Below are 252,866 nucleotides of genomic sequence, written 5' to 3'. Positions count from 1 at the left end.
TGTATCTTTGCTTCTTCTTTTTCCCCTGAGATCATTTATCTATTTCCATTTTTTGTCAGCTTCCGCACAGGTCTGAAAAACCAGATCGCCAGATCTCCTTCAGTGTGACCCAGGACAGCGAGACCGTCCTCCTTTCTACACAACGTGCCGAAGTGGTGGCATGAACGCCGCCTCACGCTGCAGCTCTGCGTGCGCTGGTGCTGACAAGAGGAAATTCTGCATCCTGTCAACGTTGGGCTCGGAATTCTGGGAAATGAAGTTTCGCCGCACAAGCCCAGAGTCATATAATGCTGACAGGATGGATGATTTCCTGCTCATGCCTGTGACGGTATCAAAAAAGAACAAAAAAAAAAATTCTGAAAGCATGTCAAATCTTGCTTACCTGCTTTTATCATCCATAACCACAGCTCTGAGGTCAGATTCCATCGGGATGCAAAATCAACACGCTCCGCTGGGGGGGACAGATTCCCAAAAACGAGGCAAAAACAAAGACCTGTAGCATAGCTTGTTTATTTTCTTATATTTTTTTTTTTGCATAGGGAAACATACTCACTTCCAGTAATGCATCATGAGCATATGCGAACTGCAATGGCTGAATACAACGTTATAATCAAATATTGTCAAAGATGTAAAAATGATCCCTTCACACCAGAAGGAAAAAAAAAAACAGAACACATAAGTCTAGATGTCATGTAGCATGAAGCCATTCTGTCGTCTCTGCATTTGTTTTCTGTATTGTTTGACCATGAACTTTTTTCCTTTTAAATAAAATATGAAGCGTTTCTGTTCGATTTGTGCTGGAACTCAGCATCCATGTACATTGTCTCTGGTGTGAAGGGACGATTTCTGAGCAGCAAGCAAGCGATTAATGATAATCTACTATGGTAATATTGGAAAAATATGAGAAAAACAAACAAAACAAAAAAACCCTTAACACTGCATTACAGTTGTCTGACAAACGCCTCGGCCTTTGCTTTCCACAAAGTAAAAGTCAACAAAGGGAGAATCTGAAACAGCATGCCTTAGGAGAAATTTCTTTAAAAAAAAAAAAAAAAAACCACAAGAACATACACATCTAAAAAGCAGGTTGTCACAATGGATTGAAGCCCTTTTTGGTGGGACTAAAGCCCCCCCCCCCCCCGAATTGATACTTAGGCCATAACGCGTGTTAATAACACTAATAAAACTTTTTAAGTTTTCTTAAGTGACAGTAATTAAGACCAAAGTTCCTCCAACAGTACGTCTGTAGAAATTGTGGATGAAACAGATGACAGGACTGATTGGTCTTTTTCTATGGGAGGGGCTGGGATTCTATTAAGAACATTTCTGTAGGTGACATTAAGACACTACAGATTGTCAGTGTGCTCAATTCCATCCAGGAAGTGACGGGGGGGGGGGGGCAACATAAAATCAGTTCCCTGGGCCCATGGTGACGACCTGCGTGTTCAGGGCGCCGCGGACGACTGAACGAGGACGCAGGGGAAACTCTGACTCGGGTGACGGACTCAACTGCACACGAATCTCTCGGAGAGAGATACAGAGCAGCTCACAGACTGAGGGAGGAAGACAGAGAAGAATCCAGCAAATGACAGGCACTGCTTATCGAGAATGACTTTTTTGGTATCTTCTGCTTATAGCTTCTCATTATTATGTATGTTCACCTGCAGACTTCTCAGGACTGGAGGGGGGCATCCAGGCAAACACAAAATTGGTATCGCTTTAACGGACTCTGAGCAGACAACAGGTTGTATGAGACACAACCAGCTCCCTAGTGCCACGTAGTGGTGAGGTTCAGCCACCACAGGAGCATCGTATGTCAGGTGCCAGGATGCGTCTCCATGATGCTACCCCCTTTGCTGGAATTTCCCCGCCCACCAGCCACCTCAATTTGCATATGATTTGCATAAAGTCTTACTGTCGACCGATTAGGTCTGACGGCGGAGCTTGACATTCCGAGCCCCAGAACATTATACTTGCTGTTTCATTACAATCTTTTTTTTTGGGGGGGGGGGGGGGCAGGACTGGGGGAATTCCCAAACAAAGGAAGTAACATTACTGTAGAGACAAAGGGGCTGAGGTATTTTCGCAGGGGCTCTGTCACACATTCCTGTAACGCCTCTCATATTGCCTTCTTTTCGATCTCCTACCATCCCAGAAGTGCATTTCACTCTTTAAACAATAAACAGTGTACATCATTTTTAGCAGAGCACACAGAAGCAAGAGCTGTTCAGTTTGAAAACGAGCCCCGACACACAGACAATTGCATACGGCGTTTCTGAAGCAGGTATTGACACTTCAGTTTATTTTAGCCCTTGTTTGAATCAGGGATGGACAACTGCATTCGGCATGCTGGCTTCTGGAAAAAAATCTCGACGAATGACTCTTTCGGAGCTTATTCTGAAACCTCCTGGTATCACCAACCAGGGGTGATGGAAACGTAGCCCCACAGTCCGACCCCCCACCCCCCCCCTCCCCAGCAAGTTGTCCAACCCTTGCATACGGCAAATTCAAAGTTATCACACCAAAAGATTTTGCTGAGAAATGAAAGCGGTGATTAAGAAACTGTAGTACTCGTAAAAGAGGCTTTTTGGCTCTAACTGCAAGAGTAGCTTCAGGCTGAAATGACGGATGTTCTGAAGGATCGAAGCTCTTACTGCTACATTCTAACCACATCTAGTCAGGAATTGCGCCTTCAATGCTGAGCCTCCAGGGGGCGACCTAACGGCCCGGGATGCCTAATGTCAGGATGCAGCCTGTACAGGTGAACCGAGGAAGAGTGGCCGACCTCGACCGAGCTGTGACAGGAAAGGCACTGAGAGCCCAGAAAGATGACGACCGTGTCCAAATGCTGGGCCATCATCGAGGGGACGGGCACCGCTAAGAACCCGAAGGGTAGAGGGAGGGCGACAGCGGCCATGAAACACCAGGCCCCGGTCAGCCACACCCGCCAAAGACGCGGAGCATTCCAAGCAGCAGAAGACGTCAAAAAGCAAGAGGACTGGCAACATTCACCGGTTAATGTTACGCATAGAAAAAAAGCAAAGATGGAAAAAACACAAAGAAAACGAATAAAATTAAAGCAGCTGTTCTAGCTCTCGTTCGCTGGCTCTCTCACTCTTTCCCTCTTTTTCGTCCGTCATCTGTTTTCAGGTTGGGTTTGGAAGATACTTCCCGGGAGAGCATCTTTGAGTCATCCCCCCCGGAATGTCGGTGCCAGGATATTGAGTCCGGCTTGCAGAAACTAAGAAGTGATGCGTGTGTGTGTGTGTGTGTGTGTGTGTGTGTGGTCTCAAGGCTTGCAAGGCAACAGGAGAAAAAAAAGAGACCGGCAAGATGATCCGTGGCGGAAGAAAATGATGGAATTTGCATATTCCTTTGTGGGTAACCGGGTGGACGACTCTACTTAAAACAACAAGTGAGGTTGAACTGACTGTTGCCAAAGTGTTGGCACGGTAACCCAAAGACAGGTATTTGCTGAAGGAATGCATTGTGGGTAGTGTTCACACTCTTTCCACTGCATTTCCCTGGAAGGAATTCCCATGATTTATGGCTTCGCCACAAGCGGAGGACAACAAAAAGCAAACACAAAAATGCGACTTTCCTATAAAAATATATTTACATGGCATTCCTTTGTTTATACACCAAGAGTGTTTTCTAGAATAAGGTCTAATGTTAATTAGCATCCCTAAAATCATGACAATCACTGCAAACAATGCCAATCACTTGGAAATTAAAATTTCTTCAAATTTTTTTCTTTTTATTTTTTTTTGCGATGATTCTTTGCGATGTGGAGTAATTTCAGCCATCGCCGGCGGCCATTTTTCAAAAGAGCTGCTTTGGGAGATATCAGTGCTCTTGGAGCAATGTTTTCATCTCTATCGCGAGTCTGAGTTAGGTGTAAAATGGGGAGGGGGGATAGATGATGTAGCGGTCCCTTATTGGCTAGGTTGCCATGCAGGGGGCAGGCTTCAGGCACCTTGCCACTTCCCCCCAAGGTTCCTGGTCACATCTGTGACCTGGCTGGGGGGGCAGCTGGCTGGGGGGGGGGGGGGGCAGCTGGATGTAAGAGGTGGGAGTGGAACAGTGCAAATCATCACGGGGTGTGAGATGAGGCTACAGGGGTCTGTTCCCACCCCGGTAAGGGCAGGGCTCGGCATAGTGACGGGGGGGTCTGACTTCCTGTTTTGATGTGCAATAGATCTCTAAGCAGCTCTTCGGTTAGAGGCTGCCCTTTAGACGTTCTGACGTCACTTTTTCAGGATGGGGGATTTCTAGGACAGCCATAATTCTGGGCTCTGGCTCAGGGGAGAGACCCCCGCCTCACTGCACCTCCCGTTTATAAACAAATAGAAAACGTTGCTGTGCTGAGTGACACGGCAACAACCTGTCAGCTCTTCTGGATGTGACTGGGCGCTGTTTAACCGACACTCCTCTACTGACTGGGGGGGGAAATGCAGGGAAGCAGCATCGCTGCCCCTCAAGAGAAAGATGGGCATGTAAACAAAATCCCCAGCCCTGCCATCCAACTCAAGCTGCCAACTCAGTACTATATACTGCCTAACGTTCAGCTGGACCTTCCCATCACGGTGAATACGAGTGCATCAAACGCCTCCGTACCCATAATACTCCTGTCACACGAAATAGTAACAAATGGCAAAAAGAATCATCACCCACCATCTCGTCTTTCAAATACTGGAGCGTCTTTGCATCTTTCAACCCTGGAAGATACCGACAGGTTAAATGAAGAACGCTTGTTCCCCCTCCCCACCCGAAACAAGTGCTCTCCTGTTGCTGTATCTACATTCACAGACGCCACTGGCCTAAACGAAGACAGTTTGCCTGTTTGTGATTTCCGCTAAACAGGAATTGACCTGTGGATGATTCGCAACGCTAAACATTCTGCCTGAAGACAGTGCAAAGGATAATTTTTTGTACATTACTCATTGTTTAACAAAAACAAGAAATCAAATAGGGTATAATAGAGAACTTACTAGAACTGCACATCTCATCACCCCCACCCCCACCCCTCATTCTGGTAAAGCAGCTTAGCTCACAAGGTAGGAATGAGACTGAGGTTGCGCCAAACCTGTGTCACATTTTTAAGTGTCCCCCGGGGACCCAATTTCTAAGCAGCGCTCAAGTTCCACTACTTCCTGCTGCCAACATGACGCATCCAATCAAAGTGCGGCTCCCACCAGCTCGTGCTGCGGTCTCGCTCTAAGTTAGCTTTCTGCAGCCGTATAACACCCACATTATGGGATGGCTCGGGAACATCAAGGACATGCTGAGGACCCCAGAAACACAGAAACACTGGGCCCCTAAGTACAAGAAACCAGTGGGGGGGGGGGGCTATAAGGTTCGGAAAGCCTCCTCAGGGATTCCCCACTTTTCGGGTGTTATTTCCTCACAAACCCAGGTAGTTTTGCTGGATTTGTATTTGGGGTGATGCTGTGGACCAGGGTCTCCGCTTGGCCTGTCTACGCAAGGATCTCCCTCAGCGAATACCTCCCCCAGGCCTCTGCTCTTAAATACTTACTGACCATCCCAGTCACACATTAGAGACTCTGGGTGGGTCCAGCAGCAAAGAGAAAATACCAGGTGTAGATTGAAAATCGGAAGGGTGACAATGTTGCCGCCCTAGTGGTAGATCTGGCCCAGTGTTTCAGGCATCTGCTCCACCCTGCTCCCCTGCCACGGCTTACCCATTACCCCACAGCCGCACTGCGGACAGAGACAGAAAGGGCCTCATATAAGGGCCTCATAGATCCGCTCGTCTTAGATCAGACACACCATACTTCACTTAACTGTGTAGTGCACCAGGCTACCTTTGGTCAGCTTTGACTAGAAACACACCTTTAAATACCACTAATCATTCCACGCGCTTTATATTCCGCGGAAAGTAGATGCTTATTCAAGGGAGTCAAAAAAAGTTACCTTCAGCCAAACGTTTCTAACATCTATACAGGAAAAAAACTGGTATTGCATATTTTCATACATTATTACAATAATACGAACTGGAAGACAGATCATAGGTACCGAAACAAGCATGACTAGAAAAAACAAACTGGATTCAGTGGATTCACAATGAAGCGCAGGGAAACTAGGGAGGAAAAACAGACAGGAGACCCAGCCTTAGTCTAGCGCCCCTACAGTATCGGAGGAATTAAAAACTATTTCACATTGTTTACTCCTTTACCTAAGATTGTTTTTTAAAAAATGCTTCTCTGTACAAATGGCAACCTTTCCTTAATTAATTATGTTAATTAGAATAAGATAAGCATTCAACATGCAGCATTTTTTTGTTTGTTTTTGTGCAGAGACCGATTACATAAAAACAGAACAAATATTTTCTTTATCTGTTAATTACTTTTAACCAAAAGGCAAGGCACATAACGTGGCATATAAAATCTCGTGCAAAGTATAGAATTTATGGGGAAGGGCAAATGGAACACGGAAACCGACGGCGTCCTGCACATACCCGATCAGTTTGACTTTCTCGTTATTTCACGGGGGTCATTAAAGGGACAGACAGCTTCCCGTGGGTTTTAGCTACCGCAGCCTTTCAGTCGTGCATATTCTCCTAAGTGTCACGCTGGTCAGTTAAAAAGAGTAAGAAGAAAAGTAAAAGCTAAATTCACGTGATTTCCTCATTTTAAAGCACCATGCATATTATATAGGATTCCATAACAGCACCTTTAACACAAAGTGTTTGTATTTTTTAAATAAATGGAGGTGTTGACTCAGCTCGCAGCCGCAAAGCAAATCCCAAGCATCGTATCACAAAGTAATCGACGTGCATGAATGGGTTTCCCTTGAAAGCCATTTTAGCCTTTTAAATATATATATACACACATATTTGTATATATATACACACTTATCTCTTTCTATATAAATATTGCTTTGATATGTGTCAGTTTGATTATGTAAGCGCTGATAGCAAAATTAGAGGGTTTTCTAAAAACGTCACTCTGTCTTGGGATGATGTATTTATTTCTGTGTTATTTTTTTTTCCTTGTCTCGTCCCCAGCGGTATAAAAAGTGTCCCGGACGGAGACGCCAGTGTACACAAATCAGCGTCTGAAAGGTGCAGATCTTTAGAGAACGTCTAGGTTCGTAGTGCGTCACGCATAAACCCCGCCCCCGGGTCCTCGCCTGCAGTCCCACCCTAACCCCACCCTTGTCCCTGTCCCGCCCCTGTCTCCGCCCCCACACAGCTCCTGAGGGTCCTCCCTCTAATGACAGAGCCTCCTACTTTGTCTTAGGCACTTTTCATGGCTTTGTGACTCGGGTTCGACGCTGAGGTGTCCAATCCCGACGCAGCGTCTCATCGAATCCGACCTTCTGATATTATCATGGCTAGGTCTCAGCGTGGCATCTGGAAGTGCCAATGGACGGGCGCTGGGCAAAGGCAAACCTTTAAGCCCAGAGAAGTGCCACTGTCCTCCCCATGGCAACGCCGCACATGCGCACACACACACACACACACACACACGGGTGGAAGATCCACGACCCGGAAGCCTGACTGCGTCCGGTCACATGTTCAAAGGGGAGGATTGACCAGAAATGACAGGAGAAACGCACAAAAACCAGGGCCTTGCCGTTCATCATTCACCAACAACCCCCCCCTCCCCGCCCCCCCCCCCCCGAATCACAGACAGGGACGGGACCACGGGGTGACATTAGCGGTTCTGATTGTATGAAGAGCTTTCCGGAAGCCAATGCTCAAAGGTAATGTACCCAGCTACCGAAAGAACGCAACAAGTCTACTCACTAGCTCTAAAACTTCTACGGACTATGTCTGTCTTGCAGCATCTCAAATGATTATGCCAAAACATTAAAAAATAGCTGCTAAGGAAGGAAATTAACTTTAAAGTAGTGCAATGTCTTTCATTTCCAATGACATTTAAACTAAATACATAAAAAAGAAAAGTTTTCCTCACCTATGACCTCACCAGTCACCCCTACCAACCTGCTGGCCAAACCACGACACACTCCGTGTTTAACACGACGACACATTCCGTGTTTAACACGACAACACACTCCGTGTTTAACACGCCCGGCAGCGGTCAGAGAGGGGGTAGGCAACAACAGAGATTATTTTAAATTTCCCTCAGAAAAGGAAATACTAATTAAAGAGAGTCTATTCTCTGGAGACGAGACCCTTCTGGACTTGATGCGACCTTACTGTTTGGGACATGGGGAGCAGGGAGGGGCAGACCTTGCTCCTGAGCTAGGGGGGGGGGCACATGAGGAAGTACTGTGGAGCAGCCATGGCGGGGGGTATGTGGGGGACACTTTTCTGTCCCACCCTGAACCACTAAGGTTCTCAGACGGGGCAGTGGCTATTTGACAGCTCATACTTATTCCTCGTTCCCCCCCCCCCCCCCACTCGCCCCAGCCACCCCCGGCCTCACCGTGTCTGACCGTCGCCGTCGTGGTAACCGCCACGATGCTAACAGCCAGCAGCAGATACAGCAGCGACCTTTAGCATCCATAGCGGAGGCAGCCCGCTGAGTGTTAACAGAAAAGGACGCCCCCTTTGGGCGAAGGAGGTGAACAGCAGAGGCATAAATGATTGTCAAAGTGGATTTACAAAAAAAAAAACAAACAAAAAAAAAACCTTTGAAACATTCCTTTCTTGTGACCCCTTTTGGATCGGGGCGGATTCCCGAAGCTCAGGATCCCATCGAGGCGGGAAAAGCAGCGGGACGCCCCTCTGCCCCCCCATGTTCGCCATTAGGAAAAAAAATGTCATTTTGCATATATGAAGAAGCAGAACATTAAGTAGCTGAGCCGGGGGTGGGGGGTAGATGCGGGGGGGCGGGGCACTTATTCCCATGCGCTGGGTGGAGGCCAGCGAAGAAGCGTGTCTGCCCCCTCTCTTCTTCCTCGCCACCCCTCATCCTCCTCTCTCTTTACTGAGACACAACATCCTCTTCCTTCAAAAGGCCAGTTGAAACATGTTACATCATGATATATAAAGGTGTGTGTGTGTGTATATATATATATATATATAAAATATGTATATAAGTAATATATATATACACACACACATATATGTGTATATACTGTATGTGTATACAGATTTGTGTTTCCCTCCTGCATCGCGTCCAAAATTCCAGAAAACAGTTATAATCTCATATTCATGTGTTCTTGCCAATAAGTGTTCTTCAGTTCCCCAGGTACCAGGACTGAAAGAGAGAAGGAATAAAAGATATAGGTCAACGGTCAGGGCGAGGATCCTTCTGGAATGGGGCTTCACTGACAGACAGACAGACAGACAGACACAGACACACACAGAGTGCAGGTTTTCATATCTTTGTGGGGACCGTCCATTCATTTCTAAGGGCATAATCCTAATCCCAACAATGACGCCCTTAAGGCCCAACCAAGCCCTAATCCTATAACCACATGTAACTAAACAATATATAAGACTTTTGACATTTTCAGTTTCTTGATTACAGTCCCAGATTTTCATAAACCTGAATTCCCCCTTGTGGGGACCGAAAAATGGCCCCCACACCATCGAAATAACAGGTTTTTTATCACACTGTTGGGACATTTGGCCCCCGTAATGTAATATATACATAAGTACAGACACACACACACACACACACGCACTCACACAGCTGGAGCAACTGGAGGGTTAGAAATGCACAGAACAGAAAGTGGTGCCGCCTCAAGGTGTGGGGGGGGGGGGGGGGGTTTACACACCTGCACGCACAGCTGTGCCCCCGATGGCGGGGAGGTGGCGCACTGTTAGCGGATTAGGCTAACGGCGGGGGTTAATGTTTCCCGTAATGACATTAGCGAGTATCACGGCGCGTGGGAGGGAGTCGGCCCGCTCTCCCAGCATGCCGTTAAACTCGGAGACCTTCAGGAGACTCAGCCGGGTCTCTGTCTACGTTTTTAATTAAATTACCACGGAAAGACAATGGAAGAAACAGCCCCCGGCCGCTGTCACCTGAAAGGGCTGATTCTTTGAGAGAGAGAGACAGCGTGTGTGTACTTACGGGACTCTCTCATTAATTACCTTTCCTAATGAAAGGTGGCTGCTGTCTGTTTGTCATTAGATGTCATGTGAGTGTAGTCAGGGTGGAGCAAACGGCCGCGTCTGCGTTTTTAATTAAATCCGCAGATGAAAGGCGCTGCTGCCGCCACAATGGGCCGATTCTTCCAGCCGACGCATCTGAGCATAAGATTGAGCTCCAGAGCTCTAAAACACCCCTAACCACGCCCTCACCCCAACATAATCAGAAATGAACAATTACTTAATTTATGAGACAGTTTCATCTAAAGTAACGTAGAATCGAGAAAGCAGGGGCAGTAGCTTGGGGTGAAGGGCCTTTTCCGGGAACCAAAAATCACACAGCCGACTCCGGGACTCGAACCAGCAACCTTCCGATCACAGGCACAATGTCTGAAGCCACAGGGCCACACCCCTCTCCAGGGGGCAGGTCAGGCTGTAAATCAGGGGTGTCTATCACCTCTGGGGGGAGTCGATAGAGCAGCTGATGGGTGGTCTGTAGGTCTGTAGGGCATTTCATAAATTGGAGAGATGCTGGTGTTTCAGGTAGGTCTACATCAACAAAAATAAATACGACTCCCACCCCACTTCAAGTGAAAAATACTGAGGGAGGACCCCCCCGCAGAGAGGGGAATATGAATGCGGTCCAGCTCCTTACTTCTTAGGTACTAATGTGATCACACAGTGGTGGTGGGGGTCCCTGGCTCTGCTTTCATCTCAGTGTCTCGGCTGTAAATAATGAACCACCATCCTTCCCAGATATTTATCCCGACACCCCCCCTCCCCCCCAACCCCCCACCGGCCGATGCAGGACTTGTCTTCTCCCCCAAAAAAACCTCAGAACATTTAGCCCAGTCTGCTGGAAGAGCGGGAAAAAACATCAGCCATTAAAAATAAGGGAGGTATAAAAGCGACGTGAGATCACAGCAGGAATCGATCAAAGCCGTTTAAAAACACGTTCTAATAGGATCCTGGCTTCGTCTTGCTGCGCCCTGTTCCTAAAATTTAACGGAACGAGGTTTCTTCAAATCCCGGCCATTTCCCTCCCATTCCGATCTTTTTTCCCCATCGAGGTTTAAACTATTTTAACAGCTCCCCCCCACTACCCAAGCAGACCGCAGAACTGGACGCTTTTCCACTGATCTCGTAAAATGGCGAGGTGGTAGTGGGAAAGGGGGGGGGTGGGTGGGAGTGAGCTTACTTCTCATTACGACAGGGAGCGAAAAACCAGAAGTCTCCAGCTTCAGGCTCCGCCCCCCCAACCCAACCAATCCTCTTTGGGACCCGGTGTGACGTCTCGCACCCAGGACGGCGGGACGGACCTGGGGACCACACGGCAGCATGTGGATCGAGGAGGATGACCCAGCGGGCGGGAGCCGGCTCTGCTTACACTAACTTACGGGACGGGCAGATCCCCCACGCAAACGATCTGGGAGTATTCCCGGGATAACGTACAGCCTCAGGAGGCTACCAACACGTTAGTACGTGATTTTATTGGAAATACGGTGTGATATAAGGTGTACATCGTACAGGCTTGTATATTCTGACTGGGACCTGCCGTTGATGATTCATAAGTGTTTAGGACCAGACCGAGTACATCTCCCATCATACCACCACCAGGGGGAGCCACTACCCCCACTCATTCTGGGGAGGCTGCCTGACAAACCTTTCCACATCAAGGGTTATCAATGCTGTTCCGGCCATGAGCCTCCCACAGAGAGCTTTGATCGCACGTCCGGACTGGGCCCCCTTCCCGGTCGCCCAGGCAGACGCACATCCAGGTAAGCAGTTGGCACGGACATGCGGTTTTGAGACAGATGCTGGCCGGGCCTGTCGCTCTCTGCTTGCCACTCCCGTCGCGCCATAAGTATTTTGGTCATTTCCGTAAACATCTACAGACACAGTGTCCAACTACTCCGAAAAAATAGACAGCAATATATGAAATTTGGCTGGTTATCCGGGTTCAAATCTGTCCCGTGAAGAAAAATCATTCATCCCAGCAGGTGGCAGGCTGGCACACGTCCTGCTCTCCAGCTGCCCGGGCTGGCATTTACGCTGGGGGCGAGTTCGGGGGGCGAGGCGGTTCAGCATGACGCATCGTTCCACATCAAGGACAGAAAGATTTAGCCGAGAACAAAAACCGAAGGACCTCAAATGGTATTAATGACAGCTTTATGCTTGAACGTCATGGCATGGATAACTGTCACATTTATTTATTGCTTTTATCCTGTGAAAGGCATTGACGTCTCTGGTTCCGCATACCAGCCCGCACACATGTATTTTGGAGAAATTCTGCGGAATCGGGTAATCCTGGACACAGGTCAACGTGGCCGAGGGCTAATACCAAGCCCACACTCTGCCAAAGAGCTGGAACTAATTAATGACATGTCATTCTTTGGCAGCCGCTAGAAAGGAGTCCACGCAAGTAAGAAAAAACCTCTGGAAAGCCGCTGGCGGTTAATGCGAAAACCCTTCGTTGACGTAGCCTCTCTTAACGAGCTTGGTAATTTGCGGCTCGCTTTGCCAGCTGCCCCGGTTCCCCCCAAAGCGACCTCGTGGCCAGTCGTCCCATCATGTGGATCGATTCGCTGTGCCGCCCGCTTCCCACAGATCTACCAGTCACCTGATCTGCGTCCAGACATCGGCATGGTAGCTGCAGAACTGCTCTGGGCTACGTAACACCCCCCGAGAGCCCCCGGATGCCGTCCCTGACCACGGTGCTCGCCAAAGCCGGGTTCTGTTTATAACTCCAGTAAAGGAGTTCCTTGTCTTGATATTGTGTAAGAGTCTCGGTTTTGATGAGGAGGGGGCAGGTCAGAAACACAGCCTGCGGGATGATGATGAGGGATTTTGCGGCGTAAACGTCTCTGTACAACTTGGCTGGCTCAATAAAGGCCCGGGCTGAAGAGCAGAAAGTGCGGCCGAACTGGGCCGAGCACTGGGACCAGCTGCTCCATCCATCTCCTCACTGAGGGCTCGCTGCACCACCTGTAACATATATTTACTGGTATCTTCACCTTTACGTGCTCCAGTGCCGAGTTCCGTCCGTTAGGCTCAGACAACCGTCTCCAGTTATCGGGGCGGTCCACCCCCCCGAAATGTCGCCAAAGCTGGAGAAGGAGTGTTTGTCGTCCCGAGGACTTCCTGCAGCTTCCCAGGCTGACCGACCTTTCAATCGGACCCCCCCCCCCTCCGTCATTTTCTTCCCTTTTTATAACCTCCCCCACTTCCACTTGCTCAAGTAACAGGCCTGTCCTGCAATTACATCATGTCTGGTTTCCCCTGGCAACCAGACAGCCACGGACATCAGCGCCACAGGCCACGCCCGGGATGAGCCCTCTGGGTCTCCGTCTCCTCTTTCCTGAGTAGCTCCCGGGGTAAAGAGATCCAGCAGCAGTTTGACATCGCCGAGAGTTTCCTGTGACTCGGCGCTCATCTCTTGGCTTCGACGTGACTCGATGTGAGCGCGCGCTCCCATAAGCGGAGACGCCGGTCTCAGTTTCCCTCTGAAATCGCAGAATTCCCTACAACAGCCTCTTCCTGACCCTGAGCCTTGGCACTGTGATGGCTCTGCCCTGGTCTACAGAGACAACCTGTCTCAACTCTGCAGGCCAACACCAGACAGCAAGTCAAAGACAGCATGAAACCTTGGGTAGAGTCCATGCCAAGGCAGCCCCAAGGCTCTGGAGTGAGCTTCTGGGTAGGATCGATGGCATCTGGGCAGCACTGTGTCTCAGGTTACGATTCCAGTACAACTAACAAGACGTTCATAACATTGAGCGGCAGGTTGAAGAATGTTGGACCTTAAATATGACATGTTCTCTGAATTCCTACAGTATATCAACTGATAAATAGCACAGAATATAGAGGGTTGAGTCATTTGTTTAGGGTCAGGCCGCTAAGCAACAGTGGTGTTTCAGGAGAGCATGTGCGTGCAAGAGTCTGAAAGAGGGATGCAGGCCAAACACAGCAAGGTGGGTCCTACAGACCATCGAACACACACACACACACGCACACACGCACACAGACACATACACACACACAGGTTTGTAATTATATCTTTGTGGGGACTATCCATTCATCCCTATGGGAAAAACTCAAATCATAACATGACGACCTTAACACCTACCCAGCCCTAACCTTAACCTTTAGTAACCAAACAAAATACGATACTTTTGACATTTTATGCTTTTTTGACCGCATTCACAGATCTTTGTGGGGACCGAAAAATGGTCCCCACATTGTCAAAAAAAAAAACTGGTCCCCACAAAGTAATATAAACCTAATCCACACACACACACACCAATCCAGACATTTCTTACTTGTGCCTGATAGAGTCCACCAGAGTCCCGAGCTCCGATACCTACAAAGGAACGGTTGGAAGGGGGCGTCCCGGGGGCTGAGTAGGCTGTGATGAAGGGAGAGATCGAAAGACAGAAAGAGAGAGAGACAGAGAGCGAGAGCATAAACACCCACACGTCAAACCTGCATGACAGTCCAGCTGCAGTTCGGCCAGGATGACACTATGCTAGTGGATACCATCCAGCTTCCTCATCATTTAATCACCCGCACCCTCCCTCGGCCCGTTTCCCTTGACGGAACCGGGCTCCTTTTCCGACAAGGCCGGCTCTGCTTTGTGTCCGGGGCCCCCAGGCGCCCCTGCCGGGCCTCTCCGTCGGCAAGCTTCGGCGTCAAAAACAAAAAGCGCTCTTCTTCTGTCCGGTCGGGATGTGCCCGGCTTTCTGAGGTACTGCAGCGAGAGGGTAACGAGTCCAAAAAGACTAACTAGCGCCGGTTACTGAAGAGCAGGGGCCTGGAATTAATCAAGCAGCTGTCTGGAAAGAAGCAGCCCCCCCATCCGGGACAGGTCGCCCGTGCCAAGCGGCCAATCAGCTTTTGCTTTTCAAGGCCGATGTTCCCGGGGATTTGTTATCATGGATAATTAAGAGCGTCTGGATCAAAGGCCCATATCAGACACTCGTCTCAACCGAATCGGGGTGGGGGGGGTGGTGTTTTTAGAATCACAGAGCCGCCTGCCAGGTCCGGAAGCCCCACGGCCGAAGGGACTCTAGAATCACGTTAGCACAGAGCTTTGTCACGTTGTCATGGTGACCCAGGAACGTGTCGAATGTTGATCGGTGGGGATAGCAGAGCCGGGTAATTAAGGGAACATACATCAGGCACGTTTCACGGTGCACTGTTTCACTGGTTCCACTCGCAATTAGCAGGGTAACGTGATCTTTACATCTGCCAGTGGTCACCATCTCCCCCCAGCCTTTCATTCAGTGAGAGTGACTCCTGGAGGGTAGGGGTCCCCTGGCCATGGCTGGTTCTTCTCTGGGATAATTAGGAGACCCTCTCTGCGCACCCCTCCCTCATTTCCTCACCTTTCCACTTCCTGTGGGGAGCACCATCACCCAGACTGGGATGTAGCGGACTTATGGATAAGTGAGATATGACAAAAGCTGGCAAAAAAACAGACAGGAAAACCACCGTGGAGAACTGTGCTGCCCCCTGTGGGTCACTCTTGGCACCTGCCTACCGCCAAACCTCCAGCCCCGCCCTGCCCTGACTTGTCACCCTTTGCCAATTTTGAGCCAACCACAATCGTCGTGATGCCTGCCCCCCCCCCCCGCCGACCGTCACTGTACCCCCCCTATCCACGGTCAAACCGCCGCGTTGGAAGGTCCAAGTGGACAGATCACCCCCCGCCCATCGCGCCTCTGCCCCCGGCACGGGGCCGTTAGTAGCTGGGAGTGTTTAAGGGCCATGGTGGGGATCGGGCGCACTTACTGGGTGACGTGGGAGAAGTGGCCCCTCCCTCCGAGGTGGTGGATGCGGGTTTGGAGTCGGGTGGCAGCGTCAGGCGGGGCATGGCGGGGTGCGGCGGGGGGGCCAGCATCTGCGAAGAGATGTAGTGGCTGGGCACCTTCACCTGGCCGCTACCGTTCAACTGCAAACCAAGAGAGAGCACAGTTCAGCTGGGGCACGCCCTCTCTCTCTCTCTCTCTCTCTCTCTCTCTATCTATCGCTTTTTATCTTTCCTCCCCGTAAGCGACGCTGCGGGGGGTCAGAGCGTCCACTGGCCCTTTGGCCTGGGCCCCTTTTTTATATATTTTTCACACCCCCCCCCCTCATCATTTTGGCTTTAGACAGCCATGATGTTTTGGGGGGTGACAGTTTAGGGTAGGGGGGCAGGGTTGTTGGGGGATCTCGATCACCCCCCCGCAGAACAGGGTGATGGACGGATGTGTCCCTTGGATACCGTGGGAAAAAAACCCCACTCCTTTAATTGGGAAGACATGGAGAAATGCTATCCAGTGCTGGGGGTCAACGGGGGCAACATTCGCAGTGAGGTATCACCCCCCACCAACTCGGCCCCACATCTCTGGGGCTCCTTGCAGACTCACACGGTCATTGCGGTTTTTTGGGACAGTTATCCATGACGAAGAGGACCCAGTACCCATGCCCAGTGCGCGTGACATTGCTGCCATAGAGACGGTACCCGCGAGTGGCCGGTCGCTACCATCCACCCTTCATCAGCACCACCCTCCCCTCGACAGCAGCTGGCCAGCTTACAAGAATCACATTCAAGCCCGATTGTACACGGCAGGCTGGGCTGATAAGGTCAATGTCACCCTGCACTGTGACAACTGTCACCGATGGTTCACTGCAAGATGTTCAGGCCATAATCTCGGCGCACATGTAAGCACGTACTACTCTGTGTTCAGCTCACTTCTATCCCTTCAGGTGAAACAGCCAGCGGAGCCCCCTCCAAAAAGACCATGAGATGCATTGACTCTCCGTGCACTCGACCCCCCCCCACCGCCCCCCCGCCCCAGGGGAAAACATGCCACGCTGGGTCACTTGCTAGCACACCCAGAAAATCCAGTGCGACCTTGTGCTCAGGTAGCCATACCAACCACAATGAAACAAAATACATAAATGGGTCATGTGACCAGAAATGAGGTCACATGGCACAAAAGAACATTCCAATGTAACAACAGAAGACATCAATGACGCGATAAGCTAGAATTAAAATGTTAAAGAAATTAAAAGCCAAGAATGTTGTAGTTACATCACAGCACAGTGTTATGCTTTGATTAGGAGAATGTTTATTGTAGTGATTCAATGCAGGTTAGGGGAAGTTAAATAACTGAAGAACCTCTGGTCAACTCCCAGCTCAATTATGGTTGGCTCAAAACTGTGCTTGGTAGTAGTCAGGGCAGAACAGTCATGGAGGACAACGGAGTTATTATGACAACCAATAGACCCTCCACTGAGCCGGGGGCGGGGGTTAGCAACACGCAGTACCACTCCTCACAGCCAGGGGGCAGCAGAAAGCACTCGTTCGCACGCACGCTCACTTACTCCCTCACTCACCGGGCCGGGCTGCTGGCTGGAGGGGTCGCAGGCCAGGGACACCAGGTCCTTGAGCGGGTCCTGTGAGCTGAGGTGCGGCGGGTAGCGGATGGCCGTGTGTGGGAAGTAAGTGGAGGCGGCCTGGGGGAGGATGGGGTTCGTAGGGAAGTGCAAAGACGAGGAGGGATGAGGACTCCTGGAGATGCCTGCAGGGATGGTGGTTGAAGAGGGACACACAGAGCAGGTCCTTTACCATAATAATTACATAACATAACAGCAGTACTAGTTAACTCTTTAGGCGACAGGCCAGCCTAAGGTGCCAACTTCAGAGTCAATTTCACTTTGTGCCAGATGGGGGCGCCAACGGTGAACCTTGCCTAAAGCACCACTTGGACTTTGACCAGTACTGGTAATGGACAGGATAAAGGCTGTATCACAAATACATGGAAAATGACTGCCGTTCTGATCATTATTACGTCTAATAAAGCTAAAAAAAAGGCACAAGATGGACAGCTGTAACACAGCAGGCCTACGAACCGACGCTGTGGAATCAGACGGACGGCATCCCAGTACTGGCTGCACATGGGGGGAACATGCGACCAAATGAAGGCGTGAAGGCTGCCATATCCCTGCTCCGCCTCCAGCGGGTCGCCGTTAGCATTTAGCCGCACAAGCACGGAGGTAGCGAGGCTCCTGCTCAAGGGCTGCCCCAAATCGAACGCCGTCTGGTCACAGGGAGGCGTCCCGCTAGCTGCCCGCCTTCTGTTAGCACACCCGGGACAGCGCTGTCATTAGTCACCGTCACTTCTGTGTTATTGTTTACGCGTCGTTAGTTGCTTGGCTGCGGGGAAGTCCGGGATTTTACCGAAGCGGCCTTGCACGCGGACGGCCGCGGCACAGCGAAGCGGCAGCTGCCTGGACCTGCCCTGGGGTCCTACACGACTTCACCTGTAACAGGACACCTTGAACCGCACCCATCCTCTCGGCGAGACAGATGACATGACAGGCATAGCTGCGGGAACTGTCACTGCGTTATCGTTACATTGTTGCGCAGGTGGTGTCTGTCTCCCCAGGGCCTGCTGCGAGAGGCCTTCTCCTGGCAGTCACTGCTTCCGATTTTGCCCTTTCTGAGGTTACTATGTCACTGGGGTTACTGTCTGTCTCAGATTTTATCTTACCGCAACCTCAATCCAGTGAAGTCCAGCACTGGAAGCTGGAAGGGAGCAAAAATGTGGACTGTCTGTGGGAGCCCGAGAACTGAGTTGGAAAACACTGCCTTAAGGTAAAACAGCTTGCCGTTTTTTTTCTCCCTTTGGGGCTTCATCTTATTTTTCATGTTATTAATACCACGGTTTGACACTTTCTTGCTCCTTGGTCCCGTCTGCTAATTGCAAAATGCTTCACGAACCGGACAGGAAGTGACCTCACCCGCTGGTTTCTGGACACAAGAGGGACTGCTAGGTGACAGGAAATAGAGAACAATGAAGCAGAAATGCAATGTGAGCACTGTGGCTCTGGAGACCCACAGCTGCCCGCCAGACCTCTTGGGGGCGCTGGTGAGCGTGCATGGGCCGGCAACAGAGACTCACCACTGTGGACCGCGATGACCGGCCGATGGTGTTGCGTGAAGCTGAGCCGCGGGGAGCTGTCCTGGGGGGAGGGGCTGTCCATCTCTGTTTTCTTTACTGTGGGAGACATCCCTGGAGGTGGGGGGGGGGGGGGGGGAGGGACAGGGGAGAGCATGTAGCATGTTACTTCGTGCTCCTCCTCACTGCTCCCTCTGCTGCCAGACGGCGACCTTCATTCTCTATTCATGTATGAACGACATATAAATATGTATCTGAAGTTACTTACTCTGACATTATTTGACACTAGCTGTCGACTGAGAATTTTGCATTCCTTGGTCTTGCCAAATATGTGTGCACACTGAACGACATTATGTTGTTCTGCATTAAAAATGTACCCCCCTCGCCCCAAATCAAAGCAATAGCATAACATACCATCATACAGCACGGGTAATAATGCTAACTGCACTGCTCGCATATGACCACCAGGGGGCTGGGGTCAACGGCGTACAGAGAAGACACTGATGGCACTGCAGAAGGCACGGGGACCTTATTCTTAACCCAGTCCTCGGGGACCCCAAGACAGACCACATTTTTGCTCCCTCCCAGCTCCCAACACATCTGTACCAGGTATTCGGTGTTCCTGATTGGCTGAGAGCAGGGGGGAGCAAAAATGTGACCTGCCCGGGGGGTCCCTGCGGACTGGCTTGAGAAACACTGCTTAATTTCCTTCGTGTAGCAGGCTGAACGAGTGCGGTGCTGCACAGGTTAACGCAGCGTTAAAGGCAGACCCGTTCTGCTTAGCCTGAGGCTCGGGCCGTGGGCCACATCGGCTGCGTTTCCACGCCGCGTTCGAATGCTAATGCGAGACCCTGTGCAGCGACTCTCTGGCCCTCGTGCCGCCGTTTCTCGGAGCGAAACCCCTGGACACTCAGCTGAAAACCTCGTTAAGGAGGAGCTCATTACGGCCGTCTAGACAGGAAGAGAGCCAAGCGTGAGGTGGGCACAGCGAGACTCCTGCAGGGGCTGCGGGACCGGGGCGGGGGGGGGGCAGCTCCGGGTTTGGGGTCCCGCCCCTGCACCCCCCGCAATCCTGCTGAAGGGGGTGACATCTTCCCTGCAAAGCACTGTCTGTCTTTATGATGTCAGCTTTGGTGGCTGACATTCTAACTGTTTGCCTGTGAACCCCCCCCCTCCCTACCATGGGTTAAACTCTCCATCCTGCACCCCCCGCCCCCTACACTCTATGGCTGCCTCAATCTCATTAGCTTTCCTGCCACCAAACAATCTCATTACCAAGCTGCACTCGTGTACTGTATCCGCCCCCCCCCCCCCCAACCCCCAAGTCTCCTGGAGACCCAGTCGATGCTCACCGCGCCTGGAGGGATGGCAGAGGAGGTTACACACGACCCGTCCATAGAGCGCTGCCAAAATGCGCGGCTGCATCGCACTAACGCCTACCGAGGCAACGGCCGCAGGAAAACTCGGTGTAAAAGTCCCCTAAATGCCCCCTAAATTTACCGCTATGCCCTGGGAGCTTAATTTTCAGTTTGAGTTTCTTCTGAGGAAAAAAAACGAAGCTTCATAAATGAATTAGGACCCCAGGTTCAATTTAAGCAATGAGTTTCCAAGCCAAACACCCGTATTGGTTTTTTATAACGTCTCCTGAAATCCTATTTGAAGATACAGGGGGAAATTAAAGTGAAATTTAAGCTTGATAAACGCTGCTATTGTGCACCGACTGACTCCCTCGGAAATCTACTGATACCAGAAAAACACAATAAATCAGAAATGACAAGACTGAAATTTTCCAGATTTACTGTATGGAATACAGCCTGAGGCCTTTTGTGTTCTGGGTAACAGGGGCTGTGCAGAGAGCGGTGAACAACTCAAATACCAAAAGAAGCCTTGCAGGGGTGCAGAGACGCTGCTCACAATAGGTATTCCTGGAAGGTCCGAATGACGAACGCGGTTCTGTAAAAGCCGCACCCCAGTTTACGAGCATCACGGCTGCATCCTGCTACCAGAGGAAAAACCAGCCTTTCGTGATTTTTAACAAACAGCTTCCCTGTTTAACCCTGGCCTGTGCGAGTCGTCCTACGACACAGGGACCACATTACTCAGCCGTTTGGCATTATAAACAAGCATTATTGGGGAATTGCATTGTGGGTAGCGGTCAAACCACAGCAGCCCTGGGCGGTGGCATGCTCACCTCCTTCCATCTCCTCCTGCCAGTTTCGGGAGCTGCTGGTGGGGGAGCTGGGCGAGGCATAGTACTCCCCCCCGGGGCTGGTGTCTATGTCGTCATCCATGGACCCTGACTTGTGCCTCTTGCTCCTGTATTTGAGGGAGAGGGGATGTTAAAGGGGTGGGCTGATGCAAAACGTATGAGGGGGCATTGCATATAATCACATAGTGACATAGTGTCACTCTTAAAGGGACAGGGACACTATTAAAAGATGTTGGAGAATTGTTGGCGGGTGGCCACTATGTTGGCTTGTTGCATGTGTTGGAGCATGCTGGCTTTGTGGTCACAGTATAGGTGCACAGAGAGAAAGGGTTGTGTCACGTTCGGTAGAAAAGACAATAATGTCAAATCGCCTGATTTGTTGCATTACAAATTCAGTCCACAGAATGACTTGTGGTAACACCAGACATTTATATGGCTAGGAATTGCCACTTAAATTCATTTTAGGGGGCCAGCAGCCCAACAGCAGTCTCACACCTTGGGCCCCAATACCATTCTGATAACCCTGCTGCAGATTACATCGTTAACCGAGACAGATTTCACTGACACATCAGAGTGCCTTGTGTCATGTGACTGCTGCTGTGTGATGGGGTGGGGGTGGGGGGAGGGGCTGTACCTACCCGCTGGAAGAGGTGCTGGGGAGGGTCCTCCTCATACCTATACCCGTGGGGTTGAGGTCATAGGCCAGGTGTCCCTGCAGCTCCCCGAGGGAGAAGTTGGGGCCAGCGCTTGTGACCACAGGAGCTGGAGAGGAGAGGCAACACATGGAGGTGAGGAGGAGGACAGGAGGGCAGGAGGGCAGCAGGACAGGGGGGTCAGGTGGACAAGGGGTCCTTAACCATAAATAACCAAACAAAGTTTTTTGATTGCCGTCACAGACTTTTATAAAGCTGAGTTTCCCCTTGTGGGGACTGAAAAATCACCTCAACAACATCAAAATAACAGGTTTTTATCAGAATGTGGGGAAATCTGGTCCCCATAATGCAATATATACAGAGCACATACACACACACAGGAACCGCTGCTTGATTTCATTGCCATCCTAAACATGCAAAACATGTTTACTTTGCATTTTGTTTCACTGGAACTTCCTGGTGTGTGTCTGTCTGTCTGTGTGTGTGTGTCTGTCTGTCTGTGTGTGTGTGTCTGTGTGTGTGTCTGTGTGTCTGTCTGTGTGTGTGTGTGCGTCTGTCTGTGTGTGTGTGTCTGTCTGTGTGTGTGTGTGTGTCTGTGTGTCTGTGTCTGTCTGTGTGTGTGTGTCTGTCTGTGTGTGTGTGCGTCAGTGTGTGTGGCTGCTTCTACGCTGATTCTGGTCAGAGACGCTCGAACCCAAACCGCCGGCTCAGCCGGACTGCCCCCCCCCCCAGGCCCCCCCGGTAGGGAGGCCTGAACAATGACTGCCTTGTCAGCGCAGGTACAGTTAATTCCTGGTGAGAAGGTGTCAGGGCAGGCTGGGGCGGGGGGGGGCATCCGTCTTCCCGTCTCCTCTGTGTTTATCATGTCGGCTGGGGCGGGGGGGGGGGGGGGGGGAGGGACAAAGGGAGGATTCATGTGCAGAAATCCCGAGACGTGGGCCCCCGCAGTCACTCTGTGGCCCCCGCCAGTCTGACCGCCGTCTCGCTGTGGGAAGAACCGGTGGACTCTGGTACAGGGCCCGGCGTGGTGGGGAGACCACGGGATGGGGGTGGGCAGGATGCAGGATGCCATGTGACTAACTCAAACCCTTGGGGAGTGCACGGTGTGGGGGATGTCCACACACACACACACACACACACTCTGTGACACAGCTGGCAGACCCTCCTGATTGGCTGATCTATCAGAATGTCAGTGGGGCATTGCTTCAGTCACGGCATGCAGGGGATTGACAGAAAGTGAGTGTGGAAGTAGCGTCTCTGCTTATTTGGTCAATGAAGATACGGGTACCAAAGGTCAAAGGTCAGAGGTCTGTATGGTTGTGGGGGTGTCCGGGGCTGAGCGAGATGTAAAGATGAGAACGTCAGAAAAATCTCAGAATTTGTGTTTTCAGTAAGATAGTGTTTGCTTGACTGTGGTCATCTGTGTGTTTGCCGCACAGTAACAGAGTAACAGTAAACCATCAGCATATAATTCCAGATGACTGTGTGCTTTCTGTAGCCTTACAGCTTTCGTTCCTGTCCCACCCCGTCCCCCACGTCAATCGCTCGCACCGTCACGCCACAGCGAGTGTGAAAGGACTCGCGCATCCAGGCGGCAGCCTTACTTCTGGAAACCTGAACGAGTTCTGTTACGCTGAACACCCCCGATGTGACAAAGCTTTCCTGAAACTCAGGGGCATCTGTGGGAGATAGAGAGGAGGCACTCTTACAACAAGGCAAGGCAAGGAGCAAGCATCACGGAGGTGTCTCACTCCGACCCTGTAGGAGCCGAAATTTCACACCAGACTGCTGTTTAAGGTCTACAGAGCAGGAGGGACACATTAAGGAGGCAGCCGACTTACGTCAGCCAGCCCTGTATCCTTCCACCCTGGTCACATGATGTCTTTCACTTCCTACAGTCTGGATTTGTGTCTGAAATGCCGTCATTAAATGATTGTTTTGTTATTATTGCAGAAATGCTGTTCATACTAAATGCCAGCATTGCGACATTTGCATAACTGTGATTATGTGATTATGCAAATACTGTGTTCCATGTTACACCCTTTTTTGCAATGTTTCATTACAATTTTCAGTCATTTTTATTGCAATATTGCTTTACAATATGCTGAAATTTTGATTAATCTGTCTTGGTATTCTAATAAGATTTACCATCGTCATTATTATTTGTGTAATAACAGTAATTAAAGGTGCACTCCAAGCTATGCAGAAGTGTTCTGCAGCAATGTAACCCCAATGTAAGTCAGGAATCATTTCATTTGTTAATTAAAGGCAAAAAGGGAAGATGCAGAATGTGGCAATGGGTAAAAGGAAGGACTGCCAAGGTGGAGGGATACTGCTGTGGAGGCAAGCGGCCGGGCGGATGGATACTGATGTGGAGGCAAGCGGCCGGGCGGAGGGATACTGATGTGGAGGCAAGCGGCCGGGCGGAGGGATACTGATGTGGAGGCAAGCGGCCGGGCGGAGGGATACTGATGTGGAGGCAAGGGGCCGGGCGGAGTCATACTGCTCAATCTAACCCTGCTTTCTGAGTTTGTTGCTTTGGATAAAAGAATCTACTCTAATGCAGTTTCAGTACAGGAATGCCCATCCAAGTCAAAAACACTAATGTGTCAAAGTTTTGTTAAAAATGTGATTTATTTCCCAGATGTGCCCACAGGGGGCGCTGTCTCCTGTAGGTGCATGCTAACTAGGTCAAACACGGCCTACTTCACTATGCTCCCTTTCTGAGCACGGGAAGTTAATCCGAAACAACTTCCAGTTTATTTCTGCAGTAAAAATGTCCTCAAACATCAATCACGGTACTGGGCTGCGCTGCTGGAGATTCTGGCTTCTGGTTATCGGGAGCTTACTGGAAACTGGCCGAATGGGACTTCAGCACCAGTACCGCAGTGACCCCCCCCCTCCCCCCCCCCTCCCCCCCGGCAATGACAGGCAGCACATCCCTCCTGCTGGCTATTTTCCAGCTACAAGAAATCATCTCCTTCAGTGGGTGGAGCCTAAACATGGGGCAGAGGATTCAGCCTCATGGGATCCAGTAACTAGGGAGAATTGAGTGGCGCCGTTCAGGTGAGGGACTGGGACACCCTGCAGGCTCATGGGCACACCCTGATGAGATCACTGTTGGGGCGGGGGGGACAACAGGATGGTTTACCCATAGTTGCTGCTCTGCTGTCCTCTTGGTCGGAGCCGATAGCTGTGCGAGGACTACTGCTCTGCTCGGACTCTGGGGGTGGGGGGATATAAAGAGAGGGAGGGGGAGGGGGAGAGAGAGAGAGCAAGATGGTGGTCAGTGGTAAGAGCTGTTAGATGGTGTCCCCCCTCCCCCCCCATTGGGAGCGCTATGAATGTCACACTAATCGACCACAGCTAACCCCGTGTATGTCCCTCTGTGCCACCAATTTCTGAATCTCTGCAACGTCGCCATGCACGTCCCGTCACGCACCACAGGCTTTTAACTCGCAGCAAAACATGCAACGCAGCCACACGCATTTCAGGAGAGCGTGTGCCGTACGAGCGTGTTTCGCTGACGCTGCCAGCGGGTATCAAAGCGGGCGGAGGGTGGCACGGCGCTTCGACGACACGCTTCAGCGCCATTCAGTCGTCAAGCCGTTCCCTATATCTCCTGCCGCACCTGGGATTTGCAGATAAAACATGTAAATAAATAAAATGCGGCCCAAAGCCATGTAGCGGCTCTGGAAAACAAAGGGGTTTGCCACGCGGGGCGGCCGGGGTCAGAGGGAGGAAGTCGATTAAATGAGTGGCACAAATAAACAGGGGCTTCCTTTAACTGATACGCAGCTCTGCATGCACAGGACTCCCATTCACCATGGGCCGCCCCATCGAACACAGCACCCCCCCCACCACCCCCAAAGCGGGACGCATGGGTCAAGGCCGTGGCTCTTGCCAAGCCGACGCTCCCTGCATATTCAACCCCCCCCCCAGCTCCTCCTTCCTCTACAGGGTGAGACGTGTCGGAGAATTCCGTTAAAATGTTACCCGTTTGCTACAGGGGCCGAACATCCCACAATAACAGGGAATCGAGTGAAGCAGATGCCGTGTGCTTCGGAAGAGGCTGTGCAGGTACGAGAGGACAAACAGAGTGAAGGGGACTTCCTGTCATCCTTTCTACTCCTATTGTTATTATTATTGTTGTTGTTGTTGTTGTTATTGCTGCTATTGTTGTATATATTCTGTTATGGGAGGATCCTACGCAGCAGTGATGTTCCGCTCAGAGGCAAACGTGGGTGCTTGCCAGCCATTGGTCAAGACCCGTGCCATTCCTCGTCCGCATTCCCGCTGCAATTGCTCCCCCCCCCCCTCCGGAAAGCGGGAAGCTTGGCGGAGCCCCTCCGCCGCACCGCCAGCAGCCTCGGTTTGCCGGAACGGCCTGGGTCGCACGGTAAAATTCACGAGGATGAAATCAGCGTAGGGCGCATTGAGAAACGGGGAGTACGAGAGCTCTCCTACGCGGAGACGCGGCAGATTAGCGAAAGAGGGGAGAGCAGGAGAGGCACCGCGTGACAGTATCATAAAACGCGGAGAGAGCAACATTACGAAAGCAGCCATTTTACAGAGTGGGGGGGCGGCCATTTTGTCGACCGCTTGCGCCATCCAGAAAGTTATTTTCAATATTCTCATTTTTGTATTCTGCTGTTATTATTTACATTTAATATCAGGACACAATGGGTCTGTTTGACTATTTTTGTCCTCTGCTGTGCGTCCTGGATTGAATCTCAGTTTTCCGGCCAGGCTGTGGCAACGTCAAAAGTTTCACCAGGAGGGAAACACATCTGCCTTCCTCAGACTCCCACTCCCTTCTTTCCCCACCTCTTTTTCATTCTGTCTTTCACTCTCGTTCAGTCCATCCAGACAAATCATGTTGCCTCTCATCTCTCGCACCTGGCACATTTAGCTCTCGCCAATCATACATTTCCTCCATTTACTTAAATCAAAAACAAAAGAAAAAAAGTCTCTCCCTTCATCCAACGTTTCATCTCCATCAAACTCTCACTTTACCTAATTCTCCTTCGCTCCCGCTTAAGTAAACAAGTTTACTTCCTGAGTTCCCGTCCCTGTTCATTTATGCGTTTAGTGTAAGACATTTCTGGCCTGTGCTTGCCGGTTGCAACGGCGAAAGTTTTTTTTTCTCTTTTTGGCAGACATTTCATGTGGAGGAGTAGTAAGCACTTGGCAGCCATTTTAGATCGCTCTCTCTCTCGCTCCCCTCGCTCTCTCTCGGATCAGGAATGCACAAAGTACAGCTAACCCTGCATATGGGTGCCAGCTCGCCCCGGTGCCAAGTCCTCCCCCCCCCCATTGACAGACAAAAAAACAGAGGAAGAGTGAGAGGCAGGAGGGTGCCAGAGAGGGAGGGTGGGGGGGCATGTGTGAGGGATGAGCCAGCAAACGGCCGAGTTTGCCGCAAGAACGACCTGCCTGGAATACATTCCAGTAAAGTGTCTCGACGTCTGTTGGCCAAAAACGACACGGGAAGCATTTAAGTTTGAATGGGATACAGTGGCCCCCTCTCCTCATGTAACCTTGGCCTATGATGTCGTTAAGTCACCCCCAACCCCCCATACACACTTTTTGTATTAACTGCATTTGACCTAGAGGAGAGACAACCAGACATTCATACTGTATACTTTCTCTCATTCGATTGTTTCTCCTCAGCACGTGCTTTGAATCCTCTCCTCTCCTAGTGGCTGTAGGCCGAAGCCGCCTACAATAAGAGATTATTCCAAGCGTGCCGATCCTTTCTCGCAAATATTCAGGCCCGGTAATATCTGGACAGAGCTGGTGCCCCGACTGCGCTGCAGGAAATTTATTTCCTTCTATAATTGTCAGTCAGTCGCTGGTATGGCCGGAACTACGACAGGAGAGGGAAGCGGATGAGAAGATACTGGCGTCTTGAGAGCGTAACAGGGAAACAGTGCTGGTACCAGGACCTCTGTGAGAGTCGCCCTCGATTTTCAGCCCTCAGCTTCGCATGTTTCACTGCTGGTTTCGTGTAAAGCCCGTCAGGGAATCGGCGCACTAACCACAAGGCTGAGCTAACTTCACACACCGCCGCCGGCGTCACTCTCTTCAGGAGCTGACTTGGTGTATTTAATGCGGATATGAAAACCAGCGTCCGGCACTTTCCCAGGCTAACCTTAAACGCCGGGTGTCTGCTGACATTCAGACCTCTGAATAAACAGACCATCACCACCCAGTATGAGAAACAACAATCATATCCTGCCGGTTACTCTCCCCAGTGCCTGTCCAGCCACCACAATCTTCACTCCCGCAAGTGTAGCAGTTAATAAATTCAATCTTTTGACTGCATTTCTTTAACCCCCAAGCCATGTATCCCATTCTTTCTGTGTAAACGGTCATATCTGTGTATACAGCAGATTCTGCTGAGATAGCATGCAACAAAAGAGAAAGACACTCTCGGCCTAAGCGCATTATGATAAGATAGCGAAAGAGAAGTCCATTATCCAACCAAACACTAAAGTAGATATGCCATGCTAATATACTCTAAGCTAAGGTGACATATGCTATGCTAAGTCACCCTAAGCTAAAGTGACATATGCTATGCTAAGTCACCCTAAGCTAAAGTGACATATGCTATGCTAAGTCACCCTAAGCTAAAGTGACATATGCTATGCTAAGTCACCCTAAGCTAAGGTGACATATGCTATGCTAAGTCACCCTAAACTAAAGTGACATATGCTATGCTAAGATACTCTATGCTAAGGCAGCATATGCTATGCTGAGATGGACCTGTGTCCTAAGATAGGGGTTTCCAAACTATCGATGACTGTGGAAATTCACAGACAGGTCTCTAGGCGAGCCAGACGCAATGCAAGTTTTCGACTGTTTTTTTACAGATGCCATCCGAGTATGTGAAATGTCAGAGGTCGTAAAAAAAAAAATGCGTGGCTTGAAAATATAACCAAGCCCTCCCCCAGGCCCCTGGTGGAATAGCCGTGTCCTGAGATACCCTCAGCTAAGGTATTCTATGCTAAGATGGAAATGCATACTAAGATTACCTAACAGCTAAGGTATACTATGCTATGCTAAGATGGTAATGCATGCTAAGATCGCCTAACACCTAAGGTACACTATGCTATGCTAAGATGGTAATGCATGCTAAGATCGCCTAACAGCCACATCCAGTGGGCCCTTTTCCACCCCCCCAAGCCCAGTCCTCCTCTATCCACTTCTCAGTTGACTGTGGGTATCCCCCCCACCCTACTGGCTAACGTACATGGCACTGGTCACCATTTAGAAAGGATGTGGAAGCGGAGCCAAACAAGGCCGGAGAGGGTGGTGGTTTATGTTTAGCGATTAATCAAACAGCTGCCGAAAGTAACCTACAGGCAAGCGAACTCCACAGGGAGCCCCCTGATTGGCCCATGGTTCTGACAAGCGCTTAAATTTAGCATGACAAAACTGACTGTAACAGATTTACTAAGAATGAGCTAATTGAGGTAACTGTTAGCACTGCAAGATTTCAGAAGATCTGCACCAATTAAGCAGACAGCAGCGTGTGGGTTTGAAAGTCCCGAACAAGGACTCGGGTATATTTGGACCCAACCGCAGTCCCGAAAGTCCCTGGGGTGGGGGTGGGGCGGGCGGGGGCTGAATCCACTGCAGTACAAAAAAAAAAAAAAAAAAAAGCACAGCATTGAGATTCGATGAAACGGCTCCTTCGCAGGACCGGGGCGGACGCTGCAGGCATCCGGGTAGCCTGCTAAAAAATGTGCTGATCAGAACATCCCGGGGGGGGGGGGGGGCTGCCGTGGTAACCGGTGCACCAGTTTCCTTGGCAATGCAACGACGCAGTGTCCCACATTTGGAGCTGCTATGGGCTGCTGTGGGCGTGGAGGGCCCAGTGATGGTGATGCCGATGCATGGAGTGGAGAGGCCTAGGGACAGAGCGCGGCGTGCCCCCCCCCCCGGCGGGAAGTGCAGCGTGTGCCTGGCTCAGGGGTGGATGTCAGGCACCTGCTGGGAGAGTTCACCCGGACTGTCATACTCCATCTTCCAGGGGAGGGTGGGGAGGGATTCGGGGGGGGAGGGTGAGTTTGACAGTAATTACCCCCCCTCACATGGCTGCCAGCTGTAGCAGGACACACGCATAAGCCGACACATTAACCAGGTGGCATACACCCCCGCCCCCCCACCACTCTGGGCTGACCCGGCAGCTTAGGGAGGACCCCACTTAACAGATGACAGCCGGTGAACTGCGGGCCATATCTCACACGTCCAGAGGGGCGGCGCTTTCGCTTTCGGGGAGAAACCAGCAAGCCGCACGACTACACTCAGCGCTGCCGGCAACCTCGGCTCCATCGACACAGGGTCATGGGGATGGCCACGCCTCCACACGGCCACGCCTCCACACGGCCACGCCTCCACATGGCCGCGCTGGCTGGCATGCCGGTTTCCTGGCCTCCGTACTGCTCGCGGAAAATGCCGGAAACAATTTGCCCGGCTTTCCCCTGCAAGCCGCAATATAAATGCCAGGTGCGAACAGTGTGTTCCTTCTGCGTTTGTTTTGGACTGATCTTACAAATGAGCTAAAAAATATATATTTATAGAAAATGATTTTAAGCCACTCCTCTGGGCCCCTGCTTAGGAATCCACTGCTACATCTTCCCTATCCTGGAAGGGAATTCATTAGAGGGGAGCGTGCACGTGCGGGGAGCGTGCACGTGCGGGGAGCATGCACGTGTGGAAAGCGTGCATGTGAGTCACCCCTCCAAACCCTGAGGTTTGCTGGACGTTCCCGACTGCGGCACACCACCACCGCCTGGTATCGTCTCCTCCCAGAATCCTTTGCGTCATGGGGCTTCCTAGCAGAGCTATGGCGTTAGCTAATCTGCCTAGCCACCACGTTGTGTGGCTTGTGGAACCGCCAGCTTTCTGGGTCTCTTCTGTCTGAAAGGGAATTTTAAAGCAGGGGACAGGGAATCCCCGAATCTTCCTGACCCTAATCTGGAAAATCCTTGGCCCTCGGAGGGATGCATGCGGCCGTGAGCAGGCGGCTTTCCCAGGAGCGCCGCGGCATGTCGGCCAGCCCTGCAGGCTATTACTGTCATTAATATAATTGTTAAATGACATATTACTGGCGTCATTACCTCCAGCAGGAGTCGTGGCCTGTGTCCGATGCAGGGGGGAGAGAAATTAGCCCCACTGTCCCCTTACCCCCCCCCCCACTAGCCAAAGCTACCCTTCATCCAAATTTCTGCATTTACTGGACTGATGGTCTCACTCAGAGGATGCAAATGTGGTCTCCTGGCTCTCTGGAGAACAGGGGTGGGGTCCCCAAAGCTGCTGGGGCCCCCTCGAGAAAAATGTCAGCCCATTTGGCCTTGTCAGCTTTCCCCCCTGCCACCCCCACCACCTCCAAATAGATTATCTTATTGCAAAAGTAGGGCTGAACAGCTCTTCCAGGAGACTCAGTCACAAACCTGCGCTTTTCTTAAAAACGGGCGCACAGGAAAGTAGCCTGGCTCTGCCTTAGCGAGGTGACAGCCGAGCGGAAACACATGCAGCGTCCCGCGTGCTGATCGCCGCCCTGCTGTTCGGCATGACTGCAGAGGAGGAAGGAGAAGAACACTCCGTGCAAACCTGAAGAGGCGCGATTGGCCAGTTCCCCAGGGCACTGATCTAGGAACTGGAAAAACAACCAAGACAGAATCATAACCATTTTTAGCAAATACACGGCGGTGATCTATGGCCATTGGCGAGGCTGGGGTAAACCCAGACGTGCAGACCCACACAGACACGGCCTCGGCCGTCAATCTGGCTGACAAGCGTCTAGGAGAGCCGGCAGGAGGGCAGGTCGAGTGGGGAGCGAGGTGCGGGAGTGCCGATTGGTCAGAAGCACGAGAGGGGAGTGAACGTCGATTGGTCAGAAGCACGAGAGGGGAGTGAACGTCGATTGGTCAGAAGCACGAGAGGGGAGTGAACGCCGATTGGTCAGAAGCACGAGAGGGGAGTGAACGTCGATTGGTCAGAAGCACGAGAGGGGAGTGAACGCCGATTGGTCAGAAGCACGAGAGGGGAGTGAACGTCGATTGGTCAGAAGCACGAGAGGGGAGTGAACGCCGATTGGTCAGAAGCACGAGAGGGGAGTGAACGTCGATTGGTCAGAAGCACGAGAGGGGAGTGAACGCCGATTGGTCAGAAACACGAGAGGGGAGTGAACGTCGATTGGTCAGAAGCACGAGAGGGGAGTGAACGCCGATTGGTCAGAAGCACGAGAGGGGAGTGAACGCCGATTGGTCAGAAGCACCAGAGGGAAGCGGGCGCTGATTGGTCAGAAGCACCAGAGGGGAGTGAACGCCGATTGGTCAGAAGCACGAGAGGGAAGCGAGCGCTGATTGGTCAGAAGCACGAGAGGGAAGCGAGTGCACATCAAAGTTGCCAAGTGGGACATTATCTGCTCAAGCGCCCACCCAGCGGGCCCCTCCACCCAAATCTTGTCACCCCAGATTACGCAGGGTTTACGTTGGGGCCGATTTCCTATCTGATTTACAGGGAAAAACAGTCACAACTAATCTAGGGGGGCAGAAGGGGGGGGGTGTGGCTCAGCAGGTTAGGAGGCCGCATCTTCATTCAGAAGATCTGCAGCTCAAATCCCACGGCTGGTAGAGCGATTCCACCTTTAGGCCCCTGAGTGAGTCCCTTAACCTCCAAGTGACCTTGCTTTACATCACTTTGGATAAAAGCTTCTGTTATATAAGTACTTTTTTGTTGTTTTTTTTTTTATTCCTGATCTGAGCAGCTTTCCACACCACTCCTGCTGTGGATGCAAACGAGCATTATTCATCAAAGGAGACACGTATGTTAAAAGCTATCGTCAGGTGGTACTGGGTAACCGCGGAGAGCGAGCCGCCGGGGATTGTGCAGGGGGGCGGGGGAGGGGGGGGGTGTGCCTTGCTGTGCAGCAGAGACGCACTGGGCCTCTGCGGCTCAGTGATATCGGGCCCTGAACTGAGACTGACCCGCGATAGGAAAACATTAGACACTGAGGGAGGGGGAGGGACAACACAAAGGGCTGGTTGAGATATATAATCAACAAGAAACTGCGTCCTGGGCAGGCAGTGCAGAGAGAAAGGCAACGAGGGAGAGAGAAAGAGAGAGAGAGAGAGAGAGAGAGAGAGAGTGACGTAGCGTGTGTCCTGAAATGCCCTCCCTTCAATACGGCCTGTTTTCCCCCTTTCCCAACCTCTCCCTCCCTCTCTCCCTCCCTCGTCTTTTATTGCAGGTCTTCTGCAACGACTCAGCAATGTGGCTAACGTTAAAAGCAGCCCCAGGCCATATGGGCTCCTCGTTAGTGAAGTGGCCCCTCTCTCCCTCCCCGCTCCCTCTCTCAGTGCGGCCATATCGACCCGGATCGTCAGTTTCCTGGCGTTTCCCCAAGCGAGCAACGGCAACATACGGGGATTAAATAAAAATGACCGAAATAAATATTGGAATTAAGGCCCCGGGGATAGCATGCGATGCCATACGGATTGGGAACCTGGCTCTCGCTGCGGAGGAACACTGCGACTGACTGAATTGGACACTGGCGCCCCGTGCCAACTGCAACTGAAGCCACCTCGGCCTGCCCCCGCAAGCTAATCACTGGCCACCAGAGCTGCCAGTCAAGCACCTGCTGTCACGGCAACCCCCTGTGCCGGCCACCTAGCTGCCGTTCAAACCAATGACGTAGCGACCTCGTCCAGGAGACCTACGACCGGCCAATAAACCGCCAGCGTGTGAGGTGGTGCGGATTTCTGGGTCATTTCAGGACAGGCGTTTGGCAGCATGGCAACATTAGCAGGTTATAATTCTGTTAGACGAGGCAGGGAAGTTACGGCCATGAACGAGCGCCGTAAACTGAGCAGCACTGAGCGCTATCGCTGAGCTGTTAGCGCCAAGGCAGAGCGCGGAATTCCTCAGTGTGCTTACGGCGCTAATCGGCATGCTTTCACAGCTCTCCTGTCCTAGCTGTGGGCAGAGCTTAGCATTTAAATCATTGACAGGAACCTGGCAAACACACGTCCCCCCCCACCCCCCCACCAGCGCCACCACCTCTCGCCACGGGCTACGAACAGTCAAACAAAGCATGCCGTTGTTCCACCTTTAGCTTAAACCCCTCGCTTGATGGTGGAACCGTGTCATAGTGTGCCCGGGGTCAAAGGTGGGGTTCCAGTATTCAGCACCTCAGTCCATGGAATATTTCTGCCTGTTTATCCTGGGTGCAGGCGCCCTAGACCCCAGGACCGTGGTTACAGGAACACAAGCCCATAATACTAACTGAAGGCAGGCTGCATTCTGCAGAGCTGCCAGGTGTGGCGCTATGGAGCACTTCATATGTTGGATGGGAGTCTCTGATCTGTCTAAGCTCTCCAGCTGCAGGTAGTCAACCAGCCCCCCCACAATCTGCTCACCCCCACCCAAGAAAAATACGCGTGTCTGTGTTCATTCCACAGGCTTAATAAATACTGTCACGAAACTTGTGTGTCACTTACTTTAGGATTCAAACACACACCCATTCACTCCCAAGCCCCCCCCCCCCAGTAGGAGAATCCACATTATTCCCAAGGCACGGTTCAACACCTACTAACCCCACCACGTCCTCGATTTCACGACAGCAAGGCTCCTGCCCAGTGACAGGTCCCCAGTCCCTGCTTCCTCGCTCCCTTGGGGACTCCGGTGACAACGGCCTGAGGGACAGCCACTACGGGTTCGAATGCGGCACGCGACAGCCAATCAGGGGAACTGACGGCCAAGCCGCTCTGTTTGATCCGCCGTTAACCCCGGCGGGTCTGCAGAAGTTGGGGCAGGGGAGCCCGGGGGAGCAAGGCCTGTTGCTGTGCTTATACTACCTCTCCTGGCCATCTATGCTAAATCAATTACGCAGTCAGCCCAGCGAAGGCGCTACCGCGTAGCCCTGCTCCATAGGGCTAATGCCCCCAGCGGACTCTCCGCTAGTCATTTCTGGAATTTCTCCGTCTTATTGAGTTTTGTTGGAGCGGCACAGGAGCTCTTGGGACTTCAGGCACAGGGACATTGGCGTTTTTACCCAGAATCCACTCTATTGGCTTCTGCATAGCGATTGTTACCATGCAGCCTCCATCGCTGCATCATCCAGGCCCAGCACTATTACCCAGAATCCTCCCTGCTCTCTCCCATGGTGTGATTTATATAATTTAGTGCTGTGGAAGGTCCCGGAGCCTTTGGGTAGGGCTGTTGGCCCCCCCATGCCCGCTCCATGCATGCGCTGTCCTGCACGCTTCCTTATCCTAAATAAACACGCACATGAAATATTGCATATTTCAGGCCTTAGGTACACAAGTGCTTCCTGAGAGCCCTCATTTTAATGAGGGAGGTGGGGTATCGGATTCGCTTTCAGATCTGCTGGGGTTCCGCTCGGCTCCGGAAAACCTGAACCGCGGCATGACCGGAGCGGAAAAGGAGCACGCGGCGCACTGAGCTGCCCTTTCCAGCCATCGATCATCCCTTAATGAGGTGGGGGGGGGGAGTTGGCTCAACAAATCAGCACATGGGGCGTGTGCCCGGCTCACGGACCAACTTGGCGTCGCCCACCACCTGGGGGGGGGGGCTTCCTCTTCCCGCAAGAGATGAGCGTTTTCAAAAATGAAATGGCAACCCCCCCATTGCCATGACTTCGACCGCAGCCTGTAAGTCCCCCATTCCTCAGCTCAGCATCTGATAAATTCAACTGCAGACAGGGGGCGCTGTGGAGGGGCATCAGGGGGAATGTCACTTTCTCTGTGTTTATTTTCAACCTGGTTGCCAGGGAAACCAGCTGCTGCCAAGATGGGGGGGTGATACTGCTGGCACAAAAGGGGGGGGGGGCGAGTCCCGGTAAGAGCTCTGTGAGCTGGGGGGTGGGGGTGGAGTCAGATGACTTAGATTTTCCGTATTGATTAGTCACACGGTCGCTCCCGGTGATCTGAGCACACGCTCCTTTCCATTCCACCTCGCTCCTAGTAAACAGGATCAAGGTCCAGACGCCAGTCTGGACCCGTGGCTGGTTCTGGCTGTGCGGCCTCTCGTGTCCGTGTTTGCTTGTTTGTTTCCCTTCAGTTCAGCTTTGTTTCCAGTCTCCGCTCATTCTCCCTTGGCAGTGGTAATGTCACCCCGACATGGCAGCCAGGGAATCAGTATGGGCTAAACAGCCCAGAGCAACTCAAAACAGTGAAAAGGATGAGGTAAAAAAAAACACAGCTCTTCATCACCTACGCCCCCCCCCGGTTTTCATGGAGGCTGTGTGTGGGCGGCCAAGGACCCAGGCCGACACGGAGAGCACTTCCTGAGAACCAGAGCCAAGAAGGCGGAGCTGTTTTCACTAAGCACACGCCTCTCAGGTCTTTACATTTACTGCGGCTTACAGCTTCATGCCTTTATTCATCTGCATTTCTTATTGAGGAGATTCAGGGCTGCAGCCACGCCCCCCTTCACCAAGACCCGAGGGACGGGGCTGGGCGGAGGTTGGGGTCTGTCCAGCCGGGCATTCTGAGGACGTGTGCGGGACACACGATGCTCCTACGACCCGTACTGGTCAAGTCCTGAAACAGACAGGCTGTATGCAATAAAAACGAAAAGGCTGGGAAAAGACAAAATGCGAAGATTTAACTAAAACGTTTTACTCTGTTTACTTCCTGTCTCATTAGGAACTTATAACTGGTGGAATTTCATCATAATTCAGTCTAATGGTCCATGATGCCTTTACGCGGATATATGTTTTAAGTCACGCCCCTTTTGAGCTGTATGGGGTGAAACAGGGCAGCTAGCGATGTAGCCTGGCACGGTCACGGTCCACGGCCGGAGGCCGGTCAAGTCGGACATGATGAAGGCAGGCTCAGGCAATGGCGCCACCATGTGGCCTCGCCAGGGGAAATGCTCGCCGCGCCATATGGCCGGCAAATGGGCCGACCGCCGAAACCGTAATTACTCCCTGATATCAGAGAGGCCGGGCCAGATGCTGCGTGTGGAGAGTTTAATCAAGGCTCACATAACTCTGCGGGGTGGGCGGGTACCCAAACAAGCATGTAATTGTCATTTTATACCCTGTGCAGGATCCCCTGCGTCTCCCATCATCCTTGCTGCAGAGTCCCCCATGATGGCCGATCACAGCCTCTCCCAGGACTCGAACCCACAGCCTCATGGAAGAAAGCCTCTTGTCAGCCCTCCCCCCCACCCAAAACCCAAGGCCGGGCTGCCCCGCCTTCATTTTCCCGGGGGACCCCGTACCACAACAGTGAGACTTCTGCCGTTCGTCGGTTCGTTTTTCTCATGCGCCTCTTCGTTTTAGTAAAAAAGGAGTATATCTGCGATCAGGTTAAATATGCCAGTACCCTGTCCTTCCCTGCATCCCGCCATTAATTCCCGCTGGAAACGGGTGTGGCTTCAGTCAGTAAACAGGCCCGACCAAGGTTTGGCGGAGGAACGGCGCAGCCCGGCGGGGCCGACGCCGCCTGGTTCACACGGCAGGGTGGGATGCGGGCAACGCCGGGAACGCGTTGTTCTGGCCGCCTGGCAAGTCGGGGCCCCGCTAATGGAGAGATTATCTGGATTAATGCCCCCCGGCGAGCTTTTCTTTTCTTCTCGAAGCGCCACGCCTGCTCCGTAGAGGGCATCAGTGCCAGGAGTGATGCCAGGATGGGTCTGTGCCAGGCGCTGAACAGGCATCCAGCTGCAGGAGCTCCTCTCGCCAGAACCGGTCCAGGAAACCAACCCGTGTGTGCCGTTCACCAGGGGACCCCAGTCACAGGGCCGCACGCCGACCAAGACCGGCAGGAAGTGAACGCGGTTCTTACAGGGCCTGTGTTCCACAATACAGGCTGAAAATAATGGAAAATAGTTATAAAATAACCCGACACAACGCCTCAGATAAGGAGGAAGCTGTCAAAGATCCCCAAAGGGGGGGGGCAGGCCAGACTGCCTCTGTCACAGCCCCCTCCCCAAAAAACCACCGTGCATCAAATGTTCTGTAACCAGGGACACGTGGCCCCCTCGTCCCGAACCTGGAAACGTTCCTGAATCCGTTAATCTGCCGGCGGTGCGATTACGTCGTGTACGCGGTGTGCGATGGAGAATAGGCGGGAGGTGACAGATTGCACCGCGGCATCCTGGGAAGGGCGTGCGTGAGACGCTCACGAGGGTCTGGGATTTCTGTACACCCGCATTTTCAGGTTTCTTGGGACATTTTTAACGATAAATTCCGCTGCTGGCCCGTTCCCTAACCAGATAAGAACATCGGTGTTCAGTGACAGAGATGAGCAGCAACACTAATGTGCTAATGAACGAGGAACAGGCGTGATTGCAGACACCAGGGGGCGCTAGGTAACGGCGTGTTTCAGGGCCCCATGCTTTCATTTGGAGGTGGGATATTCCTGGGATGAAGGGGACAGACTGGAAACAGGATTAATGTCCTCAAAATGTCCTCACTGCTCACAATATACTTTTTGGTTTGTAACTGGAGCTGGCTTTCCGTCTGGTTCTGGGGTGGGGGGGGGCGGGCAGATTCTACTCCTCACCCCCGTGTGCTGCCCCCTCTCCCTTCAGTCTCAATCACAAACCCCCCCCCAACCCCCCATCATCATCCAGCTGGAGCACGTTTAACAGACTCGAGTTGAGACTCCCAGTGAGGGACCCCTCTCGGGGCTGCTGGGAGATTTGGGGGGGGGTGGGGGGAGTTGCTGACATCACACACCTTGCTGCAGTCACACACAGCTGCAGGACACAGCTGAGGCCACACAGTGTTAATGGTGGCTGAGTGCCTACAGGGCGGCGACGTTGGGGTCAAATTCCTACAGATCCTTCATTATCAGATGGATTAGCGGACGGATTTGCCCATGGAAGGTAGCAGCGGCCCAGCCAAGCAGTCAGCTGCCCCTCAGATCTTCAGACAAGGTGCTGTGTACCAGACCATTCAAGCTCAAACCCTGCTGAGATCCTCCAGGGTTATTCTGTTGGACCATGTGGAGTTTGGCCACTCAATGGGATCCTGCTGTTCTAGCCCAGCCATGTCAAATGGGATGACCTGACACGGCCTGACGGGGGCGGGGGCAGTCCACATGCCAGCTGTCCAATGGGACGACAAATTCCAGCTGTTTGGCGGGGGGGAGGGGGGTCGACTTCTGTAAAGGTCACAAAAGTTCACCATATGTGTTTGTCCTCCATCAGGAAATGACGTCATGCCCGGAGAGCGAGTAAAATGCACAAATACTCGCTTTAGATGGCGATTGAATGTTTATTACTGAGACAGGACGCAAAGAAAGCCGGTCCTGAGGGATGCTGGGAAAAACAGAGCAGGCAGCAGGCGGCTGTGATCTGGAATTCGGTGTTCAGGCCCACCGATATGACTGAACATGTCGCTTCGCCATAAGAGACTCAAATATAACCCAAAATATAAGGCTTTGGGCTTCGAGTGAAGCCTGACAGTTCACTGGAAGTCGATTTAACTGCCTATTTCTTTAATAACATGAAAACACACACACATTTCCAAGGAAGTGGGGAAAAAACAAGAAATACAGATGACTTCAGCGTAGGAACGAACCACGATGGAAAACGAGTATCGAGATCATTTCACCGCCGTGCCGCTTAGCAAATTACTCTCAGGGTCGATCCTCCTCTCCAAGCGCTGCGCGGGATGGGGGGGTGGCTTCAGATCACACTCACCCACCCCCCCGCCCAACCCTGACACTGCTCGCAATGAGATCACACTATGGGGGGGGGGGGGGGCAGATGGAGGGGGGGGGAGGAAGCAGGCGTGTGATTGCTTCCAGCTGGCTCACCCTGGCCAAACCGCGCAGGTCTCTGTGCCAGGAACCTGCACACATTTATGTCTAATGAGACACCATTAGGGAGCCAGTCTCAGGGTCACTGCGCTCTCAGGAAAAAAAACGAGAGTTCCACTTCCCCATCCCATAATCTCACTTTCTCATCTAAACCTCAAGCTCACACCATCTCCAGACCTCCAGAGCCGGCGTTCCATCTCCTTACACGCGCCGCTTATGCTCCGCTGCCGTTGGCACCCCCGCTCACAGTGCGCTGCGCGGACACTCCCTCTGAAGCCTGCAGGGAATTACACTTCCTCCTGCACTGGCAAACTGGCACAGCCCAGTGAATGTGCACTGGCTCCGCCTCTCTCTCTCAGATGGAGGTGTTCCCACCAGTCCTGCCCATAGCCGGCAGACGTCACGCCTGGCTTTACTCAGCTCTGCTACATGGTCTCCTGAAGCCATGGAGGTCAGGTACGTCACTCAATGGTCCAAAGGCAGCCCCATCGACGCCCCCCTGTGGCCTGTCACATTCCTGCACAAGGCGTCTGTTGCAGTAGAGGGTGCTGAATGACACTGGATAGACATCAGACTTCGGGCCAGTGAGGTCATGGCACGCCGACAGCACCTACCCCCTTTTAGCCACTTGCTAACTGCATGCCACTGTACCTACGAGACAGACGCCCCCCCCCCCACTCATACCATACTAACAAAGTAAGAAAATAACTGTGATAATTCCACCTAACATCACGCCATAGGCCGCGAGATTATTTGCACGCTGATAGCGGCAATTAACGGTAATTGCAGCTTTGCCCCCTTAGCGATCCGGGGCCGTGAACAGCTACTGCGTAACCACAAAGAGGACCCCCCCCCCCAACCCCCAACAACACCATTAATTCAGCTCCAAAACCTGCTATTTAACCCAGCGGTCTCTCTGCAAAACAACCACTTATGGTTCATTTGGCTGTCAAATGAGTCTGCATCCTTTTCTCGCCACACCAGACACTAAGGGGCAGGACTTTAATCGCTTCCTTTGAGGGCACAGAGAATCTGATCCAGGGAGGATGATGAGGTGATAACAAGCAAGAAACCAGGACAAGCCACAGTGCCTCCCAGGATCCCCCAGCCCCCCAAATTACACAAATTAAGAAGATTACTGGCTGATCCGGTAGAATTAGATGAATGTTCCGTATGCGGCGCACAGTCCACAGCCTACTGCTCTCACTACTGTCTAACCCAGGGGTGGGCAATCTTATCCGCAAAGGGCCGGTGTGTGTGCAGGTTTTTAGGATAACCTGTAGGTCAGCTGTTCAAACCCAGGTGTGAGGACAATCAGTCTTCTAATTAGTGAAACTAATTAGGGAGTTGCAGTGAAAACCTGCATATACAAGATTGCCCACCCCTGTTCTAACCACTGAAGTTAAAATTCTCTCATGTGAATCAATCCTAACCAATGAGACAGGTCTGATGTTTCTGGGACCCAAATCAAAAAGTCTAAAAATTCCCCTCGATGTAGTGACTGCTTGCGGCCAACAGGGGGCTCCCCAAACCTCAGGGACCTCACGCAAACGCATGGCTTGCTGAACGTTGCTGTTGACCAACCAGGCAGAGAAGGTAATTGTTTAGCTGGTGGATATAGCCTAGGTGACACTAGGGGGCCCGGAGCACCACACACACCCCCCCACCTAACAGCCTCAAGCGCCCAGTGAGCGGAGAAGTCGCCCTCCTGCCCAAAGATGCATCGGGGTGATCGGGGAGCCTCTCACTGCTCCAGTCTGTCAGGGAAAAGTCCGGAAATGATTATCACGTCATGTCTGAAGGGCCGCTCTTCAGATACAGCAGACCACACTGTCTCGAGAGAACCATCGCGGTGCGGATCGGGTTTCTGAGTGCCCGGAGTCGGCATGGATACTCCGGCAAACACGCATTTGACATGTGGAGGAAACCGGCGACTGTTTTCCACGTTACAGAACCCTGCAAATTCTGGAACTTTCTGATGGTCGTCTTCTCTTCTCCTCATCAAAGCCACTATATTTTGGCTCCTGGTTAACTATAATGTTATATTTACATCGTTAATCATTCTGTGCACAAAAGCGGATGACATCACCGCCAGCTTGACAAGTTGGTAATATTTTCCATTTTTGCTGGAAATATCAGAGCCATTGAATCTGCACAGAGTCACATGATTCATCATGGCTGCCAAGAGCATCCTTTGAAATGCTGGAAAGCACTGCATTCGAGTGGCACATGAAAAACAATCGAACAAAATATCGGGCAGGCGAGGGGGTTCTCGGTGATGACGCAGTGGACAGCGACTCGTAGACAACCACGGAACATTCCGCCGGGCAGCCCCCATCTGTGCGTTTCCAGCTAGCGACGAAGCGCAAGTCGAAATGCATCCACCACAGAGAAACACTTACTGAAATCAGGAGCACAACTGGCCAGTGCCGCGGGCCCTGCGACTCGAACGGAAGCCTCATACCCCAACCCGCACAGGGCGAACCGTCGGCATGTCACCGACAGCGATTCCAGAAACATCCACCGCTTGTCAACGGTGCGGTCGGCTACTTGAAAGTACAGTTTCGCAGAATGACAGCAGATATCTCTCGGTTTCGGGTGTCCTGAACCACAGACGAGAAATCTGCATCTTTGAAGCTTCACTCCACAGATTACTCTTTACTGTACATGTTCTGCTCAAAACAAAACAAAAAAAACCCTGAACGCAACAGAAATAGGGCACTTTTTTCTCCCTGTGACAGGCTGACTGGTTATGGCAACGGTAGGTTAGTAAACAGATGGCATGGAACAAATTAGCCGTTAACACTCACTGGTTCAGTCCCAGGACCCCAGCAAATGGCAGAAGGGGGCTATGTAAACGATGGCACTGGTATTTATTTAGAGCATTTAGCTAAAGCCCCGGATTGACCCTGGGGGCAGCGATAGGCAGAGGCCTGCCATGGCATCATTTGACCCCGACGATTGACCTTTGTTATTACACCACTTGTCCGTCAGCATGAGGAAGGCATTGCCAAGATGGCGGCTCTCCCTGTGATGTGCCTTTCTGGATATCCCTGTCTGTCTGCATCACCCAGCTGTCGTGGGACATGTGGGGATTTGCGGAACTGCCCTCCCCCCTCCCCAAAGGCTGAGTCGAGGGACACGGCAGCCACGCAGTCCCAACGTGGGACAACAACTACAAATGGTCAATGTGGGGTCACGATCCACATACCACGTGAAGCAATGCAATACGGTGTGAGAGGTCCAAAGAGGAAGGGCGTCTATTTCAAAGTAAAAACTGTCAAAAACAAGCCAGATAATGTCCACAAAACAATCACAGTCTTCCTTCACAAATACCAATCAGAACTATTAAAGAAGGCACGATGTTCCATCTTTACTTGTGCACAGATATAGATCTCTCCGTGGATGCAGCCATGACCTGAGAATACACAAACACACATGCACAGTGACGCATGTAACATCTAATAATTCATTATCTTGCATCTTTAAACGTCTCACACTCATATTCCATCCTTGTCTTTCCAGAGCCAAAGCTGTCGCTCGCCACGCTGCCCTAGTGGAGATGCTGAAGGGCCTAACTGCGTTGTGAGGAGTCGTTTCTGGCCTCAGCCTAACGGGAAGGGTTGATCTGCTCAGTCGGGTTATTCATTTGCCCAGTCGGGTCCTGCCCCCCGTTAAGTAAGTTCTGTCCGTCCTAAAGAGCGTTTAAAAATTTCTGAATTTACCCATTCTGTAGATTCTACCAATTATTCAGATTTTATGACGCCCCTGCAGAACGCAGAAGCGGTTTCACGTTAGACACCACAAGAACGGGCACATCCCATAAAAAAAACAGAGAGATGAGAACTAAATGAACAGTAAAGAGAGTGGATAATTAATGTTTTCTGCTCAGAGGGTACGAGGGCCTGTTTGCTGGTTGGGGGGGTACGTATTGTGATCGGCAGCATGCAGAGCCGGCCGGAGGCCGAACCCGGGGACAGTCACAGGGCCGTCTCACTGCAGGAAAGCAAGAAAGCAGAAAACGCTGCAGTTTCGATCTGGTTTCAGGATGAATGTTCACTTGGGGCAATCGATGACAGCAGACAGGGTGACGCACAGAACTAAAGACAAGCAGCTAAAGCTGTATATATAAACAGTGTATTTCCTGAAACGCACCTACAGAAAACAAAACAGAAATCCCCTGACCACCCCCCCCAGAAGCCCCATGGCTTCATGATTAGGGAAGTGTAACTCAGCATGGACACAAACACGGGAACGAAGCATTCTTGGGACTAATCCACGCGGCAGGCCCCGGCATCGGTTCCGACACGCGCAGGGCCTGCAAAGCATCATGGGTATCATGCGGGCGTGCTTACATTCTGCGGCTCCTCGTGTACTTTTGGTGTTCAGGAAAGGGTGTTCAGTTATTGGGAGCAACCATATCATCTTGTTGGGGGGGGGGGCATACCATTGGATAATTTGTGGGGGGAAGTTGTCTTACAAGAAAACACTGGTGATATTTTGAAAAATGAAATGACAGACGATGTTATTAATGCAGTTTTCACTGTCGATTAGACTTCACTGATTCTACAGCAAAGTGCCAGAAATCATGCAGATTCACATTCAAGGTACTGACATGTGGGGGGGGGGGGGTGGGGGGGGGCTGTACGCTGGTCACTCCTCCCATATAATCACGGCAGACAATGGGTGGGTGTCAGAGATGTATAAAGTACTAGAGACCCAGACTTGAGTAAAAGTACAAGTGCTCTATCAAAAAAGTGACTTGAGTAGAAGTCGAAGTGCTCTTTAAGCACCATACTTAAGTGGAAGTACTAAAGTATTCAACATTTTTTGTACTTAAGTATTGCAAGTAGTTTATTTTAAAATTTACTACTCAAATACTGAAAGTAAAAGTACAAGTATTGTGTTATGCAGTTATTAAAGAAAGCAGTCAAAAGACATCATATATATATACAGTATCAAAAACACCATTCAGCGTGACAGCCTTTATGATAGCCAGCTAGTTAAGTGAACATCGCAGCATGTTATGAACCGTGCGTACCTAACGTTAGTTAACTTATCTAGCGCTTAGGAATTTCTGGGTTTTCCATGTCGAAAACAAACTAAAGTGCTCTCAATGCAGGCAGGCAGCGCTGTCTTCTTTGATCGTCTGATTCGCTCAATGATGAGCCAGCTTATTCAAACCTGTGACAGAGCCATCTACTGTTCTGGCAGTGATAATGTGGGTTTGGAATGATTCGTAACATTTTTATAATTGTAACGAGTAACGATGCAGCACATAAAAAATCTATCGGAGTAAAAGTATTAAACTCATCGAAAATATGTACTGGAGTAAAAGTGGAAGTAGGAGAAAAAAACAATACTCCAGTAGAGTACAGATACGGCCTTTTAGTACTTAAGTACAGTAGTGAAGTAGTTCTACTTCGTTACTATACATCTCTGGTGGGTGTCACTGGAAGCTGATGAGCGTGGAGTGAAAACTGGTGATTTCGGCTGTTTTCCACTGACTCCATTGCATCTCCACGGTGCTTTGAAAATAACAAACACTTAAAAAAAGGTTTTAGGGCTCGAAGAAGCTTTTCCGACAACGTCATTGTTAGACATTTCTGCCAGAGCCGAAATCTCATTTCTAAAGTGAAATGACCATCACGGTTGCCTTGCGTCTTAATCTGAAAAACATGTTTTCCCCAAGTCCAGCGCCTCCCACTGTTCATCTTGAGAAGGGACACATCGCTCCCTCACACAGATGTGTTCCAGTCACCAGATGTTGATATCCATCGGCATGGCAATGTGTCGGTAATGGGAAGGGGGAACTTGGGAATCAGCAGGGCCCAGTGCACCCATGCCCCCCTTATCCACGCCGGATCGATCCGGAACATTGATTCCCAAAGAGTCAAACTGGTTTTTATTAAACTCACCCCCCCTGCCAAAACTGCTGGGGCCGGGGGCGTACGTGACACTTGGCATGGACATGCCCGGCCGGGGGGGAGAGGGGCGTGGCCACACTGCAGTGCCAATGCCCTGTTACGCTCAGCGAAATACCACTGGGGGGTGTAGGGGCACAGACTTGCTCGGGCAGGAGCATGAGTGAGGTTTTGCTTCCTGTCGCCGTCAATCGCATCTCCTGCTCTGGGAGGGGTGTACAGGTTCAGTGCCACTCCCCCCCCCTCACTGAAAATCAAGATAAAACAAAGTCTTATAAACAAAGTCACATGTTTTCCCTGTCCCTATTAAAAGTTTGTAATATTTTTTATTGTAAAAGTTGAAGCAACGGAATATTCTGTAAGGTCTTCCTATAAGCCAGTGCTTTGGAGTAACTCGTTCACACATGGGGCTATATAAAGACTGCACTGAGACGCCATTGGCTGAGCCCCCGCCAGCAGCCGAACAAGCCGCCTGAACATGACCTGAAATGACCCCGCTCCACCTCCCACCTCATGAGCCCCCGCCTAAAATTATCTTGCTGCAGCAGTGAAGCAGGTTCCTGTCTCTCTCCTCGGCTGGGTTTCCTGTGCGTCTGGCCTACGGTTTGGGAAACGGTTACTGTACGCGGGAGGGCACACGCACGCACACACGCCTCGGCCGCCACGTGGGATGCCGCGGCGTAACGGGTCTGTGGCGGAGACGGGTCTGTCCCCGGACTTCATGGGAAGGTCGGCCTTTCAGAGGAACTGGAAGAGGGACAACAGCTAACCAATAACACCCCAACTCAGATTCTGTGGTTATGTCGGATTATGACCAACTTCAATACACAGTTTGGCACTGAGCAATGACCAAATGAACAGCGGGATTTTCTAGCACTTTATAAGGTAACTGTAGACGACAGACGACTACAGGGGTGGAGCTGAAAGTCACATGACTTTTTTTGGTCATATGTGCAGGCCTCAGCCGAGGCCTGAATTTCAGCATCTGCCAGATACAACCTCGTAAGCTCGGACAGGCGAGGCGGGAATCACAAGCCTCGCGAATTTAAGGGCTCCTGTCCCTTTAAGGACAAAAGCTGACTGGCTGCCCTGCCCCTCCTCCTCCGCTCCCCCCCCCCCCCCTCCACCTCCCTCCAGGCCTGAGTGAAAGTGGAAAGCCATGGCGCCTTATCAAAGTGTTTACAGCCAGCGGTTTGTAGGCCATTAGGCAGGGTCATGTGACCAGCCGGTTGCCACAGTGACCCACATGTCTGAGGGTGAAGGTTGCCTGGGCTGGCAGAGAAGAGGGACCGCAAGTGGGAGGGAGGGAGAGAGAGAGAGAGAGAGAGCAAGCATGCGCCGGGGGCAAAGGAACTACCACCAAATAAACAAGACAGACTTCATGTCCTTCCTGCCACTCTGCTTTGCTCGCTCCCCCCCCCGCAGGCTGCCGGCGTCCTGAGCAACTCGGAGGCCATTAACAGACCTGGCTAACGGTCATGCTGCTATCCTCTCCTCCCTACCACGCCGCCTCAACGGGCCGATCCAGGGTCTGGATAGACAGACCCTCGTTTCGTTTTTGTTCTGGGAAACTGTTTTCCTTTTTCGACCAATCAAACGCTGCTGTGGGTCTTTATTTAGCTGTACGTTGAAGTTTCTCGGTTACTTAAAAAAGGGGAAAGTGCGCAGACACACACACACGCACACACTCATACTGTCACAGTGACACGACACTGTTAACACAGACTCTGCAGCCAAATAAATAACAAGAATCGTGGCACAGCAGTAACGATGTGACAGGCCTGACAGCTGGATGACGAGATACACTGCCTGTGCTGGGGGGCAGGAGGCACCCACACCCCCCCAAACAGAAAGATAGCTGGGCAACCGCAAGGTAAACCAAAAGCAGCAGACAGTCCCCTTTTCATTTACCTCCTGTGTCCCCCTGCCTTGGGTCTGCACAGTACCCACCCCCCCCCCCCCCACCCCTGCTCACAGCCTTGGCCTTCGCTCGGCTCACAGCCCAAGCCACCAGTGTCCTAACTCTCGCCCTCAGACCCAGAGGCATTGTGGGAGCTGCCATTATTCCCGGCCACTCACCTCTCTCCTGGACGAAGTAGGCCAAGTAGAGGTCGAGCTCCTTGACGGAGACGCTGATGTGGTGAGGCTGGACGCAGAGCACGGGGTTGGTGCACTGGCCGGCTTTCACCAGCCGCTCGCCGTCCGTGCTCTCCAGAGGGATGCCCTTGAAGAGGATCACCATCACCAGGTCCAGCCGCCACACCTTGTCGGCCTGCCGCAGGCAGTCGATCCGCCGCATCTTGCCCTTCTGGTCGGGGTTGGAGAGCACGCAGGAGGCCGGCTTCTTGCCCGTGATGGTCAGCACAAAGTCCTCGCGGCACTCGGGCCGAATGTCCTTGCGCAATTTGGCCAGCAGCCGGGACGCCCACTTCTGCTTGACCTCGGCCTTCTCGCCCAGCAGCTCGTCCTTCACCGCACGCTCCTCCTCCATGGTCATCCGCTTCTCGTGCTTCTTGAAGTACTTGCGCTTGCGCGCCTGCAGGTTGAACCAGGTGTAGGCGAAGGCACGCACATGCGGCAGGAGGGCCTCGATAAAGGGGTGGAACTCATCCTGGGTAAGACAACGAGAGAGAGAGAGAGACGTCAGTGGGAGGGCCCGACTGCTGCACGACCTCTCGGGATTGGCCAACCTCTACTGAGATAGCCAATAGAGGAGGTCAGCTGCCGGTGAAGACCGCCGCATGCGCCACGGCCTTTGATGGTTTCTGGTGGGATAGTTTGGCATGGCCACCAGAATGACTTTACGAGCCTCTTCAAAAGCTACAAGTTTGTTTGTTGCCGGCCAGGCGAATCACCGGTTTTTTTCACTCACGTCATGCGCATCGGGTGGCTATATAAACAAATACACACCTGGGGGCAAAGCGTAAGCAGTTCACTTGGGGGGGGGGGCAGAACTGTGGCTCAATAACAACAAGTTCCCCCCGAATCCCCCAAAAAAAAACAAAAAACCAAAAAAATCAGAAACGATGCCTGTACTGCATTTGAATAGAAAGGCATTAGCCGTGAAGCTAATGGCTAATGGGGTGTGGGGAGGGAGACACATGCGGGGGGGGGGGGGGGTGCTGATCTCAGTGCTGATTCCCAGAGTGTCGAAACATCTCCATCTCCATTGCCTCATACTGTGGGAATGGGGGCAGGGGGCAGTTTGTTGTTTTTAAGTCATTTCACCCTCCTCCCTCAAAAACTTTGGTGGGCCCCACACAAATACGAGGTTTCAGTGGTGGTCAACAGCCCACTGAATGAGGGACCGGTTTGGGCACGGAACACCACATGGGTCACGCTAATGAACGGACCCAACCGGACTAGATGCATAGGGAAGCTCCACGTTTGACCTGGAAAAGCATGGTTCTGGTTCTGGAGGCTTGGAGAGCGTGCCGCGAATGCCAGGCCCATGTGGCAGAGAACGGGAACCTTGATTCTCACAGTCTATTTTCATGCGGGTATAATGTGTTTTTCTTTCCGGCTCACTTCATTCAAAAATAAAAGAAAAAAATAAATAATTCTGAGAAAGCAACCAGCTGCAGGTCTGATGCATGGCGGTGCTGCGGTTTGAGGGACGGCAGAGGTACGGTGCCCCTTTCCAGACCCCGTACAGGGTGGGGGGGTGGGAGCTGGGGTCTGATCAGACACACAGTAGAACAAAGCCTGCAAGAAGCAGAGAAGAGCCCAGCATGCTTATCTGCGGACGTGGTCATCCGTGGGCATGGGCGTGTGCATGGGCGTGTGCGTGTGCATGGGCGTGTGCGTGTGCATGGGCGTGTGTGCTCACCTCCGACCACGTCAGGACCTCAGGGAAAGGTTGCTGTGGAAACCAGCAGTATGATAACACCCACGAAAAGCCCCCCCCCCAACCCCGGAAACCCAGCATCTTCATAAGAACGTGTCACAAGGCCTCCTTTATGGCAGTTACAATACCCCCCCCCCGAGCCGCCCTCCCGACACCACAATAAGGGGGGGGGGGGGGGGGGAGACCGCACAGTGGCTGGTGTGGCTTTCATCGCTACACATGGTGCTGGCATGGAGACCAGTTGCTCCTAAGGCAGAAGTAAACATTAATTAGGGTGAAAAGAGACTCGCAACCAGGCCGGCCCCAGGAGGCGTGTCCCTGCTGCTGGCTGGGGGGCCAAATCTCTGCTCCACTCGTCCCCGGGCCTCCAGCCCCCTGCCACCCCATATGGACTTTATGGGCGACTCTGGACCCAGGGAAGATTCTATGACATACCACCCACCTTTTAACCACTTTTTCTGGTCAGGCTTGGAGCTTATCCCAGGCTGCACACCCTGGATGGGATGACGTTCCATTTTAGCCCTAAATCAGTGGCCTGAAACCATCTTACTCATGCATTTAACCCTCTCCCAGCAAATCTGTCACAGCTTTTGCCCAGCTGAAGGGGGCAGTGATATTTAAGGGAGGGGGGCAGTTTTAAACCAATCATGAACCCCCATGACTACATAGTTCGCCTCGTTACTCCAACAGCGAGCTAATTGTCTGGTGTTAGGACGTAGCCTCAGCCACGACGCGCTGGCAGGCCGATGTGTCTGTGAAGTGCTGGAATATGGGAGACAGCAGGTCCAGCTGCTACCTCACACCATCTCCTGTATCGTATTCGGAGCAGGAAGCCGGCACTCCTGCCCTGCTATCTGTATCCCAGGTGGCCTTGCTCCAGGAGAATGTTCTAAACATCCCTTCTCAGAAATAATAAGGATCCTGCCTGGACTCGAACAGAATTTGGTATCGACACTAATACTGTCACTGACGGGACCCGGAGGAGGCGCACCCACAGAGTGATAATTCATCCCAAAACGGATCCCCGACCCGGCAGGGGGATGGTGGAGCCCCATGGAGGCAGAGCGGTTAGCAAAACCAAGCGCCATAGCCTTGCGAACGAAACAACACCATGCCAGCCCTTTGAGATAGACGGTCAGGCGTTTGGGTATTTTAGAGACACCTTCCATTCCATTGTCGTTAGGATACAGTTTCTGCTCTTATTAAGGCAGAGGGTGAATGAGGGAGGGGCGGGGCCTGGGAGGCAGGGTCATGCTCCAATGGGCAGAGACTCAGACAGGCTGTCAGTCGGCCCCCGCCGAATGCTCGCCATCCCGAGAGTGACCCAGAAGAGGCATGCCGGCGGAAGCCGGCGAGATCCGGGCAGGTGCTGGATTCAGAGCATGGTCACAAGTCTCTCACTGGGCTGTTTTCATGCTCGGGGGCAGGGGGGAGCAACAGCGGCAGCACAATGACAGACGCGTGTATAATTAGCCTGCAAAATGTGCAATAAAACCCCCCCCCTGTGATTAAGTCTCATGAGCACGACGGTGCTCATGACATCTCCGGTTTCGCTTTCACAAAGTGCCCCCCCCCCCACCGCCACCATGGGGCACAGCAGTCTCTTGAAAGATGGGAATGCCGGAATTCTGCAGGGTCAATCAGGACCAGCTCCATGTTTGGCACAGACATGTACAATTTCGCAACCGGGGACTGGAGGGTAACACACATTGGAAGGGTAAAATGGCCACCTCATGCCGTCCTCTCGTTAAAGAGTTATCTTTTTACCATCCTCCTCTTTTTTTTAATGTGTCAGCGTATGTGTATGTGCCACCCAGTTCCAGAACTTTCCGTGATGGACGAGGCCAATGTGACCCAGAAAAGCACGCCGCAGTTACCGGCAGGACGGTACCGAAAGGGCTCGCTCTGGAAGATACGCCGCACGGTGAATCATCCGACACCTCCCCCCCGCAAAGCGCAACTGCTGAGTCAGCCCCCCCCACCCCAGCATGGCAACACCGGGAAGGGGAGGGGCTACCAGTAGGCAGTGGCGAATGGAGGGGGGCGGGGTTCTCACTCTCACAAGGGCATAGAAACTGAGGAGAGGCTGCGGTACAAAATTTCCCCCCCACCTTGCAACCCCCCAACCTGCCACAAACAGACGCACACGGTAATGACCCTTCCAAGTGATGTCCCAGGGCACGAGGTGTCCCATACTCAGAAAATGGGAAAAACAACAAACCGGTTATATGCCAATAAAAGTGCAAGTAAATCCAGTGTATCAAACACAAGCAACGATAATACGGACGGATCATGGGTATTTTACGGGGCTCCACGTCACCCCACAGGGAAGATCGTGCAATTTAGGTAATTCTGAACTCCAGCACAAAGAAAGCTGCAACTTTTACATAGCAAAAAAAAAAAACAGAGAAAAAACAAGTGAACTAGACAGAACTGACGAGGTAATAAAACAGAATTGTGAACAAACATGTCATGGCGGAGGACAGGACTCCACCCCCCCCCCCCCCGCAGGCCGCATTTCAGGAGGGGAGGCCCCAGAAACAGCGGTACGTGAGGAGGGGCTCCCGCCTGAACCCCAACCAGCTTCACTCAAGATACCGGCGGGGGTGCAGTACGGGGGCGAGGAGGCGCAGGAGTGACCCCCACCCGAGCGGCCCCCACCGAGCAGCCCCCACCGGAGCGGCCCGCCGGTGATAACATTCTTCAGCCGTATCGGCGCTTTTGTGAGACGTGCTGGAATTGCGCCAGGAGCTGAGCTTGCACACATGCTAATTACACACGCCGTCGCCAACGCCGCGCCAAGGACAAAGGGGACAGAAGATGCCGGCAAGTCCCGCCCACTCCAAAAACAATTAGCGCTTTATGCTATCAACCCCCCCCCCCCCAAATCCACCGGCACCACCACTTCCCAGGTGGCTCTATGTTTGAGCTGAGCTGCAGGCCACAGTGCTGAGCAGGGGACAGTGCTGAGCAGGGGGCAGTGCTGAGCAGGGGGCAGGGTGCGGGAGCAGTGCTGAGCAGGGGGCAGGGTGCGGGAGCAGTGCTGAGCAGGGGGCAGGGTGCGGGAGCAGTGCTGGCCGTGACTGCAGGCACCAGTTAGCTTTTTAGCTGGTTAGCGCTGAGGTTAATAAAGGAGGCCTTCAGCCAGAGGCTCGGGACAGTGCAGGCACCCCCCCCCCCTCCCCGGGCATGTCCCTGCGTCTTGTGAGCGTGACAAAGAGGCGGGCGGGTAATAAGAGACGTTCTCGAACCACGTCGACAAAGGGAGCCTTATCACACTTATCTGACAATCTGCAATTAGCAAAATAAAATAAAAGATGCTTTGTAACGAGGGAACCGAAACGATTCGTTAAGAGGGCTTTGCGATTAGTGTTTCAGAATTGCTCCAGAGAACTCGCATTTACATGCACATGGGACATTCATTTCATAAGCCTGCTAGTCTCAAACAGACATGCCAGAGACTGTCCCCGTTCCACTCTGGGAATCACAGATTAGCCTCATTATACAAAGACTGTGTCGCTTTTAATTCTCCCCTGTCTCTTGCTCTCTCGCACTGAGTGGGTTCAGGAATCCTAGTCTGAGGAATGCCAGTGCACAGGCAGGACTGTATCATCCTTATAGCACAGGCAGAACTGTGCTATCATTACAACACAAGCAGAGCTCTGTTATCCTTAAAGCACACGGAGAATGTCCATGTTACAGCACAGGCAGGAATGGGTTTGCTTCTGTTCTCTTTTAGGTTAAAATCAGGGTTTGTTCCAAATGAAACATTCAGCATTTGGTGCCGAGGGGCATTTCGCTACAGAAGTCTCTGGTAGGCCTGGGCCTGCTTCTCAGGAGCCGGGCTGGGATGTCGGCAGCCCCCCCCCCCCGCCCCCCCCCGGCCCTGACAGGGATCTGCTGCGAACAAATTCCTGCTGACTCAAGTGAAATCTTCAAAAGAGCCAGTTTCCCTGCAAGAGGGATTTTTTTCCCTCCATTTCTTAAGCCTGTTTTCCAATCTCTAACCACAACCGCCGTGCTACACTCCGGAGCAGAGTCAAAAAGGGTGTGGGGACTCACTGTGCCTTCACAGGCATCCCCTGCGTCTCTGCGGCTAGCGATGGCGCGAGCTCAGTCACCCGAAAGTAAAATCCAACCCAGTAAACCGGTCCAGTTGCACGGTCAGGCCGGCACTGAGAGACCGCCATGTTTACATCGCCATGGCGCCCGCTGTGTCAGGGCCGCTTCGGATGAGGGAATTTATTTTTCCAGGGGAATTGGTGATAATGTCATTTTACGCTTGACCCAGAGTGGAACGATCCAACATCTTCGAAAATGGGGGTCGCGTGCTTGACCCTTGACCCTGACACGTGCACAAAGAGGCCCAAAGCCCCCCCCCCTCTCAAAGACTAAAGCATAAGTGTCAATACACTGGAAATATGAGTGGAAAAAAAACAAAAATGGACCAAAGCAGAACGGGAATGGGGAGGGCGACTTCCATACCCCCCCCTGCTCCCGACGGCATTTGGATTTTAATAACCTACTCATTCCTCCCCCCACTGCCCACGGGGAGTGCAGGAAGGTCACAGCCGCCAGATCAGTGCCGGATTCCCGGGTCACAACCCCCTCGCTAAGACAGCTGGCTGACACAAAATCTTCACCCCTTAGCAGGGCTCAGAAGTCGGTCTGTCCAGGCGTGTTGTGGCCCAGTAGGTTAAGCATCTGAGCCCAATGTCCGGGATGTTGAGTTTGAATCCCACGGCCAGTAGAGTAACCGTATCACTGCTGGGTTCTCGAGCAAAGCCAACAGCCGCAAACAAGAGGGTAAAGCATAAGGTGCATTCAGGTTATGCCAAACAGCTCCAAAAATCAGCACTCATTCGAAGGTTGCATGGTTGGCCTTTTTCCACAGAGATTCTGCCTACAGTCTTTGTTCTCTCAGACATTAAAGAGGACATTTTGGGCCTCAGAATGGGGGGAGCGAGATTCCACTGACTCTTTCATCAGCACAGCGACAACTAAACAACTCCCAGAACTTCTCAAAAATTCCAAGGACGCCTGCCCTTAGGATCCATGCCATACGGGTGGTCCTGAAGGGGGCGATGGTGGGCCACGAGGTGGGCGGACCAATGAGAGGGACCGAACAAACATGTGTCATTTTTCTGAGTAACTTTTAGGGCAAAAGGAGAATGTGGCTTAGTGTGGCTTCGCTGAGACACAAATACCAGGCCATTGCAAACAAAACACCAAATGTGACACTCTTGTCCTTTTTAACAGTAAAGTCCCTTGCTCTTTCTCATTTCTGTCGGGCTTCAGCCCAAGCACGTCGTGAACCGCAGTAACACGAGGAGGTGGTGAAGTTCAGCCCCCTGGGTTCTACTCCCCCACGAGACCGTAGGTCTGCGGAACAAAAGAATGGCGGATGGCGGACAGATGCGCGGAACCGCACGGAACGTGCAGGAATGAAACCAGGTGAAACCAGCCCCCCCACAGAACCGAAGCTCATTTACCAGAGGAGTGTAAAAAGTCAAAAACCGCGATACCCCCCCCAGCTGCCCTGTGACCTCATTTCTCAATCACACTCACCGCAAACCAACCCAAACATTTTGGATAAAAATATATTATGACCAAACTATTTTTGTGAATTACTATCTCTAAAAAGTGCCACAAAGTGTATTTTATGTCAGTGTGAGCTCTGCTATGGACCGGCATTCCGTCCTGGGTGTCCTCAGCCTCCCGGCCTGAGATTCCTATGCACCATCATTGTTGTTGTACTTATAATGTAATGTCGTTTGTCTTATTTATTTATTTTTATTTTGCTACCCTTATTTCTAGCTGTCTGTTGCTCTAAAAAAGTTACTATTTAATTTCCTGGGTCTTGACTTTAAAATCAACCAAGTGGGTGAAAAACAACATTTTATCTACAGCTTTGAAACAGCATTCAGAGGGGGAGAGTGGAGGAGGTTAGGGGATAAAAAAACCTCAGAAAGGGACGAGCTAATTATCAATTCGTTTATAATTAAAAGAGTCGATTTGGCTTTATCTTAATTAGAGCAACATGAGATGGAACGAGCATCTGGGGGCTCAGAGACCTCCGCGGCCTGGCCTCGGCTCTCCATGCGGCCGGCAGGCAGTACCCGTCTCTCAGCCAACCCCCCAGGCAAGCCGGAGTAGGGTGTGGGGGAGCCCAATTCGAGCCCCGCATTCCCCAGTGACGGGCCTCCAGTCCTGGGAAATACGGGGGAATACGGGGGAATACGGTTTCCCAGCCTGTACGCTTCATCGGGGGATTGGTTCTAAAAAGGCCAAATTAAATTAAATCTACTTTCATACTCACTGAATAATTCATGGATGAAAAAGATATGGTATTCAGGCTTTCAATTATTTAAAGGCAAATCCTAATTTTAAAAAGGCGGTTTTCACTGGTGACATCCAACAGTCACCTCACTGAGTTGAGACCAGTTCCGACTTTCTTACTAGTCCCTGTAGGATTTTTGTCGATGGAAATAAAGTTCTGTGTTTTCTGGTTTGACATTTTAAAACTTATAGAAGTTTTTTTTTTAAATATCCCACATGGTCCCATTGGATACTTACATTTCCCCAAGATAAAATTAATATGCATGCACAAAGGACAACATCCAAGATAAATATGAAGGTAACACAACAGACATCACTAAAAAGTACTGATGACAGAGCACTACAGAGTAATACAGCAGCACACAGTACTACAGCACTGCAGAGAACTACAGTGCCATACAGTACTATAGCACTGCAGTGAACTACAGCACTAGAGTACTACAGCGCTACAGAATACTATATTGCTACAGAGTACTACAGTGCTACAGAAGAGTACAGTGCTACACAGTACTACAGCACTGCTGACTACTATAGTGCTGCAACTACTATATAATTATAGGGTACTACAGCACTGCAGAGTACTACAGTACTACAACACTAAATAGTACTATAGAACTATTGAGAACTACAGCATTACACCATTGCAGTGCTACAGAGTAGTAGAGTACTATAGCACTACAGAGAACTACATCACTACAGTATACTATATTACTATAGAGTACTACAGCACTACAGAGTATTACAATGCTGCAGACTACTGCAGCACTACAGAGTACTACAGGGCTACACAGTAATTACAGCACTACAGAATATTACAACATTGCACAGTAGGAGTGTAACGATACACGTGTTCGTACCAAAAATTTTGGTACGGGTCTTTCAGTTCAGTACATATATGTACCGAACAAATGCAGCAAATGCCAAACCTTTGTAGATTTGTGTTTTTCCCTTGAGCAACATTTGGAAAGGGTGGATGAAGCCGCACCAATACACATGTGCGCATAGGTATGGTGAACACAGATAAACCAGTATTTGAAGGTACAGTTAATCTTTTCAAAGTGTGCCTTAATGGATATTTATTTTAATTTACTTGAGAGAATATTTATTTATATTTACTTTTATGTAATTTTACTTTTTATTAGTATGTCGCAGCAGTATTGACAGAGACTTATTTAAAAAAGACAGTCATACTTTGTTCAGTAAACCTCTGTTTAATAAAGAAAGTGAAAACGTACCGAACCGTAATTTTTGTGTACCGTTACACCCCTACTACATAGTACCTCAGTGCTACAGTGAACTACAGAGCTACAAAGTGATACAATACTAAAGAGTACTACAGAGCCACAAAGTGATACGATACTACAGAGTACTACAGAGCTACAAAGTGATACAATACTACAGAGTACTACAGAGCTACAAAGTGATACAATACTACAGAGTACTACAGAGCTACAAAGTGATACAATACTACAGAGTACTACAGAGCTACAAAGTGATACAGTGAGTACTACAACAGGGCCCCTGTTACTTGAGTCAGCACCCATGACTCCACCACCGCATTACTGATGCCTTTGGCCACAGGACAATCAGACATGAATACACGTCAAATAGGGGCACAAAGACTAGCTAAGGACCAATTGTACTTGACACTGGGCTTTATGTTTCTGTGGCAACAGTCAGGATGATTACTCAGCATTACCCATCATTTATGCGAGCAGCCAGCAGAAAGCAAACTTAAAAAATCAAAAGTACTGTCAAGGTCGTGAGACTTTCGAGATTTACTGCTGAGATCTAACAGCCCTGCCTTCGCAAAGCGCTAACGTTAAACGATATGGTTAACATGGAAGAACGGAACGAAAGTAGTTTTTAATATACAAGCCCTTACGAGAGGTAAGTAATCACACACTCCCAGCAGGGTGTGTGGAATTAGCGGGGAGGCTCTGCAGGTTTAGTGGCAGCTTGGCGAAATGCACCTGGATGTGACATGAGCAACGGCACCATGTAGCCATGGTGGCTACAATGAACAACTGACTTTCTGGGTCGGATTAGAGCAGCGTTTCCCAATCCGGGCCTCAGGGACCCGCAGACAGTCCATGCCTTTGAAAAAATGTCGACTGTCTGGCAGGGAGCTTGGAGGGAGCAGAAACGTGGACTGTCTGTGGGTCCCCAAGGACCGGATTGGGAAACGCTGTGTTAGAAAGTACTAATAAATGCACTAATAAAACACTTATTTACATCAGGCAGCCGCTGGGTTAGAACTTTCACGAGACACTCACACGCCATCAGGCTGCAGAGTGGATGCTGAGACATCAGCCTAGAAACCAGAGGACCCCTAGAAACCAGTTTCTGCAAAACTTGATGCTGGTTGTGACATCACGGCTGACCACGTGACACCACAGTCGACCATGTGACATCACAGCCAACCGTGTGACATCACGGCCGACTGTGTGGCATCAAGGCTGACTGTGTGGCATCACGGCCGACCGTGTGGCTCGTTGCCAAGTGTGTGTTTTTAAAACAACAGAGCTAACTAGGGCTAAACTGTAAACAGGAAGGTCTCAGGCGAGTTTGTTTCCAAGGAAACATGACATTTATGCCCTTTCACACTTTTTTATGAAGTCATCTAATCATCTAATAACTGCTGCTATGGGGGACGGAAAAATAGACGACCTTGAACATGACGCGCTACATTTTCAAAGCTCTGACTAGCAGGAGCAGAGCAAAAGCGTGGCGATGCGATACACCCCACCCTCCCCGGGACAGCAGCTTGAGACCTAGACCTCTGTTGCATTGAAACCAAAATGCAATGCATCCCTCGTCCGTCCCTGTGTTTGAGTCTTAATTGCATAGATTCATACATGCCTTGCATTGCACGCAGCCCATGCAGGCGTGTGTGGGTGCAGAGTGTGGCGAGGCCAACAGACACACTGAGCAATCTGCAGGGTGAGATTTAACCCATGGTAACAGACAGCAGTGGGAATGTCCCACTGTTTGTGGCCCCATCCTTTCTGAAGTCCTGGGAGGAGTCCCTCACAGCACCCTGACCGGAGAGCCACACACCATGACAAAAACACCCTACAATTCAGCCACAGGCATAACCAAACTCTTGCAACGGCCTAGAGGAGTCAATAGCCAGCCAGGGTTAACTGAATTCTGAGAGTTTGACAGGTTTCCAAACCTCTGAAGTTCCAACGGCCGTGCCCCTCTCCTACAGCGGTCCACACCACCCGTGGCGATACCCAGCTGAAGCGACAACGGCGATTCGCCGGAGAGGAGGGAATCCTGCTGCTTGGCGCGTCCATATGGGAATCATTCCTGTCAGCCTCCTTCAGCGATGACAACCATAAACTGCTTGATATACATCAGAGCGGCTCCCAGTTGCTCACAGTCACAGTTAAACAATAACGAGTCGCCTCCCATTCCGTGAGGCTGAACGGAGGGGAGATGGAGGCCAGCGCTCCAGGTGACGCTGAAGGGGGGGCCGGCAGCGCTAGCCGGGGCCACGGAGTCTTCCGGAAGCAGCTACGTACATGGGGCAAGTGACTAAGCCCGGTGCCACACGTTTAAACCAGATTACGGCATGGTAACTGTGCACACGCACCTTCCTTAAAACCTGAAGCCCAGTTTTAATATTAAATAAGAAACATTTTTGCATCTGTTATTACTTTGTGACACTTCATAAAGCTTCAGCGCCACATAAAGTTTCCCTCAGTTTTGGTGTCTGTTGAAAATCATTTTATCTGCGAGCTCGTCATTTATTCCAGCCTGGCTTGAGTCTGTTTCACAAGCCAAGGTCGACTGATCACAGCACACACCACTGGCAGCCCAGCACTAGCGGGGGACACCTGAGCGGCACACACGGCCAGCGCGTCTCCCAAATGGCTCCCCGGTGCAACGCAGATGACGGCCACAGGTCCTCACGCGGGATTCCATCTCCTCGAGCGAGTGACAAAAAGGAGACGGGGCTATCCCACAATGCCGCACCAATTCTGAGGGCCGATTACACCCAGCAGGGGCCTCTGTTGGGGATACTGTGGCCCTCAAAAAGACATGGGTGGGGCTGGACTTCCAGGCTGAGTCAGGCGCTGTTAATTCTGGCTCTAAACCCAGACGGATGCTCAGTGGGTCAGGTCTGTGGGAGATGCCGGCTTAGCCAGTATCACCAGTAATACACATGATATCCCACATTAACATGACACATATGAACACGCATGTATATGGATGCGTGCAAGCTAGCGCGGGCGTGTTTTGTTCCGGTACACGGGAAGCGGTCCGGCTGAGGGATTCATCATAGCGCTCAGATCCAAACCTCCAGGACAGATTAATCCCCAGCTCCGAAGCCCGGAATTCCCGCTCTAAGCCGGACCTCCAGGGAATTTTCCGCTCTTCCGGGGCACTGCATCGTGAGTGGGCCGGCGCAGAGAACATCAACATTTCTGTGTTTCCCCTCCGCCTGCGTGCCCCCCCCCCCCCCCAATACCGGAACAGGCACCAACGCCGTTTTGCCACAAAACCGGCGATTCATTTCCCTCTCCGACTTTACAACCACCTACGGGAGGAAGAATGTCACCCGGGGCCGGGGGTGTGGGCAGCGTCTGTGTGCTTCAGAGAGCCCCGGCCGACTGCCAGCGTTTGTGTGACCCCGTCGCCGCCGGATGACCGCGTTTCTGTCACCGCTCGCATTACCCTGATCCGTGCCTGTCCACAGAGGTCTTGCGCAGAGGGCAACTTTACTCATCACGGGACGATACTCTTGCCATCCCAGGACGTGAAGCGGTCTCTACGCTACGGGCGAGAAAACAAACAGCCGCGGATTCCCGGAGAGCTGTGAGCTGACGTAACGGCGTCTTTCTCTTCAAATTGAAATGATCGCCGACCCAGCAGAGAGCCACATGCTCCTTAACGCTCCTCCAGGAGCTACCCGCCACTCCTGCTGCGACCCACAGCCCAGACTGCGAGCTTTGAAACGCACCCCTTCGACGCAGCGACTGTCTTCTACACCTCTCTCTCGTACGCTAGGCTAGCCTTCTAACTCATAGTTTAGCATAATTCACTACAGTGCACCAGATATTATTACAGGTTCCTTATGAGGTGCTGCTGGACCGTCATGACATTTATTACTGCAAACTCCAAAGAAGATTCTTCCAGAAGGACACGGATAAGCAATTAGCCCTCCAAAGCTACGGCAGTTATTCCCGCTCGGAATTGGGGCTCAGGAGGCCCGGAGCTGTGGGCGAAGATGACTCTAAGAAAGCAGGCAGAGGGATCTCACCATGGTTCCTCCCAGTGAGCCCAGGTGTGGCAGGAAGCAGAGCCAGCCGTCACCGAACATCTGCGCAGCTGGACGTCGGCGTTCGTGAAGAGACGTGGTTGCCAGGCTGCCAGGTTTTATATCTGCGACCGAGTACAGCCGGGCTCCCCTCCCTCCCCCCCGGCTGGCGCCCACCCCCTTCGCTCGCTAACTCGCCCTCCCCCGGGAACACCAAGGGCAGACCTACAACGGGGAGCGAGATGAAAACACTGAAGCCCCTGCTCTACTTAAGCTCACTGCCCCACTTTCAGCTTCTCACAAGGAGGGAAAATAAATAAATAAATATATATGTATGTATACAGCAATAAACCACGACTGAAACTTTTCAGATGCCAGAACTTGTCCAAGGCTGGGCAAGAAAGTGGAAAAAAAAAATTCATAAATGAGATCCTTAATGAATATTCTATCATGCACCGGGGAGGAGATATTAAAAGACACTGGTGGGTCGACCAGCAAGGAAGCTGCACCAAGGCTTCTGCCACTCAGGATTTTGGGGGGGGGGGGGGGATGTGGGCCGAGTGCACCCTCCTCCCCCCAAAAAAACCCCAAACAGACAGTATTGGAATGCAAGCAGAAAAGGAGGGGAATCACACCCCAGCACTGGAAACTGTCCCCCCGACAAGTGCAGGAAGAGAACCTGAACAGTTAAAAACACATAATTTATCTACCAACGGGATTATTGATAAAATACGAGAGGGGGGGGGGGGGCAGGGGGATGCTGGAGGTCACGGCTGAGGGTGTCGTCCACACGGAATCCCCCCCCCCCCCCCGCCCCATAGCACGGAGGCATGTGGCTATGGGGTAAAGCGAGTGATTGTGGAGGCAGGTCTAGGGTTACAAACATACATTACAGCACATCAGCAGGGTGGAACACGAAACCCGGCACCCGCAACTAGCGAATCACCGGGATGTTCCGGAGACGCGAGGACACTGCATCGAGCCGGGTCTCCCGCACCAGGATACCCCTGGGGGCACCTGCCACAGCCTCAAATCAAAGACCAACCCCCAAAGACAATGGTGCTTCACTGGGAATCTATATGCCTGACAATGTGATCTGCTAAGCTTCAACCATCCAAACACACCTAGCGCGACCCCAAAACCTGCTGGAGGGGTCTCCAAAAAGTCTGAATTTAATGCTGGGAATAAAACAAACACCCACATATTAAACATTATACAAGATCAGCTTAGAACTGCATAGGTGGGGGTGCGGCCCCACGATTCCGTCTCACACGGCTGGGCGACGGCTCTGGGTTCCCGCCACGACTCCGGGATGGGTCTGGCTGCCCCCTGTCTCCACCATGCGGGCCCCTCTCCAGATTCTGCCCGACCCGACACCCACAACAATCGGAACCCCCCCCCACCCACCCAAACGCCATGCCCGGCTTGGAGTCTTAAAACGAAGCAGTTGAGAAGAGAGCAGCAGCGCTAGGCCCTCTAACCAAGAACCTGAAATTTCAGCTCACTGGGATGGAAAATGGTGCTGGACGCTACGAGGACCCGAATCTCATCCCCTAATAACGCCATTATTATTACCGCGATTATTATATTATTAACAGGAATCTTATACTGATTCTTAAAACACTACAGAAAATATTCACATCTGTTCCACAATCAACCACACCATCCAGAGGGAGAAAACCTAAAACTTTCCTTTTTCGAACACTAGCCTGAAAAATTGTATTTATAAGGAGATATTTATAAAATGACATCGCGGGGTGTCTGAAAGTGTAAACACTGGTAGCTAGAGAGCCAACGAGAAAAGGGGCCTTTTTCCAGCTGCACGCAGAGACGGTTGAGGGCAGCTCGCGGGCTGCAGCGCGGCGCTGCGAGAGTAAACGCAAACAGAGGACAGCTGGTACCTGGGCCTGAGCGAGAGACGCCCAGCACTGGGGCCGGCCACTCGGCCACAGGGGGGCTCTAAGGGGGCTTCCAAGGGCCGCCTCTCCAACCTCACAACCTGCCCGCTCCCTGGGCATGCTTGTTTTTGGCTCCTGAAGTGCCTTCAACTCACCGATGTGATGTTTGTGGGAGAATAACCACATTGATAAACTACATTTTTAATGCAGTTAAATACTCAAATACTTAACAGGACAAGCCTGCAATACAATACAATAATAATATAATTAAAAAGTACTTTTAAAATTGCTTTGAGTTTAGTAAATATATTAAATATGTATCTTAATTCCCTTCAACACAACAGTGAGATTTCCAGTTATAAAACACCAACTTGATTTTCTAAACCATACTCAATTATTCTTCTTCTTCATTAAAATATATAAAAAGAAATTATTGCTGTTTCAGCTATTAATCTAAATTGATTCACAGGAATAGTTGGTTTTGTTTTTTTAGGAACATTCCTTCAATACGGATTGTAGAACCGCAGTAAAAGTGAAATCTACCAGTAAGTCAGACATGGTTCTCATATATAACTGGTACAATAAGCAAGAGGACACAGTAATTAAAAATGTTTTATGTGTCTTAAAGAATGCTGAATATAACCAGATTGCTCTATCGTGTTGCTTTTGAATGAAAACCGAAATCCTTTCGGTATAGCACAGCACGAAACTGCTTTGATCAGCCCGGACAAGCAGCAGCTTAGATTTTTTTTAAAAACAGACCAATATAGCAAGTACTTAAAATATAATTCAGTATGACTGTCTGTCCCTGTTTGCTTCACCGTGTAACAGGTCAATATTTTAAAATATTATAAATGCCTCAAGTCGGACTTGCGGGAAAAGCAGCACGCGGAACGGGACGAGCGCAACTACGCGCGTGCACACACACACACACCGGGGGGACCCGACACCTAAAAATCCTTGAAAAAGAATTTCAAACTTCTACCATCTACAACCAAAGGAACTTTAATAAACAATCTTTTTTTCTTTTTTGTGTAGATAGAAATGTACAAAAATCCAACGATAGTTATATACAATCCATCTTAACTAAAATATATCTGCAGTACCGTATTAAAGTTCAGATCTTTGATGATATATATATATATTTTAGTTAAGATGGATTGTATATATATATATATATATATATATATATATATATATATATTCTTATGCAAATACCTTTCAAACCAACATAACTGAAAATGATTACTAATAGTGACAGAAAAGACTGAAGAGACTGGACATAATTAAATGAGATCAGAGCTTTTTCCCGTATTAGTTACAGTAAAGGGCTGTTCAGACTAGCTTTGTGACACTTGATGCATACAAGAAATTAACAAAACGTCCTTTAGCTGCTGGGATATGAGTTACCCTGAGAACTCAGAGCTGGAAGGCAGCAACACAAAAAGTGCTCTGAGAAAGCTGTGCGCTACTTTCAAATCCTCCCAGAACTGGCGGCCTAGCTGGTCATAGTGGAAATGTATACTGTGAACCAGGTTAGGCAACAGAACCTGGATTATAGAAATTTGCACGTTTTATTAAATTCCTAAAAGATGACCTACGGATACACCATGAAGACGCCTCCAGAAACTTTTAACTCCCAGCTAAATTCACCTCTATTTTGTATCACATTTAGTCCATTACAGTGAAATGCTACTAATAAAAAGTGCCGCACAAAGAGAACTATAGTCTGGTGCTGATATAATATGTAAACACTTTAGTTTCGGACCCTCCCGACGCCTCCAACAGAAAGTCCTGTGAGCAGCGACCCAACTGTCAGTGCTCGCACGACGGCATGTTACACGCTGCAGGAAGACCTCTCTGCAACGCTCACCCTATTCATACCCTATTTGCGGTGTGATAAACATAAAATCAAGGGACTTTAATAATGTCCCTAATTCTCTAAATGTTGCCAGGTTTATTATCGCCGAATCGAATGCGATCGTAACTTTGGCCAGTGCTGTGCGTGAGAAGCAAATAGAGAAGAACTCGCGATAATTATCTATGAACTAAATGCATATATTTAAATAACTGGAGATGATAATCAATCTATTCCATTTCAGCTTCAGATTCCGATTTCCACTGAATCATATGTAAACTGCCGCAGCGTCAAGAGTAGCCTGTCACTGTGCACTCAAATTCACCGAATACTGTTATCTCAAAGCAGTGAAACGCGTCCACGCCTGCCCGGCGGTGGCGAAGAGGCGCTTCGCGGGGTGGCAGCGCGATGATCGCCGGCCGCTTCTGTACTGTCACCGCCTGTCCCGCGCTTTTCAGACCCCGCAGTTCAAACGAGAGGCGCTTAAGTCCTGCAGACTGCAGATGACGCCAAATGAACAAAAAAGAAAAAGAAAGTTTTACCTGAGTAAGACACAGCGGCGAATACATCATGTTGTAATGGGACCGACTTGGCGACTTCTAAAAGATTTATAAAGTTACTGAATCATGTCCACAAGTGATGATCACCATCATCATCCCCACATTTCACTTGAGAGTTTTTTTTTTTTGCCCGTAGAAACTTGAACAAAAAACGAATACCGGGGTAAAATAGTTTCAAGAAAAACAAATAAGGAAAATTCGGATAGGTGGGTAGTTAGAAAATCTGGTCCATTTAGGAAATGGGAAAGAGAAAGAATCAAAGAATGGGAAAATGAAAAAGAGGGAGGAATTAAATGACGTTATGAAAATAGCCCATCCCAGAAAAAATGACTTAAAGATGCAGTATGTCCGAATTCCAGCGTCCAGCAAGGTCTGGTCTACGATCGGAGTACAAGTTTACTTCGTTGATGTGCCTCGCCCTGTAGATCAGGTGCAATATACGAGATATATGGATATATTTTTTAAACGCAGTTTTTTTTTCCTCCAACACGCGCCCACGCGCTGTTGCTTTCCCCCTCTTTCCAAAACCAGGATGAGATCTGCTTTCTATGCACTTGCGCTGACTGCTCACATGCGTATCTCGACGTGAGCTTTATTCCGGTCACAACGCTTCGTTAAACAGGCGGTCGCTCCAGCAGTTGGCGACGCACGAAGTAAAGTTTGCGGAGCTGCGGAGCCTCGTTTGACCGCACAAGTCGGTGACGTGTTACTATAGCCTACTGTACTCAGGACAGAAAACGCAAATCCGGGAATTAAGCTTCACTTGCGGATCCGTCCATCAATCATCAATTATATATTATTAAACTCAATATAATCAAAAAACTATTGATGAAATTCATTAAGCGACTGCATTGCAATTATAAGGTTGAACTAAAGTACATGTAGCCTAATATTCTCTAAATACACAGAAATGTGTGGAAGTTTGGTCTGCAACTCTATAAACAACCCAACAAACATATTACAAGCTCTGTTCTTACACGTATTTATAAATACAAACTGCATCAACATTTGATCTTTTTAAATATTCGAATGCCAGGGTCAGTAATTTGCGAACACGACTTTCATTACTAGGAAGGAAAATCCACCGCAGCTGTTGTCGTTTTTACAAGGAAAAATGTAAGTACACGGTGTATTTCTGCATTCTATTCTAAATTTAAATGCATCAAGTATTTAGAGACATTTATACTGTAATGGAACGTTTTACAGTCTACCAAGTATCATTTATTGGCTGAACAACTTATTTCAAAGTAAAGATTCAGAAGTTGAATATTCATTTCAGAACTTATGACTGATAAGCTAAATGGGGATTTTTAACGTAGATTTAGACCACGTGCCAATAAAGTTTCCGACTACAGGCTTTTCACGTCCAGTTAATAAAAGAACTGTTTATACTGAGTTAAAGATAGGAACAGGGGACAGCCGAGGTTAATAGTCAAAGAATTATGCTGCAAAGTAATTTTAAATAAATATGCAAAACTAGATATGGATACCGCGACAAATTACGCTGAAAGTCACCTAAATAAATTTCAGCGGTAGGTTCAACACTGAAACGTCTAGTGTGTGAATTTACATATTAGTATCCATATAGATATATTTGATATGTTTCACAAATACATTTCATATACTTCACTTCTGAAATTATTTTTTATAAAATATAGCATGGACCATTTAACGGGCACCGATGTGAAATTGAAATTGCCACGGATTAAGATTAAGTGCATTAAGAGAAAATTTGATATTCATGAATTTGGGAGGAACTGATCAGATGGAAAGGGGGACCAATTGTTTATTTTTATTGATCTTATTGTTACTGTCCAAAATGTACTATAATAATTTTATTTACCTAAGTACTGCCTTAGTTTGGCTGTTTTGGCCTTCTGTGGGCTCTTTCGGAGATTTAGAATTAAGTTAAATAAATTCATACAAAGCGTATCTATATACATCGTAAAACAGAATTTTAAAATGCAGTTTTTCTTATGTTGCACTAGGGCTTTCATTGTCAGACTTGTTTCGGTTACAATAACCTCAACATTATCCGAGGAAGATTCCCCTAACCACCAATATCTGAACTGACCTTTCTCGATTTGCAGCGAAAAATTACTGTCCTTATTTATAAGCTTCTCCAATAACGTGGTAACATTTTAAGCTCATATGAAGGTGCGAATCGTGCCCTGTGCATGAAAACGAGAAAAAAACACAGCCCCAGACACGTAAAAAAACCCTGCGATTATGGAAGGTGCATAGCTGTACCACATCGGCTCTCTGCCTATGACCAGCCCTTAAGAAGGAGCGCCTCTTTCGGTCTATCGCTCAAATTCAAGCCGGCGCGCCTGCAGCTCGGGCTGCGGCCATTTTCTGCCGTAACTCTGCGCTTTAGGACTGCGTTTGTCGGGCTTGAACTTCAACTTGGCCTTTAAGGTCCCGTGACCAGTTCACGTCTATTGAGAAATGCATTAGGTTATACGTATACATAAGGGAAAATAATTTTTAAAACACTGATACGGGCGCGTTAATTATTATAACGTCCAAACATCTCCACACACATAAGCTATACTAGATTTGACTGCGAGTCAACAAGAAACAAGTCATCTCCCGAGAAACAGGGCAAAGCGTTGCAATATACAGACTTATAAAGCCCAGTTAATTATCTCTTAACAGTGAACACAAGTAGGGGTCGTTCCTTCGCTGTGCCCGGTGTCATAACTACGAATAATGATCGAATTGATTTGTCAACATACCATTGTCAAATGAAACTGACAAACCCTCCCCCAAAAAGTTGTGGCTAACAGGCTCTTGCTGCACCGCAGTTCAACGCTTGGTCATCTGGTCCTTGCCGTTTTTTTTTTTGCTCCTCTATATTTCATCCATTCTTCTTGGTAAGGAAATAATCCCTTGTTGTTGTAGGCGACAAACAGCCCGAGCGGAGATCAAACGGGACCGTCCGATGCGAATTCAGCCGCTTAATCCGAATCGAGCCCCAGTCTCAAGGTACAACGGGGGGGAAATGAGATCTTATAAGAATAACATACAGCTTGCATAGTGTACAGCGAGCCTGCCGTCTGCTTAACAGTATATCGCTGGATGGCTCGTCGCAGTACAGTGCTCTTGTTGGCCGTTGCTTAAAATTAGTGCTGCTTCTTCAGCCTCATGGATTTTGCAACATTTCGCGTTTCTCTGCGTTTTATGTGGCATCGGCGTTTCTCCTTCGCGATTCCCCTCCACGTCCATGCAGACGGCCTGGGCGATGGGATCCCAGGAGATCTTACGGTCGTCTAGCGAAGGAATAGATGAAGCATAGAGGTGTGTGTGTGCGCGTGTGTGTGTGTGTTTATGGGGGGTTGGGGTGGTAGCGGTGGTAATGTATTAGTGTTGCACTTGATGGCGTAGTTTACAAGAAAGGGGATATATGCGAGAGAAGATGTGTATTATCGGTCTGTCAGAGGAGAGGGGAGCTGGAAACAGCCGTGGTGATTTTAAAGTGGAGGCATAACTTAACTTGAGCATAAGTTACCCTCAGTGTTTTCACACAGGTAATGCGACACCTGTGCAATTTAGGGAGGACGGCTTCTTTACGGCGGCGCGGCTCAAAAGCCGTGGTTTCCGTTTATTTACATTATAGACAGGCGGCAGTTACATAAGGACGTTGGCTTGAATCAAATTAGTTTTAAGGAAACAAACATTTTCTTTGTAACTGAATTTTGTGGCTAAACACAGACAAAACGGGCAAAAAAAAGAAAAAGGAAAAAAAACACAAAATGTTTATCAGCTAGGAAGATAGACACCTGCATATAGTAAAAAAAAATCACTAAATCAAAAAAGAAAAAAAGGTAGTTTTACACTTTGAAAAAACGGATGAAGCATTAAAGTGCCATAATAGGACAGCCGTGACACTGTATACATACAAGTAAAAATACCTTTATTAGCAGGAAATATTAGATGTAGTTCCAAGTAGTATAAACCATTATATTATGAGTTAGCAGAACAACAGTTCTGAGTAAATACTTTTAAACAGGATAAAAATAAAGTGTAATAAATTAATATATCAGAAGGACTATAATCAACAACACGCTACCTTATCAGACGGACTAGCGAGCAGATATATGTCCGTCATTTACACTGATTCCACGTCAATGTCAACATATGCCGTGGAAAATCTTGTAAAAATATATTTTATACTGCAGAAAGTCCGTTCTTTTCACTTGAAATAAAATACTGCAATGTCATTAGTTTTTTAATGTTCCAGAAATTGTTAGTCATAGTAGCAAACCTACATAGACCTCGCCGGAAACGAGCAGGTTTACACGCCGCGGGTTTTGCGGTTTCGCTACCAGACCCGTGTGTTTGTAAACTTCAGTGAACTGTCCACTGTGTAAGAGAAGCTGACCTGGCGAAAAGCATTCCGGTTTTAAAACGGCGATCGTGCCCATATGTAGAGAAAAGTTCATGTGAATCCTGGGGCCTGTGGTGTCCTGCAGTCTCGCCTCTGACAGCCAACCTGCCCTCCGGCAGACGAACTGCGCTCCTTTCCAACCGGGCAAATTATCCGCCTCGCCATTTACCGCGAAGGTGCATCCAGGACTCATCCGAGATTTTAAAATATAAGGCGAATACAAGCCTTGTGATCAAAACGAAGCCGTCTTTCCCTTTAGGCCGGCGTGAAATCGGCCAGCGGTCAGTAATTGCCTGCATAACACGCCGCGTGCATGGTACATTTATCTTATTTATCTTTCTTTCACTTTCTAAATAATTGCTGGACATTTTTACATTGTAACAGACAGTTGTAATTACAAGCCGAAAATACCGAAATGTGAATGGCACAGTGAAAAGTAACAGGAGTGCAGCACCGAACACACATTTATTGGCAAGTATTGAATGGACCCCAAGTTACATAAATTAAAGAACTGTGTTTAATAAAACGCTTAGCCCGCAGTAGTGAGATGCTAAATTCAATATAAACCGAAAGGAACGAAAATCATTCGTCTAGTATCAAGAAGTCCTGGAAATTCATCAAGCGTGTATTTAAGCTCACACTGAAAACTCTAGAAAATATTTTTTCATCATGCTGTTCAGATCCCACATTTCGCTACTCGCAACCCTAATAATTTTCTGTGATTTATTTTATTGTTTATAATGATCACATACAAAATCATAAATCAGTACTGACTGAACTGAGTCGTTCTTTAAAACCTGGTGTGGATTACTTCATTGCACTCGATAGCTGCAATTCATTTCACCATACAATTTAATTTAACCACATCGTCAATTTAATTAATGGATTTGCAGAGCATTGTGCGTAGAGAAATTTGGCTGTTTAAAAGGGTCTGCATATAAAAACAACTGCGTTATAACCATGGCCTTCGCTGCTGTAAAATATTAGCAAAATATTCATAAGTAGCCTTCTTATTAACGGTAGGCTATATTTGAACACACCGAATTATCCTGACTGTCAACACACATCATTTATATAGGAAGGTATTTAACTGCATAAACGCGCTTTTGTGCTAGTTTATGTACACTATTACTGATACAACAAGTTAAATGAACCGGGAAACTTCATTACTCACGTTTGGGAAAATTATATTATTATTAATAATAATAATATTTATTGCAGTTAAAACCATCTAAAATGGATGAATGGATTGTAATTAAAAACAGCCATAAGCAGTTAAGCTTTGTATTATTCTGAACGAATTGCTGGTGTTCAAAAAGAACTGACTGAGCATGTGAATCTTTAAAAAAGGCACAATAAAAGTAAAATACTTTGGTTACATTCTTAATGCACGCGAAGGCACATTCTGTAAAGATATCTGCTCAATTTCGGATATATGGAAAGGTCGTTGCACGTTTTACAATATAATTGGTGAAAATAACATATGGGGCAGCTGTATTGCGTCTCCTCAGAAAACTGCGCAAAACTGCGCCAGCCGTGGGACATATGAGGCGGCACTAGCCGAGCGCGACTAGTGACTCCAGTTTGGACCAAAGGACTTCTGCTCTGTAGACCTCCAGACAGGCTGCTTTTAGGTAGTCCTCAATCTAAAATATACACTTTTTATTGTGATGAATAACATTTCATAAATAAAAAAATTCCGAGGACCTGCTGCAAAGCCGTTTTTTTCGTGCTATTATTAGCGCTGTGCGGCCTTTTAAAGTTTTAAGTCTCTAGCTCTGTTTAACCTTCTCAGTTTCAGTCTTAAATACTATTTTGCAGAATAGATGCATAAATTCTCAGAAAAGCCACGTCACTAAGTAAACTTTTCATATCCTACATAATTTATGATTAATAAATCAAATAATGGTTTGCATCAAACAGGCCACGGATGATTTTAAAAACTGACGTCTTTTTAATTTACTGCATTTAAAAGCACAGCAAGACTGTGCTAAAGGTAAATTATTTGCATAAAGTTTTAATTTAATAAAAATGTCAAATTAATTTGGTAATGGTAATAATACACTCCTGCAAAATCCCGATAATTAGTGATATAATTAGAATTACACCAGGTGCAGAATCACTGGTTATTCCTGGAATAAAAGTCCCTTTAAGATCCCGTCTTACAGTTGACTTTCAGCCAGCAGCAACAGTGAGTCTCTGCTCTCCTCTCTCTGTCTGCCCACACTTTCCCTCCTCAGACGCTCACACTGTGCGAATGAACTGGAGCAACTTAAACTTGAAAGACGCCGTGAAAGTAGCGACGCTGTTTGTTTCACAATAACTCTATGGGGTTTTTTGTTTATCCCTTTGAACTGACAGTTTTCATACACATACTTGAGTTTGGATCAATCAAAATATTTACTTTGAATTCCGTAAACATTTCAGAGTATAAAATATCCCAGTAATACTATCAGTGATTGATAACAATAACAATACTAAGCATCATGTTATTAGTAGTAGTAGTATTGTTGTTGTTGTTGTTGTTGCTTGTCATATCCGCGCTGCATTTGCCACCACGCTGCCACATCACCCTAATTCAGACCCCTGGCATCGCGGTTTGCCAGCACGGGGCCTGGCTGTCCTAAGGGAAGAGTTTCATTACAAAGAATTACTTCCTTATTCTCCCAGCTCTGGATGGCTGCCTCTGGACAGGGGTTGTGCCGACAGCGAAGGCGCTTCCTGTCAGGGCTGGGGAGAGCCGAGGGAAGCCCGCTGGATGCAGGGCCGGGACCGGGCGTCACGCCGGCTCTCGCCGCGCACGTCACCGGCACAGCTATTTAGCAATGGTAAACTCACTCGCAGCGGAATGAGTCAGCGAGCTAAAATATGTGCTCATCTTCCAACCATGTATCCAGCAGAGGGTCGCAGAGGGTCTGTTCCTCATCCGAGGCGGCTTGGGACACAGAAAAAATTAACAAATGAAAGTCTCTAAATCACTGTCAGTCATTTTCTCAAGGTCAGGAGTCGGTCCACACAGAATTGTATAGTAATCAGCATTATATAACTATACTTATATTTGGCAGAATTCTATCTTTCAATAAAATGTTTCTCAATCTGAATTAAACCAGCTTGTGGGGGATGAACTTTTGGGAATCTGGTCTCCATGTTGCGTCCCAATCCAGAGCAGATACCAACATCTCTGCCAAGGATCTTTGCATGAAACAAACTAAAAACAGCCAGAGTAATAATGTGGAGACATATAAACTCTTATACAAATGATACAGTTGAATTTTAAGAGTTTTCTCAGCTGCAGAGATAATTGTAGAAGTACTTCCGACACGCTCGGTATTCCAGCTACGGACTGAACTGCAAATCCCTCTCTTATCTGATGATTGACATGCAAGGATAGGAGCAGAATATCAGGTCCTCCAGGTGCCGGAATTTCTAAAGCAGAGGCAGACAGGAGGCTTTCAAGTCGCCTGAATATAATCCAGAAAGATGGGAGCAGGCCTTGGCGGCCTGCTAAGCCAGGAGGACCTGTGACATCACCCTGCCTTTTGTGGTGACCCTGTCAGCTTCTGCCGTTTTGGTGCCAATTTGCCTCTCGGGCTGGTTGCAAAGGATATGCACCTGCTTTTATGTGGTAGCCTGGCCATCTCCCTGGAAACGGGGCCCCCTCTCGCCGCCCGTGTCTTCACTGGGAGTTCTCAGTTTACCCACGTCACCTATTGCTTACATTTTTTTGTTAAGTAGATGTTTGGAAACGGTTTTGCTTTTCGACCCCATTTCCAGGTCTCCTTCCAAAGCAGCAGCGATAAGAGCCACTCAGAGTAATTACTCATTGCCAGGTTAGTAAACAGCAGGTGAAAGTACACGTTTGCGTTTCCGACGGCGCCGGCACCGGCGTGATCGGGCCTCAGAACCTCCACTCCGGCATCATCCCGCCGCGGAGCCATTTACGGCTCGGAGAAGTGCCGTCTAAGTGGGCAATCGAGACGGCGTGGATTTAAGGCCGGGTCACGGCGCTCATTTACAAACACGGCGCAGACTCGCGGGTAGACAGCGGATCACTGCTGCAGTCCCCATTATGTCCACGGCCAGGGGCTCTGGGTTACGAATCGGAATGTGGTGCCATTGTGTTCCGAGTGAATAAGAACATTCCTGAAAGGTGTCCAGGAGCAGTGGGTGTGGGGGATCGTGGTTACGGGGAGAAAGTGGCTGGCGTTGGCTGATCCGCGGCGCAGGTCGGAAGGCGTGACGCTTGGCGACTCCCACGGGAGCGTGTAGCGGCTTATTCAGCCAGGGGTGGGGGGTGGGGGGGATGGGGGGGTGGAGTCAGCAATGCTACTAGGTAAAAGGTCATGCTGTATAATTGTGTGGCATTGTTGACATGGTTATTTGTAGGGACTTTTTCAGTCCTTTGTAATCGTGTTAGATATTCAGCGTAAGTAATTCAGGCTGCATCCTTCCCTCAAAGGAATAGCAGCAGCAGGGTCCGGGATGAGGCCGTAATCAGGGTCCCCGTCTCCCATTTAGTTACTCGAACTTGTCTGCGAAATTTAAGAACCGAAATTTTCAACCATCTGCAATTCTGCAGGTAGAATATTTAAAGACGTGAAGCTGGCACTGTCCCCTGAGCGGCATACGGTAACTCGATAGGTCCCTCTCAGTAGATTTTACTGAAACAGGGTGGGGGTTGGGGGGGCCTGAAGTAAATTTCAAGGGAGGTTCAAACTCGATATTTTACTATGTGGCCCGGAGCCTGGCAGGCCTCCTCCTGCTCTGTGGCCCACGCCTGGCAGGCCTCCTCCTGCTCTGTGGCCCACACCTGGTGCCCATCCCTCTGCCCAGCTCCACTCCTTAGGCTACAGCTTGCGCAAGTCAGGCAGCAGGCCATCCATCTACCCCGGGGACGGTCGTACCATTCGCGGGCTGGTACCTGGCAGCGCCACCTGCTGGTGTCCCACAGTCATTATCAAGCTGCCGCCTATCCAGCTGTTTTCCTGGACAGGAGCGTGAAGCTATGACCTCAGCACATAAATAACGGCGATTTACATTTACAGTGAATTGGCTCTGTCTATCTCGCCATGGGGGCCGGCCTGGGGGGGGGGGGGGTGATGGGGGGGGGCATATTCTCACTCTCTAACTAGACTCCGATTGTTCCCATGCCCGTCGAAAATCCCTGTAACCCGCCTGTGAAATCCGGCAATAATTAGTCGCAGGAGGACTCTTAGGTGTGCGTCACAGGCCGAGCACGGCACTGGGCACGCTCACCGCAGTGCGCACATCTGTCAGCCACCATCTGTGGTGCCGTGGGCGACCCAGCGCCGTGGAGAGCAGCGCAGAACCGTGCCTCACGCGTGGGGAGGGGGAGCCGCGCTGAGCCAGAAAGAACAACAAACTAATCTGTTTGTGAGCAAAGCTGTAAATCTAAATGTAATTATTTTCATGTTTTTTTTTGGGGAGGGAGGAGATAAATAAATAAAATTAAAGCAGAACAGCTTCTGGGACCCAAAACGCAAGGAGGGGGAGGATGAAGATCAGTGGCTGATTGTATAATTATGAGGGTCAGCTTGCACTGAACAGTCAGGGAATCACACCCATACCTGTGGATCCTGACACAACAGCAACAGGCAAAGGGGAGGAGCTCACCAAGATGGGCGTGGCAGATGGGCGTGGCAGATGGGCAGCTGTTTTAGACCCCTACATAGATTCTTTGGGGGGGGTCAGGTGATTGGCTCCCAGCATCTGTATTCTCTAGGCTGCTTGCCCATCTGACATGAGTTTGTAGAGACCGGGGGGGTTTATTATGACCAACAAGCCGTGATACGGCTCAGGCCGCCAGACGCATTCTGCGTTTTCTTTGGCTCTTGTGCTCTGGATGCTGGACATCCCAGGAGCTGTTTGGAGTGACCGACTCTGGGCAGCCGGTCGGTCCAGAGCTCAGCCTGATGGTCACCGTGCCAACAGGCTCTAGGCAAAGCTAGTGGAAGCTGCAGCTCTTTGGGTGGGCGAAGGCGATCTGTGAAGCCCATTTGGCCAGCAAGGGAGGGTCTATGGCCAACATTTCTCTGCTGCCCCCTATAGGCCAAGATCAAGTTAGGTGTCTTAGGTCGTCATGTCCAGGCATCAATGGCCTTTTTTTTTTTTTTTTTTTTAAAAGATGATTATTTGCATGCTTCTTATACCACTGTATGATAAACAGTGACATTTAGCTACAAGGAATGGCAGGGATGTGAGATTTTAATGACAGTTTTACAATAGCTGTTCAGCCATATAAAAGCAGTTCAGTGGAAAAACCAAAGATAGGGATCCTGTCTATTCACAAAATCTGTGAGGGAGGGTCTCTACCACAATCATCCACTGAGACCTGGAGCCTCGGCACGACTGTACAGCAAATGTAATGATCATGTCATTGCTCTCGGCGTAATTTAATAAATAAAAGTAGGTTTGGATTTATAAAGGAAGAAAAAGGACTTCAAGCATTCGATTACCATGCAGAAAGTCCTGCATCATCTAGCTAAGATCATATTGTATCATATCCATTAGCATAAAATGGGGGGGGGAGACATTCATAAATCAGTGCCAAAGCAGTACTCATAGATATTAGAAAGCTGGCCGGTAATTTGGCTCAATTCGTATGCTTAATGCAACATGAAACAGCACGAAAAAGTGCGTTAGATTAATACTTCAAAAGACAACAGATTCAAAGTGTTTAATCAATGTATTTGCATATTACTTTTGGCTCGGTACAATCAGTATGAATTTCATGCAAAGTTTACATGCAACGTATTATTCTCGGCGCAAATTCAATCAGCAGTTCAATAATCTTGAAATAATTAGTTTGGTTTACATGAAAGCTTTAGGGTCACATGTGGGCCTGTAGCGCCTCGTCGCTGCGGGAGCCAGGTGTAGCCGTCAAGCTATGCGGCAAGCGTGAGAAACCGGATCGGCGCATTTGCGCGGAGAAACGCGATCACGCTGCTTCACGTGGCCAGATATCCGGCACAAGTCTGTATAATATTTTCATGTGATGTTATATAATGTACACACATATGCATTTATGTAAATTTTTATCCGTAAACATTTGCCTGTATTGAATATGTATGAATACGTTTCTGCTAATGCACGTGCCTGGGTATATAGTCATTATATAAGTGTACAATATGTACAACTGTAGAATATACAGTATAGGCCTATTACATGTTCTGATCCGCACTGTAATTACCGCAGTGCCCAGCTTTGATTAGGGCCCACCTTCATGACTTGTTTTTCCGCCCGGAGAGTTCCGGACAGATTACTGCATCTGGGTGAAGTGCAGCCAAAACGGAAAAACGGCGCATTTCTTGCGATGGCACTGGCTAGATGTGCACAATGCCGCTTCCTATTCCGCGGACGGGGCTGGAGCGCGGCGTAGAAACACAATGCCGTATTATTGTACCATCCACCGCACTTCATTAGCGCAGGAAACAAGTAAGACTTGGAGGAAAATTCTGTTTATGAAGAGCAACTGTCTGCCCTTCCTTTGCAAAAAAAATAAAGGGCGCAAAACACAGAACTGAAGGCTCCTTTTATTTTTAGTAACGTTTTACATATTTTTTCTCCCCGATCAACTCAATCCCAATCATTTGCTGCAAGGCAACTCAGATAAGGAAGCTAAGGACACGGCCCTCGTCGCCCCCAAATGCCGCTTTTTAATCCACAGAGCCGAGGATATAAACCGGGGTTCACACTCAGGCTGGGTCAATCACCAGTTTCCACGACCTATTTATACTGTGCGAAACAGAAGTGTTCAGATGTCTTCGACACTGGAACTTATAGTCCAACGGGATACTGTAAGTATCTCTGCTCAAGCACAGTACACTGTTGCACTTGAAACCAGAAGTCAAGCTGGACAATACTACGGAAAAATATGTCCCATTGTACAGCGTGGTGTATCTCCGCCACCTAGTGGCCAAGGACGCGAACTTCACCGAAGGGTAGCAAAAATAAAAGTTAAATAGGACAGTGGCTTTGATTCTTTTTTTTCCTCCAAGTTTATGTGTGCTTAACATTAAAAATTCATCCTAATAATCTCGTATTCTAAAGTAATGTATATTTAAAGAAACAAACTTCCAAACGTGCTTTTTGGTAGTCATGGTGGTGAATGTAATTTCCGTTCGTCTTTTCGTGTCGTAATATCAATAATAGTAATAATTATTAATATGGACTTATTTCTTTATGTAAGGTGCATCCTGTGGCCAGCTTCAAATAACGGCAATTTAATGATATGCCGACCGTGGCTTCCGGAGTAAATGATGGTACGCAGGAGAGCAAGGGACGGTGTAAGGGCGGTAAAACCAGCCCCTCAGCCGGCAGCAATCCCGCTGGGATCACACTCGCGAAACCCAGCACCTGATGGACTAGGTCACAAATGACTAATAAAACGCTATAGTCCCGTTACAGAGTGCAGGAGAAAAACACAAAAAGTCCCAAACTGTCGTCTGTATTGCATTCAGTATGTCGTTCTGCAAAATGCAAAGAAAATACGGCTTCTCTTTTAATAACACTTAGAAATGTAACTACAAAAATTCCCTAGCCTGTAAAACGAAGAGTATTACTGAGCTAGTTGGTAAAATATTCAGCGGGCAGCCAAAGTCAATCAAGGAAAATAAACAAAATTTTATTTGCGTCAAGAAATAATTAAGTAGCCTAGTCTATAAAATACTCTTGCGTATTAAGATAAAACATGAACAGTTGGATGAAACCGCAGGCCTACTGAATCCCCTAGCTGGTGTCGCTAATTTTAACTTCGGCATGACTTGAGTCTTATCTACTAAAACAAGTCTGACAACAACGGGAAACTGATCTACACCCCTTATCGAAAGGAATTCAAAATTAATTCTTCATACTCCTCTTAGTTATTTGCCTGTCGCAATAGTAAAAAATGGCGGTGTGTAAGATGTACGCCGCATCTCTCCATTTTAGGTCATGCTATGAGAGTGAAGCCCCCAGGCCCGCAGTCCATCCATTTCCAAGCGTTTAAAGCGACGGGTGACGCGAATCCCCAGACTAATGCAAAAAACTTGGGGGTTTCTTGAATGGTTTCCAAAAAGTACAACTGAACAGTAAACAACACTTCTATGTGGAGCAAAGTCTGGTTCTGGGAATAAATCATTAAAAACGGATTTCTCCTTTTAAACAGATAAACACGGTTTATCCAAGTTACTTTGATTTAAAATTAGGAAAAACCAAGTTACTTTGGTTAGTAGTAGCAATGAACAGCAAAACAAAATGCACCTCAAAAGCAATATTTTTGTAATTTTCCCCACAATAAACCAAACACTCGCTCAAACACGCAATCCGGCATGAAACACGCACTGGAGCATCCCAGTAAGACACCCATAGATCCCAGCAGAGAGACCCATTTTACGGTGCCGTGTCATGCACAGGCTACATATGAAATGTATTTCCAATCTCCATGCTGACTCGGAACGGAAAACGATAGATTCCAATACGCACCGCTAAAGATACAGCGCTAAAGATACAGATAGTAAAATGAAAAGGAGTAGAAAAGGCGGATGGGTTTAAGGGGGCTGGCAGGGCACATGTGGACTGACAGAAATGGGGACACGCAGCCGCCATGAGAATCGAGAGCCACCAACCATGCGGTGAAAGACACATCGCTCCTTAATCCGCGTCGGCTTCTGTAGTGCGCCGTTAATTACGTGGCCCTGAAGAGTTTCGCTCGCAGACGCCTGAAATCCCACACCCAGCCATACCAGCTGGATACTCAGGCCAGATTTTCATTCAGAATGCTGCCGATTTCAAGACAGTGAATGTGTCTCCTGTCTACATGTTTCCGCTCCACAGATACATTTTGCGGGAATAAGGGTAAGTTTTGGATTCCCTGTCAGGACAGACAGTGCTAATTTTACCCCTCGTTGGCCCTTTGGATTCTGGCTGTGATTCATGGCAGTTTCCAGACGTCTGGAGGCCAGGTTTATGCCGGCAGGCAGAGGGCAGACCCCTCACAGCACCACACGGCAGGTCTGGGGGGGCGTGCCGCTGTGGGCCTCAGACCGTGTCTGATGTTAGCCCTGCAAGGTCGTGTGGCTCTCGCCTAACCGCACACGCTGACCCTGTTGTTGCCACGGCAGCATGAGAACATTTGATCACATGGCTATGAGCCTGTAATTCTCAGCCAACGTTCTGAGACGGGGCTGGGCTCAGATTGGGTCTCTGCGCGGTGCTTTGGCCTGACGTGTCATGATCCACCTCCCAGCGGAACAAAATAAGAATAACAACAACATCCTCCCTTGCAGGCCGGCTTTGAAGGGCCACGCTGCAGACCCAGGCTCGCACGCTTTTTCCGGCAGTGATGAAAGGGATCCTCACACCATTCGGTGACCTCATACAACCACCAAACCAAGAACACAAATATGTCCATTCGTGCCTCATCAACAGCGCTACGTGTCGCTTGGGGAAGCAGCCTGCTGGCAAGGAAGTCAAAAATCATCTGCGTCAGGGGGTACTTTTCACACAGCCACCCCCCCTCCCCCCACCTTGCCTTCCCGGGCATCTGGAATTACCTCAGGAGGCTACACTATCGATGCCATCCTGTACCATTCCCACTTAAATATGCTCTCAGTTTTGACAGATATATTTAATTTGGGTTGATTCATCCCCCAAATAAACAGACCTTTGTATTTAAATGATTAAGTTGTATCCCCCCCCCCAAGATCAAACCCTCCCCTGCACAGTTGGGGACCGAGATGTTATCTAAACAAGGCAAAGCCAACTCAGAGAAGTGACCATCGAGCAGTGAAAATGCAGTGTTGTGCCCCGGTCGGTTGTGGCTCCGTAGGAGGGTAATCGCAGGCCTGCTCCTCTGTAGGAGGCGCACAGCTCCTCACTGAACAGCCCCTCTTATTCATCCCGCAGACTGTCTCCGCAGGAGGCGCACAGCTCCTCACCGAACAGCCCCTCTTATTCATCCCCGCAGACCGTCTCCGCCATCGGTAAAGGCGTCACAATGACGCTAGACACGCATAGCTTCATAGGTGTGGAAATGATTACTTCTTGAGTTTCCAAAGATATTTTAATGGTGATTTATCTAAACCTCCCTGTATTTTCAGTCGCCCAGCAATGGGCGTTGCCCTCATTAGGCGAAATCTGCAACAGTCCTTAAACCTTTGAGACCACAACACAGCCAAACATGTGTCACAGGCTGGAGTGTTACAGCGGGAAGTCATGCCTGACACCTACACACTCATGTACAGGAGGCCGGGGAGACCCTGCCCAACGTCAGGGAGTCAGAGAGCTAAAGCCCAGGACAGCAGAGCCAAGGGTCCTGGCCGATTCTGCTGCAGGCTGGAGCCAGATGACCGAATCATCACAGGCAAACAGAGCATGCTCAGTTCGTGTTAGTGTTAGTCCTGCCCACTCTAATCCCCTACCCTTTGAAGCCGGTACCTCTGAACGATTACACGTTTTGTCACCAAACATTTGAACTACCAAACCAGACAGGTTATCAAAACACCCTAAACACTGATAATTCAGTGTGACGACACAGTGACACATTAAAACTGCCAGTATTACCGCTTACACGGCGATAGACCTGCCGCTGCCCCAGACACCGAACCCGGCACGTGGTTTCATGTGCAGGCAGGCGGAATTCACCGGAACTAATTCTAATTTACACAAAGGGTTTCAAATGGCCGAGATCTTCCGTGTCCGGCAGCCAGTGCGGCAGATGTGGGATGAATGTACAATTTTTCCGTCTTCTCTCCCATTCCGGCTGTTTGGTTTGGCTCTGTGGTTAGGAAGGGGAAAGAAATGATCAAACAGAACACTGTCAAAAAGAACAGAGTCCAACGTGCTGAATGTGGCAGTGGAGTCAGTAACATCCAGACGGGCCGCACTGGATTATGAGTTATAGTCAATAATTATGTATCATGCAGAGGTTTAATTATCGAGGCATTTTAAGCGAGCGTATGGGTGGCCATGAGGGGGGGCTGTGTCCCTTTGTTTTTACACAGAAAAGGGGAAAAGCTGAACTCAATACTCATGTCGAAATAAATATTTGCGGATGCAGAATACAGGGAAATCCAGCAGAAACTGGCTGCGAGGGAGACGGGGTTCTCCAGACGGGGCAATCACGCGGCCAGACGCAGCAGTAAGGTCGTGGCCCCCGCCCCCAGCCACCGGTCAGAAACGCTTCCCTTCCTGCTGGGCTCTCTCTCGATTTACGCTCCGAAGCCTCCACGACTCTGCCCTGTCTGCGTCTATTTCAGATGAAGCCTCATCTGCCATTTGTACAGGTTCTGCATATTCCATCATGCTCTGCTTTTCTTATGGCAGGCGCAGACACACACACACAGACACACACACACACAGACACACACAGACACACACACACACACACAGACACACACACACACACAGGCGCACACACACACACAGACACACACACACACAGGCGCACACAGACACACACACACACACAGACACACACACAGACACACACGCACATACACACGCGTGAGAGTGAAATCTGGGATCTTCCATCCATTCAGACCCCCTGGGGCATTTTTCAGGAGCTTAAGGGCTTTTGTTCAAGCACCTACTGGAAATGAGGCTACTCTGCTGAGCAAGGGATTCGATCCACTGACCATCCCTACACAGCCATAGAGGCTGAACCCACTGAGCCACATTGTTTTGGGGTCTCTCTTCCCAAAGCCAGACTCCCCCTCTCCCAGCATTCCTACTCGCCCAGCTTTAAACGCAGGACAGGATTTTTCATTTTTTTTATTGCAGTGTCACCTCAACAATCTAACGACACCCCGCTTACCCCCCGCAGTGCTTAAAGTGTCCCGTTTTGATACTCAGTCAGTAAAACAAAACACCGAAACGCCTTCAGCAATAATGAAAACATTAACACCCCGTAATTTTTTCCGGATGGTTCCACTCATAGGAAAGGCACCTCTTACAGAGGGATGTGAGTGGGATCGCAGCCTCGCAGGTTAGCGGGCAGAGCGTGAAATCCACGCTGCTGCGTTCTGCTATCGACAAGCCCCAACACAGCAGCTTAACTGCCAGCATGAAAACGCAGCTCCCTACGTGACCTGAGAGGGAAACGGCACTTAGGGTCAGAAAACGGCCATTACATCAGCATCGGCTCCTTAAATAGACACCGGGCGACGTGCAGTGTGGCATTTAAACAATAAACCCGTCAGAGAAAATGAAGAGCCAAGCAGTTCCCTGCCCCAGTTCACGTCAGCCATCTTCATCTCCCAGTATTTCGTTGAGGTCGACGGCATTCTTACGACAAGTAGGAAGAAAGAAAGATCACACCCCAGAACAGGCTTCCTCCATTTATATAAACACATGCGCTGCAGATTCCACACTAAACCAAGCTGAAGGCCAACAGGAGGAAGCAGACAAGTTAGCAGATGCTTTTGTCCAAAGCAGTAAAAGAGCGAATCAAAGTCAGTCAATCCCAGGAGAAACTCGGGGTCGAGGCCCCAATGGTGGCATCACTCTGCCAGGTCAGGGGGTTTGAACCAACAACCTTCTGATCTCAGGCACAGGGTCTGACCCCATAGAGCTATATACACCACCCACACTACAAAGTACTACTCTAGAAATTGAGAATGTACTCAACTACCATACTACCGCCAAACACGAGAGCCAACTTCCCTGGAAAGAAATACAATCATCAGGATGTAATTTGTGCCTGAATGTCTGTCCCTCAGAACCTGCTTAAAACCGACTTCCACCCTCATCCAGGTCATGACCTAATGTCTGCACTGCTATAATTATACCATAAATTATACGATAAAGTATTATTTGACACGGCAGGTTACCATATGACACAAACGAGTTCTCCTTTCGGAAGTTCACTGCTGTGGAAATTGTTAAAGGTTGAAGCTGAACCCAGTGAAGCAGCGCTTCATAGAGCCCTAAGAAAGGGGTGTAGTGTCCCCAAGCGTCGCAGTGACACGAGAGACAGACGCTCGAGCAAAGCGTAGAATTCTCCAAGTTTCCTGTGATTTACATTTTATGTATTTAGTGGTTTTATCCCAAGCAAGGTACATTTGAGAGAGCAGGGTCAGAAAATCCCTGGAGCAAGTAGAACATAAGAGCCTTGCACATGGGCTCAAAAATCACTCTGCCACTACTGGGATTTGAACAGATGACCTTCTGATCACAGCCCACTGAACCACACACTTTCCCGCCAACTTAGCCGGCAGTTTAAGCCTCAAAACATCAGATTATTTCATCTGGGGAACCCCTCGGAATGGGGGGGGGGTGTATCCTCATAGCCGTGGGGGTGCTCCTGGCTACAGGGTTTAGGTCGACGGGGCGGAGCTAACCCAACCCAATCCCTGTGCCATCCTTGTCATCATCTTCCACCTCTTTCCGCAAATTAGTCTTGCCCAGTTTGAAAAGCACCAGGACCTGTGATCAATTATGCCCCCACCTCTCAAAGGAGCCGCCCCTCGCAGAAAGCAGCGCGGGCAGACGGGGGTAACTGCTGCCTTGCCAAAGCTAAACCAAACAACACCCACGCATGCAGCCATTGGCCAGCCCAATTGCTCAATTAGAACCAACCGTATAATCAAGTATTGGAGGTCCGATTCCATGACGCAGTTCCCTGTACCCACATGGCGCTCGACAACCCCCGCCCCCCGGCAACCCCAAGGAAGACACGAGCAGCTGAGGCGACACGGCGGGCTGGCACCTGGGCACAAGGTACCAGGTCACCGGGCATATTTCAATCTTTCCTCCTTGGGCCGGTGTCCTGCTCCTCACCCCGCGGGATCCGCAGCCAGATTCCGGCGGCTGTGGAGGCAGCGAGAAGCCCAGGTCTGGCTCTGGGAGCCGCAGTGTGGATGCGAGGTCCGACCTGCAGGCCGATCTAATCCAAAGTCGCCTAAGCTGAGAAAATACCTCGGAAGCCAGGAAGGTTTTTGCCGAACCCTCCAGCATCCAGGCTCCCTGCCGACTCGTGGCCAGGAGCTGGCAGAGAAGGGTCTCCTGCCCCCCACTCTGGTCCCTGGTGGTCTTCAGCATGTGCTTACAGTCAGGGGACCGCAACCACCCCCCAGCGCCCACCAAGAAGCAACATTTAGTAACGCCAGCGTTGCGCAAACAGAACCCAACACGACGGCTGCCATGGCTTAGCAACCGCGGTGAGTAAGACGCCGTCACCGGCTGCTGTGGAGAGCTGCTCCTTGGAGATGGTCAATGACATGGATGGTAATCATGACTCGGGGGGGTGGGGGGGGGGAAGCTGCGATAACATAACCAATTTAGTCACATAACCTGCAGGTACCGAATCAGACAAAGTATTCCATTAGGGTGGAGATGGGACCCTGTTTCTGTGATCAGAAGGTTGGTGTGTCAAATCCCAGAGTCAGCAGGGTGATTTCACTGTTGGACCCTTGAATAAAGCCCTAAACCCCCCCCCCCCCCCGTAGTAAAGTAGTCTTCTTAGGAAGGGTGGTGTGAACCCCAGCACAGATCTACCAAAGCTACGGTCAGACATGAAAACCAGCAAATATTTATTAAAGTGACTTTGCTTTAAAGATCAGGCGTGCAGATGGGCCACCTTTTCCATCGGGCCGGGGGGGGGGGGGGGGGGGCTCTGTTAACGACTTCCCCCCACACCGTTTAGCACCACAATAAAACTCACAAATCCACACTCGCTGCAGAAACCTAGCCCAGCTGTGCCACTGGTTTCTCCTGACGCCCCATGTCATGCCGACCATGAGGGTATCTGGCAGGAAACGGGGGGTCCGGTCAGCTGGCAGCTTCAAGCTGAATCGAACAATAATTCTAAGGCAGGATTCAGGAAAGTGCAGCTTCCCACACTTCTGAAGCCGGACAGGATGATTCTGCTGCAGCTTCTCAGCGTCGCGTGCGAGTTATTGCACTGATTAGCTCCTTAAAGAGAGCTTCTCACATTATTTTCACACTATTAATTTATTTCGACTTTATAGTTAATACACTCAGTGATTACAGTCAGATAACAGATAACAAGGACTGTCCATCACCATGGTGGGGTCTCAAACCTATGACCTTCCGGCTCAGCTAGCTGTCAACTCTTTCATCTGAGATGAACACTGATCCTACAGCAACAGCCATAATCTGCTATCTGCCCAACACAAGTGAAATGTCCACGTTCGTCCACAAGTCAGATGTAGGCAGTATCCATCAGACCCCCGTGATTCAGTCAGTGCACCAATCACGGGGCAAATATCGGGGTACTGACCCAGTGCCTGAAAGTTTCCTGCATCCTGTGTACACTGTGACTGTACTTCTGCGTTTTCAATGAAATACCAAAAGGCCGAATCTACGCATGTGGACCTTTGATGCACGTGACCACTGAGCGAAAAGACAAACTTGTAATGGTGCTGCTTGCCTGAGTGCCGCCTTAAGATGACAGGGAAACACAGGACAGGGACACAAAGGCAGGACAGGGACAGCAGCCTGGGAGCAGCATCATCCCAGTTCATACTGTTTCAGTTCCATCCTCTCCACTCAGCCTCAATTCTGGGCAGACAAACATACTCTTACTGCTATAGGCAGATGCCCGCCCATCTTGGGTGAGGTGACAGATGGGATCACTAACTTCTTCAGAGATAAGCACGTGAGATATGACCACAAGAACTCGGGAAAACCCAGCAGAATGACACAAAAGTACCAGAATAAATAAATATTCAAGTAAGACACGGACGACCTCGCAGACCACAAGGAGCGAGCCGTCACAGCAGGATTAGACCGGCTGTCACAGCAAACAGCAAACACACACAGACTCTCAAGAAGCACAAATGCGTGCAAAAAGGAAGAGAAGCGTCTTGGTGTTAGTGACACGCGTCGCCACGGCTTCCCAGAAACCCCAGGGAGGCGAGTGACGGCGGGGACATCGCAAAAGCCGGGAAGGAGCGCTCACTCACCATCCACCACGTCTTGGCCGTCATGTCGTAGCAGAGCTGCCACTTGACGGTGCCGTCCGCCGCCGCTGCCACCTTGCTGCCCGCGTGGGCCACTCCGGGCAGCTCCATGGGCGCCGGAGGGGTGCAGCTGGGGCAGATGGACGGGCACAGACTGTCAGAGCGACGCTGCGAGTGACAGAACAGTGACCCTCCTGCCCCGGACGACACCTACCCCTCTCATCCTCACCTCCCCTGAGGTCCAGCTGGGGAGAGGCTGGGCAGTCCGCAGAGGAAGAGAGGGAGGGAGGAGGACCGAGAGACACGAGGGGGGAGAGAGAGAGAGAGAGAGAGAGAGGGAGATGAGGAGGATTAGAAAAGTAGCAACAACTCGCACTTCAAAGCCAAGGCAGTAACCGGCGCTATTCGGCCGCCAGCTGTGTTAACGCAGACACGCGGATGCGCAGACACACGCAGACAAACATGCACTTCATCTGTGGCGTGCAGCTGGGAGAGAAGGCATTAGCCAGGTACCTGTAGGAGGTGGGGGAGAGTCCACATTCAAGCACACCAGAGGAGAAAAGCCACCCCCCCCCCTCTATCTCTCTCTCTCTCTCTCTCTCTCTCACACACACACACACACGCGCGCGCGCGCACATAATAAACCGAGAATGGGATAAACATAATGAAGCCTGCTGATTAAGTTCCCCGTTCCGACATGCCAGCATTACAATCGGCCTGCAGAGACGTTAAGCAGCTGTCTGAACCAACTAAAGGGACATCAGGGCTGCGTGGCGATTTCGGCGTGGGAAGACGGGGGCGGGAAGGGACAGTCACTAACACACCCCCGCCTCCGACACCCCCCAGGACAGCAGAACACACAGGTAGCCCCGACGGCCCCCAGAAACCCTTGATAACCACACAGCTGGAAGCAGTTAACTGGCCCTTCCAGCTGTTTTATATGCCCACTTTTTTCAATCTTTGTACACGTGAAAGAAATGGGTTCATTACGCCCCCTCGTCGGGCTGAGGGCGGTTTGTGGTCATTTTTCATTTTTCTTTCAAGCGGTGTGGAAATTGAAATGTTCCCCCAACAAGTCCCCCCTTCGTGCTCAGGACTCAGACCCCCACGCACGTGAACAAACAGCAGCATCACCATGACAATCATTCAGCATTTCAAACACCCCATTTTAATTACGCTGGTAGGCGGCTAAAGGAAGGTACTGCGACCGACGACGGAGCCAGAGACAATTGTGAAATGTGCGTTTTTATTCTCTTATTTTAAAATAGCCTATATGGGGCACAATGGCTATATTACTCACGCTATATTCTATATTCTTGCTGTTCACATTCTTGCCCCATCAACATTTTAAATGAATGTAGGCTAAAGATGAAATGAATGCAATAAGACCGGGAAATTAACGATAATTAACAAACCCTATTTCCTTCCTTTTAAATAACGACACTTTACATATAGTAACTGACACATAAGCTGCTCACTCCATCGTTTTATACTTTATTTGTCTTATGCCTGGAGTTTTCAGAGTTGCCAAATAATTTGGTCAGCTGGATGCAGTGAGATATTCAATTCGAGAGAAGCCTGCACACGCATTTACATGTATGTAACAGTTTTATGACCTTGTAAACAGTCTATATGGCTTGCAAACCACCACAGCGCTTTAGATGTAGTTAATTTTAGGTTTATGACGGAATACTATAGATTTGCCGTAAGATTTCTTGCGTGAACGTCACGCCTGACGCGTGAGAGTTGCCAAGCCTGCATTTTTTGGCAACTGCTGCACGAGAAGTTATGCCAACACAATTTCATTGTACTTAAGTATGATAATGAAGCTTGGTAATGTTATTTTGCGCCTGCAGCTTCCGGGACAGGCTTCAGATGCCCGTGACCCTGTATAGGACAAGCGGGTATAGAAAATGGACGGATGTTTCAGTTGTTGGTAACGCAGCACTCTGCAGTATAAACAAGTATTGATACATACATTGTAGGTGCTTTTACTCTACGTGTGCAGACAGACTACAGAAGTTAAATCAGCGGTTATGCAAGACTATGAAGGTTCACAGTAGCTGTAAATGACATTAGTGAATCTCCCGGTGACAGCGGATGATATGAACACGACGGCGCATATCCGGCACTGATGGGTAGCAGCAACACATGGCCGGTCTGAAGGTCATTAGCATGGGCAGCGTGAACAGCAACATCGTCGGGAGAGGGACCGGCACACGCCTTTATCAGGCTTCAAGGGAAGGAGTCGCGTTAAAGGGTGGAATGAAACCACGATCATCACGGCGCTGTGACAAGGTGCGAGTCACCGCCGTCTGGACTGAGGCACTTTCCATTTTCCAGTCGCAATGAATCACGGATTGTCCCGACACTGGCAATAGGGCGCTCTGTGTTCCACCGTGACGGCATGGTGAAGCTGTGGTAACTCTCAAACAACCCCAGCAACTAGCCATTCATTTGGCCAAACCACGCAGAAAGCCATTATGTGTGCCTTCAAAGCGCAGAAGAAAGGGATGCATGCCGTGAAATGAGGCTACGCTTCACACTCCCACCCTTTTCTCAAGTATAACGCTGAGTGCGACAAATCCGCCCATCCGAGTAGCTGAACATATACAGAAAACAGCAAATATAGCCGGGTCAGTTCTGTCTGAAAGGTTTCAAAAGCAAACATTCTATCCAAAACGGAGCAGATGACTTCTTATTACCAAGAGTCTTTTGGGTTAATTCTATTGGGCTGGTGGAGTCAACGGAGTCAACCCAAAAATTAACTCCATTAAGCATCATGTAACATCTCGTCTGCGGCATATGTAATTTGTGGCCCAAATAGAAAGTTTTAAGTAGGTTACCTATAAGTAGAACGCATTTTTCCACAGCAAAATACATTAAAAATTTAAATAGGCCAACTGGGCTCTCAGCTAAAATAATTTCAATAAATAAACATTAATATTCACTCAACTAAATTGGTACTCGCTAGGTCATATACTAGTCACTGACATTAGCGAGTCCTTTACTCGTTACCTGTATATCTGTACCTTTATGCTGCGATCTGAAACAGCCTCTTCAAATTAAACTCTTACTTTCGGCAGTAGTCGCTCGACGAATGATGAACAAAAAATATTTGACGTTCAAAAACAATGATAGACCTACTGTAATTTGTTTTCATCCCTTCCTCGGTCTTGTCCGTTTTATCCTAGTAGTGACTTTGCATCATCACTGCTCAAGCTGTAGACGCCTAAAGCCAAGCCTAGTTAATAGGCCATCGTGAAGATGCTTATACAATAGGGCTTCATTGCGCACCTTTCCTTAACCTCAAGTTAATGAACATGATCACTAAAGGGCAGCTAAGATGTGAGTCTCTGGCCTCATGGTTTAGTCCCATCGCTTATCTTGCGATTGGGAAAGGAAATGTGCAAACGTGTAAAAGCATGATTCAGTTTGGAATCGCCATCATCGTTATCATCATAATAATCGTCATCAGTACCTTTTTGTACTCACGGCGGCCACATTGTTTTTTTTTTTTTTTTTGCACAATCGGTGATCACAACAGAAATGGTCCCTCCGGGGTGTAAAGTCTGGTACTTGGTTTTAACACCCCTTGTTTAATTGTTAACAGCTGCTTTGAAGACAATTTAGGTTCGTGTATAACTTAGCAAGTACACTTACAGCGCGGAGCATTTACCCGCTCTTCTGTTCGGCTTGTTTTATTATCATAATAAAAAAAATAAACTTTTGATAAGAACTATGGAGAGGATTAATAAACTTAAATCCAGCACATCCACACGCCTCAATGTTTGTTATGACAAAATGCAGAAGTATAAATATTTTATAATAATAAGACAATAACAAGTGGAATACGGCTATACTGACAATATGAAAACCCTTTTAAGTACCTTAAACCCGTAACAAAATAGCTGTAGGGTAGGAAACACTCCTAAAGCGAAAGGCAAAATGTAGATCCACTTCAGAGCCTGTTCAAATAAAAATGTGAATTAAAGAAAATTATGTCCATCTGGGCAATTCCGTCCGTCTGCGCTGGTCCTCCCGTCTTACAGCGCTGATGACTGTGTTTACGCGGCCAAATTAGAGGCTCCGCGAGAGGCCAGTCCGCCGTGCCGGGTCGCGAGCCGCAACTCCGCGGGCGGAAGGGGCCTCCCTGCGCGCGGCCAGTCCCCAGCCGGCGCTTGACAGGTAAATCACCGCGTCTCCTGCCAGGTGGGAGGTTGTTTATTTGCAAGCTGGGGACCCGGGGTTGGGGGAGGAGGGGAGCCAAATTTTAAAAACATTCAAAAGTGTGTTTCCAATCAACCCGGAGAAGCTGTAAACATGTCAGATTGCACAACAATACCTATTTTATTTATTTGGGATCTCAGGACCTATAATGATACGTTGCAGATCTGTGGACGTTTATGGTGCAAACGCAAGCCGAAGCGGGGACCTGGGTCTCCCGTTTCTGTGGTTCCAGTCAATCAGGCCGTGCCGGACCCGGCTTTGTTAGACGGGTGCACTGTGGGCCCCCCACGCAAGCTTTTCATTTTCCATTAACACAGACATACAGGGGACCCTATAACCACTTCGACGCTCTCAAATGCAGCCACTTTCTTAGCCTCGACCGGCTGGTGGGGGGGGGGGGTGGTGGTTCTCTGTCTCGTTCATGAGCTCCAGTGCACTGTCCTTGACATCTGCTTTACAACTTGGCTTTTGACCTGAATAAAACCGACTGACAAGCCCTGCTCTTTGCTGACACTATAAATTAACTACACTCCCGACATCTTGCCCGCCCAGAAGTGTATTTTGATGCCTGCGCATCGGGAATTCGGACTAGGATGCACGTCTGTTGATTTGTGTCATCTAATTTAGTTACGATTAATAAAAGTTTCAATAAGCCTCCAGTTTCTGTTAAATAAATAGCGTTAATTTTTGTGGTTTAATCTGCTTTTGTGAACGCACTACCGGAACATTGAGTGAGCTATGAACTGCAATTACAGTAGGCTACGGTAGTCTGCCTGTATATTTGTCACCGCTACGAATTACTAAATAATTATTAAATATCAGAATTTCAGATACTTGACAGATACAGTGTTTCTAATACATGCTTTATCTTTTGGGACTTTTATACCTAGCTATAAAAAATTTTATTTTTATGTTTAAAATTCTTATTCTCTCCTTGATGAAAACAATAATTGCACGAGTAATTAGATATTTTACAGGTACCTTGTGTCATACCTATACACATGTCCCCCCCCCGAAACTCCTCGGTGCTCCTCCAGCAGCTCGAGCCGCGCCCCAATTAGCGGCTCCGCTAATGAGCGCTGATGAGGTAATTTCTCCCCGTTATCCCGATTACCTCTGAAAGCCGACGGCGGCGGACAGGTGGCCACATGCAAGACATCCGATTTCTGGTCATCGTCGCTGCAGCCATCGGCGTTTTCGGTTCCGTGTCAGTAACAAACTTTTTCTTTTTCCCCGACCGCCCGAGAATCAGTGACACGGAAAGAGGGCCACACAGGAATCACCGTTCTCATTTTATATGCCTACTTTTAACTTTATAATGAACGCAAATTACGTGAAAACATATAAATGAAGCAAGATGTGGAGATAAAACAAAATACTAAAAAACATACAGGGGAAATAGAAGCAGGTTATAAATATAGGCCTATATATACACACACACATATAGAAAAGCGTAGAATCATATCTCCAGCTGTCTTGGTGGTAAGATTTATGTCACCGGAAACAAGTTTTAATAAAGGTAGACATTTATGTAAAACAGAAAGCTTCACGGAACCACGATCGCATCCGCCATAAGGTGACTGGTTACCAAGGCTGATACCGTCACGTGCTCTGCGGCTTGTATCCCAACAACACGCTCCAGGAGCAAAGATTCAGAATTTATTGGACTGAACATCAACGTGATTCCATTTAGTGTCTCCATACACAGCATTACAGATCAGGCTGACATATTCACAATACATACTTTAATTCCTTAAATGAGTGTTGAATTTGTTATTTTAATAAGATGAACAGAAACAGAGAAACATTACAGTATACTGATTTTTTCCCCCCCAACTGAAGAAGTGAAATAAAAACGAGTCCTGTAGAAATGTGAGGATGCATTTTTTTGTGTTTCCCTTTTTTTGGTGTTCAGTTGGAGGCGAGGGGGTGTGTCTCCCCCCCCCCCAGGCCACACCATCCCTGTGCTTCTCCATTGCTGGAAAGCCCTGCACAGGGACAGGCTGACCCACATGCAAACTCAAGAGGCCCAGCAGGGGAGGAAACTGGGCCACGGTGCCCCCACCCCATTCCAAAGCACTCGGGTGGAGCTGCGCTCGCTGACTGACGGCCTTCGCCACTCAGGGACACGCTTCCGCCATTCCCAGTGCCCTCAGCAGAAACTCACCCCCGAGAGCAGATATTCATTTTCGGAGGACACCCCCCCCCCCCCAAACACTGTGAATGGTAAGTTCCCCTTTCCCTTTAACTTCTACCAGTGTCACAAAAAATACAAAAAAAAAAAAAAGGAACAGACCAATCTATCTAAAACGTTAACTGATGCAACTTGGAAATGATTCTATGCATAGTCTACTGCAGTTTGTCGCGATTTCCTTTTCTGCAATAATAAATGCATTAAAAAGTTCCCTGTCTGTGGCTCAAACAATCAGGAAATGCCACTTTTAAGTCATGGAATATCGAGACATGGTATTTGTGTTTATGAATATAAAAAGGGGGATATAGATATTTTAGCACAATCATTGTCTGTATAAAGGATGTGATGCCCAGGACATTTCCGGTCCACTGCAGACAGTTAAATAAGATTGTCTAGGACTCAAAGAAGAGTCACAGCAAACGCACTCATGGAGAGCAGTTGGAGATGAAGTGCTCCAAAACCAGGCCATACTGGATGGGGAAATGCCCCGCCCAAAACCAGGACAGGAGCTCAGGGTCCCCTCCCTTCCTCCCTTCGCTGGCCAATCCGCTGGGACGTCCAATAGGCTCAGTTCACGGCCGCATCAGCCTCAGAGTCAGAGGACAGGTCTGTAAAGGCAAAGTACAGCAGTTTCCTTCTGATGGCCTGGCAGACTGACATGCCTCAACTCCTACATTCGCCCAGCGAGCTGCCGCGAAGGTTTAACTGTGCTGCAATTCTTGTCCACTAGATGGCAGTAATGGACAACAAAACAACTGGACAAAAATGGCATCACTACCAGATTTCAAATTTACTTTAAACTTTTGAATGCGACCCAAACTGAAAAAATAGGATCAGAATGCAGAAAGTCACTGGAAATACACCTTTTTTGTATTTTGTAGAAGTTAATACAAGGCATGCAAGAAGAGATGGTGGTCCTACATCAGTGTTAATGAACATGACCAGTCAGGTCTTTTGACTGTTCAGACATGGTTCCTCAACATCCAGCTTAACACAGTGTGCATCTCCCTCAGCATGCGAGGCATGGTGCCACGCCCGGCCACACCCCCCCGCTTGACATACTCACGTCGCCGTATCCTGATTGGCCAGATGAGGAGGGTGCAGAGGGCCAGCGCCGCCGCAATGGCCATGCCCCCGGTGACGATCACCATGACGTTACGGTAGTACCAAGCACCTGTCCTGTTGGCAGAAGAGATGGATTCTGGGAAATGTGTGAAAGACACTGGGAAAAAACCCAGATAACCAACCTACCCAACCGCAGCAATGTCAACAAACTTCTCAGTTTATCACCATGTAGCTGAGTCACCTGACCACTTCCCCGCAGTCAGGTCTTGTGACAAATAACCACAATCACATATTTCTGTGAAAATCTGTTCCTGAATAGCGTCAAGCAGGTTGTAAATAAGCTATAAGGGTCCGTCAGTCATGTGTTCTGCGATGTCATCAGAATAGAAAACCACAGCTTTCCAGTACACAGGCTGTTTCCATCATGCGAGGCCCATCTATGTAAAGCACTTACATGATGTGGAATTGTGATGCGTGCAGCTTCTTAGGAAAACACCCAGTAGGTTTTCTCCTCAAGTTACTGAGACATTATGTGCTATGTTGTGCACCTTTGCAGGGGCAGGTCAGAACAGCCCAAATCATTTTGAGAGTTAGACAACGGGACCAGGGAGCAGAGACATAGCAGATGGCTACATGAGGTGCCCTTCCAGTCATGTGGTGCGACAACATGGGGGTGCAAGTAATGTGGGGCGGGGCCAAAGAAAGGGCCAGCACTTACTGGTCAGGGTGCAGGTAATGTGGGGCGGGGCCAAAGAAAGGGCCAGCACTTACTGGTCAGGGTGCAGGTAATGTGGGGCGGGGCCAAAGAAAGGGCCAGCACTTACTGGTCAGGGTGCAGGTAATGTGGGGCGGGGCCAAAGAAAGGGCCAGCACTTACTGGTCAGGGTGCAGGAAATGTGGGGCGGGGCCAAAGAAAGGGCCAGCACTTACTGGTCAGGGTACAGGACCTGAATGATCATGACCCCCAGGCCATTGGCCACCTTGTCCGTGAAGCTCATTGCCCCAAACACGAAGGCGCCAGTTTGCTGCAAGACACAAGAGCTCCATCAGGATGGCAGGACATACAACAGATGAACTTGGCTCCTTAACCACATTTACGCAACTGCACATCGAAATGCAACACCGGGGTGAGATCAGTCACCACCATCTGAAAAGGCACAAGCTCCCTGACTGATCGGGCGATTAGCTGGAGATCATGCACTTTTAAAGTCACGCTACACTGTGACACAACAAAGCAAGACCTGACTAAATGGGACCCAGTATTAATTTTGAGAGCAAGAAGCGGAATGACACTGCAGAACTGACGACCACACAACACACTGAGTGCCAACGCAACATACTCAGTCACGTTCATGTGCACCAATATTAAGGCATAAAGCAGGACAAAGTGTTACTACAGTAAAAAAACACTGGTGACCGAGGAGCCGTAATGGTTAATTAGGGCTGCACAATATCACATCGCAATTTAATCGCGATTATATGCGCATGCGCCAAAGAATCGTGATTATACTGCAATGTGATAATGTCCAGCCCTATTGTTAATAGAACCATTTTTAGAACGGTTTAAAACTCCGGATAGCAAGAGGCGCTATAAGACACAGGACGACAGAAAAAGTAGCCTGATGCAAGAAGCGCTGACCGTTTGATCGCCGATGAGGTCGGATGTCATGGACAGCGACATGACGAGGATGGTGGCCGAGCCGGACCCCAGCAGAACCGCGGCACCGTACACCTCCAGGCCCATGTGCGAGCTCAACAGGACCCAGTAGGAGAAGGCCATGATGAAGAGCAGGCCCACAAAATACGTCATCTGGAGGGGGGAGGGGGGGGGGAGCCTCATTACCAGTCCTCATCCAAATGACAACTTTCCTCACCTTCAAAGAGAGACTTTGAACATCAAATAAAAAACAGTCTAACGAACTAGGAGGAACATTAAGCAATGACTCCTGATCTGGTCTCATGGGGGGGAAACTCACGCTTTTCCCGATCAGCTGGCTGAACGGCTTCATGACGAGAGAGCAGGGAATGCCGCTGACGTACATCACCAGGGGGATGCTGGCAATGAACTTCTGCAAAAGTGAAGCCGGGGGGGGGGGGCATTTCTTAGGGGAGCCCAGGCAGGTACCTGTGTACCTGTGACCGGCCAACCAGAGGAGGCCTACCTTCGGCAGCAAGAGGGACTTGGTCAAGTACATGGAGATGTAGGTCTGGGAGAGGTTCACTATCAGCCTGGTGAACATGTAGAGAAACGCCACCTGGAAACCACGCCAGGAGGTAAGATGCTCGTCCCATTGAACTTTCCCATGATCCGCCTCTGCATTCACCCCTTTTGTTTAACTTGGGACCTAAGGGCTGTTAATCTGAAGAGCAGACGAGTCTCACTTGGTAGAAAGATGTCTCCTTCAGCCAATGCTTCCACTGGAGCACCCTTGCCGGCCGGGTCACCCGCAGACCAGAAATCAGGGGCTGGTGCTCATCAGGCTCCAACACCGCCCCCTGTTGGTGAGTCCCCGCCTCCCGTGTGCCCAGATGGAAGAAGATAGAGAACACAGTCCCGATGCCCAGCACGACGATGGCCAAGTTCTAAAAGGAACAAGGAAAACCAGTTAACATTTACAAGAAGCAAACCAAACAGAATGCGTCATCCCCGACCGCGCCAACGTATCACACCTGACTGACTTCCGACAAACACAAACACTGGAACACACGCTTGCAAACAGACCTACAAGTTCCCAACGGGCACACGTGAGGGCACCACCACGGCTTCTCGTACCCTGAACACGGGGATGTCAAAGCGGCCCAGGTTGTCCGTGATGGAGGGGTCCTCGGCTGACCCCACCTGGAAGTGGAAGAACAGCCAGGCGATGGCATAGACGGCGATGTTCGCCAACACAGTGAAGGCGTACCTACCAGGAGCAAGGGAGGGGTTAAAAGCCTGATTTTTGGGTCTTCCAGAGCTCTGACAATAACCAGTGAGGCACAGCAAGCCAAGCTCCGACAGGAATAGGAGGCCGCGTCCAGGCAGCGCCCGCTGAACGCAGGAGAGATTACGCTTGCTGGACAAAAAGGCAGCGTCCATTAATGTCACTTTCAGTTTGCAATAGGAGTGTGACACCTGGCCGTCCCTCTAACAAAGGAGCAGTTCAGGTTAGACCCCCTCAGCTTGGGACTCTTCCTTAAAGGCAGACTGGAAAACCCGTCACTGTGCTAAAGCTTTTGTTGTGTCTTTTTAAACACAGTTCGATCATCTACGTTGAATAAATGCAGTCTCTAAACAGAGCTCCAGAGGCGGGGGGCGCGATTTCCAACCTGTACCCGGCCCCAGATAATTTACTCACACAATCAGTCAAGTTTAGATACTTCAAAACAAAAGTGAAGTAAAAAAATCCCCCTATTTTGGGGGCTTGAATACATACAATAGTTTCTGGAATCTAGGTACTTTCCAGCTGTTGTGCTGATCTGTCAAGATTTACTGTTGAAAACACATGTCAAACAATCTGGCCCTTCATCTTCATTTTGATCATTTCTTTTGTGCGCGTGTTGCCTTATTTTTCCTGTATGCAAATCCGGTCGGCATTCATTTAGATTAAAAAACGTCATACCGACAGTGTTACCTGTAAGCGGTCAGCTCCACCTTAGCGTGCTCGCTGGAGACCAGCTCGGGAATGAGGGACAGGTGGGAGATCTGGGTAGCTGCCCAGCCAAACTGAAAGATGACGATGAACGGGATGAAGTAAATGAGGCCCACCCATTGTGGGGTGTTCTCATCACAGCCCAGGCAAGGGCTGAAGATGAAGGGGAAGGAGATGATCACACTGATTGTGCCTGAAAGGGGGGGGGGGGGGGGAATTCATGGGACAGAGAAAAGTTGAAAATTTATTAATAATAACGAACACTGCTATACATTGACAATAACCGGCAATAAAACAGAAAACATGACTCATATTTAAAGGATTTTTTTAATAATCAGCAGTAACTATGGTCGCGCGTGAAAAGGGATTCTACCTACGAAACTGAAATTAAGGTTGTCAGTTCAAGTCCTGTGGGAATGATTCATTATCCTAAAGCAAGAGTATTAAACTGGAAGTCATAATTATACTACGAAGCATTGCACATATACAAAGTTTTATGCTGTACTAAAAGAAGGCAACAAGAACCAATTCTTAAACTTTAAAAAAACGAAAAATGATACCAGACAAGAGGGGATCTGTCGGCACTTTCGATTCCGCTTTCCGAGCACAAAATGCAGTATTTTTCCGTGGTATGTGTACTTAACGTCTTCTATTTATAAACTTTAAAGCAAACAAAATTTACTTTTCAGAAACTATAGAGAAAAACCGGCGCTGTTTAAGCCGCTCAATCTTAACACAAAATGTCACATTGACTTTACACAGAAAGCACTTTGTAACCCGAACGAAAGCAGGTGTTTAGGGACAGGGAGACGCCGGATGCCCCCGCTGCCGGGGACAGATGCTCCGGTGTTCTGTCGAAATGAGCTACTTTGTCGAGTTATCCTACCGTAGTGCTAATCGATAGCCCTAACCCTAACTCTTACCCTAACCCTAAACCCCCAAACCCCCTAAAACCCTCATCCTAACCCTAACCCCTAAAACCTAACCCTAATCCCAAGACGGTGGAACTGCACATGCGCAAAAAGGCTCGATAGTACGCCTCAATAGGTAGTTCAACTCGTCAGAACACCGGCCATCGGGCCGCCTGAAACTTGCCTACGAGGTGCCAGGTTTTCCTTTTGCCGTATCTCCCGCAGCCGGAGGTCCGGTCCGACTCGTAGCCGACCAGAGGCGTGCAGATGCCGTCGGCGATCTGCCCGCTGAGCAGCAGCACCCCGGCCAGGCTGTTCTGAAAGCCGAGCACCGAGTGGTAATAGACCAGCAGGTAGGTGAACCACATGGAGGCGCACAGGTCGTTGAGAAAGTGGCCCACGGCATAGCTCAGGCGCCCGAAGGCGGATAAAGAGCGCTGCGTCTCAGCCATGGCAGAGAGCCACGTCCGGAAGCACTTTCCTCCCTGTCCGCGGTTTATCAATACGGTGGTCAGCCTCGTCCTTCGCGCATCCCCGAGGAAGACCGTCAGGACCCCAAAGAGCGAGAGCGCGCAGCCGGCTCCGAATCAGCTGACTGGGGCGCGGGCAGAAAGCCTGACGTCTACGCACCGGCAGCTTGACAAAGCGCGGCTGGAGGCTTATTGGCTGGCGCTCTGCGACACGAAAGGCTCGCAAACATGAATGGCATGACTCTCATTCGGGCTTCCCCTGACGATGCGACCCGATCGCTGCTAAAGAAACCCTCCCGGGCCTCCCCATCCCTCCGCCAGCCATCGCATCCTTCCCCGCGTCATCACCGTCCTATGCGATTGTTATCGCACGTGACTGGCGTGCGCTGGGGTGACATTGACCAATCACAGGCGGCGTACCATACGGGATACACCAATGAGCGGCACGTTAAAAAAAAGGGCGGAACTTTAAGAACGCCGCCGTAGGCGTTTCCAGTTAACATGCACCATTCCCATAGAAACTGGTGTCGTGTAAGTGTGAGAAATGATCACGGGATTAGGATATGAAAAATAGTTCCATTTAGTTACAGCGCTAATATGACGTGTCAGTTAGCAAGCATGTTTATTGTGGTTTTAGATGGGTGTTGGACAGCTGAACTGATAATGGTTTGGACCAGAAACATTAGCGTGGTGTACAAACTGGCTGCACTAGCTCTACTCGTGATCTTCTAATTAATAATCTAGAGCAGTTCATACCAGATCACATAAAATATGGTCTAATGGCTTCACATAGGGTGACCAGATAATCCATGTCAGGGAGGACACTTTGAGCTACTTTGAGCTTTACAAACTACTTTCAAATTGAAAGGCTCCTGTGCTCGGCTAAATAGTTCAGCTCTTCTTGTGCTTTGACTGGTTTGTTTCCTTGACTGAAAGACTCATCCAGCTGTTTCACATTAGCATTAGTGACACATGCATGATTATAGGAGACTGACCAATCTGCACACAGCAAGAACTCAGTGCTCAAGTGAAATCCAGGTCCTTTTAATTGAAATGGTAATTTACAATTCCTGTCCTAGCTGAGAGTGTCCTCCCTGACATGGATTATCTGGTCACCCTAGCTTCACACTAGAATTTCAATCGAGCATCTTGTACTATTCTGCAGGCCCTCACCTTTTTTCTGTACAAATTCCTTGCCCAATTTTTCCAGAAAGATCGCTGGGAAGGCTCGCCGTACAGCGGTGCACGTTGTGGAAGATGATGATATGTAATGTTGATGCGAGTGTTTGAATGACTGTCTACGTCGGAACATCCTCTGCAGCAATGATCTACCAAAAGCATACAGCGGGAGATCAATGGGATCTGATATACAGGCAACACTAGCTGTTATAATCAGTTAGTGCTCAGAGATGTTCTGTGGCAGGCCATGTCTATGGTCCTATCACTGTTTGTAGTTGATTATCATCCCTTTCACAGAATGACAATCTTTAAGAAACTCTCCATGTGACACACTTGCAATTTCCAAAGCTCTTGCCCCTTTCTGCAGCTGGGTTGCTTGCTAATACTAGACTCAAAGCGCAGATACATGCTTCACATTTCTGTTGTGCGGTTCCTGAGCGTCTTAGTTTCCTACATTATCTGTCAGCTGGATTTTCCATTATGTTAAGAAAATGACACAGCGTTTATGGTTTGACACCCAGTGACACACATGTGCCCTTTTGTACAACGGTCAGTTTTGTCATGTGTTTTCAACATTTATAGTGTCAGATGCTGTTGTCTAATCAGCAAAGTGCTAAAACACAGGGGTCCGTGTCATGGGGGGAACACACTGGTGTTTGATGATAAGTGTCAGGGCAAATATGTTTGACAACATGCTGATAGGAAGTGGTGACTGCTGTTGCACTTTCGAGACACACAAATGCATATATGAACTAAGACGTTTCAGGCTCTTAAACAGGGAGGTCAGTGACATATGAAACATGACAATGTCCTGTAGCCGCGAAAGCAGCCACCTTTTAACAAGGTCACAGGCTCAAATTCGGAATAGATCAGTATCTGATGACAGTCTCACCAGCTTTACTAGGGAGATGAACATAAACATTACTGCCACCAATATAAGAGTCATAAAAGGGACTTTAGAATGAATTTGCCTCCTTACGAATCACTGCTCACACACACACGATACCGAACACCGTGCACGCTTGGGTCAGCTTATTTCCTGCTTTGTCAACATATAACTTCCAGTTTCATGGGAAGCTAGTTACCCATTAATCTCACCGAAGCCTCAAAACCTTTGGCACTGCAAAAAAAATAAAAAATCTACATCACTGCAGCTTCAGTGCTGCAGTTAAAAAAAATGGGGGGGGGTGTATGTGTGTGTAACAATAGATCAGTACCACAGAAAACATGAATGATTGTCAGATGCACAGGTCATGTGTCCCTGAGGCATGGTTCGGCATTCCTTAAACATCAGCGAAAATAGCTCACAGCCACACGCAACCATTCCAGCACACACTAGATAAAACTTCCTTCAGCACATTTAAGCTTTAAACATTTTACTTGGAAAGGCACAAACTATGATTTCCTGGTAGATTATTCGTAATTGAGAAATAACAGACTTTTTTTTTTCCCTTTGAACAACATTTCAGCTGTCATATAGATCAGCTTCATATAAGGAATCTTCCTAGTTCATTATTTACTTTTATTCTTTTTTTTTTGTTATTTCAAGCCCAGAATGCCATACGGTTTTTTTCCCCCCCCCAAAAGTGCAATTTTAAGGAAATGAATATCTGTTTTCCTCTTGAGAATTCACAGTACCTGAGACCAGTCACTGTGCTACAAGTCCACAAGTACAGGGGGAAAAAAAAAAGAACAAATTCATTAAAAATCGAATTTCGGTGCATTACAACATTAAAGTAAAACGTTCAGCATTCAACTCAGAGAGCTGACCTCAAAAACAACTTCAATTTAAATTACAAAAAAAACAAAAGAAATGTACACGAGTTCTCCCACTCTGGCATCAACAAAACTCTTCCTGTTCTTCTGTGATTTCCTTTGTTTATTTACCTGTATCTGTCTCCCCCACCTTGATCCCACAGATGCACAGTATGTCTATGGAGCTCCCTGGATCGGCTGTGTCCTGCCCCCCCCCCTGCCTCCGTCCCGCCCCACCCTGCCTCGCCTCGCTCTGCCCGATCCATGGCTGATCAGCAGCTGACCAATATAATGTTCTACGTGGAATCTCGGGAAAAATCAGCGGCTTCAAAGAGTTCTTCTCAAAGAGTAACAATATCATGTGTACGTTTCATTAAGTCTATTTAGTCTCTCTCTAAAGGAAAAGCGGAATCCGTGGCCTGCCACGCTATGAGGGCGGCCTGCCACGCTATGAGGGCGGCCTGCCACGGTCCTTCTCGGCGGGTGGGTGTGCATCAGGGACGTTGGTGGGTGTCCTGCGTGTCCTCTCCCAAGCGTAAAAGTGACGTGAGCTGAAGCGCTCTCCATCTCAGTTTCTCTGTCCTGCCCCCTCACTTGTGTCTCTGGAGTGCTTTCCTCTTTCTCCTCTTGAAGAAGCAGCAGCACCTGCCAGAGGAAGACGACAGAGGCTGAGACGCGGAGGAGGAGGAACTAAACGGCACCGCCACTTAAAGCTACGGAACGAGTTTCATTCAAAGTGACCAAGTCCTAAACGGTGAGACAGAAAACACACAAATGGACAGACGGACAGTCTCCCTACTTTGTATCATCGGCCACTTCGACCTCAGCCGGCGCTGTGATTGGTGCGTTGGAGTGTCCTGCAGTGGGATCGTCTGTGTTCAGCTCTCCGTTGGTGGAGCTCATTACCTGTCCAGGTGCACAGGATGAGGCGAGTTAAAGACGTGTGGGACTCCGTGTGGGGAATGAGGAGGCCGCAAACCGCAGAGAATAAATGGAAGATTCTGGAATTTATATTTGATATTCATAATGTTTATGGCTTGGATCCGATGAATAAGGGCATTCCTATAGACAGTATGTGATATTAACTATAGTTCTCAAAACACTATTCCCATTTTGATAAATATGCTTGTAATTTGCCTGCTCTCTGAATATCCAAGGCCATCCAGCCAATCACCAATCGTGTTTTTGCATCGCGTCACCCACAGCCATAAACCAGTTTGAAGAGTCGTAATTCACAGAGCGAACGCTAGATGGCACCAGAGGCTTTTAGGAAAAGTTCTCAGAGATGACACACAAGCCCGTCATTCAACCTCCAAATCCGAGTGAGATTACAATATATCAGAGAGGAAATAAAAGTGGGGGAAAAAACATCTCCAAGCTGCTCCTTCCAGCCTGCAGCTGAGAGTGATCAATGGAGACCACAGCCCTACATCACCTCAGAACATGACCCTTCATGGGCAGCAGAGCCAGACAGAGACCTGGGACACAACTGGAATCCATTTGGGGCAGGAACTCGCAGAGGGATAAAGGGTTTAGCTAAGAACTGCAGACAAGCAGCTCAACTCAGGGCAATGTCCCTGGGCCTTGTCAGCCAGCACTGGGGCCTCAGTGAGGGTGAGCAGTGAATGCAGCGTGCAAGGAGAGGGAGGGAGGCGGAGAGGGAGGTGGAGAGAGGAGCACCACAGCCATGCAGTACCTGCACAGAGCCCCCCAGCCTATCAGCTGTGACCTGTGACCCCAGCAGCTCCCTATTGGTCACCGGAGTGGGTGGGGACTCGCTTCCTGAGGATTCAGGTGACTGGCGCGACAGCGGGCGGCCGGGTGGGGTGGGGGTTTGAAACGGAGGCGGGTGGAGGGGTAAGAAGTGGTTTGACGGGGGAGGTGAGGAGTGAATTTAAAAAGAAAAAAAAAAAAAACAACAAAAAATTCCAAACACCAATTTCATGCAGAAGCACGCATGTTAATCGCTGAGGGGGGTGGAGGTTTAAAATGGTGAACACCGAACACAGGATGCAGACAGAATGCCAGGGAGGGGCTTAATCCAGAGACGGCGGCAGTGCTGATCCTCCACACGGGGGCCCGGGCAGCAGATGGCGGTATGCAGACGCAGGAAGCATCCGGCTGGCATCAGGGCTGCGACCAAGGGAGCCGGACACGCCGCGCCCCGATTACAGCGTGGCGCTCGACTTCGGGAAGAGAAGCTGCATAATGGAACCCGTCAGCGGCACAGATGGCACACGTGACCCGTGGCGAGACGGCGGACGACAGGCGTCGAGAGAAACATCCGCCTGCGGGAACAGACTGCGCTCTCGTCCTCCAGCTCGCCCCGATCCGCCATCGTCAACCCGGACCCCGACGACGGGGATTTAAAGATCGGTTTTCTCAGGATGCAGGAGATAAATCTTCCGGAATATAAATGTGTGTTTCATGGCAGCCGGCTTTAGCACTGGTGCCTCTGAGACCAAGGCTCCGTGTGTGTGGGGTTTGCATGTTCTAAGGTGAATGGGAGTTACCCCATTAATTTCCCCATGGGCGCGCATGGTGTGTGAGTGTCCCCTGCAATAGGTTAGGGTCCCATCCTGGGTTGTTCCCTGCCTTGCACCCGTAACTTCCGGGATGTAGAGGCAGTCTAAAACCGACCCCAGACCTCCCAGCTGATGCTGCTGACGGCTGTAAGGGGCGTCAGGACAAGGCCCACGTGGGCACTGATGGGCGTTCGCTCACCTGGTTTTTGGTCTGATGTTGTGCTTTGTCTCTGTTGCTGGACGGCAGCGGGACGTCGCTGGGGACAGGGCCGATCGGAGTGGGCTGTCCAAAGGAAAGGAAAGAGGTCAGAGCAGCACACGCCCTCGACTCGGCGAGCGAGACAAGAGGTTCACGGCAGTCTGACGATGTTCTTTCCACAGTTTTTTCATCCCTTCCCCCTCTCGAAGACTCACGAGTGGCTTGCCGACCCAGTCGTACTCGTAGTCAAACACATAGCCGTTCCTGTCGAAGAGGTCAGTGAAGAGCTTCCTCAGGTAGTCATAGTCAGGCTTCTCGAAGAAATCCAGCCTCCTCACGTAGCGCAGGTAGGTGGCCATCTCCTCTGGGGGGCGACAGAGAGCAGTGTGCAAAAGAACGAACCGAAAGCAACCTTCGAGACACAGAGCTTCAAGCGTTTCAGGTTAGCAATGATGAGGACGCGGTTTGCCGCCGGACCTGGGAAGCTTTCGCACAGCACCTCGATGGGAGTGGCTCGCTTGGTGTCCCCGATTTTCTGATAGCGCTCCTTCAGAGTGTCCGCCTGAAATGAGAAGGGAGGTCAGCTTTCGGAGAGCCGTCAGCAGTGCAGACACATCAAGTCCAGTGACAACAGCCCTCCCCCTACCAAAAGCACCCCCCCTGTACTGGCATCTACACGCCCGAAGCGATAAATATACAAACGCCACAAAAAAAAAAAACCCGACATCCTTAAGCAGTAGAGACGCACAAGCGGAGATAAGCGGGGTCCGGCGATTCCACCAGCGGGGCCTTCAGACATCGACGCACCTGAGAGCAGGAGATCCTGCCACCAGATATGCGTGTACAGAGCTCGTGTGAACAATCAGGGGAGATAAGCGGCTCAGCCAGGGTGCGATGTGCTGGAAACGCCGAGGACACCACCGATGGGCGATAAGGTCTCCGAGAGGCACACGCAGGAGCGGCCGCGTAGGGCCTTCCAGGGCGACTGCGACTGATAAACGTCCTTCACTAAAGGCACGTGCCCGCACATCCAGCTCTTTAAAAGGTCACAAACGAGTCCTTGCTGGTGGGGGGGGGGGCCTGAAAACAGACTCTCGGACCCCAAAGGCAAAGCTGCCTCTGAACACAGGGATCACATTCTCACACAGAGGCAACATGCCAGCATCTCCCAGTGTGAGTCTTTAACCTGTTCTGCACCTAGACTGACGGTGACTACAGCCACTCTTTACTTTAAAACATCAAGCTGCATTTAATAATGAGTCATGCTGAAAAAAGCAAACGTGCCTCGTTTAGACACCGTGTGTCACATAACCCCACTGGGACATGTTTGCCGTGAGCCCAGCAATGCCTTGTGGGAAACGCAGTCCCCATGCTGCTCTTAAGGCTGCGTGGAGCACAGTGCCAGCAGGCCCCGCTAAGTAACAGACAGCAGCAAAGCCAGCGTGTGTGAGCATCCACATTTTCAATCACTGACGTGCTCACACACACTATTTCTGAGACCCGGACAGCAAGGCCACGGGAGAATTTAAACCAGCGGGTTTAACTCTTAAAAGCCGATTCCTTTTCCGAAGTCAGCCAGCCATCTCCCAGATACTCGGTATATGTGAGGCATGGCAGCGGCAGGTCATCTCTGATCGCAAGAACACGGGGCAATTCCCTACCTTGAGGCCTTGCCAGGGCAAGCTGCCTCGCAGGAAGTACATGAACATGTGACCAAGAGCTTCCAGGTCATCCCTTCTACTTTGTTCTGCAGGAGGAAGGGGAAGTGGGAGGGGGGGGGGGGAAAGCAGGAACGGAGTGAACACTCTGCTTGCCAAGCACAATTAAATAACTATGAATGCATCCAGGTGGGGAACCCTCACGCAAGGTCGACAGGAAACCCCCAGCTGAAGCTCCCCATTGGCTCCCGAGGGGCCGGCGTGTCCCGCTCACCTTTCCCCAGGTGTGTGTTGATGCTCATGTATCTCGCTGTCCCCGTCAGGCTCTTATGCTCCCGGTAGGGGATGTGTTTTTTGGTCTCGGGGTCGATGTACTCTTTGGCCAGGCCAAAATCGATGATGTGGATGGTGTGCTGCCTCTTACTCCCCGGTCGTCCCACCAGAAAGTTCTCCGGCTTGACGTCTCTGTAGATGAGGCTTTTGGTGTGCACGTACTCCATCCGGGTTATCTGCTCCGTCGCACATTGGGACACGGACACACTTTGGGTCACATTGGAGCTGGAGGCCAGCCTGGCTGGAGAGACAGGACCGCGGGGCCACTCACCAACTGGATGGCGATCATGAGCACGGTCTTGAGGGAGAAGGTGCGGTCACACAGGTCGAACAGGTCCTCCAGACTGGGCCCCAGCAGCTCCAGAACCATGGCGTTGTACTTTCCACACGGGCCAAAGTAGAAGACCTGGGGGATGCCCTCTGTGAAACACACACACACACACACACGGCATGAAGGCTTTGCAAACCACACACATTCACATTTCTACCTGCAGATTAGGGCTGGGCGATTGATCGAAAATTAATCGAAACCGAAAATCAATATCGTCTCTAATTGACGTAATCTTGCCCATGTTGGTTACATTTTTATCTATTTTTTTTAAGTTCTGTTAATACTTTATTTTCATATAATTTGGAGGTGTGCATGCACACACACACACACACACACGCACACGCACACACTGCGAGGAGGGTCCCTAACTCTGGAGCAGGGATGACACACGCTGCTTAGTCACTGCGCTGTCGCTCTGGCACGGCTGCTGGGAGATGTCACTCCAGAAGGTTCCGAGAGCCAGTGACGATGCCACGCATAACTAAGAGGCAGGGTTTCTGTGGACACGCCACAGCAGTGGGAGGCCTGACTGCTTGCAAAACCCCGGATTACTTTTCTCCTTTTAGGATTTCCTGGCTGAAACCCCTCCATTGAGATGGAGTACTGAGAAGGGTATAATTCAGTGGCAAACTGAGGAGGTGGACACAGATGTGGTGGGGGATCAACAGCGGGACTTCATGGCAGCTGGGAGGAGCTACTGATTCACAGCATTCCCAGTATGTGAGTGGTAGCATCCACCACCAGGGGGCGCCCTCAGAGCCTTTCCCCACCAACACAATCTGACAGGCACAGGCAGGATGTACTGCCCCCCTTCTCGCAGCACTTAGAGAAAATAACGATAGCTGTGCTAAGAGGCGAGCGAACATGCCTAAGTCATCCCAGTGTGCACTGAGTGATGGCATCGTGCCGTCTCATAGGACGGCACACGATCCGAATAACCAATGAGAACAGCCTGTCCAAGGCCGTCCCACTCCGCACTGCTGCAGAGGAGCTGCGAGGAAAGCTGGTGCTCCTGAGCTCACATCTCACCGCTGTGGGGAGTCTGCACCACCATTCTGAGAGCATGAGGAAGTTCACTTATCCCAGGCCTTAAGGAGAAATGTCTAACTATTAAATACCATCAGAGATATCCGTGAATGAAACAAAGGACATATGAAGTGCTAATTATCAGAGGAGTACTTACTGAACATGAAACGACGTGTACGGAAAGACTGGGGGGCTCCTATATCCTAAAAACCGGGGGGGGGGGGGGGGGGGCACACACTCCTATACACTTGTGTAGTTCTCAGACTCTTACTCAGCTGACCTCACATGCATCTAAAACGGACCCAACAGCTACATTCATCTGCAGCCCTCTCCAGGGTTCCCATGCTGTGGCCCACGGCAGGCCACCTTCCTGTGATGCCAGGGTCATGGCCGCGGCAGGCCGCCTTCCTGTGATGCCAGGGTCATGGCCGCGGCAGGCCGCCTTCCTGTGATGCCAAGGTCATGGCCGCGGCAGGCCGCCTTCCTGTGATGCCAGGGTTATGGCCGCGGCAGGCCGCCTTCCTGCGACGCCGGGGCCCGGGGGCAGCTGCCCGCTCCTTCTGGGTCGCCAGGCCAGGCTTCTCTCTGCCAGCAGCGACATGCGGGACCGACGGGAACTCTGAGGGCAGGGGGACCCGCTTGAAAGAACGGCGGATCAGAGGAGCTGCTACGCCAAGCCCCAGAACCCCCCACCCCTCCATCTGGGCATCATGCCGCACCAACTGGTCCCTTTCGCCAGCTATCGGCCTGGCTTGTGCGCCCCTGTCAGCACCGCGGGATGTGGGAGCGGCGGGCGAGGGCCACGGTGACGACACACAGGTCACATTTACATTTTCACTTACTCAGCTTATGCTATAATCCAAAGCAACAAACTGCATCCTGACAGGTTCAGTCAGTCCGTGGAGCAACTGGGGATTAAGAGCCACACTCAAGGGCTCAATGGTGAAATTACTCTGCTGACCATGGAACTTGAACCTACAACCTTCAGGTCATAGGTGTCCTAACTCTGAGCCACAAACTGCCCCAAAATGGCCATCAAAAGCAGCGCAGCCAGCAATCAGAACCAGCCCAGGGCCCTTAGCGGAGGGGAGACGCGTCACAGTCAAGGACGTCACCTGAGAATTGCGCTCTGGTGGGAGCCTGGGAGCAGGCCCCGCCCCGCCCCGTGGCCCCCGCCATCTGCGGCTGACTCAGTGAGCACGCCGCGGCCTCGCCGGAGCTCCACCAGACGGCCAAATGTCAGCGCGTGGAGGGAATGTCCGGCTGCCAGGCGAAAATGTTACGGAGAACGGCACGTCCAGAGAAGCCCGTCTGACTGGATATTCCTAAGCGCTTGATCTAATAACTAGACTTGTACTGAGAAGAGTATTCCAGACAATTTCAGTGAATATTCATACTGAAAACTAACCAGGTCCTCAACCGGTTATTGTCTGTGGAGTTGTGTACTTTGGGTTGCGGGCAGTGGGCCAGCTGGGACTGACTGCCACCGTGGGGTCACGTCCTCTCTCAGCGCACGCGGCGGTGACACGCAGCCGCGCCCCGCCTCCCGGGTATTTTTAAGTGCTCACATGGGGGGGAGGGGGCGGGCGCCGACGCACCTGAGAACGCCATTGGCTGAAAGACCATCACCCGACACCGACGCAGTCCCATGCCGGCGCCTTCAGCCAGCATGGCGGGGCTGCTATCGACAAGCCCCGACACTGGATGGGATGGTGGCGGGGAGCGTTTCTCTGGCACTGGAGAGCTGACTGTTTTCATACGGGAAGGATATAAAATTATTGGTAACAGTATGAACAGCGAGACAAACAGGAAGCACCGCAGCCACGTCCCGAAGGAAGGCGCCCGCGCACCACTGCGCCGCGCCCACTGGCACAGTTAATAATTGACACTGCATAAAAACTGCATGTGGCCTTTCACGCTTGCAGTGCAGGGGTGCGTCGCGAGCAGGCCGCAGGCCGCACTGACCCTCTCTCCAGGGCAGCCAGGACTCAGCCACCCGAGCATTTGCCCTACTAGTTTGCAAAGAGCAACGATGACACCATGTTCTTCGAAATGAAGCATCAGCGATCCGCAGCGACCTCTGGAGAAACAGCAATGACCTCACCGCCACACCAAGTCGTCACAGCGTCCTTTATCATTCATATAAATCGCTATTGTACATTTATTAAAACATAAATTTCATACATTCGAGTTTTAAGAAGTGGAACAGGCAGTAAAGTTATGAGCCATGGACGATGACTCATCAAAAAAGTTTTCCATCCAGGTACATTCCTCTACAACTCCACTGTGGTCCAATGACCCTCTGGGTGACAGTGAAGGATAGGAGTTAGTCCAAAGTTGCATACTTGTAGTAGGGGAAATGCAGTATGCGAGGTGAGAAGTGTGTCCGTATGCTCTGTAGACGAACAGTACCTGGATGATACATTTTCAGGAATTGCGAACTGAGGGATGCTACACTATCTAACAAGGCCACTGACGCTGCAACCAGAGACGCAGACAGTTGCTTGCTCGAACGATTTTGTCAAGGTGGCGGAGGAAGTGCCGTCACTACACAAATTTAAAGTAGAAAATATTAAGTTAACCATGTATTTTATCGTTGATAGATTATTACAGTTTTTAACTTCTGCAGCGGTCAAGCTACGTCACTAATAAACATCCAGGTCAGGTAATGTGCGTGACAGCAGCTGTATTGTGTGCTAATATCTGCATACTGTTCTCATGCTTACGTACAGTATGTACTGCATTAAGGGTTGAGTATCCAATTCAATTGTATTTGGACAGAGTATTTTCACAACATTACATCGTCTCAAAGCGCTTTACAAGATCCCTGCCCAGAAGTAGTAGAGGCTACTGACGAAATTCAGTACCTACTGTGTAAGTATGCAATTCCGGATGCACCCTATGAGTCACCTCCACAGCTGCTGACATCATAGAAGGGCCTGGGGCTGCTCTACCCCCCCCCCCCCCCCCCACCCCACCCCCCTCCCTTTCCAATGTGCACCTACTGTCCATGTGAGCTGTGGGGGGGGGGGGGGGCATTAATGAACACCGGACATGATACAGACAAACACCCAACCCCCAACCGCACCGTCTGCTGCGTTTGGTAAACAGCGCATGTACGCCATTGTGAGTTCTGAGGCACTAGTGGTCCCCATCAAAACAGTCATCCAATACTGAGGCCACATGAGGAAATGAAAGCGTTAAAGGTCCAATCGGTGCCCACGTGTGGAGATGGCGGCGTTGTGGGAGGACGACCAGAGGGCTGCTTTCATGAGCACAGGGAAGTCGGGCTAAAAATAGGACAGTAACACCCATCTAGCCAAACAACCCCCCCACACACACACCACAGTGTCACAGACAGGGTGGGGGCCCAGTTCTGGAGCTGTGCTGTTTCAGGCAGATACCAAGGATGCCCTCAGTGCCCTCCTGCCACACAGCTACGCTCCTCCGGCAGCTCTAGTGACGCAGCAGCTCCCTACTCTAGGGGGATGTGGCTATGACCACTCACAGATTACAGAAAGACACTTAATAAAGTACTTGTGATTCTCAGACTTACATCATCGGTTTACACTAAAGGGGGGGGGGTGTTTTAGGGCTGCTTGGTGTTGTGCCACAGTGTTTGAAAAGTGGGTTAGGCTGGGTGGGGTGGTGGTGAGGTCCATTACACTAAGCCGAAAGCCCCCAAACAACTACAGAATTCATACCGCACAAGACTGAGCGCAAACAACCAGAACTCTGCACTGGGTTTTTCGGCTGGGAAAAGCTAACTCCATTAGCGCAAAACGTCAAAATTAAACACGAAAACCAAAACTGAAAACAGCAAAAATAATCACTTTGAAATCTTCACCAACTTCCTGAAACAAATCGGTCCAATTACAATGTGCCACTAATACTCAATATAAAAATGGGCAGCTCAGTCCTACACACGGCAATAAACCCCGTACGTCCCAACACACCCCCCCCCCCCAGTAAAAAACAGCTAAGCACTTCTAGCTGGGTTTTGGTCACTGTCACTAAACTACATGTCTGAATGCAGTTGGGGAACCAGATGACGCACTGGAAGGCTACAATGGGAGTCTGCTGAGGAAACTGTGGGTTTAAAATGAGGGGAATTATGGGTAAATCAGTGCCTGGCGGCCTTGCTGGGTGGGGGTTTGGAACATGCTAGTATTTATGGCTTCAAAGGACTGCTTCCCCAACATCAGCCAGAACAGCAATACATAAGGGCTCTCTGCTTGCCAAACAGATCTGCTACACACCATGATCGTCCATGCTGGGGCCCCAATGGCTGTCTGAAGGCCCTCTCACGGCCTGCAAGGGTTTCCAGGGACCAGGGCCTGACATCACGTGATCACTAAAGCCCCCAAGGTCCCCCCAAACCCTGCCAAGCCTGCCTTCCAGAACAGGCCAACGTCCTCCTTTGTTTGCACCCTCTGGTAAAAACCGCCATCAATGTACTTCCTGCATTCGTAAGCAGAAACCCACAGACTCGAGCAGCAGAGGCTGACTAAGGTCATGCAAAGTGCGGTGAGGCTGGTCCTGCTCACAGCGCATCCCCATCCCGGGGTGCCCAACCTGCCCCCCCATGCGCCGCCCCCCCCCCCCCCCCCCCGACACACACGCTTACCTGAGTTTCCCAACTGCTTGTAAAACCTGTATTCCAAGTGCAGCTGAGGTGCTCTGGACTTTATTGGCTCCTAGAAAGAAATAAAACATGAACGAGTCAGTAGAGAAGACAGGGAGCAGGGAAGAGAGAGAACAAGGACGGAACGGAAAAACCATCAGCAGGACAGAGACGGAGCCTCTGGCAGCAGAAGGTGGGTGAGCTTTGGGGGTGGCCAGTAAGCTGCATCAGACTGAAAGGCCTGACCACACTGGGGGACAGAGGAAGAGGGCGCCCTCCTCCGCAGAGCTGCTCAGACATCATCGCGCAAACGTCCGGGGGTTTCGGGACTCTGAAAGGCCACATTAACGTCGCTGATGAAAGGGAAGTGTGCTCCACGCAAGGGAAGGGGCCGCGCGGTTCGTCACACGGCCGCTGCAGTGACGACAGGCTCTGAATTCCCGCTGCTGTTTGACAGTGGTGCTGTGACGCTAACACAAATGGTGCAACCCCCAAAGAGCCGGTCACATGACCGACATTCCTCCAGCACATGTCCACTCCCCCCCAGTCTTCTCAGCTCGGGTCACACACTGGTTTATAAGCAGGAGAGAATGGTGTTCACATCTCACACACAGGACAGATGAGAAACACTGTACATATTTCTAAGCTATTAATATCATATTAACTTATATTACCTTAATATGACAGCACAGAAATAGATACTTCCTTATAAAAACTTAATCCGTGGCTTACAGCAGCTTTAAGGGCATAATCAGAATAAAAAAGCATAACAGGCCCCAGCACACAACCAAGGCTCTGAAGCTAATCACTAATCAGCCTGCAAACCAGAAGAACTTGGCACCAATCTTCACACCAAATGGTCCCAAACTCCAACAGTCTGACATCACACTCCGCATATGGCACGGCCCACTTAAAGACGTCCTGAAATCCTGTCCCAAAGTTTGGAAATAAGAAACTCGGACGGATTGACTGACACCTCGCCGTCGTGGCTTCGGAGAATCACGTCCTGCCAGAGCTCAGGACCAGCTGGCAGGACGGCAGCCTTCAGCTCCACCCCTCAGCCTGGGGGCCAGTGGGGGGGGGGTCCGTGTGCTGGGTGGGGTCCAGATCCCCGAGCCGGCAGACAGGCCAGGCGGCCCATACACTGAACTGGGGGGATTCTTTTTAGAATTAAATATCTGGGCAGGAGCGCCGTTATGCTTAAACTGAACGGCGTAACTCCCCCTCCCCCGAATCTCTCCTCATGAAGCTCAAACCGTTCCTGCTGCACATTAATGATGGGCCTCCCCAGCCTGCTCGTCTGCAGTCGCAGAGGGAGCGCTAAAAAACAAACATGGCCGGGCCCTCAGTAACAGAACACGGCCGCCTGCCTTCCTGAGCACGCGCGTCATGCTCAGAACCTCCCGCCTTCCCTCAACACTGAATAATTAATGTGGAACACTCGGTGGGGGTGAGAGGTGGGGGCGGGGGTGGTGACGGGGCGGCTGAAGACCACACCTCCGCCCTCTTCCTCCTACAGGCACAAAACCAGCGGTGACCTTCCAGTATCCTGCAGCAGAACCCAGGTGAATTTCATCAGTGGGGGTGGGGGCACCACCGCTGAGACCCTTTGTATCTCCTGACTGTCATATCGGGGAGCAGACGGTGCCGAAAGAGGGCAGGGCACCAGCAGCCCAACTGGGCTGTATCTCCGTCACTGACAGTAACCCACTGCGAGTAACTCGCTTTACTGGATTCTTGCAAATTTACTAGACAAGTCTGTCAAAGCTCCCGGCTCCTGACAACCTGCTACTTACTACCGAATTTCCAGTTGATCTGGCTGTACAGACTGAAAAAAAAAAACTCATAAACATAAATTTATGCATCCAACCACATTCCAAGCCTGTCCGAGAACAAGGAACATATCAGTTTATTAGAACCCATTGACTATAAATAGCTGCACCTTCAACGAATTATACACCAAATAGCTGACTAGTCCATCTGAGGTATTCAGCTTTCCAGTAATGACTAGAAACACTTTCTGTTGTCAATAACATATTTCTTGTGGTCTCTCTAAATGACCCTTTTTCACTCCATAACCCCATTTAAACAAGGCTTTGCCTTTTTCAAGTCAATCACACCAATTTTACCGCAGACAGATCTTCAGGCCTCGGAAAGCACATCTGTGCAGCGTATCTCAGATTTTCCTTGCAGGCCTGCCTCCCACGAGAGGCCTGCAGAGTGAGGGATGGACCACTGGAGAGTAATTAATGGGAGTCATGGTAATGGTGGTATCACTTCTTTTGGTGCAAATTAAACTCCACGTATGGAAGGCAGCAGAGTAAACCGCGACCAAAACATATTTTATCACAGGCAATGGGAGCCGCCTGGTGCATTGTGGGAGACGCCTTTAGTGGCCACAGCTGGCACACATTCAACAACGCTCAGATTTCAGATTGGATTTCAGGGTCCGGACGAAGCCGTCAGCTGCCCTGGCGTGACAGCTGGCTCCAGGCGTGGCGCCGCAACGTCATTCCACAGGCTCCGCCCCCAACTGGAGGTCAGGATCTTTGCAGTGCCACGCTGGACCCTTGGAAGCGGGTGATGAGGCTTCGAAACCTTCTGTGGGCAGGTCTCACCACGTTCTGTCAACAGCTGCCTGGTTTAGCCATGGGAACCAAGGCTGTAACCGAAGAGGGGCAGCTTAGGCAACGGTTCAAGTGAAGGGACATCCCACCATGATCAAGATGCCAGCAAGAACAGGCCTGCTGTACAGATCATGGATCTTTGGGAACGAGTTACAAATCAACCGCTCCCACCACCCACTCACGACTAATCAAGGTACATCAGGCCACTCTGTGTCTAAAGGTTACTTTACGGTCCTGTTCCGCCCTGTAGATAATAAGCACTGAGTCATAAAAATTAAGTTATCATAACCAGCACTGGAACGGAAGGACCATTCAGTAATGGAAAATAAGCCGTTTCGTTTAAAAAGGGAAGAGGAAGAAGGGTTCGTGTTTTCCCACAAAAGATCAATAGCCACCTCAGTTCCAGTCATCCTACACGGAAGGCAGAGGCACTAAAGGGCCAGTCAAATGACGGTCCTCGAATTATGAGAAAAGCTTCAGGTCAATACCACATTACAGGCAATTTACGGCCCTTCCAGCAGGCCTGTTTAAAAGGCCGTCCAACAGGGCTGGAGACAAAGCTGGCTGTCATCAACCTGCCCATTGTTCACGATAAAAGGTACAAAATGTTCTCATCTCTGCCATCTCCATTACTGCTCCTCACTCCCTTGTTACCAGGAAGGAGGGGTGAAGGAGCCCCAGTTGGTGAATGAATGGGACCCCAGAAGGAGAGCGAGAACACAGGCACGTCAGCCAATAGAGACTGCAGAAAGATACGAACGGGCCACGCCGACCAATCCCAGGCTGCCGAGCGGAAATGGCGGCTGGGATAGCTGGTGGGTGTAGGACTTGGAAACGAGTGCAGAAAGGATGAGAAAAAAGAAAGGGGAGGGTGTTGTGCCCCCTCCTCCGCCATCAACTCCTGACCCAGGGAGTTTGAGAAGCGATTTATGACACGCCATTAAATCAGTGTGTCTACTGAGGGTTGTGTAAGAGACCCTCACTGGCAGGCCGCTCCAGCACTACTGAACTAAAACAAAAGGAGCCCTGTAACGCGGCCTGCTTCTTTAAGCGTCCCTGGAGGACAGAAGACTGCTGAGGCTTTGCAGGCGTTTCCTCCCACTCCGTCACTCCGGGGGGGGGGGGGGGGGGCTGTCAGTGTGAGAAAATGCACAGCTGAACTGAAGACTGGACTACTGTGTGCGCACACCTCTGGCTAACAAAGGCAACCTTTCAAAGTCGCCCGTCCCGTAAGCGTGGCGTCCTCCGGGCAGGGACAGGCAGCGCCGCCCTGGTGGCCACGCTGAAACGCACCTCTGCTTCTGGGGTGTGGGCTCAAGGCCGCGAGGCTGAACACCGCAGATGCCAGATTCGGGACAAAAATCGACTCGGAATACGGAGCAGAAGCGGCTACGTGAGCACACGGCAAAATCCACCATCTAATGGGCTATTACAGGTCTTCAGGAAAGTTAAGAATTCTTGGATTTCCTTTATAAATATATGTATATTATAAACAGTATTCGAAAATCCAGTTAAGTGGTAATGGATATTTGGCCAAGGATTCTCATAGAGCAGGGGCTGTCTGGAGTTTGCACAAAATGTTAACAGACTTGTCGATGTCACAGTTATAGTAGCTGCGAGCACAGCATCTCTGCACCATCACCGCCCTTCTTCTGGCAACTTCCTGGACTTCTCCATATTTGTCTACATAACAGACAAACTCATTTTCTGCACCACAAAGGAAGTCAAACAAGCAGGAGAAGAACTTAAGTCACGCTACAGAACTCAGTGACAGCAAGGCAGCACACCCATGTTCTGAATTTAAAAAAGAACAATGAACCAATGGAGGGGGGGGGTGCAGAGAGGCTTATTTCCTTTATCATTTCTTGGTCCTGCTGTGAAAGTCCCCGGCCTGCGATTCGCAGCACACCCACGGCACACGATCCGCCCCCTCAGCGGAAAGTAAAACAAGCCCAGCCATTTCTTGTGGGTAATGAGATGGGTTTCTCAGAATCTTAGAACTGCAGCCCTAACAATCTTCAGTTAATAGATCACCTGCGCTGTCCGCTTCACAAAACCAGGAGCAACCTTAGGCATGGGGAGTCAGTCAGTCTGCCCCCCCCCCTGCCCCACCCCCACCCCCACCCACACAGTCTGTCACTCATTCGGCAAGGCTGACACCGTCCCCCCCTCTTGCCCCGGCACAGACACTACCATGCACCCAGTGAGAGTGTACTTCATCTGAGGGCTTCATTTATGACTAATAATTCTCCCTCTGATTTACTGACTTTCCGCAAGACTATTCTAGTGATGCTGATTGTCTGAATCCAACTGCTTCCTGGGAAAATTTTCACAGGTTTATGTAAGCGTGTACAAGTGTGAAATGGCAGAGTGCAAGAGGGAACTGGGTCTTACCTGAGTGACAGTCGCATGTTCATTGGTATAGAACTTATTCCGTTGGCTCTGACATTGGCTCTTATCAGAATGATAGCTGTGTGTTCATTGGTGTAGAGCTTATTGTAATGGGGCTGACATTGGCTCTTATCAGAATGATAGCTGCACGTTCATTAGTGTAGAGCTTATTGTAATGGGCCAGACATTGAGTCATACTAGAATGACATCCACATGGTGGTCGGTGTAAGGCTTATTTTAATAAGGCAGACAGTGGTCCTTACCAGTTTGATAGCCACGTATTCATTGGTGTAGAGGTTCTTCCCCAACCGCAGTTCTCCAAAGTTGCCGCAGCCGATCTTCTTACCCACCCGGAAGTTGGGGCCGACCATGAGCACCCCAGAGTTGGTCCCTGTGCCCCGGCCCCCATGCGCAGTCCTGCTCCCGGGCGTCTTGGACATTCTTCTCCCCTCCTCGGCCTCCCCCTTCCCTCCTCTCTTGTCAAAATCCATAAGCTTGTGATAACCGGGCCTCTCCACGGTTACGCCGCTGCCATGCAAATCACAGAGCCGTGGGGGTGGGAAGGAGCGAAGGGGGGATTCGAACAAAGCGAGGCAGAGAGGAGGGCCTTATGTACATATAAATATGTACATACATATATACACACAAACACAAAAATAAAAAGAAACACTTAAAATAAGGATGGATGGAAGAGCAGCAGATTCGAACGGCTCCTTTGCACGTTTCTGGGCGCCTTGCCTGGATGCACACTTCCTACAGCGCTTCCACTCCAATTTGAATGCGATTCTTTTCTCCAAGTTCCAGAATCAGAGCTGCATGTCAGCCAGCCCCCCCGGAACGGGTCGGCTGAGCACACAGCCTGAGATCCGTCTCCCGGCCTAGTAGAAGCGCACCGCCGCGTGCCCGCTGGCTCCGGCGATCGGCATTGCGTCCTCCCGGTCAGGGCTGGGCCTCGCACTGGGCATTTCTTGCACTCCGATGCATGCAGGAGGGAACTGCGTCAAGGGCGTCAGCTGTGCGGGCAAACCCAGGACGCAAAGCAGCTCTTGCTTGTAACTGGCCAGGCTGAAAGGAAAATCCACAGGCAATGTTAAGCTCAAAACACACACAAAGGCGAGCAACAGAACTATAAATCAACCACTTTGTCATTCATGATGGAAACAAAGCTAAGAGGTTTTCAGTCTTTCTATAGGCTGATTGCCCTCTGTTGGAAAAGAAAAAGAGAAAAAGTTGAAAAAGACACATGGAGCAGCCACGTCCAGACGCCTTTCTGACGCTCCGTGCAGACTGTCCACTTTTCTTTTTTTACATCAAGAGATATAGGAGCAGGACCTTCAGGCTCATAAAGGACACATCTCACCCCAACAACAGCCTGTTTCAGCTTCTGAAATCAGGAAAGAGACTCAAGAGCATCATGACCAGGACTGAGAGACTTAGCAGGAGTTTCTACCACCAGGCCATAAGGTCTCTGAACCTGGACATGCCATTGCACCTCACACCCTGATTGTGCTCTTGTACCCCTCACCATGTCAGCACTGTTACACTGGTCACTTTTTTTATGTCTGTGTCACCGTTCATTTTGAACACACTTTCTCTGCTTGCATTTTTAGATTGAATTTTACCTTTTTTGCACTTTAACTTTAGCATAATTGGATTTTTAAACTTGCACCGTCTACAAAAGAGCGGTTCAGGATGCATTTCACTGCGTGTTGTACTTTGCATAAAGTACAAGTGCGGTGTGCATAACTATGTATGTGACAATTAAAGAATCTTGAAATCTTGAAGAAATAAGTTCAGTTTGACATTTTAGAACCGGAAAGGTCAGAATAAACCAAATAAGAAAACAAAACTATTCTTTATATACATACACAAGGTTTGCTATTTAAACATGAGTATTAAAAAAAAAAAAAAACCTCAGAATAAACACAAACAACCACCATTCAACCATCAAACACCAAAACTCAACACTAACCACCTTCAAATATTCAAGCAGCATTTTCGTTCGTCACACTGGCATTTCAGCATTAATCCTCCCCCCATAATTTGCCAATGGATGGCGCGCGTGTGTAAACGATCCGTAAAACCGAACACTGAGGTTCGCCATATATGCCATGAGGACTACACTGCAGCTGATATGGGGTTTCAGCTTCCACAAACACACACGTCTGATCTAAACCCATTTATCAGGCATGGACATCTAAAACCCCACACTCCACACGGCCGCAGGAAACCTCCTAGGCCAGAGGACAGCGAGCGCTAAGATTCTCCAGCGATTGCCTCGGGAATGGAGACAACGAGGGAAAAATCTTGGTTTTCAAAAAGCTAATTAATAAATCATACTGAGGGAAAGTAGGAGAAATCTATTTTCATATTAGCTGTGGAAAAAGAAGCCAGCAAAGAAATCAATATGGACTAGAGACGTTACGTACGTAATAGCAGGGTGCTGGACATTCGAGGGAGGGGGGAGCATCTCTGTCAGGAAGCATTATCTAGCGTCTTTAGTACCAGCTCTAAATATACACCGTTCTGGAGCTAGAAGAGGGCTGAGGTCGTGCAAGAACAGACCAGCCACATTCTGGAAGTCCATAAGCCATTTCAGGCCAAACACACACACCTAACTATAAGTCTTGGATAAACATTTAAACTCCACATATATTACAAAAACAGTGGGACTACAGACCATGACTTCTGCAATTTCACAAGAGCAGTCAAACAGAAAGTAAACTGACACGACATCAGCAGGAAATGGTAAAACACCTCTTTGCGTGTCACCGTGCACTTCGCAATGTCTGTGTCAGATAAGGCGTGCCTGAGAGTCACTCATCAAAACATTCTTCCCAGGGATGAGGGCTTTCAGTGAAAACCTTTCCACGAAAGAACGGGAGAAAAAAAACAAAAAAGCAACCACAGACGAGCATCTCATCACAGAAGGAAATCACTAGGAGAGCTGCAGCTGCATTTACTGAAGATCTAAATCATCTGTGAAGTACTATGTGGACACAGACTGCATGACAGTCTGTAAATATTTGAAAACAGAACCCTCATTAATGCCCTACTGGCAGAGATTTGTCCTATTACCGGAGTCCAATCCCTTTGTCTTTTTTATGTCACCACACCAAGACTCATGAAGCGACCGATCCTTGTTGTAGATTAATCGGGGTTGGGTCATGGCAGAAATGTCAGCAAGCAGCCGTCCATCTTTTCAGGAAATGTACTCAGGTGGATCGATGCTCGGCAGGATGCATCTCCGAGATGCGACTCTGCCAACATTAAAAGGGCTGAAACATGAGCTCACACACATCCACGACTAGTGCACCCTAACCACCATCCCCAGTGCACCAAACCTCACACGTTTCTTGAAACCTGTCTATGTCGACACACAGAATAGCATGTGCAGTCTGTGAAATGGTGGCCCTTGAGCACAAAAACAACATTATCCACCATTACTAGGATGTCATACCTGTCCCAGATATGAGCCCAGTGAGAACAATGACTATGACGAATCCTGCTTACCTGTATTTCACAAGTATTAGTGTTTGGTTGTGTTGGAGATGACATAACCGCTTCAGGGAAACAGTGAAGGTATTAATAGAAAACTATACAGAATAAAAATCCAAAGGGTGCAAATCTGTTAAGGGTATGAATAAGTGGGAGGTAGTGGGATGACATCCTACTTAAAGCTGAAGTGTCATCGATGCATATTAAATATACCGTCATCTAATGACCTGTATCAGACTCAAGAAAATAAAGCAGATCTAATGTCCTTTAGGCAAAGTAGTTTTCAGACTGCAAAGACAACACAGCAGCAACAGGTTTGCACAAAAAAAGGCGATTAAAGATGAAGTCACAAATGTCAGTCTCACACTGCAGCACCTCACAACAGAAACAGCGGCGATAAGCAGCGGTGACTCAGTGAAGAGACTCTGCCTGTTCCGAAAGCTAACCAGGGGGCCTGCATCAAATCTGTGCCCACAACACGAGCTTTGAAACCCACGCTTCCTTCGGCTACTCTACCAATGGCAAACGAGCAAAAAAACAGGGGGGAGGAGACGACAAAGCAGGCAATTGCAAAACCCTGCCATATCCAGTCAAAATAAAGACTGGCTGTAAAAGTCACACAGGTGTGCTTTGAACATATCCTCCCAGACACACCAAAGGCAGGAGAGGAAATCAGCGAAACAACCACAAAGTGGGTTCAGGAGCCTGTCAGCTCGTTCTGCAAAGTTTTTCCTTTAATAATTCTATGACAGGATTGCACAGTGCGCAGGTCTAAGATCTGATTCTCCCTAAGAGGTGTAATTTCCTTTAGGGGGTTTCTACGACTCCATGATGTCTTGCCAAATTCCAGCATGTGGTGTCACTGGTTACAGTGGGAAATCTAATAAAGAACTTCACCAAAAAAAATGTAGGACCACAGTGTCAGAACATTTCAGATTCTTTTCTGTCTTCATCCCCAGTGTTTGATTAATCTGTCTAAAGACTTTCACTATGCACCATAAGGCCATTCTGCGCCCTCTTTCCGCTCCAATCACCAACACATAACCCAGCAGTGTGACACAGTCCCATTGCCCTTCTTACTCATCAGTCTAACAAATGCAAGCTGTTCAAAATATGACAGTCATATCACATGACACAAATATATTTGGAAAGATATCATTATAAATATTCACTCATAAGGTTTAAATTTATGCACCTCTATCTGTTCAGCCAAATACTTCTGCGGTTAACTACAAAACAACATTTTAAGCATAACCATTAGTCTCCTGTATTTTGCAACAAATGTCAAGATAAAGATCCCTATCTCACCAACGTGAACCTTTTCTGTTCAACAGGATCCATAATGAAGAAAAATAAAATCTATTGAAACAGACAGGTTATCTAACAGGCTGAAACAGGAATGATTGACATGGGGCTTAATTCACACGTTACGTGTACAAAACAAACAAGAAAAACAAGCGATAAGAAGCAAACAGGTACATTACAGAGCTTCCCCCTCTCCCCGTGTCATGCTGGCACGTCTTTGCCAGTAACACTTAAAAACAACTTCGTATATACAAATTAAAACATTCGCCAGTCATCAACCTAAACGTTACAAAGCTACCTAAACGTTACAAAGATACTAATAAAGTAAAGCTGTCTAGCTGGACAAAATAAAACGGAAAACGGATTAGCTGCTACCTACATACCAGTATCCAGGACCCTTCACACCGATCCATGTAAGGAGGACAAACACGGATAAACCACACCGTTGTGGCTATTTTTTCCGACTGCTTGGTTAACTCTAACTTTAGTTACCTATCCTCAAGGCCGTGCAGTTACGGCGCCAGCTGGCTGTAGGTAGATCTGTTCCTAACCCTGCTAGTTAGCTATCCGGAGGCCTAGGCTAAACAGGCAAACTCTCCATTAACATAATGTAAAAAATAAAAATAAAAAGCCTAACTATTGCACATGAAACACAGAAAGGTGCCTCTCCGGGCGACGGTTCGCGTAAATGTTCAATCTGCACGCTGACAAACCGGCTAGCTAGCCAGGTAGCTAGTTCAAAACAAGAATCCTGGCAACTGATCAGTAAACCAGTCGTCCGTTACCTAGCTAACTAGTTGACGTTTCGAGGGACTTAGCTAACGTCACCAAACCAGTTATCGCCAGCTAGTTAGCCGGCTAGCTAACTGAAATACATATATACATTTTTTTATATATATATATATACACACACACACACACACACACACATTATATATATATATATATTGCTGCTTGTGGCCTAGTCTTTGCTACAAGTTTAAACTGCCACACAAGACTGGACGTTGACTAGATATTTTTAAATAACAATTACCAACGACCGAATAGCTATTCTTAATACCAGCCGGGTAACCTTGACTAAAAGCTTCCCTTCGAAGTGGGGATGGTGAAAATAAAACTGAGCTTTTGATTTTTAACAGGATTGCGTTTGCAACGTACAGCCCATAACATGAACTGGGCAACTCCTTAATCCCCACAGCCGACGTCTATTCCCTTTATTTTCACCAGTTATTCACGATTAAATACACTCCGTTGCGCCTCGAACGGACAAATTAAAGTCTTTTACCTGTTCGTGAGTGTTTTTGAGGGCCTTAAATGATCATGTCGGCGGCTTTATAGATATTTTCTTGATCTCATTTCGCTCGCTTCTCCGCCTCCTGCCGTTGTCTCTTTAAGCCTCCCTATACCAGTCACAAAGCACTATACGTCGCCCCCCTGTCCCGTCGCTGTAGCTACGCTCTTAAACTAGCGTAGGTCGAATTGAGAATACTCACTCAAATTGCTCTCCGATCGTAACTACAGCATTGGTAGTGCATAAGGAGCCGCGTTTATCTGGCGTACTTTTGCTTAGAGAATATGGATTGGGCTATTTACTCCACGATGGATTTCAGGCTTCGTTGCAATTGCCAGCACAGACCGTCGTATATAATTCATTAACCACGCACTGACATTTAAAACGTAACGTTAGGATGATGAAATAAAGTTCATTGAGATAAAAGTGGACTCTGCCTAGAGCTTGCATACACTACTAAAAATTTCTCTTTGCAGCGTTTACCTACGTCTTAAATAATATGTAAAATAGATTTTAAAATACGATTATTAAATGTTGTTATAGTTTGTTGTGGCATGTCACTTGATCTTCTGACGCTCATATCGATCCAGGCTTTTATTGTAAAATTAATTGAAACTGACATAGGCATGTATGTTTGATTATGTTGTTTTCTTGTTTTCTTACAAAAGTAACGTAATCTCTTTCACTGATGAATGTGCACATATACCACACACACACACACACACACACACACACACATATATATATATAGTGCCTACTTTTTTTTCCTAGTTCCCCATTGTCTCACTTAAAATAGATGTGAAGCTGTCAGAAGAAACCCCCAAGGTACAAACAATAATAAAGTATGTGTGTGTGTGTAGAACTAGGTCTGAACACCAAGTTAAATTTTCAGTTACATAATTTGGACATTTTCCACATGAGTTTTAGTTCCTAATTCTTTTTTATAATTTCGTAATTATGTTGTAATTTTTACAATGACAATAAAGGTCTTCTATTCTATTGTTCATACATGAACATTGGGAAGGTCTTCCCGTAAGATGACAGGCCATAGTGTTATTGGCTGCATGTTTGTGTGGCCATTGTCTAGCCTTTAGAATATTGTAGCCCTTCTTCAGAAAAAAACAACTATCAGATACCTGAAAAAAAACCTAGTTTCCTTATAAGGGACCAATCAACACAAAGATCTGCAGGCAATAGCAGAATTTCTGCCTTGAGCGTGAACATTGCCGCAGGCATTGTGTGCGGAGGAGGTCATTGATTGTTTGTTGTTCGTTTCTTCTTCAGTTTGACCCAGGGTCCCATACAGGTGGTCATTGTAGATGGCCACAATGCATCTGGGGAGGATAACAGAGAGTGGTAATGCCTTCTTGTGGCTCCTTACTTCAGCGCTCACAGTCCAAGTCATCAGTAAGTATAGATGGTATCTTTTGAGTACCTCTTTAGTATCTCTTGATTACCTATACCTTCTGTAGTTTTTCAATCTAGATCCATTGTGTTATGTTAACCAATGATCATGCTCTATATATAGGTGTTCTATGATGAAAAAGACATATTAATTATAACAATCCATCCACAGCTCTTCAAAAGTTGGCCAGGGTCACAGGGATAGTACGGCAATGCTAATTATAATTACTAAGATAAAGATTAAGATTGCAATAAACTTTATCGATCCCGGGGGAAATGGTGCCTATGAGAGCAAGAACGTAGCGAGCAAGACGAACATATATTCGAACATATATAGTGGCAAAGTGCAAAGACAGTACACAGTGCAAACAGGTAAACGTGGTGCAAACACATTTAAAAACCTCACAGTACACAGATAGCATATCCTGAAAACAAAATATCGTAGTATTATAGAAAAAAAAATATTAATGGGTATAGGTAATTACATGATTGTATTTACAATTATGCTCATTCTGTAATGTGACGCAAAGGACTTCACAAAGAAGAAAACCAATCGAGTTATCTTACTTCATTCGTTGAATATAAAGTTGGACCAAATAAAGCAAGCAAAGCTTTTGGTTAAAACCTCATTTATCTCATTGATCTGTATTGTTCTAGCAGACGAAATATTATGTGTGCATGTCTGTATCTTACCCTAGACACCTGTGACACAACAATTAGAATGCAGCGGCTTGAGCGTTACACTGGAGTGGGCCAAGATTTCACACTGACGTGCAACGCCCAGTGCCTCGACCCGAACTCGACTGTTCAGTGGTACCTTAACGACAAGCTCTTGTCAAACGACAGCAATGTAAAACTATTAAGAGACAATTCAAAAACCTATCGTCTGAATGTGACTGCGGCACAGATGAGGCACAACGGGACCTACCACTGCCAGACACGTCCCCCGGCCGCTACCAGCAACAACGTGTTTATGAGGGTGGTCGGTAAGACAAACGAAAAATTGTGTTAGCTGCTGTGTAAATGTCGAGGAAAACATGACAGATTCTTCCAGTTCCACTTTAAAGATACGAAACGTTGCCTGAAGAAGCGGAGTATTTTTATTGTGTTTTATTTAAAGATTTACTAAATTAGTTGCGAAAAAACAGAACTATTGTATCAGATAGGATGTATTTCATCATTAATATGTTTTCATTAACTATTGTTAATAAACGGTAATAACAAAGCCCAAGATCAAATGAGGTGTTAAAGTGCGGGGCAGGAGGTGCTGTTTTTGACCCCGTCATTTCTTCGTTTTTCCTTTTATCTTTCAGATTTGGACGTCAGTGTGTCCAACGCGTCACTGGATGTACGCGAAGGAGAGGCGGTCAGCGTGCACTGCGCCGCCCGATCCGCGCTCAACGCCACCCTCTTCTGGACACGCGGCAACTGCGAGCGCAGCGACACCCGTGGCGGAAACGGGACGCTGCACCTGGGCCGGGCCACCACCTCTGACAGCGGCCATTACAACTGCTGCGCTTCAATACCCACCGGCATCCCCCTCTGGAGAAGCAAGAGCGTTCAAATAAGAGTTACTGGTGAGTGGGCATGAATAATAATAATAATAATTTGCCTTCCTCTGGATGGGCAAGCCGTATAAAATACTTAAACTACAACCAAGTCGAAGGGACTGCTGTTTGTCTATATGAGATGCTGAATTGCGTTTCGGCGTTGCGTTTAAATAGGACTCCCTTGCTGTTCTTCTTCAGGTACCACACAGGTGAAGGCCATCGTCTCAAACTGCCCTCTGATCTACTACTTGTTGGGCAAAACTGCAGTCGTTCTCTTGTTCATTATGTTAATTTGTTTTCTGACATACAGAAGACACTGACTGGGAAAATGAATGGTGTTTCGCTTGGGAAGAGGGTTGCTGCATCATCAATTAATGCGCAGGCACGCGCGCGGCCACACACAAATGTACATGTACAGCTTTTTTGTTATTAATTGCTAACGCATGTCAAATTACGAAATCACTCTATATGCAGTTACGACTGAGGCCTTAATTATCTATTATTGAGCCTGAATGTCTAGACATTTCAAATATTTTAGATGGTATAATCACAGCCTGTCTAGTGTAAAAACATGATAGATGTGTCGTATGTGTTTACTCATTAAATTCAACAATGCGCTATGTAAAAATGAGCCTAATTCCGAAGCCTCATTTGTCTTATAAACTATACCCGAGTGCAGTGTTTCCAACCCAGTCCTCAGGGAATCCCGGACAGCCATTTGATCAACATTTAGATTTAATTTGCTTGAGCCGTTGGCTTGGCGGGTTGTACTGCGGCCTCACGCTTCAGTTGCAGAGCTGTAATCCGGCTCTGTGGCGCACCGTGTCATTAGCCGATGAATTCCTTACTGAACGTTTAATCACGGAGTCACACCGCCCTCTAGTGGGCGTAGATCATAGTGACCAGTGTTTAAATGATGGTTTCATTGGAGCAGGGAAAGAAGTATCAATGGATAAGAAATTATACTCTGGATGTGAATTTGAAGAATTGCGTTAACAGAAATGGCGTTGAAATCATTTGAAAATAATTTTCTTTGGTTAAGATCTACAAACAAGCGTTCTTTATGGGAGATCTTCCACCACCAATGCTTCCTGTGCCATAGAAAATGAAGATGAGCCTAAATTTATATATACGTTTGACATTTATTGACGGACATACAATGAAATAAAAATTTCACTGTCACCCTTTCCTGACAGTATTCATGAATAGACAGGCAACGTCTCTATTTTCGGGGGGGGAAAGAGATCAACCGCTAGAGGGAGCAAGTGCGGCACTTTTGAGCCACACGCAAGGAACTGTCCTGTACTATGACGTAGGAAGAAAATTCAACGTTTTTTAGAAAATATGTTACCCACTATTGACAAATACAATATTATAGCATTGTATTGCTATATGTCCCACAATAAAATTCATATTTTGTATTGTAGCTGGTCTAATAAACATAATTTGTGCATGAGAATACATATATAAATGTCATATGAAAAGAAGTGGCCACCGTGAGGTGTCACTATCGGCCCAGCAAAAGTATGTGCAGCTGTTTGTGGAGCGCAGTGCGCTGGGTGGCCCGGATTTTGTTATAATGCGTCGTGTGGGGGCACAGGTGGAAAGGTGGAGGGTGACGCTTTGGATGGTCTGATGAAATAGTTTCCACGGCTGTCTGCAAAATTATACCGGCATGTTTCTGCAGTTGCCTTGAGTTTTATCCTTGGCTCCTACACTACTCGACTCTTCCAATCGTGTACCGTTGTTTTAATACGGCTAAGTTAACATTGTGGGCTTGATAAAAAAAACGCATCTCAGCAGGTTTTGCACGTGAGGAAACGCCACCTTGCCGTACCCTCTGACGTCTTGGGTAAATTCCCAGCTTATCGCACGCCCCAAGGACATACGTAGCAGAAGAATTTCGCTGCTCAAGGAAACGGAGGGGGCGGAGCCGTGGCACTGCAGCCATTACTTCTGGTTGCATCAGACTAGAAACTACAAGTCTGTTTACATTTGATCAGGAACAGTCACGTTTACATTATGCAAGTACCAGCTTTACAGCAGTAAGAGCAGCGGGGGCTGAAATTGACCTCGGAGTATTTCAAAAAGAACTGGATAAGTTTCTCAGCCGGAAGTCTGAAGCCCTATAAATGTAACGTGGAGAATCCCTGCTTAACCTCCTGAGACCCTACGTCCTCATATAAGGACATCATTTTTGTTTAAAATTACTATGTTAAAAAATAATAATGTTGGGTTTTTATGATTATGAGGTTCTACTAATCCCAAATAGCTAAAGGAAATAAAACATGCACACCAAACAAAAGCCCAGGACTCAGGAGGTTAATATTTATTTAAACTAAGTGAAGAAGTATGGATATAACTAGTTTGTGACTTCCAGAAACTCTGCTGTTAAGTCTGTTGGTCTCAGCATTGCCTGTATAGCTTTAGGCACAAGGAATAACAGGACAGAACTTTGTGGTTCAAAGCATTTTATTTAAGTTCTCAAAAAATACAATACAAAATTCTGGGAAAACTGTCGTCAGAAATTTTGCTTTGAGTGACCCACCAGTCACATTAAAGTGCTTTATTTTATTTAAGTGTAACATTTCCAATTTTCACCCCTGGGGAGGGTGGGGGGGGGAGCAGCCGGAGACTCAACGTGTTGTGATAAACACACAGCAACCAAATGGGCCTTACAAAGAACCTGCACCATGCATCCCTTTTAAAAGCAGAAAAACATTCAAATTGCTTTCAGATGATCCCTTGTTCAAGCCTTGTGTGGGATAAAGGACATATTACACATCTCATCACGTCAAGGAAAATGCAGACACTCCCTTAGGTTTGAGTCAAGGCTTCCAGTACTCATAAGATTCACTTGATTGAATTACAAGTATAATGTGCTCCTTTGCATATTTCAACAGTAAACAATCCGCAGTATCTCAATTTATTCCCGCCCCCCACCCCTAAAAACACTGTGGAAAAATGGCAAGATATAAGAGGTGGCCTCCCCAGACAGGAAGCCCGACACCCAGCTGGTGCTTGCAGCTGTACTTAGCATGTGCCAGAGTAAAATGGGCCTGAACGATTCCAAATACTGATACCGTAAGAGTCTTCAATGAACCAGTCAGCTCACACCTTCCTTTCCAGCAAAAGTAGCTTCTCTCCCCACACGATGTCGAAAGAAACTCAATTAAAGTCTTACTGTAAGACAAATAAAGACCCCCCCCCCACACACACTCCAAAACAATTTCTGTGGAAAGGTTACAAAAGTACAATCTGCACCACACAGAATGACAAGCTGGTGACGGAAGGACTGGTCCGATAAGCCAGGGGAACTAGAGGTGTAGATCTGACTGTTGGGCCACCATCTGCTAAGGCCTGAACCATGAATCTCGTTAGTCAGCTGGCCTGAGACCCTGTGGGGAAACAGCCACATGCATTTAAAAAAAAAAAAAAAATAATAATAATAATAATAATAAAAAAAAGGAGGAGGAGGGAAAGCAGCCCCTCTCCAACTTATACCAATATATTTAGATAAATTTAAAAAGTCCCCCCCTCCCCTTTAACATTCGCACTGCCTCGCTCACACCACACAGGTCAACGATTTTTAAAACACAAGCTTTAAGACATTTGGTGTTTCACGCAAACAGTTGCACACCTGTTTTAAAAGTAAAAATAATAATTATATTAAAAACAAAAGCTTAACAGCCATAAAAACAGCAGTGTGGCACAGTTTTGGGTTTCGCGGTTACCCACAAGTGAAACTAAAGTAAACATTGAGAATCTCGTCCATACAGCTACAATTCCGCGGAAGAATTCTGGAATGTTCTTTGATCCGTTGATCTCCCCCCCACCCCCCGATATACACATAGCTCCTGCTCTTACCTGCAAGATTAAGATCCTAACCTCTCAGATTAAAGAACATTACAATCGGGCACCGTGGCAATAAGGGGGTGGGGGTTGATTAAGCTGCTGCTAAATTTAGCAGTTAGCTAGACCCAAATGCCGCAGGCTTTAAACAGACACCCGGGCTGCACTGGAGGAGGTCGGGTTTGTACGAGTCCCTGAAAACAGCTAATGAGAAACTCATCTGTGTTCGTCTATCCCGTCCGCTCTCGGAAAAAGGGTGGCAGGGAATGGAGACCGAGCCAAACGCGAAAAGGAGGAGTTGATAGACACCTGCTGATCAATCATCTGACGGACGTCACTGACCTGCAGCGGCTATCGGAGAAACGGGGAAGAACACGCAGCAGCTGCCACTTTCCTACCCAGTAATACGACAGTCACGCACCTGCCCTAAATTCACAGGGGGAGGACACAGAATGGTCGCCCCTCATTAAGCCTGCCCCCCTCCCTGAGGGGAGACACCTGATCTACTGAGATTTCACTGCAGTTCTGAGGTCGCCGCCGAGCAGCCATGTGATGACCAGACCGGCACTAGGGTGACACCTTCTAGTCAAGCGGTCCGACCAGAAGATGGCCGTTCTTCAACTTCTAACCGAAGTTCACGTTCCGCTCCTTGGGCCGTGTCAGAAACACACCCGGAGGTGGGATGTCACGCCCAGGAAGGGGGAGAAATTCGGCAATTAGACAGACTCTGCGAGATGGGAGAGGTCAGAGGTCAAAGGTCACCAGGCACTGTGCCGCTGGCGACCGGTTCACTGAGGTCGCTGCCGGAACATCCTGATCGGTGTGCCTATCTGAGGATGGGGTGCTTCATAATACTAACAGAATGTATTATTGATGGTTCATCCTTAGTATCGCTAAATAAATTAAATTCACAGTGGATCCAGTCTGTTGTAAATGGAAGCAGCAGGAAATGCTAATGCTTTGGTGTCTCAGCTCATGCTAACTTTTTTCTGTCAAGTTCGAAACCCATTCTAGTCCAATTCCAGCCCCCCCCCTCAAAAGCTCACACCCCTCCACCTCCGAATTGAGGTCTCTTAAGTGCTGTGACTGGGGTACTGGCTTCGAGGGGTGGGAGGGGCCACGATGAGCTTGTCTGATGAAGGGGCGGGTGGGGCCATGGCTTCAGGCGCAGTCCCCCACGATCACCAGCGGGGCCAGGCGCTGGTGGAGCTCCGAGGCGGAGACTGGCTCTCCCTTCAGGAGGCTGCTTCGCTGGCGCCTCTTGGCCAGCTTGGAGTCGGAGGGCGGGGAGAGGCGCATGGAGCCCACCGTGACCACCAGGGGGCACTGCTGCTGCTCCTTCTCGATCTCCTCCTGCTCGGCCAGCTGCCGGTTCATGGCCACCGCCTTCCCCGCGAAGAGCGTCAAGTCCTTGGCACTGCTGTTCCTGAGGGGGAGGGCGGGAGGGGACATTATTAATGACACTTCCATACACACCACTCCGTTCCAGATGTGTCAAACGAGGACGCAAACTCACCTCTGCAGCAAGTTGGATGTTGGTAAGGTGTTGGGGCCAGACTAGGAAGGAGAAAGACGGAGGTTAGAAAACCCCAGTAGATGGAGCAGATGGTCACACGATATAACGCACTTCCTGTCAAGTCAAATTACCGATGCCACGGGGTTAATCGAACCCAGGACAGAACTCACCCCCTGGACCCACGGGTGCTGCAGCACCTGGGCGGCGCTGAGCCGGTTCTTGGCGTCCCGCACCAGCAGTTTGGAGATGAGGTCTTTGGCGCCGGCGGAGATGTGAGCCCAGTCCTTCTCGGGAAACTCGTACTTTCCCTCCTGGATGCTCTCAAACAACATGTTCTGTGGGACAAGGGGCCAGAGGGTCATGTTTCTGGAACTACGCCTCCCAACCCGCCGTTGCCATGGCCACACCCTTACCTGACAGGCGTGGCAGGGCTCCCCCCAATCCCAGCCACAGTTGCTGCCACAGTGGCCCACGAAGGGGGGGTAGCCACTTAGCATGATGTAGAGGATGACCCCCAGGCTCCAGAGGTCGCAGCGTTTGTCGTAAATGGTGGCTTCTTCGTTGAAGGCCTCCACCACCTCAGGGGCCATATACTCCGCTGAGCCACACTGTGGGGAGGCGGGGGGGGGGGGGGGGGGTTAGGCAGAACAAAAGCAACAGGCTTTAGCCACCAACTCTGATCCTCCATCTTGGATTGGCCCCTCCCTCCACAGCCTGATCTTCACTCCGTTCCAGCTGGGCTGGTCTACATTCTGACAGTCCATAAGTGCGAGTGAGAGCATAAGAATCCCAAGACCGAGGTGAGGGCAGGAGATAAATCCACCCAAACCACATAGGCGGTCTTATGGTGGGGGTCCGGCCCCCCCAATCCAAAACCACCTCCCCCACCGCTCATATTGTTCTTCTGATCTACAGACGGCAGCAGCACAGAGGTCTGCTTTAATTCTTTTTTTTTTTTTTTTTCTTTTTAAAAAAAAGCCTGGTTCTGCACAACACTTCCCCTAAACAGCCTTGACACTTTCCCCTAAAAAAAAAAAAAAAAAACCGCTCTCCCAGAATTATCCCAGTTTCGCAGAACCGGTGACCACCGGAGCAGTGGGCCAATGGCATCGGAGCCCGGAGCGGTACTAAGCGTACCGAGGAGCAGCGTGGTCACGAGTCAGCCGCCTCCGCGGTGGGGAAAACAGTGCTGGGTCCAAAAGCAAAGCAGCCCAAAAACTGCCCCGAGGGCGGTAAAAATCCACGGACTCTGACCACAAGTGCAAAGGGGAATGCCGGGCTAAAATTAGCTGGGGGGGGATTTAAACGCCACGAGATCAGAACACAAAAGCCAGCTGTCTGCTGACGGAGTCGGGACTCAGCGCAAGAATCCCCAGACGGCCAGACAATGGCTCTGGTAACGCCAGGTCGGGCCGAGCCGGAGCTGCAGCCTCAGCACACTGGGGACGACAATCAATCCCCCCCCCCACAGACCCACACGAGCGTGACAGCGAAGAAAAATAAGTGGCAGGGTTATGGTTCAGGGGAGACGAGCTTTCGCCCCCCACAGAGAATACAGAACAAGCCTGACCTACAAAACAGACAAATTTAAACTCAGAACAAAGTCAATCAAACAAATCGCAAAACTACGATAACCACTTCTGTGCAGGAGGGTTAACCTTTACAAAGAAAGGACTGAAAATGGCTTCTACGCAAACAGGGTGAGTGAACGGACCGTTTATCTCACTTTAAAAGCCGTTACAGCGATCCGCACACTCCGACCGTTACGAGGTGCGGCTGGAACCCGGTTACATAAGCCAGCGTGCGGCCGGCCTGGGAGGGGATGCACATCCTCTCTCTGCTGCAAGGCCTCCTGCGGCTTGCGTCAGTCGGCACGGCTGCCTGCTCAGATCCCCGGCAGCTGGGGCTTTCCTGGCTGGTCGGGCCACGATGACTCATGCGAGGAGGCGGACCGCAGCAGCTGCAAGCCCACAGCCCCCACCCCACCCCCCACCGCTTTGTGACACTTTCAGGCACGGCTTCATTTCTCAGAAAGCGACACTCCTCAGACCCCCCCCCCCCCCCTCCTCCCAACTGAGTATTACAGTCCCCTGGGCTGATGAAACTGACCAATGTGTGATCAGGCTACACCGGTTGCTGTGAACTTTACGTCTGAAGAACGTCTAGAACAGAGCACACAGCCTTCCTTTCACTTCAAGGTCTTGATATAAAGAACCTAACCGCAGGAGACTCTGGCCACGCCCCCTCATCGCCCTCCCACCAGACGGCCTATCAGCACGCAGTTGCTAGGTGGGGGACGACTCTCTGCCAAGCTGCTGATAAGTTTTTGCGGAAACAAAGGCGGGGGAGGGAAGCGGAGATGCACTCGTGCAAAATGAGAAGGAAGGTGGGCAGGGAGGCGTGGGGCATCTCACGGGTACTGCGAGCCCCCCGGCGACCCTAGGCTTGTACCCGCTGTTTCTCATTCACTGGGGTGAAGATATTGGCATGGAACCCGGGCCAGGTGTCAAACTGGGGCGCAGGCCAGAGCCGTAGCCCACGTCGCAGACTCTAATAACTCACCCAGCAGAGCTTTAAAAACAGCAGCAGCATGTAGGAGGCATAATGGCGGGCTGGGGGGGGGGGGGGTTTGTTGCTAAGCAAAAAGCCCCCACGGCACATATAAAAGCCAAACCATCTCTGATTTAGCAATCCCAGCAGAGACAGTCAATGGGATTCAAGGCTGAAAATTTAGCCTGGGCTGGGGTGCGTAGCAGGGAGGTTGAGCTCACAAAATCCGCCCCCCCCCACACCTCAGCTTCTCTGATAGCCGGAGAAAGAAAATATCAGGCTGCGAAACAGCCATGGTTTTTACAGCTGTAGACAGTCTATATTAAGAAATTTAACGCAAATAAAAACATGAGAACGGACATAAAAAGCGGCATGTGGGAATTCCCCGGGAAACACGCCCGTCATGCCAGTCACGCCCGTGACCTCTGAGCCGGGCGCAGCCTGCCAGGCTCGGGCCCCTGGGTCAGGTGTGTTCAGGCCGGTCTGTCGGACGCTCACTCACCGGCGTGAGGAGCTCGGGGGTGGAGATCGGGGAGCTATCGCTGTTCAGCTTGATCCCGCTGCCCAGGTCGAAATCGCATATCTTCACGGGCGAGACCTGCAAAAGTCCCAAAGAAGATACTGTTAGATGAGCAGAGCTCCCAACAGGAGACCGATTTCCCGGCAGGTTGGAGGGAGGCTCTCACCCTGTCGCTGTGCTCACACAGGATGTTCTCGGGCTTCAGGTCTCGGTGGGCCATTCCTAGGGGGACATGGCGAGCCGTCAGGAGGGGAGGGGGGCAGATGGGAGGCGACGGTTTTACTCCCAGCTCCAGTCGCGAGGTGATCCTACCTTTGTTGTGCAGGAAGTCGAGCGCACTGGCGATGTCCTGCACCACCACACTAGCCTCGTGCTCACTAATGTGCCGCCTCTTGTGGATGTGGGTCAGAACCGAGCCTGAGGGGGAAGAATGACAGCCAATCAGAACCGGCAGGAAGCGTCAATCCGGCCAAAATGTGCAGAAACTCGATAACACAGCCGTGATGGACCCACCTCCCCTGAGCTTCTCAAACACCAGGTAAAATTTGTCCTCTTCTTCAAAGAACTCGATCAGCTCCAAGATGTTTCTGCAGCAGGAACAGGGGGAAAAAACAACAAAATTAGCACCTGAACAGCTACAGCAACATTAAGGGATCAGCTGCCAGCGCGGGAGGCAAACAGGCCTGTGGAGTGCTGTTCGGGGTTAGATGGAGTTAGGGTTAGATGGAGTTAGGGTTAGATGGAGTTAGGGTTAGATGGCCTGAAACTAGGCAGGTCCTGACTATTACTGGTGTTACGCTAACAGCCGCATTTTATTTTGCCTTGTGGCTCGTAAGCAACTTAAGCATGTCGCTCATTGTTTCTTTTAAAAATCAACCTGAGAGTGCCATACTGTTTTTAATGTCAGTCACTCCCAATAAGAACCACAGGGCATTTTAAAAATAATAATAAATTGCAGTGAGCTGAGAGCTGACATGCCTGAGGCATGACATCATCTGTGGGCCAATGGTGGGGGGGGTGGTTACCTGTGTCCCTGACACTGGTAGAGCATCTCCACCTCCCTGAAGACACGGCTTCGGCTGTGGCCGGGCCTCTTCTCAATGATCTGCAAGGACACACAGGCCACGCCCACCATGAACTGCCTGCTCCAATCAGACACCAGTCATCCCACAACCTGACAGACACACCCATTTCCTGCTCCGCCCCCTTCTTAAGGAGACAGGTTTGGGCCAGACGTGCTTCATATAGACAAGGGCTGGCTAAACTGTTCCCATTCCAGCTACCTCCGAATCCACACGATGCCTCCTAAAATGTACCCATCTTGTGAAAGCCCCAGAGTGAGCTTCTGGGATTAACGGTAGCCTGGCCGTGTCGTCACCCCCACCGGGTGCTCACTCACACCAGTCAGCAGCCGCTTGCCCCGTAGGCTGTGAAAGAAGCTTCTCTCAAACCAAACTGAAGACGTAAGCAGACACAGGTCTAATCGACCTGGAAGCACTGATGCTGCAATGAGGTCATTATCCAGTCTAAAAGGGTGGGTGGAGGAGGGGATTTAATCAGAAGTACATCAGGTCTATGGTTTATGGCGCCGCGTGACCGAAGATAGGAGCCGTCGGTGAGGGACACGGCACATTTCTACCGTCATAACACCATGGGATCATAAATCACTCTAGCGCGGTAAACAGGGGGCCCAGGCAGGGCAACGGACTGACTGCTCCACTCACTTTCGCCCGGAAGGGGGAATTGGCAGACACACAAACATCTGCGCAGGGATCCGACCCCAACTCCACCCCCCTTCCCCAACGAACCAAAGAACCGATCCTGAGCCAACACCCAAACGCCTCCCCCTACGTCTCAGGCTCACAGTCCAAAGCTAACTGACACTTATGAGGGGACAAATATTCACTAAAGCAAATGTGCACTTCCCCTTTAAGGGGCAGAAGTCTGACAGCAAAAGGTTGATATTTAAGGTCTATCCAAAAGCAATAAAAAACACTGTCTGGAGTGAGACTCCAAACACAATCAGACTTGTCAACACCAGACTACTTATTTCCGCAAATTCTGACGTAAACAGTCTGTGGGTTGAGGCTTTGTAAGTATATCTTAAAGTAACCCTCAGAAAAAAAAAATAGGACACTTGCCGGAAACTAGCTGTTGAATTCCTTCCCCTTTAAAAAACATAGATTGGATGTGAAAATACCTACACTCTTGACCCGACCCCTCCCCCCTCTTGTTTTGCACTTCGGCGAAGTTGCCAGAACATACTGTTCCGCCAAAGGCCCTCCAGACGAATGACTGACAAGAAAAGGGCTGGAAGCCACCACCCCTCACTCCTGATTGGTTACCTCGCTGAGGTGACTGACAAATAGTTTTTTTTTTCTTTCCCCTCTGTGCTGAGCTTGCAGTGCATATTTACAACTGACAGCTGAGCAATAAAGGACCTCACTCCCCTCAGGATTCGGGTACATTAAGCAGTAAAACATCCAAACAAACAAGCACTTGAAAACCACCAGGATGGTAGCCCTGCAAGCTATGCGAGTGGCTAAATGAGACGGTTTGCATGTGGCACACGACTGGACGGTGCTCAATACCACACCCTTCCCCCCCGCAATGCCTGAGGCAGAGGTTCAGTTTCACTGAAAGTCATATGAAAATGTAACGTGCCACAGCAGTCACAAGCTAAAACTGACGCGTGCACAGAGGTGTCACGTGATTCTGGGGAGGGTGGGGGGGGGGGGGGGGACTCGACTGCAAAAGCTCCCATCATCCAGCACATCAACACAGAGCCGCGCCCCCACCACCCCCCCCCTCCCAGTCAAAACACTCAACTTCCAAGCTGAATATTATCGGCCCCTCAGAGCCCCCATCCTTCCAGCTGTGTTTATTTACAGTTCACCCCCACGTCAGGAACCTTAACCCCCAACACCACCCAAAAAACACCCGGTACCGACGTCTGCCATGATCGCAGGAGGTGTGGCGTACCTTGACAGCATACTCCTTGTTGGTAATCAAGTTGACGCAGGTCTGAACCCGAGCATAAGCCCCCTCCCCAAGCAGCTCCTCTTGCAGCCTGTACACATCTGGGGGAGAGGGGGAGATTACATTAAGTTAATAAATTAAAAAATTTCATCCATCCCCTTAATAGAGGCCAAACCTGTACCAGAGCATTTTAGCAAATCGGGTTAATGGAACCATTGCAGGGATTTAAACCAACATCCACCAGGGTCGGTCTATCAAGCGGAGAGGTGGACTCGCCTTCAAAGCGCCCGGAGAAGCTGTCTGTGGCCCGACACCGTTTCTTCTTCTTGTTCCGCCTCTTAGCATCGGGGATGTCGATGGGCTGGCTGGCCGGCATGTCTGGGGACAGAGGACAGCCAAGAGGCACGTGAGCGATTGTGTCCGGCTATAAAAAGCAGCGGCTTACAAAGGAGGTCACTGCAGAGACCTGCCCGAGCCACGGTCCTGCTTGGATTACACTCACCACGGAAACAGGGGTGACTCCCCCCTTCCCGTACGCACGCAGCCTTTACACTGCACATCTGCTAATCCCAAATTAACTTTGACAAAGAGCCCACTACTGCAACACTCCCCCCAGTGGACAAAAAGGGCCACTTGTGGTTAACTGCACGCCGACAGTGCGCCAAGTCTTACCGGGTCGAGAGGGACAATCGAAATTGAAGGCGGATTCATGGAGATGGGAGCCTGTTTTGGTGAAGTCGTCCGACTCGAAGGGATTCTGACCCTTAACGGAGAGGAGCTGCACGTTAACGAAGCGGAAAGACTTCGCGCCCAAAGCAATTTACCCTTCGGCTTAACAACAACACATAGCTTCCAGATTGATCATACTAGCTAACAGAAGTAACCGTGCGCTTAAAACCAATTCCACAGCATTCCAGCGGCACTTAATTTCAACATCGACCTTCCTAATGATGCTGCTAGTGAACTCCAGCTACAGACATCGAAGAGAAGATAGATAGAGAGATAGATAGATAGAGAGATAGATAGATAGAGAGATAGATAGATAGAGAGATAGATATAGGACAAACACGCATATTTACACAGTAAAAAGACATCTACAATACACGGTTGCGACACAAACGACAAGAGACAGTAACAGCAACAGTTAACCTGTCAAGTGAATATTTCAGTTTTAAAACCTGACGTTTCCTTTAAGCTCTGCTAATGGGGGACAGGAAGAGCTGACGTAGGTTATATACAAATGCTGGGCGAGTGCTGTCAGACATCAGCTGTACATTCAGGCCGGAACGCCGCAGCACTGCCGGGGTTCCCGTCATTACCCGGCCGCTTTGCCACAAACTGCATGTTACACAGCAGAACTGCAGCATCAACTAAACCAATGAGGTATGCCTGTCACACAGGCAGAAATACAGCGTCCACCCTCCGATAGTCAGAGCAGACCTTACATGTGATCCCTTAGTGGATGTGTTAGGAGGAGGCTGTTCAGCCCATGGTGCTCGGGCGCCTCACCTTAAACGAGCGGTGAAATCCGGTGACTTCGTTGATCTTATTCTGCACCATTTTGTCGTCGGTTTCTGGTTAGATCTGCTTCGTCGGGATGCGGATGACGGAAGGTGCGCTCACTCCGACACTCGGAAAGGCGACGGACAGATGGGGCCTGAAACCAACGTCCTGACGGCGAATCGGGTTTTTACACGGGACTCCTACGAAAAACGCGTCAAGATCTCAGTTAATTCATTTCCTTTAATTTTTCTGCCACGGACAGAAAAAAAATACTCCAAGAAAATCTGTCTTATGAGTTTGTATTCCTACCCTCCACCATAAAGAAATAATACATGCTGATAAAGCAAAAGCTGGGCAAACCCCCGACTGCTGGTTATAGTTAAGATAACCAAATGCTAGATAACCAGCTTTGAAAGGTAAAGCAAGCTACTTTGTTTTTGCGTAGCCACTCGTGACATCCAACCCAAACGATTTTCATCTTAAAGCAACTTGTATCCATGTTAAATATTAGATGACCACGTTTAGGATTTGCAATCATGAGTTAATTTTAGCAACAGGCTCGATAGCGCACGACCTGCATCCATATCACACGCATTAAAAGCACGTCTATCTGAACCCACTTTGTCCCAGCATTTGTCGCATTGCCGAAGCTTCCAGCGCATCCGCCACCGCTTCGGGCAGGAGCTTTATTTCCCGGCCCTTCAGGCTACAGCTCACAGCCAACGTAGCCTCCTTACCCCGTTCGCTGTCCGTGGAACTCCAGCCTTAAAACCGATCTCTTCCACCCACTGCCTGGACGGCCGCGGTCAGCGAGTGAGCAGAGCAAAGCAAATCCTCACTTGCGCTGTAATAGACGCTGCTTCAGAACCGCCGTAAAGCTTTTATATAACCTCCGGGGTCTGTCCCCGCCCACTTCTATGCGGGTAACCCCGCCCCCACACAATAAACAGTCTCAAAGCAATAGTCTACCGCCATATACCTTCAGGCTCTTTTTACCGTACGAATAGGTATAAGGTGTTATTTTGATTATTACATTAATCGTTAATCTCACTGCTATTAAACAATTCAGTCGACCAATGCCCAGTGTACGTGCACTTTTATCGGATGGCACCATGGGTGACGCTCGATCGCTGACGTAAGACAGGAAGGCGGACCGCTTTGTTTGTTTCGCAACTGGAGTCAGTAAAAAAGCTGAGGCTGAAGTATCTGTTTCAGTGAAACGTGCGGGGCGTGTGGAACTGTAATTGTGCCTTGACAGGACAGAACTGGGGGAAAGATGCAAGAACAGAGCATTTTTTGTCAGCATTCTGCATAACTGCGACACATTATCGGAGAAAAAAAATGCCACAGGTTGTATGCAATGAATAGAAACGGGATCGTCCGTACTGATTGTATAGATAAGAATGGCTTCTAGCGTTACATGTTATTCCACCGCCCGGATAAGCCTTTGTCAGATGAGAGGACGGATGCATGTCATTCCAGTCTACAAATGATTTTTATTTGGTGGGCGTGGACAAAGTTTTTTTTTTAGATGACGTCACTTAAAATGCTGATGTGAAAATTGAAAGAATTGCATCATGATTTTTCGTTCTTCATCCGATCTAGATTTTCCCCATGATATAATAATACATTTTAAAGGAAAAAACTGAAATGGATTAAATAAATTACATGTTCAATCGAGGTTCAGAACCAAAAAAAAAAATTGCAGTTAGGTCATTTAACATCTTTAGTAATTTTGAAAGTATAGGTAGGAACATAATTTACAAAAGAAATATGTAATCCATACCATAGCGTCCGAGACCAGATGATGCAATTACTGCCATAATCAAGTCAACTACAAAAGGCATGAATTTAGTCAGTGTTCCAACACTAAACTCGTTGCCTTTCCTGGTTAATTTCCAAGGGAGGGCGGACCATATGTTTCCATTCAGACAGACTGCAATTCTGTTCACTTAAATCACGTCGCTGCTGGAATACTGGCCTAGTATTTATGGCAATGTGGATTCGTACATGTCGTTTTTCAGAAGAGGTACGTCTGGGGGGAGGAACGTCTTGTGACGCTGACTTCTTCTCTGTGTATACTGGCCCTTGTACAGACCTCTTAAAGCGTACACAAACATTACGCAAATTCTGGCCGATATATCAAACCACATGAAACAAGTTCTCCTTTTTGAGAAAAACAAGGAATCTGGCTCAGAGTCGTATAGCCTACCTCTGAGTGCTGTGGCTGAGCTGAGCTGCTGGAAACGATTTTTCAAACTCGTACGTTTACATTACGGAATTTATATGAACTGCTCATTAATTAAACCGTTTCTGATAAGCTAACCTCCTCTTACACAGGACAAGAGTTATTGGGAGGGTGCTGGACTTGGGAACGCAAAGTGAGATAAATTTAGCCGTTGCTTCTCTGATATTGTGATCAGGGAGTCCTTGATTGTCAAGGCTGTCTGCAAGGCTCCTGAGACACAAGTGACTCCAGCAGACCGTGCAGTGTCCCGGGCGTCGGGTTCAGCGCTCATGTGGCCGTGATTTACTCTTCATCGAGGTCGCATGCTTTCCTCGAAATGGGTTCTCAGTAGCGGGGCGGTGGCGGCGTTGGGTTTCAGGAGCAATCCATCTCTGCTGCTTGGGAATGGCTCTTATCGTATTCTGAAGGAGTATCTCATTTTCTATTCGCCCAGCATTTTTGGGGCTATATCTTCACGGGAGCAGACTGTGCCCGCTAATGTTTGCCGTTTAGAACAACACAAGCGATAAGTTAACAGAAAATGCCCTCCGATGTATGGTCCCGGTCCCACCTCCTTATCTTCATTTAAACTACCAGCAAGGACGCTACGTAAGTTTCCATGCATTAAAAACAAAAACACCCACAAATAGTTTGATTATTTCCAGCATTAAATATGTTAAACTCAGTATACTGAAATCCATATTTATATATAGGCCCAGTGCTACGTATAGCTAAACACCAAAACAGTTTTCAGTTCAAGCGTTTTGATTAATCGAAGTAATAAATAAAATACAAGAATATAAATGCAATTCGTAAACTACAACGTAACGGTTTAAACTTGAAATTAGAATCTGACACAAAACAAAATAATTCAATATTTCAGAAGAACGAATACTTCTCAAATTAACACTGAACTATCTCGAAAACACAAGATGAACACCCCGTGAGGAATGAATCACGTAGCGCGCGTTGCAGGCGTCCTGCGAGCCAATGCGAGGCACCAAAACAAAGCCGGCTAGGGTGCCGGCAGGCCCGGGACAGGTGGCCTGCCCCACTCTGCACGTCCCGGATGCAGCGCTGCTGCATGCACTGTCCCGGATGCACGACTGCTTCGCCATTCTCAAAGGAGATCCGCCTCCCCTGGAAACATTCCGTTCGAGAGAGAGTAGAAAGGCACAGTAGGCTCACGTAGCTCCCCCACTTTCTCATTTGCAGCTGGCTTAAATCTGGGTCCCATCCACCCACTCATCATAACACTTTTGTCATGATCTATCCGGCTTACTTAATCTAGAACCGGCTGGTTCTTGTACCGAGTGAACACGAGTTGCACGAAAAATGGAGTGGGTGCGGTGAAAACAATGCCGTCCACTTACGAGTTATTCCATACTGATACTAATACAGACGAAAGTACGTTAAATGACAGACCGGTGCCTTACATTTCATTAAAATGCATCCATTAAATGACCTTGAACGCACCGCGACCATGTTTACACTTTTGTGGATTCCACAGATTGACTAAATAAAGTTTTTTTTAAGTCTGTCAAGTCTATTAAATTACCTATTAATAAAAATACACGTACAATTGTATGGCGAATAATTTCAACAATGAAAGTTTAAAAAAAAAAAAAAAATCGATTTTTTAAAATCACACAGAGGGCGTCAATATGGTCTCGTATTGGTACAAAACGACAAGGTTTGTTAGGGCCCAGTTTTAGCGGACGGAATAAGCCCGTGCATTACAGCGGTAGATAGTCCCGTCTCGGGCTTTAGGGCTTTACATAACACCACGGGCTACTAATTTGAATGTTTTCCATTAATCGCCGGCGACACCTAGTGGACCTTTGGCACAATAACAAACTATAGATATATTTATAAAGCACGTTTATTAAAAGAAAAAGAATTGGACAACCTAAATGTACAACATTCTTTATATTACAAAAAGCTTTCCTTTGACAATCTGTGTCATAGAAATATTAGAAAACAGAAGCCCGTCACCACAGCGATGTCAGTTAAGGATTAAAGAAATGTACCGGCCATCCAGAGATTAAAGATTGGTAAAGAAAGATTTTTAAGAATTGTAAATTACATGAAATTTAAGTGTATTTGCTTTTGAACTATGCCCCCCCCCCCTGTTTTTGGATACTTGTTCATTTGAGCACCAGTGAATATAACCAAAGAAAAAGTCAGACATAACCTGGCACCTACTTTTTGTAGAACAAATGGTTAAACGGACCACCACAGACTTTAGCTTATGACCTCAAATAGCTTTATTCAACATAAGCATATTTGTCCTAAACTTTCACTAATGACCTTGAACTCCGTTTTGGAATGAACAAAGTCTGAAGAAACAGGTAGGATTAAGACGCAATAACATGTAATTACTGACATATCCGCAAGGGGGGGCGATAAACTTTAAAGGAGCAGCAGCATTCAGTGTTTGCATTTCTGGGTTGCACAGACACTTCCTAGTCTACGAACAAAAATGACAAATTTAGTATTGTGCCTCACAGTACAGACAAACAAGAGTAGTGTTTCCATGGTAACAGATGTGCTTACCTCCAGTATGTACATATTACATACATACTTCTTACATCTTACATATTTTTGGATAAACAATATTGCTTCTGATAGGGAAAATCTTGACAAAAGACATTTATTTTTTAAAACAAAATTACCTTAAAACTTTCTGAGCTCCTCAAGTAAATACATTGACTTTAATAAAATTACATGTTATTTGTACATAAGGAAATGTATGTTTATAAAAATAGACTCTCGGGTGGCCTTTTCTTCTTTGGTCCCCTAAAGGTTTTGCCCTCTTGTGGTTCCCTGGGGTAATGCAGGGCTGTTTGCTGTGCATGGCAGGCCAGGCCAGGCCATCCTTCAGTGACACACCCGCAAAGTCATCTCTTTCTGTGAGAGGGAGAAGAGGAGCAGGTCCAGTTAGGAGGAGAACACTGGCAGCAGATACACTGACCCACACTGACCACAAAGCAGCAATATAAAAGCCTGTCACGGGGAAAAAGCAAACAAACTGAGCAGCATGCCTGACACAAGCGTCCCATCCACCCCCAAATCTATCCAATCCTGCGAGAGCAAACGGGTCAAAGGTCAGCTGTTAAGCTGCCATCTGATGTGGAAGACTTCATGCTCTGATGCTCGTCTAAGGCCGCTCTGCACTAACCAGGGTCTGCGCAGACGGACAGTCATTCTCTTTAGTTTATTTTTAGTCTACTATCTGACACGTTTCGCTTAAACACGCAGCCGATGGCTCATATAACATCCCGAAATTATTTTCCACACATTTAACCACCATCGGTGTCGTTTTCACAGAGATAATTATCTGCCTTAGGAAGGTTAATTTTTAATGAGGCTGGTTACCAAAGGTCTTCCACCCACCTGACAAGGAAAACAGACGCCTGGTTCAAAAACAGCGCATTGCCTGATGAATACATGCAAGGCTACAGGGACTTACATAGACTGTAATACAGATATTTCATAAAGGAGATGTATAGATTTCCTAATCTGAACACCCCCCATTAACAGAGACATAAAGCAATGCATTTCAGCAGCTACATCGTGGTGTTGTAACGCTCCAGGCTGTGGATAACATCTCCTGGCCTTCATGGCTGCACAGACAGCCAGCTAAGCTGGGAGGTCCTTCAGCGACCAGTTTAAATAACAGGGTTGGATGTTTGCTCACAGGCCTCTCCCATGCCTATACAAAGGGAGAGCTGATAAGGACCTCAGACTGGCTATTTGGCTGCCTGCACGAGGCATGAGCCCCCAATGGGAGATGATGGCACAGGTCCCGCCCCCTCACCAATGGCTCCAGCTCTTTGTGGTCGATGAGGTTGAACTCAGTGACGAAGTAATAGAAGTGCTTGTAGCACGTGTTGACGTGGGCCTCGGCGCCCATCTGGCTGACACGGTCGAAGTGGTGGATGTAGACGTGGACGAAGACGCGGAATAGGCGCGACAGGATCTTCTTGGCTACCTGCATGAAGGTCTTGGGGAAGGGCGTACCTTGGATGGGAAAGAGGGAGCAGTGAGGCTGGGCAGGTTATGGCACGTGAGGGGCACCGTCTGCGGGGAAACACAGCCACAAAGCCAAACCACGCCTTCCACTTCCCTACCCGCCAATCACGTGACGGTAAAAGCACTGCTGGATAATCCCCTAGTCATGTGACCGTGAGCCTGGAATCACCCCAAGATCCGGTAGATGAAGAAAGCTGGATTTTCCTTTGCTTTACCAGAACTGCTCTACTCTTACACAGCGAGTTGCTTCTCTGACAACCTCCTTATATGGCTGATTTATGGGTGGAACTTGGGCTAAGGCACCTGCAGCCATCGCCCCGAGCGATTCACCCAACGTCAGAGCAGATTTTCTGTCCCGCAGGTACAGAAATCCTAATTATAGCTGCTCCTTAAATTCCTCCATCTTCCGCGGTGTTCGTAAACTGCGTCGTAAAACGGCCCAAATAAAAAGCACACGCACCTGAAATCGCAGCAGTCGGCCTCTGATAGGAGGGACTGCCCTGGCAATACATTCATCTTCCTAATCGTTAAGCAACCTGCTAAACTGACCGATGATGCTTTACCGTATTAACATGTATAGAGGGATCCATAAATACTTCTCAATTCCCACCGTAAATACTTGCCAATGGGAATCTGAAAATGGAAGCTCCTCCCACACCGGCCCGCACCACTGACACGTATGAAAGGGTGTTTCCATCCCATGCTATAACTCAGCTCCATGGGGCTGCCATGGTGACCGGCTTTCAGGCCCCCTTACCGACATTGGTGGGGAAGATGTTTTCGTTGTTGATCTGCATCTCGATCCAGTCCATGAGCAAGCTCATGTACCGGGGCGCTGACAGGGCGGTGGGCTTCTTGTAGCGATGCTCGTCCTGCCAGCGGTACTCATACTTGGCGCCCCCGGACATGACAGGGCAGGACTGGTCCGTGCACGAGTCGCTGATGGTGCCATAGATGAGGTTGATGCGGTTGAAGAAGTCCACCACGTGCACGGCCACCCAGTCGTGCAGGTCCTCGCTGTGCGGCAGCTGGACCGCCTGCCGCAGGTCCAGCCCAGCATTCAGCGACGCCTGCGCCTTCTTGTGCAGCTCGAACCGCTGGGTTCCCGGCTCGAACTTCCTCTTCGGCCGGAACGTCCTGTCCTTGTTGAAAACTTGTTTCAGCGCCAGAGACATGATTAGCGCCGTCTCCTTGGGATGCATGCAGGAGAACGTATAGGACCTGCAGCAAACGTAAAACGCTACATTTAAACAGGTTATTGGACACAGTGAATGCAGTTAAATAATCCTTAATCCTGCCAAAGCCAACTCTACTTCATGTTACTGTATACGTTTCCAGTTGCGGTGTGATGGACCACCACAGAGACAATCCCATAATACACTCCTGGCACTCCAGGTTGGTTAAGCTGGGCTATTTTCCCAGGCACACACCTGATAAATGCAACAAGTGCATCGTTATACCAAGAAAGATGTCATAAAACAACCAAATAGACAAGGAGGATAATTATAAGACACGAAGGTTTAGCCTTGTAAGTGGGAAACAGTAACACTTTGTTTATCGCCGCTGATGATTTCAGGGGCATCTCTGAATCAATAGGTGCATTAATTACTTTCCATTAGCTCAGCGTTACAAGTCATATCGTGAAAAGTCCTTTTGTTATTAAACTGGGATGTGGCTCGGTTTCAAATTCAGAAGGGAAGCCTTTTTAATTGCACTCTCTGTTATTTTCATGTATGGAGCTGCAATTACAGGTTGTATAATTGTTCACAGACGATGACGTGTTGCTTCAGCAAGCCAGCCTGCTAGGTGGAAAGTTAAGAATAAGTGTTCAATGGCAGTATGAAGTCCTGATGGAAGATGGCGTCCAATGAGGCTCTAAGATACAGCCATTCTTACCTTGGTGATTTTGCTGAATGGGACTAACAGGGACGTTACACAGTAATTAAAGGGACAGGTTCGTATTTCGCATTACAGCTCGTCTTCTCCTCCATTGCCTTATTGTATTTTTTCATGGATAGGATGATGCTTCATCAAAAAAAAGCATTTTCAATTCACCCATTTTCTAGGAGAATGTATCAATGTACCTAATTAGAGGTTCAATATTATTAAAAACGCAAATCACGGCGCCAATTGGATAGGATTCATGTTACCAAGCAAAATCCTTAGCCATGGTGTCCGCCGTTTCTCTACCGAATTAAGCACTGTTTTGCAGTACACAGGTCTTTAATCAAGATGCCAAATGCCTACGCAGAATGCCATAACATTTTTATAAGTAATTTGTCTCGCCATAACAACCATTAGAGGCATCTAGAAAACGCGAGGATGCGACCATGTAACGCATCGTTGATACGCGCTCCAAGGTTGTTAATACAGTAACACTTTATTTAGACTTATCGGTCTGGAGTGCCAAATACAATTTAAAAAAAAGAAACTTTGTTCATTTACTAGTAGCTAAAGGGTATGCATTTGTCATAAAAAAAACCTTATGCTATGGAAAGTCCCTTATTTGAATTAAGTTTGTTCATATGGTCTACGGAACGTTTAAAACGTGTAATTATACTAAAATCGCACAAACTCCAGTGATGCGTGATCTACTGTTAACACTTCTACCTTCATTTAAAAATATTTTTCTGGACATGGTACTGGAGAAACGCTGCGAAAGACAGTCTGATTCATTGAGAGCCACGTGAAAATAGCCACAATGCTGCTGCTGTTCATCACTTTCGTCATGAACAGCAACAGATGACCGGTTTATCAGGGGAAGCAGCAGCATCATCAAAAGAAAAAGTCCAAGACAAAATACACCGTGCTAAACCCACCAGGAAGAAAGCAGAATATCCATCGCCCATCTACTGGCCGAAACAAGATCGGATTACGCATTCCCGGAGTTTACTTCGCAAAAGTTCAAATTACAGTTTCCTATGAATCTTTCATTGATTTAATGGTTGTCGTCATACAGGAACCGAAAGAGAAACGCTTTCCTGGATTTTAATTTAGTCCATTTCGATGTGCTATTGGCGCTATGATGCGGAATTAAAAGGCACGACACGCATTTCTCCTAGGAAAGCACCGCGCCAGTCCGTAAAATGCCTATAATGTATGTTTTCAATGGCGAAACTTCAGGTTCTCCTAAGAAGTAGAACTAAAATATAACATGTAACTCAGGCAGCCAGCCAATCGCCCGATCAAGTCATCGCTTGTTACTTGGATGCACTTACATACCTCTGAAGCTAAGCCTGTTAGCTTAGCCGCGCTCCCGTCCCGCTACTCCAGTCCAGCTCCTCCGTGTGCTGGATTCGCTCCGTACAAAACCAGCCTTGTATTTTTCCTATATCTCTGGAAAAAAACGAAACACACAGTAAAACTTTGCCAGACTTATATGTGTGCAGTACTTATAACTGGCGATACTTTTTTTCCCACGCACAGAGTGTGAGTTAATGTAGCGCAGTGAGAATGCAGGCTCCTCCCCAAAGTGCCAGAGTACTTCCTTGGACCAAACGTAACAGTCTGTAGAGCCCGGAGCCTTAAAGACGCATTTCTGGCTTAGACTATACCTAGGGATGGGCGATACCATTTTCCTTCATTTTCTTTTCGATCCGATTTCACTTCGAAAGGTTGGTATCACCGATACCGATACCGATGCTTGTGGAGGGGTTCTCCAAGTGTTTGGACCCGTTATTATTTCTCACCCTTATGGGCGACCCTGCCCAGTAGTAGCCTAGTACATGTCCTCCATGAAAAAAAACGGTATTTTAACGTTAGAATCAATTCTCAAAAGGAAATCATTCAGATCGAAAGAATCGATATTTTAGTATCAATTCGCGCATCTCTACCTTGGAACTACATATGACTCATCTCCGCCGTCTAAAAACTTATACTAATTAGTTAAACCAAACCACACTTCTTCACTTACATTTTTTATTGTGGGCTGTTTGTAACAATAATATAAACGTCAGCTTCAATGGAATTGGGAAATTGTAAGGTTGCAAAGCCTTATATTTTATAAAAGTATGGAACTATTATATAACCGCAATCCGTCTTGCATCAATTGGCTGCTAGATCATAGGCCTGCTTAACTAGATGCTAAATGTATACAGTTTGCAAGGTGGCTTATAGATCTTTTAAGACCATTAGACTTTAATAATAAAGAGATACTATATTTCACATTACATTACAATTTTCTCGTTTCACCTATAAAGCAGCAAAATAATATGAATTTTGATATATTCGCTCAGCTACTAAACAATAAATTAATAAAATACTGGTAAGTTTAATTAACCAATAAGGCATTTTTCATTTTATTGCGAAACAGAAAACACTTAATAGACATGAGTAAAACACATTGACATCTCAACTGTGGTAATACCCACGGTGGTCCCCAGCAGAAGCAGGGTTAAAGAATCACGTTGTAAATGTGTTTACTTTCAGAAGTGGCGCCGCCCGGCGGATTGCTTGGGGGGCAGGGGGCGGTGTCCTTCGGTGGGGCGGCCGTGTGGGGGAGCGCAGTCTCTCATCCCCTCGCTCCTCTCGCGATACCAAACTACCAAGCTGAGGAAGGCAGGCTGACTGCGGCACGGCTGCGCTTTCTTTCGTTTTTAGTTTTACTTTTCTCTTGCACTCGTTTTATTCTCTGCCCATACATGCATTGGCGAATACCGATCCTGGCTTAAAGTCTCTGTTGTAGACATTTTATGGTAAGCAAATAGTTGTTTATCGTATTACGATGAGGCTAATTTCGGTCAAAAACTACCATGCGGGCACAATACTATGTGCAATCGAATAGTAAACGAGAAATGTATATTACAATAAACGGTGTTGCTTCAGATTTTGTTTGTAGCTTATCAATGGCATTAAATCCTTTTCATGCACGGTGAGCAGCCATGCCTGTCGCTTCAGAGACTGCCCTTTGTCTGGGAGAGCATAGCTCTCCGTGCAATTAACGGGTCGCTCTTGAATAGACCAGCGAGGCCTCCGTGGGACTCGAACCGACCACCTTTCGGATCCGGCATCAGCTCCCAAACCAACAGCTATACTACGCGCTTATTAATTCGTGTGCATTTCCCGATATGTGGTATATAAATGCCAGTAGGTGGGCATTTTGGGGATGTAGTCTCCGGTAAACGGCGCAATGTTTTCCAGATAGTCTGAACTCGAGAGGCTGCTCTCCTTCACCTCATCCTCCCTGGCGGCTGACAGTCATGAGCCAGAGATGTCCGCCGGGGTAGTCAAGCATGAGCCATCCGCAGCCATGGAAGGTACAGCCGAGTCCTCATATATAAATAACAACATGTATGCATGCTTCCACTTCTTTTCACATGCATACGCAGGAAAAAAAACTAGTGAAGGTTAAGATTATAACATACTAATAGATAATTTGGGCATTAGCTGAACCCACGAGTAAAGGAAAGATATAGATAGTACCATAACTGTAGACCGTGCTAGGAGCTCGTGGTTTTTTCCATTGAAGGTTTACGTGCGTGTCCGCAGGAGGCGTCTTGCCGTGTTCCTACTATGGCTGCAAGCGGACATTTACCGACGTGCAGAAACTGAACAGCCACACGGAGAGTCACCAGATCCCAACAGAGTCTCTTCCAGGTAAGAATAAACGTTTTCCTCTTATCATGAGTCTTACAGAAGCAAAAAGACAACTGGACGTGATTCTGCCCCTCCCCCTTCTTCGCGTGCCTTCCGCTGTCCATACTATAAAGAATAATTTAAAAGATTTTCTGTGCATTTTATCCCGTTATTGATGATGGGGAAATACATTAATTTTTCGTGTACAGATTAGTGTTGCTGTGTTTATGTTACTTGGGGTTTAACCGATGGATTTTTGTCCAAAGATGTATTGCTGCCAAATAAAATCGATCAAGATTTTTACAGGAGAGGAAAACATTAGATTGTGCCTCTGCAGCAGAGAATAACCTTAATTTTGATCAAGATTATCGTACGAATATATATTTACAAAACAATGTAAAGTGAAGTCATTCATGGAGATGAATGGCATAAATAAACATTAGTTTTTACTAAAATTTAAAGTTATTACAATAACAAAAGAACAGTAGCAATACGGATATCGATATTGTGAGCTGTGCGTATATTCTAGTACATCGTGTAGAAGTTGTGATCCTCACTGAATTTTAGTGGGTATATAGAGGCCTTTGATGCCTCTGGGTAATAGGAAGTAAGTCTCGATAACAGAAAGTTCATCTTCTGCACTTAGTCTATCAAACTCAATTTGAGGTTTATTCACAGGGCAGAAAGATGCCACGAAAAATACATGTTTAAATAAATGGTGGACAGAAATAGAGAACCTGTAGTGTTTCTCTGGTGTTCTCTATTGTGAATTCACTCTAAAATGGCAGATGAAAGTGTGCGAGGATGTGTGCCGGGGACGGGAACGTGAGCAGTGCAGCTCTGTGCTCCTCTCCGCCCAGGAAAAGCGTTCCAGTGCTCGTCGGTGGGGTGCAGCGGCGTTTTCCCCAACATGCAGCAGCTCATGGAGCACATGCGGTCCCACTACAAGCCCAACCACTACTTCCTGTGAGTGGCCAGTAGGGGGCAGCACCCCAAAACACTTCAGGTGTTGTCACAAGGTTAAAGTCTGTGTTAAGGCTGGGTTTTATGGCTGTATGTTCAAACATACAGAATGTTTGCATTTTTCTCATCTGGATCTTACCATTGTATGTTTTTTCATAATAGTGCCTGCAGCCGGTGCATTTTTTGCATATTTTAGGCTGATTGAGGTTAGGGTGCTGGTTAACCTGCTGGTCACCTGCGCTCCCCGTTCAGGTGCGAGAGCTGCAGGGCGAAGCTTCGCTCCTACCAGGCTCTTCTGAAGCACCTGCACACCTGCGCCAAGGTGGCCAAGAACAAGGTGGTCAAAGCCGAGCCGGACATGGCCGACGGCACGGAAACGGCCCCCGATGCCATGCTGCTGTCTGCGGGGCCCCCCGAGCCTCCTGACGCCAAGCAGGGCGGCATGGAAGACATGCAGGTGGATCCGGGACCACCGGCGACTCCCAGGGACTCCAGGCCTGGTTCTGCTGCGACAGCTGCCCCGCTCCTCACGGTCCCCATCGGTGGTCTCCCCCCGGACGGCCCCCTGGCTCCTGCCCCGGGCACCTTCCCTCTCCTGGAGCCCCCCCCGTTCTCCCAGCAGTCCCTGATTATCCCCGGGCAGCCCCAACAGGACACTCCTCCCATGCCTTTCCCCGCCTACCAGACCCCCATGCAGTCATCTCCGCCCCCCAGCTACGGGCAGCACCAGCTTCAGCAGCAGCAGCGGCTTCTCCGCACCGCCGGTCCGGCCCCCCCCGGACCCCTCGCCCCCCCGGCCTCGCCGGGATCCAACGCGGTGTGGAGGAAGAACCAAGGTGAATGAGTGTCATGTGTTGGTCCTAAGGCCGCATCACGTGGCTCGTAAGTCCTGATCTGCCCGTGATTCTCGCCTAGTGTCGCTCCCACGTGATTGCAGAGGTGGGATGCGTTCTTCGGCCTGGCCGTTCCCGCTGTTGAGTGAACTGTGTGTTTTGTCGTGTGCACTGTCCTGCCAGACGCGCCCGGACCCCTTTTGCACAGAACGGACAGTCCTTCCAGCAGTCAGAGTATAAATACAGGTGAAATCCAGGTGAGGCACGGAGACCACAGCCCGCACACGCATAGCCAGATTCAGCACAGGACCCTCCCAGCCTGTCTCCTCTGCTTCCAGTAGAGTATCGCCTTCACCCCCAGAGGGCGCTGTCTCTCTCTCAGCCCTCAAATTGACCTTCCATCCCCCACCACGCACTAATAAGGGTCCAGCGGCGGTAACCCCACCCCCTGTTCTCCATTCTGTAACTCCGCCCCCCTCCGTGGCAGTAGCGGCTGTCTGGTTTTGGAATGGCTGTCTTGCATAGCCCGATAGCAGCCAGACTGGTTCACGGTGGTTCTGATCCGCTCCTGCCCTTGCTCTCTGCTTCAGTATGTACTAATCTCAGAACCAGCTATTATGTGAGCCCTGGTCTAATGTCGACCTGGACCTTCAGAACTAACCCTTTCAGTTCACATAACGGCGTGCATCGGGAAGACTCCATACCGTCTTGTGATTAGCTTACCAGTCCGGTGGTACTTTTGTAAACCAGTGGCTTTTCAGATGATTCGAGCTGATGTTAGTCGATGCTGAGTGGAAACCTTGCCTGATTTGTGCTCGTGATTGCATGACCTCATTTCCCCTCCTCCACTGGGGTTGTGGATCCATTCTTAGATTCGTTCTCATTCATTTTATCTGATGTTCCAGAATGGACTGTGGACGCCGTGGTATCCTGGGTTTGGCTGGATGACATTTCCTTGATGGTGCGTTCTCTGTTTTTGTTTTTTTTTTCCCCTCCCCCTTGCTCAGGCCAGTCTTTCAGCAGCCGCATTCTCTGGGAGCACACTAGGGGGCGCTACAGGTGCCTGCAGTGCAGCCACTCCACCCCAACCCGCCAGGAGATGACCGCCCACATTGAGGGCCACCACAAGGGCCCCGCCGCCCGCCTGCAGGGCGATGTGGGTAAGTGCAGCTTCCCATGTGGGCTCTCGTGACAGACGAGTGCCTCTGTCTGTTTAAAGGACTAGTAGATACTGCTGAACTTTTCGGTGTAATCCAATAGTTTTCTAACTTTTTGGTATAATCCAATAGTTTTCTAACTTTTTGGTATAATCCAATAGTTTTCTAACTTTTCGGTGTAATGCGGTAGTTTTCTAACTTTTCGGTGTAATGCGGTAGTTTTCTAACTTTTCGGTGTAATGCGGTAGTTTTCTAACTTTTTGGTGTAATGCGGTAGTTTTCTAACTTTTCGGTGTAATGCGGTAGTTTTCTAACTTTTTGGTGTAATGCGGTAGTTTTCTAACTTTTCGGTGTAATCTGGTAATGTTCTGTTTCAGACTTCAGGGTGGTCCCACCATTCCAGCCCAAAAGTTCACCAGATGGGGAGCCTTCTGTCTATACTCAGCTCTGACAGTATGATCTCGCTGCTGGGCTGTGTGTGTGTGTGTGTGTATATGTGTGTATATGTGTGTGTGTGTGTGTGTGAGAGAGAGAGAGAGAGCCCCAATACTCTCCCTGAACTACCTTCTGCTGTGCTGCAGTCCAATCAGCATTTAACTCTTCAGTTTCAGCAAGTAAAAGCTGCCCGGAACTGAACTCTGTCTCCATTACATGTTTTGTAGGATGTTTTTTTTTTTTTGAAGTACAGACTTTAAACGGAGCATGACATATCCTGACTGTTTAGGAAGGGTCTTTTTTTTTTTTAAAGAAGTTTTGCCCAATCGTGTCTTAAGCCTGCCTAGTCACATGACTGTAGCCAATTTAGGGCCATTGATTGTTCGTTTTTAATAATATGGCAGCTGATACAGCTCTTAGTGAAACTAACATCAGTGTAGATGGCAGATCCATGCAGTAATGCCCTTCATTTAATTACCAAAAATAAATGTTTTTTTGTTGCTATTCAATGTACCTGCTTAGAGTCGCATACAGTGTGGCATATACAGGACTGGCATATTTGTATTACCTAAGACGTCTTTTGTACAATTTGTGGTTTTGGAAATTAAATTTAGGAGTATGCAAATGGAAAATCAATGAAGACAATAAATGAGAAGACTCGTTTTCTAAGTGATTGGTTTATTTTGTGGTCTTTGTATAGTGCAGATAGAACAGCACCTGTACCGGAAGATTTAAATCGCGACCACATTGCAAACGTGGTTTAGAATTTAAGAAGACAAACGGAATTATACTATTTTAAAAGCGATTTAATCGGTGGTAGAAGTTGCGCTGTTAATAACCGGTTGTGTTTAATTTAAAAAGCGGGATAAGAAACAAGCCACCGGCTGGACCAAAACGACGGAGGCGGACTTTCCTTTTGTGGGCGGAGTTTCCGCTGTCAATCACTGCCTAGTTGAGACCAATGGTTATGTGCTGCTTGTCAAGTTAAAGCCAGCGGTGATTGACGGCATACGGTAACTCCGCCCAATTCTCCCATTACTAACCTAAACCAGTACAGGGGGCGAATCATACCGCTTACTGGTCGTGAGCCTTTACTACTAACTGGGGGAGGCACATGCTCGGACTTGTTCACAAACAACTTGTCGCTGGAAAGAAGTCCACATTTAAGCAATTTTAAAGTTGTTATAAAGCAACCTTTAAACTAATTTAGCTAACTAGTTTTGCTAAAATCTATGCAAAAGTTTAGTTAGTAGCTTGTAGGATAAACAAGGAATAAAGGAGAACCGGGAGACAACATGGACATGGAGAAAAAAATTAAACAGGAACTCCGCAACCGGAAGCCATCAGAGGTAAATTAATCCGTGAAATAAATTGTAAATCGCTGATAAATCTCAGTCATTCGTCTTATTACGCAGCGTTTGTGTTTGCATACACGAGACGAGTCCTGAACAATGAGTAGTTTTGCTGCTGCCGGCTTCACGCATCTGATGACCCGCAAAAGCACGTGTAGTGCTGCGTGAACAATGCCGCAGTTTGGCCACCATTAACCCGCCAGTCGCGGGCATGGCCGGTTCAGATACACATGGTCGGAGGACGGATCGCTGAACGAAGAAGCCCTTCGGTGGAATTCAGGGTTCACCCATTTTAAAAGCATGTGTTACCGCTTTTGGTTAGTTTGCACCATACTAGCTAAAGCGATGCACACTATAGTCTCGCTGTGTTGATGGTATTTTGCATCCACCCTCGTTTTGCTGTAGGCGTGGCCATGGAGTTCATAAAAAGATTGTTGCGTGTCGTTATTCTGCGTCTGATCAGTTTCGGTGGGGTCTATAAAATGGACCCACGCGGGGAGCAAATTTCTGTCCGATCCGTAGAAAGGGTGGGGTCCAGTACCACTGAGCAAGCTTTCTAAGTTTTCTATATAAATACTACCCGCGCACAGTGTTAAATCTTGCACCCTGCCTTTGTCTCGGCCGACGTCTTACTGCCCGGTGTAAGAATTTCAGCATGTTCTATAGTAACAGTTATGAGGTATCTGCTGTTTGCCTCACTGCTTTGGATAAAGGTGTCTGCTAAATGCGTGATTGTATGGAAGCAGGACGGGGTGCAGAGTATCGATATGGGAACTTTGATGATTTCATCCTTTTCATTATTATTTCTTGTTTGTCTTAATTACCTTTTCTATAGGTGGTGGAGTTAATTCTCGATAACTGCCGTTGTCCTAAAGGGAAGATCGTGGGCCTCACAGATGAGTTCCTAAACTTGGAGTTGCTCAGTATGGCCGACGTTGGTCTCGCCTCCTTAGATGGTCTGCCCAAACTGCCCAAGCTTCGGAAGGTGAGGCTCTCAGATCCAAGATCCAGTGACAGGTTTTGATTGTCTGAATGCTATCTTGTTTTGAATCATCACCCTTAACCTTTTATGAGTTTTATCGCAGACCGATTATCTGTAGGTTTAACCTTTTATTTCTACGGGGGGGAGCAGGGTCTGGAAGCACCATGCTAGCTTTGGTTCCTGGGTTTTAACCTGCTGTGCTGGAGAATGGCTTAGCGACTTAGCACCTAACTCTCCACGGTTCTCTTAACCCCATGTATGAACCTCTGTTCAGCTGGAGCTCCCCAGTAACTGCATAAGCAGACTGGATGCTCTGGCAGAGAAGACCCCAGCACTGGTGCAACTCAACCTCAGAGACAACAAGATCAAGGACGTCAGCACCCTCAAGCCGCTGGTAATTTAACTCGTCGTTATATGTCGCTGATTGCCGTGTACGTATTGGTTGTTTTTGCTCATCGTTACAAGCTGGTGAGATAATGGGACTCGTGAATTTAGTGATCAGTGGTCATTGTTGACACACCACAGTGCACAACAACGAAATGTGTCCCCTGCATTTGACCCATATGTGACGTCATGACATAGCAGGGGGCAGCTAATTCAGCACCCGGGGAGCAGTGCTTGGGGGCGGTACCTTGCTCAGGGTACCTCAGTGGTGCCTTACTGGTCGGGGATTTGAACCAGCAATCTTTCAATTACAAGTGCGCTTCCCTAATCATTAAGCCATCGCTGCTTAAACAAACCACTGTTCTAAATTGTAAAGCATTTAATATATGAGGTCTTCTGTAGCAGTCAGCTTGCAGACCTTTCCCAGGGAAATTGCACCGGGGTGGGGTGGGGTTTCTAGATGCCTCCTTCCCAACCCCCACCTCCGGTGCTTCAAAAAATATTGAATGGCTAGCAGGAATCAGAAGATTGTATCTAGCTAGCTGGTAAGTAAGATATGCGTTTTATCTTCCAAATAAGGATTTGGATTAGTATTTATTGTACTTACTGTGACGAACGAGGGTGTGTGGTGAGCACTTCCGCCCCCTGGAGTCGCGGCTCACAGCCAGGTGGGTGTTGAGGTGTCTCGTGTGGCCCCTTGCAGAAGAAGCTGACCATGCTGAGGAGCGTGGAGCTCCTGGACTGCGAGGTGTCCGCGCTGCTGGAGTACAGGGAGCTTGTTCTGGCGTTCCTGTCCCAGGTCACCTACCTGGATGGATACGACACCAATGACAAGGCGGCACTGAGCTCGGGTTCGGAGCTGAGTGCAGACGGTGGGATGTCTTTGCATACATTTCATCCTGGTTTATTTAACCCAGTGCATTAAGTGCAGATGTTGACTTTTAAATTCATTAAACTGCTGTACAAAAGGCTTTTAAATGGCGTCGGATGCTGTGTGCTGCACAACTGCGGAGTTTACTGATAATATGGTGCTCATGCTCCTGAGTTTGTTGCAGAGGATGGCTCGAGCGACCAGCCAGAAAACGAGGAGGACGGAACTGAGGAAGACGATGATGTAGAGTCAGAAGATGGTGTAAGACGAGAGAGCCCTTAAACAGTTGTGATATGTTGTCATGTTTCTTGGTCCTTGCAAGTAACTTACATTTGATCACGGTGCTTTTATTAGAATACAGAAGAGGAGGGCGATGCCTTGGATGATGAGAGCGATGCCTTGGATGATGACGACATCGACGATGACATCGATGATGGCGATGACGTAGGCGATGATGGCGATGACGTAGGCGATGATGACGACGATGTCGGCGATGATTTTGATGCCGGCGACGACGTTGATGATGCCGACGACCTCGATGATGATTATGATGATGTCAAAGGTTTGTGAGTGCCCCGCTGTGGTCTGGCACCAGAACTGCAACCTTTAATAGCCCCTCTATGTTGCCAAAATACAATAGGTGGTTACAATGAATGAATGGATTGATAGATTGATTGCACCATCCAGATGAACTGAAGGTGCTTAAAATGTTTTTCAGAAATGAGTCCAGCGAAGAAGAGGAGAAAGTGTCATGACGATGACAGTGATGACAGTGATGACAGTGATGGGGACGACGACTGAGATTTACCAGATTCAGCCAGTACCTCTGCATGTCCCTTTTCCTGTGACTGCCTCACACTGAAGACCACATGAGGGTTAGATGACTTGCACAGCCTCCCTCCTCAAAATGAATCCCATGGAAACTGCAGACCAGCCTTTTTCCAATTTAATATTTCACTGTTTTTTAAGGAGCGGCAGATAGAATGGAATCTGATTCCATTCTATCCATTGCGGTGCTCTTCATGTAAACATTGGTGCAGTGACTGCCTTTCTGAAGGGGGTCTGCAGTGAACAGCAGGCAGTGCTGTGCACCAGGACTGAGAGAGGCCAATCTACTGGAAAACATTCCCTATTACATGGAACAATCAGTGGTCATGTTCACCGGAAAATCGTGCAATACGCTCTCTGGTTCATCATTTTCATTAATTGTTGTAAGGGCTGGATTTTCCACACTGAGCACAACCAAGTTTTGCCTGTAACAATTAGAAATGTTTAAATGTTTAAAATTTTTATTCCCTTTGGTATCTGTACGGTGCATTTTTTTGGGCTAAGAGCATTTCATAAGTGTCTGGGTTAAGGAACACTTGATTTAGACGGTAAACCAGTGCATTTTTGTAGAAATCTATACTACTGCGATTGAGTTTTTCCAACAATGTGGCAAGTGACCCGTAAAATTTTTCAGTGGCTGTCAAACCGGTGTCTCAGGTTTTGCCAATAATGAACTAATAACACGCCTGGTCTCTGTAGCCGTGGTGCTGTAGTAAAACCGTGCATGCGAGCTGTATATCCCATCACGCACAGCCGGGCTTTGCTGACCTAGCCGCGCCCGCCTGCGTCGCCCCCGCCGCCTTGAGACACTGGCCCGGCGCGCTGAAGCTGGAACACGCGAGGTGACTCCGTGCTTAAATGTATCGAACCGGCAGTGTAGTGGGCTGACTGAATTAGGGCTGTTGTATGCATGGGATCACTTTGCTGTATTACTGCGCCTTACTATACATGCAATAAAGCGGTTATGGAGTTATTAAATTATGCCCAAAAACTGACTACTGCAACTGGAAATAGAAAAAATGTTTTAGGTTGTAAGTAATTAGCAGATATAAAATTGACTAACAATTGAATTCAATTGTTAGTAGTTAAATGCTCACTTACTAATCAAACTGCAATATGGTAAAAGTCCTTCATTGTAATGTCTAAAAATTGAATTCAATTGAATGAATGAAAACGTTGGCATACTCTCTTTTTCCCCTTTGAGTAGCCTGCTGAGTGTGGTGTTGCAAGACCGAGAGGTTAGTAGCTTATCTGGACGTCTGTAAAATTGAAATAATTCCGTAGTAGTGAGGACTAAATTAGGGTTGAATGTGGTCATGCAGTAGATGCATTTTAATTCAAATACTTCACTAACAACGAATTGATTTGGATAAGTGCACTTTTTACGCAGATGAAGGCAAACAGTGTTTTAATCACCCAAGGATTGAATTTCAGCTTTGAACTCGAAGTCATATCTATGCAGCGGTAGCACAATACATTTTATCTCGCGGGTTATTAAGTTCATATAACTTAGGGTGTTGTTGTTTGTGAGGTATTGACATTACAAATATAGGCGTGATGTCGGTAATGTTCCTCAACGCGGGCAGCCCCCCAGTCGCATAATACCTTAGGACTTGTGTAACAGGATAGGGAACATTTTATAGGCTTTTAAAAACCTCCCGTCACTTACAGGAGCCGGTTTTACTTATTGCTTCGGGTAAGTAAAAAATAATTCTTTGAAAATGATCATATTAACTTGTACGCTGTTTTATTTGTATGGATCCTTACACAATTTCTTATTAAAATCATTTAATTGTAAGTAATTGTAAGTACTACTTAAATCTATTGCTGTGCAGAGCCTCATGTTCAGTGGCAGTTACGCGCAAGAGGTAATAAATTAAATCACGTATGAATGGCGTTTGGTCCGTGTCACCCACTGCTACAGATTCGTATTATTGTTATCGTATATAACAATAATGCTGATGATGAATCAATAGGTCTGTAATAATATCACTATGTGAGCTTATTTTTAGGCGTTAGTGCAACCATTTTTGCTTACATCCTCTATTCCACAGGGACTGCAATCATGTCAGTCTTTTCTTATGAGAGTTCCGAGATTGACTGGTGTGAAGAAAACTACAAGCACTCTGAAACTGTGGCTGAGTATTTCAACACTGTAAGAATCCGCATCTGGTTAGTCGATTAGTAAGATACCGGAGATTACTCCAGTTCAACTTTGCCATTGGTTTACTGGTTCGGCGAGCTGCTATTTGTGATCCGGTCAAATAGATCTATTGGTGAGTAATGTAGACCTGATAAATTGACCAAAAGCCGATCTGAGTCCAGAAGAACTCACCATAGGTTTAGAGTGCAGCAACAAGGTGCAGTAAAATCCATCCAGTTTGCTATTTTTTATCCCATAAATCCATTTATACAAATTTTCCACGTAATTATGCTTCCGTGGTGTGCAAACTCCCTGTTAAACAAATTTCGCCCATAAAGTGTAAGTACTTAGAATTATTTTGGATTACTGTATGGTTTCTCTTTCAACAAGTATCTTGGATACACGCCAATGACACACTGTCTCTTAATGGCACGCAGGCCAACGGACACCGGCCCGCATGAAGAAAGAATTCAGTGGCCAACCCTGTTTTCTTAGATAAGATTTAAGCGGAGCACTGAACCTGTTTAGTCGCTTTACGCCCTCTATTGCTGAGATAAAGTACTACGCCTTTTTAGGCAAAATGTTTAATGTGCAGTACTGTGCAAAAGTCTTAGTAAAAAAAAAAAGTTTAAAACTATTTTTCGGTAGTAAGTGCACATTTGATCAGAACAAAGAAAACACAATTTAACATTGAAACATATGAAAAGTTACTGATACCTTGTTGGATGGCTGGATCCCACACCTCACCTCAGCAGCACCCCAGCCATTCCGTGTGTTTATTACATTCACCACTAGCTCAGTTAATTCATTTATTTAATCAGTTAAAAAAGCCAATGAGCTGTTGACTAGCTATATAAGGTTTGCTAGAGGTCACGTCAAGAAATACATAAGTGCAGTGGATATTTACTGCAAATACTGAGGTGATTTTAGAAGTAGTTTTGAGTTTGCTAAACTAACACAATTTGACAGATATAATATTATACGTTTTACACGTTTACATTTTACACATTATCCTGTTTTACGGGTAGGTAGAGTGGCGGCTCTGGGGCTAGGGATCTGTGCCCACAACTGGAAGGTTGCTGGTTCAGATCCCGTGAATTCCTGGAATGATTCTACTCTGTTGGGCCCTTGAGCAAGGGCCTTAACCTGCAATTGCTTCATCCTGGGTATGATATTAATCTACATCCACACCTATAAGGAGGTCCTCTAACTTGGATTGGCACTCCAGCCACTGGAGGAAAAAAACTCACACTGGTCCATTCAGTGCATGCTCCTAACCTCCTCCATGTTTCACACAAACGTGAAGATCATTTAAACCTCGTTTTCCTTTGTGGCCTAGTACTTTTGCACAGTACTGTGAACGTATTAATGAAAATAGTGCAAACCCTCATTCTCAGTGATTGGTTTTATATTTCATGTATCGTCCATTTGGGCTGTTAAAATCACAGCTGAACTTTTCCCCTCAGATTAGCAACGCGGCCTTCTTCATTATCGCTCCTGTCATGACGTACCTGCACCATCCCTATGCCAGTGAAAGAAACTTGGCTGTGCATTTGGTCTGGCTTATGATGATGTTTGTGGGTAAGTCGCCATTTAGAAAACAGTCGCGGTGATAAAAATTCATAAAAATCACACCGTAAACAATTAACAGGACAAGGCTGAGGTGTAAAGAGACGCTGAGTTCTATCTCTACGGACTCACTGCTGTTTTTTGTCCCTTGTGATAATTTTGACCTATTTCTACAGCTGCGTATATTTTCTGGAATGATTCAGGTTAAATATCTTGCTCTATAGTTATACAGCGAGGTGGTTCTGGGATTTCTCGGGGCGCTCTTAGGTTAGGCCCTGTTCTCACTAGCTGCTGTACCTGCTGACTTAGTACAATTCTAGTATCACTGATTTTTTTTGTTGTTTGCTGTAGTGCTAAAACTCTTCTGTGACATTTGTTAAACATTTGCTGCATTTGGCAGACACCCTTAGCCAGAGCGACTTACATAAGCACTTAGAAGTCTCATCAGTGAATACATTCTGAATACTATCACCCTTAAAACTGTTGGCAAGTAATACTTTCTTTTCAGAATAATGAGTATAATCCTGGAAGTGCTATTCCAAGTACTCAAAGTTACTCATTAAGACTCATATCTTGGCATATATCAGCAATAACATATTTTTGAACAGCCAGCCGTTTTTCTTAAATCAGTCGCTCCTTACCCCCCTCCTTTCTTCTCCCCGCCGTCTGCCTCTTCAGGACTCTTCTCCTTGTACTTCCACATGACGCTGAGCTTCTTAGGACAGATGCTGGATGAACTCTCCATTCTGTGGGTGCTGGCCATTGGCTACTGTCTCTGGTTTCCACGGTCACACTTCCCCTCTTTCATTAAGGACAGGTAACGTATAGGTTTAGCAATATTTTTTCTTTTTTTTTTTTTCTCTTCGTGAATCTGTCACTATGATGTTTACAGTACTGTGCAAAAGCCTCAGGCACTCAGAAAGTGTTTAGGCAGTTTATAAGTGTATGTGTGCTCAGACCATTTTAACACCAGAACTTATGCAAATTAACACAATGAAAACAAACAGGATTTTTTTTTTGTTCTCCAAAACGTTAGTGATATCTTGCAGGAAGAACAATGCGTCTCCTGTCCAGACCTCTCCTCAGGCACACCTCAACCATTGCATTAAATTTCTCCACCAGTACAATTAACAAATGGACAAAATGACGCTTCCTGAGCCATCTGCTGTATTTTTTGACCCCACTAGATGGTGGTCTCTGATATATAAAGAAAAAAAAAAACAGCCCAAGGCATAAAAGCAAACCAAGAGCGCCATCTAGTGGGGTCAAAAAAATACAGCAAATGGTTCATGAGTCATTTTGTCCATCACTAATTAATTAAATTAGTTAAAGAATTGGTTGCTGGCAATTGGAGAGATTTTGAAACTGTTAAGCTAACAACACTTTGGAAGACAAAACATAGTTTTCACCAACATGATCACTTAAACACCATTTTTTTTTTGCCCAAGACAAAAAGCTTTGTTAAGCTATGCCTTAAACAGCTGCTTGTTACAGCAGTTTGGTAAGATGGAGAAGCTGGTGTTCGAGATCCATTATGCCAGTGAGCCTTTGGCACCAGTCACTCCTCCAGGAATGCTGGGAAGTCTCCTCCAGGGGGTGATTTACCTATTAACAGCCACCGTTGGTGTATATTGCCCACCACTGGTGCATAACCCCGAAAACCAACACCCCCCCCACACTGCCTCTGCAGGTCCACCTTCTCCAAGACGGTCACGGTGGTCACTGTCATCACCACCCTGTCTGCCTTCATAAAGCCCGCTGCCAACGCCTACGTGCTCAACTGTTTTGTCATCCACATCCTCTATTCCCTTGGTTTAGAGCTGCGCAGGTACATCGCTGTCGCTGGTCACTTTATTTAGATCAGAGTCATGAAAAATTCTGCTTGAACCACCGATATCTATTAAACAGTGTCTCAGGCCATTAATTATTAATTGACTGTAACACATATTAGCGATTTGAGAGCTTTGAGGCGCCCCTAGAATATTGCCCAGCCGTGCACAGCGGCGGAGGCGACATCAGAGGGTCTCAGCGGGAGCCGCGGGGCCCCTCGCCCCCCTCCCTACGGGACATGCTACTGCCCTCTCGCTCCCCAGCTGCTCAAACCAGAAGGCGCTGCGTCTGGCTCGCTCTGCCGTCGGCCTGTGGATGCTAGCCGTCTCCTGCTGGATCAGTGATCGCTTCAGCTGCGACTTCTGGAAGAGCCTCAACTTCTGCTACCTTCATGGGTTCTGGTGAGAGACTTTGGGGGGGGGAGGGGGGACGACGTGCTGAGACCATTTCTTAAACAGATAATGGTTTTGTGACACGACTCCAATTATTACCTATAAACCCACGCAGCTGGTAATCTAATAAAGCAGACAGTTAAAGCAGATTGTATACAAGAATGATGCAGGAAAATGGGCTCTTTTGCTTGCTGTTGCTGCTTTATCTCTTTCAGTGGACTGAAATTATTAATTTAGCAAACAGATACATTTTAAGTCACTCTTTGCTCATCCTTTTAAGTATATAACTTGCTGTTACGATATTTTCTTAGTCAAAGTATCAACAATAACTGTACCTTCCTGAGACTTGAGCCTGCAAGCATTACGTGCCAAGTCATTAACTACTATGCCATCTGGTGGCTACAGATGTGTATGGTTCTGATCCCATCTGTCCCTTCCAGGCACATTCTGATTGTGATGGCCACAGCCTACGCCGTTGCCCTGTTGTCCTACCTGGACGCCCAGAATGAGATCCCCTACGCCCTGCCTGAACTGCGGTACTGGCCCTGTGACAGCTGGGCCCTTGGACTGCCCTATGTCTTCCTCAGGGGAGTCAGAATGGTGCGAAAGACCTGCTAAGCCTTCATAGAGGTGGACATTCCGTCAATGCATCTGTACAGAGACTGTTATTTAAATATTTAGATAATTGAGTTACAATCATAGAGCATTGTGCATATATTTTGCATTTGCCTATTAAAGAGTATTTTAAAAAGACTATGTATGCAATGTATAAATGAACAAGGCTTTTTAACTGGATTACATAACATATACGTACACTAGAAGAAACACTTTTCCCGCTTTTTGACAAACCCAGTTTAGTTTTGCTACAGAAAAATTCTCACTCATGGTCACATTGGCTACTTGGTTTCAGGATAAGCATCTTTAAAGGGAAAATATATGGACAAAAGCATTGGGACATCTGGCCATTACACCTACAAGTACTTGTATGACATCACATTCTAAATCCATAGGCATCAACAAGGAGCTATAACAGCTGCCACTCTTCTGGGAAGGCTTTCCACAACATTTTGGAGTGTGTCTGTGGGGATTTTTGTCCATTCATCCAGAAGAGCATTTGCAAGGTCAGGCACTGATGTTGGACGTAAAGGCCTGGCTCACAATCTCCATTACAGTTCATCCCAAAGGTCTTAGATGAGGTTGAGGTCAGAGCTCTGTGCAGGCCAGTCAAGTTCTTCCACACCAAACTCACCCAACCATGTCTTTATGGAACTTGATTTGTGCATTGGGGCACATTCATGCGGGAACAGAAAAAGGCATTCTCCAAATTGTTTCCACAAAGTTGGAAGCATAGAATTGTCCAAAATATCTTATGTATGCTGAAGCACTGTGTTCCCTTCACTGGATCCAAGGAGCCAAGCCCAACCCCTGAAAAAAAACCCATACCATTATCCCTCCTACTCCAAATTTTACAGTTGGCACAATGCAGTCAGGCAGGTAACGTTCTCCTGGTCCAGTGGTGGCGTGCTTTATACCGTTCCATCTAATGATTGGCATTGTGTTTCGTGACGCTTGCATGCAGCTGCTTGGCCATGGAAGCCCATTGCATGAAGCCCCTGGCACACAGTTTTCGTGCTGGGGTTAATACCAGAGGGAGCTTGTAACTCTGCAGTTATTCAGTCAACAAAATATTGATGACTTTTACCCTCTATGTGCCTCATAAGTGAGCTCTTCAGAATGACCCATTCTTTCATAAATATTTGTAAACCTGACTGCATGCCTGGGCGCTTGATTTTATATACCTGTGGCAATGGGTCTGAATGAAACACCAGAATTCAGTGATTTAGAAGTGTGTCCCAGAACTTTTGTCCATGTAGCATATCTCAGTTCATCAGAGAAACGTTTCCGAGGTGCCGTCCAATACGCTTCCTGCAAAATAGTGACACCTATTGTAGGTTTTTGGGCATAACAATAACATTTGATTTTTCAAACTCGCTTTTCATTTTAACTTTTGTCGGAGGATGGATTTATAAGGAACGTAACTGACAGGTTCCTCTGTTCACTACTGGATTTTATTGCTTTAGCTGTGCTGGATATTACTACTACATATCAACGATGATGTTTGTTTATTAATTATGGTATATACACGTAATATTACGTATTTATGAAACAATCCAACATTCTGAAAAAGTATTGAGTCCCACTGTAATTAGTAACTAACATTTATCATTTTAAATACATCTCACCCCGCGTAAAAATGCAACCACTCTGAAATAAATGCATGACACGATTTAGGAATTAATCGCAAGAAGAGTGGGAAAGCTGGGGAAAATGAGAGCCGCTATTGTTACTGCCAATCAGGAAAGTGACCGAGGCATAGGAGGGACATCAAAGCCAGGCCCAGCATGTGTGTGAGGGGGTTATGCTGAGAGGGAGAGCACCCTGGCTCACGTTCAAACCGCGCTGCCCCGTTAATCACACATCAAAAGCCCCAGTGCACCCTCACGCAGTCCCCCTGGCCGCACATCTCCGCGCCCACATCAGGGAGCTGGGGGGGCTGGCTCCTAATGGCTAGGACCTGCTGTTCTCCAGGCGACCGGGGCTCCAGTGATAATATCACCAGCCAGACACTTGGAGCAACAAAGCCAGGAGATAATCTGTGCTTTGTGCTGAGATTAAAAAGGCAGGTCCATTGCGAGCCGGTGGTTCGAGCTTTGTCATCTGTTTGCTGAAGTTTCCCGGGGAAATCAGCTCGAAAGCCCTTGCCTCTTCGCACTCCCCCATTAGCCTTTCCGTCTCTGAGGCATGTGTCCTTACTTTGCCTACTTCAGTCCCCCAGTCCTGAAAGAAACCGGCATTCCTTTGTGTATATGTGATTTGGCAGCATGCTGACACTGCTAGTGATACACTACAGAAATTTGATTTGAAGTTTAGGAAATATTACATCAACCTAAGGCATACCATAAATCGCATCAGGCGTATTTTAAGCTCTATTCGTGCACATAAAAACTTCTGTTTCTCCTTCTGTACACCTGCGTACGCACGAAACAGAAGGGGGCGGATGGCTCCAGGCGATCCGAACAGTGATTGGTCCTCCTTTCTGTTTGTCATACGACGGAAGTCCCGCCTTTACAGCTTAACCATTGGTCTAATTTTTATCACCGGCCGGCCTTGCCTGCACTCGATTGGCTAGAACGGCTTTCTGTTTTGGACCGGTGCCCGGAGCTTACTATGGGAGGGAGCGCTTGCCTGGCTTCCGGTTTCTATGTGAAATTGACACACAATGAGGAGTCGGGGACGACCTCGCCGAAAGCCGCTGTAAATAAACAGAACGATCGCGGAAAGCGGAGAGCTATGGAGAATCAGGTAAAGCGAGGGGCGCTCCGTGCCCACGGACATCGGGGGAGCTGAGTGAGGAGAGAGAGAAAAGAACAGCCTAGCAGTTAGCTCGGTTCCTACTGATAGGAAAAATGAAATGGGAACACACACACAGTCACACACATACACACTCACACAGGGAGGGGGGATCGGTGCGCAGCCGTGACCGCATCCGTGTGGGGGGCACGGTAAGCGGCTTCGGGCGCCGGTAACTGGGCTCTCCGGATCCTCGCGTTTGGAGACGTAAGCAGGAGGTGGGGGCATGATAGTGGTGGTGGAGGGGGGAGGCGCAGAGTGTCTCTGCGGCGACAAAGATTTACAAATAAAAAGCAGCCAGTCAGGAGGCAAGGATTTGGTTCATGTTTTGTTGGATTTTGCCAGAAATAAAAAGCACGGCCGAGTCGGCAGATGCCGGTTTACCGGGATGAGGCGGTCAGGCGCAGCACCTAGACGGTAAATGGCGCCGTGGCACCGGCAGGACTCCGCGGGGTTAAACAGGAGAAGCTGCGTTTCATTCCTTTGCCTTAGGTGTAAGATCATGTCCTGCCACAACTGGCTGCGGTTTCACTCCTTTAGAAAATGTGCAGCCGATACGAGCCATCATGAAACTGTACCGCGTTTGGCACTTGGTCACACCTCCATACTGATTGCAGGGACAGCCGATGTGTCCAGGGTCTTGGCCGATGCCTTGTCGTCCCGTCGAGCTATCTTACTGTCTGGGGGCACTTTCATCCTTCCCTTGCTGAAGGTGGTAAACACGGACGGACTGAGGGAATCACTTTCACACACTTGGTCAAAGTTCCTTGATTATGTGCATTTCTCTCTTTACCATCCTAACTTAACTTTTGCAAGGCTTGTCTTTAAAATGTTGATAACTGTAATATCCTGCCTCTAATAACAATTAGTACTTGTCCAGTAAGTCCTGCATTAAATTTTTTTTTTGTAGCACTTAGTCCCTCTTACTGTCTCCTGTCCTCCATTTTCACCCCAGGACAGATCCTGGTAGATGCATAGTTTATAATTTAACATAGCTTTTCCTCGAGTTAACAAACAGGAGGATTTCAGAGCAAATTACCAGATCTGTTCATCCTCCATATAACCATTTTTCCCTTAGATTGTTTTGAGATTAAATGACAACCAAGTGCTACCAAAATAAATTTCCAGGGCTGGAATGTGAGTAGAATTTTGGGGGGGGGGGAGGTGTTTCTTTGTAGCCATTCTGGCCGGGGTCTCACATCAGCTACACGGTGACTGTGTATGACCCTGTGCTCTGAGATGGATGTTTCCAGAGGGCGGAGCCAAGGTCAGGTTTATGCTGACTTCTTATTTGTCACGTGCTTTGAAGCTGGGGAAGTTTGGGGGGGGGATAGCATGACTTTCGTGTCATGTCTGTGCCATGAATCTGCCCCCAGCACCTCCTTCTTGGCATAGTCCGTTGGTTTGAGTGTAGAGTTGGGGGGACGGGGAGGGTTCGGTTCAAAGAGCCCCCATGCGTCACTGAGATAAGGCGGTGTGTGGAACGTTTGGGGAGGGGGGGGGTGTGCGGAGGCGTCTGCTGTGGTTTTTCCATTCCGCTCGAGCGGTGGGTTGCTTTCGCACTGTGACCCTGAGTGATGCGTTCAGCTGGGGTGGGGTGGGGGGTGACCTGGGCGATCCCGGTCTGCGAGCTTTGCCAAAAATCGCCATCTGAAATCACTTTGACACGGGTAATGCTTTGGTCTTGTCAGCCTTCTGCATGTCTCTTGGGGCTCCTTTGGTGATACCACGCACTTCCGCTCTGCAGTAATTTGACACCAGATCCACTCCGCTGGCCGTGCTCGGCCTTATTTGTTTATTTTTTTTCTGATTCGTGCTGAACCAGGATGTTCTGTACCGGGCTGCTGGGCTGGGCTGGGCCTGGGGGCTGTCTGACGAGCCCATTCGGCAGGGTCAGACTGCACCCCCCGCCTAAGCAGCAAAGGTGTGGACGTCTGCTAAAAATGGGGAACAACTTGCTGGTTTTGTTAGAAAGGGCGTTTGACCCAAATTACTGGGGCGCGAGGTCTCACCCTGCTGTGCTTCGAGACCATGAACGGAGTAGGAAGAGCATCTGGCCGGGAGATTTTCAGGGTCCATCTAGAAGCTGCCTCCACAGCGCCTCCTGCAGGCCAAGCTGCAAACTGAAACAACCTGATTTCAGATCATGATCTTTATTTCTTCAGGTTATAATTATTTGAGTGTAAACTCTGTCTTCACAATAAAATAAGCCCCCGTGGCTTTGCACCAGCCGTAGTCGAGACCCTGAGAGATGTCGGACTGCATCCTGGAACTGTTCCGGCCTGCTGAGACTCGGGTCCCTGCTGGGGCGACTGTGCGCAGATTACGGAGCCGTCGCTGCTTTAGGCTGAGGTTCATTTGGTTGTTTTTGTCAGGCAGGTGAGCCGACAGAGAATCTGGCTGAGACAGACAGAATGGTGGTTTAACTGTCCATCATCATCATCATCATTTTTGTTATTTTTATTACTATTATTATTTCTATTATATTTGTTGCTCTTGTTGTTGTTATAGATGTGTCTCCTCCCTTAGATTTTAACGCTAACGCTTTCCTACAGCGGCTCCCTGGGATTTCCTGTTGCTCCCGGTCTGTCTTTGTCCAGCATGCCACATGCTCTCCGTCTTTTCCTGGCTCTTTCTGCGCTGGCTGTTCTCCACCTCTGCCAGGTTCTCGTTGATGCTGACATTTGACCCCCCCCCCCCCCCCCCCCCAGTGCACGGTCCAAGTCAAGTTGGAGCTGGGTCACCGTGCCCAGCTGCGGAAGAAGGCCACGTCGGAGGGCTTCACCCATGACTGGATGGTGTTTGTTCGAGGCCCAGAGACGGGCGACATCCAGCACTTTGTGGACAAGGTCATCTTTAGGCTGCATGACAGCTTCCCCAAGCCCAAGAGGGGTAAGTTACTGCCCCCCACCCCCAATCTTGCCTTCCTGCTCACACAAGTGGTCTGTAGGTTTGAACCTTGGATAATATAGAAAATGTTTGCCAATCTAACTCTGTCTCCCACCTAGTTTCCATTTGTGTCCCTAATATTTCTCAGTCGGTACTGAAGATAAACTCGGCAAGTCTGACGTGGGGCCAGTCAGCCATTGGTCCCTTTTCAGAAACCCCTCTCCGCTTGCGCTGACCATCCCGACGTGCTACTCTGCTGACGGCAGCTCTTGTCTATCTTCTGTGTGCCCTCAGTCTGTAAGGAGCCGCCTTACAAAGTGGAGGAGTCGGGGTACGCTGGTTTCCTCATGCCCATCGAGGTCTACTTCAAAAACCGGGTGAGTGTGACAGTCGTTGATCCCCCTGCAGGACCCCCGACACCTGACTGAAACCTCAGTCAAAACCTCCGACACCTGAATGTAACCCTAGATAAGACCCCCGACACCTGACTGGAGCCTCAGACAAGATAAAATTTAGTTGATTAGAACTCTTGATGGGTTGGATCTGATGACTGCTTTGTAAATCCTTCCTGAAAAGCTGGTGTTGAAGGACATTTAATGGCATAATGGATCGCAGGGGGAAATTCATCCTTTTCTGTTCCCCTCGGACCCCTAGATGTGGGGGGAGGAGTCCCCCCCCCCCCCCCCTTGCAGAACCATGAGACCCTAAAGTTTCTCTCTTGTTGTAACGGGCTTGAGAATTGGCCCCCCAAATAGTGAAAGCTATTTGAAACTGAAACTTTTTCCTCGAGTCTGTCATCTTTCAGTCTCACTTTGAATTTACATTTTGGCCCGAGGGGAGGAAGCTGGCTTGTACCGCAGGGGCACTGCCGGGGAGATGAAAAGTTGTTAAATTGTAATCGAGTCTCTCTGCCGGCGACTGCACTCTGACGTTCTCAGCCCTGTGGGTGTGTGCGTGCATGTCTGACCTCCTTGTCACAGTTCCTCTGCTATTTTTTATTTTTTTTAAATGTTGTTCCTTTTGACTGTTCAAATACCAACGGCATCAAAACATGAGTGTATTGGCATAGTGTATTGAAGGCATTTCAGTTGACGTTCGTACCTGGGATTTGAATTGGCCACCATCGAGTTATAAGTCTCTGCCCTTAACCACTATGCCCCCTGCAGGGCAGTGTCATATGAGTGCATACAGATGACTGAAAGGTGACCTTTGTCCATCGATGCAGGAGGAGCCCAAGCGGGTGTGTTTCAACTATGACCTGTTCCTCAACCTGGAGGGTAACCCCCCCGTCAACCACCTGCGCTGCGAGAAGCTCACCTTCAACAACCCTACCCGCGAGTTCCGGCGCAAGCTGGTCAAGGCTGGGGGCGTGAGTTGGCCCTTTTTGGGGGGGGGGACGGGCACAGAAAACGACAGCCTGTGGTCTTCATGAGTTTGACCTTCTGCAGAACATCATGTTTACCTGCATGCATTTCTGTTCCTACATTTCCCAGGTGATAGTGGTTCCAGAGGGGGCGGAGTCAGTGTCCCGGCCCAGCCCCGACTACCCCATGTTACCCACAATCCCCCTCTCGGCCTTCTCCGACCCCAAAAAATCTAAGCCCTCCCATGGGTCAAAGGTCAGTTATATTTTTGAAGCACAAGAGACATGCCCGTGTATCACTACTATGATGTCCTGTTATCTCCTGAAGGCGAGGGATTGATGCCGGTCAATGCCAGGTCTCTGTTCTCAGATCAGAGACGGGATAAACTTGGCTGTTCTGTGTGCTGATTAGATAGATCTCACCACATATAACGTTTGCAAAAGTGGAATAAGTTAATATATAGCTCTTGGACAAAAAATACAAGATACGGAAGCACAAACGCAAAAAGGCGTCATATGCCTGTAAGTAAATTTACACTTTATCTTTTCACGTGTTTATTCTTCTTGTAAGGTTCCTTGGATGGTTACAGGGGGTACACCCAGCTTGCGTAAAACCTGCATTATGTAAGGTTTTGTGCAACAGGATTACAGAACTGCCTGTACTGTTACCTGGATCATTGTGTTCTTTTGGAAAAATGTGCCCTTCTACCCAAAGAGTGTTTAGTTCTGTGCTGTGGGGCCCCGCGAACGTTGTGGCCCCATGAATCTCGGTAGCGCTTCCCAGAAGGGAGAGTGCGTGTTAATCACAGGTGGGCTGTGTCCTCGTCCTCCAGGAGCCCAGCAAGGAGGCCGGCGGGGGGAGCAGTAAAGGCCCCAAGCTTTACAAACCTGCCAAGGAGCAGCGGGAGAGAGCCAGCAAGGCGTCATCGAAGGGGGAGGGCGAGCGGGAGCGGGAGCGGGAGCGCGATGGCGGCAGCGGGAAACCCACCCGCGACCCGTCTTACTCTTCATCCTCATCCTCTTCGAAGAAGCCCTCAGATGTCAAGGTGAAGGACGACGGCAAAGTGGCCCCCAAGGCGGCCTTCAAGGAGCCCAAGCTGACGCTGAAGGAGGCCAAGATGGAGAGCGTGTCCCCAAAGGCCGGGGGCCCCCCAGAGCCCAAGCCGCCAGGCAAGCGCCCCCCCGCCGTGGAGTCGCCCAAGCCCAGCGTGAAGAAGCAGAAGAAGAGCAGCTCCGAGGGGCCCAAGACGGCTCCCAGCTCCTCCCCTCGCATCTCCACCGCCACCTCCTCCTCGTCCTCCTTGTCGTCCTCCACCCCAGCTGCCGCCACAGCGCCCTCCTCCTACCCAGACAAGAAAACGTCCAAGGAGAAGAGTCGCTGGGTCAAGGTAAAGACGGAGACGCCCAGCCTGAAGGAGTCCAAGAAGTCTCCGGATTCGGACGAGTCCAACTCCGAGGATGAGGCCTCCTCCAAGTCAGAGGTGAGGCTTGGCGAGGCGCGGGGTGGGGGGGCACTCTCCCTTCTCCTTTCTCTCCTGTCAGTCATCTTTCCGGTGCCAGTGAGGAGCGGCCTGAGCTGGTAAGGGAACAAACTGTCTAGCGATGCATAATAAATCAAGACGGAGAGTGCGTGAAGGATGCTGGGATACGTGACGGCTTCGGCGTCAGTGTGGGCTGATCGGTTGACCTCCCCTTGACTCCGGCGCCCATAGTGGTGCCTAGTTTTTATATAAATAACACGCCTGTAATACGACCTGTGTTGTTAAGTCGTGTTTGCCAGTGGCCAGATGAGGGAAGGAGAAGCTGCTGTTGTTGGGGCGGAGCCGTGACGCCCGGCTGACCTTAATCTTTCTCCTCCCCATCTCTGCTCAGCAGTCCCCCCCCTCCAGCCCCTCCAGCTCCAGTTCCAGCTCCAGCTCCAGCTCCGACTCGGACTTCGAGCCGTCGCAGAAGCAGGGCCAAGGTGCAGCCGCCGGTGACGCAGAAAGGGAGGGAGGCTCGCATGTCTGTGTGGGCGGGGCCAATCAGCCATGATGTCCACTGTGATTGGCCACCTGTGATGAGTGATGTGTGTGGGGGGGAGACATCTCTTATAAGGAAGTATAACAGAATTAGACAGGTAGAACAGGTTGCCCTGGCGTCATTCCAGACAGGCACAAGTCTGCGTGCGTTTGCAATCAATGTCTTAATGAAGCGGGGGTGCGTGCCCCACCCCGGCTCTTCCAGGTCCCCTGCGGTCCATGGTGGAGGACCTGCGGTCAGAGGAGTCGGACGAGGAAGACACCAGCTCTGAGGAGGAGATGCCAGTGAAGACCAACCCACCGAACCGCGACTCTCGGTTAGAGCCAGTCAGCGACGGGCCCCGCCCAAGCTCACGGTCACGTGCGGTTTGCGGGGGCCGGCGATTAAATTTCACTGCTATGTATTTAAGATGTGCTGTCACCAAGCCAAACCAAATCCCAGAATCGGGCAAAAAAAAATGAGATCACTGCAAGTTTTGGCGCTTTCAGAATGTGGAGAATTGGTTTAAAGTTCCTGTTTTTCTACGAGTTTCTGTCATTTGATTGGTCCCGGCGAGGATGGGGAGACGAGCCCAAGCTCAGCGCGCCCAGTCTTCAGGAGCTGGTTTGTTGTGGCTCAGTGTGGAGGATGAATCATCTGTTTCCCCCCCCAGACTGAGCCTGGAGAGCGAGAGTGACAGCAGTGATGAATCGCATCCCCCAAGCCGCGGGCCCCCACCTCCCCCGCCCCCGAAACACGGCTCCTCCAACAACAAGGTGAGCGGCTGTCAGTGAGCCTGCAGGAGACCCAAGCTCCCAGACGGGCCCCTTCTCTTGTACCCTTGAATAACCGTGAGCCTCCCTCTCTATTTGGAGGTAACTGGGAGGAAGAGTCCAGACACCTGCAGCAGACCAGAGAAGATGCTGAAGAAGGAATACGACAAGGTAGGAAGGGTAAATCATCCTATTACTTCCTTTTTTTCTGAAATAAACATCTATTTGCTGTACTTCCAGGTGTCGGGTGTCTTTGCTTAAGGGTAAACCTGACAGCAGCCTAAGTTTCCCTGATCTGCGATTTGAACGTTGCTGTCTGGTCATTTTGGCCCGGCCGCTGCACCAGGATGTCAGCTGGCTCAGTGATTTTGCCTTGATCCCTTTCACTGAGCCGCTATAGTGTGTAACTCCGCCCCGTCTCACATGTGGCCTGCCCCTGTCAGTTGACCCCGCCCCCTTGATGTTTGGTTTGGTGACTCCGCCCTGTCCTTGGGGCCCGGCCCATATGGACTTGTTTTCCCTCCAGGCTTACACCGAGGAGTTGGTGGACCTCCATCGCAGACTGATGGCGTTGCGCGAGAGGAGTGTCCTACAGCAGGTGAGATGTGGGGGGGTTTGTGTATTTATTGTGTGCCCATGTTATGATATTAATTTTCTCAGAGCAGTATTTAAAAGAGTATTTACAATAAACCCTAACCGTCCCCGTTCCCCCCCCCCCCCCAGATCGTCAATCTCATTGAAGAGACGGGACACTTCAACGTCACCAATACCACCTTTGACTTTGACCTGTTCTCATTGGACGAATCGACTGTCCGTAAACTTCAGAGTTACCTGGAGGCCACTGCCACGTGACAGGAAGTTCCTCCCCAGGGATGGCGCCTCCTCCTCCATCTCTGATCTGGAACTCGACGTAGCACTGTTAAAAGTGGGGGAGCGAGACAGATGGAGGGAGGAACACAGAAGACAGGAAGGACAGAATGAAGAGAGAAATTCCATACTAAGCTGTAATGATAAGGCCAGCCTCTGATGGCCAGTTTGGGAGGGGGCTTGCTGTTTTTAGCTTGACCAGCAGGGGGCGTATCATGTGCATACCGCTAAATGAGGCTGTGCGTGTGGTACACAAGGGACCTGGTTGCCCGTCCCTTATGTTGCTCTTCCTTCTTAGGTCTCACAGCACCTCCTGCTGACCTTCCGGGTTAGTCTGCAATGACTGTGAGAGTGTGTGTGCGTGTGTGTGTGCGTGTGCGTGTGTGTGTGTTACCGAGGGTCAGTGACTAGATCTGAAGTGACGATCTGGTGCCAGGTGGACCTGCGACTGCCTCTTTGGCATCTATCGCTGTCCACTCTGCTCCACCTGGTGGACAAGATGAAAACATCTTCTCTCGGTGGATGCTGTCTGTCCTGATCACTCTGTGAGGAGGGTGGGGGGGGGGGGTGGTGAGGTAGCCCATATTCCCGCCCCCACCCTGGAGTTGAGGAAGCCATAAGATGCAGTTGCGGTCGCTGAATCACGACTGTGCGCACTGTGCCCCGCCCCCCGTAATCTGATTCTGATCACAAACTGAGGTTGATCTCGAGCCGCGGCTGCATTTCTATGTTTTGTACGGTTTTTATTGCTCTGCCACGGCGCCTCGCCCACCTCTCAGTGCCTTCTCGGCCTCTCTGCCCCCCGTTCTCCAACTGGCTGATAATCAGTCTTCTGTTGCCTGGTACTCAGTAGTATCTTCCCTCTTTAATCATCGCAGCGCTTGTGAAATGTTACGGAGTATCGGGGCCGTCTATTGCTCTGCCTGTCTGGCTACAGTCATGATGGTTGTTGGGTCAGGACCAGGGGGGGTCCTGTGTGTGGGATTGTTTAGACCCACTTCTGACCTTGCCCTGCCCCTTCCTAGCAGTCCGTTTTGGCCTCTATGCTTGTAGCTTTAAAGATGATCCCTTTGGTCTGTCAGCCAATGGGGAGGCCCGTCTCTGTGCTGTTCCGCTGCAGCTTTCAGCATTCAGGCCGCACGTCGTGAATGGATACAGCCGCCCAGAGTGGAACCCATCACGGTGCCCGAACTCACCCCTGTGTGCATTAGTCTGTATACAAGAACGTCATAACTTAACTGTGTGTGTGTGTGTGTGTGTGTGCACGAAAGTCTGTGGGTTCGAGAGTTGCCATAAAGGATTGTGAAAGCAGACGCTTTCGTGTCCACGCTAGCATGTGTACCCTCTGGGGTCCGAGGTCATGGACTATGACCTTTGACCTGATCCCTTGTATTATGACCTGGAGTTTGGGCAGGAGAGGCAGCCCTACCGGACAGAGGCCCTCGGCTCTGTCATCTTATTTATATACCTCTGCACTTTGGGCTGTTTGGTGACTCTATCTGTACTTTATCTGTAATTGTAATTAATATGAGCTATTTTTAAGAATTTTATACAATATTTACATGCAGAATAGTATTACTTTTTGCCAATCTTTAATTTTTTATTTAATTGTGTATTTTTATCTTCATCATACACGGAAAAGCAGCACTGAGGTGTGACGTGGCGTTCAAGGCCTGCTCTCCTGTTGCTCACATTACGCTTAATTCTCGTTTAACTCTCATCACACTACGGAGCAGCTAGCTTGAGTTTGTGTGCGTCCGCTTACCTGGTTACCATGGTAAAGGAACAGTTAATCAGAGCAATTAATACTGTTGTATGTGACCCCCCCCCAATCCAGTGTTGTGTGTGTTTGTCCTTTACATGTGCAAGTATGCCCCCACTTGGGCGGAGGTGGAACAGTCTGTATTCTGTGAAACACGGCTGCACAAACCTGCTGCCCTTTGGATTTTATTGTTGTTACTTTTTGTTTTAATTATTGTGCTTCTTGTGATCATTCCCAACAATCCCTGTAACACAGGAGTCTGGGATTGGGGGAATAGGGCCTTTCAGTTTGAAATATATTTTCTATTATATTTATATATATATAAGAGGAGATGAATGGAGGTGAGAGTATATACCGTGTGTATTTATGTATGATGGGGGCAGCGGTGACTCAGCTGCTCCTGGACCTCGTGGCACTGCCAGTGTTGTCCACACAAAGCCCACTGCTGTTGCCAGGAGGCTGTCTGCTGGGGGGGTGTGTGTGTGTGTGTGTGTGGTGGGGGGGGGGGCACGGGGTGTGAAATGGGAGTTCAGTTTCTATGATTTTTTTTTTTGTAAATGTGGGTGTCTTCACAGCAAGTGGAACAGCGAGTGCAGAATTCTTTTTTGCCGTTGTGACTTTTGGTATTAACTTGGCATGCGACGCCACCGTGTGGCCAAACGATGCAAGTTGTAACAAGAACCTTAATTTTATTTTAATTTTATTTTTTAATCATATTATTGTTTTTTATTATTATTATTATTAATAATAATAATAAAGTCATTGAGTACTTTCTGGAGCCTGAGCTTCTGTTCGTGTCAGTGGGGGGGGGGGGGGTGAATGGAAAAGGTCGTGTGAAGGTCATGGTGCTGGGGGCTGCAGCAGGCGCTGGGGGCCCCAAACCCTTCCTGGGGAATTTTCTGGCCTAACGTAACATTTTTTCTGGCCCGCCCCCAAAATGATTGGGGTGGGGGGGGCATTGGTCCAACCTTTTGGGGAAAGTCAGACTAGATAAACAAATGACTCAAGGTGCTTTTTACATTTTTTCTGCTGATCTGATCTGAGAACAGGGTTTCTCTTCCTGGTTATTTGCATTGTGATGGATGCATTGTTTAAAAGGCCTGCTCTCGGCTGTTTCCAACTACACTCTTGATTCCCACTAATCTTCATGAAAGAAATTCTGTTATTTCTGTATATTATTTAAAGCAGATGGGGAAAGAACCTTGTTTTCTGATCCTGGAGCCCGTTTGAAGGTCGTCTTCAATGCAGCAGAACGCATCCTTCTTTGGTAAAGAACCCGGGTTTTACTCAGAAGGCCATCGCTGCATTACACTGACAATATCAAGTTAAAGATACACGTCGTAGTTCATCAATCCAGCCTGCTGACGTCTGCTGAGACACAGCTGTGCCCCTAGGTGGCGCAGTACATAGAGCCATAGGTACCTGGCCTCTGCTTCATGACGGGGAATTATGCTTGAATTACTGCACTACAATGTCCAGCTGAAAAAGCTGGGGAAAAGTGTCCAATAATCAATGAAACTGAACCGCTAAACTTTAATTAAATTGAAAACCAGTTAATGTTTAAATGTCCCAGTTAATGATCAGTTATGTTTAAAGTTTAAACGATGATGATGCCAAATTATAATGTGCATGTACTATATATTTCACAATCTTTTTAGTTTTGTGTAGTTAATCGCCGTGAGGGAAAAAAAACAGGAAACATGAGCTGAACAGTCTCTTGTCAAAATGGCTCTATGTTTATTGCATAAAAAGCAGTAGGAAATCCAAGACTGCAGGCATTTTATATTTAAAAACAAAAGTCCTTCATCTCATGAATCCTTCAAGTAATTCTTAAGTGAATGGCAGCACTTCACAGGACGTGTATGTCGATCTGTCCCACATCGGCCTCTCGTGGCCGTGAAGGTGACAGAGGCCAAGCACGGCGTTGGCAGAAGAAGTGGCAGTCAGGAGAGGAATCGAGAAAGCCCAGTCCCAGATGCGGGGTATGACTTCATGCTTTGGGTTAGGATTCGACCTCATACCCGGGGGGGGGGATGGGGGGGGTGCGTCGCCCATTACCCTTTGCTCAGCCAGAGACCCCGTCACTCTGCGTCACATTATTCCACATTTCGGATTCACCCAGGACAGCAGTGCAGGAAAAAAACCCATGCAAAATATCCCTGAGGGATTATTTTAACCTTTGCTTCATCCTGCGTTAGATAAACATTAATCACCTCGAAAACAGAAAAGAGATGTGTGAATGAGGACCCATAATGCACTGCAAGGCACGCAGAAGAGGAGTGAAACATTCCCCATCACTGTGCGGCTCCCAGCAGATGCGTAACGGACAGATTCTTCCAGGCTTCCCCGCCTTGGTTTTTGTGAGGGTACAATTTAGGGGAAGTGGGTAAATTTTCCGGAGCTACCCACCCTCACCATGAGCAGAAACCACACGTTATTGCACTACTGAGAACGATCTGTCTCCCCCTTCTCTTGTTCCCATTGTAGGTTTATCCCAAATCGAAACACTCAGTTATCTGATGACTAATTAGTACAGGAAAAAGTTTTTATATTATTTTCATGGTTTTTAAAAAGTAATATACTGTACAAAATGCCCCTTTCGAAACCACATTATATAATTACAAAAAATTCTCTTAAGAATAAATATACATATATTTTTCTCCCTCATTGGATTAAATTTTTATAACAGCAAATATACACAATCAGTTAAACTGACATCTGTAGGAGTCTCTGGTGGTTTTTCATGTGTGTGTGTGAGACTGGGTGCTGTGTTTGGACTTACAGCAGGTGGGGCATGTGACACAGTCCTCCTATTTGACGATGGGACATTTGGGGGCAGGGCATGTGGCCACACCCTTTTAGTTTGGGGCGGGGCATGTGGTCACACCCTCTTAGTTTGGGGCGGGGCATGTGGTCACACCCTCTTAGTTGGGGTGGGGCATGTGGCCACACCCTCTTATTTGGAGGTGGGGCATGTGGCCACACCCTCTTAGTTGGGGGCCAGGGGGGTTTCGGCTGTTACCACTTCATTGTAGAAGTTCTCGATCTGCTCCTTGTACATTTTCAAAACTTCTGGCCTCTTTAGCTTCATTGTAGGACCTGAGTAGGTGGAAAAGGGGACTGAGTATCATAAACCATTTTGTATACTTTTAAAGCTTGTGGGAGTTTCACTTACACAAAAATGTTCTGAGGGCAGAATTAAAAATGATTAGTTCAGAGAGATAACCAATCAGATTGTAGAAGAGGTGGGTTCAAGCAACTTGGATGCTTGAATATGAGGAGGTGGGACCAAGACATCTGATTGGATGGTCCTGCCTCCTCTAGTTGCTTGGACTCACCTCGTTTATAGTCTGATTGGTTATTGCTCTCAACCAATCATTTATCTGCAATCAGAACATTTTTAAAGGGACAGTAAGCGACAGACTTGCTGTTGAGCAGGACAGCTTGCATTGAGCTATGCCTTTAAAGGTTAAGTGTCCCCACACTGAGGCGGTCCTTACCCAGCTCTCCCCCTGGGATAGAGAAGTCATGCTCCAGGACGACCCACTTCTGAATGCGCTGTGCGTTGGAGGTGGCATGCTCGTTGGCGCTGTTGATGGCCTCCTGGATGGCAGCGTTGACGGCTCGATCCCGCCCGCCTGCGATCTCGGACACCCGCGTGGCAGGGCTGCCCAGCTTCTGGCACAGGTCCAGCGCATCTGGCGTCAGCTCGTCCTCTGGGGCACCCGTCTCCATATTCATCTGGCACTGGGGTGCAGGGCAGCAGTTCAACCACAAGGGGGAGTGCTTCTCATTCTGAACAATAACTGCCTTTACATACTCTGACGTCTCAGCTTAACATATCCCAGTTAAATTATACTCTAATGCAACAAGTACTCTATTTATTACTCAATAATAATCAAACCTAATTTGGATATTGTCAGTTGCATATATTTAAAACCATTTTAAAAATAAGTAACAGGCTACTGGATGCCCTAAAACATTTTGCATCCGCATTCAAATCACTGTAGGTCTTGTTCAAAGGATTTTCATATCCAGCGTTCATATTCTGGCTCAAATTTCCAGGGTCGTGGGTTCGACTACTGCCTCCTCCCTAACAGCCCTAACGGCTAACAGGCATCTATGAATTCCCTGTAGTGTGTTTGCACGCAGTTGCAATCCGAATTTCAGCCACTATTTGAAGATGAAAGCATGCAGACTAAGACAGCCGTACATAGAAAGTTCCGGAAGGCCTGCAGCGTGGGGCCAGGTGTGCAGAAGATCGTTACCTTGATGGTCAGCAGCATGCTGAGGAACTTGCGCTTGTCCCCGATGAGCATGGCGTTGCTGATCAGCGGCATGGCCTCCTTAACCGCGTCCTCGACGGGCACTGGGGGGATGTTCTCTCCACCCGCCGTGATGATCAGCTCTGGGTACATGGAGACACGGGGGGGGGGCATGCTTTAGCCTTCCACTAATGCGCACCAAACTGCAACTGCGTGTCATTTTTCATGCTAATATAGCGCTTGTCTTTGGGCGGTGACACAGCCACTGAGGTAGAGCACCTACTCATCACAATGTGTATTCTCACAGTCACACATATGTAATGGGGACCAAGCAAAAAGCCACTCAGGGACACTGCATCACATTCCGCTAGATGCTGCAGCAGCTCCGTCTCTGGGTTTGTCGGGACCAGAGGTTGCGAAAGTAAAAATCCAGACTAAGGTTTTGTTTCAACCAATTAGTTGAGTATAAAGAGTCACAGTTTTGCTGAAACTTTCGATCACTGGCAAGGACATGAAGTACCCTGCTACCCCCCAGTAGCTACAGTGGTGAAGGGGTAGGAGATAATTCACCAGTTAGATTTAAGGGACGATTAGGAGGCCAGATTTGATAGGGTTCAGTGGGCAATTTTAGCCAAGACACTAGAGTACCACTCTACTCTTTTGAAAGATTCCCAAGGATCTTTATGACCTCAGAGAGTCAGATCTTCTGTTTTTACATCTCATCTGAAGCACAGCACCATTTTCACAGCACAGTGTCCACATCACTGCACTGGGGCAGTGGGATCCACACAGACCACAGGATGGGCTCCCCCTGCTGGCCACAGTGTCCCCATCACTGCACTGGGGCAGTGGGATCCACACAGACCACAGGATGGGCTCCCCCTGCTGGCCACAGTGTCCCCATCACTGCACTGGGGCAGTGGGATCCACACAGACCACAGGATGGGCTCCCCCTGCTGGCCACAGTGTCCCCATCACTGCACTGGGGCAGTGGGATCCACACAGACCACAGGATGGGCTCCCCCTGCTGGCCACACCAACACCTCTTCCAGCAGCAACCCTGCTTTCGTAGTTGGTCTCCCATCCAAGCACTGGCCAGACCCAAGCCTATTTCAGATGATCCCACCAGGTTGCCTTGCCTGAACTGCAGGTGGTATGGATGCCCTTGACATACATATTGCACTATGTATATAAACCCTTGTGTCCAGCCCCCCCCTTCACACTGTAATATGTTTTTGCACTTTAGGTATTTTGAGCACGTCTCCCTGTCACATGCTGTCTGGAGGCTGCACCGTGCACAGTGGGCCACTGTATACCTGTACATGGAGAGTATGACTTGGCTTGACTCGACTCTATGGGGACCTTGGGAGGAGCTCCGCGTGTTTTGGGGGATGGAGGGTGGGGGTGCAGCCTACCCTTGATGCGGCCGGTGATGTAGAGGAAGCCCTCGGCGTCATGCTTGCCCAGGTCCCCAGAGCGCAGCCAGCCCTCCGCGTCCAGCGCCTCCCCCATCTTCTCGGGCATGTTGAGGTAGCCCATGAAGATGTGGCGGCCCCAGAAGCAGATCTCGCCGCTCCCCTCGCTGTCCGGGGTCATGATCTTCGTCTCGCAGCCCTTGATCACCTTCCCGCAGCTATTGGGGCAGGGGGGGAGTGAGCAGGAGTGCTGAGTGAATCAAGGCTTCAAAGGTCATGGAGGGTGGGACTGGCGCATATCGTCAGTGTCTGATTGGTTTCACCCAAATGAAAGCAACAAAGCAACCAATGGTAAAAGGCAAAGCCAGATGACTGACCACTCCCACTGTGATATTAGAGGCTGTTTTTTTAATCACAATACAATTCAATAGAACTGTAAACGTTTCCAAAATGCTCTACTGATGTGTGCCTGTGTTCGTCTTGGGTCTTTCATTGTCGGTGGTAGAGCCAACAAAGACACTCGTTTAATGAAGACCCAGTAATTAACAATGAGAATCCACAGGGGCCGGTTTTTTTGGTCGCTTTTCCATCGCACAAAGTACGGTTCCTGGTGCGGTGGAAAAGCGCCCTTTGTTTCTGGGACTCCACTGAAAAAGTCACTTTGTGGCCAACAGGGGGCTCCCAAACCCCAGCGGTCGGACTGGTGGTGAAAAGTGCTGCTGAGTATCCATCTGCCATTGAGTAGAGAAATTAGCGCCTCACCTGGTGAGTCGGAAGGCGTCGGGCAGGGAGATGGTGTGGGGGCCCGAGCACTCGCTCATGCCGTACAGCTCGTACACGGGGATGTCCAGGCTGAGGAAGAACTCCAGCGTGTCCCTGGCGATGGGGGCCGCACCTGTATAGCACCGGGTGCAGCGGTCCAAACCCAGGGCCTTGCGGACCTTCCGGAAGACCAGCTGCCGGGCGAGCAGGTAGTTCAGGGGCCTCCCGGAGACGGAGCCGTTGCTGAGAGGAGGGAATGGGGGGGCGGGCAGAGTCATTAACAAAGGTTCATTAAAGAGAAAGAAAATACATGCAAACAGTACCGTCATAGGAAGAACAAACAGCGACATATCACTGTTTACTGATAAGGCTCTCGTTGTCTGATTTTGTGAGGCAGCCTGTTAATGTTTTATCAGGTTAAATGAGACTAAAATGAGCTTTGGTGATATTTATCGTGGGGGGGGGGGGGCGTGGACTTACCTCTGCATCCTGCCCAGGTTGGTCTGCAGACCCACCCCCTTGGCCCAGACGGCGACTCTGCGCCGCACGGTCGACGACTTGGCGGCAACCGATTTCATGTTCTCCTGCATCTTCTCCCAGACACGTGGCACACCCATGAAGGCCGTGGGCCGAACCTCCCGCAGCGTGACCACCAGCGAGCCCTGGGGGCAGGGGTGGGGGGGGATTAAGGTCAAAATGGCTCAGTGCCATGGCATGAATGTAGCAGGTATCTTGTTGCTCCCCACCGCTAGCCACACGACAGAAGCTTCTAGAAAATACGCCGGCAGTCTGCTGGGAGACTCCCTGGACAGCGAGTTCGCTTCACTGTGCGTAACCGTGGCAAAAACAAAGAGTACGACAACAAAACACCCCCAGAGACTCATTGTTTGAGTTGGAAGGCAAAACGAAACATAAATGACAAAAGGGGTTTTGTGATGGCCCTGCCCCCCCCTCAGCAGCCCGACCCGGAGGAGATCCAGAACGCTCGTTTGGACGGTGACCTGAGTGTGGGAGGCTGGCGTGTTGCCATGGCTCACATGGTCTTTCATGACTCCAGGGGGCGAAGACAGTCCAAACTGATGGTGAATGTGGTGTTATGTTCATCAGGGCACCAAAATCGGGTTTATGTAACTTAACTCTAATGAGGTTCTGCTGGGTCAAACCAGCGCTAGTAGTGTAGTGGGTCAAGTGTTGGATGGTCGGCAGGACCCCAAAGCCCCCTCCTTCTCACCTTCAGGGCGTCGGGCTGAGCAAAATAGGCCACGCCCCCGATCCTCATGGTTAGCCAGATGTCAATCATCTGTGCAGCTATGTGGCTGAGAGGCAGATAGCTCACTATCTCCTCCTGGCTGACGGTGCCGTCATTGAGACGCACTGTTTCTGCTGCGATTAGGGCCGTCCAGGTGATCTGTGGAAAGAGCCCCGATGATCAGGCAGTGCACAGGAGCACTGAGGGAACTTCCCCATTTTGTGGTCAAACCGTAACGGCCTTAACTGCAGAAACAGATCAACTCTGATAAAAAAAAAAAAAACAGTAACATTTTTCACGCAGGTGGTTTGTGATTGGTCGAGCAGTGCAAGGTGGGTGGGGCACTCACGTTGTCGTGACTGAGCATCACGCCCTTGGGCTGGCCAGTAGTGCCAGAGGTGTAGATCAAGCTGCAGCATTGGCTGGGCTTCTGACTGGCGATTATCTCATCCAATCGGTTGTCGGGTTCATTACGACCCATCTCCACAAGCTCCGCCCACTAGACAAAGCACAGTCAGAAAGCTTACAAAAGCATGATCAGAGTTTTGAGTTTTTGCAGGGATTTCAAAGCTGGATCAGGATCTTGCTCCACAGGACACCAACATAAAGAGAAATGTAAAAGGAACACACTGTAACTGTGACACAAAGCAGACACGTTCCATTCCATCACACCCAGATAAAAGCAGCAGTAACTCTGATGTAAACAAAAATGAGAAAGAATTAAGAAACACTGACCGTGAATAGATTCGGCCGCTTCTCCTTCAGCGTGTCTCTGTACTGGATTATGGCTTTTAAATGGGGGAGCTTGTCTTGTACCTATAGCAAGCACAGGGTGATGTAACATATCAGAAAAGGCTGAGGAGATGAAACAGAACCGACCACAACCGAAACGCAGGTACATCTATGTGCAACGCCAACACCGTGCAAAAGTCTTGATGATTGATGATGGTTCAATGATCTGAAGATCTGAATGTTGGTATAAAAGTATGCGAGACGTTAGGTCCTAAAGCCCAGAGTATTTTAGCCCCGATCCTTCGAGAAAAGAAAATTTAAGTCCCAGGTAAACTTGACTTAACCCCTGGTCTTTTCAATAGCTAAAAATGCCCCTGTGTGAAATTCAAGTATTTTACCACAGTGTCAGCTTTTAAAATGTGTTTTCTGATCTAAACCCAGAGACATTTACTACCCATATAAACCTTTAAACAATTAATTTGACTGCACAGTGCTGTAGGACTTGGGGCTTCTGTACACCTAACAAACACACTTATCAAAAGTCAGAACACAATAGCTAATGCGGAGGCCCAAACAATCAAGCTTCCTGGATGTATTTGAAAGACTGGAACACTAGTAATTAAACAGGCCATACAAAGGCAACCCAGGAACTGCCATCCTATCAAAACAGGCATCGGCTGGGGTTGCTGGGATACGCCATTGTTTCCCGACTTTCAGCTGGACGTGGGCGGTGTGGAGGTCCGTACCTGCAGGACCTTCTGCAGCTGCTTGTGGTTCTCCACCACGATGATGTTGGCCCTGCAGTTCTCTGCCACGTACTGACAGGCCTCTGGTGAGTTGGTGGTGTAGATGCCCACCGCCAGGCCCCTGGGACACCCAGAAGGTCAGTTAGGCCTCCGGCTGGAGCAAAGGCCGCTCTGCCCTCATTAACATTTATTCTATGCTTCCTGCTAAGCCACTTGCATATTTTAAGAAGCAGGATTTTCAGGATATTCGAGTTACTTTGCCAAAGGTAATTAAAGCACTCCCCCATCCCAGATTAGCAGTCCTTAACCAATACACTACCGGCTGTCCCATGCAGGGAAGTTTCACATGGTCTTTCTGACTCACCCAGCCAAGATGGCAGCAATGTTGGCGATGAACCATTCAGCGGAGTTGAAGCCCAGGATACCCACACCATGCCAACGCTCCAGACCCAGCTGCCAATGACATGTGGTCACGGTCACTCTCACACAAATCACTGTCGCTCTCACACAGTCATGGTCACTCTCACATAATCACTGTCACTCTCACACAGTCACTGTCGCTCTCACACAGTCATGGTCACTCTCACATAATCACTGTCACTCTCACACAGTCACTGTCGCTCTCACACAATCACATGTGCACGGTCACTCACACACAGTCACTGTCGCTCTCACACAGTCACGGTCACTCTCACATAATCACTCTCACACTGTCCCTGTCGCTGTCACACAGTCACGGTCACTCTCACACAATCACTGTCGCTCTCACACAGTCACTGTCGCTCTCATACAGTCACATGTGCACGGTCACTCACACACAGTCACTGTCGCTCTCACACAGTCACGGTCACTCTCACATAATCACTGTCACTCTTATATGGTCACTGTCGCTGTCACACAGTCATGGTCACTCTCACACAGTCACTGTTGCTCTCACACAGTCACATGTGCACGGTCACTCACACACAGTCACTGTCACTCTCACAAAGTCACGATCACTCTCACATAATCACTGTCACTCTCACACAATCACTGTTACTCTCACACAGTCACATGTGCACAGCCACTTTCACGTGGTCACTCTCACATGGTCACGGTCTCTCTCACGTGGTCATCTCCCTCGATTCCCATCACAGAAAATAACCCTGTGCTGGAAATCTAAACATGCCCTCAGTCCCCCTCAAGTCAGCTAGGTGAATACATCCATAGGTGAAACATCACGCAAAATTCTGTGAGGAATGACCCTGGTAACCCATACAGTGAAACTTCTGCCCTGAAACATGCCACTCTAAACACCTGAGGCTGACTGAATGGAGAATTCAGGACACACTGATGATTTCCTTTGCCCACCATCTTGCAGGAACCTCAAAGCAAGGAGGGAATCTTGGGGCTTTCATGGGTTAATATAGTCACTAGCACTATTTAATGTTAATATGTAGCTATGAAATGTTGTTTAGGTAGTCTATAACATCATGGGGCAGTCTGTAACACCTAAGTGACTCTGTAACAGCACACAGACGTCTGTAAAACCTGATTAAGTCTGTAACATTCGAGCGAGTCTGTAATAGCACAGGGCAGTCTGTAATACCTGAGTGAGTCTGTAACAGCACAGGGCAGTCTGTAATACCTGAGTGAGTCTTTAACAGCACAGGGAAGTCTGTAACACTTGTGTAAGTCTGTAGCACTTGAATGAGTCTGTAACAGTACAGGGAAGTCTGTAATACCTGAGTGAGTCTGTAACAGCACAGGGCAGTCTGTAACACTTGTGTAAGTCTGTAACACTTGAGTGAGTCTGTAACAGTACAGGGAAGTCTGTAATACCTGAGTGAGTCTGTAACAGTACAGGGCAGTCTGTAATACCTGAGTGAGTCTGTAACAACACAGGGCAGTCTGTAACACTCAAGTAAGCCTATAACACCTGAGTGAGTCTGTTGAAATACAGGACAGAGTTACTCAGCATGCTCCTTACCTTGAGGAAGCTCTTGGCGATGGTCCTGCACTGCTGGTGGTATTCCCGATAGGACATCTTGCTCCACTGCTCTCCCTCCTTCCAGGCCAGGGCTGCCTGGTCCCCGTAGCGCTGTACGGCGCGGCCGAGGAGCTGCGACACCGTCACGGGCTGCTCAGACGCCAAGCCTGTCGCAGACATCCTCAGCTTGACCTCCCCATCACATTGAGAGGTCCACAGAGACAAGACGGGGGGCACCACAGTGGGCGAGGAGTGTCGTGGAGCCTCAGCTAGGGAAGGAGCGGAAGGACAAATGGGGGGGGGGGTTAATTCATTGGAGAGCTGAGAAGGGAGGAGGAGCCCGACCTTAATGAACGAAGGATACATCTGAAGTGTGGCTCTGCAGTGAGCTGAGGGTTAAACACAGGCGACATTGGGCAACAATCAACCTAAACTGCAGATATACCAGCCAGCCCGGAAAGTCCAGGTCCCAGAATGCAAATGGCGAATGTCAAGATATTTCTAAATGAGACCAATCACTTATAAGATCCTGGGTTTCAACTGGCCAGGTGCAGCTCCCAGCCATGTACTCTTCCGAGCTGGTTGCCAATGGCAGCAGCCTTAGTGATTATGGTCTAGGGCTATTAACACTAGAGATGCGGATTGGAGCTCTGGCTAAAAGGCAACCGGGGAACTGAAAATGCGGCATGGGAGCCGGTGCGCAATCCGAAGGCTGAGGTGGGCACTACCCTCAGGACGTCAGCGACTCACCATAGAGGCATTCCAGAAACAGCGCGTTTAAATTGCGGAGCTGAGACTGGGTCTCGTATGTGATCAGGAATGGGGAGGAGGGACTTATTCAGAGAAAGGGAAATGGCTAGAACACAAAGTGGCTTTTGACTTCCTGCCCGGCACTTCCTGTTAGGCGAGGTCACTGGAGGTGCGTGTTTTCCCATCCCGCTGTGTGTGTGCGTGCGGTCGGTGCCTCTTCTGAGCACGCACTCACTTTTCTGAGACTGGACTTCCGGCGCGCTGTCGAGGGTCACGCTGGGCTCGTCCGGAGTCGTCGCACCCTCATCCCTCTCGCCCACCGAATCGTCTTCCGATGACTCACTGGGGGGAAACGCAGGACAGCGGTGGTGGGGGGTGGGGTCACGGCCCAGCGGACTGTGTGAGGGGTTTTCCCGAGGACACAGAGGCGGGTCATGCCACGCAGAGGAGCGTAGGCGTCCTTCTGCGGGACTTTGGGGCCTACCTGCCGACGGTATCCACGGCAACAATATCCACGGAGGCCTCATCAGTACGGTGTGATATGTGTCCTACGTGCCCGGAAGGGTCCATCACGGCTGTCGCGGACATGGCAGGGAGGTCACAGTCTGTCACTGTCACAGGGTGGGGGAGGAGGGGTTAGAGGGGAAAGGGGGAGGGGCCAAAGCAAGAGAAGGATGTCTTTATAAAATAATACATTAAATAATACTTTTTTTGTCGCCTAATTTCCTTGGTGAACAGGATCTAAAACCTGTCCCCTCCAGCAGGACACAGCCAAGGCACTAATTATCGCAACAGAAAAATGACACTGCCCCCCCCCCCCCCCACACATTGTAACCATGGACTTCCTGCCAGCTGTGAAGGCCATGGCTGCATTATCCCAGGAGTCGGCCCCAGACGATGTTCTGATTAGTCTGACGAAAGTGATGAGAGACAGACGCACTGTGCTGCTTAAACCTGCGAGTCCACGTTCGCTTCAGCACTCGCCTCTGGGGTTATTCAAAACCATCAACCGTATTTATTTGCCTTTACGTATATAAACTGCCAAATTAAAAGGTGCTTAATCAGGCTTATGACCTTAACAGGCAGTGCCTGGGGACAGTGTCACGTCATCCATTGAGGCAATGAGCTCCCCTTGTCAATGAGATGCAGGACCATTACCCTCTCTTCCGTCTAAATGTTTGGAGACCCCTGAATATTCCATTGGATGAACCACATAAATGATGTGGAAAAGGAGAATTAGAAGGCAAACACAGCCATTCACAGCGACCGCAGTGTAGGTAAAACATGAAAATGCTGTTGGAGAAATGGGTGGTTCCTCAAACAGACACCTTTTAACGTTCCTAAGGTTCACCGCTGAGATTACATTGGCAGCTGTTAGACACACACACACACACACACACACACTGCTCTCCTCCCATTCCACTACCCCTTATAACATCTGGAAAAAACATTTCCCTAAAATCTCATTGACAGGCAGGCTGCACATCTGGGTCAGGCACTATGCTTTCAGAAAAGAGAAAATCAGGCACGAAAAAAATGCAAAGTCAAAGCTCAAAATTAAAGCAGTAATAGTTACTCACTTCCTAAGATCACTTTCTATGTAAGCCATTGTACACGGTACATATAAGACATATAGGTTATACTTAATAAATATTATTACATAAACGTCCCCCCCCCCCGCATAGACACTTACGACGCATTCTTAAGATCAGCGGTCATAAGTCTGCTCGAAACCTTTCCAGCGGTTCTGACTGGTGGTCGATTTCCGATCCTGAGTCCCGATCAGCACACCGGTTCTCCTAGGCGTATGTATCACGCCACCCTTGTAAATAGTACCACGCCCACTCTGTAGGCGTGTGCGTGACCACGCCCCCTACCGCCGCACCCCTGTCCGGCCCATATGCGTATATATGACACTGCGTTATCCTGCCGTCATTGGCCAGATGTCATCGTCACACCACAGCTCCACGCGCTTGGCTGTGGGAGGGGCTCCGGCCGACAGCGGAGTGCCTGAGGGCAGCGGGGTTACTGTAGGGCACTTTCGGCGATGCCTGGGGGGCGGAGGCGCCGATACAGCCGTGCACATACAGCCACCATCAGTTTCCTGTCGACCCTATACATGGTGTCCCTGAGCTTCAGACGGAACGGCCCACCTTGTCAGTTACGGCTGAATTTCAGAGCCAAACACTCTGCCAGTCCCGCCCTTGAATGCTTTCATTATAGCTGGATATCTATGCCACACCAGTTTTTTTTTTTTTTTTTAAATACCTTCTAAACTTCTTATGATGCGCAACACACTGAAGTAAATAGCTCAAATTAATTTCTGAAAAACGAGGCCTTATTGAATCATTTACACATCAGGTAGGCTATTCACGTAATTCTTTCTTGGGTAAAACTGTTATAAGACACAAAGGGTCATTTTGGATGGACCAACTCCACCAATAGAGCGGAATATTCGGATGGATCACAGGCTTAATGAAGGTTGGGCGGGTTAGTCCATTTGCAGGTCTAAAGCGACAATGAAACGCAAGTTTCTCTTCAGACGTGACCGAGAGCAGATCCCCATTAGCATGTTTGTCCACAGATACGGAAGCAAGAGTCAGTTTAGCCGCGAAACACGCCTTAAATCCCCCCTCTTAACTACCGAAATGCCACTGCGTGGAAAAATATAAAACCAATAAACCCGACGCACCGTTGTCCACATAAGATATTCAATTAACGGAACCATCACACGTATAGTTCCACGATCAAGTGCGAGCTTTCGGTGTGAGACCGTAGTGCTCTGGGATCACTTTTTCAGTGCGCTCAGCGTGTAACGTGCAGATCGGATGTTTTTGTGTGCTTTTGTATGCAGGTATGTGAGCATGTGTAATGTTACTTGGATTAAGGTGACGGCGGGACAGGTTGGTGCTCTATGTACAAACCAGAGCTGCGATTAAAAACCGCCGCTGCACTAAGGGGTCACCCACGAAAACGCCCACCTGGAAAATATCACGATAATGCCAGATGGCCAGTTGAGTCCAGGCCTAGATGGATGAATGGGGGTCGTTACATTTCTTTTCTTTCACTGACCCCATTAACGCAGTACCCTGAAGTAAACATTAATATCCAAAAAGCTAAAAAAAATGCATTCCAGACAAAACTGGATTTTATGTTTTGGTCTACACAAGACTCCTGTGGGATTCAATAGAATTATAAAGAACATACAATGAATAGAGGAAAAGGAGAATATAGTTTAAAGCAGGGAATGGTGAAAGGGGGGGGGGGGTTCATTCTAAAAAATGCAGTAAACTGAAACGAGAACTGACTAGCGCCGGCAGGGCAAGGTTACCTAATCGGGACCGATAGAGGCAGCAGACAGAAAAACGTCAGCGGCCCTTACGTATCTGTAGCCTTCCACAAGGACAAGTACTAACCGACTAACTAGAGCAAGTGTCAAACATGTGATTGTCATGTAGACGGAAGGTACCGAGAGAGGGGGGGGAGATGCCCAAAGGGCTTTAAAAGGGATACAGCTGATACATATGGCAGAGCCCCCGTATGTCACACGGCCGCTCCCGGATTGCAATCTGTCAGAGAATAAACCGGTGACCTGCAACTTCTCCTCGTGTCAGCTGTGAATCTCTTCTCATCCACGGACCCGGTGGAGACGGCATACTCCAACACTTCCAGTCATGAATTAAAAGCTTTTTTTAAAAAAAATAATAATAATAATAACTATTCTTAGGCTGGATGGTAGCTAAGTATTTTGGGATTTTGTTGTAGAAATGCCATTCTGACAAATATTCTGAAGCGACATGCTTTTTTTTCACAGTTCTTTTGTCATAAACTGAGACCCCCGTCACTGCAGTCGACCAATCGTCACAGATATTTATAAAACACATAAATGCAGACCTCATATGAACCAACTGTAAGTGAAATTAAAACGCGATAGTGCTCGATCGCCAATGATATTGGAGAGCAGTTGAAATGTGAAAGGGACTGATTAACGAAAACCTTTAATAACTTACTAGGCATCTAACTCCCAAGGTAATGTTAAAACTGACTTAACCAGTTCGGTAACAATTTATTCGTATAATGCATGCCAAACAGAGCAAATTCCAGCGCCATGACCTTTATGAATGCGCCAGGATTACTGATTTAAACGTTCATGGTCTATCCATGTACAAAAGTTTTAGTTTAGTAAAGACTAATCAGTATCTCGTCCTGAGCTGAGGTCACAGCCCCGTGGACTCATGACTGGGTCGTTTCCCTTAAAAACTACCATCAGAATGACACAAATCACACTGCGGTCAAAGAATTTCACTAACAATCTGCTAATCTAGTTAAACATATTCAAGTTTTCATTTAGCTTATAGGGGGGAATCACCATACAGAAATTGTGTAAGTAGCAATTAAGGAGCACAAAGCTAACCAGAGTGTGTGACAGTCGTATTTATCGTTTAAGCTAAACTTAACCATCCTGTTTTATCTGTTCCGCCAGCATTTTAATTTGCATGCTTGAAAAGTAGCGTGTACATTTTTTCTTTTTGTACAGCCTGCTTTTACGTATAATACGACCATATATTATTCAACAGCAAGTAATAACAAAACCATCTTTTAATAACATGCAACTTACTGAAACTCTACTTTTTATGTTCAATGAGTCATCACCCATTTTTCACTTCAGCGAGTTGCCTCTGGGGAAATTTCCTGTAGTATTCGGCGCTCAGAAACGAACCACTTCTAGTGCAAGCTGTTTATGTGTAACCTATTATACCAAAGAGCGTGAAGGCACCGACACATCAAACGCTGGCTTTCTGGGTTATTTCCAGTCCCCCTTTACAGGTGTTTTATGGCGCACGATGCGCAAAAAGCGGATGGCTGGTTATTGTAAAGAACTAGGTTTAACTACAAATAATTCTCCAAACCCGGAGGCGCTTCGAACGCCACAGCCGTCGAACTATATAGCATGACGATGATTCATGAGTTGCCGGCTAGTAAATACAATTAAGTATAGCGGAAAATATAATAAGCATTGGGTTATTAGTAACCACTGCAAGTTTCAAGTGCGAAAAACATTATGAAACGTAAACCAACGAATACATTGGTATTTCATTTTTAAATAATCGCCCCCGTATTTTGATTAGACACATAATATCTTACTAACGCAACATTTCAGTAAACAATAAGATATTAGAAAATATTTAAATTATTCGCATTCCATTTTTTTAATGACAGACTGAACACACAAGATAATTTTGGGTAAAATGGCATATTTATCTTACCTAATGCTGTAAAGTAATGCGATGCTTACTGAATAAATCCGGGAGAAAACTATTGGCGCAATATTGAACGTTATTCCGTCCCTATGGCGCGACTCCGCGATGCTCACGTGTTAATTGCTTGATCTTCCTTGTGTCGTAACTGCGGAAGCGGGTCAGTAGCGCCGCAATGTGTTGATTTCCGTGGGCCTGCTGGAAACTAAAAAAAAATATTTCGTCGATAACTTAAAATTAACGTTCTGTACAGTAAGGACCCGGTGGTATTCTTGAGCATATTTTTCGTGATCGAGTCCAGCGTACCTGATGCGTTGCTCCTGGCAATTGCTCCTTCCTGCTCCTGTTGCTCCTGGCAATTGCTAATAGTTTTTTTTTTGCACGAATTATATTTCACTTTACATACTTTTTCTGCATTGCTGGAATAAATCTTTTTTTCAGTAAACAGAACAGCCTAGATCCGCCGAAAGGATTTCTCTGTATGGTTTTGTAAATGAACGTTGCTTTCAGTTGCTGTCATAAAGCAAACATTAAAGCTGAATTTACAACGCATACAAATTAAACAAAGAGAATTGATTTGATTTGTTTGCTTTGTGACGATGGTGTTTTTTATTCCACTTAATTCAATAAATGGCAATTGTAACTTTCTTTATGACATATTTAGTGTTTAGATGCACATCGTTAAGTCAGTTAAACCTGACCATATGGCCAGTTATGTGGTTCAGTATTGGTCCAACCATGTGAGCTTTGGTATATCCTGACCAGACCGATATTGAAAACATGGCGCCATCTCCTGGGTGGCGATTGAATTACACATTCAGTTTTCCATTAGCGCTTCAGCAGAGAATAATGGTTCTCAGTGTTGCAAGTTTTCAGTAAAATGTCTTGTTAATAAAGTGCAAAACTCCAAGCTGTGCAAGTTACTTTTGATAAAAGTGACAGGCAAGTATACATGAAAATTAATTCAGGTCAACTTGAATAATCTTACATCAATTATAGGGTCAAAACATAAATTCCCTACCTTTGAAGTAAAATAGAAACAATTTACCATAAATTAATGTCAAATGTAAGCGTATTAAAATAGAATATAAAACATTTGAAGATCTGTTATTGGTAAGCATATGTCCAGTTATGGCCACAGTAATCTAGTTACAAGATTGCAGTCGATTTCAGGGAACTGACACATATTTGCATCCAATCACATAATAAAGGGACCCTAGATTCACCGGTTCACCCAAAACGACATGGTTTAGAAAACACAGGTGAGGCTAAATTCAAACCTGAGTCTACCAGTTTAGGGAATTATTGCTCAGTAGTAACATGACGGATCATGCCAGCAGTGTCCGCATGGTTCACAGCAACATTTCTACGGTGAAAATACAGTGTGCTATATACTGTTTGAAACTTTATATAGCTGTTCCAGGTGGCGTGATAGAGCCGTGGCCGGTTAGCTCAGTTGGTTAGAGCGTGGTGCTAATAACGCCAAGGTCGCGGGTTCGATCCCCGTACGGGCCATGAAGTTTTGTTTCGCTCTCACCGGTATATGTTTGAGAGCAAGATTATATACGCGGAGGCAAACTTTCCGAAATACCTGTACTCATACTTCGACAAATGGCAAATTAAGCGTCATTTGATTTTCCCTTCCTGTGATAACACACTCCTCCCATCAGAGTTCTGCTATAGAATATCCCGACTTCAAGACAAGAAGAACAGATCCATGCCCCATAGACTTTATTGATTTAAGCGTAGTGCGGTAGCCTATATTGTTGCATAATAATGAAAGGGACTGCTCATTAAAATACAGAAAGCAGTTCTTCTATTTTACTTAGTTGTACTTTGTCAGAAAAAAGGACACTGAAATACTTACATGGCAATAGGGTTTTCCGAAATGAACCATCCAACTTGAACTATTAACGCCTCACGCGTGATTAAGCGGAATCACCTAAACGACCTTCTACCCGACCGTAGCCCCGAACGGAACTGGGTTTGGATGAGCTTGCTAGCAGAAATGGTGCACGGAGAGCGGAAACGCTAATTTGGTGGTAAGGACAAGCGTTAGTAAGCTCTAGTTGACTGTTTTAGATGAGACTCGGCGTTATACCTGTGGAGAAAAAGTAGTTAAGCGGAACATATCCAATAAAAATCTAGTTATATCACGCAGTAACGTTATGTTGATAAAAGAGTAATAATGCTATTACCCCTGATTTTTTTAGTTCAGTAGTCCCTCACCGTGGAGTTAACCTTAATAATATTAATATGTCATTATTATCCATTTTGCATTAAATGTATTTAGATTTACCCGTTGCACATTATATTCAATTCCTATGCTACATTTTTCACTAATTATAATTGCTGTATTTCTTCGCCATCCCGCGTCACGCAGTATATATATATATATATATATATATATATATATATATATATATATATATATATACACACACACACACACACACACACACGATCCAGATGAAAAACGCTAGAAAATTAGTCAAATAAAATACAAAACATACATTTCGTTTTATTAAATTGCACTGCCACTTAAGTAAAAAATGACACAACTGGACACTTCACATCTCTAAAATTACCATAAGATAATATTTTAATTTGGAAAAACACTTCTTCCTTCACTGCTTTAAAGGCTAAATGAGTGCATATCACTTGGATACCCTATTTTGCATTATCTCCCGCTTCGGAGACCGCGCTAGCGAGGTCCCCGCCTTGGCGGGAGTCTTCAAGCAGGCAGCGCGGGAGTTAAAGGGGGCGGTGCGGGGCGGGGCCTGCCTCTTCTTTGGTGACGTATCCTGTAAAGGCTAGCAACAGTTGCCTTGAGACCCTCGCTCGCCATAGTGACTGTAGTCGTGGAGACAGTTACTTCCCAACCGGAGCAACAGGCAGCAACAGCAGCGGTGAGACAGGACAGAAAGGCGAACAGACCACAACTAAACACAAGGCAAAGGTGAATATATTTTAATTTTGTACGGCTTTTTCTTACTCACACACTGTGAGGATGGGATGTGTTTTTTTTCCATTTCTCTCACACTCAAATTCTCCTCTGTCCGTTAAATTAAAAATGGAGGTAAATCAAGTTAGTTACACAAGGTGAGTGCAGCGAGCCAGGTGTTGCGTGCACATTTCCTTCTGTTTCAGGTCAGTGTTTTCCAGTAATTGTCATTTGGCAAGCAAAGTTAACGTGCAACTCGCTCAAGGCTGCACCGCCTTGTCTTATTGCATCGTGGATGCGGGAACATATAGATAGCACGCAATTTATACACTCTAAAAATCACAAAGTTTATTCAACTTCTTGTTGTTAACTTGTAAACGGCAGCTTTAGGCATCCCCCGATAACGCCCGTTCCGCAGACTCGTTGAAAGGGGGGAATCCATCCACGCTAAGCTAATCCATGCTAAAGTTACAACTCAAACTAGTGCCTTTTAACTACCAACCTGCCTTATCATTTTACTAATACGAGTATTAAATGGATTATCTGCAAAGTGCGACGATGCTGTATAAGTTGCCTTCTGTCGGTTTATTGGCTGTAACGTGAAACCCGAAAGGTCATTTTCCGTGTGATTGATCGCTTAATTTGGATCAGCTGCTTTTGTGCCTTAATTGTACCGGTTCTACCTGCCCGGCCCACCGGCGGGCGCTGTCCCCAAGCGCGCCCATTAAAACTTCACTTCGCGGCGCTGTGAGGCTAGTGATCGCCGTCCGCACGGAGATGTTCCGCCGGATCCTGTACTTCGCTGCGGCGTTTTGGAAATAGCAGCCATGCTCGGCGTTGCTTTCTCTCTCTTTTTTTTTTTTTGTTTTTGCGGTATGTCTGTCCGCTCGCTGGATGACCTGGTGCCTGCATTCATTGCGACGCCAAACAACACAAAGTTAAAAAAAAATCAATGTACTTAATAAATTATCAGCACTAGAAGCTGATCAGCCTAAAACGTACTGTGCATTTCTTGTTATGCTGACAGATTTTAGAAGAGCGGCTCGCTTTTATTGCCACGCCGCCAGGCTGGTGGGAAGTTTGATACAGATCTGCTGCATGACCATAGATTGGGGGAGACGTGGGAAAACGAAGCTACAGTAAGACGGTGGGAAGCCTGCAGTGATTATGACGTTTATCCCACGAAACTAAAAGGAAAAATGTGTAAAGTGTAATTATTTTAAGCTTAATGTTATATTTGAATGCAACATTTTTGTTAGTAGGGTTGACTCCTACGACAAAGACCTAATAAAATCGATACATTTATGCAATGTTTTGTACCATTTATCGTGTATTTTCTTAACATGTATGGTTTAGTGTTTCTATCGGCTCACACGCCTTTTTTTTTTTTTTTTAGACGAATGTTTACATTATATTTAACGCTTTAAGCACTGGTTTGGTCGCGATGGGTTTGACGAAGTTATTTTTAGTTATCGGAATACTTGGCGTGCCCCTAACTCGGAGTATCTGTGCAGTGCTGTCGGATAACGGCCCGTGTTTTGCACTTAAGTGCATTTCTCTGTTTACGAGCCGCATCCTTCCTTCCTTCTTTTTCTTGCCCATCAACTCGACACGTGCTGATCCCCCAAATCGGAGACGCACCTCGCTGGTGAGACTCGCCTGGTTTACTTTTAAAACGTCCCTTTTAAATAATATCCGCGGTGCTTTCGAGCAGCCGCCGTGTGAACGTGTGGTGCTGCTGGATCTGACTTGGCTGGATGGCTGCCTCTCTTCCGCCGTTATGCGGCCATCCAGCTTTTGAGGGGCAGCTGTAGAGGATCCGGGTTAATTGATAAGAAAACAAGTGGTCAGAGGACCCCCCCCCCCAACACAGCTGCAAGACACACCTGTTAGCCAGAGGTCAGAGTGTGGGGGCAGCTAATGAGCCCTCTGAGACAATGGGGTGTCCTTCAGGTGTCCTTGATAATGTCCCTTCTGTTCCCAGCAGCGTCTTGCTGAGAATGAGAATGAGTAGTACCAGCTTTGGGCGCCACTTGGCGATCTTTCTCTCTTTCTGCTGCATCTTGACCAGTCATTTGACTAATACCCCCCCCAAATAAATAAACACTTGGCATTGATTTCGTTGCTTGTAATTGTCATGTTTGTTTTACACCGCGTTCTCTCTTAATTCTAGTTTAATTAGCTCCGTGTTGAAGACTTTGAGGCTCTCGCTTATAAACGTAGTTCAGGAGGCGCCTGTTATTAAAAGGGGGAATGAAAACCGTTGAGCTCGACTATTTCGGCGCTCTTTTAATTAAGAACGAAGTATCTCGTTACTCGTAATGAAATGCGCCGGTGAGGGCGGCCTCTTACAGCAGCCCCGTATTCCTGAAAGAGCCGCAACTAAATGATTAATGAAACCGGGTCATTTATTAAATGGGTGTCGCTGTGGCTGCCGCCCATCGCTTGGAACTGACCGCCTTAAGAATGACGTTTCCACTCCAATTTCTGACTTTTCCTCTATTTTGTGGTCTTTGTCATCGAGAAGGCCATCCATATCTTCACTTACTTGCTTACGGCTCTCTGGTCCATGGTGGGTGGGACTTAAGCCAAGATTGTCACTAATCTGTTTAACCAAACAGGAACTGGCTGAATAGGTGGGTTACATCTCACGTTAATTTCATTGCTTTTTTGAAGACTCACTCTTCCTCATCACACTGAAAGCCGCATTTCTGTTTCCCTGTGCTCCACACCGGACACCGTTCCCCAGTTGACGAGTTATCGGACTTTGAGTCGTCTCTTTTTGCAGCCACATTGAAGCAGGGTATTTTGAAGTTTTCTGCTTCAGACTGGAGTATTGCTGTGGCCAGGGACGGCAAGGATAGGTCATCACATTTGGTGCCCTACACATAATGCAAAGTCTTCCAGTCATCTGACTCATCGCTCTGGATCTGGGGTGGAGTCAGTGGTTCACTAGCTGGTGGGGGATTGATGGACCAAGTCAAAAGCTTGTGGGTGGAGTTTAGTCATTCAGAGCCCATCTGTTTGGTCCGGGGGGGGGGGGGGTTGAGGTGGCAGTGATCTTACTGCTGTTCCTAAACGTTTGTGGTGGCCTTTGCGTTTCATTCATGTGTGACTGGAACTGCGTAAAGGGGGCGGAGTTAGAAGCACCGTGGAGCGGGTATCTGATGGCTGCTCTGCATAATTGAGTCATTTTTCCTGTCCTGGCAAGATCAGGTTTATTACTTTTGTCTAGCAGTTTTGAGGGAAAGTTATTCGGAGTAGGGGTGAAATTGGAATTTTTTTGGGGGGGGGAAACACTCTAAACTCAAAGAAACGTGGATGTTTTTTGGTTCTTGATCTGTTTGTTGTCATAATGTCTATAGGAACGGTCCTGCGTTGGCATGCTCCCTTGGTATTTCTGTCTAATGTTACTTCTGCTCTTGCTGTGTTTGGGTTTTCTGACTTGGGCTCTTCAGTGTGTGGAATCTGCATTTGCTGAGTCTCGGTTCTGTTTGCTGTTGCCATGCTGTTACTGTAGGCGAAAGGGGAGAACGTACTAGACCCAAGGAGTCCTTGGCATCGATTGGGACAGTGAGAGCAAAGGGGAAACTGAAGTTTGAGTGGGCCGACTTTGAAAGGTTATGTTTAAGATGGTGGGATGCCTTGGGGATACTCTTACAAGGCGGTAGATGTTATCTGAGCCAGCTCTAGCCTCTCAGTGGGTAAGTGCTTGTGATCCATCTGCCGCAATGGGTCTTCGGTAAACAGTCATGTCCGCTCTAAGGGCAGAACGCTTTTGGCACCATTGCTTGTAACCCTAAACTACCCTTGGAGCTTGCCAACCGTTTAGTTTACAGGCAGCGTCTCTGATCTAATGCAGCAACCTGCTGCGATGCCTCCTGGATATCGGCAGGGGAAAGGCACCTGCAGCACGCTGTTCCTTTGGATCGGTTCCAGAGTTTTGTTGTTGCTTTTCCTGGTCGGTCAGCTACCAGTTTCCATTTTTATCTCTCAGCAGGTAACAAAAAAAGCAACAGTAACCCGGATCTCTCCAGTTGCTTCTCGGGGCCGTGTTTTGGTACGTCAGGGTGCAGGATCGTCGCGTTGCTAGGAGCATTGGCTTGGCGGTTCAGGTTTGTCACCTATAATGATACAACAGAGTGTTGCTGGGGCCTAAAGAATCTCACACACGGGTTGAGAACATCAAGAGCCGAGAGTTTCTAGGGAACGTTTGAGCAATGCCGCGGAAGGTCTCTTGGGTGAGCGGAGAGGTTTTGTCTGTCAGATGGGGAACAGCGGGAGAACCGCTAATCGGGGTTCTTCGGAGTTGGCCAAAGGGCCCCTTGTTGCTGGCGTCTTCCATACCTTCTGTCAGGGGAAGGCACACGTGAGGCTTGATCTCTCAGCCCCGTCGAGCATCTGATAGAGACGTGGGCTGTGACTGACGGGTGGCTTGTTACACCTCCGCCCCCGCAGGATGGCTCAGATAAGATGTGTCCCTAAAGGGAACCAACCAAGCAAGCAAGTTGCATCTCACGCAGAGGTGCGGAGCAGGAAGGAAGTGGGGACACAAGATGTCTTGTAGAAGTTATTGATTGACAGCCCTGGTGTGCCTTTGTGGTCATTATTGTTATTTAATTATGTGGCATTAATTATTCTCAGGAAAGCAGAGTAAATCAAGGACACTCTCCTGAATCCAAACAGATTCTCCATGAATCCTGTTTGCGAGAGTTGGGGCCCTACTGGTCTGGACGGACCCATTGTGAGAAATCCCTTGTCTCCAAAAGTGACTTTTTTTTTTCCCTCCTCCATCATAGTGAAATAAAAGCAGGTTTTATATAATATGTTTCTTTTCTCTTCTAATGGAATACATGGTTCCTGCACTTTTAGGTTTTGGCTATTTTTGGGTCTTAATTTGGGCCTTTTAAGCAACGATGAAGGTATGAAGAGGTCTAGAAAACACAAGTATTTTTAAAGTCATACAGAGAGATTGCACAATATTACCCAGAAATGACTTCTGCGACTTAAGCGGCAGGTTGAGACTTGCTCAGGAATGCTTTGTCTTTGCCTTTCTCTCTTCCCACTGCTCCCTCTCCCTTTTTCTCTCGCCCTCTTTCTCACTGGAAGCATTCTTTACATTCCACCTGGCCGGTATCGTAGCTACACAAAGGCTAATTACATTTCCTGACACAAACAGCAGCTGGGGTGACATTTCCATGACAATGTCCCCTCCTTTGGCCATTCGTCTGCACATGGCGGAGACAGAAACGAGGCCTTGCTCCTTCTCCAAACAGAACTTTGTTTCTCCTTCAGTTTTGTTCCCCCACTTCTGCCTGTCATTAGGTTTCCCCATTATGGTCATTAACTAATGAAAACCAGCGTGAATTGCAGTCTTAATCCTGGTTTGTGATGCAGTGCAGCCCCCGCCAGCTGCCCCCCCCCCCCCTCCCCGGCAGTGGAGTGGAGGGCCGTGGCTTTCTGGCGCCTGTGCGTGGTGCTTTCAGTATTTATCTCACCCCGAGGGCTTTAATGATGGATTGATGCTCTTCCTGTGGCGGATGGAAGTGAGAAGACGCAGAGAGTCTTGTCCCCTCTTCCTCCTCGGCCGTAAAAGGTAACTGGTAGCGACCCAAAGCCGAGTTTTCCGCTTGCTGCGATGTAGGGACAAGTGGATGTCACTGGAGCATCATCTTGACTGCCGTCTCTGATTCTGTCTGCTCTCGGCCATTTTTGGGGTCACCGTTCACCACCCGGCTTGTCGAGTTGTTCAGTCCCAGATGACACCTGTCGCTGTGTGGGGCAGGCCTTCCATACAAACCCTCGGACTTCCGGCCCTCTTTCCGGAAGGCCCGCCTCCTCTGCCGGATCACAGGCCTCGTGTCTGTTCCTGACAGTGGTGTCATGTGATCATGGCCAGACTGCCCAGTTGAGGTTGTTCCAGAGCAGGGTGTTTGTGGTTGGTCTCCTTGGCTTTTGAATACAAAGGCACAGTCTGCCGGGGACAGTGAGGTGTGCTTCCTGTTTACATTAGTCTTAGTATTTTGGTGCCCACATGTACACCTTTTTGAATCTCACCTTTTTTTTGTGAATCTTCACTGTTGCATTTCTTAGTGTGATTGATTCCTAATCTCTCCAATATGCCTTTAAACGATTATGCAGATCGATAACCTTTTAATTCCATCTGAATCTGTCCCCTCCAAGATTAATACTGGGGCGGTGGTAAGGGAGCGCACAAGGGATCAAACGCAGACCGGCTTTGCTCTTCATCTTGTGATTACTGCAGAATTGTTATATTGACAGCTTTGTTTGAATAGCCACTGGTTTAGAATGACCTTTTGTTAAAAGTATCTTCTTGATTTGATTTTTACAGTTTCACTAGCTTAAAATTTGGACCGCCCTGACCAAATTCTGGATGGATTTAGTACTATAATAGTACGAGTTTCCTTCCAAACAATAGCATTAGATTATTAAAAGACAATGGTAATACACAGTGAAACTCACTTGGGATTTCTTACAGGAGCAGAATACTTAAGATAACAGGCAGATGTCCAAACACTCGATCTCAGGAATCACAAAGCATTTTCATATTAATCCTGAGGTAAAGATTTTTTTTGGGTTTTACATAGTCAATGGATGGCAATTGAAAAGCAAATGACTGCTGTTCAATATCTTAAATTGTCCACTTTCCTGGGGTTCATTCTGGATTTCTGGAACCTCACCGCGGTGGTTCACCGTTAGAATGGGAGGGAGGGGCCTCTGAAGAATTCTCTGCAAGGTGGTGGTTCCTCTGAGGGAACCTAGATGTAAGGGTGCAGGGGTAGCAGATGTGTGTCACGGTTTGCAGTCCAGCTGAAATGGAGACGTCTTCCTCTGCAGCCATTTTTGGGACTGGTGGGGGGAAATCTGGGCTTGGCTGGTTTTGCAACTTAACTTTGCATTTAGCTATGGTGTGGATCAATAGATAATTAAAACGAGGAAGAATGGACACTTGGGTTGCATCCAAGATGCGAGGTTCCTACCAGGTTGCTGTTACAACCGCAGGTCAAGCTGTCGGTCAAGTTTCCACCTGGGATGCTTTTGGCTGCAATGTTTGCTATGACGACTGACCCATATGAAGGTGACGTTGGTGACAGAAACAAAGGTGAACACGAGGACACCCATGCAAGGACTTCTGTTTGTCTGTAGTTGAACTTTCCAGCACAGTTAGTGCGCTGTATATAATGTATACAAACAATAAAATGAAAACATTTTATTTTAAAAAAACAATAAAATGAAACATTCTATAGACATTTCGCATGGATTGTGTCATTAAAGAAACCAGTCTCAAGCTATTTCTTGTTTTTCCATTCACTTACATCACACTCCTATTGGATCCATATGTGCTGGACTTAAATGCAGAGTGATGTAATTCGGGTGTTGTACTGCGTGTAGTTGGCGTGTGTGTGGTGACGCTGAGGTTAATGGGGGAGGCAGGAGGCTTTGGGACCACAGGCCCTACGTCCCGAGGTCCTCAGCTTTGGTGTGTGTCGTTTTTTTTTCTTCTCTGTTTTTTGTTTTTTTTTTCAGAGACTGCATTTGCCGCTTAAGCGATTTATAGTAACGTGCCTCTGGTTTTATAAAAGACTATTTTTAGTAATGGCTAATTGATTCTTAGCTTTTCTCAGATAATCTGATAAATACACGAGTATTACCTCTAAAAAGTCATTGTCAATGATTTTACAGCTCGCTTCTGCAACACCTGTGATTTCTGCATGATACTGTAAGATTTAATTACACGTTTGGTTTATTTTCTAGTAGTCGCACTCTCAGAATGAAATTGCCGATTTGAAGCTGAAATGCGACTGTTTTTCCTGGGAATTCAATTCATGTTCTCCTGCTCATTTCCCCAGTTTGTGTGTCTTTGGGGTGGGTGGGGGAAACGGGGATGAAGACTGAATTTTGAACGTTACCATGAAAGCCGGAAGAGTCCACGAGTCTCACAAGCAACAGGTAATCCCCTAGTCTGTGTTTAGACAATCGATCTGTTTTAGATTGGATTGGGGTGTGAACCCCCCCCCCCCCGCCCGGGCAGCTCATAGCGGGGGTCCTGCTCATCTGTGTGCGCTGACGGCGGCTTTCAGATGTGCTGAACATGAGGTTAATTGAATTATTCTCTGCTGTGAGCATTTGGCGGACACCCTCTAAGCCTCCTCCGCTCCCATCAAGGGGGGAGAGAGCGCCCATGTGATCTCCAAAGCACTGTAGGGGACAGGCCTGGGGGGCCACTGTCTGCGTATGGTTATCAGAGAGGAAAGATGTCTGCCAAACCTGGGCTGGGTTTGCAGCCACTGCCCGCGGGGGATGGTTTTAAAAAATCACATGTTTGCTTAGACTCCCGTTCTTGGTAACGAAACCTTTTAAAGAGAAATGCACAAAGTCAGGCTAGGGCTGATACCCAGTGATACTGGATTATTTCCCTGCTTCATGCTAACAAGTCAACGTTTGACCTTTCTCCTATTTAATGGCTGAGTTCATGAGTCGTCGTCGGGATGCTTCCCCCCTTTGGTCTTCCCCTCACTGACCAGTCCTTTTATTTCGTGTTTAGCCACTGAGCTCCTTGGAGAGGTCGGGCCGATCTTCAGGCATCGACTGGTTGATTTAAATGTATTCGCATGCGGTTACTGTTTAATCTCTGTACTGTGGCATGGCGGTGTCTCTGTTCCCTGCCAACCCCATGTCCCAGAAGTTAATAGCTTACACATTTACCACTCTAAGTGTCTGCTTAATGTGAGATATTAGGGATCAGTAGGAGGGATGGCATTGTTTGGTTTTGGGAAGTATTCTGTTGGTCGCCTAGCAACAGGTTCCTAGAAACGGGAGTGGACCGTGTTGCCCCTGGCAACTGTTGTTGCTCGGCAAACAATCTAGGGGCCAGTGCAAACAAGAGCCAAGACTCCTATATTTAATTGAACATCTGTATATGTTTTTCTCCAATTAAGTGCTGTTTGAATTATATTTGTCTTGATGGATGTGCCAAACGTTATGCATGTTTTACAGTTCTGGGTAAAAAAGTTAGTACTTTTTTTTAAAATCACTTAATTTTTGCTGAAAGGATGTTTTGTGCTTGGTTGGGGGTTGTATCTCTTTTTAGGTGAGGCTTCTTTAAAGCCTTGTCATGGAAGGTTATTGAAATATTCAACAGGCACACTTCCATACCATGCCAGCACGTGTAAAGGAAAACCCATTGAATCATTTTATGATGAAAGGTACTGAAATACCCAGGCACCTTCACAGGCCATGAAAGCTGCTCCCAGAATCCAATTATCTCCCAGTTTATGATGTCAACAAACTGGCCACGTTAGATCTGAGAACTCCCGAGGGCCGAAAACGAGTCCATCCCAGGCGAGTTCCTCTGAAAACCTGAACTAATATTCATTCTGAAAGTCCGACTTCTGTCTTCTAAAGTGTAACGTTGTGGAGGAGCCTGAAGATGACTGATGATCCACCCCAGCGTCACTGACATTCTAGAGGGGGCCCCTTTTCTCGCCAGTCGCTGTGACACCCCTCCGTGTGTCCCCCCCCCCCCCCCCGTGGCCTTCACACCCTCCCAGTTTCCTGTAGGACATGAAGCACCATTCCTGTAATGTTATGTTTATTTTATTTCCTTTGCGCTGTCAGAGCCCCGATAATCACCTCATTCTCTGTCCTTTACTGCGGGTACAGAAAACAAGAGCCAAAGTATGAAGAGAAGCCCTAAATACTCATACTTAGCAACAGAAGTATTTACGTGTCGTGTGTTGGTTGCGGGGTGGATTGCAGGAGGCTGTAGTACTTTCCGGCAGCGCGTTTGTTTTCTGTTATTCCCCTAGAAATGGGGCGGTGTCCACTCTCTGTCCAGCCAGGCGGCCCTGAGGTGACTTCAGGCCTTCCTCGTGTTGGTACACGCCCCCTGTAACTTAACACGCCGCGTTGCGGGAGGCAGCAGCAGCCTACGGCCGCCAACTGATGGTGCCCCGCTTGCCTCAGACGTCCGCAGGCTACACCGTCTGTCCTCGGATCTTCTTTCCCTCCCTGGTCTCAAGTTACTTGTCTGAGCTTTAAAAAGAAAGAGACAGGGGAGGTGGGGGGGAAGTCTGGGAGGGAGGGAGCGTGGGACAGAGGGTGGTCGCCATGGATTCCTCCCCATGGTAACGGGCAAACGTTTACAGAGCACTGGGGAATTTCCTCATCAGCTGGATTGTCGGAGCTTTGGGAGAGGGTTCTCCACAGGAGCTGTTGAGGAGTAGGGTGCTGGATGAGGGGACAGAAGGACAGGGGGGGACAGGATACAGCCACTGGGAGGGTGGCCTCTTTCTCTGCTCCCCCCTCAGTCCTCGCTGTAACTTTCTGCTCCTCGTGACGCACGCCGACTCGCAACTCCTCGTTTTCACCCAATGCGCTCTGACGACGTCACGTTGGTAATTCTTTGTTATTGGCCGAGTCGGGTTCCCCACAGCCAACACTCCCGGCCTATCAGAGGCTTGTGTGGCGGCCCCCGTCAGGAGAGCCTGGGTAGTGTGTGGCTGACCCCGTTGACCCCTGAGCAGAGAATCCCATGAGCCCAGCCCTTGCGCATCTTAATATTTACACAAACTTGTATCAGTAGCATTCATTACTGCTACTGCAGCCATTAACACAGAAAGGTATTGATTCCCGGTCTCTTCCTGTTTCTCTGTCTCTCTCTCTCTCTCCCTCCTTCCAGTCCCCAGCCATGCAGACCTCTGCGGCTGTGTCCGACTCAACGGCGAACGTGGGACTGCCCACTTCCGTCCAGGCCCCGGTGGTGCAGCCAGTTCCCCCCTCCCAGCAGGTAGCGTGTCCCTATACCCACCAAAGGAATTCAGTTTGGGGCGTCCCACTGTAGCCCGTGGGGGTCTTCCCAGCTTTTGTTCGTGCATTGCCACAAAAAGGTCTTCGGATGGCGGTAAAGCCGTGACCTCCCCCCGCTGGTCACTTCACAGTCAGTGCCCTTTGGTATGCATGTGCATTCTGACCGAAGTGACCCCTCGTGTTTAAGGGAAGCCCAGAGTAAATCTCTTGTCGGCTTTGTTCAGAGGCTGGTGCAGAAAAATGAATTGAAACTCATGACCAGTGCAGAGTCTTTGCTTGTAAGAAAGTCTGACATGAAAAACTGACATTTTCTGCAGAAGTGACCCTTTAAAACAAAGGAGTGGTGAAGTGTTTTCAGCTGCAGGGAAATGCTTGCCTGTGGGTGTGGCCAAGTGGGATGGGTGTGGCTAGTGTTGGTGGGCGTGGTCTCTTCTTACCCCTACAGAGTGCTGATTCAGGCTGTAGGTGTGGCTAACGTTGGTGGGCGTGGTCTCACGTCTCACTTTTCGTACCCCTACAGAGAGTGCTGGTTCAGGCCGTGGGTGTGGCCCCCAAGGTTGCTCAGGTGCCGCAGCTCTCAGTGCCCAGGCTGCAGCAGGTCCCCCCGCAGGTACAAACCCGTCAGTACTTCAGAGTTGCAGCAGTGCTGCTTGCTTGCCGTCCAAAGACTGTTTCTGCACACATTTGACTTATCTAGAATGCCGCCAGTTTGATTTCTGCTCTTCGCTGTTACTATTTGCACCCTGTATCTACTGCATCTGAATTGTAAAGTCCCATCCCTAAACTTTACTGAAGCGTTAGTCGTCTCCTGGCAACCACGAGGAAGCGGCATGGAAAATTGGCCTGTTTGAACTAGACCAGGTGACCCTCGCGGGTCCGATAGCTGACCTGTTAACTCGGCATCATTTGTCTTCTTAGCAGGTGCTGCAGGTTTACCCATCCCAGGCCCAGTACGTCGAGGGTGGAGAGCCCGTCTACGCTAACGGAGGCGTGTAAGCATCTGCCTGAGCTCAGGTGTCTGCAGGGTCCTAATGTCCACCCCCACATTTTGTTTGTGGTTCAGGTGTCAGGTGTATCATTGCTGTGTTGGGTCAGCCATTATCCAGGCAACTGGAGAAGGATCGTGTGTGAGAATCGAGGGCTGCTCTCTTCGTAACGCCCCTCCCCGCTTGCCTCTCAGCCGCACAGCCTACACCTACAGCCCTGAGGCCCAGCTCTACGGACAGTCCAGCGGAGCGGCCTACTTCGACACCCAGGCTGGGGGAGGCCAGGCGACCGCGGTGGTGTCGTCGACTAGCAGCGGGCCCCCCCACAGCATGGTGGGCGTGGCCATGGACAGTGGGGGTGGGCAGATCCTGAGCGGTGGCGGCGCGTACCTGATCCACGGCGGCGGCATGGACGGGGGTCACCACCGCAGCTCCCTCTCCTCCTCGGCGATGGTACGGCCCGGCATCTCCGTCCTGGAACTCCCATCATTCCCTGCGATTATGAGGGCTTAAGCAATGGTGTCCCGGCCCCTTTAAAAAAAAAAAAACAGAAACCCCTGACGAAAGGTGGCACAGAATCTGGCTCCAGCTGTGACCCCCCCCCCCCCACAGTGCACGCCCCCGTCTCCCAAACTGTGTGCGAGAAGGCCGGCTGACCCCATCCTGACCTGAGCTCCATTGACGGGGGTGTTTACAGGGCTGTCCGTCTGTCACCGCGGTAACCGGCCAATCCGCGGCCCGTGCCTCCTGTGGGCTGGGAGCCCGCTGGCCGCAGTGGGAGCGTGTCACTGTGCAGCAGCCGTGTTAGTGGGTGACGGAGTCGAGTGCTGAGGATGATATTTATTATCAATGATGAACCCCCCAGGGGGGCAGGGTGATTAATACAGTGTATTTGGCTCCCAGTCAGGTCTTAACCCTGTGACTCATCATGACCCCCCCACCATTCCCAGCCAATGCTGCATATTAGCATAGATCAGCGTGTCAGACAGGGGGGGCCCTAAGACCCCCGCTTAGCCCTGAGGGGGTGCCCTCATTTGCATGCCTTTGTCTGCAGTGATGAATGCGCCCACTGCAGCCGAGGGTGGGGGACGGGAAGTGGGGGCCTGGCTCCAGCTAACAGTCTCACTTCCTGTCTGTCATGCCCCCCCCCCCCCACTCTGTTTTTCTGTATTATTTTTTATTTTCTCCTCTTGGCATGCTTCATCTCCCCCCCCCCTAGCTTGAAATGGCGATTGAAAACCTCCAGAAGTCTGAAGGGATAGCGACTCACAAAAGCAGCCTGCTCAACAGCCATGTAAGTGGATCCCGGCAGCAGGCCCCGGGGGCCAAATGCGTTAGGGCCCCCCCCTGGGGCCCCCGCCCGCTGCTGGGGCGCTGGACTTCACGGCTCCTGTGTGCATGTGTGTGATTATGGGTTATGGGGCCGGTGGGATCCAGCATGTTGCTGGCTGTCGTTGGTGGGCTCCCTTCTTGCCCCCCACCCTCCTCTCTCTGCCTTTGCTCCCATGTCTGTGCCCCCCTCCCCCCATATTCCGGGTGCATGTTTGCGGCTGTCACTCCCCTGTCGGTGCCTCTTTCTCATCCTTCATTTTCTCTTCATTTCAGTCGGCTTGGACCTCTTGTGGTCCGATTCCCTCTCCATGATCCTGAAAGTGTCTGTGTCTGTGTCTGTGCCTTTTTGGCCATAGGCATCCTCGCAAAGTTTGTGCTCATTAACAGCCATCCTGGTGCCTCCCCCCCCCCCCAATCAAACTAATTAATGTAACTTCATCTGCAGGATGACAACTAGCAAACTTTGGGTTTGACTCCTCATTGAAGTCCCCCCCCCCCCCCCCGAAAACATCAGAATATCTCTGTGTGACCCCTCTGTGTCTCCTTGCTTGATTCCAGCTGCAGTGGCTGCTAGACAACTACGAGACAGCAGAGGGCGTCAGCCTCCCGCGCAGCTCCCTGTACAACCACTACCTGTGGCACTGCCAGGAGCAGAAGCTGGAGCCGGTGAACGCCGCCTCCTTCGGCAAACTCATCCGCTCCGTCTTCATGGGGCTGCGCACGCGCCGGCTGGGGAACAGGTCCGGTCCCACCACTCGGGGGGGGCTTAGCATGTGCTAGCAGGCTTGTGCGTCTGCGGGGGACGCCTTTAGCGGAGTGTTGACTGTCTGCTGTCTGGCCTGCCCTTCCTCCCCCTCCCCCAGGGGTAACTCCAAGTACCACTACTACGGTATCCGACTGAAGCCCGACTCGCTGCTGAACCGTCTCCAGGACGACGCGCAGTACATGGCAAAGCGCCAGCAGCCCGTGCACCAGAAGCAGAGGTGAGCGAGACCCCCACCTCAATCTTTCGCTTCGGCCCTCCATCGCTTCCTTTCTGTTCTTTCATTCTTCCTGCCCCCACCCAGGTTCAAACCCATGCAGAAGTCGGACGGTACCGGCTACGGCCTGGCAGGGGGGTTGCACCAGTCATCCGGAACACCAGATCAGTCGGTGGCCTCCCAGAGCCAGCACCACCAGCAGTACATTGGTAAGGACACTAGGGGGCGCTGGGGTGTTCATAGGTCTACTTCATATATTTTTATATGTTTTGTTTATGTGACGTCAGGGAATGTTAACTTGGTCTAGTAGCCCCGCCTCCAGTCATTGTGGCAGTGTCCTCTGATTGGCTGTCCTGCTGCTGTCCACAGATGTCTCCCACGTCCTGCCCCCCTTCCCTGCCCCCGAACTGGGAGCCCACCCCCTTCCTGCTGGCGTCTCCCTGGACGACGTGAAGAAGCTGCAGGGATTATACCGGGATCACTGTGAGGTACGAAGCCACAGAGTGGCCTGCTGTCCCGCGGCCTGCTGTCCCGCGGCCTGCTGTCCCGCGGCCTGCTGTCCCGCGGCCTGCTGTCCCGCGGCCTGCTGTCCCGCGGCCTGCTGTCCCGCGGCCTGCTGTCTCCCGCTGATTCTGCGTGTCTCGCCACACCATCAGTTCCATATGCCACAGGCCGGGACCTCCTGGGGTTCATGACGTCGGTGCTTCTCAGAGCCCATGTGCCCCTCGTCCGAGACAAAGTGAAACTGGCTGGCTCAGTCGGTGCCCTCTCAGAAGATGCTGTCCCAGGCGACCGCCTATGTCATCAAATGGCTTGACCGACAATGATGTGTTTTATTTGGAATCCGTATTTGGTGAAGTTCCTTGAAACCGGCCAGTGTTCTTAAAGAAGAGGACAGGCTCCCACCGCTACCCTACTGGCTTAAACCCCGAAGGGGGGCCGCGTGTGAGCCTTTGGATACAGCGTGCCCTCTGATGACCAGCTCTCCCCTGGCCTTTCCTGTCCCTTATGAGATGCTCTCAGTCCCATCCCCCCCCAGGAGGAAGGCTGAGTGAGCACCTGAATTTTTGCCCAAAACTGGTCTGCCCTAGCATACCCCCCACCCCACCCCGCAAGGTCAGGCCATCACCAGAGAGACCAGCCACTCTCTGCTTTACTGTTCGCTGTTTGAGCCGTCGCCGGGGGTAACCGTAAACACGGTTACTACGGCGACACTAGGAGAGGAAGAAAATACATGACAGGATTGGAAGGGGCAGCCACATCGCCGTAACTTGAGAGGGGGGGGCCACGGCCCTGGCGTGAATCACGATGGCAGGGGCCCAGCTGGAGCAGAGTGTGGTGCCCTGCCCTGCTCAGTGTCAGGGAGCCTTCAAAAATAAACACCCCCACACTAGAGTGAGCGAGCGCGTGCGTGTGCGAGCGTGTGCGAGTGCGTGCGAGAGCTCGGCAAACTCCAGGCCAGCAGGAAGTGTCGTGTCCAGCCTCCCTCACTTTTCCCGTGATGCTGTGCCTATGATCACACCTTAACTTTCTTTACATACGTGTCACATGCAGGTTAAGGTAGCTTTAGAAAGCAATTAAGAATTTTGAAAATCAATCACGCTTCTGCATCACGGAGCAAAAACTCCTGAATTAAAAAATTTTAATAGCTTTTTTCCGTCCCCAGGCTACGCTGGACGTGGTGATGAACCTCCAGTTTCACTACATCGAGAAGCTTTGGCAGACGTTCTGGTCGTCAGCAGTGCCCTCTAGTGACGGAGCTGCGTCTGTCCCCTGCAGGTCAGCTGCTGCTCATGCTCTTAAAGGCCGGGGGATGGTTTTGGACAGTCAGGGCTCTTCTGCTGGACCTTAAGGCAGTAAAATGTAAGAAACAGTGGGCTGAGCTTCCGGAGCTGTCAGGTCGGGGTTGCTGACTGAGTCCTGCCCTCGTTCCCGCAGCGAGGAGGACCCGGAGGGAGACATCTCGCAGGCCAAGCTGGTGGCGCTGTGCTGCTTCGAGCCTGTCGCCCTGTGGATGCGCAGCTGCGACCACGTGCTGTACCAGGCGCTGGTGGGGGTCCTCATCCCGGACGTGCTGCGCCCCGTTCCCAGTCAGTCTGCCGCCCACCCCCCCATCTCCCATCATCCCACTGTCCTCCATTCCTCTCCCCATCACCTCCCTCTTTCATCATCCCTCTCTCCTCTTCTCCTGCCTCTGCCTGCATGTTAACATAATTCATGTCATTCCCTTGTCCATCTCACTGTGCCCCCCCACCCTCCAGGCACCCTCACGCAGGCCATCCGCAACTTCGCCAAGAACCTGGAGGGCTGGCTCGGCGCCGCCATGAGCAACTTTCCCCCGGAGATTGTCCGTGCCAAGGTACCTGACCCCGCCCCCTTCCCCGCCCCCTTCCCAGACTGCCACCTCCACTTGCTTCAGGTGTAAAGACAAAGAACCCATCATCTGATCACTCCTTCATAGCTTTCCCAGAGTGATACACGGTGGAAGTAACAGAAGATACTAGAAGCTCATGTCGTGATTGATTAGCCTGATCTGTTTCGCTGGCCAGACAACTGAAATAAATCGCTGACCCATTACTCTGATCTGCCTACAGGTGGCAGTAGTGAGCGCGTTTGCCCAGACCCTGCGCCGCTACACGTCCCTGAACCATCTGGCGCAGGCGGCCCGTGCGGTGCTGCAGAACACCTCCCAGATCAACCAGATGCTCAGCGACCTCAATCGCGTCGACTTTGCCAATGTGCAGGTGCGCGGCTGCCACCAGGGGGCGCTATCTGTGTGTCTGTTGGGCTGGCTGGAGGCTCATTCTTTGCGGCCGCGTGTTCCCCACAGGAGCAGGCCTCGTGGGTGTGCCAGTGCGATGAGGCACTGGTCCAGCGGCTGGAGCAGGACTTCAAAGCCACCCTGCAGCAGCAGAGCTCGCTTGACCAGTGGGCGCTGTGGCTGGACAGCGTGGTGAACCAGGTGCTCAGGGCCTATGAGGGCAACGCCAGCTTCGCTAAGGCAGCCAGGCAGTTCCTGCTCAAGTGGTCCTTCTACAGGCACGCACACACGCGCACTCCAACACATACACCTGATGTCATGCCTTGGCACTGGCTCCGCCCCTGACTCCGCCCCTCACCCCACAGTTCCATGGTGATCCGCGACCTGACCCTGCGCAGCGCCGCCAGCTTCGGCTCCTTCCACCTCATCCGTCTCCTCTACGACGAGTACATGTTCTACCTGGTGGAGCACCGTGTTGCCCAGGCGACCGGGGAGACGCCCATCGCCGTCATGGGGGAGGTGGGTTAGCGTTAGGCTCAATTTTATAATTAATTGTATGATTAACAATTTAATAAAAGTCTACGACTGCAATCAAAAAGCGGAAAAAATACCAAAAGTCTTGTTTTGATTGGTTTGTTTGTATGGTTAAGGTTACAGCTGGGTGGGGGTTGTCATTTGTGGGATTGGGGGTTTCCTCCCATGAATGGAGAGTCCCCATAAAAATGTGAATACAAACGTGTGTGTGTGTGTGTGTGTGTGTGTGTGTCAGCGATGTGATTGGCTGCTGACTCGCCTCTCCTGTTTCTCCATTGCAGTTCAGTGACCTTGGCTCCATGATGCCTGTGTTCATGGATAAAGGTCAGTATCACTGCAGCTGTGGCCTAATTAAACTGCGTATCACCATCGTCATCATCGTCACCGTCGCTGGGCTGTCGGAATGGGATTAGTCTGTCATTCCTAGGCTTAGTTGTTCCTGTTCTTTTGAAGTAATTAAGGATTTGTTACTCACTCAAAAATGCAATTGACTGCATTGAAACTGTGACGGGACCAAACCATTAGTGTTATAGGGGTGGTCTGGGGTTCTTTGTACAGCTCTTTGAGCCGATGGCTGTCATTCTCACAGACAAGTCCCCCATCTCGGAGGACATGAGCGAGCCCTGCAGCGACGGGAACTCCTCCAAGGCCGACGGCGAGCCGGCCGTCAAGCGGGAGCGCGTCGAGATCAGCTACTCTCTGCAGGAGATGTGAAGAGAGTCGGGTGGGCGGGGGTGCCTCCTTGTGGCCTCTTCAGAATTGTACACTTCAGGTTCCACCCAAGGTTTATAATCCAGATTTAAAATTTTTATTTGCTACTTCCCCAAACTGTGGAGCAAAGTGGATGAATTTTTGTCAGTCTGTTTCAGTTAGTTGGTTCTGGTTATTTTGTAAGCTGTGCCATAGTGTTTCTCTAGTGCCTTCGGTGACCCCCCCCCGCCCCCCCCAAATAGCCGTGCCTCTCGTTGTGTCTGCACTTGTCCTCCAGGGGATTGTGATCCTGTCTTACTGGTGCCTCTGTCACGGTGATAACTGGTCCCAGTTCTTACTGGGTTCACACCCATACCCCCCACCAGCCTGCTCAGTTGTCCATTTTAGGTGGGATTTCACTGCCTGAAGTGCCTTGACTCTTGACCCCTGCCTGGCCCAGAGCCCACCCACCCCAGCCTGTTTCCAGGAAGGGGACCTTCTGATGTCACTCACATGTCCCATGTTCCCGCTGTAGGACTCGTGACCCTGTGACACGTCGTCCTCCCTTGCAAGTGCGTTTAAATCAGCGGGCAGACGGTGTCACACGGCTTAACCGTTTGACGTCCCAGCCATTACACAGCAAAGACCAGAGGCGGCTGCATTTAAACATAAATTGTAGAGATTAAAGCTGTGAGTGGGGCATTAGCTTAAAAACTGAATTGCCCATCATTTTTTCTTGAGTTCTAGTAAGAAAGAGATGGTATTTATTTGTGGGCTTCTTATTGGAAAATGGCATATATGAGAACGAAGCTGTGTGTCTCGGTGAAACGGTGTCCGTTGTGGATTGTGCTGAGGTCACATGACGTCCTCAGACTCGATGCGGGAATCAGCTGTTTCCCCTGCTTATTTATGAGATTCTTGTGGTGTGCAGATTCAGGTTGGATGTTGTCTATGCAGTCCGGGTTGTATTTCAGTACTTGCTGGTCCTAAGGTGTCCCCTGCGTGCGGGTTGTGGTCCCCAATGACACGTCTGTCACCGCAGGAGGCTCCGGTATAGTGTTTTTTTGTTTTGTTTTTAAATCTGACCCGGACATTTCTTTTGGTTTGGCTCTGGTAAAGACGCCTAGACTGGCTATGTATGACGATCAGTTCATTTTTAAAGCCTGTTCGACACCTCATGCAGTTTCACAGTTCCAGACCAGCCTTTCTGTGGTTAAACTGTATTTTGTACTGGTCAAAATGTTAAAATTGGTGTAAAACTTTTTTTTTTTTTTTTATTTAGCAAGTAAAACAATTTAAGGATGAAATGGCCTCTTTTTTTTGGAAAAGTGGCAGTTTTTATTGCCATAACCTCAGTGCTCAGTGTGCAAACGTTACTCAAGACAAAGTGAATCATACAGACAAACTCACTGTTTAACTACCGCATGTAAGATTCCTGTATACAAATATAAAAATTCAAGTTTTCAAGGCAGTTCCAGGTGTGCGGATGTATTGCAGGTGGGTACGTTCCTTGGACGTATGCTTGACATTTAGTTTTGAATGAGTGTAATCGAAGGCACACACACACACACGCACACAAACCACCCTGTACAAAGTGTGTCTCTCTGCATGAGCAGCCGAGCCTTTGACACCACCCCCCCCCCCATTAAGTATGGCTCCTCTGCGGGGGTGGAGTGCGTCAAGCCGGGGCCCCCTCTTCTGGGAGGCCGCTGGAGAAAGGCGCTTCTGGCTGGTCCGCGCTCACCCTCACCGCGTCTCCTCTGTGGCCCACGGAAAGTTCCGGCCTCCTCACATGGAGCAGCCAGCCATGTACCTTCCTGCAAGAAATAGAGGAAACACATTTATCTGTGGACATGCCGTTGCATCCTGATCCCATGACGCTTTTCCAGAATATCGTACTTCTAGACCCACTTCCCGTGTCGTTTGTACCTGTAGTGAACCTTTTCTTCACCAGCGACATGTGGTAGCGACTCCCCACCAGCTCCACGTCAAGCCCGGCCAGCGAGGCCCCCGTGCCCACAAACTGCACCATCAGGCAGGGTGGGGGGCCCCGTGGCGCCTCCAGGCACTGCCAGCTGGCACACAGTGTGCCGGAGCCTGGGGGCACAGAGCGGGGGCGTCACCGACGGCACTCCCGGACCCGCGATCTCCCAGCACTCGTGGTGTCCACCTTCTGCTCACCCCTACCCACTAATGGCAACGGTTATAGCTAGGGGTAGGGGGACAAATACCAATTTCACGATTAATCATGATATCGATTAATCGAGATCGATCTTGTTAATCTACACCTTATCCCCATCACTTTGAAAATACATATTTCATTTCATCAAAAAAGGTTGTTTTACATGGTAACAGACATTATCGGACAACTATAGTACATTTTGTTTAACATGAACCTTTGATAATATCTGACATTAATCTACACCAGGAGACCAAAAGCATAGGAAACCGGCTGGGTATTGGCACTCGGGATTCAGGGCTGCCTACCCCTGATCTACCATGATCTAACTCTCAAGAAATAGTTACAAAAATGCGCTTTCGCAAAATCAAATTTACTTGAAGCTGAATTGGAAATCGGATCGAACTGTGAAGTCAGGGCTGATGCCCAGCGGCAGTTACGGCCCGCATACTTAGGCCACAGGTATTCTAGCAGTCATGTCAGCCCTGGGATCTTGAACAAGGCCCTTAACCCGAAACACTGCACCAGCGAGCCAGATAGACAGCCGACTCTGTGCTCGGAACCCAGGCCTCGCTCTCACCTCTGTGTGAGCGTCCCAATGTGGGCTGTGTGAAAAAGAGAATGCCTACGTATCTGCACTCGTACTAACGGCAAATAAAGGATTTTCATTTGGGGCACCTCATAGGGGAAACACTTGCGGGAAAAGCCCCTGGAGAGCAGTGCGAGTGTACAGGACAGCCACGCTACCGCTAACTCCCTGTGTGAGCAGGCGGCGGAGGCAGCTGGTTCGTCACCTTTGCTGTGGTTCGTTGGACACAGGTTGGCCAGCTTCCACAGCAGCCGCCGTTCCTCCGGGTTCCTGCAGGGGGAGCAGACGCTCGTCACCGCCTTGCAAAGACGTTCGGCCGACAGCCTGGGACCTGGTCTGCTCCCTGACACCGCACATACGCAGGCTAATCTCCTCTTCTAATGGCACCAAACCCCGCAAGGCGCCATCTGTGGGTGGCTCTCTGCTCCAGCATTACTCAACTGCTGCCATCGTTTTTTGTTTTTACATATTTATCCTGAATAAATTACCTCTGGGCTCCAGGGAGCCTCAGACACTCTAGCCCTGCTGCCACAGACCGTGCTCTGCTACAGAGACCAGCCTGAACCTCGGCTGATCATGTGGTGGAGCAAGCGCCCCCTATAGGCCAGTCAGCGATCTACAGATCTCCAGCAGTCTTATGCTGTGTTCCATTTGAACTCGTAACTCGTAAATTCAGGCCCCTGAAGTTGGAATTCCGACTCAGAGGGATCAACACAACCCTGACCTCAGAATCCAAGATGGAAAAGGTAAAGGTGTAGTTATACCCTGTTTATTAGCACTTATATTTTATTTGTGGCTCCTTAAATCGGTCGTACACACAGTACTGTCCGAACGTTATCTGTGGACGTGCTGCTACGGTGTTTTTATGTGCAAAATGCCACGTAATATGTTGTTATCCAATGATATTGCTAACAAGGGCTAACAATTAAATAACCGTGGCCTGTTTCATTAAGTGAGATTTAAGGTTGATTTAAGGTAGTCTGAGCTACATGGAAATAAAGATAAAGGCCATTTAAACTGGGGAAAATTAAGTTAGACGAGTTATCCAGGTAAGCGAGAAATGTAGCTTTTTGAAACGAGTGCCTGGTATTGCTAAATGACTTTCCGACTTGCTGTACTGGAACGCGATTGCCTCGCGTGTGACGTCATTCCCAGTTCTGAGTTCCCACCTCCGAGATAAATGGAAGCCTTAATGTCAGGTTTCCTGCCGTGTAATATGAGATTTCTCCACCTACCCACCCTTTCTCCCTCCCTCACCCCCATCCAAACAGAGAATCGAAAGCGACCAAATCAGCATAATGTTGAGTATTAAACCCGAAAAGCCATTAGTGAGAAATTACATACAGTCGCATTTCTTTATGCACGAGAGAAATACAAGTACAACGACTTGTAAATGCAGCAAATACTGCAAGGAAAAGTAGTACAAAAACCCCCCCACCCCCCCACCCAGGTGTGAGAGCGCCCTCACCAGGCGGCGGGCGGCTGGCACTGCAGGTCGGTGGCGGTGTGGTCGAGCTGCATCAGCACCTGCACCCCGGTCAGCTGGGCGGCCGGCACCGTCGCCGGGCAGCAGTGGTAGTCAAGGGAGATACGGGTCACCGTGCCGCTGCGCTGGCATTCTGCGGACAGCAGGAGGGGGGCACAGCCGGAATCCTGGGACGACACCTGGGGGGAGGGGAAGCCAGGAAAGGTCAACCGGCTTAAAAAACTGCCAGGTCTGTACAAACAAACATCCGAACACGACTAAATACGAAGGATGGCCTGTCAAAAAGGTAAAAGCCATCAGCTGGTTATCACTCTGCCAACTCTGGGACTTAAACCAGTGACCTTCTGATCAAGGCACAGCGCTCTAACGTGATAAGTCACATACTGCCCCCCAGTGGAGGCCATGTGAACTACAGGGAAGACCAATGTCAAAAAGAAGTTAATGGTGGACGTTCTGCATCCACCCGTACCTGGTACTTGAGGACGCCGACATTGTAGTAGGATGCCTGGGGGTTTAGTTCTGCCTCCTTCTGAAGGTGCAGGGTCAGCGCCTGCATGTTGAACCAGAAGTCCCTGGTGGCCGGGTCGCTCTGGGAGGGATCGCTGTCAAAGGTAACAGGAGTCAATCACCGGCCCCAGAATGCTCCAGGACAGCAAAAGGCAGCCTACCTATAAAGCAGCTTCTGATTGGGCAAGAAGCTGTCCACTCGACCAACATTGACCAATCTGAAGCTGAGGACCGGGGCGTTAGGGTTGGCGGCAAAGATGCGGGTGATACCGGCGGGGAAGGACATGGTGAGGTCACCGGTGATCTTCACCAGGCAGCTGGAGGGAGAGAGAAGCAGGGGCCGGTCACACACCTCCAGCACGCGCACACACACACGCACACACACGCATGCACACTTACCGGTTGTGTTCGCCACCCTTGAAGAAGGCGTTGATGTACTCAGTGAGAGCAGCAGCCACCGGCCAGGTCTCCTGCGCATTCAGGGAGATTGGGCTCGGCCCCCGGGACACGCCTGAGGGAATCAGCCAAATGTCAGGCATGTAAAACTCGATTGGTCGCTCTGGTCAGCCATGTGACCTTGACTGGGACAGTTGATTGGAGGATGGATGGAGGGGGGTGAATGGATTCAGGTGTGACCACCAATTCCCAACATCCCTGGGGAGTAGTTGGACACACACGCACCTCTGGCCGGGCTGGGGGCTCGGGGCGCCGCGCCGGGCTGCCCACCCCACTCGCTGGGGCTGGAAGAGGACGAGGAGGATGAGCCGGTGATTGCGGGGCTAGGGTCTGGCAGGGGGGACGAGCACAGGGACCTGGACTGGAACACAGAGCGAGCAAAATCAGGGCGAGAGTGTGGGTCAGCATGGAGTGGGCGGTGCCCAGTGAATATGCGGGAAAGCCTACCCGCTCACTGCCGCTGCTCTGCCGGCCCCCGTGAGCCCGCCTGGAGCGCGATGGGCAGGGGGGGGGCGGGGACAAGAGATCTGCACTGTTACGCCGCGAATGAGGGGGCGTGCCTAAAAGTGAGGGAGCGGGCATGAGTGACAGCCTGTGGAATTGTGGGTAATTCCCAACTGCGCCATGGCACATGGGCATACACAGGTGCCCGTACCTGCTTTGCTGTGGGAACTCGAGTCGCCGGGCACCTGCAGGTCCAGGTAGTCCTGGTCATTGTCCGTGGAGAAGCACAGGTCCTCCTGCGGCCCAGAATGCCGTGTGAGCGGCGGGCCGTTCCTACGAAGTCCCGCCTCCAATACCCTCTGCTTCCTGGTTATCTCTCGCCCGGCTCCGCCTCCTCCTGAACCCGCAGCCACTGGGGGGCCCTCGCTGAAAGGGTTGTGCAGAGAATTCCAGTGCCCCATATCCTTCTTAGGTCGGGACACAGAGGTGGAACCAGAACTGGAGGCGGAGCCAGTGGCTAATCTATTGCTGCTACCGCTGGTTCCTTGGGTGGCTGCTGTAGTTGCTGTTGCCAGAGATGATTGGTGCGTGGGGCTGCCAATCATGGTGATGGCGAATGGGTCCTCAGGAGAGTCCAGAATCGAGACAGCCCTGTCCCGGTCCCAGTCTCGGTCCTTCTGGGAGGTGGAGGAGGAACCAGTGAGCGCCTTACTGTTACTGAGGGTGACCGAAAATGGGTCGCCCCGGCCCTCTCGGCTCAAACGGGGCCGAGCCGGGGCCCAGGGCTCTGAGGGGGGTGGAACTTCAGGGGAGGTTGTCCTTTCAAAGGCAGTAAGGAAGGGGTCCTCAGGGGGGATGTGCTTACAGCTCCACACAGGGGTCTCCAGATCTGGGGGGGCCAGGGGGCAGCCGAAGGCAGGGAAACCGGGAAAGGCCGGGTCCGATTCGGGCCGCGGGCAGCGGGGCGCGTGGGCCCATGTGGCGGACGGGTCGTCCCGCGCTGCCAGGGGGCGCCCTGGCGAGGGGTCACGGAAAGCTGTCAGGAAGGGGTCGGGGGGGCGAACAAACGCGGCCGGCTCTCTGCTCTGCGCAGCCGCTGGCCAGGCTGCCCAACCCGTGGGCTCAGGGGATGGACCCAGGGGTTGATGGGAAGGCGAGTCCAGACCGGAGTCCTCCACATTCTCAGGGGAGGAGGAGTCCGAGGAGAAGGCGGTATCTGCGGGAGAGACGGCAGCCATGTCCGACACAGATGGATGGGCCGATTATTATTAATGACGGGTATTATATGCGTGATCCATGTTACACGGTCATGACTGGCCGGATCCCATTGGCTGTCTGACCGCCTTGTTGGCAAAGACGGACCCCAATCCACGCCGGTACCTGCGAAGCGACCCGGTTTGAGGCAGGCGGACTCTAGCGGCGGTCCGAACAGCGACTCCGACACCGCCGCTGTCGACTTCAACCTGGAGGGGAAGGTCCGGTGGGTCACGGCCTGTTCCTTCCCGTTGTGTGTGGCACCCCCAGCTAGAGCAGGACGTGCTTACCTGCCATGATCGGGGCTGGAGGCCGACCTCCGCAGTCCGTCCTGCTCTCCGTCGGCACCTGCGGACCCCGAACAGTCAGGGTCAAAAAGCTGGGAAGTGCACACATACACACATATATACACACAGTTTGCCTGTGAAACTCCCTCTTGATCAGCACCACCTATAAGCTGCCAGAGGGGGGCGGCAGAGGGCATAGGGACTCACTGCGCATGGGTGCACTGTCCCCTTCGTCTTCTGAGCGTGCTCCAGACAGGCCCATGGAAATCTCTGGGACACGAGACAAGGGTGGGGGCGGGGGGGGGGGGGGGGGGGTGAGAAAGGGAATCATGTGCGAGGGGGTGCAATAAGAAACCTGACAGTCACCATCCTACCCAAAGCCACGGGAGGCAAGGGTGTCTAAGTGGCCCATTTCGGGGTCACCTTTAAAGCGGGGACCCCCCCTCTATGCCGAAGTCCCTGAGATGGAACCACCCAGCCCAGCCCAGGCAACACGAGGTAGGGGAATACTTACTGGAGAAGTTCCTCTTCACTGAGATCTGAAACAAAGAGAGAGAGAGAGATAGAGAGAGAGAGAAAACCAGAGAGAGAGAGAAGAGAGAGAGAAGAGAGATACAGAGAGAGAGAAAACCAGAGAGAGAGATAGAGAGACCAGGAATCAAAACTTCATAAAATCATTAAATGAAATTAAAAACCAAACAAGCCTCTCTGAACAGAAGCCTAATTTACTGTTGGACTCATTACTATATTTATGCTGTTGCTGTGACTGACTTAAATGTTGACACACACATTAGTCTATTTATAACATTCCCTGTCCAGCCCTTCCGTCTTTGCCCTGGCCCCTGTTTTTACACTTTTACTATTCTGAGAACCACCCCCCCTCAGCGCTGCCCCACGGTTCCATGCCGCTGTTTGCCTGTATATGTGAAGCCCACTTCACATGACTTCACATGACTTCACATGAGGTGTCATTCTTTATTTATTACATAAAACAGTAGATTGCCATCAATGCAGACTGAGTCATCTCCCCCTGCCCATCCATACCGGTTGGTTGGGGGCCAGTGTCAGGGCCCCTACAGTGGCCCTCAGCTCCCGCTCGTCGGCGGCCGGGTTGGGGCGGCTGCCCCCCCCACCCCCCCCTCCGCCCACCGGCCGGATCCGGATGTGGAACTTCTTGGGCTCGTCGTCGTCAAAGTCAGAGTCGCTGGAGTAGAAGCTGGGATCCTTCTGGGGACAGCGTGCGGGGGGGGGGGGGGGCGCGGCACCCAGCGAAGTCAAGGAGGCAGTATCGAGTCCCGACTGGGAGACTGGCTGACTGACTGACTGGGAGACTGGCTGACTGACTGACTGGGAGACTGGCTGACTGACTGACTGACTGGGAGACTGGCTGACTGACTGACTGACTGGGAGACTGGCTGACTGACTGACTGACTGGGAGACTGGCTGACTGACTGACTGGGAGACTGGCTGACTGACTGACTGACTGGGAGACTGGCTGGCTGACTGACTGACTGACTGGGAGACTGGCTGACTGACTCCAGGTTAATTACACCAAAATATTTGTTTTTTTTTTCTGTTGAGTTTCGTCAGTTGTTGATGGTGTCTGACATGACTTATCTTCCTGCCACCCTGACCAAGCCCAGCAGTCAGCAGATGGATGGATTCGCATCTCAGAAACCCGCGATTTTCAGTGGAGAGTGTGGAGATGCTTGATGTCCACAGCAACAGTGGCAGCAAAGGATATCATTCTGTGCGACGTCGGCGCGGATCACAAAACCCTCTTCATCTACCTCTGGGGAATTCTGCAGGGAAAGCCGCCGTGAGTCCCTCCCGAAACAGAACCCGGAACCCGAAACCTTCACAGCTTCAGCCCCAGGCCCCGATCGTACTGAGGCACCCAGGAAGGCACTTTGGCGGAGGAGATTCAGCCTGCTGAGCCCCCCCCCCCCCTCCACGCCTTCACTATCTCTGACACACACGCCTTCCATGCTTGTCACCCATCTGACACACCCACAGCCAGCCTCTGCACTGTCACTGTCACTCCCACGTGCTTCTGTCAGTGGCACGTGTGCCGTATCCCCCCCCCCCCCCCCTGCACGCCATCTGCCAGGCCAGAGCGTGACCCTGATACTCACGAGGGCGTCCGTGACGGGGGTGTCCCTGTGCAAAGGGAAGACACATGCTATCAGAGAGGGTCAGAGGTCCGTCAGGGTCCCACGAAACGTGTGTGTGCGTGTCTGTATGTGTCTGACAACCCGCCAGGCTGCCGCAGGTGACTCACGTGGAGTCGGGCTCCTTGTCCCTCTTGCCAAGCCCAGGAATCCTAAAGGCTTTGGATCGGATTCTCTTAGCGCCCTCTGGTGCTGGTCCAGAGCTGAACTCCTCGAACCCCACAGGGGCTGAGAGACATATGCAGGGAAACACACAGACACACACAGCAGTGAGAACCTCTACACCAGCACCCTCGTGCAAACACACACTGAGCTCACGTTCACACTACTTTACACTTATCCAGCAGATGTTCAGGGTCAGACAGCCCCTGGAGCACTAGGGGCTTGAGGGCCTCGCTCAGGGGCCCGATGGTGACATCACTCTGTGACCCTCTGTTTACAGACTAACCTGCTGAGTCACAGACTGCCCCCAAAAGACACGCCCTCCCGCCCAGACGGAACTACTTGAGATTATTTGTTGTCTATTTTTATTGTAAGAAGCGACAGATTCCGCTTTCCAGAAGTTCCTTTATGTGTTGTGACACTTCCTCATGAAGACCAAAAACATGTTTGTGCATGCAGACACACAGACACACACACACACACACACACACACACACAAACAGACACACACACACACTCTCTGACGCCCTCACCTGGCCGGTCCTTGCCTGTGCCCTTGTGCTCTGCAAACCTCTTAATGAGGTTTTCAGTGGCAATATTCTCCACGTTCTGCTTGAACTCCTCGTGGACCTGCGGTGAAAGGGAGCTGTCAGTAAGGACAGACACTCCCGCTCCCCCAGCTGCCCTTTACAGTCATCTATGACTGGGTCACTTCCTTCCCCAGCCAGCAGGGCGGCGTGACAGTCGTACCTGCCCCACCTGCACGTGGGTGTCCTCGATGGAGTGTGAGTACGCCCTGATCAGCAACTTCATCTGCCTCAGGTGGGCCTCCTCGATGTCCTGGAACTTCTGCATACGGAGGGGACAAGGGACAGGCGTCGGTGGGGGCACACGGACACACACACACACACACACACACACACACACACACACACTACATACAAGTAAACTGGGAAGATGCCAGCCAGCCCAACGCAAAAGCACAGCTGAGGCTGTTTATTTGAACACGGATGTGGGGCTCAAACGCCAAGCAGTGGCTGACAGTGAGACAGCAAACATCGCTCCACTGTGGCTCTCAAACCCGCCTCTTTTAATCACCCACAAGCAGGAATGATGGATGCCAAAAAGCCCACATTTAGACGTAATGACGGGGGTGTCTCGCTGCCAACTTTTTTTTTTTATCCCCTTGCCACATAAAAATATCCGAATGCATGCGTAGCGGTGGAGGGTGTCCCTGGAAACAGAAATGGTAACCATGGCAACGCCCACTGCAGGACGGCCCACTCCCGGTCCAGAGCGGAACAGCAGAACGGCGGTTGCGGGGCGGGAAGCGGAGAAGGTATATGGCCCCACAATGCCTGTGTAAGTGTGATGGTGGACAGTGCGCGCACGCACACACACAGACACACACGTCGCCCCCTACAGTATGGGATGCGCTACTGCGACAAGCTGAAGTGCTCTACAATCTGCCGTGACTAAGTGACAGTGACAGCTGTCACCCCTCCACCCCCACCTGCGCAGACTCCATCATCTTCTGCTCGAAGTCCCCGCCCACGCGGTTGAACTTCTCCACGCTGGAGCTCAGCGACTCCGCCGCCTTCTTCGACTTCAGCTCTGCCTGGGGGGGGGGCATTCACAATCTGAACTTGGGGGCCGCAGTTCCCCCCATCGGCTGCGTCACGAAGGCGGCGCTGTAAGCGGCGGCGGGGGCCTCGATGGCCGGCCTACCTTCTCCAGCTCCTTTTGGGGGGCCCCCTCCCTGCGCAGGCGCTCCAGCTCGGCGGCCCGGCTGCTGTAGCTCTCCTTGCTCTTCTGTAGCTGCGCATTCTGTGCCTGCAGCATCTGCACGGCGTCCAGCGTACCCACCACCTCGTCCTTTGTCTGGGGAGGGGGGTCCGAAAACAAATCTGCTCAGGAAGGGTGGAGGGGGTGCTCTGTTGGAGGAGGGGGGTGGGGGTGAATTTCCGTACCTTGCGGTGAACTTTGACCTGCTCATCCCCATACTTGTTGATGTCGACGATGAGGGAGTTCATCTTCCTCATGAGCTCCAAGTGGCAGAGCGCCAGCTTGTCCGAGGACACCCGGAAGACGTCCCACATGGGGGCAAAGGTCCTGGTGGGGGAGGGAAGGAAGTGGGGGGGGGGGGGGTCATTTCCTCACAATCTCAACATTCGAGCACAAAAAAATCCAAGATCCAAGAGAAACAAAGCAGGGTGGGACGATTTGTGCAGCGGCGACCCGCACTTACCCCAGGGGGCTCCCGCCCTTACCCCAGGGGGCTCCCGCCCTTACCCCAGGGGGCTCCCGCCCTTACTCCAGGGGGCTCCCGCCCTTACTCCAGGGGGCTCCCGCCCTTACCCCAGGGGGCTCCCGCCCTTACTCCAGGGGGCTCCCGCTCTTACCCCGGGGGCTCCCGCACTTACCCCAGGGGGCTCCCGCCCTTACTCCAGGGGGCTCCCGCACTTACCCCAGGGGGCTCCCGCCCTTACTCCAGGGGGCTCCCGCACTTACCCCAGGGGGCTCCCGCCCTTACTCCAGGGGGCTCCCGCACTTACCCCAGGGGGCTCCCGCCCTTACTCCAGGGGGCTCCCGCTCTTACCCCAGGGGGCTCCCGCACTTACCCCAGGGGGCTCCCGTTGCTTGCCATCTTGGCCAGCTTGCTCATTGACTTGGAGTAGGTCTCCTCAATGGCAGCCCTGTGACAGACATGCGACGGTAACCAATCAAAGAGCGCTGGACAGCTGGCCGGCCAATTACAGGCCTGAAAGTATGAAAAGGCGGGAGCCAGGCACTGCTGGTGAATGAGGACAGACGAGGACAGCTCACAGTCAAACGAGTCACCCTCGAAAAATAGGGCAAATACAGATATTCAGAGAGCAAGGAAATGTCACAAACAGCCTCGGTGTAAACAAAAGAGATTTAAAAAAATATATCATGCGAGACACAGGGAAGGAGCAGCGGTTTAGGAACAGACAACATTCTGATCCTTTACGTAACACGTCGTAAACAGCCGTCGGAATCCAAGTTTGGATTATAAATAGCTCCATGGCTGCGTGGATCGGGTTTCAAACCGGCCGTCATTTCAACCTTCAGGCGAGAAGCCAGATGAGAGCACAACGTGAGTCACTGGCGAATGAGGAGGAGGAGGAAGAGGAGGGGGATGAAGGGAAGCCGCCCACCAGCCAGCGGCTCAGCGGCAGATCGGGCGTCTCCGGAAAGGTGACAGGAAGTGTGGAGCGAAGGCCGTGTGCCCCCCCCCCCCCCCCATGTCACAAAGTGCGGAAACCAGAGTGGGGGGGGGTGGGGATTAGAGAAAGTGCTCCGAGCTTGAACCCGGTGCCCTTTGTGTCGCTGCCATAGGCGTTCCGGGATGGCCAGCGTCAGCTGAGTGACGCGTTCCTGCCAGAGCATTTTAAATAACTGCCCGGGGGGCGGGGAGGAGGGTGCCCCCCCCCTTCAGGGAGCCACAAGCCTGTAGCTTTCAGGAAATAAAGAATTGTAATTCTCAGCTGTAAGCCCAGGTGGGGCCACTATCCAAATGCTAAGAAAAAGGAGGAGAATCGGCAGGGGTGGGGCGGCCATTGTGGCAGGCGGGAACAGCTTGTACACCTTACACTCACGTGCATCCTGATCGGGGGCTGGGGGGGGGGCTGGCGTGCGGGGGCCTGGTGGCAGTGCAGTTACCGCCACGGCTATCATCCCCGCGAGACCGTCACCACGGTAATTACTGCAATTAGGCGAGCTGTGCTAGGGCTAATTACCAGCAGCTTGACTCTGGGGGAGGGGATAAAAGGGACCAGCATCGGAAAGGAAGGTCCCTGTCAGGCTGTGCGGGGGGGGGGGGGGGGGGGGTGACCCCCGTGCTGTGGCGAGGGGGATACAGGGCGGCAGGTGTGAGCTGGTCACATGACATATGACAAGCGATGATGTACAGACTGCGTCTTTAAGGGAAAGTACTCTGTGCACATACAGCGTGTGATAGGGAGGCCTTAAGCGCTGCATTATCTACAGACTCCAATAAGTGTGGTGAGTGGGCAGCTTTGTGATGTGGAAACACAGAAGATTGCTGGTATTCCCCAGTGAATTTTCCGAACTCTGTGAGCCCGGCGTCACACCAGAGAGCCTACGATATGGATGTAGATCTGCCGAGAGACTTTCAGACAATCGGCCAGCTCAAGTCGGTCGCCCGTCACCCTGACGATGAGAGGAGCCCTTCACTGGGGGTTCACTGGGAGACTCTTCAGTGAACCAATCACAGATCTCATTCACACACACAGTCCTTCCAAGGCTCCACCAATCCCACGCACAGTCTGCCGTGCAGATGCCCGCCCCTTCCCCTCCTAGCCCCGCCCCTTTCCCCAGTGCCCCCGCCCCACCAGACCCTCACCTCTCTCTGACGAACTCGGCCAGCTCCTTGCTGGCCAGCTGCCCGTGCTTCATGTTGTGGTAGAGCACATCGAAGCCGGTATTCTTCTCGCCCTGAAAAACAAGACGGGACACGGTGATACGGCCGCAGGGGCGGGGCCAGGGGGGCGGGGCCAGGGGGCGGGGCCAGGGGGCGGGGCCAGGGGGGCGTGGGCAGTGTGCCGTGACGGCCCGGCTCGACGCTGGCGTTCCCACGGAAACCTTGCGTCTTTCCATCCTGGCGCCACCATGCCGCGAGTCTCTCTGTTTTTGTTTGCCGTCCACGCCACGGTTACCCGACGTTTCCGACTAACGAGGGCATTTCCCGTCACTGCGGCGCCTGTGTCCCGCGTGGGCGTGCGCTCAGAGCGTCTGCGGGTGTCACGCCGTCTAATGCGGGACGCGTTCCTGCTGGGGGGGGGGGGGCACACCTTGCCGAAAGGTCACACGGTGTCACGGCACCGACACGTCTATGTGAAGCCGTCGGGGACGGTGACGTGTCATGGGGCCGGTGATTTTGCATGGTGCCACACACCGGGCCTGCGTGCCCCGAACTGAAACCGGACCCCCCCGAAAGGAGAGAAGCTCTGTGACTGTGAGGCCCAGTGGGGCAGGAAGGAGGTGTCCAGTTACCCAGCTCCACTTTCCAGGGACAGAGAGCCATTACTGGGAACACAGAGAGACAGACAGACAGACAGACAGAGACACAGACAGACACACAGACACAGACAGACAGACACAGAGAGACAGACGCAGACACACAGAGACAGACAGAGACTCAGACAGACGGAGACGCAGACAGACGCAGACAGAGACACAGACAGACAGAGACACAGACAGAGACACAGACACAGACAGAGACACAGACAGACAGAGACACAGACAGACAGACAGACAGACAGACAGACAGAGTGAGTATCTGTGTTGCTAAGGACAGGCTAGAATGACTTCCAAAGGCAGAATCTGCCTGTGTGTTTCCATGGATAACCTTCAACTCAGCAGGAAAATCCAGGAACATTTCTGTGCAATAACACTCAGCACAGCCATACAGACAGATTATTATGGGCTACAAAAGCGATGCCTATTGAAAAGCTGGAGCAGAGGACGTGGGGGGGCTTCATATAACACGACTAAGATGCGGGCAGCGTGGAGCTCATTGAAATGTCGCTGACATCCCATCTGCATGGAAGCTGCAGCGGATGCGAATTTTGGGCAGCCGAGTGCTGGAGATGACCCAAGACCTCGCTGGGGGGGGGGGGGGGGAACAAGGCAGCGCCCACTGCCATGACCGGCCAGCACAAAGCCGATAATTAAACCACCCCCCACTCTGCCACGGACCCCCCAGGAAGATAACGGAAATTATGCCTCTGAGCAGCGGGGTACTCATGCCAGCTGGCTCCGGGGGGGGGGCCGGGAGAAAGGGAGGCGTGCGGGGGCTGTGGGGGTCAGCGACTCACGCACACACACACACACACACACACACACACACACATACTGATACTCCGCATCCTTCAGGTCGACGTGCTGATCATCTGAGTTTGATTAATAATGGACTTTCCCAGAGCTGAAATACCGACAGTGTATCGTAATGTTACTGGATTTTCCCTCTGAAAAGGAAGGTCCAATAATTTAAGGAAATAAAAAAATTTAAAAAATAAAATTACTTCCTACTGTGCATTACACGCAAACTGTACATACTGCATCACACCTAATTAAACAAGAACAAAGACCAACACACTGAGCTGGTGCTGAGAACCAGGTCTGAAGAGAGCTGTAACCTAAACTCCCATTTGGCTGGAACTCCCTGGGAACCCTATAGCCTAAATGGGGGCTTCACCCCCCCCCCCCCCCAATCACAAGCAGAACAAAGGCAGCCAGTCACATGATCCGCCAGCACTCCTGTATTAAGTACTCGAGTATTAAGTGTCCCACATGAATCCCCCAGCCATATCGATGACACGGCTCCCCTTTCCCCCGACGGCACCAGCCAATCACGTCGCAAGGGTGATGCCACGGCAACTGGAGGAAACCCAGGGCCAGGTCGCTCATGCCCTTCACTCGCTCGCACACGACCAGATAAACCAGTCCTGTCTGCCCTAATCCTCCCCTGCCCCTAAGGTCGGCAGTCACCCAAGGACGCTTGTGGGGGCCACGCGAGGTGGTGGGTGACCTGGATGGGGGTCGAAAGACTCCACGGCGGGGGGGGCATAATTCATATAGTGGAGCCAAGCTTATCATTAGTCAATCATATGTTTTGAATCAGTGAGTGACAGCGAAGAGGCCACTGTAAGGGCCAATCAGCTTTCAGCTGGGGTCAGTGTCCCTGTGGCCCCACCCCCTGTTACTCCAGGCCTGGTGAAGTAGGACGTACCTGAAATAGAGCGGTCAGGTGATCGGCACCTCCCCCAGGGGGAGTGTAGTCCGCGCGGCTGAGAAAACGGGCCAGAGAACCCCCCCCACCTTCCTGTCCCCCCTCCACGCAGCCTGCATGAGTCTTGCCCGGCCCCCACCCCAGCCAATACAGGTTACCCTGGCTCCAGATGCAGCCAGGTGTTCCCTCCCCCCCCAGCCCCCTATCTGTTGTCCATGTCATCATGCACGCACCGCTTTCAGAATCGGGGGGGGGGGGTTAGAAGGTATGTATATTAGAGGGTGTTGTAGATGGCAGACATACCAGACATCCTGAAATAAACGTCACACAATCTGGTTTCCTGCCCCACATCGTGACCTTTACCCCCCTTGAGGGAAGTGGACTCCACACAGTAGCGGGCGAGGTACTTACCCAAAAGTTACTGGCGAAAAAGGCCATCTCTGTTCAGCGGGGTCCGCCGAGATCTGAAAGGGAGAGGAAAGCCGTCAGAGGGGCCGGGCCCCGTATGGGGAGGGCCAGGGGCCGGGCCCCGTGTAGAGGGAGCTGGGGGCCAGGCTCCGTGTGGGGAGGGCCAGGGGCCGGGCCCCGTGTAGAGGGAGCTGGGGGCCAGGCTCCGTGTGGGGAGGGCCAGGGGCCGGGCCCCGTGTAGAGGGAGCTGGGGGCCAGGCTCCGTGTGGGGAGGGCCAGGGGCCGGGCCCCGTGTAGAGGGAGCTGGGGGCCAGGCTCTGTGTGGGGAGGGCCGGGGCAGAGGGCCCACATGGAGGCTGGCGTCCGGCTCCGCACGTGCAGCTCTGTGTGTGTGTGTGTGTGTGTGTGTGTGTGTGTGTGTGTGTGCATGTTCATGCCTGGCAGCCCAGTCACACAGCCTCGCTTATCAGGCCAGACACCCCAGGAAGGCGGGGGGGCCGGGGTGTCACAGGGCGCAGAGCTCTCCGATCAGCACGCATCTCTGGTAGCCGCAACCACACCAGGAAACCTTTCAGAGAGTGAGACAAAAGGCTCCAGGAGACCGCAGCGAGCCGGGGGGGGGGAGGTTTCGGGGACCTGCATGATGGCAGGGCACAGATCATACTGAACGGAGGGGGGGTTTCAGGGTGACGGTCACGGCCCGAGGTGAACAAGGACTTCCCCCCCCACCCCCAAGTGAAACCACAAGTGCATGATGGGCGGGATGTTCAGATTCTGACTGACACTGCAGCAGCCGCAGCCGAGTGGGGGGGCAAAGGGCTGGAGGGGGGAGGTAAAAAGAAAGGGGGGAAGGAGGGGGCGGATGGGGAAGAGAAGAGAGGAACGGTGGTGTGAGGGGAAGAGAAAGGAGGAAGAAAGTGTTCTGGTTTTCAAGCCGGTTCAGCTGTGATGCGCTCTTGGCTGTGCGCTGACCCTGAGGTGATATTCCCTCTAAGGTGTGTAGGAGGGGAGAGGGAGAGAAAGGGAGCGAGGAGGGGCAGGCAGACAGACAGATGGAGTGAGAGGGAAGGACGGAGAAAGACAGACAGACAGACAAAGAGAGATGGAGAGAGGGACAGATAGACTGACAGGGAGTGAGGGGGGAGGGAGAGAGAGAGAGAGACCGGCAGGAAGCAAAAGAGAAAGACAGACAGACAGACAGACTGACAGGGAGGAGCTTCAGTCCACATCACTGATTGAGTTTCCCTAACCCTAACCCTAACCCTAACCCTCCCCACCCTGTGATTAATGGCTGCTCCAAGCACCTCTTCCTGATATTTTAATCCTTCGTTTTCCGGATGTTTCTCCCTCCTTTTCACCGTGGCAGCGTAACCACCTCCCATTCCTGTCTGTCTGTCAAGCTCAACTACACCTAAGTGACCACGGGAGGCAGGGACACCACTCTGCGAGTCGCAATCACAACTCGCACGTGCACACACACACGGATGGGACACGATCCGCTGATCCCTTCACCATCTCCTCATCTGCCAGTGACTCAGCCTCCCCTGCCTTTCTGGGCAGGAGACCCCATCGGCCTGATCCTGTCATCTCCGTCACACCGGGATTCAGCTGATGCACGTTGTGGGGGGCGGGGGGGCATGTGTGAGTGTACCGGCCTGTTAGGAGCTGTCAAATTAGGATGGGGGGGGGAGGGGTCACATGCTATTCTCATCGATACAAGACAAAGCATCCCGCTTTGTTAATCGACCACCACTGTGCCCCTTTTGTTCCCGCGATCCGCTGGCTGTGTATGTGGGGGAGGGGGACTTCCTGCTGGCGGGGGGCGTGGCGTCGGGCACCGGATTGACTCCTTACTAGTGCGCGTCCGCTACGCTGGCTCTGCCCCACAGGTACGAAGCTGCGTCCGGCGTGGACTGAGCCCGAGGTCACTCTGGTGATGGGGAATCCAGCTCTTAGCGGTGCGGCGAGGCTGAAGGACACGGGGGGCCGGGCAAGCCCATGAGGGTGACACACTTTCACCAAGGTCGGCCCGGCCGACGTTCAGGGGGAGCGTCCTCATTTACTGGTGATGGGCTGGTTTTCGCTTGGTGCAAGGTGAACTGACACCTTATTGCACCTCGTTTCACATGGAATACAGTTTCCCTTATATGAGGCTACAAGTTGTTTCTGCAGGTTTGCTTTCAATAACAACAGCGTTAATGATTCAAGGTGAATGCTTTCACGTTGACGTGTACATAATGTTTTTGATTTTTTTTTCTTCACCCTTGATTTGAACAAGAACTAATGTGATTAGCATTAGCCACAAGAATCCTTTATATACAAATATAATGCGGCAATTAGTACAATTACTTTTTGTTTATTTGAACATAGTAGCCATTTTCACCTCCACTGACGTTACGGTTCCTAGTTCTGGGACCGGCTTTTCTGTGGTGCTACGCTGGAGCCGCTTTTTCTGGCCCAGGGCCAGTTTTTTTTGCGGTGGAAACATGGAGAACCAGTTCTGGATTGGGAAAAAAAACAGCACCAGTACCGGTACTGGATTGATGGAAATGGGGTTATTGTGTCACTACTTGGTTGATATATGATACAAGCTATCCTCTACATCAAGCAACTTGTACCGTACATTCATCCTTACAATGCGAAATGATTTGACAGGCTAAGTGTGGCCTGCAGGACGCTATAGATGTGAGCTCGGGATGCCCCCGGATTTATTGCTCGGAAAACAAGGATGGACAAAAACTTTAGCAGGGACCGCATTGCAGTTGGGTAGGACAGCAACGGCGGAATTGCCCCCCTCAGCCCTGCAAACACCCCTGCGGGCAGGACCTCGGCGGGGGAGGTGGTGTCCACAGGGGCGTCCACCGGGGTGCCTGCGAGCTGTTGACCCTAAAACGGAGCATGTTTGGCGTGGAGCTGAAGCTGCCATCTGGTACGTGGTAGGACTCCTGTTACCATAATCAGGGTGTGTGGTGAGTTGGGCAAAACACACACACACACACACACACACACACACACACACACGGAGCCCCAGCCTGACTCTGCAGAGGTAAGATAATTCCTAACAGGCACTTGGCAAGACGACTGCCTGGAGAAGATTAACGACATATAAATCCACAACTCCGCCTTCCACACTCGCAGGCCACTTTCGTCCATCTCCTCTGATGCGTCTCTTAGAAGAATTAAAAATGAAGGAAGGACAGTTCATGTCTAAAGGGCTTCTCGTCCACCCCGAGCTTCTCTGGAGACGACACTATGAGGTTCTCATCCGGGGGGGGGGGGCTTTCTTGAGGGGGACCCGAAAGTAGGGCTCGCATCGCTGCAGCGACGAACAGCTAAGGGCGAGCAGATGGCCGGCGTGGAAAACGCGAGCGTGCTGGAAAAGCCCGTCCCCATCTTCCGGCAGAAAGCAATATGGCTCCTCTCTGCTGCTCCGTCGTCAAACGACAGACGGCCATCGCCGGGCAGAAGCAGCCAGGAGAAATGGGACAGATCAGCGGCAGCCGTGACGGGGGCCGCGCATCCATTTTTAATACCCCGCTCGACACAGCGACAATCGAACGCTTCCAAAATCAGGGGCCAAGCGGAGAGAGGAAGAGACGCCAACACAGGAAGCCAGTGCAGTCAGGCCTGGTCCTCTTAAAGGGCCAACACCTCATTACCCTCTTAATGGTTTTATATCCAGGTGCTCTTCTGTACATAAATACAGTATGAAGACGGGTAGGATGGAATGGGGGGGGGGTGGGAGGTATGGTTGCCAGTTGGACGCACCCTGAATGACCCTCCCCCAGAGCTTGACTGGGCTGGAGGAATGCCCAGATCCAGCGACCCAGTGTGTCATCTTTAATTGGGCACAAAGACCTTGACAGATCAGGCGATTCAGTCTTCCTGCACATGCGGAGTCTTCCCTTCATCCAGAGCCCCCCCTCCTCCGCCACACCTTGCTGTACCAGAGAGCAGGTTCTGTCACCGGCTGTAACAATGACGGCTCACCCGAGAGCCCATTCGTCTGGACTGAGTGGCCGTGCCATTTAGCACAGAACACAAAACGATTCAAAACACAAAGGGGAAAAAAACTGAACACAAAGATAATGGCATACATGAATAGTGATCTGAAAGATGAATCACACAGGCGCAGACCGACACTGTACTGTGGATGCAACGCACTGGGTGAGGGACCCATTTGCATTCTGGGTAAAAATTCCAGCACTCTCCCCGAGTTAAAATGCAAAACCTTTGTTACTTGTGAGTAACAATACCCAAGTAACACCCAGCACAAGTTATTTGGCAAAAAACACCGAAACAGAGATTAAAATCTGTCAGCCACTATACTGCTCCCTAACTGGGCCCTGAAGGGGGCGCCCTTCGGCCGCCCAAGTCGATCCGAAGCCAGGAAACCCCATCTGCCACAGAACCAAGCCCAGAGGCCCCTGGCCAGACCCGAGGCGGCCGGCGGGGACAGGCCGTTTATTTATCCATATCTCACTGTGTTGATGCCGGCGAGACTCGGATGAATCGTGTCAGGTTGACAAACAGGAAGGCGGTTTCCTGTACGGGGTGAGGTTGGGGCGCAAGCTCGGGATGACGCAGAAACAAAGTCAGGATTTGAAATGTAAATGACAGCTCTAGTTACTCCCAGCAACAGGTGTACAGTAAACAGCACCGGCGAGAAAGCAGAGTATCGCTAGAAAACCACACCTTTGATCTGAGGTCAACAGGGCTCTGAAGGTACCCAGGTTCAGACCGCCAGTTCAACGAGGCAGCACCATGGGGGTCTGTAACCCGGCGGTGTCAGAAACGACTGCCGGTTACAAAAAGGAAAACGCATCCGTAGTTGCTGTCATTTGGTGAGGTTGGGCGCCTTTTGTGCAAAGTTGTGCAAAGATCCTCCAACACAAGAGCACAGACAAAGAGGAAATAATCTGAGTCTCTCACGAGGGACTGAAATAACAATGCGGGACATAAAACGCTAGAGGTTACAAAACGGCAAGTCTTCTGAAATCTAGCCCGATTACCAAAGGAGCGATCGGTCAGCCTATGAAAGGGGCTTCGCTCGCCGGCCATGCATGTCAGGGTACGGCAGCCGGGGGATGAGCCATCAACCCGCCGCATGCGTGCAGGGGCTGCATGGGGCTAAGCGGTCGGCACAGCTGCTCAGCGCTGCCACATCGCACCATTCCGCTGTCACACGTGTTAATTCGTGAAAATCACTCACGTCTAGCGCAGACCTTCATATTATTGTGATATATTCCGCACCGGTTCAGCGTCAGTCGACCTGAGAGAGGCACGCAAGCAGACAAAAGCTTCCAATGAAACGCACATTGAGACGCGAAAAACGCTATAGTGTCTATCCTTACCTGGATATTTATTCACGAAAAGCAAGGCAGTAACATGCCGTCTTCAAGCACCGGAGCCGAGCGCAAAGTGGGTGCTTCATACACCGCTCCGCTGGCTGGTGTCTCCGCGCTGGCGAAGTCCCGCCCCGCTTCTTTCCGATTGGCCAAGGCGCCTGTCAGTCAGGAGCCCTGGAGACCAGCGCTGTAACCATGGCATGGCGTCGGCGGAGCTCGCCTTGTCGGGAGTCCCTGATCTCTACAGGGGGCATTGTTACACTCGTCGGCCAATTACAGAGACTCAGCCCGGCTGCTGAACAGCCAGTCCCCTTGCTGCAACATACGCTGTATGGTTATATTTCCCCCATACATCTAATCCAGTACAAAATTGCAGGCAGCCACATCCGTGGAGGGGGTTTCCAGGTCATTTTCAATTTTTGTGTCTCTTCCAAGCAGGAGGAGTAGCAGGGAATTCTGGGCACTGACAAAATGTCACCTTGTGTCCCCCCCCCCCCCCCCCCCCCCCCCTTACATTATATCATTTTAGGTATTCAGGGACCCCTGAATGTGTCAGGGCATCCATGCTACCAAGGGGTGTCTCCCCCCAGCAAAACGTACTGAGGGGGCCCAGAATTTGTAGGTACACCCTTGATCAGACCCTAGAGCCCAGCCTCTGGAAGCACACTGTGGAGACAGGGGTACCCTGAACTCCAGGAATGAATGAACGTTGCACTTTTCGCGACACCCAAAGCACTTTACAGAACCAATTGGGAGCCACTTCAACCACTGTTTAGCCCCCACCTGATGGCAGCCATTTTGCACCAGTGCGCTCACCACACAGTAGCTAAAGGGGTAAAGGGGCAGGGGCAATTCACCAATTTGATTTAGGGGATGATTAGGAGGCCAGATTTGATTGGGCCACAGTGGACAGTTTAGCCAGGGCATTGGGGCACCACCCCCAATCTTTTGAATAATGCCTCAAGGATTACAACCAAACTTCAGTTTCACATCTCATCCAAAGGACAGATCCATTTTCACAGCACAGTGTCCCCATCACTGCACTGGGGCATTGGGATCCACACAGACCATAGGATGGGCTCCCCCTGCTGGCCACAGTGTCCCCATCACTGCACTGGGGCATTGGGATCCACACAGACCATAGAATGGGCTCCCCCTGCTGGCCACACCAGCTTTCCTAGTCAGTCTTCCATGCAAGTACTGGGCAGTCCCAAACCGGCTCAGCTTCAGGTGGCTTACTTAGGTTACTTAATTGGAGGTGGTACAGTGTCAGCTGTGTATACATCAATGTACACACACACACACACACACACACACACACTCACAGACACACACACAAAAAGTTGGTCTTCCTATCCAAATGGGGACCGTCCATTCATTTCTATGGGAAAAGCCCTAATCCCAATCAGGACACCCTTAACCTCTACCCATCCCTAACCTTAACCATAAGTAACCAACCCAAATCTTATGGCATTTTTACTTTTTTGATTGCATTCACAGATTTCTATAAAACTGAGGTTATCCAGATGGGGACCTCAAAAGATGTCCCCAAAAGTAGGGAAATTTCAGGTTTTACTCCACTTTGGGGACAATTCCTCAAATGTGATCTATGCAACCAACCCCCCCCACACACACACACACACACACACACACACACACGTTTCCCCTCATTTAACACACCTGATTCAACTCTTTGCACCTCCTTGTGCTAATTACCACACAGCTCTTGAGCTGAATCATTTGTGATGGAACAGGGAAAGAACTAAGCTACACAGGGCTCCGCCCCCCCAGGACTGCAGGTGGGCACCCCTAGTTTAGAGACATTTGCATGTTTTGAGCTGGATTATTCGGATAAAACCCATGTTTTAACATGTGCAGAGCATGCACACACACACACACACACACACACAGAGCTTGGGGGGGCAAGCCGACAAACTGGCATAAGACCCACATTTATTTAGTATTTTCTTTATTCAACTTAATGTTATATTGATACAATGACATGTTACAATGGGGACACCACATCAAAGGCTCAAACGACTGTTACATGCAAGGCATGCCCCCCCCCCCCCCCCAAAGAGCACTGCCCGTCCTGTTTTCTCCTTTTTAGGCCAAGAAATTCATCAGTGCTTCAGCCTAGAGGTGTGATCTGGTACTTTTCTTCTTTTTTTGGGGGGGAGGGTTACAAGTCTTTCAGAAAACTTTGAAAGAATCAAGGTGAGAGTTACACCCCCATCTTCAAAGTTAGCCCACTTTTGTCATAAACGAGGCCTGCGTGAGGGCCTGCAGAAACCGCACTGCAGCCACGTTCAGATCAATGTCAGGAGGGAGGAACCTGCCAATTCCTGCCAGTCTGTCAATAAACCTGCAGCCAGAGTCTACAGGTATGAAGGACTGTGAACTTGAGTAGCAGAACATTTTCAAAATCAGTCAGCAAGGTCGACTTTTTTTATCCCGTCCATCCATCCATCCATCCATCCACCCATTTATTTTCTGAAATCATTTATCCTGTTCAGGGATGCGGGGAGTCCTATTCCTTAGGTCATTAATAAATATCCAGTGATTTTATTTTAAATTTAAGTGCTAATTAATTTAAGTAACCCCTCAGATACTCCAGTATCTTTAATACTTCAACTCTATGACAGACTAGATAAAGTAGGTAAAGCATTTTATTTTTATCTGATACCAAATTTTTATAATCCATCCATCCATCTCTCAACTACTTATCCAAATCAGTGTCGTAAGGCTGTGTTTCTCATCCTGGTTCCTGGTGCATAACAGAGACCAGGTTTAGAAACACAATTGTAAAGGCCCTGGAGCCTATTGTGTTTAGAGTAAAAGCAGGGGACACCCTGGACGGGATGCCAGCCAATCACAGGGCACAAGGCAGGGGACACCCTGGACGGGATGCCAGCCAATCACAGGGCACAAAGCAGGGGACACCCTGGACGGCATGCCAGCCAATCACAGGGCACAAGGCAGGGGACACCCTGGACGGCATGCCAGCCAATCACAGGGCACAAGGCAGGGGACACCCTGGACGGCATGCCAGCCAATCACAGGGCACAAGGCAGGGGACACCCTGCATCGGGAGGAAAAAAGGAGGAGAAGTCAAATGATCATCCAGTTTGTCAATCGCTAATCAGCATTTTTGCCAAAACTGATTTATGAATGAGTCTGCATCAACTACATTAAAGAGAATCGCTTTATTTAAAGTGAATAAAATACCCTACTTACTGGAGTTCAACATTAATTGAGCCGCAGCCACACACCTGACTCGTGTGTGTAGAGTAGGTGAGATGAACTGGGAAAGCAGGCAGTGGGCCAAACCACTGTGAGGAAGGGGAGGGGGAACTCAACTGTTTCTAAATGCATTTTTTGCGTTTGTTTTTATTTTAGGTATACATACATATATTTTTCACAATAGATAGTGCAATTTTTTTTAATAATTTTTTTGGGGGGGACAACCCTCGGATAGGGGGGGACATGTCCCCGCCGTCCCCCCCGTGATTTACTCCCATGTTCTTGTGTATCCAATCTGGAGCATAAAGCATTCACTGCAGACAAGATGGACTCGATTAACTCTCCTTCTCTTTGATCTCTCTTCCTCTTCATTAACATTAACGGTCCTGAGCGTTATACTGCAAAGTGGGTTTGCTCACTTTACTTACGAATTTTCCATACTGTGGATCATAGCTCAGTTCTATTATTCTATTATTATATATTACCACGGTCATTTACACTGCAGTCTGTCCCAGGCAGCACAGGGCAGAAGGCAGGGCTCAGCCTGGGTGGGATGCCAGTCCATCGCAGGTCTCACACTATTCAGTGACTGCAATTATATAATCTGTACAAACTGCGGAGAGATTGGATGTTTTAATTAGCTACCTTTTGATAGGTAGGAGTTAGGTAACACCTGCCCGTTTGTGTGAGCTCTAACCGGGGGCTCTGTGTGTGTGTGTGTGTGTGTGTGTGTGTGTGTGTGCTGTAACAGGGCACTGTTACACCACCCTAAAATGTCCCTCCCTACGTATAGTGTGTAATAGGTTGGTTCTGAGGCAGGAATCAGCAGTGTTACATAAGTGGTGCCTGAACAGGGACCAGGGTTTAACAATTCATTGTATCTTGCATTAGTATTGGTGTTGCCATGACTAGCAGCAGCCCTCAAGTAGAACATAAGAAAGAACATAAGAAATTTACAAACGAGAGGAGGCCATTCGGTCCATCAAGCTCGTTTGGGGAGAACTGAACTAATAGCTCTGAGTTGTTAAAATCTTATCTAGCTCTGATTTAAAGGAACCCAGGGTTTTAACTTCTGCTACACTAGCAGGAAGACTATTCCATACTCTAACTACACGCTGTGTAATGAAGTGCTTCCTCAAATTTGTTTTAAAATGTTTTCCCGCAAATTTCCACTTATGGCCACGAGTTCTAGTATTTAAACTAATATAGAAGTAGCCATTTGGCTGAACAGCATCCAGACCCGTTAGAGTCTTATAGACCTGGATCATGTCCCCCCTTAGTCTCCTTTGCTCAAGGCTAAACAGATTCAGCTCAGCTAACCTCTCCTCACAAGACATTCCTCTAAGACCAGGAATCATTCTTGTAGCCCTCCATTGCACCTTTTCTAAGGCAGCAATGTCCTTCTTAAGGTATGGTGACCAAACCTGCACACAATATTCTAGGTGGGGTCTTACCAAGGAATTATATAAATGTGACATCACCTCCCTTGACTTAAACTCCACACACCTAGAGTATAACCCAACATTCTATTAGCCTTTTTTATTGCTTCTCCACACTGGCGAGAGTGGGACATGGAAGCATCAACATACACACCGCGATCTTTCTCGTAATCAGCTACCTTTATTTCAGTGGAAACCATAAAATATCTGTACTTTATATTTCTGCTCCCTGCATGGATTACCTTACATTTATCTGTGTTAGAGACACGGGATGAGTTCCAAGACCCAGACTTCACAGCTGGTCCGTTTGTGACTCGACGAGAACCTTTGCAGGATATTATCCAATCTTTAAGTAATCTTTATGTGTCTGAAGAAGAGGGTGAGGGATCGGAGGAGCATGCTCAACTGCCTCCTAAGGGAAAAGCACCTCTTGCCCCTTTTTCTCCAGAGCAGTTACAGGAGATGTTAACCCGGTTGCAGGTAGTGGAATCGTTGGTGGAGAAAATCAACTCTTTTTGAACTTCTCTAGGCACTTGCCAGGTATATGTGCAAGGAGTGGAGGACAAGGCAAAGGCAAAGGAAGAAAGATTTGAGTGCAGATTGAATAGGGAGGTAGAGTAAAACACCTTGTGGACTTACAGATGCAAGAGCTAGGTCAGTCAATTATGGATTGTTTACAGAGGAGAGATGGACAATTGAAGGCTTTAATACAGACACGTGTTCCGCCATCTTCTACACCTGTCTGCCTCGCCTGGGGGGGGGGGGCCTGAGGTGGCCGGGGGGTGGGGGTCACCCCGCCTGGCTGGACCGGCTCCCCGTTTGCCAGGTGGTCTGGGGTTGGCTGGTCCTTGGCTGTCCAGGTTTCCCCATCTTTTTGTCATTCCCATCCATCTGGCTGCCAAGGACGTCATTTTAAAACGTCCATTAAGATTGAGTTTCCACAATTTGGCCAGGAATCAGATGAAGATCCAGTGGCATATATTGAGAGGTGTGAAGAATTTTTAGCTGTAAGACCAATGAGCGATGTGGAAGTACTAGCTACAATGTCATCGGTTCTGTCAGGTACTGCTAAAGATTGGTGGTTGGCAGAGAGAAGAGCCATTGGAACATGGAGTCAATTTATGGATGCTTTCCTAAGATCTTTTCTTTCAGAATCAGAATCAGAATCAGAATAAGCTTTATTGCCAGGTATGTTGACACATACGAGGAATTTGTTGTAGTGACAGAACTCTACAGTGCAACAGAAAGACAGAAAGACAGTGACAAGACAAGACACAGGTAATAAAAAGAGTTATATACAGATATACAAAGATATACAAAGTAGCGTGCAAAATAGCAAGAAGACATTCCAGTATGATGTGTTTGTACAGGTATGTTGATATGTGCAAATATGAAAAAATAAATAAGCGTGTGTGTTAAATAAATAATTTGTTTTAGTGTTGTGTGTACCACGTGTATTGTTAAGTGTACATGACATTGTTAAGTGTTTATGACATGGACTGCCTGGGGGAAGAAACTGTTCCTGTGTCTGGTCGTTTTGGTGCTAAGTGCTCTGTAGCGTCGACCAGATGGCAGCAGGTTAAAGAGGGAGTGTGCTGGGTGTGAGGGGTCCAGGGTGATTTTCTTAGCCCTTTTGCTCACTCTGGATAAGTACAGATCTTGGAGAGTGGGGAGGGATGTTCCAATGATTCTCGCAGCAGTCCTGACTACCCTCTGCAGTCTTCTAAGGTCAGATTTGGTAGTTGAGCCGAACCAGACAGTTATAGAAGAGCAGAGGACGGATTCAATGATTGCGGTGTAGAACCGTATCAGCAACTCCTGTGGCAGGTTGAATTTCCTCATCTGACGAAGGAAGTATAACCTCTGTTGGGCCTTTTTCACAATGGAGTCAATGTGAGTGTCCCACTTCAGGTCCTGGGAGATGATGGTCCCCAGGAACCTGAATGACTCTATTGTAGCCACAGTGCTGTCCATGATGGTGAGTGGGGGGAGAGCAGGGGGGTTCCTCCTGAAGTCCACGATCATCTCCACTGTTTTGAGCGTGTTGAGCTCCAGGTTGTTAAGACTGCACCAGGCAGCCAGCTTTTTTGCCTCCTGTCTATAAGCAGACTCATCGCCGTCCTGGATGAGGCCGATGAGTATTATGAAGATTTCCGAGGATTATGAAGCAGAAGCAGAGAGAAGAATCCATGACAGGAAACAAGGACCCCAAGAGACCATCCGTAACTTTGCTTTCCAGTACAGGGCACTGTGTCTGCGATGGAAGAATGACATGACAGAGAAGGATGTGGTACTGTACATGCTATTCTGCGTAATTATAATCCCTGTCTGGCAAGCCTACTGAGAGGTACTGCTAAAACTGTGGAAGAGTTAGTGAGAGTAGGAACACTGATTGAACGAGATTGGCAGGAAGTCAAACGCTATCATAATCAGTTCAACCACCCAAGAGCTGACCAACAACATAAACGAACTTCTAGCAAGGTTAGCCATACAAACACCTTACAGATGCAAGGAAGGGTGCCCATTACTTTCAAAGCGCTCACATTACCAATCAGCATCAGGGGGCAGCAGTTTTTGGCAATGGTAGATACAGGTAGTTCTCTCTCATTAATACAGTGTTTGTGTATGTGTGTGTGCAAGCTGTAGCAGGGCACTGTAACAAACACTGGTTTGTTACCAGATGTCTGCAATTATACTCCTGTCCTCTAAGGGTCAGTATGATTTCCTAGAGGACTATAAGGAGCAAGAGCCTATATAAGGGCAAGGGCGGCCATGTTTGTTGTGGCTCAGAATAAAGGAAGTAAGTCCTTATTTGAGGAACGGGAAGCGTTCATGGCTCAATGTAAGATGTTTTTCCTGAATGATATGGATGTATTGTTTGTTTAATTTAGTAACAGTTGTTTGAATGATATAAATGTGTATTTGTTGGGTTTAGCAAAAAGCGGGATGTATAATTTTTTTATTTTCAGAAAGGACTTTTTTTCCCCCTGATTTACTTGCAACTGCCAACCTTCTCTTTCCGGCTTCACGTCCTACCATTGTTTGGACCATCCTCACTGGGAAGAGGACGTTTGGTCTCCACTTTGGACTCTGCTATTCATTTCAGTTGTATGGTTATCCATCTCAACACCAGTTTTCTTGAGTTATTGTTAATTCATTATTTACATGTACATTTGCTGGGGTAATATGCTCACCTTTTTTAGTAAATATTCTTTGTTCTGTGAACTGATGGTGTATTTCTCTTTATGCCACCCTGAAATGTCCCTCCCTACGTATAGTGTGTAATAGGTTGGTTCTGAGGCAGGAATCAGCAGTGTTACATAAGTGGTGCCCGACCAGGGTTTAACAATTCATTGTATCTTGCATTAGTAGTGGTGTTGCCATGACTAGCAGCAGCCCTCAAGTAGAACATAAGAAATTTACAAACGAGAGGAGGCCATTCGGTCCATCAAGCTCGTTTGGGGATAACTTAACTAATAGCTCTGAGTTGTTAAAATCTTTTCTAGCTCTGATTTAAAGGAACCCAGGGTTTTAACTTCTGCTACACTAGTAGGAAAACTATTCCATACTTTAAGTACACGCTGTGTAAAGAAGTGCTTCCTCAAATTTGTTTTAAAATGTTCTCCCGCAAATTTCCACTTATGGCCACGAGTTCTAGTATTTAAACTAATATTGAAATAGCCATTTGGCTGAACAGCATCCAGACCCGTTAGAGTCTTATAGACCTGGATCATGTCCCCCATTAGTCTCCTTTGCTCAAGGCTAAACAGATTCAGCTCAGCTAACCTCTCCTCATAAGACATTCCTCTAAGACCAGGAATCATTCTCGTAGCCCTCTGTTGCACCTTTTCTAAGGCAGCAATGTCCTTCTTAAGGTATGGTGACCAAACCTGCACACAATATTCTAGGTGGGGTCTTACCAAGGAATTATATAAATGTGACATCACCTCCCTTGACTTAAACTCTACACACCTAGATATATAACCCAACATTCTATTGGCCTTTTCTATTGCTTCCCCACACTGGCGAGAGTGGGACATGGAAGCATCAACATACACACCGAGATCTTTCTCGTAATCAGCTACCTTTATTTCAGTGGAAACCATAAAATATCTGTACTTTATATTTCTGCTCCCTGCATGGATTACCTTACATTTATCTGTGTTAGAGACACGGGATGAGTTCCAAGACCCAGACTTCACAGCTGGTCCGTTTGTGACTCGACGAGAACCTTTGCAGGATATTATCCAATCTTTAAGTAATCTTTATGTGTCTGAAGAAGAGGGTGAGGGATCGGAGGAGCATGCTCAACTGCCTTCTAAGGGAAAAGCACCTCTTGCCCCTTTTTCTCCAGAGCAGTTACAGGAGATGTTAACCCGGTTGCAGGTAGTGGAATTGTTGGTGGAGAATATCAACTCTGACTTCAGCACTTTTCGAACTTCTCTAAGCGCTTGCCAGGTATATGTGCAAGGAGTGGAGGACAAGGCAAAGGCAATGGAAGAAAGATTTGAGTACAGATTGAATAGGGAGGTAGATGGAGTAAAACACCTTGTGGACTTACAGATGCAAGAGCTAGGTCAGTCAATTATGGATTGTTTGCAGAGGAGAGATGGACAATTGAAGGCTTTAATACAGACACTTGTTCCGCCATCTTCTACACCTGTCTGCCTCGCCTAGGGGGGGGCCTGGGGGTGGGGGTCACCCCGCCTGGCTGGACCGGCTCCCCGTTTGCCGGGGGGTCTGGGGTTGGCTGGTCCTTGGCTGCTAGCTGAGGTGTCATCGGGCGTGGTGGGGTGGGACTCTCCCGGTCTGTAGGATGGGGACTAATTGGGGCCAGTCGGGGATCTGGCCCCGGTGCCGGGGGGGGCCCACTCCTGGCACGCCCTTATGGCTCCCCTGGGCCCAACATCACATTTCACACAACACTAGGGCCTTGAGGGGCGGTGGGGAGGTGCACAGAGACACTGAATGTATTGCAATTACCAGAAAAGATCATTTCAATGTTTTTAAATGGTAGTACTCAATATGGGCCACCAGACGGCAGCATAAAACGTGTGTGTGCTGTAACAGGGCACTGTGTGTGTGTGTGTGCTGTAACTGGGCACTGTGTGTGTGTGTGTGCGTGTGTGCGTGTGTGCACTGTGACTGGGCACTTTGTGTGTTTGTGTTTATCCATGTGCGTGTGCGATGTAACTAGGCACTGTGTATGTGGGTTTGCATTGATCACATTTGATAAAATTTTCCCCAAACTGCAGTAAAGCACACACATACACTCAGACACACAAATACATATTAAATTTACCTTCTGAATTATCCTAATAACCATGGGAAAATTATTTTTCTATTTTCATGCTGCCATCTGCTGGCCGAATGTAAGTATTGCAATTACCAGAAAAGATCATTTTAATGTTTTTAAATGGTAGTACTCAATTTTGGCCACCAGGCGGCAGCATGAAACGTGTGTGTGCTGTAACAGGGCACTGTGTGAGTGTGTGTGAGTTGTAACCGGTGTATGTGTGTGTGTGTGTGTGTTTCTGTGCAGTAACAGGGCACTATGTCTGTGTGTGCGTGCATTGTTACAGTGCACAGTGTGTGTGTGTGTGTGTGTGAGAGAGAGCTCTAAGCGGGGGCTCTGTGTGTGTGTGTGTGTGTGTGTGTGAGCTCTAACCGGTCTGTGTGTGTGTGTGTTTCTGTGCTGTAACAGGGCACTGTGTCTGTGTGTGTGTGTGTGTGAGAGAGAGAGCTCTAAGCGGGGGCTCTGTGTGTGTGTGTGTGTGTGTGTGTGTGTGTGTGTGTGTGTGTGTGTGTGTGTGTGTGTGTGTGTGTGTGTGCACTATATCAGCACACAGTGTGTGTCACTGTGTGAGCTTTAAATGGGCTCTGTGTGTGTGTGTGGGCACTGTGACTGGGCACTTTGTGTGTTTCTGTTTATTCATGTGGGTGTGCGATGTAACTGGGCACTGTGTGTGTGTCGTTTGCATAGATAACATTTGATAAAATTTTCCCCAAACTGCAGTAAAGCACACACATACACTCAGACACACAAATACATATTAAATTTACCTTCTGAATTATCCTGATAACCATGGGAAAATTATTTTTCTATTTTCATACTGCCATCTGCTGGCCGAATGTAAATATTGCAATTACCAGAAAAGATCATTTTAATATTTTTAAATGGTAGTACTCAATTTTGGCCACCAGACGGCAGCATGAAACGTGTGTGTGTTGTAACAGGGCACTGTGTGTGTGTGTGTGTGTGTGTGTGTGTGTTTCTGTGCAGTAACAGGGCACTGTGTCTGTGTGTGTACGAACTGTTACAGTGCACAGTGTGTGTGTGTGAGAGAGAGAGCTCTAAGCGGGGGCTCTGTGTGTGTGTGTCTGTGTCTGTACGCACTGTTACAGTGCACAGTGTGTGTGTGTGTGTGTGTTTTTCTGTGCAGTAACAGGGCACTGTGTCTGTGTGTGTGTGTGTGTGTGTGTGTGAGAGAGAGCTCTAAGCGGGGGCTCTGTGTTTGTGTGTGTGTGTGCACTATATCATAGATTGCATAGATAACATTTGATAAAATTGCCCCCAAAGTGTAGTAAAACACACACAAAGACACAGATACACAAATACGCAATAAATTTACCTTCTGAATTATCCGAATATCCGTGGGAAAATTCATTTTCTATTTTCTTGCTGCCATCTCCTGGCCGAATGTAAGTATTGCAATTACCAGAAAAAAAATATTTTAATATTTTTAAATGGTAGTACTCAATTTTGGCCACCAGACGGCAGCATAAAATGTGTGTGTGGGCACAGTGCCCACGTAGAGCACACACACACACTGCCCACGTAGAGCGCACACACACACACACACACACACACACACAGTGCCCAGTTACAGCTTGCACACACACATACACAAACACTGTATTAAAGAGAGAGAACTACCTGTATCTACCATTGCCAAAAACTGCTGCCCCCTGATGCTGATTGGTAATGTGAGCGCTTTGGAAGTAATGGGCACCCTTCCTTGCATCTGTAAGGTGTTTTTATGGCTAACCTTGCTAGAAGTTCGTTTATGTTGTTGGTCAGCTCTTGGGTGGTTATGATAGCATTTGACTTCCTGCCAATCCTGTTCAATCAGTGTTCCCACTCTCACTAACTCTATTATTGTTTCTGTATACCTTTGTTTTTTTTTGTTTTTTGTTTTATTGCCCATTACCACCCCCCCTCTTCGGAGGACAACTTTATTTTACATTAAATTCAAGAGCAAAGAGTGTGGCTGCTCCGAACTCACCCGTCCTAGTACCGTGAAGGAACAAGAAAGGGGGGGGGGGGGAGGATACAGAAACAACAATTGTAACGATAACAGACATTACTCACCATGGGGGGAGGGGGAGGAAAAAAAACAACAAAAAAAAAAGGTATACAGAAATAATAACACTAATAATGTAGGTGGGATGGAAAAAATGAAGTATAGGGGAATACAGAATACAAACAACCATAAGAAACAACTCATCAAACAACAAGAATTATAACAACATCAGTGATAATAATAATAATTAATAATGTGACAAATCGGCATTATATATATGTAGCATACACACACGTGATCGTACCCTTATATATGTATATTTCAATTCCTATATCTATAACATACCCTAAAAAGTAACAATAATAATGATATTGATCGCGCAACAATTCTTGTATGTATGTGCAAGTGTAGGTGTGACCTGATTTGTCATTGGATGTGCTGGCATTTGATGCCGTCAGGGGAAGCGACACCCCCCCCCCCCCCCCCCCAGGCCCAAGGCGAAGGCAGGAGAAACCAGGCAACTGAGGCCACCCTACCGCCCCCCGGCACAAGGGCCCATGGCCACGCGCCCCCGAGACAACCACCTGCCCAATCCGAGAGGGAGCCTGCGAGGGACTAAGGGGGAGTCAACCCCCGTAGCACAGGGAGGCCCGCAGAGGGAGGACAGGCGGCGAGCCCCCCAGCCCCACCCGCAACCCCCCCACCGAGGCAGGTGGGTCCAGGGCCGAAGGGCCCCACCAACCGGGACCACCACCTCCCCCCCCCGGCGGACGGCCCCCCACACACCGGAGGGGCCCCAGCCCCCCCGGCAGGACGGACCGCCGCCCACCGCAGCGACCCGGCACGCCTTCCCCCCGACACTGCAGGATGATCCAAGGGGGGGCGCACACATAGAACCGCCCCCCCACCCGGGAGCGGATTCGCAGCGACCCGCAGACCCCCCGCCCAGCCCAAACCGAACCCCCCAATCCGCCTAGCAGGGCCCAGAGCGTCCCAAGATTCCCCGGACTGCCCGCCAGGGCCCCACCACGGCGCAGCAGAGCCAAGCACCACCCGGCCCGCAGCCCAAGAGAGGAGGCCGCCCACACCCGCCAGGGCCGCCCGAACCCCCCCATGATGGGTCTTCCACCCGGCGGGCCACCCCACCCGCGCAGGGCCAGAGACAGAGAGTTAGAGAGGGGCCCCTCAGCCCCCATCCCCTCCCCGACCCATGTTGGTGTGAAGTGTGCATGTACATGTGTGAGAGAGTTGTGTGATTATGTCTACAATGCATTAAAATTAGTGGGTGCAGTTCGGGTATGAGGGCCCCCCCGCTGGCAGACGGCAGAGCCCCACCTGCCTCAACCCACCTCCTCAGCCCTAGTGTCATGTGGTGTCTAACATGCAAGTAAAATTTGAGGGGCAGTGTCTCGGCGCACCTCCCCACTGCCCCTCAAGGCCCTAATGTTGTGTGAAATGTGGTGTTGGGCCCAGGGGAGCCATAAGGGCGTGCCAGGAGTGGGCCCCCCCCGGCACCGGGGCCAGATCCCCGACTGGCCCCGATTAGTCCCCATCCTCGACCCCGCACAGCCGGCAGGGACGGCCAACCGAGGTGTTCAGGGGCGCCACAGGCAGCCCGGCAGCAGGCAACCCCCCTCCCCCCCCCAGGCACAGACCGGGAGAGTCCCACCCCACCACACCCGATGAGACCTCAGCTAGCAGCCAAGGACCAGCCAACCCCAGACCCCCCGGCAAACGGGGAGCCGGTCCAGCCAGGCGGGGTGACCCCCACCCCCAGGCGAGGCAGACAGGTGTAGAAGATGGCGGAACAAGTGTTTGTATTAAAGCCTTCAATTGTCCATCTCTCCTCTGTAAACAATCCATAATTGACTGACCTAGCTCTTGCATCTGTAAGTCCACAAGGTGTTTTACTCTACCTCCCTATTCAATCTGTACTCAAATCTTTCTTCCATTGCCTTTGCCTTGTCCTCCACTCCTTGCACATATACCTGGCAAGCGCCTAGAGAAGTTCGAAAAGTGTCGAGTCACAAACGGACCAGCTGTGAAGTCTGGGTCTGGAACTCATCCCATGTCTCTAACACAGATAAATGTAAGGTAATCCATGCAGGGAGCAGAAATATAAAGTACAGATATTTTATGGGTTCCACTGAAATAAAGGTAGCTGATTACGAGAAAGATCGCAGTGTGTATGTTGATGC

The 252,866-nt window shown here is 49.4% G+C and overlaps 13 protein-coding genes, 1 long non-coding RNA gene and 1 other non-coding gene across 46 annotated transcripts; 8 read left to right on the top strand and 7 right to left on the bottom strand.

Annotated features, from left to right (window-relative positions):
• Positions 1-494: 494 nt before the first annotated feature.
• Positions 495-68,687, bottom strand: LOC111847425 (nuclear factor 1 C-type-like). 5 transcript variants are annotated; one of them, XM_072704060.1, is made up of 11 exons: positions 68,081-68,687; positions 47,651-48,182; positions 24,989-25,060; positions 23,442-23,516; positions 21,823-21,946; positions 21,167-21,291; positions 18,979-19,089; positions 17,411-17,595; positions 15,821-15,980; positions 14,350-14,435; positions 495-9,191 (listed from the first exon to the last, which is right to left on the bottom strand). In XM_072704060.1, exons 1-11 carry the CDS (start codon positions 68,081-68,083, stop codon positions 9,171-9,173), a joined length of 1,494 nt encoding a protein of 497 aa, XP_072560161.1. In that variant the 5' UTR covers positions 68,084-68,687; the 3' UTR covers positions 495-9,170. The 5 variants fall into 5 exon arrangements, with proteins under 5 accessions (XP_072560161.1, XP_072560160.1, XP_072560159.1 ...); XM_072704059.1 differs by lacking the exon at positions 68,081-68,687 and adding an exon at positions 65,325-66,132; XM_072704058.1 differs by lacking the exon at positions 68,081-68,687 and adding an exon at positions 61,030-61,150.
• Positions 68,688-92,530: 23,843 nt separating this feature from the next.
• LOC111847343 (major facilitator superfamily domain-containing protein 12) lies at positions 92,531-99,925 on the bottom strand. The gene is made up of 10 exons (XM_072704455.1): positions 98,871-99,925; positions 97,758-97,968; positions 96,917-97,049; positions 96,526-96,726; positions 96,306-96,398; positions 96,120-96,212; positions 95,783-95,953; positions 95,074-95,168; positions 94,145-94,257; positions 92,531-93,686 (listed from the first exon to the last, which is right to left on the bottom strand). Exons 1-10 carry the CDS (start codon positions 99,136-99,138, stop codon positions 93,646-93,648), a joined length of 1,419 nt encoding a protein of 472 aa, XP_072560556.1. The 5' UTR covers positions 99,139-99,925; the 3' UTR covers positions 92,531-93,645.
• A 1,769-nt stretch (positions 99,926-101,694) lies between these two features.
• Positions 101,695-124,050, bottom strand: LOC111847380 (casein kinase I). Of its 4 annotated transcripts, none has more exons than XM_023818494.2 (12): positions 123,893-124,050; positions 118,543-118,869; positions 118,068-118,411; positions 112,790-112,859; positions 107,077-107,225; positions 106,747-106,981; positions 106,476-106,561; positions 105,292-105,376; positions 105,030-105,178; positions 104,815-104,898; positions 102,890-102,996; positions 101,695-102,735 (listed from the first exon to the last, which is right to left on the bottom strand). In XM_023818494.2, the coding sequence occupies exons 3-12, from the start codon at positions 118,293-118,295 to the stop codon at positions 102,681-102,683; spliced, it is 1,248 nt and encodes a 415-aa protein (XP_023674262.1). In that variant the 5' UTR covers positions 118,296-118,411; positions 118,543-118,869; positions 123,893-124,050; the 3' UTR covers positions 101,695-102,680. The 4 variants fall into 4 exon arrangements, with proteins under 4 accessions (XP_023674262.1, XP_023674264.1, XP_023674265.1 ...); XM_023818496.2 differs by having other exon boundaries at positions 118,068-118,332; XM_023818497.2 differs by lacking the exon at positions 123,893-124,050 and adding an exon at positions 103,787-103,888 and having other exon boundaries at positions 118,543-118,804.
• On the top strand, positions 122,945-128,278 carry LOC111847382 (basal cell adhesion molecule-like). 2 transcript variants are annotated; one of them, XM_072704456.1, is made up of 6 exons: positions 122,945-123,020; positions 125,183-125,305; positions 126,001-126,115; positions 126,210-126,288; positions 126,616-126,879; positions 127,051-128,278. In XM_072704456.1, exons 4-6 carry the CDS (start codon positions 126,210-126,212, stop codon positions 127,170-127,172), a joined length of 465 nt encoding a protein of 154 aa, XP_072560557.1. In that variant the 5' UTR covers positions 122,945-123,020; positions 125,183-125,305; positions 126,001-126,115; the 3' UTR covers positions 127,173-128,278. The 2 variants fall into 2 exon arrangements, with proteins under 2 accessions (XP_072560557.1, XP_023674266.1); XM_023818498.2 differs by having other exon boundaries at positions 126,001-126,288.
• A 1,028-nt stretch (positions 128,279-129,306) lies between these two features.
• Positions 129,307-140,658, bottom strand: LOC111847396 (MAP kinase-interacting serine/threonine-protein kinase 2-like). 3 transcript variants are annotated; one of them, XM_023818532.2, is made up of 14 exons: positions 140,510-140,658; positions 139,779-139,972; positions 138,942-139,032; positions 138,546-138,647; positions 138,273-138,370; positions 136,316-136,395; positions 135,804-135,877; positions 135,603-135,707; positions 135,457-135,512; positions 135,273-135,368; positions 132,634-132,828; positions 132,391-132,555; positions 132,221-132,261; positions 129,307-132,130 (listed from the first exon to the last, which is right to left on the bottom strand). In XM_023818532.2, the coding sequence occupies exons 2-14, from the start codon at positions 139,827-139,829 to the stop codon at positions 131,866-131,868; spliced, it is 1,419 nt and encodes a 472-aa protein (XP_023674300.1). In that variant the 5' UTR covers positions 139,830-139,972; positions 140,510-140,658; the 3' UTR covers positions 129,307-131,865. The 3 variants fall into 3 exon arrangements, with proteins under 3 accessions (XP_023674300.1, XP_023674299.1, XP_023674301.1); XM_023818531.2 differs by having other exon boundaries at positions 135,457-135,707; XM_023818533.2 differs by lacking the exon at positions 138,942-139,032 and having other exon boundaries at positions 135,457-135,707.
• A 3,205-nt stretch (positions 140,659-143,863) lies between these two features.
• Positions 143,864-149,370, bottom strand: LOC111847386 (MOB kinase activator 3A-like). The gene is made up of 4 exons (XM_023818512.2): positions 149,257-149,370; positions 146,792-147,255; positions 145,820-146,022; positions 143,864-144,909 (listed from the first exon to the last, which is right to left on the bottom strand). The coding sequence occupies exons 2-4, from the start codon at positions 147,234-147,236 to the stop codon at positions 144,880-144,882; spliced, it is 678 nt and encodes a 225-aa protein (XP_023674280.1). The 5' UTR covers positions 147,237-147,255; positions 149,257-149,370; the 3' UTR covers positions 143,864-144,879.
• Positions 149,371-149,527: 157 nt separating this feature from the next.
• Positions 149,528-155,665, top strand: znf414 (zinc finger protein 414). 4 transcript variants are annotated; one of them, XR_002839104.2, is made up of 8 exons: positions 150,512-150,728; positions 151,178-151,289; positions 151,522-151,629; positions 152,469-152,574; positions 152,824-153,407; positions 153,588-153,661; positions 154,412-154,564; positions 154,939-155,665. XR_002839104.2 is itself a non-coding variant. In XM_023818502.2 (7 exons), the coding sequence occupies exons 2-7, from the start codon at positions 151,244-151,246 to the stop codon at positions 155,010-155,012; spliced, it is 1,071 nt and encodes a 356-aa protein (XP_023674270.2). In that variant the 5' UTR covers positions 149,528-149,648; positions 151,174-151,243; the 3' UTR covers positions 155,013-155,665. The 4 variants fall into 4 exon arrangements, 3 of the variants coding, with proteins under 3 accessions (XP_023674270.2, XP_023674267.2, XP_023674269.2); XM_023818502.2 differs by lacking the exons at positions 150,512-150,728; positions 153,588-153,661 and adding an exon at positions 149,528-149,648 and having other exon boundaries at positions 151,174-151,289; XM_023818499.2 differs by lacking the exon at positions 153,588-153,661.
• A 258-nt stretch (positions 155,666-155,923) lies between these two features.
• Positions 155,924-159,889, top strand: LOC111847384 (acidic leucine-rich nuclear phosphoprotein 32 family member A-like). Of its 5 annotated transcripts, none has more exons than XM_023818507.2 (7): positions 155,924-156,009; positions 157,184-157,333; positions 157,605-157,724; positions 158,418-158,586; positions 158,770-158,846; positions 158,940-159,147; positions 159,304-159,889. In XM_023818507.2, the coding sequence occupies exons 2-7, from the start codon at positions 157,274-157,276 to the stop codon at positions 159,384-159,386; spliced, it is 717 nt and encodes a 238-aa protein (XP_023674275.1). In that variant the 5' UTR covers positions 155,924-156,009; positions 157,184-157,273; the 3' UTR covers positions 159,387-159,889. The 5 variants fall into 5 exon arrangements, with proteins under 5 accessions (XP_023674275.1, XP_023674272.1, XP_023674274.1 ...); XM_023818504.2 differs by lacking the exon at positions 155,924-156,009 and adding an exon at positions 156,019-156,345; XM_023818506.2 differs by lacking the exon at positions 155,924-156,009 and adding an exon at positions 156,396-156,665.
• Positions 159,890-160,152: 263 nt separating this feature from the next.
• LOC111847385 (alkaline ceramidase 1-like) lies at positions 160,153-166,092 on the top strand. 3 transcript variants are annotated; one of them, XM_023818509.1, is made up of 7 exons: positions 160,153-160,255; positions 161,468-161,568; positions 163,023-163,137; positions 163,804-163,942; positions 164,816-164,953; positions 165,219-165,356; positions 165,788-166,092. In XM_023818509.1, the coding sequence occupies exons 2-7, from the start codon at positions 161,479-161,481 to the stop codon at positions 165,963-165,965; spliced, it is 798 nt and encodes a 265-aa protein (XP_023674277.1). In that variant the 5' UTR covers positions 160,153-160,255; positions 161,468-161,478; the 3' UTR covers positions 165,966-166,092. The 3 variants fall into 3 exon arrangements, with proteins under 3 accessions (XP_023674277.1, XP_023674276.1, XP_023674279.1); XM_023818508.2 differs by lacking the exon at positions 160,153-160,255 and adding an exon at positions 160,528-161,109; XM_023818511.1 differs by lacking the exon at positions 160,153-160,255 and having other exon boundaries at positions 161,495-161,585.
• Positions 166,093-168,581: 2,489 nt separating this feature from the next.
• Positions 168,582-179,191, top strand: LOC111847423 (protein ENL-like). Of its 4 annotated transcripts, none has more exons than XM_023818581.2 (12): positions 168,582-168,710; positions 171,470-171,650; positions 171,942-172,024; positions 172,873-173,016; positions 173,141-173,266; positions 173,844-174,491; positions 174,886-174,973; positions 175,237-175,348; positions 175,685-175,787; positions 175,887-175,955; positions 176,311-176,382; positions 176,508-179,191. In XM_023818581.2, the coding sequence occupies exons 1-12, from the start codon at positions 168,699-168,701 to the stop codon at positions 176,634-176,636; spliced, it is 1,767 nt and encodes a 588-aa protein (XP_023674349.1). In that variant the 5' UTR covers positions 168,582-168,698; the 3' UTR covers positions 176,637-179,191. The 4 variants fall into 4 exon arrangements, with proteins under 4 accessions (XP_023674349.1, XP_023674347.1, XP_023674348.1 ...); XM_023818579.2 differs by having other exon boundaries at positions 175,887-175,964; XM_023818580.2 differs by having other exon boundaries at positions 174,883-174,973.
• A 939-nt stretch (positions 179,192-180,130) lies between these two features.
• Positions 180,131-197,555, bottom strand: LOC111847376 (long-chain-fatty-acid--CoA ligase ACSBG2-like). 5 transcript variants are annotated; one of them, XM_023818483.2, is made up of 16 exons: positions 195,866-195,949; positions 195,569-195,764; positions 190,786-190,912; positions 190,537-190,643; positions 189,552-189,820; positions 187,947-188,035; positions 187,583-187,703; positions 186,840-186,920; positions 186,454-186,603; positions 186,087-186,263; positions 185,336-185,517; positions 184,856-185,098; positions 184,094-184,311; positions 182,682-182,821; positions 181,914-182,160; positions 180,131-181,512 (listed from the first exon to the last, which is right to left on the bottom strand). In XM_023818483.2, the coding sequence occupies exons 3-16, from the start codon at positions 190,887-190,889 to the stop codon at positions 181,403-181,405; spliced, it is 2,238 nt and encodes a 745-aa protein (XP_023674251.1). In that variant the 5' UTR covers positions 190,890-190,912; positions 195,569-195,764; positions 195,866-195,949; the 3' UTR covers positions 180,131-181,402. The 5 variants fall into 5 exon arrangements, with proteins under 5 accessions (XP_023674251.1, XP_023674253.1, XP_023674252.1 ...); XM_023818485.2 differs by lacking the exons at positions 195,569-195,764; positions 195,866-195,949 and adding an exon at positions 197,427-197,555; XM_023818484.2 differs by lacking the exon at positions 195,866-195,949 and having other exon boundaries at positions 195,569-195,845.
• Positions 197,001-197,074, top strand: trnai-aau (transfer RNA isoleucine (anticodon AAU)). The gene has a single exon. It is a non-coding gene; the product is annotated as a tRNA-Ile (tRNA).
• LOC111847378 (DNA-binding protein RFX2-like) lies at positions 197,450-217,923 on the top strand. Of its 6 annotated transcripts, none has more exons than XM_023818486.2 (19): positions 198,394-198,518; positions 199,531-199,650; positions 209,206-209,313; positions 209,854-209,943; positions 210,252-210,325; positions 210,514-210,772; positions 211,539-211,613; positions 212,210-212,391; positions 212,515-212,634; positions 212,719-212,840; positions 213,001-213,119; positions 214,298-214,410; positions 214,570-214,721; positions 214,893-214,990; positions 215,226-215,375; positions 215,462-215,670; positions 215,758-215,911; positions 216,208-216,250; positions 216,516-217,923. In XM_023818486.2, the coding sequence occupies exons 3-19, from the start codon at positions 209,215-209,217 to the stop codon at positions 216,638-216,640; spliced, it is 2,184 nt and encodes a 727-aa protein (XP_023674254.1). In that variant the 5' UTR covers positions 198,394-198,518; positions 199,531-199,650; positions 209,206-209,214; the 3' UTR covers positions 216,641-217,923. The 6 variants fall into 6 exon arrangements, with proteins under 6 accessions (XP_023674256.1, XP_023674257.1, XP_023674258.1 ...); XM_072704509.1 differs by lacking the exon at positions 198,394-198,518 and adding an exon at positions 199,184-199,376; XM_023818488.2 differs by lacking the exons at positions 198,394-198,518; positions 199,531-199,650 and adding an exon at positions 197,450-197,601.
• Positions 217,924-217,930: 7 nt separating this feature from the next.
• LOC111847375 (F-BAR domain only protein 1-like) lies at positions 217,931-238,813 on the bottom strand. Its single transcript, XM_023818480.2, has 27 exons — positions 238,689-238,813; positions 233,338-233,390; positions 230,539-230,630; positions 228,773-228,847; positions 228,122-228,263; positions 227,880-228,032; positions 227,665-227,769; positions 226,902-227,000; positions 226,685-226,781; positions 226,100-226,217; positions 225,954-225,978; positions 225,563-225,620; positions 224,863-225,056; positions 224,333-224,357; positions 224,026-224,088; positions 223,822-223,879; positions 223,658-223,740; positions 222,489-223,493; positions 222,281-222,393; positions 222,059-222,194; positions 221,777-221,888; positions 221,539-221,694; positions 221,340-221,472; positions 220,853-221,049; positions 219,590-219,654; positions 218,546-218,713; positions 217,931-218,433 (listed from the first exon to the last, which is right to left on the bottom strand). Exons 2-27 carry the CDS (start codon positions 233,362-233,364, stop codon positions 218,405-218,407), a joined length of 3,528 nt encoding a protein of 1,175 aa, XP_023674248.1. The 5' UTR covers positions 233,365-233,390; positions 238,689-238,813; the 3' UTR covers positions 217,931-218,404.
• Positions 238,814-246,157: 7,344 nt separating this feature from the next.
• Positions 246,158-246,589, top strand: LOC140581533 (uncharacterized). The gene is made up of 2 exons (XR_011984624.1): positions 246,158-246,206; positions 246,334-246,589. It is a non-coding gene; the product is annotated as an uncharacterized lncRNA (long non-coding RNA).
• The last annotated feature ends 6,277 nt before the right edge of the window (positions 246,590-252,866 follow it).

This window comes from Paramormyrops kingsleyae, chromosome 21 (assembly GCF_048594095.1).
Source record: "Paramormyrops kingsleyae isolate MSU_618 chromosome 21, PKINGS_0.4, whole genome shotgun sequence".
Taxonomy (NCBI): Eukaryota; Metazoa; Chordata; class Actinopteri; order Osteoglossiformes; family Mormyridae; genus Paramormyrops; species Paramormyrops kingsleyae.
Note: the sequence above shows the minus strand (reverse complement) of the source record. Positions and strands in the feature narration are given on the sequence as shown.

What these genes read in the sequence shown, in the direction of transcription:
- LOC111847425 (XM_072704058.1), bottom strand. Translation starts at nt 61,089, where the DNA reads ATGTTCGGTGACGGCTGGCTCTGCTTCCTGCCACACCTGGGCTCACTG. An exon ending in CAGCAGAGCAGCAACTATGG is followed by an intron (nt 23,517 to 24,988) that starts GTAAACCATCCT and finishes TATCTCCCACAG; the next exon opens with ATGCCCCTGAGTTTCAGGAA. An exon ending in ACTCGTTCAGGTTTCCAGAA is followed by an intron (nt 21,947 to 23,441) that starts GTAAGGCTGCCG and finishes TCTCCTCTCCAG; the next exon opens with CTCCTGTGGTCACAAGCGCT.
- LOC111847343 (XM_072704455.1), bottom strand. Translation starts at nt 99,138, where the DNA reads ATGGCTGAGACGCAGCGCTCTTTATCCGCCTTCGGGCGCCTGAGCTAT. An exon ending in GCCAGCTGATCGGGAAAAGC is followed by an intron (nt 95,954 to 96,119) that starts GTGAGTTTCCCC and finishes TCCCCCCTCCAG; the next exon opens with ATGACGTATTTTGTGGGCCT. An exon ending in CAGGTCCTGTACCCTGACCA is followed by an intron (nt 94,258 to 95,073) that starts GTAAGTGCTGGC and finishes TTCTGCCAACAG; the next exon opens with GACAGGTGCTTGGTACTACC.
- LOC111847380 (XM_023818497.2), bottom strand. Translation starts at nt 118,295, where the DNA reads ATGGATTTTGACAAGAGAGGAGGGAAGGGGGAGGCCGAGGAGGGGAGA. An exon ending in TGCCCTGGCAAGGCCTCAAG is followed by an intron (nt 105,377 to 106,475) that starts GTAGGGAATTGC and finishes TTCTCATTTCAG; the next exon opens with GCGGACACTCTGAAGGAGCG. An exon ending in AACATCAGACCAAAAACCAG is followed by an intron (nt 103,889 to 104,814) that starts GTGAGCGAACGC and finishes CTGTCGCGCCAG; the next exon opens with TCACCTGAATCCTCAGGAAG.
- LOC111847382 (XM_023818498.2), top strand. Translation starts at nt 125,218, where the DNA reads ATGGCCACAATGCATCTGGGGAGGATAACAGAGAGTGGTAATGCCTTC. An exon ending in GCTCACAGTCCAAGTCATCA is followed by an intron (nt 125,306 to 126,000) that starts GTAAGTATAGAT and finishes ATCTTACCCTAG; the next exon opens with ACACCTGTGACACAACAATT. An exon ending in CGTTCAAATAAGAGTTACTG is followed by an intron (nt 126,880 to 127,050) that starts GTGAGTGGGCAT and finishes GTTCTTCTTCAG; the next exon opens with GTACCACACAGGTGAAGGCC.
- LOC111847396 (XM_023818531.2), bottom strand. Translation starts at nt 139,829, where the DNA reads ATGGTGCAGAATAAGATCAACGAAGTCACCGGATTTCACCGCTCGTTT. An exon ending in GATTTCACCGCTCGTTTAAG is followed by an intron (nt 139,033 to 139,778) that starts GTGAGGCGCCCG and finishes CTCTCCGTTAAG; the next exon opens with GGTCAGAATCCCTTCGAGTC. An exon ending in ACATCCAACTTGCTGCAGAG is followed by an intron (nt 132,131 to 132,220) that starts GTGAGTTTGCGT and finishes CCTCCCCCTCAG; the next exon opens with GAACAGCAGTGCCAAGGACT.
- LOC111847386 (XM_023818512.2), bottom strand. Translation starts at nt 147,236, where the DNA reads ATGCATCCCAAGGAGACGGCGCTAATCATGTCTCTGGCGCTGAAACAA. An exon ending in CATCTTCCCCACCAATGTCG is followed by an intron (nt 146,023 to 146,791) that starts GTAAGGGGGCCT and finishes TTCCCATCCAAG; the next exon opens with GTACGCCCTTCCCCAAGACC. An exon ending in ACAAAGAGCTGGAGCCATTG is followed by an intron (nt 144,910 to 145,819) that starts GTGAGGGGGCGG and finishes TCCCTCTCACAG; the next exon opens with AAAGAGATGACTTTGCGGGT.
- znf414 (XM_023818499.2), top strand. An exon ending in GCCATCCGCAGCCATGGAAG is followed by an intron (nt 151,290 to 151,521) that starts GTACAGCCGAGT and finishes GCGTGTCCGCAG; the next exon opens with GAGGCGTCTTGCCGTGTTCC. An exon ending in CCCAACAGAGTCTCTTCCAG is followed by an intron (nt 151,630 to 152,468) that starts GTAAGAATAAAC and finishes CTCTCCGCCCAG; the next exon opens with GAAAAGCGTTCCAGTGCTCG.
- LOC111847384 (XM_023818504.2), top strand. Translation starts at nt 156,292, where the DNA reads ATGGACATGGAGAAAAAAATTAAACAGGAACTCCGCAACCGGAAGCCA. An exon ending in GCAACCGGAAGCCATCAGAG is followed by an intron (nt 156,346 to 157,183) that starts GTAAATTAATCC and finishes CCTTTTCTATAG; the next exon opens with GTGGTGGAGTTAATTCTCGA. An exon ending in ATGTAGAGTCAGAAGATGGT is followed by an intron (nt 158,847 to 158,939) that starts GTAAGACGAGAG and finishes TGCTTTTATTAG; the next exon opens with AATACAGAAGAGGAGGGCGA.
- LOC111847385 (XM_023818509.1), top strand. Translation starts at nt 161,479, where the DNA reads ATGTCAGTCTTTTCTTATGAGAGTTCCGAGATTGACTGGTGTGAAGAA. An exon ending in TGGCTGAGTATTTCAACACT is followed by an intron (nt 161,569 to 163,022) that starts GTAAGAATCCGC and finishes TTTTCCCCTCAG; the next exon opens with ATTAGCAACGCGGCCTTCTT. An exon ending in GCTTATGATGATGTTTGTGG is followed by an intron (nt 163,138 to 163,803) that starts GTAAGTCGCCAT and finishes CTGCCTCTTCAG; the next exon opens with GACTCTTCTCCTTGTACTTC.
- LOC111847423 (XM_023818578.2), top strand. An exon ending in AGGTCTACTTCAAAAACCGG is followed by an intron (nt 172,025 to 172,872) that starts GTGAGTGTGACA and finishes CCATCGATGCAG; the next exon opens with GAGGAGCCCAAGCGGGTGTG. An exon ending in AGCCCTCCCATGGGTCAAAG is followed by an intron (nt 173,267 to 173,843) that starts GTCAGTTATATT and finishes CTCGTCCTCCAG; the next exon opens with GAGCCCAGCAAGGAGGCCGG.
- LOC111847376 (XM_023818481.2), bottom strand. An exon ending in AGCGGCCGAATCTATTCACG is followed by an intron (nt 186,604 to 186,839) that starts GTCAGTGTTTCT and finishes TGCTTTGTCTAG; the next exon opens with TGGGCGGAGCTTGTGGAGAT. An exon ending in TATCCCAGGGGGAGAGCTGG is followed by an intron (nt 181,513 to 181,913) that starts GTAAGGACCGCC and finishes CCACCTACTCAG; the next exon opens with GTCCTACAATGAAGCTAAAG.
- LOC111847378 (XM_023818488.2), top strand. Translation starts at nt 209,215, where the DNA reads ATGCAGACCTCTGCGGCTGTGTCCGACTCAACGGCGAACGTGGGACTG. An exon ending in CCCGTGCACCAGAAGCAGAG is followed by an intron (nt 212,635 to 212,718) that starts GTGAGCGAGACC and finishes GCCCCCACCCAG; the next exon opens with GTTCAAACCCATGCAGAAGT. An exon ending in GCCTGTGTTCATGGATAAAG is followed by an intron (nt 216,251 to 216,515) that starts GTCAGTATCACT and finishes TCATTCTCACAG; the next exon opens with ACAAGTCCCCCATCTCGGAG.
- LOC111847375 (XM_023818480.2), bottom strand. Translation starts at nt 233,364, where the DNA reads ATGGCCTTTTTCGCCAGTAACTTTTGG. An exon ending in CCCACGTGCAGGTGGGGCAG is followed by an intron (nt 226,782 to 226,901) that starts GTACGACTGTCA and finishes CTTTCACCGCAG; the next exon opens with GTCCACGAGGAGTTCAAGCA. An exon ending in CAAACCGGGTCGCTTCGCAG is followed by an intron (nt 223,494 to 223,657) that starts GTACCGGCGTGG and finishes TCTCTCCCGCAG; the next exon opens with ATACCGCCTTCTCCTCGGAC.